At 36.2% G+C, this 288,358-nt stretch overlaps 12 protein-coding genes and 8 long non-coding RNA genes across 24 annotated transcripts; 11 read left to right on the top strand and 9 right to left on the bottom strand.

Annotated features, from left to right (window-relative positions):
• Positions 1–9,607: 9,607 nt before the first annotated feature.
• LOC126966370 (uncharacterized) lies at positions 9,608–14,109 on the bottom strand. Of its 2 annotated transcripts, none has more exons than XR_007729719.1 (3): positions 13,570–14,109; positions 11,932–12,033; positions 9,608–9,653 (listed from the first exon to the last, which is right to left on the bottom strand). It is a non-coding gene; the product is annotated as an uncharacterized LOC126966370 (long non-coding RNA). The 2 variants fall into 2 exon arrangements; XR_007729718.1 differs by lacking the exon at positions 9,608–9,653 and adding an exon at positions 9,889–9,931.
• Positions 14,110–17,027: 2,918 nt separating this feature from the next.
• LOC126966356 (uncharacterized) lies at positions 17,028–19,748 on the bottom strand. Its single transcript, XM_050810356.1, has 4 exons — positions 19,030–19,748; positions 18,901–18,955; positions 17,652–18,069; positions 17,028–17,193 (listed from the first exon to the last, which is right to left on the bottom strand). Coding segments are annotated over exons 1-4 (564 nt in total). The 5' UTR covers positions 19,032–19,748; the 3' UTR covers positions 17,028–17,104.
• A 94-nt stretch (positions 19,749–19,842) lies between these two features.
• Positions 19,843–36,475, top strand: LOC126966374 (uncharacterized). Its single transcript, XR_007729723.1, has 3 exons — positions 19,843–19,931; positions 36,013–36,119; positions 36,425–36,475. It is a non-coding gene; the product is annotated as an uncharacterized LOC126966374 (long non-coding RNA).
• Positions 22,992–23,732, top strand: LOC126966365 (uncharacterized). The gene is made up of 2 exons (XR_007729713.1): positions 22,992–23,129; positions 23,536–23,732. It is a non-coding gene; the product is annotated as an uncharacterized LOC126966365 (long non-coding RNA).
• On the top strand, positions 24,480–28,857 carry LOC126966345 (uncharacterized). Its single transcript, XM_050810344.1, has 2 exons — positions 24,480–25,137; positions 27,195–28,857. Exons 1-2 carry the CDS (start codon positions 24,960–24,962, stop codon positions 27,788–27,790), a joined length of 774 nt encoding a protein of 257 aa, XP_050666301.1. The 5' UTR covers positions 24,480–24,959; the 3' UTR covers positions 27,791–28,857.
• Positions 25,638–29,144, bottom strand: LOC126966331 (uncharacterized). The gene is made up of 2 exons (XM_050810321.1): positions 28,852–29,144; positions 25,638–27,158 (listed from the first exon to the last, which is right to left on the bottom strand). Exons 1-2 carry the CDS (start codon positions 29,142–29,144, stop codon positions 26,240–26,242), a joined length of 1,212 nt encoding a protein of 403 aa, XP_050666278.1. The 3' UTR covers positions 25,638–26,239.
• Positions 29,618–138,960, bottom strand: LOC126966343 (uncharacterized). Of its 2 annotated transcripts, XM_050810341.1 has the most exons (3): positions 138,811–138,960; positions 31,863–32,055; positions 29,618–30,395 (listed from the first exon to the last, which is right to left on the bottom strand). In XM_050810341.1, exons 2-3 carry the CDS (start codon positions 32,047–32,049, stop codon positions 29,782–29,784), a joined length of 801 nt encoding a protein of 266 aa, XP_050666298.1. In that variant the 5' UTR covers positions 32,050–32,055; positions 138,811–138,960; the 3' UTR covers positions 29,618–29,781. The 2 variants fall into 2 exon arrangements, with proteins under 2 accessions (XP_050666298.1, XP_050666297.1); XM_050810340.1 differs by lacking the exon at positions 138,811–138,960 and having other exon boundaries at positions 31,863–32,346.
• On the top strand, positions 32,379–35,071 carry LOC126966327 (uncharacterized). Its single transcript, XM_050810316.1, has 2 exons — positions 32,379–32,936; positions 34,075–35,071. Exons 1-2 carry the CDS (start codon positions 32,584–32,586, stop codon positions 34,985–34,987), a joined length of 1,266 nt encoding a protein of 421 aa, XP_050666273.1. The 5' UTR covers positions 32,379–32,583; the 3' UTR covers positions 34,988–35,071.
• Positions 32,948–35,273, bottom strand: LOC126966334 (uncharacterized). The gene is made up of 2 exons (XM_050810325.1): positions 35,134–35,273; positions 32,948–33,974 (listed from the first exon to the last, which is right to left on the bottom strand). Exons 1-2 carry the CDS (start codon positions 35,264–35,266, stop codon positions 33,007–33,009), a joined length of 1,101 nt encoding a protein of 366 aa, XP_050666282.1. The 5' UTR covers positions 35,267–35,273; the 3' UTR covers positions 32,948–33,006.
• LOC126966366 (uncharacterized) lies at positions 46,035–46,647 on the top strand. Its single transcript, XR_007729714.1, has 2 exons — positions 46,035–46,173; positions 46,428–46,647. It is a non-coding gene; the product is annotated as an uncharacterized LOC126966366 (long non-coding RNA).
• On the bottom strand, positions 49,129–53,443 carry LOC126966364 (trypsin CFT-1-like). The gene is made up of 4 exons (XM_050810363.1): positions 53,395–53,443; positions 52,714–52,876; positions 51,019–51,274; positions 49,129–49,453 (listed from the first exon to the last, which is right to left on the bottom strand). Exons 1-4 carry the CDS (start codon positions 53,438–53,440, stop codon positions 49,154–49,156), a joined length of 765 nt encoding a protein of 254 aa, XP_050666320.1. The 5' UTR covers positions 53,441–53,443; the 3' UTR covers positions 49,129–49,153.
• On the bottom strand, positions 70,693–75,038 carry LOC126966363 (trypsin CFT-1-like). The gene is made up of 4 exons (XM_050810362.1): positions 74,888–75,038; positions 72,689–72,854; positions 72,152–72,407; positions 70,693–71,001 (listed from the first exon to the last, which is right to left on the bottom strand). Exons 1-4 carry the CDS (start codon positions 74,931–74,933, stop codon positions 70,702–70,704), a joined length of 768 nt encoding a protein of 255 aa, XP_050666319.1. The 5' UTR covers positions 74,934–75,038; the 3' UTR covers positions 70,693–70,701.
• On the top strand, positions 72,520–80,177 carry LOC126966372 (uncharacterized). Its single transcript, XR_007729721.1, has 3 exons — positions 72,520–72,628; positions 79,184–79,259; positions 79,473–80,177. It is a non-coding gene; the product is annotated as an uncharacterized LOC126966372 (long non-coding RNA).
• LOC126966350 (uncharacterized) lies at positions 80,547–81,861 on the top strand. The gene is made up of 3 exons (XM_050810349.1): positions 80,547–80,995; positions 81,305–81,610; positions 81,696–81,861. Exons 1-3 carry the CDS (start codon positions 80,651–80,653, stop codon positions 81,741–81,743), a joined length of 699 nt encoding a protein of 232 aa, XP_050666306.1. The 5' UTR covers positions 80,547–80,650; the 3' UTR covers positions 81,744–81,861.
• LOC126966367 (uncharacterized) lies at positions 89,157–99,298 on the top strand. The gene is made up of 6 exons (XR_007729715.1): positions 89,157–89,323; positions 89,540–89,701; positions 91,580–91,647; positions 94,050–94,120; positions 96,446–96,589; positions 99,128–99,298. It is a non-coding gene; the product is annotated as an uncharacterized LOC126966367 (long non-coding RNA).
• Positions 109,723–111,174, top strand: LOC126966369 (uncharacterized). The gene is made up of 3 exons (XR_007729717.1): positions 109,723–109,906; positions 109,983–110,090; positions 110,925–111,174. It is a non-coding gene; the product is annotated as an uncharacterized LOC126966369 (long non-coding RNA).
• Positions 112,917–114,972, top strand: LOC126966328 (uncharacterized). The gene is made up of 2 exons (XM_050810317.1): positions 112,917–113,173; positions 113,549–114,972. The coding sequence occupies exons 1-2, from the start codon at positions 113,063–113,065 to the stop codon at positions 114,671–114,673; spliced, it is 1,236 nt and encodes a 411-aa protein (XP_050666274.1). The 5' UTR covers positions 112,917–113,062; the 3' UTR covers positions 114,674–114,972.
• Positions 118,495–137,714, bottom strand: LOC126966355 (guanylate kinase). Of its 3 annotated transcripts, XR_007729712.1 has the most exons (6): positions 137,571–137,714; positions 137,217–137,484; positions 128,944–129,167; positions 126,719–126,826; positions 126,348–126,433; positions 118,495–121,898 (listed from the first exon to the last, which is right to left on the bottom strand). XR_007729712.1 is itself a non-coding variant. In XM_050810353.1 (5 exons), exons 2-5 carry the CDS (start codon positions 137,471–137,473, stop codon positions 121,864–121,866), a joined length of 624 nt encoding a protein of 207 aa, XP_050666310.1. In that variant the 5' UTR covers positions 137,474–137,484; positions 137,571–137,714; the 3' UTR covers positions 118,495–121,863. The 3 variants fall into 3 exon arrangements, 2 of the variants coding, with proteins under 2 accessions (XP_050666310.1, XP_050666312.1); XM_050810353.1 differs by lacking the exon at positions 126,348–126,433; XM_050810355.1 differs by having other exon boundaries at positions 118,495–126,433.
• Positions 138,961–142,425: 3,465 nt separating the features above from the next.
• Positions 142,426–144,509, bottom strand: LOC126966373 (uncharacterized). Its single transcript, XR_007729722.1, has 2 exons — positions 144,287–144,509; positions 142,426–143,388 (listed from the first exon to the last, which is right to left on the bottom strand). It is a non-coding gene; the product is annotated as an uncharacterized LOC126966373 (long non-coding RNA).
• A 2,699-nt stretch (positions 144,510–147,208) lies between these two features.
• On the top strand, positions 147,209–154,840 carry LOC126966323 (G2/mitotic-specific cyclin-B2). Its single transcript, XM_050810313.1, has 7 exons — positions 147,209–147,459; positions 147,541–147,731; positions 147,828–147,957; positions 150,231–150,629; positions 151,268–151,390; positions 151,946–152,163; positions 153,645–154,840. The coding sequence occupies exons 1-7, from the start codon at positions 147,448–147,450 to the stop codon at positions 154,015–154,017; spliced, it is 1,446 nt and encodes a 481-aa protein (XP_050666270.1). The 5' UTR covers positions 147,209–147,447; the 3' UTR covers positions 154,018–154,840.
• Positions 154,841–288,358: the final 133,518 nt, after the last annotated feature.

Raw genomic sequence — 288,358 nt, forward strand, 5'->3', positions numbered from 1 at the left:
ACATGCTCGACCCCTGTGCTAGAGTGTTGCATAAACAATTTGAACAACAGATCACCCTTCACTCACTAGAGGCACCCAAAGGTTAGAGATACTTATATTCTTGATAATGTTCTATATGTTCATAAGCACATTGAGGAATTTGCTAGAAACTGTGACATACATAATGTTAACACAAGGAACAAACATAAACTTCTTATGCCTACTAATCGTTTAAGTTGTCGAGTTAGTAAGTCATTTATTGGGCGATGTATATGCTTCTACAACATGATTCCAGAAAATGTACAAAACAAAATATGTGTTTCGAAATTTAAAAGAATTGTTAAAAAACGTTTGTGTGGGAAAGGTTACTATAGCATAAACGATTTTCTTAATTACACCACAGACTGGGAATGAAGCGAACACCCTAAGGCTCTTTAATTATAAATGTTTATTGTACGATAATACATTGCAATCCATATTTTTATAAAACAAAGCCCGCTGAGTTTCTTGCGCCCGTTCTTCTCAGGCCTGAGGCAGTCTATTTTGAATGGGTGGTAGTTTTTGACGTTCAATAAGTGATTTTGAATACTATTTTGAATACAAATATTTTGAATTTGAAATTCAATTTAAACCATCGACTACAATTCTCTACCCTATAGTTGAACAAAACGAACAAGAGAGAAGAACACCGAACGAAGGCAGAGCAAAATAGAAAAGGAAAGCGAATCTTTTGTTACTGTAACCGATTTTGATTGACGTAAAGTCGTAAAAAATCAGCAACAGTTAGAATTAGCTCCATAGAGTTTTGGCACACATTGACAAATCAAAATTGGTCATTCATTAGCCGCTGTCTGGTCGACTATACGCTAAGAGAAGTAGTAGTAGTGAGGGTTATCACTTTTAAAACATAACATATTGTTTAGATGCAAATATTGGGGTTGAGCAGGTTATCAACTGTAAAGTAGATCCTGTAGATGAAGCCACAATCTGAGAGTTGAACATAGCAAACAAGATTTTGTAATGATACGTTACTCGAACGGTTGGCTTAGTTGGTTAGAGCACCGGTACGGAACGCCGGTGGCCGTGGGTTCGACTCCCGCATCGTTCATAAAATGTTGTTTTTCAAATTTTATTTGTGGACTATACGCTAGTTAATAGTATATTCTAAGAACATGAGTTAAACAATAAAATCCATACTATTTGAATTTAAATAGAGCTTTACTTCCTTACTGCTATATATTTAGGTAAGTATTTATTTTTATATTTTTTTTTATGGAATAGGAGGACAAACGAGTGTAGGGGTCACCTGGTGTTAAGTGATCATCGCCGCCCACACTCTCTTGCAACACCAGAGGAATCACAAGAGCGTTGCCGGCCTTTAAGGAAGGTGTACGCGCTTTTTTTGAAGGTACCCATGTCGCATCGTCCCGGAAACACCGTACAAGGAAGCTCATTCCACAGCTTTGTAGTATGAGGAAGAAAGCTCCTTGGAAATCGCACTGTGGAGGACCGCCACACATCCAGATGGTGGGGATGATATCCTAACTTGTGGCGTGTCGTCCGAAGGTGGAATTCGGCGGCAGGAATCATGTTAAACAGCTCTTCGGAATACTCCCCGTGATAAATGCCATTATTTAATGTTGCAGTTATATTGTTAAAGCCGTGATATTACAATTTCACTAATAATAAAATGTATATGTTATACGTTTAATAGTTTGTAAGTATATTGTATTAGACATATCGTTGTCTTGTACCCATAGTACAGGATATGCCTAGTTTGGGGCAAGATAATTTGTGTAAAAGTGTGTCAATAAAATAATAATACCTAATATTATTGTCAATCGACTTCATCCCTTACAATTTAACAGCCTGGTTTGAGTAACATTGTAATGTTATGGGTACACTCTAGTGATAGATAAATTATAATATCACGGCTTAGACAGTATACCTTCGACATATATATATATATGTCGTAGGTATATTGTTATTATCGATATAAGGATTTCCTTTAGCCGTAAAAGCCTCCTTCATTAATTTCTATTAGTGTCAATCTCTTGAAATTTTAATCACAACTATTCTGCTGTTTCTTCAAAATCATCACATCATCTTTGGGGTTCCAGCTGGTTAGGCCTGCCTTGACTAAATTTCCTAATAAAGGGATACTAGATCAGGCTTCGGTGGCGCAAAAGGTAGAACTGGTGACTCTCATCACAGAGCCTCCGGTTCAATCCTCGCCCGACACATACCATTTTTTTTAATGTTAATGAGGTTCAGCTGATGATAATTGATACGCCCTGCTCATAACAATGCAATGTCGCTCAAGATTCTTGAAAAACCCAAAAATTCTGAACGGCACCACAATTGCGCTCGTCACCTTGAGACATAAGATGTTAAGTCTCATTTGCCCAGTTATTTCACTAGCTATTGCGCTCTTCAGACAACAACGCTCTTTGATTCTTCTGGTGTTACAAGAGAATAAAGACCGCGGAGATCACTTACCATCAGATGACCTGTTTGTATGTCCGTTTGTCCTTCTCTTTCAAAAAACACTGCATCCGGGGTGGAGACTTATAGTAAAATAACTAAATCTGCTGAGGCAGTATAATTGGGAAAAAATAACATAATAGATAATGTAGGTTTGTAAGTAAGTTTAAATCTTATGCAACGTTAACAAATACTATGTTTTATTAACTATAACAGGTCGTCTTGGCACCTCAAGCAGCATCTGTTCACGAGTTGATGCATGGACTAACCATCGTTCCCTTCGCACATATTTGAGGGAATGAGACGACCCGGCACACAACGCCGCGGCAAGCAATGCCATATCAGTGAATATGACGAGAAACTTCTACCTATTAATACGACTCAAGCTGCCTCTACCCGAAGGAACGTTTCATAACCGAGCGTAACGGCTCTGTCTTATTCGTTACTCATAAAATAAATTCAAAATAAGAAGTTTTCATTTTTAAAATAAGAAAATCTTTTTCTGTATTTAGACATAATGCCCATTTTTTTTTTAATTCTTACTTAATGGACCATTATTATTGTTAAGTGTTACCGCTTTTATTGTTCGCTAGTACCTGGGTATGTCCACGCATGCCTAAAACTAGAGCAACACAGTAAACAGAGCGGAAAGTTAAAATATGTTGTGGCTTTTATGAAAGTGAACATTTTGGTTCTGTATTATAATGTCTGGGATCGACAGATTAATCACATGATTCTTAAACGTACGCTGCTTAAGAGCAAACACTTGTTAAATTTACAATTAGCAATTTGATGTCAATGCAGAGTGAAATTTATTTAATTTCAATGTCTCATGTTTCACGTATAAAGGTCGTCAACGCTCCTGTGATTCCTCTGGTTTTTTAAGAGGTAACTCGTTTCTCCTCCTCTTCCATAAAAAAATATTCGGTTGAGAGACTCATCTTTTAAGTTAGACTTAATGGTGAGGACGGGGTTTACTTGATGATGGTGATCACCTTTTTTTATTCAAACTATAATTACTGCAGAGAATTCGAGGTTAGGCCTTAGTAAAGTAGAAACAAATTTGATATCCTTTGTCGGTGAGAATAAGCGGCTAGTTTCAGTCAAGGTGGTTGTTGAAGAAGATTGCTTGGGATATCATTACTTTTTATATATTAGAGAGGGCAAACGGGCAACGGTCGCACGTAATGTCCGGTGGTGGAATTCGGCCGCTGGAATCAACCCGAACAGCTCCTCTGAGCACTACCCCTCATAAATGCGGTAGAAGATGCAGAGGGAACCCACATCTCTACGCAATGACAGGACACCAGCGATTGTGGGTTTTAAGTCAGAGCATGCACTGTTGATAACAACCTTGATGCTCCGATCGGCCAAAAAGCAAGTGACCCATTTGCACAACTTCTGGGGAAACCCATAGGATGGCAGTTTCGCTCTAAGCGCTTCGTGCATCGTGGGCAGAATTCAGAACTCCAACCTGTGCATACTTCAAGAACTGAATATAATGGTCAATTTAACACGTTTATTTTCTTGAACCCTCACATTCTTCGGGCAGGTTTCACAACATGGAATGATTTAAATTGAACGCATGCTGAAGGTTGAAGCATACGAGCATGAGACCAATCACCCAAGAGACGAACCAAAGACTTAGAAAACAGACAGGTCAATAATGCGTAACCATTTTAGGTTTGTTATTGTGTGCTTAGCTTGTGGTAAGTTAGTTCAATGGACATAACACTCCTTGCTATAGATAGACATGACCAGTGGGAGGCTCCTTTGCACAGGATGTCGGCTAGTTTACGGGTACCACAATGGCGCCTATAACTACCGTGAAGCAATAATGTGTAAACATTACTGTGTTTCATTCTGAAGGGCGCAGTAGCTAGTGAATTTACTGGGAAATGAGAATGTATCAAGGTGACGAGCACAATAGTAGTGCCGCTCAGAATTTTATGGTTTATCAAGAATCCTGAGCGGCACTGCATTGAGATGGGCAAGGCGTATCAATTACCATCAGCTGAACGTCCTGCTCGTCTCGTGCCTTATTTTCAAAAAAAAATATACTAGCGTAACACATAAAGTTTGTGAGAGAGAATCTTACCTGTCTTACGTCTTATTTTACCTGTTTCTGGAGCCCAATTACCAAAATCGAAATACGAAATTTCGGTTGACGGATCGTACATTTTCCTATTACGAAAGTGTTTCGGATCCGAAGATCGATACGAAGTTCGCGATTAGACATTTTGTCTTTCGTTTACCATATTCCCAAATTCACTAGACATTTACTTTTTCGTTGTTTGACATTATTATGATCGTAACTACAACTTCACTTTTTATGGTTATATCTATGGTTCCAAAGCGAAATTTGTCCGCAATATTCGAATCCGAAGTACTTTGGTAATACGATTTAATTCGAAGTTCGTCGTTCTTTCGTTTCGGACCGAAACTTCGTCTTGCGATTTTGGTAATAGACCTCCTGATATAATTATATTAAAGATCTGGCATTTTTTTATAAATAACTAGTATCATAATATAGATTATATAGTAATATAGTCTTATTTGCCGATGTAACATCTTTGTTATTTAGAATCAAACGTCAATAAGATGAAATAAATAATGCTTTCATTCATATTATGACCATGTACGGCCACTATATTTATAGCAATCTCCTGCACGTACATAGACATTATAATTTATACAGTAAAATAAGCGACAACCATAATTTAAACGCTAGAAATAACTACAAGCTTATAGTGCCCCTTACTAGGTAAATACTCTGTAAAATAAACTATTTCTTTTGCATGCAATGGTATTACATTTTACTATAAATTACCAAAACGTGTAAGTTTCTGAATTATTATCAATAAAATATAAATTTAAATCTTTTATTAAACGCAGACTCATGTCGAAGTCTTATTAAAGTATTGAAGATTACGTAAATGATATTACAATGTGGATTTAAATAGTATTAATATAGTTGTTATTTTTTATGGATTTTATGGTTCAGCCTTGTGTTGTTTTACTGGATTGCATACTTTTTAAAATATGTATGTAAACTTTTGTGAAATTATAATAGTATGTATTTGAATTGTATTTTTCGTTACTGACGTTGACGAGCAATCTGTTGATTTTATGTCAATAAAGTATTTTAGAGTTTGACTTTGACATCTCTCAAGGTGATACAACAACACAGAACAGGAAAGCAAATCTGTCATCAATATAACCGATTTTGATTGACAAGTCGTAGAGAGTCAGCCACGCTTGGCATTTGCTTCTTGGTATTTTGAATATTAAACCACACGATAACATCTATAGGCTAATATTCTTGTCTATGGTGGTGTCCTTGTTTGAAAGAAAGTTGAAAAAGAAAAAAACCCGCACTGTGGAGGAACGCCACACATCCAGATAGTAGAGTTGATATCCCAATTTTTGGAGTGCCATGTGAAGATGGAATTCGGCTGCAGGAATCAGATGAAACAGCTCTTCAAAACACCCCCTGTGATAAATGCGGTAGAAGACACACAATGAAGGGACGTCTAAACGTAACGCCAACTGATCCAGCCGTTCTCAGAGCACTAGGTCTCCGACAATTCAAGCTGCTCTGTGATGCACGTGGTCAAATGGATCGAGCTGATACTGGGGTGCGCCAGACCAGAGATAACAGCAATACTCCATATGTGGCTGGAAGGCTGAATCACGTCATATAGCTCTTCGTTTTTAGTCCGTTTTAGCTTTATGATTTTGATCAAATAATAGGCAGTTTTTTTATGAAAATAAGGGACGAGACGAACAGGACGTTCAGCTGATAGTAACTGATACGCCCTAGCCATTATTCTGACCCAAAATTCGAGCGGCACTCCAATTGCGCTTGTCACCTTGAAACATAAGATGTTAAGTCTCATTTGCCCAGTAATTTCACTAGCTTCGGCGCCCTTCAGACCGAATCACAGTAATTTTTACAATTACTGCTTCACGGCAGAAATAGGTGCCGTTGCGGTACCCATAATCTAGCCGGCTTCATGTGCATCGGAGACTCCCACTGGTTGAAGCCATATAAAACAAGCGGGGTGTTTTTCTAGAAAGTTAGCTCACGGTGATTGCAGACAAACATGTCGTTAGCACCCTACAATACGTATCGTAGTAATAGAGAGCTATTTGCGTTCGAATCAAATCACTATCATTTGTTATGCACGTTTGTCTATCAGGTTAGACAAGCTGTTTTCGATTTCACCAAGATTACTATACTTGTAAGTTGTATTGGAAAGTGACGCAAGCCCTATCATTGTAAATACTTTTGTTCCTTACTCTGTCATCCATAAACAGTGCTGCTTAGAAAATACACGAATTTGCAAATGTGTTTATGTAATGAAATATGTTCCTAAAAGGTATATTTCAAATTCAAATATTTTTATTCAACATAGGATTTAAAATTACACTAATTGCACTGCAAGGTTTTTTATACATAAAAATATGGTAACAATGTAATATCATTAAATCTTAAAATCGTTAGTAAATAGCCTGAGGGTGGCCTCCATTCTCAGTGTGTGGTATCATTAAGAAAATCATTTATGTTATACCTTTACCACACAAATATTTTTTGACAATTCTTTTAAACACAAATAAAATTTGAAAAACAACAAAATTTTATGAAGAATGCGGGACTCGAACCCACGACCTCCGGCGTTCCGTGCTGGTGCTCTAACCAATTGAGCTAACCGTTCGAATGTTGCATCTCTTAAAATCCTGTATGCTTTGTTCAACTCTCAGGTTGTGGCTTCATCTACAGGACCTACTTTACAGTTGATAACCTGCTCAACCCCAATATTTGCATATTAGGAACTTGACTTGAGATGTCGCCCTTGTAAATCTAAACAATTTTTTATGTTTTTAAAGTGATAACCCTCACTTCTAGGATTAATACACAAATAAAATTTCTTTTAAATTTCGTAACACCTTTGTTTTGTAAATTTTCTAGGATTATTACTCGACCAAATTACCAAAGAAAGGATTAATTACTCGACTTAATCGAGTAGTTTATGTTTGTTCCTCGTGTTAACATTATGACTGTAGCACTTCCTAACAAATTCCTTAATATGCCTATGAACATACAGAACACTATCAACAATATATCGATGTGCAACAGCCAAAATGTTTATTTGTTTAAATTTTTCTCTTAAGGAATAGTTAGGTTATACTTATAGTAGGTCCTAAAGAATCGTACATATTGAGCGCGAATAACCCTCTTCTGCAGCACAAAGATATTATTAAAATCGGCTGCACTGTCCCATAATATACCAAAGGATTTCCTTTTTTTCCTAATGAATATTTAAGAAGCTTTCAAATAAACTTATACTACTTACCTACTACCTCTAACCCGGGTACCTGGAGCGCGCGGCCCCGCGTTAGAGGAACATCTTCGGTCTTCCCTACTAAGGTTGGTATGGTATGGTATGGTATAGGGGCTCCTGTTTCCGCAATTAAACCACTAGCATGGGTCTATTTTGCGTGCAGTAATGGCCAGTTACTCCAACCAGCCCAGCTCCTTCCAGAAGTTCAGAACATTCCTGGTGTGTTCGGAGACTTCCTGGAGCGACCTCGTATTGGTTAATTTTAAATAAATTAATTAATAATGTTAGTTAAATTATTACCAATGTGCGGGACATTCCAGGATTACGTGAGCGACCGTTTCGTCCTCGGCCAGACAGCCTCTGCACTTAGGACTGTCCGTTACGCCGATTGTGAAAAGGTGTTTGTTTAGTGATGTCTGACCCGTTAGGGTGCCCACCATTATACGGATGTCATGTCTGTTGAGACTGATAAGTCTACGCGTCAGTTTGGGCGACAGTGCAGGTATCGCTTCTTCGACTGTCTACAGCTTGAGACATTCATCCATCGGGTGTTGTGTTGGTTGTTGGTGAGGGAGCGTATCCATGAGTGCATTTAGTATTTATTGTGGTAGAAGTGGCAATGGACCAGTCACTAGATTTGCCGATGCCCGCCTTGCAAGTACATCCGCTGCATCATTACCTAACGAACCGCTATGTCCCTCGATCCATTGCAGAGTTACCCGGTTATAAGAGGCAACTTGTTCCAGGGTTTGGCGACCCTCGTATATTAGCCCTGAGTTGTAGGTGGTACCCTTCAGCGCTGTTAGTACCGCCATACTATCAGAAACAATTCTGATTCTGTGGCCATGTACTTTTCCCTACTAGGGTTGTTTCACGCAAGTTCCAGACGCGTATAGATATTACTTTTATCTACTCTTTTTTCTGTGCTCAATGCTAGGGATGTCAACATTGCATCATCGATACTATCTTTTTTGTTAGTAACTTCACTAACATCAAATCTATAAGATACATGTAAACTTCTGCAACATTTTAATACCGTCCGTTTTCGTTTCCGGGACGATACGACATGGGTACCTTCAAAAAAAGCACTTACACCTTCCTTCCTTCCTGGTGTTGCAAGAAAATGTAGGCGGAGGTGATGACTTAACACCAGGTTACCCGTACGCACGTTTGTCCTCCTTTTCTATAAAAAATTAAATAAATCAAATCAAATGAAATTCCTGGACAAATGAGACTTAACATGTAATGTCTCAAGGTGACGAGCGCAATTGTAGTGCCACTCAGAATTTTTGGGTTTTTCAAGAATCCTGAGCGGCACTGCATTGTAATTGGCAGGGCGTATTTTTTATTGTCATATAAAGAAAAAAGATTAGAAGTTATTATTCTTTCAAGTCTCAGTGCGTCGCCACAGTGGCCATAGAAATTCACTTTTGGCCAATGTTTTATCAAATATTATTATAGCTGTGATGTAATTTGCTAATAGATTTTACGATGTAAAAAATAAATAAATAAATATCTAAACATACAAAATATTGTTCGTAATATTACTAAACGTTTGATTTATCAACTAGAATCTATATTAAAGCATACAGAAATAAAAAAATATCAATTTATTGTTTTATCAACTCCATTTTTATTTCTGAATAATTTTATAGAACCGGAATATTTCATTAAAACTGATTTAATAAAAGTTTCAATTCCATTCTAGGGCTTTCTTCCTGTCTTAGGGCATGGCTGTCGATAAGTCCTCAAATAATAGTGGAAGTCATAAAAGCTCATGTGATGGAAAGAGAAGTATTCTGGATTTTTATAACAGCATTGTTTGCCAGCGCACGGACCCAGCATCTGAATAAAACATATGCAACATGTTCATAAAATACACGGTTCATTGATAGGGAAATAATAAGTAAGGACTTATTTTTTTTATTAAAACTTTTAACTTTTGGTTGTTTTCTTTTTTTAGTCTCTAAACAGGATCAAAAGTAGTCTTGTAATTCTCAAACTGGAAAAAATTGTATCTGAAATCGAGATTTTGCGTGGCAATCTCGGAATTGTGACCAAAAGGGTAAATGTATTCATTCACCTTTTTAATAAAGTACCAGCCACTCAAGTTCAGGCATTATCTGTAAATAACTTTTAATGTTTAATATAAAATGGCTCTGTCGTAAATCCTACTACTACACAGCTGAATATCTAAGTGATCCGAAGCCTAGGAATAGATTATGATTATTTTATAGCAATAAAAATGACAGTACAATATTGTATATTTTACTAAAAAGAGCGCAAAAGAATGCTGGGAGAGTTTCTTCCAGCGCTTCTTGTCTCTCCGAGCTCCATTTGTTTCCGAAGCCGTGGTAATGTTAGAAATGGCAAAAGTAGTAAAAGTGTCAAAAATAATTGCCTTAGAATTATTTTTGGGAAAATAAATTTTGACTTTTAATGCCTTCTACTTTTTGTTTTTTTATGGAATAGGAGGACAAACGAGCGTATGGGTCACCTGGTGTTAAGGGATCACCGCCGCCCACATTCTCTTGCAACACCAGAGGAATCAAAAGAGCGTTGCCGGCCTTTAAGAAAGGTGTACGCGCTTTTTTTGAAGGTACCCATGTCGTGTCGTCCCGGAAACACCGCACAAGGAAGCTCATTCCACAGCTTTGTAGTACGTGGGGAAAGCTCCTTGAAAACCGCACTGTGGAGGACCGCCACACATCCAGATGGTGGGGATGATATGCTAACTTGTGGCGTGTCGAGTGAAGGTGGAATTTGGCGGCAGGAATCAGGTTAAACAGCTCTTCGGAAGACTCCCCGTGATAAATGCGGTAGAGGACACACAATAAAGCTATGTCTCTACGCAACTACTACCTATTAAATAAATAAGAAAAATTACTAGAATGTTTTACAATATTTAACGGCTCTGCTATCGATTTACACAAAGGTTGGACCAAAGATCAGCAAAAGTTAAATGTATAATGGTAATAAATCCTGTAATATTTAAGTAGATCGATTTTATTTATGTTGTTCAATTTACTGCAGCAAAACGTACACTATTAACCGGCATACTTAATTTTGCTAATGAAAGACTTAAGGCGCTACAAATAAATTCAACACCTAAAAATAATAATTGGTGTAAAACTTAAATAAAATACCTGGACTATATTTAATTTTATTTATAATTATATTATATCGAACTAAGTGAGGTGCAGTATGTAGTACTGGAGACCTATGAGCCACAATTTATTATATGTTGAGAATCTTGGGATGTACATAGAGCTAAATATAAATATATGCCTATTTTCATGGCTTTTGAGATCTTTCGTTCAGAAAATGTAATAATTTGCTGACTATTTCTACGAACATAGTTGTGAAAAATCGTTTTTTTTATGACATTAAGGGACGAGACGAGCAGGACGTTCAGCTGATGGTAATTGATACGACCTGCCCATTACGATGCAGTGCCTACACTTGCGCTCGTCACGTTGAGACATAAGATGTTAAGTCTCATTTGCCCAGTAATTTACCTAGCTATGGAAACATAATAATGTTCACACATTACTGCATCACGGCAGAAATAGGCGCCGTTGTGGTACCCATAATGTAGTCGATTTTAACGTCCAACGTAGGGTCAAAGTTACATTGCGACTTGGGCTTGAATGCCCGGGCATTATTTTATGGAATTCAAAGAGCAGGGATTACATTAGCTTAAAGTTTTGTACAGCTGAGAGCCCAGACTATAATTTTGGATTTACATTAATATTTTTTGTATTTGTTCACAAAACATCCTTACCTACATTGAAGTCAAGCTATAAAGGTTGATGCATCCAATATGGGATAATTTATGAAATATTTGATATTATTTAAACATGATATAAAAGCAGCTTTCAAACTAATTTGTTATGTATATATGTATGTAGTTTATTTGACTTTGACTCATATAGCAATTAACATTAAAGGAATCCCGTTGTAACTCGGTCAACAGTCTGCATTTGTAAAAGTTACTCTATATTAGTTGCGATGAATTTCTCTTGCTTTTAATAGGTTGCAATGTTGTACCGTCAACAACGTACTACATTAGCTGAACATTTTTGCTTCGTGACTAGCTAATTAATTGAACTGAGATACTAACCTCACTGTCTGTGGGTCTGAATACGCCAGATGGAATTGATTCCAATGTTTCGAAACATTGCTTCACATCGCAGCTAGGAAGGTTATGGCTGAATTTCCGACACTGAAATGTTTTAATAAAACACTTAATATCTAAAAGGAATAGGCAATCGCTTTCAAATACTGCATTAGGAACACAGATCTTATATGAATCCACAGTAGCTGGTATGGGTTGTTTTCGATGTGATGGGATCCTGATTACATATAGTAGGTCCATAGGCACATAAGTGTATTTGCTAGAAACTGTCATAGCCATTATGTTTACACCAGGAACAGACGTAAGCTTACAATACCTAGTACTCGGCTAAGGCAGTAAGTCTTTGGTGGGGCGATCTATATGATTTACAACAAGATCCTAGAAAATGTTCAAAACAAAAGTATTACGTTATTCAAAAGAAATGTTACAAAACGTTTGTGTGGTAAAGGTACTATAAGATTAATAACTTTCTTATTGATACGACACCTATTAAATAATAAGTTTAATAATTGGAAAATATTACTTTGTAAACATATATTTTTGATAATTAAAAAGCTCGCTGAGATTTTTGCGCCCATTCTTCTCAGGCCTGAGGCATTCGTCTTGGAATGGGTGATAGTTTTTGTTTTGACTTTTAATAAGTGATGTCACATCCTATTTCGAAGAAAAATATTTGAATTTGAATTCCTGCCGTCGAATTTTACCTTCGCACGACGCATCACAAATTAGGATATCATCCCCAACGTCTGGATGTGTGGCGTTAGTCCACAGTGTGGTTTTCAAGGAACTTTCATCCTCGTACAACCAAGCTGTGGAATGAGCTTCCTTGAGCGATACTTCGACGATAAGACATGGATACCTTCAAACATTGAACTTTCTAAAAGGCCGGAAACGCTCCTGTTATTGTTCTTGTGTTTCAAGAGAATGTGAGTAGCGGTGATCAAACCTTCCGAAATCGGCAGTGCCCCAGGGCACTGATTTTTCAGATACAGCAAAACAAAGAGTGCCGTACGGCACACTATTCCTTTACCAAGTTCTGAACGGTTTTGTTTACAAGATGGTTTATTTTGCATGGTCTTAAAGCTTTTTTCAATAGCTTTCAGGAACATTCACTTAAATCAGCCTAATTATAAGCAATCTAATAATACATGTAAAATAATACGCATTCACAGAAGGCTGCGCGCGCCAAAATTAATTCGATCTAAGGCATTCCTCTCGCGATCAGAGTTTCCCGGAACGGAAAGGTTAACATTAGTTGACCTGTGCGCTCGTTTGTCCTTCTCTTCAATAAATAAAAAAAATCATAACCTGACTGATGAGAATCAAGGATATTGTACCGAATTGAATTTTCACATTGCCCATATTATAAAGGTATTAGAATTTAGATGTCTATTCTGTTATAAGTTCGATGGCGGGATCACATCTATCAAATCTTTGATATTCCAGATGGTCATGGGTGTATTTTTCACTGGTTAGCTACTGGCTAGTTTGGATCCTCTAAAACTAATTTGTAAAGAGAATAATACGTATCAGGAAACACACACACTCAAGTTCTAAGAAGGATAGATATTGACGTGTTCCTCAATTTCATCACATATATAAATTTAATAAAAGTCTACAAACGTCATATAAAGAAGGCCCAGTAGAAGCAGTAGGTGTTGAGCTGGAAGAAGATGAAGCTGAGCAGCTTGCACTAGTAGCCACTGGTGCAAGCGGTGACCTGCTGACCCCTTTGACTTTATCATCACATTTGCAATCCAATTTGCCTGCATCTCTTCCTTTATCTTTACCAGCATCTCTTCCTACATCTTTATTTCCATCTCTGTCTACATCTTTGACTGCATCGTTTCCTCCTTCTTTGCCTATAATTTTGATTGCATCTTTGCCTGGGTCTTTACTAGAATCTTTATCTCCAGATGAAAACAATTGGTTTGAAATTACGAGGGGTTTTAATTTATAATTGGTTAAAATGAAGTAATATCTCTTGAATTTTAGACGTAATACTTTTTGAGAAATCATGATGTCATTTCTTAATATTTTGTTTGATATATTTTTGATGTTGCAAGGAAAATTTATCTTTAATTTAGGACATATTTTATTTAAATAATTTATTAAGTATACAAATTCGCAACTTTGGATAAATTTTACTCCATCTTGTTAATTTAATTTTGACATACCTAGTGAAAGTATATGTCTTCGATAAATCTTTTTGACAAGAAAGTCTGTGAAGTGAAGATAGCATTAGGAATAGAGTGACATCGTATACTTATAAATGGGTACAGTAATGAATCGCTTAACTTTCATGTAGTGTTCTGTATCAGCATCTGCTATTATCATCTGTTTGTCTGTCTCATTTTAAATCAAAGTTAATTTTTCGGGTTAATTTGAAATAAAACCCTTTCCGTCCAGTCTATTTTTTCGCTGCTTTGTTTTCAGCTCTGAGAGTTTTAGAAAAGCTTTGATTCGGTATAAGCTAATTTTATTATATCTATATTATTTGATTGAATAAAACTTTCAGATGAATTTGAACAGCCACTCTACTAAGTGCTATGAGAACATTGAGTTGGACTTTCTTGAGTAGAGCCCTGATGTTGATGTACTTCTCTACACAGTTGTGTACCACAGCCTTCTTTTGGCGTCAATCATGTGCAAGCAATACTATGTTTCAAGTTACAGGGCGCAATAGCTAGTGATCACTGACCTCTATTATATACCACTGGACTGGCGGCTGTCGAAGTGCTTTTATGCCTGTTTGATATTCGCCATTTTGGCGGTGTTGGCTATGTAGCGAGAGTCTGCGGTATTAAAACTAGTGATGATAACCTAGTGGACAACATAGATGGTAGGAAAATATTTACAAAAAATGTGTACTTTATTAAGTTGATTCTTGAAGTATAAATAACACGGAAAACGAACGAAATTAATTCAAAGTGTAAAAATACTTCAGAGTATTGTACGTTCCCCCGCAGCCATATGTATTATACGTCTAAATTAGTTCTCTGGAGGCTCGCGTGCGGCGCTTCAAACCGGCACAAAAAATATGCTGTCAAACATATTATGGAACAGCCTGTCCAGTGGTATTTATACAGGTCAGTGCTAGTGATATTACTGGGCTAATGAAACTAAGATCTTATGTTTTAAAATGACGAGCGCAATTGATGCATGCGCAGTGAAGCCGCTCAGAATTTAGGGTTAAATCAAGAGTCCTGAGAGCGTATTTGTCCTGAGGGCATAATTGTCAATATAATAATATCCATATTTGAATATTATAGTTAATTATCGATACAAATTATGGATTATTATATGGTTTACTATATCTCTGCTATAACGGCATTAGGTGATTATGTTGGTATCAATATATAGTACTCATTTCATACAAGCGACATTTTTCATCATTTTCTATGGTACTCCCATCTCTTGAATATAGTGGTTAAATTCTCTTTGTGTCCAACAGTGGCTTCCGCAACATGTCTTCCGGCTGATTTGATAAATGATAATTGTTAAGCTTACTTTTGAATCAGTGTTACCAGCCTGGCGCAACTCTCTAATATACTCGATTATGTATGGCATTGCGCTAAAAATAATGGCGGCAAACGCTGTCTCGCTTTAACATATATTCGACTCTTTTGTTTGTTTTGGTTTGAGTGTCATGTGACACATCTTTCATTCAAAATAAAAGTGACTGTTAACAATTTTTGTTACGAATTTTCGTTTTCTTTTACTTTATTCGTGTATTCTTCAGGGTAATGTGCTTAATTATTTATATAATAAATGCGTAAGACTTTCTAAGCTATACCATGTAATAAAAAATGTGTAAAATATGTGGTTTAAGATCTGGCTGGTCAGATAAGTAAGAGAATATTCATGGCTAAATCCTTTTTGGATAAAGAAAGGTAAGCACTTATGAACAAATCATAAGCTAATAAACAATGCTTAAAGTGATTAAAAGTGATAAAGTATTGATTTAATTCATCTAGAATAAAAATTATAATATTATAATCTATCTGTAGTGTTTGACACTTTTTTATCGATTGTCGATATTTTATTTGAAATTATTATTTCTATTTATTTTTATTTATTTTATTTTTATGGTATCTATATTTTTGATTAATAAGTTTAATTACCTTTGAAATCCTTTTTATTATATTATATTGTGGTTTTGATGTGCAAAAAAATATTTAAAGCCTAAAAATTAGGGTTAACTAACTTCTGCTAATATGTATTCTATTATAATTTCAAATTCAGGATCCTCGCCTATTATTGCAACATCTGAAAAACGAATACCAAAGACTGTCTAACTACTACACTACAACGCAAAACAAAAAAAAATATTAATAAAATATTAATTATGTTAATTGTTTTTTTCTTTGAGATAACTAAAACGTATCCCTTAGTTTAAACTAGTAAGACTTTGCTTAAGTCAATATTAAAATTAACAAAAGAGAACCTTAAAATTAGACATTATTTATATTATTTTATCGATAAAAATTATGTATTGATTCCAACCCTATATATTTATTTTATTGGCAGCTCTGATATTACGTCATTAGTTGATTATGTTGGTAACAAGATTTAGTGTAATACAATACAAGTGATATTTCTTATTATTTTGTATGGCACTCCCGTCTCTTGAACGTAGTGTTTAAATTATCTTTGAGTTTCGAAATCGAAAAAAGCTCAAGTAATATATTTGATCAAGATATTTGTACTTAATAAATTAATAACTCTAATATACACTGCAATTACAATTAATAACAGGATTCTTTGGCGTTGCGTAGAGATGAGAGTTCTCTGTACATCTACCGCATTTGTTGAAGTCTGGAATTGTACAACCATGCGTTTTGCGAGAAATTTTATGCCTGACACAGCAACTGTGGAATCTATTGCTGGCTGTTTTCCTGAACCTTTACGACGTAGTGACCTTCGAGCTTATTGCATACATGCATCTTAAAGGCCGGCAACGCATCTCTTGTATGTACGTGCATGGGCACTCACCTCGCCCCGTTCCATCTTATGAGCCCTTTGCCAGTTTATCACCTTATATGAAAAAACCTATGTATTTCTACAATAATAAACAAATAAACAATTGTAATAAATGTTTATTGCAATTATTGATTGTATCATATTAAGATGTACATAACTTAGTCGGGGTAAAGTCTTAACAAAGTTTCATCACTAAAACGGGTAAGCCTGCAGCAGCACTTGGGTTTTCACTGGATGTGGGGCCTCCAGCCTTCGAAGAGCAACCTGGTAAAGTCATTCACACAATTTAAGGATTCTGTATTTTTCAATTTGCTTACCACCAGAGTATGTATTGGAGCCACCACCTCCGGTTAGTGGATTACGACCAGGTTGAATGCCCGGATGAGCTTCATAGCAGTCTGCCTTACAGGGAGCATCCCAAACACATGGAGGTGGCGGCTTCCAATGCACACAGCCTGGTCGAGTACATTCTTCTTTTTGGACTGGGGTCTTTAGCTTTCGTGGTCGACCACCAGGTCCAATAACAACCTCATCCGAAGCTATTTCTTTCCTTTCAAACCGATTCATTATAGTATCCATAGTTTTCTCGTCCAGAAGAAATACTGGAGACGTATTAGATTGCTCTTCACCATTACATTTGCAGGAGCAAACCTTGTTTTTTAGATGTTCTGAAGCTATATTTTGTGATAGAGAAGGAATCTTTGAAATTTGGGGACACTTACAACATTTACTGCTCTTGTCCGTTTGACTTTCCGGAAGTATGCCTTTCAGTTCACACACGATAAAGCGTTTCCCACTTCCACCGGAGGCACCAGAAGCATCAGCTGATGCACTTGGCCCACCCGCTTGCGCTCTGTAGTGTGCTGCAAGAGGAGCAGGGTCAGCAAGACCTCTGGCACGAGCTAATTGACTTGGCGCACACAAGGGATCTGGTAAAACTAAACAGGGTGGCTCGCCGCCACATCCAGTTCGCCTACAATCATGTTGTAATCCGTTGCGCTTGATACAGTGACAACTATAATACATTATTCCACCACGAAGCTCTCTGCTTTTCGTTCTTTTGAGTTGATTTTCTTTTTCGCTCTTTTTTTCTGCGCCATCCTCTGCCGCAAGTGGAGATGAATCAGCCGATCGACCTTTCTGTGGGACAGCAATTATTGTATTAGATTAATTCATTACACACCTCCCAACATCCGCCGTGATGTAAAGAAATATTATTACCGGTGCTGTTTGCAGCCGCTTTGCAGCTGAAGTGGCGCCCATTCTTTAATTTTACCATTGTGAAATTAAGTCGAAGTCACTGAATCGTGTCACGTAAGTCTTGCCAGGAGGAGGTCGTCGAACACACGGCGGACAGGGCGGTGGGCATGGCTTTGGACAGCATGGGGCTGCTCGACATAGATATCGTATTGATCCTTGTTGAAAGTATTGGCAATCTTGCAAGCCATTACGTTTGAACGCTGATCTCGGGAGACACTGAAGCTGTGTAATATAGGAATAATTTTAGTTGATTTTGAAAGCATATAACTTTAGAGGCTTGCTTAGCGCCTAGAGACTAGCAAGTCACCAAGCGATTAGTTTAGTAAAACGAACGTTCGAGAATGTCGCCTAGCTAATCGTCTATCGAAGTTAAACGTGTTGTATTTTTGTTAAGAAAATGGATGAAATAGTTATTGTATCAGTTTTTAAAAGTACCTCTGTAATCCAAACAATTAACTCCATAAAAATGCAGTGTTTTTAAAGAAACTATGAGAAGAGTTATTTTATTTCATGAACCCAAATGATGGGCAGGGCCGTGAAATTGTTAATATTAATTAATAAAGAATTTTCTGTAAGAAACAGTTTAAAGGCTATTTTGCCAGCAGTAAAATGACTAGTGCGGCCACCGTGTATACTAGGAAGTAGCCAGGATGCAAGCCACTAGACTCTAGACGCGAAGCAAGCCGTCTTTTTGTACGGATGTAGCCTTACCGGGGGTCCACAGTCTTCGTACTTATAGCACACCATGGGACCACATGGCGAACACCTAAAAATTAGATAAACATATTTAAATATTTGTACGTTTCGATACTTACATGCAATATTATTTATAATACTTACATCTTCAACCTTCACTTAGAATAATAAAGTTGTAAAGAAAAGAGCTGACGCTTGTTATTTTTCAATTTTTCTGATTTTATTGATTTTTAGAAGTTAATTCTCACTTTTAAATTTTGATTTAATATAAAAATGTTTATAAAAATTTATAATAATTGCGAGGTCATTCCTCAAATAAAAATGATCTTCCGTCAGATGGTTGGGACATTTTTCGGTTCTACGTTTGATTTATGTTTTCTTCTAGAACTGTTTTCAGCCAGTATGATCCTTGAAAAAGGTAGATGATTCCAGGGTATAGCCACACTTAACTGTTGTTATTATCAATTAATATTTTCTCATTTTACAAATTTGAAGTAATGGCTCTGCGTGTGGGTTTGACTTGTGTTTCATACATGCTATGTCGGCCGGAACACATTTTGGAGCTGGCAATGTTTCACAACAAGGTGAGTTCTGGCATCCCGTTCTACGACAGTCATATTGAAGACCGTTGCGTCTCAAACAGTGACAATCAGTATATAAAATTCCTCCTCGTAATTCCCAACTCTTCCAAGGTCTTGGTGAATCGTACTTGTAGCATGGAAATACCATTTTGATGGTTAATCTAGCACAGAAATTTTATTATTTTTTTAAATTCTTTATGATTTTAAAAGAAATTGCACTAAAATTTTGAATTTTTCATTCAGTTACTCAAATAATGCCTAGTGATGAAATGAATCGAAATGAATGAATGTTTTAAATATCTAGACGGCTATGAAATTGACATTACTGATTAAAAAATTAAATAAAATCTAGTCTGTCACGATTTAAACTGTAAACGTTAATCTTTGAACAATATTTTCTAATAAATAAGTTCTTTGAATGAAAGAATTATCTTTTGGTGTGAACGTTGTACCTATCATAAAAACGTAAGTTTTCTTATATATAAAATTAACTTAACTTAAGGAAAATTTGTGACTTTTAAAAACTTACACATTTGTTACTCACTAATAAGCCTACTCCGGGCTTGAGTACTAAATCAAATAATGAAAAAATTCTAATATTATATATTATATTATTTATAACATTACACCTTAGATCATTTATACGTCTAGAAAGACAGAAAGCGACGTGAAAACGTCCAAAAAAAATTGAGGTTGACAGTTAACCTCTATTTTGAGCAATTCACGCACACTAACACAAAGTGTCATACAAATCGTGAGTGTAAGCCGTAGCTTGTCACGCACACTAAACGAATATTCCTGGCCTGTTTTTTTCGGTTGTCTAACAGCTAGAGACTCCATCTAGACGTATTAATTATGTAAGGCTTATATGTAACTATAGATCATCTGGCCTGCAAAAAATTACAAAAGGATGATCTGCTTTTCACCACCAAAATTGCTTGTCGAAGAATAAAAAGCAGAAACTTTGGTTTCTTCAAATGTGAATGCTGTGTTGCATTCCTAGTAGGTATATTTAATTGCAGTATGGCGCATTAACAAAAAAAAAAAAAAAAAAAAAACACAAAAAAAAAACAAACAGTCAAATGATCTCGAATATTTTTGTACAATAATATTTTTTTAAGCAAATGTACAATAAAAAAATAAATACATTAAAATCAGATTTTTATCTGTATATGTGTGTTTAAATATATATAAAAAAAATTTAGACAGAGCATTAATAATCAATATTAAGTTTAAAGTTAGTAACGTATAATGTATTACATAGTTGGAGTATTAGATTAAATAAGAATGTATAAAACCAATCATAAATATTTCATATATAATTGATTGATGATAATAGGCTTGAAATTGTGCTTTTAGCAAAAGTTTTGAAAACATCTAATGTGAGATTACCTTTATTATTTAAATATAGCCTGTTACACACGACACGATATGACGTAGGCTGAAATCTATAGCGTACTTTATTCAGACTTTAATTACGTAAAACTAAGCTGAATGTGATAAAAGGTGAACTCGACATAATATACATTGGGCTATCTTAGCTTCAGCTTAGCATAATTTCAGCTGCTAAATGACTATAAAAACAAAATCAAAGATTATGTCAAGGCTAGGAACCGAACGGCCTTGAGAAATTGAGCAGAGCTAGGCGGCTCTCTCACACGAGATCGCAATAGTTTTAATTCACAATTAGAAGAATTTTTAATTTATCACAAACATAATACAATTTTCTTTACAAAAATAACAAAACTATGTCATGTTAAATTGTATTAGTAAACAGTAAATAATTTTTATTAATTAATTATTATGATTAACATGGCTACAACTGTAAAAGTTAGGGGTACTTTGGTGAATTTTTTTCAAAATTTCTATTAAAGATTGAAAAGTAAAGAAAAAATGATGGACAACTTTTTTTTGTAAAAATAAAAGCTTTATATAAACCGTTAAGTAATGGTTTCAATTGTGCGATATTTTGGCGATTTCTTGGGATAGCGGCCTTAAGCTTACACTCAGCTAATTTATGTTTTGTAAGATAACAAAAGGGTTCTATTCAACATGTTGTTAGTAGTGGATGAACCAGGTATAGTATGATTACTATGAGCCTATCTTATGGCGGCTACATGTTGGAGGTTCTTCTGTGGCTTAGCCGCGACTCAAATGAGTGCCAATGACGTGTTAAAGTTATTTGTAAGCCCAGTTTTTTTTTAATTCCATTGTCATAAGCTGTACTGTGATGGCGTATCATTCGAACTGTCTATAAAGTGCTTTTTCATTTTTTTATGCAAATAAATGTTGAATAATAAATAAATAAGCTGTTAGTGTACAGAACATTGATATTCAAAACGAAGTTTAATCATTTTTGCATTTGCTTTCTAGTTTATGTCGATTACTAACGTGTAAACTTAAACCTAACGTTTCAGTAACTTTGCGTAATAGTATTAAAAATATAATTAAGTGCTCAAATAATACAGACGTGGTCCCCAACTATGGGACTTATGAAAAAGCTCATTGTGACTCAGAGGGCAATGGAGAGGGCTATGCTCGGAGTTTCCGGAGTAGGTTGCGAGATCGAATGACAGAAATGAGGAGATCCGTGATGATTGCGAAATTGAAGTGGTAGTGGGCAGGGCACATAGTTCGATGGACAGATGGCCGTTGAGGGAGTAAAGTCTTCAACTGGCGACCACTTACCGGAAGACGTTATGTTGGTAGGCCCCCCACAAGATGGACCGACGATCTGGTCAAAATCGCCGGAATACGTTCGATGAGGGCAGCGCAGGACCGATCGTCGTGGGAATCTTTTCGTGAGGCCTCTGTCCAGTGGACGTCTTTCGGCAAATGATGGTGATAGTATCATCATTTTCATTTGAGTATTCAAATAAGTATTATTTATGTAATAATTCGGACGGGTTAAAACGCGTTAATACTACTTTATACAATTTCCAGAAACTAAGTGTCTCGATTTCAAACAGTATAAAGAATAGACTAAGCAGAATATACTATCGTATAAACGATCTGCCAGCCCAATTTTTTATACATACACATTGAAAATATGTACGTTAGTTAGTTTGTTTATTGAAAATGACTGTTTACGACTTGTCAATCAAATCGTTTACAGTCACTATAGATTCGCGTTCCTTTTCAATCTTGATGTATTTACGCTAGCATATTGTATCTATGGTATTCGGAACTCACTTAGATCGATGAGAAAGAGTCAGAGTGCTGACTCAAGTCACATTCTACACTATCGATTTCCCCGTACCTCACAAATAGTTATAAATAATGTGATAATCCCTACTTGGAGTAAAGGACATAACTTAAACTCGCTTACGGCCTAACATAGCATTCCATATCAGTACTAAATAAAATTAACCATCTCAAAACGGATCGTGTAAGGCATCCCTTACTATTGAATTTTGCCAAAAGTTCTACCACAAATAAAATCTGCATGATATAAAGAAAAAAATAAAAATTGCTGTTTTACCAATTTTAAATAAAATTTCGCATATATAAGCCAATTATGAAACGTTTAGTGTCAGTTTATAAAATTCACATGTGAATATAAAATACATTGTAAAAATATAAAAAAATATATTTTAAGCTCTAACAATATCTGAAGTATTTCTATTCAAAGTTTAATTTCTTCAACCTTCAAACAATCAATATGTAAGTAACTATGTTTAATATCTATTTAAGCCTAGAATTTCGTAAATAATTAAAGATTTAGAAAGAAACGAATTGTTGCTAAATATTGTTATCCTCATAATCCTTATGAGGAAGCTCATTGACGCTGAAGTCAATGGAGGCTATGCAACAGTTTCAATAAGAGATCGTCACTGACAGACAGATTCCGTTGGAGCAGTATTCCTCGACTAGAGATCAAGTACCGGAAGGCGGACGGACCAGCCTATATGATAGGCTCTCCACAAGATTGACTGACGATCCGGTCAAGATCACTGAGAGTAGGTACGATGAGGGCAGGGCAGGAACAATCGTCTTAGCGTCATCGAGGCCTTTGTCCAGCAGTGTACCTCTTCCGGCTGAACTAAATAATGATTTTTCATTTTCACAGGTGTTGCGGACCGTGTGGACCTTGCGGAGGCTGCTGCGGTGGCTGCTGCTGCCCAAACATCACCATCTACACGTGCTGCACCAAGATCTGTTAACTCCAACAACCGAGTATCTCTAAAACATCATGGCTGATTACTTTACTCGGTCCAATTCCTAGTCTTTGTGATTGTTTTGTCAATAAAAGATAAAATTCAAAAATTTTTTTCATTAACAATATCCTATTTGACATTCAGCTTTTACAGATATCAGACTATACATCTCGGGAAAGAAATGATATTAGGACTGTACTGTCAGTTGGTTGAGATTAATGCATTTCTTGCAAGAGGGATGGCCTGGATATAGCGAAGGCCTTGAATCGCTTACGGACCAAGACGCTCCTCTCAACTTCCGTCTTTTGGGCTTCCCGGGAGCTTACGCAAGTGGACCTCCAGCGTCCTCACTGGCCGCAGCTAACAGGTCGTTGTCGACGGTTATTGCTTGAACCCGAAGCCCGTGAACGCTGTAGTGCCCCAAGGCTGTGTGCTATCTCCAACAGTATGGCTGTTTCTTTTGTAAATCGATTGGGATCAACAACATACATTGCTATGCAGCATGACAGTACTGGTGATTCCATATACATGGGACATGGTCTCCCTCGGGAAATCGTGACCAGTGCCGGGAGAAACTTGTCTTCTATCGAGTCTTCTCTTGAGAAGGTCGCGGAATGGGGTAAATTGAACCTTATCCAGTTTAACCTCCCAGAAGACTCAAGTCTGCGCCTTTACCACTAAAAAAAATCCCATTTGTCGTATCACCGCTCTACAACAACACTTCCCATAAAGCCTCGCCTAGTATTGGAATACTGGGTCTCGAAATCTCTAGCGATTGCCAATTCCACGGGCATCTGGAGGGCAAAGCTAAATTAGCTTCAAAGAAACTTGGCGTCATAAATAGAGCACGGCAGTAAGAGCGTGTCCACACGGCGCGTTGCGTTGCGTTGCGTCGTCGCAACGCAAATATTTTGACGCATAGCCGGCCACACGGGCGCTGCAGCGTTACTATGACGCAGTCAACGTTCCGTCGGCGCAGCGGCGACGCACAGTTGCGGCAAGTATTTTGAAAAAAATTCGCAGTCAGTCTATAGCAAATCATGGATCGGAAAAGACGTCTAGCATTGCTCCTATTACTACGGGTATAAACTGCGTTAAGCGTGCCTCTCGCGTGTCCATACAAAAACGACCCGCGCGTGCCCATGCGCGTGCACACGCTCGTGAGCCCGTCGCGTGATACTTCCGTGCAATGGGGCACGCATGCACGCGACGTGATCACGCATCACGTTGGACGGGTCCACGCGCGAAGCCCGCTAGCGGGTGCACGCGCGTGCTTGTTCAGTTGACAGCGCTATCTCGAACCGACCGCACGCGCGTGCCCGGCCCATAACAAAAAATGACAAATTTTGATACAGAAAGGGTAATTGTTGAAGTTCAGTGTCGTCCTGCCATATGGGACCAATCAAGCGAAATATTTAAAGACCGGGACGCTAAATCAAAAGCATGGCTAGACATTTGTAAAGTACTGTTTGAAAATTTTGATGACTGGAGTGAAGCAGAAAAAAACATACAAGGTAAGTACCTACACTCTTTTTTTATTTTATAATAACGTAGGTTAGGTAAACTATTCTTTGCGCCTAATTTTTATTTTTAATAATCTATGCAATTAGTTATATATAATTAGTTATTTCAATTGTATTTGTGTCAATTAAATGTTTTCAACAATTAATCCAACTATAAAATTAAAACTCGGAATATTTACAATAATTTACCTATGTAAATATAAAATCATGCTTATATTCAAAACTAGTGCAGAGATACTGCGTATTTCTGAACATTGTGAAATTCGTGTGAACAATGTCCCATAATATTGGTATGGTTTTATATAATTATTGCTCGATAAATTCCAAAGTTCTTTCTTTCGGCCACGCGGTCGCCGCCATTTTGCGCGTCACGAGACAACCAGTATGTTCACGACTGCGAGCTTCACACTACTTCACACTATCGGTGTATTTAGGGTTCAAAATCATTTTAGGGCAGAAACAGTGGATCGGTAGGTAAATAAATAAAACAATTATCAACTAAAATATTTATTATATTGGTTTTAGAATTGGGCTAGTAACTTTGTAAAATAAGCGTGCGTTTTGTAGTTTTGTAGGTTTTTCTTTGACATCTCTCAACTTTAGTTTACAACAATCTAAGTTATTTGGTTACATCCTATGATTTTATATAACTAGATTAGTTATACGCCCGCTTTCAAAGGCAAGAGCAATGGAAGGTAATTGCCTACCATGCAGTTAGTCACGCTCCAATCGGTGTCGCGTCTACATGTGTTTGAGTACCAATAATATTTTAGTAAAAAAGATGCCTACTTGTGTTTTTAGACACTGTACAAACTACACATCACTGGATGTGTAATGAAAGAAAAAAAGTTTCATTTTATGCGTAATTACATAACATTTTACCTATTTAATGTAAGAATACTGAATTTCTTATAATTTTCGACTGTCATGGCGGCGCAACTGGTTACATCCGATGAATTTAACAAATAAAATCATTAGGTATAAAATGTCTGCTATGCTGCTGTCAAAATATGCCTGCTATGTTAATAAAAAATGTGTGGTAAAAAACCGTGAAAATTCAATTATTGAATGTACATAAATTATAAAAAAGCCTTCAATAAATACTGCGATCTTGCCATGACAGCTGTCCGTCTGCAACGAAATAATCTGCGAAGCTATCGCGTAATGTATACGAATCTCTGTGGGTATTTCCAATTAACCCCCGAACTGAACGTATATGGTCTGGTATAATGACAATATCATGAAAGTCATTAATTTGACTTCTTGATCTTATAAAATTATGCAAAATACAAATTGTTTTAAGAAAACAAATTGCTTTGTCTTTTCCAACGTTCAATGGACGATGGAGTATGCGAAATTTATTAGCCATGATACCAAATGTACACTCAATATAACGTCGCGCTCTCGTTAACCTATAATTGAATATTTTTTTTTTGTAGTTTAAATCGAGAGCTCGAGCATATGGCCGCATGACATGGCTAGATAACCCAAATGCTTCATCTCCTACAATAATATAGGGCAAAGCTGCGGTTGCAGCAATGTTGGTTGGTTTATCATTGTGTATTACGGGCAATGCTTTGGCAGGAGGAATATCTATTAAGTCATTGTTGATTTGTTCGTACAATCGGCTTTGTGTGAAAATTGCGGAGTCAGATTCTTTACCCTGCACTCCCACGTTTATATAGGTAAACTCATAGTTGGCGTTACACATTGCAAGCAGTACAATAGAATAGTAATGCTTATAGTTGTAATAGAGGGAACCACTATGTGGAGGTCTTATAATGCGTATATGTTTTCCGTCTATTGCACCTATGCAGTTAGGAAACTGGGCTTGCGTTAAAAAACCTTTTTCAGTCTCTACCCATAGCGCACGGGAAAATTTTGGTATACATTCTTCCTTTAACCTTTCAATTATAATTTGACAAACTTCTGTTACTATTTTTCTGACCGTGGTTAGTCCTGTCTGATACGCCAGATGAATATCGACGAAGGTATGTCCACTAACTAAATATCTGTAATAAAATAAAATACCTGTGTTATTGTTTCAGTGAAAAAGCTGCAGCAAAGATGGAAAACTGCAAGAGACACTTATATAAGAGTGAGGTCTACTAAAAAAAAACTTAAATCAGGCTCCGGTTCCAGGGCAAATAAAACATACGTTTACTATAACATGCTGTCATTTTTAGATTCAAACTCGAATACTCAAGGAGAAGAATCGGCAGACAATTTTAATCAGTCAGTAGAGCAAAACGCGTCACCGAGAACTTCACAAAATAATACGATTATTGAAGAAGATTTGATTAATGTACCTAGCACCAGCTCCAGCGTTACCAAAGAAACACGATCTTCCAAGAAACGTAAGTGCGAATCGCCAACTGATTTCGAATTAGAGTTGTTAAATTACGTGAAGAATAACACTGCAGATAATATGGACGAAGACTTGAATTTTTTTAAGTCATTATTACCAACTGTAAAAAAATTGAGTTGCTTTAAAAAATTATTATTTCGTACGAAAGTATTACAAGCTTTAATTGATATTGAAAAAGAAATGATTATTACCATTGATGACCTTTCATTAACGCAAAATACGGTAACGAATGATTTAGAATCCTTAAATGTAAGATCAGATACGAACAATGAATAAATAGGTAACAAGAAAGACTTTGAAGATTTGATTAAGACTGTTTAATTATTAAGAACAAAAGAAAGAGAAGAACATGAAGAACTATTTAAGTTAGTAAAAAGCGCAATTTTATATTTATATTTTTCTGGTCTCATGTGCAATTATTATGATATACAAGGGCATTCGCCAAAAGTTTACAAGCCTTGAGGTGTCATGTTCATAAGGAAAGAAACGGGGTCGATTCGGACACTTTTATCTTAAACCCTATTTTGGGGTCAAATAAAAAAGTGTATCAATAGACCCCTTTTTTACTTAATGGACCTTTTTTTTGAACCTACTCATAACATTGCTCCTTCATATGTCCTCTTCTTAAATTTAATCTTTTATGTAGTAAACTGTGATTATGATTGTGATGATAAATAAGAATTTAAAATAATATTAGTACCCGATCTAGTAATAGAAGGGAATAATTAATAAGGGAAATATTCATATGTAAAAACTTGCAATCAATATGCGTCATTATAATTAATACTTTGTAAGGTAGGTATATTATTATAATTAAGACATTTAGACTTATTGTACTGTTTTAACTGTTATTGTGTTTTTTTATTTTAAACTTGAACCTGTGATTTTATTAGTGTATTTCAAATGAATAATCAATGACTAATTGTAACGTAGCGTTTATGCAAGACACTGTGATGACTGTTGTGATTAAGTATATAAAAAAATAAGTGAATAAGTAGGTATAGATAAAAAAAAACGAAAAAGATAAAACTGTGTAATTTAGAAATAACAAAATATAATTAATAAATATAAGAAACTGTGATTAATATGATGATTAATAAGTGTGCGGTTATGTGTTTCGGTCCGTGAACCACATCAAGAAAAACATTTTAAGCCATATTCAGGTGTCACTGCCGAAACAATAAGAACTTCTTCTTCTTTCTTGCTTGATGTGGCTAAACAGTAATGTGACTTACATAAATTGGCAAAAAATATGAGTGTTCTAAACTTTTGTTAAATAATGACTGTTTTTTTACATGAATAAAGATGATTATTAATATCGAAATGTCTTTACTTACCGCAATGTCATTGCAAATCGTTCCATTGGTGATACGATTGACGTAGATTTCAATCGTAGATTGTTAGTCTTCAAATAGGGCTCCAGTTTTGAATATAATTCATCATAGACTTGTAATGAAACTTTAAAATATTTGAAAAAAAACCTTTCATTTTTTCTTAATATACCAAACTTCACCACGAATTCCCCGCACAGTAACCTAGATTCAACGAACGGGCTTACTGGCTGGCGTCTTTTTTTGGCAATTCGTCGTCGCCGTCGTCTTGATAAATAATACAACATTAATTTATCCATTATTACTTATTCGACTGTACACCTCCAACGTCAAAATTGTACTGAGAAAACTGCGTACGCGGATGCACGCGCCGATGCCCGCGCATAAGCACGCGAACGTGCTCACGTGCGTGCACCAGAAGCGTGGCCCGCGACGTGCTCACGTGCGTGCACACGCTTAACGCAGTTTATGCCCTAAGTCACCGCCGAAATCGACGCAAGATCACAAGACGGTACTGGATCAGTCCTTTCATTTCATTAAGAAATCGTGATGGACAGTTTTTTTTTTTAGAATATCGGGAGTTGCTATTAGACGAAAAGAAGTTTTATAATTTTTTTAGAATGAGTGTATCCAGCTTCGAATGTTTATTGAAGTCCTTAGAACCACACATACGAAAAAACTATACTAATATGAGGAATCCAGTGGAACCAGTAGAAATGCTGGGAATCACTTTAAGGTAACTATATAAATATATTTAAGTAATAAAAATATAACAGTTTTTTTGGTTTGTTTAATTAGTAATCAACTCACAAATAATCAGCAATTGTCATAATTTTAAATTTAGACATTATTTAAGAGAGTAATCAACTCACAAATAATCAGCAATTGTCATAATTTTAAATTTAGACATTATTTAAGAGAGATATCATCCAGTAATTACAAATTAGAAAAATCGTATTCAGTTTCTTCACTTGCTTGAGATGTTTCTGGAGATGTAATTGAATTATTAAAATCAGAAATGTATGTACTTTGAAAATTTGCTGTTTGATACCCATATGGTGGTTGGTGAGACGTTGATGGGCCACTCACATATGATGATGTTTGTCCATACCGCATTTCATCTATAATTTGTATAACTTTACTTTGGAAACGGAGAGTTTCTCGGTCGGAAAATTCTTGAATAGATGGCAATATAGCTCTGAAAAAGGACATATGGCGATTTTCCGGCTCCTTGAGAAGTTTTAGTCCTTCTCTTTCAAACTCATCCATTTGCATTGCCCTTTTGCGCGCGACTGGAACATAGCGCGGAGTGTTGTCTGTGGTAATGTCATCATTTGTAGACGTAGATTCATTGTTGATTTCTCTAGGCGAGTCTAAGCTAGATTCGGTGGCATTTTGTTCCACTTTTCTCAAAAAAAGGAGTTGATTGTATAAATGATACTTCTTCAGTTTCGTAGCGCCCGAGCCCGATTTTGATGCTTCTTTTAATTTTTTTGAATATCTGAAGTAATTATCTTTTACACTTCTCCATTTTTTTATTAAATCATTACCTGCAAAACCAATAGTAAACATGATTTAATAATTTATACATAGTGAATTTCTCGATAAAATTTAATGACATATTCAGATATCGTTAACAAACACTATGTGACCGACTCTGGAATCGTGAAAATATAACAGCTGTTACATACAAAAAGCAATACCTACTGAATCAAAATGTATGCAACAGCTGCTATTTTTTTCGCGATTCTAGAATTAATTGGTTACATAGAGAAAGTTATTTGCTATCGATGTCTGAATATGTCAGTATTTTTTTTCGGGTATCTATCTATCTCATAAATGCATATTATAATAATTATTTTCTTTTCAGATACCTAGGAAGTGGAAATTCAATAACTGATTTACATTTCAAATTCAAACGGGGAAAATCTACTATTGCATATATAATACAAAGAGTTTGTCGTGCTATATGGACCAATCTTCTTCGAGACAACATCCCTGAACTGACAACTGAAAGTTTCCAAACAATAGCGAGGGGTTTTGATGTAAAGGCAAATTTTCCTCAATGTGTTGGTGCCATCGACGGCAAACATATCCGCGTGTGTAATCCTGCAAATAGTGGCTCACTTTTTTTTAATTATAAAGCCTTTTTTTCGATTGTGTTGCTAGCTATTGTGGATTCAAATTACAAATTCGTATTTGTCGACATCGGTGCATACGGAAAAGAATGCGATTCAACCATATTACAAAATTCTAAACTGTACGAGCTAATGATTAACAACAACTTACCACTACCTCAACCCCAGCCACTCTCTGGTAGCAATATACCAACCCCGTATGTATTTGTGGGTGACGAAGCTTTTGGACTGAGCAAACATATTATGCGTCCATATGGCGGTCAAAATCTCGACTTACAACAAAAGGTTTTCAATTACCGTCTAAGCAGAGCCAGAAGATATGTCGAATGCGCTTTTGGGATTATGGCTAACAAATGGCGCATTTTTCACAGACCGATAGACGTGTCCTATGACTTCGCTACTGACATTATAAAAGCATGTTGTGTATTACACAATTTTGTCGCTGATCGAGATGGTTTTAGACAAAGAGATAAATTTGCTATAAGTGTTCATGAATTTCTCCCAATACAACCCGTACATGAAGAACAGACAGCACCGAATGTCATAAGACAGCAATATGCGACCTATTTTATGACTAGAGGAACTCTGCCTTGGCAGCTAAATAAGGTATAATTGTATTATGAGGGTTTTCAAGATTTTCTTGCACCGCCAATTCCGCGATCAGTAAAAAAATAATATTTTATACCTACTCAGCGTAGTCTAGGTTAGTTTTGAGCTAAGTAATAAAATAGTACTCACGCTAATCTAAATTCCCTAAGTTTTAAAATTTTAGAGTGTCGAGATATTAATTTTGTACTGATCGCGGAATTGGCGGTGCAAGAAAATCTTGAAAGCCCTCTTAAATAAAAAAAAAAATAAATATCTGTACTGTGAACTCACCAACTTTATTTTTTCGTTCAGCTGTGAAATTCTCGTAATCAGGAAATAAAACTTTTGATATGTCTTCCCAGGCTTTTGTTTTTATATTTTTATTTTTAAAATCTACGTTTGACTTGTCCCATATAATTTCCCTTTCCTGTATCAATGTAATCAAGTAATCTATGTCAATTTCTTCAATGGTATTCATTTTACCCTGCAAATAAAACTAATTACCCTGCAAATAAAACTAAATACAAAAACGTAAACGTAAAACGAAATGAGCTTCCGTGTATCCTCTCTGTCAACGCACAAGCAACTGAGCGCTGACGCTCCGACGTCGCACGAGTACACCCCCTCCCGCTTCGTCTCGGGGGCTGCTGTCCGTCATGTGTGCGTTGCGACGACGCAGCGCGCCGTGTGAACACCTTGGTTATTTGTATGTAAAACAACGCAGTGGTAGCGCTGCGTCGACGCAACGCTGACGCAACGCGCCGTGTGGACTGGCTCTAAGGCTGCCAGTCCACCAGAGCGGAGCGAGGCAGCGGAGCCGAGAAACGGACTAATGCGGAGTGGAGTTGCGTACTGTGACTGTCCACCGGAGCGGAGCGAGGCTGCGGAGCGGAGTGAGGAAGTAATGCGGAGCGGAGTTGCTGTGTTTTTCAATATGCGGAGCTAGGCAGCAAGTACGCGACGAGTGATTTCGAGCTCCCGGCGTGGGGCGATTGGTTTAATTCTACGCGAAATGTCAGTGATAGCAGACATGCCATCGAAAAAGTTGATACATTATTACCTTACATTGCTTGAGGAAGAAGAGTTGGAGTCAGAAGAAGCCGAAATACTTACCATATACCATTTGAACAATTCTATGAGGAAACATAGATTTTGGTTAAGAAATCATATCAAACATCGTTCAGAACACAGTGAATATTTTACTTTTTTCCAAACAGCTGATGAAGAAACTTTCGAAAATTCTTATAGAGTTTCAAGATGTACTTTTTATGAACTTCACTCCCTGATTGAACCATATATTCGGAAACAAGACACAAATTACAGAAATTCAATTAGTAGCCGTGAAAGATTAGCGGTGTGTTTAAAGTAAGTACACATTTTAAATCAAAGTAACTTTTATTTTTGCATACAGTTATAGAAGCCATGTTATATTAATTTAAAAATCGTAATCTGTCTCAAAATTGACCGCATTTTCATTGGGTTCTGTTGGCTCTGCTGCAGATGTTTCAATATCCTGGGTTGTTGGAATTTGTAAAGCGCTAGGATTAATGATACTAGTGTTAATATTATCTGAAGCACTAGGAATATTGACACTAGTGTTGGTATTATCTGAAGCACTAGGAATATTAAGACTAGTGTTGATATTATCTGAAGCACTAGGAATATTGATACTAGTGTTGATATTATCTGAAGCACTAGGAATATTGATACTAGTGTTGATATTATCTGAAGCACTAGGAGTATCGATACTAGTGTTGATGTTATCTGATGTAGGTGTTGAGCCTGTAGAATAACCATAATTATTCGGAGAATACCAACTATGTTGAAGATTACTTTCTTCAGCTGACATTACCGCATTAAAGCAGGTTTTTTTAATTTTAAGTTGAAAATAATACGGCAGCTTTTTTGTCGATGCAGCCAAATTTAAAAAAAATAAGTCTATTTCATCGTATTTATCACTGGCTGACATCATGTTTTTAAGTTCTATCCGTTCTCGTTCCAACACTTCGCGGCGTTCTTGATTTTTTTTTAAATAATCTAGAATTTCATCGTTCTTTCTTTTTTTGGATGTTGATGGAAGAGATTCCGAAGCTGTTGGATTCTTAGGATCATCGGCAGAAGGAAGATTATTTGAATTTGATGGCAAAAAATTGCATGATTCCCGTGAACTCTCTTCAATGGTATTTGGCGGATTTGAAGTTTCGCTTACTGAGTGGTCCAGGGGCGTAAAATTTGTTGACCGGTCTCTGTTACTCATGTAAGGCAATAAAAATGACATGGCTTTTTGATATTTCCATTCTTTTCGTTGTTTTCTAGCCTGTCCACTCCTTGTTGCATTTTGTCTTTTTAAGGCATCCCGATGGTTATCTCTCAGTTGTTTCCATCGCGACTTGGCAGTTGTAACTGAAACAATCAACAAACACAAAAATGTATTACATGGTCTATTTATGACAAAAATATTACATCACTTACGCGAAGTACAATTAAATACGTTTTTTTTTAGGTATTTAGCAACCGGCCAGTCATTTACAACGATGGGAGAGAATTTTAGAATTGGATTGAAAAGTGTATCAAGAATTGTTGAGGAGGTTTGTGATGCTTTATGGAATATATTGCAACCTCTTGTCATGTCACAACCAACAGAAAACGACTGGAAAGAAATCGCAAAAGATTTTGATGAACTATGGCAATTTAAAAATTGTATAGGTGCTCTTGATGGCAAGCACGTATATATCAAGGCTCCCTCGAAAACCGGGTCCTCGTTTTTCAACTACAAAAAGAGATTTTCTGTAGTATTGATGTGTTTAGCTGATGCCAAAAGGAAAATCATAATGGCTGATGTGGGATCTATGGGAAGATTTTCTGATGCAGGAATTTTTGATAACAGCATTTTCGGAAAGAGTCTAAAAGAAAAGAGATTGAATTTACCTCAGCCGGTACCATTTTATCAAGGTGGAGCAAAAATGCCGTTCGTATTTATAGGAGACGAAGCTTTTCCATTAATGGAAAATTTTATGAGGCCTTACCCACGTGATGGACTTAACGCAGAAAAAAAAATTTTTAATTACCGATTATCAAGAGCACGTCGTATTGTTGAGGCAACTTTCGGTGTATTGACGAGAAAGTGGTACGTGTATCATAAAGATTTTGAATGCAAAATAGAAACAGTTGACAAGGTAATAAAAGCAACATGTGTTTTGCACAATTATTTAATTCAAAGACAACCTAATTATATAAACAATATTGAAAATAACATGGAGCAATCATTATTATCAGTTGGTGATATTATAGAAACACAACATTCTAGTAACGATGGTTATCAAGTTCGTGAAATGTATTGTTCATACTTTAATAATCAGGGGAAGGTACCATGGCAAGATACTCGAATTTTGAAAAGAATCTATAATAGTCAGTGATGTGAGACAGATATAGATAATTTGGCCAGCTGCGGACATTATTTAACTATTTAGGCTATTACATTATATAGGCTATTTTGTTAAATAAAAAAAAAGATATCAATATGTACCTACTAGAAGGTATTATAAAGATACATATTATTTACCATCCGATATGTTTGTTTCAATGATAATTTGGTCCCACGCAGCATCTTTTGTTTCGTTGCATTTGTAAAATTCTGAAGATGTGTTCCAAATGCACGGAAACTTTTTCACACTTTCAATAAGTTTTTCATCCATTATCTTCGGTCACATACGCACTGGTCGGAATACGGCGGCACACTGCCGGCGCAAAGTGCGCCCGCGCCCGCACTCGCTTCCCCGCTCCGCATCCCCGCACGTTTCCCCGCTCCGCATCCCCGCACGTTTCCCCGCTCCGTTTCCCCGCTCCGCATACCGGTTTTATATGAAATTTTAAACTAGCTCGCAAGTCCCTGTCCACTTAAGAGGAGCGGAGATTTTGTGCAATCCTATTGGTTAATATTTCTCCGTTTCTCGGCTCCGCTGCCTCGCTCCGCTCTGGTGGACTGGCAGCCTAATTCTATCCGGTCTACATTCTACCGCTCTACAAAGCGCAGGTCCGGCCACACATGGAGTATTGGTGTCATCTCTAATCTGGCGCATCCCAGTATCAGCTCGATCCATTAGACTGCGTGCAACGCAGAGCAGCTTGAATTGTCGGGGACTCAATGCTCTCAGAACGGTTGGATCACTTGGTGTTGCGTAGAGACATCGCTTCATTGTCTTCTACAGCATTTATCACGGAGTGTTACGAAGAGCTGTTTCACCTGATTCCGGCTGAATTTCACCTTCGCACGACACGCCACAAGTTTATAATCCCCATTATCTGGATGTGTCAGCATAAAGAAAATTAAAGAAGCCTAACTTGTCAATTTTCTTGGTATTACTTTAGACAGCAACTTGTCCTTCAAGTCACATGTTGAAAAAATTAGCAAAAATATTAACCAACATGTATTTGTCCTCAGACGCGTATCAAAAACAAGAGGTGAAAAAACAACGCTAATGGCATATCATGCATTCGTGGTTTCAGCTTGTGATTTGAAGATTTGGATTGGTCATATGGGGCAACTCGGTGAGCACTGGGCATTTATTTATTGGACAGAAGAATTTTTTAAGGGGGTTTGTGTAGCCGGCCCCCTAGATTGTCGACCTCTATTTAAGAAATTGAAAATTCTATCGCTGCCATGCCTATACATTTATGAGATAAGCCTATTTGTGCAAAAGCATGTGTAATTTCTATACAAAAAAGCCAGGTTTTAAACACAAGGTATCCAAATAGACTCATAATTCCCTTCTGTAGAACTGCATCTTTTAGTAGAAATTGTTACAGCACGTCTATGAAAATATAAATTGCGTAATTGAAATATTACCTTTCAGAGTTTTTTAAAAGAAGACTGCACCAGTGGTTATTAAATAAGTGCTTCTGCCTTCATTATAATTATGCATTAGTCTATTTGATAATAATATTTGTAAATTAAATACTTTAATGATATTGAATTTACTAACATTATACATAATTAAATTATTTACGTCTTATAATATCTTTAAATTTTAATGATAGATTAGTGAAATCCGACATATTTCAGTATAACAGTAATGTGTTTGGTATTTAGACAATTTTATAACATATTTTGCATGTCAATTGACGAAACATATTGGATTATCAATAATACTATGTTAAAATCTTAAGTACAATGTTTCTTGTAAATAAAATTTCATTATATTTCAACACTGCGGTTTTTAAGGAGCTTTCTTCCACGTACTACAAAATTGTGGAATGAGCTTCCTTGTGCGGTGTTTCCGGGACGACACGACATGGCTACCTTAAAAATAAGCGCGTATAGCTTCCTTAAGGGAAGGTAACGCTCCTGTGATTCCTCTGGTGTTGCAAGAGAATGTGGGCGGCGGTGGTCACTTAACACCAGGTACGCTCGTTTGTCCTCCTTTTACATAAAAAAAATCACAAATGCCTCTTGTGCGTCTTATGTAATTTTATGACAAAAGTCCGTTGGATGACTCTAACTCCTGTGCTCAAAGACAGTATTGCTGATGACATATACAAGGAGCGTGCAGGTCTCTCTCGAGAAATGGTCGGAAGAAATTAGTCGCGGAATTGGATGAACAATGAACCTTGTCCAATTCAAACCCCAGAAAACTATGACGCGTGGATGTCTGTTATCGAATTTACTTGCTCTCTTGAATTTCTACTTAAAGAACCCCAAGGAAGGCTAAGGCCGCACTGCGGTCTTTACCCGGGAGCGGCTGACCGCTCTAACCGCACTGCTAACTACACTCAGACACCACGATTATAAGCCGTGAAACCAACCGCGACTTTCAGGTTGAAAATGGATTTCAAAATAGCAATATTGTTGCTTTGATACTAAGAATACTAGCCAAAACATGTTCATTTTTCATGTAGCTCGCTCTCCTCATTTATCTCTTATTACCCTTTTGCAGTGGAAAACAGCCGACAAAATTATTGGTGTAAACTCGAAAGCTATTTCATACTACTTGTACTCGTTTGCTCGTTACGCCCCTCTCACCTCGTTCTGAAGAAATATTGCTATGTAATGTCATTGCGAGTCAAACGTCATAAGGAGTTCCTTATTGAATCCACTCCGCTAACTAGAACTGAGCGAGTTCATTTCAACTCTTTCGGCTCGCTGAATCCTTTCCCCTCAACCATTTAGTCCAAGTAGTCCTTAAAAGGTCAGCTCCGTTCCCAGTGGAAAAGCGGCTTAACGCTACAGGAAATGGACGCTTACAATAATGAACTTTTAGAGAAAAACAATCCAACATCGCAAAAACAGGTCCTAGTTGATATAACAAGAGTTATAAATAAAAATTATTATTGTTAGAACACAATTCAGAACATATACATGTGAAAGAAAATAAAAGAAGTTGTGAGTAAAATATTCTATTATTTAACTTAATTCTTTACACAATATCAATGTTATAAATTAACAACTAGAGCATAATTGAAACGCACTGTTAAACGAAGTTATTTCAGTAAAACCAAAGAATATAGCAACAAGTGAACCCAACAGACGTTGTCCTGTACACACGTCTTAAATTTGAAAATTCGGTCCAGAAGTTAGGAGGAGATCACTAACATACGTAGGAGAATTATCTTAACCAATCTCAATTTCACTGGAACACTAAAAAAATCATCAAAATCAGTCCAGCCATTTAGGAGGTAGTTTATTTTGTGAATCTAAGCTATCCTCGAATCCACTTGAACATACACAGAAAATTTTTTTCAAATCGTTCTAGCCGTTTAGGAGTTCACTGTCAACACACGTACAGAAGAATTATATATATACTAGCTGATCCAGCAAACGTTGTATTGCCGATATTAAAATCGCGATACAAAAGTGTTGATCGTAGATGGGTGAAAATTTGAAGTTGTATGTATTTTTTAATGTTGACTCATACTTGATTATGAGTATTATATATTAGTATATATATATATATATATATACTAGCTGACCCAGCAAACATTATATTGCCATATAAATTAATTTAAAAAAAATTTAGGGATGCAACCGATCCTCAGACCTACCGAATATATCGTTATTATTATTTTATTCGATTGCCATCTTGCAACCCTATTGCGGATCTGTGGATGGAATAGAATATTATCGCGAAAAATCGCGATACAAAAATAGGTGTCCATCATAGAGGGTTGAAAATTTAGGGTTGTATATATTTTGTTTGCTGTATTATAAAAAAATAAAAACAAAAAATTTTGCCCAAAAAAATAGAAAAAAAAAATTTGGGGTGGACCGTTAACATTTTTGGGGGATGAAAATTATATGTTGTCCGATTCTCCACCCTAGCCGATATGCATGCTAAGATTCACGAAAATCGGTGGAGCCGTTTCGGAGGAGTTCAATTACGTACACCGTGACACGAGAATTTTATATATAAGATAGGCAATAGTACAAGTACTTGGGAGTCCCTACTGGATAGTAACGCTGGCGTGGACGGTAAGTGTACTTTCGATTTTGATACCTACACGGAGAGTGAGATCTATCTATTCTTGTACTCAAATCTCTGACAAACTGTATATACAGACAAAGGCTTGTCTGTATATACAGTTTTTCGCGAAATTTTGTGATAAATATATCTACGTTTTATGACTGTCTGAAACCAATTCTACGAAATTTGAAATTTTCGTCTGTCCATGTCTCTGTCTGTATGTTTAAACCTCAACGTTGTCCTCTAGAAACCGTAATAGCGCAATCTTAAAAAAAATCAGCAATAACATTCCAATAACTAGGTATCCAAATTAAATCTACCAGGATCTACGTAACGGCATCTTTACAGTACTATTATGAGAGTTAGTGCGCAATAACTGTTGATATATCTGTAAAGAAGGCATCATATATTATCGAATTGTCTAGAATTCCGGAAGGTGTCCCCTGCTGAACAAAGGCCTTCCCCAAAGATTTCCACGACGATCGGTCCTGCGCTGCCCTCATCCAACTTATTCCGGCGATCTTGACCAGATCGTCGGGCCATCTTGTGGAGGGGCCTACCAACACTGCTTTTTCCGGTACGTGGTCGCAATTCGAAGACTGCCATCTGTCATACATAATATATCAGCCATTGACGTATAGCTGTTGATAATCGTCTGCTAAACGGAAGTAAAACGTTTAGTCGTCTGTAAGAATAAAACAACTTAAATCTCCACTACATATTAGATATATTATTGTAACAGATGTAACAAAGTACTGTGAGTTATCCTGAATAGACAAACACGTTGGTACCTAGCTCCTTTACCCGAATTTTTAGGAGCCACATTAAATCCAAGTTTTATTTGCAAGGGATGGTAACTTTCAGAGATGCCTCACTATTTTCAGAAACTTTGACTAAGAACAGTTTTATTAGAGGAAAAAGAACAATTGGCTCACGCAATATAAAATGGAAATCACTCACTCAATATCCTAATACTACTGATACTATTTACAGTAGGCGAATTTACCGCTATTCTCCTCATCTTTGCGTTTCATTGTGCATTATACCTTGCGTTTGCCGTTTGACCTAATTGCAACAATTCATCTTTCGCACAACATGATTTTAACTTGGATATCATACGCACCATCTGGATGGCTGCCGGTGGGCAATTTTCAAGGAATATCTTCCATGGTTAGCCTAACTATGGAGTGAGCTTCCATGCGGAGTGTTTCCGCTCCTGTGATTCTGACGTTGTAGAAGAATGTGGGCAGTGGTTATCACTTAACATCAGGTGACCCGTATCCTTGTCCTCCACTACCGTAAGAAAATTCCCTTTCTTTCCTCACTCAAGGGGTCTCCGTGTGTAATCTGTTATGTACAGTCCTGAAAACAACTACAACAATCAGGAATTTAATATTTAGACGGCTTCTGGAATACATGCCATAGACGCAAGGTGGAAAGTTCCGAAGATATTTCGTGTATCCTATATATGTAATACTAATAATGATAAGCTAGTAATGGGCAGCATTACAATGCAGTGCCGCTCAGGATTCTGGAAAAGCACAAAAATTCTGAGCGGCACTACAATTACGCTCGTCACCTTGAGACGTAAGATGTTAAGTCTCATTTGCCCAGTAATTTCACTTGCCACAAACACAGTAATGTTTACACATTACTGCTTCACGTCAGAAATAGGCGCTGTTGGTACCGATAATCTTGCCAACACCTGTGCAGACAACAGACTGATTGCGCTGGAGTTGTAATTTCTGTAGGATTCATCTTTATAATGCTATTATCCATCATTTTCATCAGTCACAATATAGAATTCTACCTGATCCGACAGACGTTGTGTTCATAATAAACCAAACTCTTTCGGGTAGAATTTCATTACATCCGTTCTTCGCTGGCCTCTACAGGGCGATAGGAATATTCCTACCAAATTTCAAGTCTCTACGCCTTATGGTTCCTGAGATATCGTGATGAGTCAATGCATAGATGGAAATATTATGTACAGTTTTCACCTGGAAAAAAGAAATGTAGTTTCGTGTTTTACACAAATAAATTCTTAATTACTCAAACGAATGATATCATTATAATAATAAAGATGCTTTTTAATGATAAAATTATCGTTTTGACCCATAATTATTATTTTATAAGAAATTAAAAATCTATTTCAAAATTATCATGTGACAGGTCGTGTCAATGTTCACATAATTTTCTTTTTCATTGCTATTCTTCTTTTGAATATTTCAGAAATGAATTATTCCAGCAATAAAGGCACATTCACACAACGTGAAGCTTATCAAAGAAGTTGATAATGAAAATGATAATTATCACATTCTTTAGTGAACAATCCCCGCATGATATGTGTTAAGGTCGTGATTAGCGATAGAAGTAATTTGATTATAAAACAGACTGCATGGCCGACCTTGTTATGTATATTACAGCCATTGTATTTTTTTTTATGGAATAGGAGGACAAACGAGCGTACGGGTCACCTGTTGTTAAGTGATCACCGCCGCCCATACTCTCTTGCAACACCAGAGGAATCATAGGAGCGTTGCCGGCCTTTAAGGAAGGTGTACGCGCTTTTTTTGAAGGTACCCATGTCGTATCGTCCCGGAAACACCGCACAAGGAAGTTCATTCCACAGCTTTGTAGTACGTGGAAGAAAGCTCCCTGTAAACCGCACTGTGGAGGACCGCCACACATCCAGATGGTGAGGATGATATCCTAACTTGTGGCGTGTCGTCGTGGAATTCGGCGGCAGGAATTAGGTAAAACAGCTCTTCGGAACACTCCCCGTGATAAATGCGGTAGAAGACACACAATGAAGCGACGTCTCTACGCAACGCCAAGTGATCCAGCCGTTCACAGAGTACTGGGTCCCCGACAATTCGCGCTGCTCTGCGTTGCACGCGGTCAAATGGATCGAGCTGATACTGGGGTGCGCCAGACCAGAGATGACAGCAATACTCCATGTGTGGCCGGACCTGCGCTTTGTACAGCGCTAGAATGTGGGCCGGCTTGAAGTATTGCCGTGCTCTATTAATGACGCCCAGTTTCTTTGAAGCCAATTTGGCTTTGCCTTCCAGATGGCCACGGAATTGGCAATCGCTCGAGATTTCGAGACCCAGTATTCCGATACTAGGCGAGGCTTTTGGAGAAGTGTTGTCGAAGAGCGGTGATGCGACAAATGGATGCGACAAAATAAACGCGCAAACTTGAGTCTTCTGGGGATTAAATTGGACAAGGTTCAATTTACCCCATTCCGCGACCTTCCCAAGAGAGGACTCGATAGAAGACACAAGTTTCTCCCGGCACTGGTCGACGATTTCCCGAGAGAGACGTGCATGGCCCGTGTATACGGCATCACCAGTGCTGTCATCTGCATAGCAATGAATGTTGGAGGTGTCCAACATATCATTGATATGCAGAAGAAACAGCGTAGGAGATAGCACACAGCCTTGGGGCACTCCAGCATTCACGGGCTTCGGGTTCGAGCAATGTCCGTCGTCAACGACCTGTATGTTGCGCCCAGTGAGGAAGCTGGAGGTCCACTTGCACAAGCTCGGCGGTGTTTTTCCGTTGTCGTCAAGAGTCGAGTTGGAGGCGAAAAGAGCGCACAGGAGATCGGCTTTCTCTTTTGCCGTATGGGCCAGGGTGTCATTCCTCATGTGCAACGGCGGCATGGACGGCTGGCTGAAGTTACCAAGAGCAGCTTTCGACAACGACCAGAACTTGCGTGTTCCGGTCGTTTTGACTTTGCACGGGCGATTTGCCGCTTAAAAAATCTGGAAGCACGGTTGTATTTCTCTTTAGAACTATGCAGTTCGGATCCTTTGTGCCCAGCGCCGCAACCCAAGTTCGATACGCCTGTTTCTTGCAGTCAGATGCTGCTTTAACTGACGCATCGAACCAGGGCTGTGATCTGCCACCGATCGGTACTACAGAGCTTGGTATAAAAATATCCATGCCCTGTAGTATCACATCGGCTACTGCAACGGCGCAGGCACTAGGATCATCCGAAGGGAAACAAACCCTGCTCCAAGGGTAGGATGCAAAAAAGGAACGCATCCTATCCCAATCTGCTGACTTGTAGTGCCAAACGCGGCGGGTCGCTGGTGGTCTGCGACGTGGGCGTCGTATAGGCACTACACTCCTGACCAGGCAATGGTCGGACGTTCCGAGAGGGGCGTCGACGATGACCTGGTAACCATCGGGATGTGTAGTCAGCAGAAGATCTAATAAGGACGGCATGTGGCTATCCACATCCGGGAGCCGCGTTGGCGACTCAACCAATTGGGACAGATCGTACGCCAATGCAAAATTATGCACAGCTCGCCCTGCGTAGTCTGTGGTACGTGATCCAAGCCATTCGGCATTGTGCCCGTTGAAATCACCCAAGACTACGATTTCAGCGGAGGGGATCTGTGCAAGCACGTCGTCAATTGCCGCTTGAACGCAGCCCATGAGATGATCGGTTTCAGCGTTACCACTATGGGACCTGTAGACACACGCATAGATGCGGACGCGGTCCTCTAAATCTACGTGGAGCCAGAGAGTGGACAGGTCCCTACCCTCAAAATTGCCGAGATGGCGACAGCAGATATCCTCCCTAACGTACACACATACCCCGGCATGAGGCAAAAAATTGTGCTCAATTTTGTACCCGGGGTACGTTAAATATGACGTATCGCTAGGTCGAGATATCTGCGTCTCCGTAAGGAAACACAAGGCCGGCTTCGCCGTCTCAAGGTGGTGGTGGACGGCGTTTAAGTTGGAGTGAATTCCCCTGATATTGCAAAAGTCCAAGTTGAGTGTGGAGCGGGGTGCCGTGGTGTTACTGCCTCGTTTGTCCTTGGTCATGCGCGGTACTGTGCCCTCCCTAGAATACGAAGGGCAGCCGGAGCTAGAGTGCTCGGGGAGGGATTCTCCGACTCTGGTAGAGCCGGTACCCTCCTGGGGTACTATCTCTTTAGGGACCGCTTTCATAATCTTTGTTGGGGATGGGGGGGGGAATGGCCTCCGGTCCTCGACACTAACCTATGCGAAACATAGCGGCACTAGGCCGCTACTTCACGCCGGTATTCTGTGCGAGTGTGGTAATTAACCCGGCCGAGTCTGGCCCGATTGTGCTGACGTCAAAAGACGGCTGCGTGACTCTCCCACTTCTAAAAAAAAACTCTTGTAAAATACTCTATTTGATTGAAAAGAGTGGCCGATGAGTTCCTTGTATGTTCTTCTTACGAGCTCAACTATTTTACGAACATATGGTAAATTCAGTTATATAAAAGTAATATTTTGTAGTGAAGATTCAAGAGCAATTAGTTTAAGCCTAATTGAATAAAGTTTATTTGTCTCTATGACTTTGACCACAGTTCAGAAGCATCGAGATTTCGAGAAGAAAATATAAAATTCATAACTAGGTAGTTATTAGAAAGACAAACCTTAAGTGAAAAATTTCTTAAAGTCAATAATAATATATTAATAATAATAAGTCATTCTTATCGCCAGTTCACTGTTGCAATTTCCATACAAACTCTATCCCTGGTAAGCTATACGTCGTCCCATCGACAGACAGCGTGTATGGATAAGATGAGTTACCGTAGATAAGTTTATGGGTACAGAAAAGTCAACGATAGCTACAACTTTTTATCTCAAGTAGGCCACAACCGGAGATAGACTGAATATTGGGAGTGGCCGTTAGATAATTTATTATTACTGATAGATAGGTATCTTGCTGTTAGACAACGGATAAAAACAGACCAGGAATATTAGTTTAGTGTGCGTGAGAAGCTACGTCTTATACTCACGATTTGTATGACACTTTGTGTTAGTATGTGTGAATTGAACAAAATAGAGGCTAGTTATAAATTCAATATTTTTCGACGTTTTCACAGCTGTCATAGTCTATCTAGACGTTTAAATGATCCAAGAATTGACAGATTATTTGTTCGACCCTGTTGACATAGTTCTGGAACATCGAGATATCGAGAAGGAAATATAAAATTCATAACTATGTGTTCATAATTGTCACAGATGTTGAATAAATAATAATAATAATAATAATATTTCACACGTTTCACAACAATAATTGCTTATTTTTATAGACGCAAATAAAAGTAAACAAAAATCTGTGCAGCGCTGTCAAGTTTGTTTAGCAAACCGGGTGTGCTGACCTTGAAAAAACCCGGCACGCATGTTGAAATAAAAATCTAATCACTCTATCTCGTTTCTTTACATAAGACTCGCGTAAGTTTTTCTTTTTCTCGTGTGAGTGAGACGGAAGCTATCAATTAGTCTAGTTACTATACTTGGTCTATGTTGGTAAGTCTGTGACGTTTCAAATTAATTCGACATTTTGAAAGGGTAGAAAATCAAAGAAAGACCCCTCCTTGTGTCGTTTTCGTCAATACTGAGTGTCGTGACCTCCACGAATTATTTTCTGGACTATCGGTTTCCATTTCTTACAGACTTCAGCAATTGGTCAGCTCTTGGTCGCTTGTATTTTCCTGTATTTTCCCTGTTACTAGAAGCTTTTCTAGGTTCGCGCTTTTCTTATATCTCTTGGTATGTATCAATATCTCTTCAATATACATACAAAGCTAAAAAAATAAAATTTTATGCCTTTAATAATTAAAACAGTCTATCCCAATTCAATTTTGATTTCTTTAGAATTCTTTTTGCTGTCTCTTCTAACACTACCACCGCTTCAGAAACATTGTCATCGGTCTTAATAAGTGTTCAAAAATTCACTACTATCCTGCTGCAAAATGAGTACGTGACTTTTGCACCTCTAGTGTATAGCCGGCTTAACAACAGTAGAACTATGAATAAATACTTATGTTAAGGTCTCACAGAAAACTTTTAATCCTCTATTATATGACATATTAGGCTGGGTACATCAAAGATGTAATAAAACCTTCATTCACAACAAGTCTTCCATAAAAGAACAAAATTAGACTTATTTCGTATTTTAAACCAAATCTCACATATATAAACCCGCGTAGCAGTTGCATTAGTCAGTTTTGAAAATTTGCTTGTGCTTAATAAATCATATTGTAAAAATCGTAAAAAAAAATATTTTCTAAGCTTGTATAACATTCAAGTATTACAATCTATTTTTTTCAGTTAACTACTTAACTACTTCGAACAATCAAAATGTGAGTAAATAATTTAATTATATAATATTTTTGGAAATAAGGGGATCCTATCCCAAATACTCCGTCGTAATCTCCAGTACTCTGTTATTGAGTACTGGTTTGCCTCCTTGAAATTACCAGTTATCTTCAAGAGTTCTTCGCATCATGGAACCCCTCGGCAATCATTATTCATTATCATCATATCAACCTGAAGACCTCCACTGCTGGATAAAACTGTCAAACGTTGCAATTTAATTAAAAAAAAATGTTTTCAGGTGTTGCGGACCTTGTGGGGCGTGTGGACCTTGCGGAGGCTGCTGCGGTGGCTGCTGCTGCCCAAACATCACCATCTACACGTGCTGTACCAAGATCTGTTAACATTCATTGGCCGAGTGTCTCATGAACCTCAAGACTTTGTGGATTAGCGTTGGGGCGCTCGGTTCTCTAGATGTAAGACTTATTTGGTGACGTTTTGTGAATAAAATATAAAAATTACACTGTGTTTACTTTGGTATCTTTAGTAAAACCATAGGGCATCGGATTGAGATGGAGGTTGACATGTTTTTTCCTAAGATCATGTTTGTAAATATCACTAAGGTAGATCACAATTAGGTATCTCACTGCCGGCGATGGAATAGAAGCGAGTGAAGATCCAGTAAGCCTGATATGCAGGTATCATGTCAGATCAAGCGTATCCCGTCGTAAAGGGAACTGTGTATAAAGCTTCGTTAATAGCCTTTGTTAATATGATGATGGATGAAGACAAAAGAAGCGGCGGCAGAAAATGTGCTATCCCCACACTGACCTGTATAAATACCACTGGACAGCCAAACAGCCAGATTAATACTATTTTATCACTGTGGACAGGCTGCTTCATAATGTTTGACTGCAAATTTTTTGTGCCTATTTGAAGCGCCACTCGCGTTCAGAGAACAAATTTTGACGTATAATACAAATTTCTGCGAGACACGTACAATACTCTGTTGAATTCATTTTGGTCGTTTTCCGTGTTACTTCAGGAATCAACGAAGTACACAATTTTGTAGATAGTTTTCCTATTGTTTGTTTAGTCGTTAGCGTCATTACTAGTTTTATTTCCGCAGACTCTCGATATATATGGCCAACAGCGCCAATAAGGCGAATAACAAATGGGCACAAAAGGCACTTTAACAGCCGCCAGTCCAGAGGTAAATAGTAAAGGTCAGTGTATGGGCCTGTACACAAAACTAAATCAAAAACATAAAAAAAAAATCTGCGAGCTCCCTCTACGCATCGCAAGAACTTGCGAATTAATTCGCATCGCGCATTCCTGCGATGTTGCGTCACACTTGTTGACGCCATTTTAGTGTTTTACCGGATAGTGAGGCCAATCATTTCCAGAGGCATAACAGGAATTCTCCCCTTGTACAATTGTTTCTGAAGATATGGTGATAATAAACTTAAAAGCTCTTCGAATGAAGATATGCTCATTCTAAAATACTACAAAAATATTTTTTCGTCGGTTTTCAAAGCATTATATTTTTGAAGAAAATAGTTTCCATCGGGATTCATAAGTAATAAATGGATGAACCCAAAATCTTTGTTTCTTTTTCCTGTATCTCCTAAGCAATAATAAAAGTGCACACTTCTTTTTACGATCCATGTCACGACCTAGTTTTCAATTCAAAATACGTTTAGTACGGTTAACGGTCGTCGAAGGAATGGTCACCCTGGGAGACTCCTTGCCGCACGAAATCGCATCGCAGCAATTCGTGTCGTAATTTTCTGCGTTGCGAATTCGCATCGCGTCGCATCGCAGTTTTGTGTACAAACCCTATGTAGAATGTCCCAACGTGTGGCAGAGCTATGTATAATAGCTACCCACAAATAATTTTAAGCGGGGTACTTTTTAATTTTTTTCATACAGATAGTTGGAACTTTCCATTAGTCTAGTTAACTCCATCTACGTAATAAAACTCTGGCCAAATTTACACCCATTAATATTAATAATTATAGCTTTTCATATAAAATATAAACAATTTTCGTAAAATAAACCGAAACGGATAGTCAAGGAACGAAAGATTTATGGCAGCAAGAAGATAATCAATTTTTTTTTTGAGTCTACTCCTTAAGAATCGATTTTCATATAAGGCGCCCGGTATGAGAAAAAATGGATGGTAAAATCTGCTCATCAAAATGTCATAGTAACGTTTTTGGTGCGCATCATTTTTCGCGCACCTTTCACTTTCTTGTATTTTGAAGCTTTATTATATTATTGAAATTGGTTTATTATTATACTTTCATAAAGTTAAGTGAAAATTCTATAAATTATGGAAGAAAGTGGTGTAAATACTAGAGCCGGAAAATCTGATAAGCACGTGGGTACTAAGTATGTTACAATTCATACATTAATATGACATGTATTGTATATATAAACATGTGTGCTTTGTATTTATTTAATATTGAATTATCAATATAGTTGATACAAATTTATACGAGCTATGCACATAATTAAATGTTTTTAATATGGAGAGTGTATATAGCGCATTTCACGCCAAATAGACAATTTTTAACCTAACCTATTTTTTTTTTAATATCTATAAAAAAAAAATAATTAATACGCTTTTATTAGCTAATGCTGTATGTATGTTTGTAACCGACTCCATTGGACTTGATTTTGTTTAGTACCTGTTCAAAGACAATCGTTCTTGAACAGTAAACTCCAGTCGTGCGTCGGAGCTGACACACACACTTTTTTTTATTTCCATAAATATATAGGATACATATAGGAAGACAAACGAGTGTACGGGTCACCTGGTGTTAAGTGATCACCGCCGCCCACATTCTCTTGCAACACCAGAGGAATCACAAGAGCGTTGCCGGCCTTGGATATAAAGGCCCGAAAAATTTGGTAATTCATTTTGGACGGAAATGTGAAAACTATATTTGGCGATCTTTTGCAAGCACAATATATGGGTAGTAACTAAAGAAAAGAAATTAATTAAAACAATTTATTAAGTCACTAAGCATTGGCCACAATCCAGTTGGAATATATATTGACACGTGTAAATATACCAGGATAGTAGGCGAGTCCACAAATAGGAGTTCTCCATGAAGCAATACCGGCCAAGACATTATTGTGTAATAGTGGAGCCCCAATGTCTCCATCGCAAAAGTCAGCACCTAAGATCGAACCGGCACCAGCGCACTGCATATTATTAGTTACTGTCATTCCAATCAAATTATAGTTTGATCTGCATGTCTGTTGATTTACTGTTATGAGGTTTCCTCTCTGCAACCGTTCGGATTTTGGTAGTCCAAACTGTAAACAAAAATAAAAGGTTAAAACACACTAAAAAGTAAAAAATTCTCTTTGGTATTCGAAAAATTTCCTAAAATTAGATAAATCGGTTAAAGATAATGGTTGAAATTTAAAATTAACACCATTTCCTGACTTATCCGCGAGAGATGAAAATTATATAAATTTAACAAAAATAACATTTTGTAAATTGAATATAACAATTGTCATCGGTCCTCGATAAATCTACGAAGTATGAACGAAATCTGGCCGTTTAAAGTGGGTCAAAATCGCGCCCAAATGAGTCGGTTACAAACAAGTATACATACAAGTGAAGCTAATGAAAATCGTGTAATAAATGGCAATTATCGAGCATTGCTTTTTATCTAAATACATATATTTTTCTTATTGTTTGGTGGAGTTGTTGTGGCAGTTAAAAATCATAGCTTCGTCTTTGGGGGTTGTCATGGGATGGGTCCTTCCCTTGACTAGTTTACGTCATGTGAACGGGCGCTGATTCTGACCATTAAATGAACTTATCTTCAAAAACTCTGCATCATTTTGTTAAAATTTAATGATATATTAAATTTTGGTAGTTATATTATTACAGATCCTAACCAAAACCGTTACGGAGCACTGCAGACGAATTAAACACTTCTTAATCCTGGGCAGGATTTTGAGATTGTGTAACAGTGCAGATGAAACCCCGTTGCATATTGTATACGAGTGTGGCCTTCTAGTAAGTAAACACAGCATAGCATATCACACACGAGTGATATGCTATGCTCGGAGTTTCCCTGCCAAATCGAATCAGAAATGAGGAGATCCATAGGAGAACCAAAGTCACCGACATAGCACAAATAATTGCAAAACTGAAGTGGCTAAGTACTTTACCAGTGGGAGGCTCCTTTGCACAAGATGCCGGCTAGATTATGGGTCCAGCGCCTATTTCTGCCGTGAAGCTGTAATGTGTAAACATTACTGTGTTTCGGCCTGAAGGGCGCTGTAGCTAGTGAAATTACTGGGCATATGACACTTAACATCTTATTGGTCTTTCTTTTGTTCAAGTTTTGTACATTCTTCAAAATCCGAGCAAGGCTCAGTCGTCCGGATATTAAATATTATATATACAGGAACAGACATAAGCTTATAATGCCTACTACTCGACTTAGTCGAGTTAGCAAGTCTTTTGTGGGGCGATATATATGCTTTTACAACAGGATCCCAGAAAACGTTCAAAGCAAAAGTATTACGTTATTCAAAAGAATTGTTAAAAAACGTTTGTGTGGTAAAGGTTACTATAACATAAATGACTTTCTTAATGATACCACAGATTGGGAATGGAGCGACCGCCCTCAGGCTATTAAATAATAAGTTTAATTGTACAATGTTACTTTGTAAATGTTACTTTAACTGTAAAACATATTTTTGATAAAAAAAAGCCCGCTGAGTTTGTTGCGCCCATTCTTCTCAGGCTTGAGGCATTCATTTTGGAATGGGTGGTAGTTTTTTTTTGACTTTCAATAAGTGATTTCACATCCTATTTTGAATAAAAATATTTGAATTTGAATTTGAAAATTTGAACTTACACCGGTGGCCCCCCAGCCAACAATTGTAACTCCTACATTGTCTCCAACGATATAATTAGTGCCTGCAATACTGACACGTTGAACATTCGTGCCGTATACAATTGCAGAAGATAGCCTCATTAAACCAACGTCGTTGTCACTTCCAATAACATCAAACTGAGGATGTCCTATGAGCTGTGCGACAGAATATATCGTTCCTCCAGAACTTGCGTATGACGATCCAAGTCGGACGCTCCATTGAGATGGAAGGTCATAGCTGAAATGTTAATAAAGATATTAATTTACTAAGTTTAATAATTAAGAGTTTTATGAAACAACTGACTGACCCTCGCAAACGTGGTATTGCCAATTAAAGTCACAAAAAAATTCATTTATGACGACCGATTCTCAGACCTACCAAATATATCGTACTACAATTATTGTATCTTGCAACCCTATAGCGGATTTGTGGATGGAACAGAATAATATACATATACAAAGAAATACAAATACAAAATTCATGTCATTTGGGGGTATGAAAAATAGATCTTGGCCGATTCTCAGGCCTACCCGATATGCACGCAACAAATCGGTTCAGCCGTTTCGGAGGAGTTTTGTTACCTAACCAGAGAGAAAATAAAATAGAACGGCGTTCGTAGAACTGCGAAAATATGGTGTATTTCATTACAATATCTAACGGCGGAGAGACTTCAAAGCCTGAACATCACATTTCATCGACGTCATTTTTAACTAAACAGCTGTTTTTTTACGATTACATTTTTTATTTAATTCGTATTCCCTTCATCTTGCACAAAAGTCCCTCAACATCCAGAACTTTGCAAGTATGTGTGTTGCAATGTAATATATGGTATACAGGATGTAACCAGACAACCTCTGAATACGAAAGGGTTTCGTAGAGTTCGCTTTAACTGAGTAATACCTATTGTCATTTTAGCAAGAAAGTTCTGAAGTTCCAGAATTGTTTTTAAAGTTTTTTGTCAGTCATTGTAGTGATAAAAATAATTAGATAGTTATGATTATAAAATGGATTGCGTTTTATCTTTATACTAAGAAATTAAAAATTATCCGAGCCACAATATTTTATATTGGTATTTTTCGGTGCCAATATATTCAGAATCATGGTCTAATTGCAATCTTAGAATGTAGTTGTTTTACACCCTGTATACTTATAGGCGGCAAGTCCTAAGTCATCTTTTAAAATACGCGACATGGTTCTAGGTGCTATCTTCGTCTCCCGAGTTGAAATCTTTTACTTTCGGACAGGATTTATTCAAATTATTTCGCTTACTGCTTTGACTAACTTATTCGTACGAACACTGAGTTGACGGCCAGATCTTTTTCTGTCACAAACAGAAGAGGTCTCATTGAACCTATTAATAGCATTTCTCTAATAAAAAGCGTATGGAGAGTTTTAAAAATTGTAATTTACTCCATACCTAATTTGTGTAATGCAATCACAGTGGTTCGGTTCTCTTTATCACCCCACTCTGTTTTAATATCGCAAAATATTGTACAATGTATTGGCGCCAAAAAGAGAAAACTCGATGAACAATCATTTAAAACTGACAGATTCCAAATTCAAATGTAGTATTCTGTTTATTTTGGATTGTAACAGTATTCATGGCAAGACAAGATATACACAACAGTCGTCCCGCAAGGAGCTAGCAATTATAACAGCCTAGTAGTCAAACTTACTAGAAACAGTTGGCGGAGGTCAAGATGCATCGGTTGTTGACTATTGATCCAACACATGACTGTACGAAATTTCCAAACAGACTTTCACGGAGAAGGACTGCTGCAAACGGAAAGCTTGAAATATCCACAGACGCGCCATTTGAAATTCTTGATGAAGGTACGGCTAAAATGCAAGTTAAATATAAAAATAAGGATAATTAGGTTTGGTCTCTGATGGACCTTTCCACATTTAAGACTAATAATATGATTGGTTATTCGTTCATTTTTATCTTTCATTCGGCACCTTTCCTTCTATATGAAACGATCATAAAATAAATAGGAGTGCTGAATTAATCGGCTATGTCTGGCTGCTGGCATTACATCTGGATGTGTGCCGGTCCACCACAGAGCAGTTTTCAAGGAGCTTTCTTCCACGTACTACAAGGCTATGGAATGAGCTTCATTGTGCGGTGTTTCCGGGACGATACGACATGGGTACCTTCAAAGAAAGCGCGTACACCTTCCTAAAAGACTGGCAATGCTCCTGTGATTCATCTGGTGTTGCAAGAGAATGTGGACGGCGATGATCAATTAACACCAGATGACCCGTACGCTCGTTTGTCCTCCTTTACCATAGTAAAAATATGTAGAATATTTCGTTTAATCTGCTTTTAAATTAATAAAACATGAAAATACACATACCTGCTACCGAACTAATCAAAAGTAATGCAATCACCAATGAATCCATGACGCCTCATATACTATAGTGATATTCCATAAGTTCTGTATATATACCTGTCGTGTTATCGTATCTTGTTAATAGGATTAACTTAAGCTGAGATAGATAAAATTAGCAAAATGTATGATTGTATAGATTAACTATAAATAAGCCGAGCCGTGGAAAATAACAATAATAATCTTGTTTCTTATTAATAATATCTTTAAACGAGCAATTCTTGTATATAAATTTATATATTGTGTATAATCTGAATCTCGGAAACGGCTCCAACGATTTTAATGAAATTTAGTATACAGGTAGTTTCGGGGGCGAGAAATCGATCTAGCTAGGTTTCAATTTTAAAAAATGTAGTTTTGTCCGTGTTTTAATAAGAAAATGCTACAGTAACATTAGAATACAAAGGTAAATTTCACCACTATATACAAGACTATAATAGCTCAGATGGGACATTGGGTGATCCATTAAGCAGAAGACCCCGGTTCGAATCCAGATGTCCTATTAGTTTTTTTTTTAAGTTTTATACCTTCTTAAAAATCCGAGCAAGGCACGGTCGTCCAGATGTTATTAATGAACTATTAACTAATAAATGGGGAGCTGGTTCTTTGTTCGGTTATACTGCTAAAACTTTTTTTTTATGGAATAGGAGGACAAACGAGCGTACGGGTCACCTGGTGTTAAGTGATCACCGCCACCCACACTCTCCTGCAACACCAGAGGAATCACAAGAGCGTTGCCGGCCTTTAAGGAAGGTGTCCGCGCTTTTCTTGAAGGTACCCATGTCGTATCGTCCCGGAAACACTGCACAAGGAAGCTCATTCCACAGCTTCATGGTACGAGGAAGAAAGCTCCTTGAAAACCGCACTGTGGAGGAAACCACCACACATCCAGATGGTGGGGATGATATCGTAACTTGTGGCGTGTCGTGCGAAGGTGAAATTCGGCGGCAGGAATCAGGTTGAACAGCTCTTCGGAACACTCCCCGTGATAAATGCGGTAGAAGACACACAATGAAGCGACGTCTCTACGCAACGCCAAGTGATCAAGCCGTTCACAGAGTACTGGGTCCCCGACAAGTCGAGCTGCTCTGCGTTACACGCGGTCAAATGGATCGAGCTGATACTGGGGTGCACCAGACCAGAGATGACAGCAATACTCCATGTGAGGCCGGACCTGCGCTTTGTAGAGCGCTGGAATGTGGGCCGGCTTGAAGTATTGCCGTGCTCTATTTATGACGCCCAGTTTCTTTGAAGCCAGTTTGGCTTTGCCCTCCAGATGGCCACGGAATTGGCAATTGCTCGAGATTTCGAGACCCAGTATTCCGATACTAGGCGAGGCTTTAAGGGAAGTGTTCTCGAAGAGCGGTGATACGGCAAATGGGGTTTTTTTAGTGGTAAACGCGCAAACTTGAGTCTTCTGGGGGTTAAATTGGGCAAGGTTCAACTTACCCCATTCCGCGACCTTCTCGAGAGAGGACTCGATAGAAGACACAAGTTTCTCCCGGCACTGGTCGACGTTTTCCCGAGAGAGACCTGCATGGCCCGTGTATACGGCATCACCAGTGCTGTCGTCTGCATAGCAATGCATGTTGGCGGTGTCCAACATATCATTGATATGCAGAAGAAACAGCGTGGGAGATAGCACACAGCCTTGGGGCACTCCAGCGTTCACGGGCTTGGGATTCGAGCAAAAACCGTCGATAACGACCTGTATGCTGCGGCTAGTGAAGAAGCTGGAGGTCCACTTGCATAAGCTCTCGGGAAGCCCAAATGATGGAAGTTTTGCGAGGAGCGCCTTGTGCCATACACGATCAAAGGCCTTCGCTATATCCAGACCAACTGCCAGGCCTTCCCCCTTGCTTTCAATAGCCGCCGCCCATCTATGTGTTAGGTATACCAGAAGATCGCCAGTCGACCGACCATGGCGAAAGCCGTACTGCCGGTCGTTGATCAACTGGTGACCCTCAAGGTATACCAAGAGCTGGCGGTTAATTATGCTCTCCATGATTTTGGAGAGTAGGGAGGTAATAGCAATAGGCCTGTAGTTTGCCGGATCCGAACTGTCTCCTTTTTTTGGGATCGGATGGACAAGGGCTGACTTCCATGAATCAGGGACTACGCCTTTTGAATAAGAGTGCCGGAATAAACGCGTTAGCACCGGCGTCAACTCAGGGGCACACATTCTAAGCACGATTGGAGAAATGCCATCCGGCCCGCTCGACTTCCTGACGTCCAACGAAAACAGAGCTCGCCTAACAGTTTTCTGTCGGAACTGTATTTCAGGCATGGAGCTCTGACACCGCGGGATGGTCGGCGGTGTTTTTCCGTTGTCATCAAGAGTCGAGAAACTACTGAACTGATAGGAATAATACTTAAACCATAAGATGCAGCGTGTTTCAGAGAAGGTGTTAATATATGATATGTTGATACTGATCCGAAACTTATATTTTTATACTTATATATACTTATATCTAATATATAAAATTCTCATGTCGCGGTGTTTGAAGTTATACTCCTTCGAAACGGCTTGACCGATTCTCATGAAATTTTGAGTGCATATGCAGTCTGAGAATCGGACAACATCTATTTTTCATCCCCCTAAATGTTAAGGGTGGTCCACGCCAATTCTTTTTTTTTTTTAATTTTTTTGACTTTTTTTTTAATTTGTTTGATTATGAGTAAGCATTAAAAATACATATAACTTCAAATTTTCACCCATCTACAATCAACAGTTACTTTTGTATCGCGATTTTAATATCGGCAATACAACGTGTGCTGGGTCAGCTAGTCATATATATAAAATTCTCGTGTCCCGGTGTTTGTTACCAAACTCCTGCGATACAGCTAAACCAATTTGTTTAAGAATTTGTGTGTAAATCGGGTAGGCCTGAGAAACGGCCAACATCTATTTATTTTCATACCCCTAAATTTACATGACATATATTTTTATTTTATTATGATTCAGCATTAAAAATACAAACAATTTAAAATTTTAATATTATTCTAATCCATCCACAGACACGCAATAGAGTTGCAATATGGCAATCGAGTATAATGATTATTGTAGTATGATAAATTTTATGTATGATATATTTGGTAAGTCTGAGAATCAATCGTCATCTATTTTTATACCCTTACAATTTTAATAATTGAATTTTTTTATTACTTTATGTGGCAATACAACGTTTGCTGGGTCAGCTAGTATTGTTAGCTAGTAATGTCACTTTTACGCAAACATCTAATGTAGAACCGTTAAAATTACACGCGTTTTAATCCTTTAAAAGTGTTTTATTTAAATGTGTAACATTCACGTTAATCAAAGAAATTATACAAAATACTTATAAATTCACAATATAATTTAATATACTTAATTTATATGGCAAACAACGTTTGACGGGTCAACAAGTATCCCTACTAATATTATAAATGTGAATGTAAGTTTGTTTGATACGCTTTCACGCCTACACCACTGAACCGATTTTGATGAAATTTAGTACATAGATAGACTAGAGCTTGGAAAAGGATATAGGCTACCTTTAATTGCGAAAAAATAAATGAAGGGGTTTAAATAAGGGATGAAAGTTTGCATGAATTTGTATTTAGACAATTGAAGAGAAGTAATTTATAAGCATTATTTCGAGAATTCTCGAAATTTTGGCCTAAATGGGTATAAAAAAATAGGATATTCAAGTTCCCAGGGAAAATCTATTGTAAAGACTGTCCACAATTACAGCCGCCAGCAACGGAAATAGCAGTTTGTATGTGTATTATTTGAAAAGTAACACAAAAATAAAATATGCTGCTCAAAGTAACTATTCCATGCGGATGAAGTCGCGGGTAAAAGCTAGTAGGTACAGGAAAAATATAGAATTCTGTGAACGCAAAAGAGACCCGTATCAGAATCATCGTTGAAAATATATTTCGTTATTAAACAACACAAATATTTTAGTTCTACAATATATTATTAATTTTATCTGCACCCATGCTTTAAATCCACTATTAAAGTTTCTTAAGCAGTTAGCTTATTGCCAACATTAGAACACCCAATGTCTTAATAACCATTACATCATCCAAACGTGTGTTGTAATGAAATTCAGTACAACATTATATCATCTGTTTTCATAATAAAACTCCTTTGGATAATTTTATGGTTACTATTACTGGCGTTTTTAATGTTAGCAGTAAGCTAACTGTTTCAGAATCTTTTACAGAGGCTTCATATTATGGGTGTAGATAAAGTCTTATATGAAACTGTTGATAATTAGGTATTAAAACACTCATGTCATACTATTATCACACTTAAACCCACATTCATGTTTTAATACTTATTTATTTTATTTTATTTGGGAAACTTACAGCCATTTTTGCAAATTTTACACAAAAAATAGATTAATAAATGCTAATTACAAGCTTCCACATATGTTTTTATATTGCTTAAGCTCAGATTAATATATAACACAAACAATACTGTAACACAAAATAGGTTCTAACTTATGAGATTAAGTGCTTCTTTTTTTATGTTAGACTTACATTGACACTGTCTTTGGTAAGCACATTCTTAGCTACACGAGGATTACAAGTAAAGAGGTCAAAACGGTCATCATGGTTAAGCTTGTTGAACTGCCGCATGCAACGAGGAAAACAGCTATTTTTCCGGTAGTTAGTGTGGCTGGAATCGATGCTAAACAAAGCCGGTTTCCTAAGACTACGAGTAGGAACATTAAGATTAATTTTGCTAAGAAGCTCCGGACTATCAATGTTATTTTGGGCTAATTTCAGTAAAAACGCGATGTCAGACTTGTTGCGCCTCTGATCTAATGGAAGTAGTTGGAACATCAGGCTTCGCTGTGGATATTCAGACATTGGTATATTAAATTTATATGACAGGTAAAGCGTGAATTTCCTTTGGATTCTCTCGATGTTGTCTGAGTATATTTTATCACAGGGATTCCAAATTTGAGATCCGTACTCTAGATGACTACGTACGTAGGCGCAATAGACAATTTTTATAGTTTTCATTCTTTGAAAATTCTGTGAAGCACGAATAATAAATCCAAGAGCCTGATAGGCTCTATTTACTACAGCATTAACATTGTCATCGAACATTAATTTATTGTCATGAATTACATCTATATCTGTCGTGTTATCGTATCTTGTTAATAGGATTAACTGAAGCCGAGATAGATAAAATTAGCAAAATGTATGATTGTATAGATTAACTATAAATAAGCCGAGCCGTGGATAATAACAATAATAATCTTGTTTCTTATTAATAATATCTTTAAACGAGCAATTCTTGTATACAAATTTATATATTGTATATAATCTGAATCTCGGAAACGGCTCCAACGATTTTAATGAAATTTAGTATACAGGTAGTTTCGGGGGCGAGAAATCGATCTAGCTAGGTTTCAATTTTAAAAAATGTAGTTTTGTCCGTGTTTTAATAAGAAACTGCTACAGTAACATTAGAATACAAAGGTAAATTTCACCACTATATACAAGACTATAATAGCTCAGATGGGACATTGGGTGATCCATTAAGCAGAAGACCCCGGTTCGAATCCAGATGTCCTATTAGTTTTTTTTTTTAAGTTTTATACCTTCTTAAAAATCCGAGCAAGCCACGGTCGTCCAGATGTTATTAATAATCTTTGTATACTAATAAATGGGTAGCTGGTTCTTTGTTCGGTTATACTGCTAAAACTTTTTTTTTTAAGGAATAGGAGGACAAACGAGCGTACGAGTCACCTGGTGTTAAGTGATCACCGCCACCCACACTCTCCTGCAACACCAGAGGAATCACAAGAGCGTTGCCGGCCTTTAAGGAAGGTGTACGCGCTTTTCTTGAAGGTACCCATGTCGTATCGTCCCGGAAACACTGCACAAGGAACCTTATTCCACAGCTTCGTGGTACGAGGAAGACAGCTCCTTGAAAACCGCACTGTGGAGGAAACCGCCACACATCCAGATGGTGGGGATGATATCGTAAACTTGTGGCGTGTCGTGCGAAGGTGAAATTCGGCGGCAGGAATCAGGTTGAACAGCTCTTCGGAACACTCCCCGTGATAAATGCGGTAGAAGACACACAATAAAGCAACGCCAAGTGATCCAGCCGTTCACAGAGTACTGGGTCCCCGACAATTCGAGCTGCTCTGCGTTGCACGCGGTCAAATGGATCGAGCTGATACTGGGGTGCGCCAGACCAGAGATGACAGCAATACTCCATGTGTGGCCGGACCTGCGCTTTGTACAGCGCTAGAATGTTGGCCGGCTTGAAGTATTGCCGTGCTCTATTTATGACGCCCAGTTTCTTTGAAGCCAGTTTGGCTTTGCCCTCCAGATGGCCACGGAATTGGCAATTGCTCGAGATTTCGAGACCCAGTATTCCGATACTAGGCGAGGCTTTAAGGGAAGTGTTCTCGAAGAGCGGTGATACGGCAAACGTGCAAACTTGAGTCTTCTGGGGGTTAAATTGGACAAGGTTCAACTTACCCCATTCCGCGACCTTCTCGAGAGAGGACTCGAGAGAAGACACAAGGTTCTCCCGGCACTGGTCGACGTCTTCCCGAGAGAGACCTGCATGGCCCGTGTATACGGCATCACCAGTGCTGTCGTCTGCATAGCAATGCATGTTGGCGGTGTCCAACATATCATTGATATGCAGAAGAAACAGCGTGGGAGATAGCACACAGCCTTGGGGCACTCCAGCGTTCACGGGCTTGGGATTCGAGCGATAACCGTCGATAACGACCTGTATGCTGCGCCCAGTGAGGAAGCTGGAGGTCCACTTGCGCCTTGTGCCATACACGATCAAAGGCCTTCGCTATATCCAGACCAACTGCCAGGCCTTCCCCCTTGCTTTCAATAGCCGCCACCCATCTATGTGTTAGGTATACCAGAAGATCGCCAGTCGACCGACCATGGCGAAAGCCGTACTGCCGGTTGTTGATCAACTGGTGACCCTCAAGGAATACCACGAGCTGGCGGTTAATTATGCTCTCCATGATTTTGGAGAGTAGGGAGGTAATAGCAATAGGTAGTTTAGTAGTTACCTGTAGTTTGCCGGATCCGAACTGTCTCCTTTTTTTGGGATCGGATGGACAAGGGCTGACTTCCATGAATCAGGGACTACGCCTTTTGAATAAGAGTGCCGGAATAAACGCGTTAGCACCGGCGTCAACTCAGGGGCACATATTCTAAGCACGATTGGACAAATGCCATCCGGCCCGCTCGACTTCCTGACGTCCAACGAAAACAGAGCTCGCCTAACAGTTTTCTGTCGGAACTGTACTTCAGGCATGGAGCTCTGACACCGCGGGATGGTCGGCGGTGTTTTTCCGTTGTCGTCAAGAGTCGAGAAACTACTGAACTGATAGGAATAATACTTAAACCATAAGATGCAGCGTGTTTCAGAGAAGGTGTTAATATATGATATGTTGATACTGATCCGAAACTTATATTTTTATACTTATATATACTTATATCTAATATATAAAATTCTCATGTCGCAGTGTTTGAAGTTATACTCCTTCGAAACGGCTTGACCGATTCTCATGAAATTTTGAGTGCATATGCAGTCTGAGAATCGGACAACATCTATTTTTCATCCCCCTAAATGTTAAGGGTGGTCCACGCCAATTCTTTTTTTTTTTTTTTGACTTTTTTTTTAATTTGTTTGATTATGAGTCAGCATTAAAAATACATACAACTTCAAATTTTCACCCATCTACGATCAATAGTTACTTTTGTATCGCGATTTTAATATCGGCAATACAACGTTTGCTGGGTCTGTATATGATAATGAGAATATTGTAGTATGATAAATTTTATGTATGATATATTTGGTAAGTTTGATCGAATAAATCGTCATCTATTTTTATACCCTTAAAATTTTAATAATTGAATTTTTTTATTACTTTATGTGGCAATACAACGTTTGCTGGGTCAGCTAGTATTTAAATAAAACACTTTTAAAGGATTAAAACGCGTGTAATTTTAACGGTTTTACATTAGATGTTTGCGTAAAAGTGACATTTTTTCTCATAGATCTCGTTTTCAGAGGGACTCTGGAAAGATCTGGGAGATCTGGAAAGGTCTTGAAACCTCGGGTTAACTAAAATAAAAATGTCACTTACGCAAACATCTAATGCAATACCGTTACAATTACACGCGTTTTAATCCTTTAAAAGTGTTTTATTTAAATGTGTAACATTCACGTTAATCAAAGAAATTATACAAAATACTTATAAATTCACAATATAATTTAATATACTTAATTTATATGGCAAACAACGTTTGACGGGTCAACAAGTATCCCTACTAATATTATAAATGTGAATGTAAGTTTGTTTGATACGCTTTCACGCCTACACCACTGAACCGATTTTGATGAAATTTAGTACATAGATAGACTAGAGCTTGGAAAAGGATATAGGCTACCTTTAATTGCGAAAAACTAAATGAAGGGGTTTAAATAAGGGATGAAAGTTTGCATGAATTTGTATTTAGACAATTGAAGAGAAGTAATTTATAAACATTATTTCGAGAATTCTCGAAATTTTGGCCTAAATGGGTATGAAAAAATAGGATATTCAAGTTCCCAGGGAAAATCTATTGTAAAGACTGTCCACAATTACAGCCGCCAGCAACGGAAATAGCAGTTTGTATGTGTATTATTTGAAAAGTAACAAAAAAATAAAATATGCTGCTCAAAGTAACTATTCCATGCGGATGAATTCGCGGGTAAAAGCAAGTTGGTACAGGAAAAATATAGAATTCTGTGAACGCAAAAGAGACCCGTATCAGAATCATCGTTGAAAATATATTTCGTTATTAAACAACACAAATATTTTAGTTCTACAATATATTATTAATTTTATCTGCACCCATGCTTTAAATCCACTATTAAAGTTTCTTAAGCAGTTAGCTTATTGCCAACATTAGAACACCCAATGTCTTAATAACCATTACATCATCCAAACGTGTGTTGTAATGAAATTCAGTACAACATTATATCATCTGTTTTCATAATAAAACTCCTTTGGATAATTTTATGGTTACTATTACTGGCGTTTTTAATGTTAGCAGTAAGCTAACTGTTTCAGAATCTTTTACAGAGGCTTCATATTATGGGTGTAGATAAAGTCTTATATGAAACTGTTGATAATTAGGTATTAAAACACTCATGTCATACTATTATCACACTTAAACCCACATTCATGTTTTAATACTTATTTATTTTATTTTATTTGGGAAACTTACAGCCATTTTTGCAAATTTTACACAAAAAATAGATTAATAAATGCTAATTACAAGCTTCTACATATGTTTTTAAATTGCTTAAGCTCAGATTAATATATAACACAAACAATACTGTAACACAAAATAGGTTCTAACTTATGAGATTAAGTGCTTCTTTTTTTATGTTAGACTTACATTGACACTGTCTTTGGTAAGCACATTCTTAGCTACACGAGGATTACAAGTAAAGAGGTCAAAACGGTCATCATGGTTAAGCTTGTTGAACTGCCGCATGCAACGAGGAAAACAGCTATTTTTCCGGTAGTTAGTGTGGCTGGAATCGATGCTAAACAAAGCCGGTTTCCTAAGACTACGAGTAGGAACATTAAGATTAATTTTGCTAAGAAGCTCCGGACTATCAATGTTATTTTGGGCTAATTTCAGTAAAAACGCGATGTCAGACTTGTTGCGCCTCTGATCTAATGGAAGTAGTTGGAACATCAGGCTTCGCTGTGGATATTCAGACATTGGTATATTAAATTTATATGACAGGTAAAGCGTGAATTTCCTTTGGATTCTCTCGATGTTATCTGAGTATATTTTATCACAGGGATTCCAAATTTGAGACCCGTACTCTAGATGACTACGTACGTAGGCGCAATAGATAATTTTTATAGTTTTCATTCTTTTAAAATTCTGTGAAGCACGAATAATAAATCCAAGAGCCTGATAGGCTCTATTTACTACAGCATTAACATTGTCATCGAACATTAATTTATTGTCATGAATTACATCTATATCTGTCGTGTTATCGTATCTTGTTAATAGGATTAACTGAAGCCGAGATAGATAAAATTAGCAAAATGTATGATTGTATAGATTAACTATAAATAAGCCGAGCCGTGGATAATAACAATAATAATCTTGTTTCTTATTAATAATATCTTTAAACGAGCAATTCTTGTATACAAATTTATATATTGTATATAATCTGAATCTCGGAAACGGCTCCAACGATTTTAATGAAATTTAGTATACAGGTAGTTTCGGGGGCGAGAAATCGATCTAGCTAGGTTTCAATTTTAAAAAATGTAGTTTTGTCCGTGTTTTAATAAGAAACTGCTACAGTAACATTAGAATACAAAGGTAAATTTCACCACTATATACAAGACTATAATAGCTCAGATGGGACATTGGGTGATCCATTAAGCAGAAGACCCCGGTTCGAATCCAGATGTCCTATTAGTTTTTTTTTTTAAGTTTTATACCTTCTTAAAAATCCGAGCAAGCCACGGTCGTCCAGATGTTATTAATAATCTTTGTATACTAATAAATGGGTAGCTGGTTCTTTGTTCGGTTATACTGCTAAAACTTTTTTTTTTAAGGAATAGGAGGACAAACGAGCGTACGAGTCACCTGGTGTTAAGTGATCACCGCCACCCACACTCTCCTGCAACACCAGAGGAATCACAAGAGCGTTGCCGGCCTTTAAGGAAGGTGTACGCGCTTTTCTTGAAGGTACCCATGTCGTATCGTCCCGGAAACACTGCACAAGGAACCTTATTCCACAGCTTCGTGGTACGAGGAAGACAGCTCCTTGAAAACCGCACTGTGGAGGAAACCGCCACACATCCAGATGGTGGGGATGATATCGTAAACTTGTGGCGTGTCGTGCGAAGGTGAAATTCGGCGGCAGGAATCAGGTTGAACAGCTCTTCGGAACACTCCCCGTGATAAATGCGGTAGAAGACACACAATAAAGCAACGCCAAGTGATCCAGCCGTTCACAGAGTACTGGGTCCCCGACAATTCGAGCTGCTCTGCGTTGCACGCGGTCAAATGGATCGAGCTGATACTGGGGTGCGCCAGACCAGAGATGACAGCAATACTCCATGTGTGGCCGGACCTGCGCTTTGTACAGCGCTAGAATGTTGGCCGGCTTGAAGTATTGCCGTGCTCTATTTATGACGCCCAGTTTCTTTGAAGCCAGTTTGGCTTTGCCCTCCAGATGGCCACGGAATTGGCAATTGCTCGAGATTTCGAGACCCAGTATTCCGATACTAGGCGAGGCTTTAAGGGAAGTGTTCTCGAAGAGCGGTGATACGGCAAATGGGGTTTTTTTAGTGGCAAACGTGCAAACTTGAGTCTTCTGGGGGTTAAATTGGACAAGGTTCAACTTACCCCATTCCGCGACCTTCTCGAGAGAGGACTCGAGAGAAGACACAAGGTTCTCCCGGCACTGGTCGACGTCTTCCCGAGAGAGACCTGCATGGCCCGTGTATACGGCATCACCAGTGCTGTCGTCTGCATAGCAATGCATGTTGGCGGTGTCCAACATATCATTGATATGCAGAAGAAACAGCGTGGGAGATAGCACACAGCCTTGGGGCACTCCAGCGTTCACGGGCTTGGGATTCGAGCGATAACCGTCGATAACGACCTGTATGCTGCGCCCAGTGAGGAAGCTGGAGGTCCACTTGCGCCTTGTGACATACACGATCAAAGGCCTTCGCTATATCCAGACCAACTGCCAGGCCTTCCCCCTTGCTTTCAATAGCCGCCACCCATCTATGTGTTAGGTATACCAGAAGATCGCCAGTCGACCGACCATGGCGAAAGCCGTACTGCCGGTTGTTGATCAACTGGTGACCCTCAAGGAATACCACGAGCTGGCGGTTAATTATGCTCTCCATGATTTTGGAGAGTAGGGAGGTAATAGCAATAGGTAGTTTAGTAGTTACCTGTAGTTTGCCGGATCCGAACTGTCTCCTTTTTTTGGGATCGGATGGACAAGGGCTGACTTCCATGAATCAGGGACTACGCCTTTTGAATAAGAGTGCCGGAATAAACGCGTTAGCACCGGCGTCAACTCAGGGGCACACATTCTAAGCACGATTGGACAAATGCCATCCGGCCCGCTCGACTTCCTGACGTCCAACGAAAACAGAGCTCGCCTAACAGTTTTCTGTCGGAACTGTACTTCAGGCATGGAGCTCTGACACCGCGGGATGGTCGGCGGTGTTTTTCCGTTGTCGTCAAGAGTCGAGAAACTACTGAACTGATAGGAATAATACTTAAACCATAAGATGCAGCGTGTTTCAGAGAAGGTGTTAATATATGATATGTTGATACTGATCCGAAACTTATATTTTTATACTTATATATACTTATATCTAATATATAAAATTCTCATGTCGCAGTGTTTGAAGTTATACTCCTTCGAAACGGCTTGACCGATTCTCATGAAATTTTGAGTGCATATGCAGTCTGAGAATCGGACAACATCTATTTTTCATCCCCCTAAATGTTAAGGGTGGTCCACGCCAATTCTTTTTTTTTTTGACTTTTTTTTTAATTTGTTTGATTATGAGTCAGCATTAAAAATACATACAACTTCAAATTTTCACCCATCTACGATCAATAGTTACTTTTGTATCGCGATTTTAATATCGGCAATACAACGTTTGCTGGGTCTGTATATGATAATGAGAATATTGTAGTATGATAAATTTTATGTATGATATATTTGGTAAGTTTGAGAATAAATCGTCATCTATTTTTATACCCTTAAAATTTTAATAATTGAATTTTTTTATTACTTTATGTGGCAATACAACGTTTGCTGGGTCAGCTAGTATTTAAATAAAACACTTTTAAAGGATTAAAACGCGTGTAATTTTAACGGTTTTACATTAGATGTTTGCGTAAAAGTGACATTTTTTCTCATAGATCTCGTTTTCAGAGGGACTCTGGAAAGATCTGGGAGATCTGGAAAGGTCTTGAAACCTCGGGTTAACTAAAATAAAAATGTCACTTTTACGCAAACATCTAATGTAGAACCGTTAAAATTACACGCGTTTTAATCCTTTAAAAGTGTTTTATTTAAATGTGTAACATTCACGTTAATCAAAGAAATTATACAAAATACTTATAAATTCACAATATAATTTAATATACTTAATTTATATGGCAAACAACGTTTGACGGGTCAACAAGTATCCCTACTAATATTATAAATGTGAATGTAAGTTTGTTTGATACGCTTTCACGCCTACACCACTGAACCGATTTTGATGAAATTTAGTACATAGATAGACTAGAGCTTGGAAAAGGATATAGGCTACCTTTAATTGCGAAAAAATAAATGAAGGGGTTTAAATAAGGGATGAAAGTTTGCATGAATTTGTATTTAGACAATTGAAGAGAAGTAATTTATAAACATTATTTCGAGAATTCTCGAAATTTTGGCCTAAATGGGTATGAAAAAATAGGATATTCAAGTTCCCAGGGAAAATCTATTGTAAAGACTGTCCACAATTACAGCCGCCAGCAACGGAAATAGCAGTTTGTATGTGTATTATTTGAAAAGTAACAAAAAAATAAAATATGCTGCTCAAAGTAACTATTCCATGCGGATGAATTCGCGGGTAAAAGCTAGTAGGTACAGGAAAAATATAGAATTCTGTGAACGCAAAAGAGACCCGTATCAGAATCATCGTTGAAAATATATTTCGTTATTAAACAACACAAATATTTTAGTTCTACAATATATTATTAATTTTATCTGCACCCATGCTTTAAATCCACTATTAAAGTTTCTTAAGCAGTTAGCTTATTGCCAACATTAGAACACCCAATGTCTTAATAACCATTACATCATCCAAACGTGTGTTGTAATGAAATTCAGTACAACATTATATCATCTGTTTTCATAATAAAACTCCTTTGGATAATTTTATGGTTACTATTACTGGCGTTTTTAATGTTAGCAGTAAGCTAACTGTTTCAGAATCTTTTACAGAGGCTTCATATTATGGGTGTAGATAAAGTCTTATATGAAACTGTTGATAATTAGGTATTAAAACACTCATGTCATACTATTATCAAACTTAAACCCACATTCATGTTTTAATACTTATTTATTTTATTTTATTTGGGAAACTTACAGCCATTTTTGCAAATTTTACACAAAAAATAGATTAATAAATGCTAATTACAAGCTTCCACATATGTTTTTAAATTGCTTAAGCTCAGATTAATATATAACACAAACAATACTGTAACACAAAATAGGTTCTAACTTATGAGATTAAGTGCTTCTTTTTTTATGTTAGACTTACATTGACACTGTCTTTGGTAAGCACATTCTTAGCTACACGAGGATTACAAGTAAAGAGGTCAAAACGGTCATCATGGTTAAGCTTGTTGAACTGCCGCATGCAACGAGGAAAACAGCTATTTTTCCGGTAGTTAGTGTGGCTGGAATCGATGCTAAACAAAGCCGGTTTCCTAAGACTACGAGTAGGAACATTAAGATTAATTTTGCTAAGAAGCTCCGGACTATCAATGTTATTTTGGGCTAATTTCAGTAAAAACGCGATGTCAGACTTGTTGCGCCTCTGATCTAATGGAAGTAGTTGGAACATCAGGCTTCGCTGTGGATATTCAGACATTGGTATATTAAATTTATATGACAGGTAAAGCGTGAATTTCCTTTGGATTCTCTCGATGTTGTCTGAGTATATTTTATCACAGGGATTCCAAATTTGAGATCCGTACTCTAGATGACTACGTACGTAGGCGCAATAGACAATTTTTATAGTTTTCATTCTTTTAAAATTCTGTGAAGCACGAATAATAAATCCAAGAGCCTGATAGGCTCTATTTGCTACAGCATTAACATTGTCATCGAACATTAATTTATTGTCATGAATTACACCTAGATTTTTAATATTTTTTATAACATCAAAATATTCAAAAACGTTTTGTTTACGTGAAAAGTTTATAAAAAAGCATTTAGAGACATTCAAATCTAACTTGTTGAGTGTGCAATAGTTATCCAGCCTGATCAAGTCATCTTGGAGAAGTAAAGCATCATGAAGATTGTTAACAGTCTTGAAGATTTTCATGTCGTCAGCAAATAATAAAAACTCTGAATTCGAAAAGTATGAGCTGATATCGTTAATAAATATAAAAAATAGCAGGGGTGCCATCAATGATCCCTGAGCATGATCCATTCAGAACAACCGCTTGAGACCTATTTAGAACGTAGGAAGAAAACCATCTATACAAATCACCATGGATGCCTAGAGAATATAGTTTTGACAGTAGTATACTATGGTCAATACGGTCAAAAGCCTTGCTGTAGTCAGTATAGACAGTGTCAACCTGAGAACTTTTATCCATATGAAATGTTGAGTAATCATTAAAAGTAATTAGATTTGTCACAGTTGACCTTCCTCTCAAGAAACCGTGCTGTTGAGGGATAAAAGTTGATTTCATGTTATTGTATAGCTGGTTGTACACAATACGCTCTAAGATTTTTGCTAACAAACATAACTTACTAATAGGTCTGTAGTTTTCTATTTGATTTTTAGAACCTTTCTTGTGAATCGGTGATATTAATGCTGATTTCCATATAGTTGGCATAATTCCCTCAGTAACGGAACGACGAAAGAGTATTGTCACTGGTTTAACCAGTTCGTTGGCGCAATTAACTAGAAGTAGTGCTGGTATGGTGTCGGGACCAGCTGACTTACCAAGATCTAGATGATTCAAGAATCGTCGAACCTCCTCTGCAGACACATCAATAGAGGAAATACTGCAAGACGTATTTTGTAAATTTGGAAAAGAAAACAAAACATTGTCAGGTTGAGTGTCAGAATACCCCTTATTACAGTTGCATAACTATTTAATGTCAATCCCTCAGGTACATTACTTTATACGGGACGTAAGACACCCTATATGCTTCTATGTATATCAGATATGAAAATTTCATTTTTATATGTTTAGTAGCTAAGGCGTGAAAGTCTTACAACCACCATCTATACAGGTCGCCTTTGGCGACGCTCCATTCTGGAAACAAGAGTTAACAGAGCCAGTTGATATTTTTTTTGTGCCAATAGTGGTCACCCATCCTAGTTGCAACTGCGACCGGGGTTGCTTAACTTGAGTTAGCGCTACAAATTTTAAGCAATCTCTTAATCTCATTGTATATTCTTTAACGATGATTCCGTAATACCTTCAGTCAGATAGTTTCAGTTAATTCAACTGATCGGTTATTTTATTTTATTTCTATGTGATTCTTTAGATTGATATAAGTTTTAGAAGTAAAATTTGTGATATTTGCTTGCATGAGTTTTTACCATGTAATTACAAATGTATGGTTTTCAGATATTACCTTATACTTGTAGTATAGCACTATATTATTACTTGCCAAATTTCACAATTTTTTGAATTTCTTAAAAAATGATGATTCTTGAGAGTGACGAAATATATGTTTTTGTGGCATAAACAGCCGTTTTTTTTAAGTATTTAGTAGTTTAATTTTATACCCAACTTGAAGAGATTGTAGACTTGAGTATATCGTTTTAATTCAAATTCGATAACTCCCCCTGTTGGAGAGATAAAGGGTCTTGACAGAATGACAGACGGCCGGACGCACTACAAAGTGATCCTATAACCCTCTTTTCCTTTTGAGATACGGGACCCAAAAGAAACATCTCCAATTCTGTCCAATCTATCTCGTCGGAATTAGAAATGTTGCTTCGGCATTTTTTTTATGAATATAAGGGAAGAGACGAGCAGGACAGTTCAGCTAATGGTAATTGATACGCCCTGCCCATAACAATGCAGTGCCGCTCAGGATTATTGAAAAACCCTTCAAAAAAAGTGCGTACACCTTCCTTAAAGGCCGGCAACGCTCCTGTGATTCCTCTGGTGTTGCAAGAGATTGTGGGCAGCGGTGACCACTTAACAACAGGTGACCCGTACGCTCGTTTGTCCTCCTATTCCATAAAAAAAAAACCCAAAAAATTTGAACTCATTTGCCCAGTAATTTCACAAGCTACGGCACTCTTCAGAACGAAACACAGTTATGCTTACATATTACTGCTTCATGGCAGAAGTAGGCGCCGTTGTGGTACCCATAATCTAGCCGGCATCCTGTGCAAAGGAGCCACCCACCGGTAAGGCATGACTAATATAATTTATGAATAGCAATAAAACATATCTTTATTTATTTCTTTTCAATTATTTATTTTTCTTAATCCATTGACTATATTTTGCGATTCGGGTATATATGCCCGGATACTCTTGCCGTCCACATGTTGGATCACGAAAAGACGCAATACCAACTAAGGTATTGTTATGCAGCAATGGTGCTCCAACATCACCGTCACAGAAATCTACACCGTCTTCCTTACTAGGTGCAGCACATATCATATTTTGTGTTACTGTCATTGCAATTATATTATAGTTTGATCTGCAGATGTCTTGATTTATAATAACAAGATCTCCTTTTCGTAACTCTTCTGAATGCGGTTCTTTATACTGTATTAAAAACATATCATTTAAAGTACCCATAATTCACGGACTAGTAAAAAAGAAGGACTCCGCGCTGTGATATTAGCAAGTAAAGCACCTTTTTGCTAGTGTATGTGCGGTTACGGGGTATACCAGATATACAATTTTTTCTCCCTTAAATAAACAAATACTTTTATTGTATTGTTTTTACACTTTATCACAACGCGCGGCGTCTTTTTAAAAATATTATTAATATGCGCAAACTGATCTGTCACAGACGATGATAAATCTCATAATGGCGGCCGATTGGCTTGTATTACTGAAAATGTATGCGTGGGGCTATAATTATATTTACACGCTTGCCGGCTTGTTTTGGTGCCTCACTGTTATGTAAGGTGACACGGAGTCCTTCTTATTTTACTCGTCCGTGTTAAAGTACATAATAAATGTAGTCATCGCCAGCTAATTATTACTTGTAATGAGATATTTTTTGCTGTGTTCATTATGAATTCTAAATTAATCGACGTTTGGTATTTCTAAATAATAATTTAAATTCATGCGTCATTGAAATCTATGAAATACATGTTTTTGAAACCACTGTTTCTGTAATAATAACACCAGAGAAAAAATACTCTTGCATTGAGAAAAAGACAGTAATTGTAGACGATTGATCTAGATAATTAAGCTAACTAGCTTCAGTAGTTTAACTAAACTACTGAAGAATCTCCTAAGGAAAGAGATATTATGGAGGACATACGATCGTGCGGGTCACCTGATGTTAAGTGATCACCGTCACCCATATTCTCTCGTAACACCAGAGGAATCACAGGAGCGGTGCCGACCTTTTAGAATGCTGTACTCGCTTTTTTGGAGGTTCCCATCTTCTTTGAAACACCGCCCATGGAAGCTTCTTCTATAGGTTGGTTGTACCTTGAAAATTTGTAGGGAAACGCCACCCATCCAGATGGTAGGGATGATATTCTAATTTCAGGTCAGACAGCTCCTCGGAACACTCCCCATGATAAATGCGCCTCACGTTGAAGCGACGTCCCTACGCAATGTCACCTTGACATCTAGCCATTCACATAGGCACTGGGATCTCCAACATTTCGAGTATCTCTGTGTTACACACAGATTTATAGCTAAATTTTATTTTATTTAATACATTTAAACTTACAGCATTACTTCCCCAACCGATTATAGACACAGGTTCACCAGCTTCTACATTATAATTGGTTCTAACTATATTAACCGGTTGAACATTTTTTCCATATACGATAGCAGTAGAAAGTCTCATGATCCCAACATCATTGTCACTCTCGGTAATATCAAAATCTGGATGTTTTAAGAAGCTTTCTATTTCATGTACTACGCCTCCCGAACTCGCCAAATTCGAACCAACTCTAACGCGCCAATTCTCCGGTTTGTCTTTGCTGAAACATTCATACAGTAAATACTGTTATTTTTTTATTGAAAAGGAGGACAAACGAGCGTTAACTGGTGTTAAGTGATCACTGCCGCCCACATCCTCTTGCAACACCAGAAGAATCGTAGTAGCGTTGCCGGCCCGTTTACGAGCATGACGCATGAGCCAGCCATCGACTCCCTCAACGACAAGTGATCCAGCCGTTCCACAGAGCACTGTCAGAGTATTGTAAGTTAGCTTTGTTTTGTATATAGTCTAGATATATATAAAAATATAAAAAATACACACTAGAAGCAGTTTACTGATGTAAGAATAGATCTCTTGCTTATAATTGACCCGACACATGCTTGCACGAAGTTTTTCGTGTCGTTTGAACGCAGTAGAGCAGCTGCAAATGGAAATGCTGAGATATCACTAATGGGTGTTCCATCTTGTATTTTTGTTTGAGGTAGAGCTGGAAATAATACACATCAATTTAATTCACAAATATACAAATTAGATTATATTAAATCATGCAAGTACAGGGGGCTAGGCTCGACTATGATTTTGTCCCTTTCGGTGTCGAGACCCTTGGTCTGTGGGGTCCTAGCGCTATCAGGCTTTTTAAGTAAATAGCAAAAAGATTAGTCGACATCACAGGAGACCGAAGAGCTGGCAATTACCTCGGACAAAGAATAAGTCTAGCTATTCAAAGGGGAAACGCTGCCAGTATCTTCGGAATCTTGCCCAAAGGGACTGCTTTTATTAATATATTTTAGTTATCATGTTATATTATTTAAGGTTTTTAGATTTAGATTCTGCTTAAATTTGTAATTATTAATATTATATATTACCTAATTAACAGTTTGTTACATTAAGATCATTATATTTTGACTATTTTAATTGTAGCTTACCTATTGATTTAAGGCACTACCCATTTTTTAAGTCGTTTCCCATGTGAATTGTATTACATTATACTTCTTTCTTATATAATTTATACGTCTAGATAGAGTCTCTTGCTGTTAGACGACAGATGAAAACAGGCCAGGTTTATTACTTTAGTGTGCGTGACAAGCTACGTCTTACACTCGCGATTTGAATATCGCATTGTGTTATTTTTTTTTAATTTTTATCTATGCTATTGATCACTTACATAAAGAATCTTAGGCTCTACCATAGCATCGCAAAACTGTTTAGGCAGTTTGTCTGCAGGATCAAGTTTCTTGTCTTAATACAAATGTGCGTGCATTGCTCAATATAGAGGTTAACTGTGAACCTCAATTTTTTTCGACGTTTTCACAGCTGTTAGTCTCTATATCTAGACGTATAAATGATCTTAAACATCTTTAAAGAGCTATCAACAAGTACGCGGCTTTAGATGGCAGGATTGGCAGGTGAACTCTTCCCAGGCAGGGCTTTTTAAGTTACATACATGTATTATACTGGTGTCATGCCCGTGGCATATTCGTTATTAAAAAAAAAATCAACCATAGATTTACATTATACTAGAATATAGACAGGTAAAAGATTCAAGAGAGAAGACTCAAATGGAGATACAGCAAGATAGAAATAGAAAGCGGTTCACTGACTGATTTTTATTAATAAGTCGTAAACTGTCAGCCACGCTTGGAAACCTCCTTAGTATTTTCAATATTGTACTAGCAAACGCACACAATGGCAAATCAAAATTGGTCACGCATGATTGGACTGTCAGGTCATCTATACGATAGTATATTCTAAGTCCATGTTTAGAACACTACTTTTAATATCCCTACTAATATTATACATGTGAATGTAAGTTTGTTTGTTATGCTTTCACGCCTACATCACTGAACCGATTTTCATGACATTTAGTAGAGAGATAGACAAGAGGTAAAGGATAAAAGACTTGGCGGGGTTGACATTGTCGCTGGAAATATGTATGAAAGTTATTAAATTCGTCAACAAAATTCAAAATTCGATGAAAAACAATACAAAATACGTAAACTTTCATAGTGTCTTTCGTCATTATCAAAGATGAAAGACACTATGAAAGTTTAGGCGCTTGATAAGATATAAATAAATATTTGTTCTAGCGTTTTTAAAATTCAGACCTGTCTGGGAATGAAAGTTATATTGTTGGTAGCTTTCAAAAATGTATTAACCACAGCAATTTGTTGTGTATTATTTGCAAAGTGAGTATATTAAAAGCCGAAAGTAACTATTGCACGCGCACGAAGTCGCGGGCAAGAGCTAGTACTCAATAAATTACTCAATTAATAATACTATTCATGTTTAACTACAAGCCTACAACAAGTATAATACAAAAGATCATAAACATGTAGACAACTAGTAGTTGACAAACAATTTCATCCAACAAGTTTCATACAAATTTTGTCTGCAACAATTTTTATATATTTGTATTTTGAAAACATTACATAAAACTTGTATTCGAAATTCGCATGAAACTTGTAACATACATGTATTATACCTTGGTGTAAACGAGGGGTTATAAATAACAAAACATACCTGATACCGTGCTATATATAAGGATAACGAACATCAAACCATCCATAGTGCTTGCCTATCTAGTACTGTATAATATATTTAAGTAAGCAATAGCTGTAACGTGCAACTTATCGGAGTTCGAAACAAAAAAAAGTATGAGTGCAAATAGATATAAGAATTTGTAAGACACACAATAACATTTTTTTTTATTATTTCAACATAACAATCGAGCAATATATTTTTGAGCCTCTTTATTTTTGAAGTGTGCATTAAGGGCAATATTTCACCGGGATACGCGCGACTGGTTACGCCACCGTGGTGTCCGTAAGCTACCAAACTGCAGACACCATACAGAGTAATAGTTACATGTGAGCTTCCTTGAACTATTAAAATAGACAACGCTATTGTTTCAGGGTATAAGGAAATATTCTGACACTTTTTATTTTAAATAGCTTATAACATATTTTACTAGACATATAGACTACAGATATGTATTGTAATGATATTTTTATTTTACATTGAAAAATTACATACAAAAATATCGAAAAAAAAAAATGGAAGAAGTAATACCACCAATGGTGCAGCATATTTACAGTACAGTCTGCATTAAATGTGACATTTAATGTTTTTATTGTTCAAATATTTGTTTATGCAGATAAACATACAATCCAAAAATACTGACAATGTAATTAAAATATTTGAAAATCCGCATAATGTTCACAGTTCACACGCCTGAGCTTATTTGTTTACGAACGAATTGAAGTTGATATAAATTACTAGTACGTTAACTCTGACGAATTTAACAAGTTCACAAGCGCAAATTAACGTTAATGTTTCCTTAACGTAAAAACTGTCAACGACCCATCACTAATACAGAAACCAGAGTTATCGCGCGCCCAAATTGCGCGTCCGAGCTGGTCGCGCCTCCGAATTGGTTGCGCAACCAAAAGGACACCGGTGAGTCACTCCCTGTTAGAGCTGTATATATTTTGTTGGCAGAGGCGACTGGTTGCGCCGCCGTGGTGTTCCCGGTGTAATAAAGCCCTTATATTTTAAATATAATGATTATTAGAATGATTATTTAGAGGTTGATTTGCCAGTACTTTAAAGGACAATGAATACGCCTTAGATTAAGAATTGGTCTCCGCTGAGCACCAACTAGATACCGCAGGCGTAGTAACAAAGTGCGGCAACTAATACTACATCCAACTGGGCGCACTCGAGCAAGTCTCGATTGCGTGACGTTGACGTGCCACATGTTCTGTTAAACTTTGCTAATATAATTGAAACTAAAATGCCGGGTTGCGTAGTAAGACTTTGTAAAAATAATACTATTAGAAATAAGAAAGACACTAGGATATCATCAACAAGTATTTTGTTTTTTATTAATTTCAATATAAAATAACACGAAGCGTATGTTACAAAATTTGAAAGATGCCATTGAGTGTAAATATGCCATGCACACGGTAGGTTTCTAGTTGGAGCGGAGCGGAAACCAATCCCTAATCTAAGAAATACGCTCATATGCCAGTGCACGACATAAGACGCTTAACTTACTGGTTCATCTTTTGAAAATGAAAGAGAAATCCTTTAAAAAACATTTCGTCGCATTAGTACCCAGTCGTACGAATATTTAATTAATCATATTTCTGTATATTGCCGATAGCCCAGTCATATTAGGTAAAAAAAGGGGTCAACCTCGGAATGAAAGATAATAAGCTGCAAATTGGTATGAACCTTTGTTTTGTCATTCTAAATGTTGTCTCAAAAGTCACAAACGTTATCGTGTCCGCGTCTCAAGATATTCAAGGTCAAAGGTCACAAAAATCGGTTTTTCGCGAATATCTGGCTTCCTATCGGTTAAATGAGATTTGCATTTATTATAAAAGTTGTAGGCTATAAAATTCCCTACAACTTTTGTTTAAACTTTTTTTTCATACGACCAACCGTTTTGAAGGTAGAGCGCGAAGTGCACATCGTACAGTCATATACGGCCTAATGCAAGGTCAAGCGTGAGTTATGGTTATCAGTACGTTATAAAGTCAATTATTTACTTGGAAATTATAATTATTAAACAATGCCTATTATTTATGTACTAACTATTAATTATTTATATTTAATTAAAGTAAGTAACTTGATTATTTATATATAATTATTCATATTTAACTATTTAAGTATAAAATATTATTAATTCTGGATTATATATTTTAGTTTTATTTTAAGTTAACACGACATTATATATCTTTTCTTTAAAACGCGTAAATTTCTCAATACTTATATACCTGGAAATACTTGTCCCTACCCTATGCCCTTTTATTCTATCAAATTTACAAAACTAAATAAACCTGTACAACTGTCAACACTTCCACCAACAAGTGTAGCAATTCATCAACACATAAAACGTGTCTACTACCAGATTCAAACGTGGTTAGGGAAGGACTTAGAACCTCAAGAATGGGGCTGGATGCTTGAAAATGAAATCCTGGAGCCCATACGAACGTTATTACCTCCAGCACCAGCCGAACTACTAAACGTAATATTTTGCAATTGCAAAAATGGTTGTGGTTCCCGCTGTGGATGCAGAAAATTAGGGCTACAATGTTCTTTAGCTTGCGGCCAGTGCAACGGACAAGCTTGCCTCAACGCTTCACTGTATCCAAGTAATCCCGATGAAGAAAATACATATGATCCCGATATTCTGGAAGGTTTGGAGATGAACATGACAGATAATGAGGATGATGACAATGAATCGAACATTTTTGAGCGACAAGAAGAAGAAGAAGACGAAGAAGAAGAAGATAATTAGCTTCCATTTCCAATTTCATTACAATTAAAATCAACAAAGATACTTTTGATATTTGAACTCACATTTTGATAAATGTATATTATGCCGTATTTAATAATAAATAAAAATATGTGTAAAATATATACTCTTACTATCATTTTAACTTAAAATAAAACTAAAATATATAATCCAGAATTAATAATATTTTATACTTAAATAGTTAAATATGAATAATTATATATAAATAATCAAGTTACTTACTTTAATTAAATATAAATAATTAATAGTTAGTACATAAATAACAGGCATTGTTTAATAATTATAATTTCCAAGTAAATAATTGACTTTATAACGTATATATAAATAATCAAGTTACTTACTTTAATTAAATATAAATAATTAATAGTTAGTACATAAATAATAGGCATTGTTTAATAATTATAATTTCCAAGTAAATAATTGACTTTATAACGTACTGATAACCATAACTCACGCTTGACCTTGCATTAGGCCGTATATGACTGTACGATGTGCACTTCGCGCTCTACCTTCAAAACGGTTGGTCGTATGAAAAAAAAGTTTAAACAAAAGTTGTAGGGAATTTTATAGCCTACAACTTTTATAATAAATGCAAATCTCATTTAACCGATAGGAAGCCAGATATTCGCGAAAAACCGATTTTTGTGACCTTTGACCTTGAATATCTTGAGACGCGGACACGATAACGATTGTGACTTTTGAGACAACATTTAGAATGACAAAACAAAGGTTCATACCAATTTGCAGCTTATGTTCTTTCATTCCGAGGTGAAAGCCCTAATATGACTGGGCTAGAAACGTAGATGTTGCGAGAGGATGAAAAGAAAAAGATGCGTTTTGAAGATGTGCTGCTGAAGAAGGATGCTTGGCGAAACGTGGACCTAATCTTGCAGAAAAGTCATCATACTCGATTAGCTAGGAGTGAAGCAGCGTCTATCTGCCACAGTTCAGTACCCGCATACTTTCTTCCGACTTGAGGCGAAACACCCAGGAATAGGGAAATTCCGGGCTAAGGGGTGTCCTAAGGGGCGACTTCGGCTATTACCAGTGGGAGGCTCCTTTGCACGGGATACCATAAGTGCATTTTTCTGCCGTGAAGCAGTAATGTGTAAGCATTATTGTGTTTTGTTGTGAAAGGCACCGTAGCTAGTGAAATTACTGGGAAATGAGCCTTAATATCTTATGACTCAAGGTGACAAGCGCAATAATTGTAGTGCGGATCAGAATTTTTGGATTTTTCAAAAATCCTGAGCGGTACCTATTGTGATGGGTAGGACGTTTCAATAACAATCAGCTGAACGTCCTGCTCGTCTCGTCCTTTATTGTCATTTAAAAAAATGGGTAAAGGGCAATGTACCACGCAAAGGTGTCGGTCCAAATCCCAATCAAATGGTCCCGTTCATAAGTAAACTGTCAGAGAATAGATGACTTACAGCAAGGTGCATTACAACCTGCGATCCTCGTCTGTAATGTTAAGTTCCTAATATTTTCAGGTTCCCAGACAGCGACGAATGGCTGACGTTAGTACTAAACCATCAGGAATGGCACTGTTAACCTCAAAGCGGAGTGGTAAGTAACCCTGTCATAGCTACAATTATATTATTATATTTAACCAGTGCTGACCCGAACGTTTTGCCATATAAATTAAGTACCCGCACCCGCTTATTGCATGAATTGTCATATGTATTGAAATGTTATTGACTGAATTTTTTGAAGAGTAAAAACGAAGGTTAAAAAATAAAATAATGAGACGTTCGCAACTGTTTATATTTCGATCACCAGACAGGCATACAAGGGCCACAGCAGCCACCGCACACCGGCACTCCAGGGTAGCTGCATCTCTTCGGCGAGCACACGGCTGGTTCTGTGCAGCAGTAGCAGGGGCATGGCTTGCATCGGTTGGGACGACAGCAAGGAATAGCACACGTGTCGCACAGGGGCATCGGCCTCGGCACAGGAGTTACAGGCTAAGATAAGAAACACCAGAATAAAAATTATATGTTTATGCCGATTCCCTCCAATATAAAGACTATTTTACTAGAATACATGTTGTGATATTTTTTTATGAGGACCAGGACAAACGAGAGTACGGGTCGCATCATGTTCAGTGATCACCGCCGCCCACATTCTCTTGTAACACCAGAGTAATCACAGGAGTGTTGCCGACCTTTTAGAAAGCTGTACGCGCTTTTTTTGAAGGCACCTATAAAGTATCTTCCCGCACAAGGGACCTCATTCCACAGCTTTGTTGTTCGTGGAAGAAAGTTCCTTGAACACCGCACTGATATTAAAAGAAAAAACTTATTTGATGAACAGATCTCCGTGATCTTTATATCTTTTCAGGTAACAGTAGCATGGTTAAACATGTTTTAGCCATTAATGAGTATGACGCATCAAAAGAACAATTACTAATAAGTAATATCTAAGATTGGTATACCTTATCACAGGGAGGACATGGCGGCAAGCACGGCAGGATTGGAGGAGCTGGGCAAGGAGGTGGACATGGACGAACAGGAGCAGGACAAGGTGAGCAGCCTCCACCAGGGCACACTGAGCATTTACCCAGGTCATTCGCAGAAGCCACACACGGCTTCGTGCTGTAGGGGTAACAAGCACCGCATGGCATACCTGTACAAACACACGGATCGAAACTATAAAACGGTGCACTCATATTTTCTAATTTATTTTATATTTTTTATAAAATTTATACAAATATATGACGTGACGTACAAACTTCAACTGGAACTAACAATTTATTTTTGACACATTTCTTCTTTTTGAATACTTTTTCTAGCATTGCAGAATACTGGCTGCCAAATTTATAGCATGCAGAAAAGAAAACACGCTGTGTCATTTTGATAAATTTCAATAAAATTTATAAAACAAAAAACCTGTGTAAATTTAAGTAGAAAATTTTAAAAACAATTTGGTTCATTTTAATGAAAAATTATTAAAGTTTAATGGCATGCCCAATGTGTTTCTGCCAAACGTGCCCGCCTACGATTCCTTGCGGTACAGGTCCATGCAGCTTCTCCTGTCCTTCGCCAAGACCGTGTTGCCAGCCGTGCTGTCCTCCACCAGTGCCATGCACACCTTGTCCGCCATGCACCTGCTCGCCAAGGTTTAGACAGTGCCCCGCTCCAGTGATACCAGATCTAGTACCGCCGATTGTTCCTATTCTTCCGCCTTGCAGACCTCGGAGGGCTCCACCATGTGAGCCACCTCCGTACCCACCACCAAAACCAGTCTGCTGTCCACCTGTTCTACCATGTTGCCCTCCACCTGAGCCATGTGATCCACCACCGGTTAGCCTTTTTTACGTTAATCATTCAATAGTTATTTCCCAGTAGTGTCATTTTCTAAATAAAGATAAGTTTTCATCATAAAATGTAAAACATTGCATCACACTCCTGAGATTTAGTGGAAATAATTCTGTTGTCTGCCCAACTCATGTCTGCAGTCAACTTTGTTTTCTTATTTAATATGGAATGAAATACTTTATGTTGAAAGAAAGATTTATTATTAGTATTTCAAACTTTATCTTTTAATATTAAATAGTGTACCTATATTATCTTTAATGGTTAACGGAAACTAAGACAAGTTAATGTTTTCAGGTATGCCCATGTCCAGAACCAACACCATGCTATCAGCCAGTTTTGCCGTGCTGCAATCCACAATGCCCTCCGCCAATTTTACCAAAGCAAAGGCCCATATGTCCCAGGGCTCCTCCACCGCCTTACCCATGCTTACCCGTATCTCGCAGCTGTTGTCCTGATTGTGAATTGGATCCCGTGACACGGCGAAGACCGCTTATCGTCCATGACAGTGTCTTTCAAAATAGACCATCCGGCTTTCCTGCAGAATGTTTCACTAGAAATAACCCTAACGTGCGTTATTCTGTGTCAAACTACGTTAAGCAGGTGAGTTCTATTATTTTACTGTTTATAAGCTCTGTCTTATTATGTATTGAAATAAAAAAATCATGAGTTTTTAAAATATTTGCAGGGTCCAACAGCAAATTGTTGCTACCATGTTCCTGTGCCCCTAAGCTAACAGAGGTTTTGATGTCATGAACAATATTCGCACAACGATATTGTTCGCACGTAATTTTAAGTGAACTGTTCTGTGTCTGTTTTGATCCTAATTTTGGTGAATAAAATTATATTAATAATTTAGATTTTTATATTTAGACACTTTAAAATTTGAGAATTGAAATAGCTTGCTGCTCATTTTAGAAACGTTTTTGGGAAATAAAAGAAAATTTAAAGCCATCGTGCAAATTTTATAAATGAATTCTGTTTAAATTATTGATCTTTAGTCAAAAACAAACAGAAAACGAAGGGCAACATGCTAGGGCAAGAGCTACTTTCATTATGACGTGGAAAACTTTAAGGGTGATAGTTAGATATAAATTTTGTATCCTTTTGGATTGTGTAGATCTCTATTGCCTTGTTTCCATTATTCGATGTAGAAATGTGATTTGTATACGGATTATTAGATTGAAGCTCAAGAGGAAAGTTTTGACACTTTGAAGTATACTATTAAGGCCGTGCATGAGTGCACTCTAATGACCTCTAACAGTGAGAGATGGCAAGAAATTGTGAGCCGCATTGTATCTGCCTCTATTGAAACATTTCAACTTTGCTTTGTAACAATCACGACCGCATTAAATATAGCTCCAAATTAATATTATTCCTAATAATTTTCTATTGAATTTTAAACAGCTTAGCTTAAGCTTTTTGTTAGCCATGTTTTGTTATATTAAGATACAGATATAGATACGTCAACACTGTCGAAGCAGGCATAGCATCGTGACTGTATGTTTAAGGATTCCTTGTTGACTACAATACCCTGAAACCTAAATTTCTTTATTTTTTATTTTATAATAACCATAATCAGAAACGAATGGTGCATGTACAGCTGTTAGAATCATTGAATGTTCAATGCTTCTCCAAATTTGGTGCAGTGACAGATGTTTTAAGCTGAGAAGTTTTTTACCAGTGGGAGGCTCCTTTGCAAAGGATGTCGGCTAGATTATGGGTACCACAACGGAACCTATTTCTGCCGTAAAGCAGTAATTTGTAAACATTACTCTGGTTCGGGTGCCGTAGCTAGTGAAATTACTGGGCAAATGAGACTTATCATCTTATGTCTCAAGGAGACGAGCGCAATTGTACTGCCGCTGAGAATTTATGTTTTTTTTTTCAAAAAACCTGAGCGGCACTGCATAATGGGCAGGGCGTATCAATTACCATCAGCTGAACATTCTGTTCATCTCGTCCCTTATTGTCATTAAAAAAAGCCGTTTTCCCAAACCAATACGACTTTTACGACCACAAGCATACTACCAACAAGGCCGGCCTCGTATCTCTTGACCGCTAGTGTTGCGGATGTCGATCAGCGGTTGTGGTTTATAAAGAAAATATAACGTTGGTGAGCCATTACTATAAGGCTTGGTGAGCTTGACTTTTCAATGTTCATTATTACCTGATGAATGTTTTATTAGTATAAGCTTAATCGTAAATGACTTATTAACAATGTTTCAATCTTAGATTAAGGATTGGTCTCCGCTCGGCTCCAACTAGATACCGCACTACCTAAGTACAATAGCTTTTATATTACGGCATCTACTAGATGCTTGTTTGCGTGGGATCTTGACACTGAATGGCATCTTTCAAATTTTGTGACACACACTTCGTGTTATTTTACATTGAAATTAATAAAATACCAATACTTATGATATGTGATCCCAGTGTCTTTCTTATTTCTTGTAGTATTATTTTTTCAAAGTTTTACTACGCAACCCGGCATTTTAGTTTCAATTAAGAGCGAAGTTTAACAGAGCATTTGGCACGTCAACGACACACGTTCGAGAACGTAGTATTAATTGCCGAACTCCGAAAATACGCCCTCGGTATCTAGTTGGAGCGTAACGGGTCCCGAAATCTCGAGCGATTGCCAATTTCGTGGCCATCTGGATGGCAAAGCCATATTGGCTTAAAAGAAGCTGGGCGTCATCTATAGAGCACGGCAATACTTCAAGCCGGCCCACATACTAGCGTTCTACAAAGCGCAGGTCCGGCCTCACATGGAGTATTGCTGTCATCTCTGGTATGGCGCACCCCAGTATCAGCTCGATCCATTTGACCGCGTGCAATTCAGAGCAGCTGGAATTGTCGGGGACCCAGTGCTCTGCGAACGGCTGGATCACTTGGCGTTGCGTAGAGACGTCGCTTCATTGTGTGTCTTCTACCGCATTTATCACGGGGAGTGTTCCGAAGAGCTATTTAACCTGATTCGTGCCGCCGAAACTAGATAGTAATATTAGGTAGGTATCAATACTTAGGATTGATAACGTGATTAATCAAAGAGGATGTAAATACTTACGGTTACGCGGTTTATACTTAGTATTAACCGTGCAGTCATTTGACATAAGTTTGAAATAGTACCTAATTACAATACCGCGATTGGCCACCAAATAATATAATCCGGCTAAGTTGAAAGCGAACAGTTGCTTAAAACTAAGTGGATTTTGTGTATCTCCATTTTCTACAAGATTATAGCCGTCATCTGTCAATCTATCATTAACTGCACGTTTCATACAATCGAGTGAATCGCTTTCTTCTTAGAGAGTTTCGATAGGCTGTGATTAATTTCAAACACGTTTATGCTTTAACACAATTTTAATATGCACTTTCTATTGTCACTATAATATATTGAATGATTTGCATTTTCTTCATCCTTACATAATTTGAGTGTGGCAGCTGTATATGTTGATACAAGGATTCACTGCATAGCACCTCTGGGCTGGTGGTATACTATTCTGGCAGTACATTCCTCCAGGTCCACAGTTGGTCGAAGGCGGGCAAGGTGCAGGATACATTGGTACAGACGATGGAATTCCAAAGCCAGACATTATTACACTTTTAAATTTAAAGATAAGTTTTAAGGTTTGAAAAGTTGTGAATGTTACTGTTTGTCGAGAAGCAAATGAGAGAAATTCGAATGTAGAACTATTTATAACTGAATCTGGGGATACTAGATTATGTTTTTTTTGTTTTCAAATTCTAGTAGGCTTCTTTTTGCGGTAGGGATAGAACAATAAGTTACGATTATTATGACAACATTAATAATAATTTCGGAGTAGGTATATATACAACAATATATATACAGGATGGATTTTTGAGAAGGGCGGTGATGGCCAAGTCGGAAACTACGAGAGTTATTCAAAAGTCTTTTGACTGTATTATTGGACCAATGGACGCTGTTCTTAATAAGGATCAATCTTTGCAAAGATAATGTATTACTAAAAATGACAGCAAATAGAAAACTTTTACAAATTGCCTTCATATCTCACTCTTACCTAACTAATAAGTTGTTCAAAATGGTTTCCGGTGACTCCTCGTAGTTTCCGACTTCGCCAAATTTTCTTTATCACCACCCTTTTCAAAAAATCATCCTGTATGAAACAATTTTGGTCAGGATTTGTTCTAACTAAAAATTAGGTATTTTAACAGTGTCCAAATTCTTAAAAATTTAGATTAAAATTACGTACCTTTAAAATTAAGATTTAAATGATGAGACTGAGACCTATTGGCTATGTCTAGTTCGAAAAAAAAACTAACCCACTTATGCATAATGGTCCGCTAACTTTAAACAGCCGCTAAGGAGTGTTTTTTCTCATTCTGACTTAGGTAAATAGAAGAAGACAGAGTGAGATTAAGCAATGCTTTAAGTTAGCAGACTATTATGAATAAGAGGGTAAGCATGTACCTACATGTGTATGTATATACTGGCTTAAACCCGCGAGTTCAACAACTCCATGAATATTCAAATGGCTTTTATTAATAAAAACCAATAAAAGATAAGAATAACCGAAAAGTACCAGTAGCACATTGGTACGATAAGCCTCGAAGTACCTACACAAGTAAAGCAGGCAGACATGAGGGAACCTATATAGGTTTTTGATTTCTTCACCCAGGCGTTCGAAGCCAAGTCAAACAAGATATGTTAGTAAATTAACATAAAATCTATGTTAGTATATACTTATATAACAATAATAAAAACGGCATTAGGCTCTTATGGTAGGGTATAAATACTACTACGCACTTGTCCACCCACCCAGTGTCGTAAAATAGGGTCCATCATATTTCTCTGCTAAGGTGTTTAAAATGCTATTGGGTCTGTCCCAAAATATGTTTGTCCCAGATATGGACAAGTACATAAAAATAAGATGCATATGAAATTGAAAATAATTGTGAGCATAATAATTTTGAATTAGATCTCAGTCTAACGCTATCCTATGTCGTAATATTAATATTACGCAACGGCCTTCATACTCAACTACCCAAGATCCATGGAAACGGAATTGGATTTAAAATGATGCCAAATCGTATTCTGCACCTCCGAAAACCTTGGAAACAAATAAAGTATAAATCATACTTTTGCCTTGCGATTACCTAGGATTTCAAATATTATCAAAAACATTATCTGCGACCTTGAAAACTTTGGAAACGATATCCATATTGTTGATATCATAATATTGCCGAACGTACGTCTTGGCCTTAAAAAATCATCTCAAATTTGATCGTAGAGAGACGGGAGAACCTTGGAGACGATATACATAAAATCCAAATTTTATGCTTTTTTTATCCAATGCTCAGACGCCATCTGGCCAGTGTGGTAGATTGCACAGTCCCAGTCATTTTATCTAGTCTAATTTAGATTAGATATTAGAATGGTATAAATTCCATGTCTCTTTTATTAATATACTTTATTACTTCAATGAAATATATTGTGTCTGATAATACACCAAATATAAGCAGCACTATTTAATATATTTTTATCTATATATATATATTATTTATTTCTTACCTTAACTATATTATTGTTGTTTTTTGATTGCTTATAATCTAGGCTTTATTTAAGTTATTGTTAGAAATTTACCCCCTTATGGTCTAATGGTCCGCTAACTTTAAACAGCCACTAAGGAATGTTTTTTCTCATTCTGACTTAGGTCAATAGAAGAAGACAGAGTGAGAATTAACAATGCTTTAAGTTAGCAGACTAATATGAATAAGGGGGTGAAAATATATCATACACGTGTATTATTACCCCCTTATTCGTAATGGTCCGCTAACTTTAAACAGCCGCTAAGGAGTGTTTTTTCTCATTCTGACTTAGGTCAATAGAAGAAAACAGAGTGAGGATTAGCAATGCTTTAAGTTAGCAGACTATTATGAATAAGGGGGATAGTGTTTAGGTTACGCGTTGCACAACAGTTTAATAATGTATAAGTACTATAACTTTTAGCTAGGGACGGTTAGTACTGTAGTATCAATGTATGTGGTGTTTGCCTATAATTAGTTATACAATTAGTAATAATTATGTACACTTTTGTTGTTTTTTTATATGTTTTATAGTAATAACAGCTCGTAGACCTTATTCCAAATAAATTAATTAATAATATTGATTCATTAAACCTAACGTAACAATTTAAAGATAAAGTACGTAGTGTAATAATTCTAATATAAGAAATAGCTGTACTGTTGTTACTTACTGTCAAAATGCGTCTCAATTTCGACACTTACGAGTTACTAGATCTATTAACTAGTATTAATAATTGTTATGCGTACTGTACAACAACCAATTAAAGGCATACATTGTTGAAGAAATATAATATATTTCTTCATATGAGAAATCTTAAACAATTGATGTCTAAACCTAAACAATATATTTATGTTTTTGAACAATATAGTAATATTTATTTAAAAGAACTATTAATCAGCCAACTATGGCATAACCTGGGGGTCAATCGATAATCGGCTTCATAAGATACATACTCGTAATAGCTTTAAGGGTAAATGTATACACTGCTATAATAAAGTCCCAGCCACTGTACAGGCATTATCTATAAATAAATTAAAATGTTTTATAAAAAAAATGGCTCTGTCGTAAATCCTATTACTCCACTGCTGAATATTTAAATGATCGGACAGCCTGGGACTAGATTGTGATAATTTTATAGCGATAGAAATGACTGTACAATATTGTATATTTTTATTGAAAAGAGCGCAAAAAAAGAATGCTGGGAGAGTTTCTTGCGCCGCTTCTTCTCTCCTAGAGCGCCATTTGTTTCCGAAGCGGTAGTAGTATCTATTAGTTATTAGAAATTACATCAAAAAGAATTCTAAAGGAATCAATATTGAGAAAATAAATGCCTTTTATAAGTTTTACGGTTTTTACTGCAGTGGTCAGCATAGACAAGGGACGAGAGAGAGACTCACAGACCGCAAGATCATTTGCCATTCTATTTAGTAACTCATGATATAATATTGCGTAAAATTCTATACTTAGATAATAATTGATACGTCTAATAATTGATAAGAGTGTGACAACAGTGAACACGCCGAGAAAAATAGCATTAAACCTTAAGCCTCTATTGTCAGACATGCATCGGGTGTATAGGATGTAGCTGTCATGCAAACTCAGGAATTAAGCCTGGCCTATTGTCATACGTTGCCTAGCAGCAAGAGCATCTATCTAGACGTGTAAATTATCTAAAATTCCATCTTTAACCTTGTAGGAGAAAGTGATCCGTGGGTACGAATACTTAGCACGCTGAAAGGTTCTTACTAATGTATCTTCTCTATATATATATAATGAAAATGGTCTTTGTTTGAGGCTAAACCACTGATCGTATCGACAGAAATCTATCAACATTTGATGCGAAATTTATCCTAGATGGTTTATGGCTACTTATTTTTCGAATTCTAACATTCTTTCCTCTTAAAATTCGCCCAGCGAAACGGGCGGGAACGGCTAGTAATAGATAAAAATATTCTGTTTGATAATTTGTGAAACTATCAACAGATAGCACTGTTCGGTTTGCATATTTTTTATCTTGTTATTTATTGTATATATATCTGTTATTTATAGTATTATCTATTATTTATAGTTTTATCTATTGTATATTTTTAGTTTTATCTATTGGCTAGTAATAGATAAAAAATTAATAATTTGTGAAACTATCAACAGATAGCACTGTTCGGATTGCATATTTTTTATCTTGTTATTTATTGTATATATATCTGTTATTTATAGTATTATCTATTATTTATAGTTTTATCTATTGTACATTTTTAGTTTTATCTATTGGCTAGTAATAGATAAAAATATTCTGTTTGATAATTTGTGAAACTATCAACAGATAGCACTGTTCGGATTGCATATTTTTTATCTTGTTATTTATTGTATATGCATCTGTTATTTATAGAATTCGTAAATCGTTTAGCAGCAAACATAGGCTTTTAAATGGTGTTTGGATATTTAAATATAGTGAAGAATTATTGTGGTGAAAAGTTATGGCACAAAAAGTATACTTTTGAAATGATATGAAGCGATTCAAATAAAAAATATGTAATATATCCTCCTTTCTCAATTACTTAACAAAAATAAATGTAAAATATTTTGTCTATTAAACGTCATTAATCCTGTCAAATACCAAATAATAATTTTGATAAAAGATTACTAGTGAAACTAAAAAAACAGAAATTTTTAAAATGTGCAGTCCAGTATTAAATTTACCAGACTATAAGGAACCCAGACCTTGTATGCCATGCTATCCAGTATATGTAAGTTATTTTACTTTTTTAGACATAAGATGTTAAGTCTCATTTGCCCAGTAATTTCACAAGCTACGGCGCCCTACAGATCGAGACACAGTAATGTTTACACATTACTGCTTCACGGCAAAAATAGGTGCCGTTGTGACACCCATAATCTAGCCGGCATCCTGTGCAAAGGAGCCTTCCATTGGTAGATGAAACTGATATTGTTATCGTGAACAGGGCCCACCATGTCTACCGTGTGGGATAGACCCGGTTACCCTGCGACGACCACTTATTGTCCACGACAGCACCTTCGACTACCGTCCCACAAGCTGGCCGGGAATGCTGCTCAACAACCAGGATAAGAAAATCAGATACCAACTCATCAACTACGAGCGACCGGTTTGTATATAAGTTAAAGATTTTATGGTTCCTTTCACTCAAATAGTCTGTTACTGACTTACGGTTGATATCTTCTATTCATCACTGGAATCAACCCGCGATTACGCTTGCAATAGTGCCTTTTTATAACAATAAGGGACGAGACGAGCAGGACGTCCAACTGATGATAATTGATATGCCCTGCCCATTACAATGCAATATCGCTCAGGATTCTTGAAAACTGTCACCTTGCGAAATAAGATGTTAAGTCTCATTTACCCATTAATTTCACTAGCTACGGCGACCTTCAGACCTAAACGCAATAATGTTTACATATTACTGATTCACGGCAGAAAAAGGTGCCGTTGTGGTACCCATAATCTAGCCGGCATCCTGTGCAAAGAAGCCTCCCACTAGTAAATACCGACACCCTTGAGCTGGGACTTCCCTATTCCTTTTTTACCTGGGGAAGCAAAGGCCTCAACATACAACAGAGCTCATCTATAGCTCACATGAAGATGTTGAGTTACCCGTACATTTTCATTCATACATACTCTGTTATTGAATAATAGGATAATCAAGCAATCAACTTATGATTACTGAACATACTCGCCCAAGAGTGGATCTATTCTAAGGTGGGGCCAACATATAATGTAATCTGCAAAAATAGGAATGGAGCAAGAAAGAAAGAGTATGTGTGCCCCGGTGAGAGAAAGAGAAGGAAGACCTTTAAAAGAAAATAAAACTAGTAATAAAAGCTTTTGTTTTTATGATAATAAGGGACGAGACGAGCAGGACGTTTAGCTGATGGTAATTGATACGCCATGCCCATTACAACGCAGTGCCGCTCAGGATTCTCAAAAAACCCAAAAATTCTGAGTGGCACTACAATTGCGCTCGTCACCTTGAGACATAAGATGTTAAGCCTCATTTGCCCAGTAATTTCACTAGCTACGGCGTCCTTCAGACCGAAACACAGTAATGCTTACACTTTACTGCTTCACGGCAGAAATAGGCGCCGTTGTGGTACCCATAATCTAGCCGGCTTCATGTGCAAAGTAGCCTCCCACTGGAGCTGATGGTCTTAAAAGACTATAAAACACACGCACAGGCTAAGGCTTGCTTTTGAAAAGATTTGGCAACATCAGACGAGCGGGTTTAATATTTAAGCATTCATAAGAATTCCTACAGAGATTTTTTATGCGTATATTTATAAAATTAATGTAATGGACTTAGTTCACTGAGTGCACAAATGTCGAGAATATGGTCAATATTATTTGCTGCGAGTCCTGTATCGTAACATTATTAATCGTAGTTCAGCTTTTCCTTTTTAGAAATCGGAGAATGTTTGATATCATAACTTTCAAATTCAAAAACACTTTATTCATGTAGGTCACGGAAAATGACACTTAGAATGTCAAAAAAAAATAAAAATATTGTTTCTTAATGAATTTACCGCTACTTCGTAAAGGGTTGAGCTAATGAGAAGAAGTAGCAAGAAACTCATTGCCACTCTTTTAAGTCAAGATTGACACTTTAATTGTTTTACAAATCATTTCAATTACAATATATGCAAAGTGACGCAACAAAAGTAATCAAATGTCAAAAACTGAAAGGCTTACACGAGTAAGTCAAAAAAATAAAAAAAAGTAAATTAATACTTATAAACACAAGAGTTATTGAGTATAGTAGATGCATCAATCCACACATACCGTAAATAAATAGAGGCATTATGTGAGCATTTCATAAAATAAAATATACCATAACTTTAAAGGAAATAATAATAATAAAAAACACATCAAGCAGACCTCCCGGTAACAAGATCATCCAGCCACCATCATAGTATCATAGCAGCTATGTAGTTTATTATTGATTATTTATCAATGTTTCGCTTTGCAGTGTACTTCCCACTATCCATCGTGTGCCCCGTCGTATAACTAACAGCTTGTTATCACAATATACTAATGGTAAGAGTACACTTCAAATTAAATTTCCTTACGTGCAGGCAACTAGCAAATGCATATATTTGATCAGTCTTTGAAGATGAATGAAGAAGGCTGAATTAGCGAAATCTAAATAGAATTCTCGAGTCATGGTGTTAAACTTTGAACTCCTCCGAAACGGCTTGACCGATTCTCATGAAATTTTGAGTGCATATTGGGTAGGTCTGAGAATCGGACAACATCTATTTTTCATCCCCCTAAATGTTAAGGGTGGTCCACATGATTTTATTTTTTTTGACATTTCTTTTTAAATTTATTTGATTCAGCATTAAATGATTTAATGAGTCAGCATTAAAAAATACATACATCTTCAAATTTTCACCCATCTACGATTAACAGTTACTTTTGTATCGCGATTTTAATATCGGCAATACAACGTTTGCTGGGTGAGCTAGTATTTTATATTAAATCTGGCCCTAATATCGATAGTAAAGATAAGTTGTTTACATAGTCAAGCGAATGGATTAAACGTTACTAACCAGCTGTAAGTAATGTGAGAGAGGTAAGCGAACGAGCTTGAACGTTCATTGTCTGGAACGAGAGAACTAATGAGGTGTATTTTTTTCCGAATTCTGCTCGTTTGGCCTCTTCATCTCTCTCTCTATAGCATTATTTTAACTTAATGTCTGTGAGTATATACCGACGTCGCAAGAATATGATAAAAACAGAAATTTGGTCAGATCACGGAGGATGTTAAAATAACACCGCTATTATACAAATGATTTAAGTTTTCTTTAGTGTTAATTCCGCTATTGAGTCTCGTGCCTGATATTGGCGAGACAACACGTCCTGAGGATGCCTCGTGTAGAGGCGAAACACGTGTCGAATTGTTTTAAAAACAAATATTGGCGGAATTAACACAAAAGAAAACTTATCATTTGTATAATTATGGATTTCCGCAAAGTAAAGCCTACTTGAATATAAGTGTGTTGGCATTTAAAGCCTCAACAGATGGTCGGATTTAGTTCGGCTGGAAGATCGGACGGTCTGGTGGGCGCCTCGTACCAATTGGTCCGCAAAGTATTGCGGATTGGATTTCCGCAAAGTAACGCCTACTTGAATATAAGTGTGTTGGCATTTAAAGCCTCAACAGATGGTCGGATTTGGTTCGGCTGGAAGATCGGACGGTCTGGTGGGCGCCTCGTACCAATTGGTCCGTCCGCGTCGTCGTACTCGGTATGGTCCGGACGGTAGTAATAATTTTGTGCGATGGACAATGCGAAATACCATCGAATATGAATACGTCCGACCATGCGATTACAAATACATGATATGTTTATGTCGCAGGGATAGGTATGATTTTTTTATGGTGTAGGAGGACAAACGAGTCTCGTGTCACCACAATGGTACGGCTAAAGTGAACCTATGTGGACTATTAAACTCTTTGAACTCAACCTTTTTATTGCTCAAGCTGTCAATCAGCCTAGCGAAACTCGAAAGCAAAACAAGCTATTCACTCGATTGTATGAAACGTGCAGTCATTGACAGATGACGGCAATAATCATGTAAAAAACGAGATAGCCGGAATCCACTACGTTATATGCAACTTTTTGCTTTCAAACATAGCCGAATTATACTTCGTAGGCAATCGCGATACTGCTATAGTAGTATAAAATATTTCAAACTTATGTCAAATCACTGCACGTTTCATACTAAACTATATTTAAATTTTTACTTAGGCCGTCCCGCCTCTAATTACGTAGTATTTACATCCTCTTTGCTTGCAGTCATTGATAGGTTGAGATGACGGCTATAATCTTGTAAAAAACGGAGATAGCCAAAATCCACTACCTTTTAAGCAACTGTCCGCTTTCAAACTTAGCCGGATTATAATTCTTACATTCTTATTAGAAACTTATGACAAATGACTGCACGTTTCATACTAAACTAAATTTAAATTTTGACTTGGCAGTTCCGCCTCTTTTTACGTAGTATTTACATCCTCTTTGCTTGCAGTCATTGATAGGTTGAGATGACGGCTATAATCTTGTAAAAAACGAAGATAGCCAAAATCCACTACCTTTTAAGCAACTGTCCGCTTTCAAACTTAGCCGGATTATAATTCTTACACTCTTATTATAAACTTATGACAAATGACTGCACGTTTCATACTAAACTAAATTTAAATTTTGACTTAGGCAGTTCCGCCTCTTTTTACGTAGTATTTACATCCTCTTGGTATGTAGGTGTGGGCTAATAAACTCTTTGAAGTCAACCTTTTTGTTCCTCATGCTGTCAATTTTAAAAATAAAAAGTATTGGAACAATGTCAGTTTTCAGTCATTCGATTCGATTCAAGAAAAAATTTCATTAATTTCAACTGGTTTAGATTACTATCAAAATTAATACAAGTATTTTATATTTCAGTAAATACTTTTCACGATGTGCAACAGAATGGATCTTATAAATAAACTGCAGTCGATAGCTTCAGCAATTCAGTAAGTAATATGAAAGTTTACATACTTATATAAAAAACAGGTATACTAATTTACTTTAAAATCGTATAGATATATTTTTGACTTTTCTTAGCGGATGACCGCTAACCACAAAATAATTTTATCCGCCCGATTATCGTATGAATAACATTTAATTAATATAAGAAAAGTGATGTGATGTGATGTAGCAAGCGGAACTTAGATATCACCTTTGCTGTGTGAGACGCAATATCCTCGCATAAAAGAAACAGACGATCCCTTGACGATACGTGATCACCACCGTCCGTAAGGGTTAATAAGAATAGTAATATTTGAGTTGATTGAACGAATGGTAAATGCGGTTGACGATTTATGACGTATTAAAAAAAATCTACTTTCTAGATCTCGTTCAAACTAATTTTCGGTGGAAGTTTGCATGGCAATAATGAACATCATTAATTTTTTTTAGTTTTATTATTCTCTTATTAAGTTACAGGAGGGGGGACACATTTTACCACTTTGGAAGTGTCTCTCGTGCAAACTATTCAGTTTAGAAAAAAAATATTAGAAACCTCAATACCACACGTATGGGTTTGATGAAAAAAATTTTTGTGTTTCAGTTCTAAGTATTCACCCCCAAAATTTATTGTTTTTTTTTCTATTTTTGTGTAAAAATCTTAATGCGGTTCACAAAATACATCTACTTACCAAGTTTCAATAGTATAGTTCTAATAGTTTTGGAAAAAAGTGTCTATGACATACGGACGGAGAGATAGACAGACATGACGAATCCATAAGCATTACGTTTTTTTGCCATTTGGCTACGGAACCCTTAAAACATTAATCTGCGCATGTCAAAGCAATACCCGTCTATTTTAGCCTGCCTTACTTAAGAGTAAGAGTAGCTTAAGAGCTATATTGAATTAATATCATTTTGTCGAACTTACAAAACCAATAGGGGTCTCTATATATATAATATTTTTGGGAGTCCAACGCTCAAATTCTAGACGAGTAGTCGAGATAACTTATCATTTATGGAGAAGGATTATCAAGCATACGGGTCATCTGGTGTCATTCTCTTTTGTAACACCAGAGGAATCGGAGCTGTTGCCAACCTTCAAATTCGTCAAATAGACGTACATATTCAAATTCGAATAAAAATGTGGCAGTGCCAGTAAAAAGTGGTGTAGTGTTATAATCTCAATACAGACTGTGTCTTTTCATCTTCAACTTTCGCCTTCATCTTTCTATTCAACTTGTTTCGCGTTTTCAATAATTGAATGTGTTAACGAACGCAACGACAATATTATAATCATTAAGGTTCAATTTAGACGTTTCGTGTCGGACCGCTGCCGTATGTTTACCGTGCCGTTGGTTATATGCAGTAGGTACGGCGGTAGTCCGACATCAAACACAACCTACCTAGGACCTAGGGGACCTAGCGCTCTGTGAACGGCTGGATCACTTGGCGTTGCGTAGAGACGTCGCTTCATTGTGTGTCTTCTTCCGCATTTATCACGGGGAGTGTTCCGAAGAGCTGTTCAACCTGATTCCTGCCGCCGAATTTCAACTTCGCACGACACGCCACAAGTTACGATATCATCCCACCATCTGGATGTGTGGCGGTCCTCCACAGTGCGGTTTTCAAGGAGCTTTCTTCCTCGTACTACTTAGCTGTGGAATGAGCTTCATTGTGCGGTGTTTCCGGGACGATACGACATGGGTACCTTCAAGAAAAGTGCGTACACCTTCCGTAAAGGCCGGCAACGTTCTTGTGATTCCTCTGGTGTTGCAAGAGAGTGTGGGCGGCGGTGATCACTTAACACCAGGTGACCCGTGCGCTCGTTTGTCCTCCTATTCCATAAAAAAAAAATACAAGCGATGTTACATCAGCTCTGAAGTGTATTTATCGTACTATTTACCACCACAATTAAAAACAAGTGGTGAAAGCGACGTTGCCGCCCTGTTGTCGAGCGCGCGCTGTACCGGCGCCGCGCTATTGCCGCACCGCGCGGCAACTAAACTTCGTTTAAAAAAACCGACTTCAAAAACTGAAATGTATCAAATAACTATAAATTTTATTTAATACACCTTTACCTTTAATATTAATAAAATACTATTATTTATATGTGCTACCTACCGATAGGTTTTAAGTCGGTGCCAAGCCCTAAACAAAATAAAAATTTATATTATAAAATATTTAATTACTGTAATAATAAGGTTGTCTGGCCACGTGTGTCCGTCCGTTTGGGTTGTTTTGTTCTAGACGAAGCTATCAATATGAAGCACATATAAATAATAGTATTTTACTTAAAGTCTCGAAAAGTGATATCAATCCTGTATCAATAGGTGCGACCAGTGCTGCGGCCCTCCCTGCTGTCCACCTCGGCCGTCGTGCTGCGGAGCTGGTGGATCCCTCGTCACTGTTTACAGTCAAGTAGCCCATATCCAGTGACGCGCTGAGTCGTGCTTCACCCTTTTTACTATCGCTCAGTAGGTAGACATGCTTTCAGCAAACAAATTTAAAAAGAACTACAAGAACTATATTTTCAAGTATTCCATAAACATGGTAAACTTATAGTATTATAAAATTGTACGGTTATTACGGTTATACAGCCATACAAACGATAACAACAACATACGAACTTACTCTTACGTCAGTAGGTTATAATAAGAATTATTATTTTTATTTTTATTTAGAGAAATTGGTCTACACATTCTTGGGTTCCGTGTACTGTGGTTACTTCGTCCAAGTGCATTGATGGGTGAACGCCGGGGGCAGTAACATTTGTAGAGTTTATCCAATGTTCTGTACTTCTCTTTTTTTCGAAGAGGAAGACAAGCGAGCGTACGGGTCACCTGATAAGTTATCACCGCTGCCCACATTGTCTTGCAACACCAGAGGAATCACAGGAGCGTTGCTGGCCATTTAGAAAAGTGTGAAGGTTCCCATGTATCCTGTAGTCCTGGGAACATCGCTCAAGGAAGCTCATTCCACAGCTTGGTTGTACGTGGAAGGATGTTCCTTGAAAACCGCACTGTGGAGGAACTCCAGACATCCAGACGGTGGGATGATATCCTAATTTGTGGTTTGTCGTATGTAGATGGAATTTGGCAGCAGGAATTAGGTTAAACAGCTCTTCGGAACACTCTCCGTGATAAATACAGTAGAACACTCACAATTAAGCGACGTCCCTACGCGATCTAGCCGCTTTAAAGCCAGTTTAAAACAATAAAAATCTCTCTGCGGTCGGTCTCTCATGACTGTCGATCGTGGTCATCGTCGAATGAGGATGCTGGTACTACAGTCCCAGCATCCTCATCCATGACAATACTGGATGAGGGTGGGTCTTTTACTTCACGGCTCCATCTGATAGAGGAGCGTCCGCGGGCTCGTTTACCTTCAGTATTATAAACTACGATTACCTTTTCAAAGCAGCCATCACCCCCTCTCACTATTCTTCTTCTTCGTGACACTCTTGGCAGAGCGGTCGTGGTCATCACGGAGTGATATCTTCTGGGGCAGATGTGATTCGCCACGTCTCCCTGCTGACCGACAGTCTGGAACACTCGTTCAATGGACCGCCCACAGCAGACTTAATTTGGTCGGTCCATCGCATGGGCGACCCTCCTTGCTTTCTGGTGCCCTCCACTTTGCCCTGCACGTCAAGGCGCTCGATGGACTCTCTCGGGCCGGGATACGTGTCCAAAGAACTTAAGTATGCGACTCTGTACTAACACCGAATCATCTCAATATAATATAATCGAAATAGGTGGTAATTCTCTGCTGAAAGATTGTAGAGAGGCGGGTTCTGACACGAAGCTACGAAAGAATTTATGCATTGTTGCTGCTTACCTATCCAGGGTATCCGTAAAATGCGCCAGCGCCACATCTTTTAATCCAATCGACATTGTTTATTATTATTTTTATACTCGTTATTATAATTTCATATTATTTCCCACATTTTATACATACGATATTTATAAAAAAAAATCTTTACGCGCAATTGAAGTAAAACTTAATTATAATTAACTTTAGGAATAACTAACAGATACATATATATACTTTTTTTGCTTATCTGAAAGCTCCTAGACAAAATATGTTATTTTCGTTTGCCCTTGTTGGTCCCACCTAAAAGTTGAAAGACAAGAAGATTTAATTTATACCATTAAATATATACTTACATTAACTAAAGCCGTGTTTTTAATAAATAATTGAATAAAACTAATAAAATTATTAATATCACACATATCAATATAACGTTGCTATTGAATATTAACGAATATGGCTCTTTGGGCTTGGACGATGGACGATGAAAAATTAACGAACGTCGCAAACGTCAGACTGAGAACTTTTATTTATTATTTATTACAAAGTAGTCATAAATGAACAAATACACTTGGAGATTTTCAGAAAATATTACTAAGCAATTTGAAACAATTTTTTAAACCATTAAATTATAAGGGTTAAAAATTGTTTCAATTGACTTTTCTGACGGAAGTAGCGTAAGTTCCGCCTAAAGAAGTTTTACCTCAGACATTATGAATATAGATATAAAAAATAGTCCCGCCGGCATTTTTGTTCACGACAATTCCGCCGGTGGTTAGGTTGACAGACTGAAGAATGCACAATGCGTGCTGTTCCCAAAACAGCGGCTTTCTGTAACTGCCCCTTAATCCGTAAGCGATAGCCTCTTGAGAAGATGGTCGAGGCTCTTTGCTATAAGAATAGCACTCCACTCATTCTCTCCCTCCACGGTCTTCCGTTTACGGAAACGACTATTGGGGCAATTGTTCGTATTAGTATTAGTCAACATCCCACAGATCAGTAACCTCGTGTGCTAGGGCTAGGTACTTCGACAACTTGTTATTATTATTATTTTTGTGGAAATGAGCACTTAAGACTGTAGATATTTTGTTCCCCCTACATGTGCTCGGACGCACGCCCTAGCTAGGACTATGATCATAATGATGAGGTAGTTTTTTTATCATTTAATAACCAAAAGTTTATAAAATATTGCATAATTACAGATGCTATACTCGCTGTCGGACAGCCTCCGCGGCCAGTTGCAGCGTTCGATAAAGCTGTGATAAAGATTGGACATTAATCGCAAACAAGACCTACTTGATTTGTTATTTATGTAATTGTGAAGTGAGTTCTGTAACGTGAAATTTTAGTGATAAAAGTGTTGTTTTGGTCCTCTTTAGTCTTTTATTTAAGTAACCGCACTTGCATATTACAATCCTAGTTACTTCTGTAAATTATACAACAAAACTCTAAAATTATTTTAGTATCAAATCCATTTCCTTAACATCAAATTAAAAAAACTGCATCATACAACAATGCGTAGGTTCTTAGCGCATTGTTACTCAAAATGCGAACTAATTGTTGTCTGCCACAAGCGCGGCGGGTTTTACTTTCCATGAGGTAAGCCTGTTTGTTCCAACTACAGATGTTCCTCTATGGAGTGCGACTCTTTTGTTCATGCAGCCGGTTTTGATTGACAAGTGGTAAGCAGTCACCCACGCTTTGAATACTGAGGAGCAAAGAGAATTTAAACACTACGTTCAAGAGACGGGAGTGCCATACAAAATAATGAGAAATGTCGCTAGTATTGTATTGTACTAAATCTTGATACCAACAATCATCTAATGACGTAATATTAGAGCTGAAACTATAATATAGAGGGTTGGAATCAATCCATATTTTTTATCGATAATTAACTAATACGAGGGCTGCACTAAAAGTATCGGGAATGGAATATTTTCACTATTCCTGTCATATTAAAATCTTTTTAATTGAAAACTCCTTGGTCTTAAAAATCGAATACCATTTATTTTTTTAAAAAAAGATTCTCGGTCTTGTCACAAACTTGTTTAGTCGTTAGAAAATGGAATTGACTCGAGAAAATTCTAGAGCGATGATTTATTATGACTTTCTAAGTGGTTTAACACAAGAACAGTGTGTTGACCGAATGATTTCTGCATTTGGTGATGAAGCCCCATCCAAAACCACAATTTATCGCTGGTTTGCTGAATTTCAACGTTGACGTGTCAAGCTCAGTGATGATCAGTCAAGGTCGTCCAAAAACTGCAGTCACCAAAGAAAACGTTGATGCTGTGCGTAAGCTGATTGAGGAAGATCGACATGTGACATACCGCGAATTTCAGGCAACTTTAGACATTGGCATGAGTCAAATACAAATAATCTTGCATGAACAATTAAGTGTAAAAAGTTGTTTTCCCGATGGATACCGCATTTGCTCTGTGAAGAGCAAAAAGCGGCTCGCGTTACTTGGTGCGTCAGAACTCTCGAAAGATTCCACGCAGGATCCTCAAATGCTGTATACAACATCGTATTAGGTGACGAATCCTGGATATACGTGTACGAACCCGAAACAAAAAACCAGTCACGAGTTTGGGTGTTCGAAAATGAGTTGAAGCCAACAAAAATTGTTCGTTCACGGAGTGTTGCAAAAAAAATGGTGGCCACGTTTGTCTCCAAAACCGGCCATGTTGCGACTATTTCTCTTGAGGGACAAAGAACGGTAAATGCAGAATGGTATGCTAGCATTTGTTTGCCACAGGTCGTTTCTGAACTCCGTAAAGAGAACTGCAACCGCCGCATCATCCTCCATTACGACAAGGCGAGTTCAAACACCGCGCACAGAACAAAAGAGTTTTTAGAGCAAGAAAACATAGAATTATTAGACCATCCGCCGTACAGCCCCGACCTAAGCCCTAATAATTTCTTTACTTTAAAATAAAGAATAAATTGCGTGGTCAGAGATTTACATCACCTGAAGAAGCTGTGAACGCATACAAAACGGCCATTTTGGAGACCCCAACTTCCGAATGGAATGGTTGCTTCAATGATTGGTTCCATCGTATGGAAAAATGTGCCAAATTTCGCGGAGAATACTTCGAAAAGCAATAAATACATTTTTAAATAGCAATGTTGTGTCACTTCCTTGATTCCCGATACTTTTAGTGCAGCCCTCGTAATATATATACATACATAAATTAATATAAATAATGTCTAATTTTAAGGTTCTCTTTTGATTATTTTAATATGAACCTAAGCAAAGTATTACTAGTTTAAACTGAGGGATACGTTTTAGTTTTCTTAAAGAAAAAAACAATTAACATAATTAATATTTTATTAATAGTTTTGTTTTGCGTTGTAGTTTCGGTTCAGACAGTCTTTGGTATTCGTTTTTCAGATGTTGCAATAAAGTCGTAGACGTGGGTCCTGAATCTGAAATGATAACAGAATACATATTAACAGAAGTTGGTTGACCCTAATTTCTAGGCTTTAAATATTTTCTTTCAAATCATAACCACAGTATACTTTAAAAAAAGGGATTTTAAAGGTTAATAAACTTATAAACTGTTTTAAGATAAATAAACTTATTAATCAAAAATATAGATACCATAAAAATGAAATAAATAAAAATAAATTTAATAATCATTTAAAATAAAATATCGACAATCGATAAAAAAAGTGACAAACACTACAAATAGATTATAATATTATTATTTTTACTCTAGATGAATTAAATCAATACTCTATCACCTTTAATCACTTTTGAGCATTCTTTATTAGCTTATTATTTGTTCATAAGTGCTTACCTTTCTTTATCCAAAAATAATTTAGCCAGGAAAATTCTCTAACTTATCTGACCAGCCAGATTTTAAGCCACATATTTTACACATTTTTTTAATACATGGTATGGCTTAGAAAGTATCATAGAGGTCTTACTCATAGAAGAAGAAATTAGTGACTTTTGGTTACTATGACTACAAAGCAGTTATTACGTTGTCATGCTTATAAAAAGTTGTAATTAATTTATAAAGTTGTTTTCTTATATTAAATAATAGTGAATGCACTGATTTGCTCATAGTCTACTGCTGATACTCTGCTCTATCTCATATAACAGAAAGTCTTACGCATTTGCTATAAATAATTAAGCACATTAACCTGAATAATACCAATGATATTTAAAAGTATAGATAGGTTACCTAGACAACATTCGGTGTTTATAAATGAAACACTAACGCACACATGAATAATTGAACATTGCAATAGCACACTACATTACGATTACACGTCAAAGAAGGATAGTAAATGTAATTATCGCAAGCGAAAAGAGATAAATCTAATTTGCTAATTGCTTCGTATTTGAATAGATAAATACAGAATCATCCATCAGATATGATTTTTTACCGTACACCGTGATTTATGCCTAAAATACGATTCATCCATGAGTTCATGTAGAAAAAGTTTTAAAGTAGTAAAACTGCATTGAAATTAGGTACATAAAGTGTCATTGATTTTATAAAAAAATAATTTAATATTAATTATAGTATATAGCCACATTGATGATATCAATTATTTGTACTTACATAAAATAATGAATAACATACAGACATAACAAAACAAAACCGAAATTTATTTACAGTAAGCGTCCCATTTTGACAATTTTACTAACGACTGCTCCCAAAAAGTTTTAAGTTTACAATTATAATTTTTTGTATCTTATATTATTGATGAATGTCTTTTTGTTGAGGGTTTATTACAATAAGATAATAGGAGAAGAATAAAATGATCCATTGATTCTTCTGCACTCACTGTCTATGTCCGCTACCTACCCTAAAACTTGTTTTTGTAGTTTGATAGTTCAGCTACCTATATACGCACTTGTTTATTATTACATTTCGTATTACATTCACTGGAACAACGCTTTTTTTACATCATTTCCTAAAATATACTACCACGATCATCGCGAAACAGACAGCATCAATATTTCGCTATTTCTGTACGTTAATCTATGTCGCACTCGAGACTCGAGTCACGTAGCTGCATTCGGCTTGACTCGGCTTGGCGGCGATCGGCGATGTCATTGCGTCATATTTATTTTGTTAGAGAATTAATGAAATCAAATAAAATGTTAAAATTCATGATTTCTTAACTGTGGTATGTAAATCTATGACTTCTTTTTACTTTCGTACTTACTGCATCTTCCTATAACACAAGAAGGCATTTTAATGATGGTGTACCTACATCAAATTGTAAGCAATTCTGTCAACAACAAACGCGTGCGTACCGTTTTCCTATCGAGAGAGCGACTACGACCAAAGGAACCAATTGACTCCATTAAGGCGATTGATTTTCGGCGCGCTAGTGATATATCTACCTCTTTTAAAACTATAATATCATTGAATAATACACGAATAAAGTAAAAGAAAACGAAAATTCGTAACAAAAATTGTTAACAGACACTTTTATACAAACTAAAACAAACAAAAGAGTCGAATATATGTTAGAGCGAGACAGCGTTTGCCGCCATTATTTTAAGTGCAATGCCATACATATTCGAGTTTATTAGAGAGTTGCGCCAGGCTGCTGAGGAGCTTCCTCAGTATCTTGAACATAGAAACTGGCTAACCATTAGCTAACACACACATTGACAAATCAAAATTGGTCACGCATTATCGGGCTGTCAAGTAGTCTAAACACTAGTATATTCTAGGTCTATAAACAGGATTATATGTCAGAGCTGTCGATATTTTGATTTACACTTCAAGCATGGTTTTCAAAGATAATTTAAACACTACTTTCATAATGGTTTTAACCATGTCATTTTAATATGGAAACTGATGTCGCCAAATTCACACATTTATCTATAAAATATGTAATACACACACTTAATTCCGGCTTTATGATAGGCCTAAATTCACAATCACGAAAAGACATAACAACAAATTTATTTACACCAATAAATTCTTAAAGTGATTATGACAACCTCAGAACTTTTTCTTAAATTGCGAAACATAACATATAAAAACTTGAAGTAAAGGGAACTCTGTAACCATACATTTGACTTCTGTCCTACCTAGCCTATATATATAGCCTATACCTAGTGTTGTACGAAAATGAATAAACATATCGATAAGTTAGTGAAAACTAGAAATGATGTAATCAGAGTTGATAGAGTAGAGTAGTCTTACGACTACTAAAGCTAAAGGCAATGTTTTTTCATAGGCTGGCATGATGGCAAACATTCCCAGAATTCATGGGATTCGATATATTTTTTACAATTCTATGGCGTATTTCCTCTACTCCATGATGTGATGAGGTTTTTCTTCTACTCCACCTCGACTCAACCTTATCGGTGGAACCTCGATATATGCCAAATATTAAAATTTAATTTAAAAAACGTTTGTCTTTATTTAAAAATTAACGCTTTTTTAGTTAAACTGGAACCTGACACATATTTGTTAAATAATAATTAGCTGTACCTAAGAGACAATTAAACCTATTATTTTAATTTAATTCACCGTAGTCTTGTACACAATTACCACAACCATATTATAACATTTCGCTTACTTACACCCTTATCGCATGATGCATGGAAAAGAGCAAACCTTGAATATAATTTATAAAGATAAAATTCATTTCGATAAAATTATATCGATATGCACTTGTTGAGTAGCAAGATATTTTTATTGATTACATTAATTATTCTAACATAAGTTACATCGATTAAACGTAAAGGTAAATTAATCATACGTCGTAATATAATGGTTCATTTTTAATTGTATATTTTGCACAACACATAAAAAATATTAATAGTATTTAAATCGGAAAATTATGATTACCGATTATAAGGAATCCCTTCGTTGGAGATATTTTAATTCCGGCTATGATTTCTACAGTCAAAAATGGCACAATAAGGCATATTTATATCTTTTTAAAAGATAATTATGCTTCACTTGATATCAAATGACTGGTCTCACTTGAGCCTCGATAGTATTTCTGTTCCGTGGTTTTAACGTATGCCAATGTCAATCCATAGACACTTGGTGGAATTTATTAAATAATCATTTAAGCGATCGAATTTGAGTTGACGTCAAATCAAGTAGGCAATTGAATAGCAAACTGCCGGTCTAACATGAACTCTTATTGCGATTCAATTGACAACCTAAAATGAACTGCTTTGCTATTTCATACCACGACGTGATTAGAGTTATCTAATTTAGGTTGACGTCAAAACAAGTCGGTAAGTGAATCTAAAACTGTTTTAGTTCATTCATTCGTACCATGAACTAATATTTCAACCTAAACTGGATAGCTTATATGTGTCAAAATGAGCAATTCAAAAAAAGTTACTATTTATTAGCGGAAAGTGTATCGTATTGTTAATAACTTGTGAAAAATAGCGAAACATACAGAAAAGGAAAATGAAATTAATAAAAGATGAGATGAGACTACTTTATCGGACCTGTTTGTAAAACAAAATACTGAAAATAAATACCGAATATGAAAATTCTAAAGACGAGGCAGTAATGCCGCTTGTTCGCAAGAACGAATTAATAAAAATGTACTCTGTGCTAATCAATCAAACATGAATGGAGGTGCGATCATAACTCGTTTTAATCAGTTTATTTTTACGAAAACTCCTAAGCAAGCCTTTAATTTGTAATTCAAAGAACTATACATATATATATATTACTATTATTTAATAAATACTAAAAAAGCCTTAATTGGTTATAGTTAAAGCAAACAATTTGTAAAACTGCACTCGTAAAAAACCGCTTAAGTCATATCAATTTTAGTTTTGAAACGCAACGCATATGGTTCGAGTAAAAGAGATGATCATCTCTTTCTCACACCGCGGACCACAGACAAATTTCTTTCGTTCATTCTTTCATAAACGATTCAAATGCCATTCAGCTAAAAGCACATCATGGTACGAAATTTAGCCATTCAGTTTAGGTACCTAAACTGGACTGCAATCGACAACCTGAAATGAACTGCTTTGCTATTTCTTACCACGACGTGATTAGAGCTATCTATTTTAGGTTGACGTCAAATCAACTGATTAAATCGCAATGATGTTAATTGAATGTTAAAAATTATGTCAATTGAATCCCAAACTGATTTACTTCGTTCATTCATTCGTACCATGAGGTAATATTTCAACCTAAACTGGATAGCTTATGTGTCAAAGTGAGCGATTCGAAAAAAGTTGCTACTTCCTTAGTGAATCATATTGTTAATAACTTTAAAAAATAGTGAAAACATACAGAATAGGAAAATTTTATTGATGAAAGATGAGATGAGAATACTTTATTGGACTTTTTTGTAAACAAAACCTTGCCCCAAGGGTAGGATGCAAAAAAGGAACGCATCCTACCCCAATCTGCTGACTTGTAGTGCCAAACACGGCGGGTCGCTGGTGGTCTGCGACGTTGGCGTCGGATAGCCGCTACACTCCTGACCAGGCAATGGTTGGACGTTCCGAGAGGGGCGTCGACAGAGACCTGGTAAGTATCGGGATGTGTAGGCAGCAGAAGATCCAATAAGTATGGCATATGGCTATCCACATCCGGGAGCCGCGTTGGCGACTCAACCAATTGGGACAGACCATACGCCAATGCGAAACTATGCACAGATCGCTCTGCGTAGCTTGTGGTACGTCATCTAAGCCATTCGGCATTGTGCCCGTTGAAATCACCCAAGACTACGATTTCAGCGGAGGGGATCTGTGCAAGCACGTCGTCAATTGCCGCTTGAACGCAGCCCATGAGATGATCGGTTTCGGACGCGGTCCTCTAAATCTACGCGGAGCCAGAGAGTAGACAGGTCCCTACCCTCAAATATGTAATTGAAAAAGTGGTATCTGCTATCATCAAATTAAAACTGAGCCCAATGTGTTAGTTAGCTTTGTTAAATATATGGAGTATGAAGTATGGTGAAAGTAGCAATTGTAAACGAATTAAAGTATGCCGAGTTAAATAATTTAATATTATTATCGACTAAACTAGTTAATTATTGAAAATTTTAACAACTTATGTTGTACAAAATAATGTAGTTAATATAACCTTACAGAATTATTATAGAGAAACGTGCATCTAGATTGATTAGTATTATTGTATTTTTGGCGCTTCTTTTAAGATTTTCTCTGTAGCTACTGTGGCGCCACCCTAATTAAATGCATTTTGATCGACACTTCTTCATATTATTGTATACAGATGATTCACCTTGCCTCTACCCTCCAAAGTTTAATAGTGCAAAATGACAACCATATGTACTTAAATAACCAGTTAATTTCATTGATACAACTCTTTGCTATCAAGACGTGTTTAAAAACTCAAGAATAAAGAGTGATCTTTATTTAGGGAATCTTGAGTTTTTAAACTAAATTAAAATAAATTAAATATTTATTCTGATAGCGGTGTAAAATTTAACGTGTATAGGTAGGTTAAGTACGTATTGCTTTATATCTAACCTTATTTTTCCTTTAAGAATTTTAATTGACAATGTCAATCCTTGATATTAAAATAATAAAAAAAAACAAAATACTCTATAATCAAAAATATTTTTTGTCATAAAACTGAAAATATAATAAAAAGAACAAATAAATATATTTTATAGAAAAAAATTAAGGTAAATAGGCTAACTGATGAAAAAACTAGATATTATATTAATTATAATTGAAACTAAATAATAAGTAATAAAAACAAATATTTTTTTCAAAATAGATAAATCTTTTAACCGAGGACTCCATTACTATTCATAAGTATGTCAGTATTTCCTCGAGGCTACGAAAGTTGTCGCCCTGCGCCGAGATATGGTTGTGTCAAGGGTGAATACAGCATATACTACAAGAGGCCACGCTATGGACAACCGAGACCTCAACCATTTCAGAAGGAGAGTAGCCCATACTGCAGTGGACCTACTAATGCTCCCGCTGAAAAGTAATATCAATGGCTTTAAATTTATCATTTGAAATTTACGGAAAAATTCTTTGAAGAATGTTGGATGAAAATTCTTTATCATAATCTTCTTTTTAATAAATAATGGTTATAATTTCTACCAGTGGGAGGCTACTTTTGCACAGGATGCCGGCTAGACTATGAGTAGTTTAAGAAAGAAATATTTAAAGTGACGATTCAGAAGTGCACTTACTTTACTTATTACATTTTTAAGCTTCCCCCTTTCGCAAAAGATAAATTTAATAACTCGTTGATATTCCAGGCCATGCTGCTATGATTATCCCTGCAAAGCTGATTGTTTTAATCATGGCGCGTGTACGAGACCCAGTGGCAGATACGCTCGAACGGTTTGGTACCCAGGAGAATGCTGTCCTAGCGTTCCACCATGCCAAGCATTCACCTGTCCCAACCCACCCTACCATCCATGCTGCTATACAACATGTAATAAACTTGTTTAGAAATATCAGGATTATTTTGTATAGGTCAGTGTAAAGGTGAAACGTACTTGTGAATAGTAATGGTGTCTTAATAAATGTTCTGAAAAAACTAGGTGATTTTTGTTTAAATTGAAATATATTCTCGTTTGCGCCAAAAAACGCTCATGATACACCATGAAAGGCGTTGGTCGCTCATGACAGCATGGACAATGGCCATGGAAGGCGAAAAAATTGAGTTTAAAACCAACCTCTATTTTGAGCAATTTACGCACACTAACACAAAGTATTATACAAATGGCGAGTGTAAGACGTTGTCACGCGAGATAAATTAATATTCCTGGCCTGTTTTTATAGGTTGTCTAACCCCTCGTTAACGCCAAGACACATGTCAAAAACTTGAAAAAACAAAAAATTATATTACAAAATTAATTTAATAGCAGGCTGTATATGTCTGGAGCCAAGCCTAATATCAATGTCGTAAGATTAAAAAAAAGGCGGGAAACAGGTCTTATTTTTTCGTGCGCTTATTAAGTTCTTCAAATTTGCTAAAATTGTTAAAAATTTCCAATGAAGAAGAGGATTTAGCACTCTCCTAATACGCTTATGGAAATTAATGCACAGGGAGTTGTGTAACAGATATTACCGCCAGTCTCGGGAAAAATATTTCATAGTTTACGATAATTTTGTAAATTGGAGAAAAGAAAAACTAGTAACTACGTTCTCAGAAAGTGTTCTTTTGAGTTATTTTGATGAATTATCCAAAAAATTTCAGTCGCCTACACTGTGGAGTATATATTCCATGCTTAAAGCAATATTACAAATGAAGGACAATGTTAAAATACTAAAATATCGAAGCTTACATCTTTTGTTGTAGAGGCTTTCTAGTAGGCTCAAAAGCAAGAAAAGCAAGGTCCTTTCAGCTAATCAAGTGGAAACCTTCTTTAATACTGCTGCAGATGAAAAATATTTGGCCACAAAAGTATGCAATACACATTCCTTTCATATTTTATTGCTCGTATACCTATTGTTCTTTTGTTCCAAAGTGTATAAAAGTTATTAATGTTGTTTTAGGTGGCACTTATTTTGGCATAAGCGGTGCGTGCCGAGGCATTGAACTTGCGAATACTACCGTAGACGACGTTAAGACGGACACGCTCTTGCAACTAAAACTTACCCGCTACAAAAACCAAACAAGAGCGAACAATTGTTGTCAAAGGAGATTACCTAAATATAGTTAAATACCAAGCTCTACGTCTTCAAAACGTGTCGACCACGGCAGGTAATCTTCATACAAATTATTTCGACCTTAAGTCTATGGTTCACATATCTCATATGACAGTTGTTGTGACGACATTTTGATTTATCTATCAAACGTCAAAAACTAATTTGACAACCTTCAATCGTCGTTTCAAGTTTTCGACGTTATTAATTATTATTAGTTTCAAACTTGATCGAGTGAAGTTTTTATTAATTACTTCCGTAACTTATCCTCTCAATTTTCTAAGCTTTAATAGCCCTGCATAATGTTCAATAAGTGCTGTGTTGTGACCTGCTAGTAGACGAAAAGACTGTTTTCATATGTTTCCAAAAAGTGAGATAGGGCTCAAGAAATGGATGTGTGATTTTTATTATTACAAATTTTTAAGTAAATAATTCTTTGTTCTCAGTTCCTGCCATCAGTGATCATGGTTATTGTAGAAAGAGGTGTCATTTTGATCACACATATTGAAAACTAGAGGTCTTGCAGAACCACACAAAATATCATGGTGACATTGGTATGTTTTCACTTTGAATATTATAATAGTAATTGTCAAAAGAATTATAATAAAAATTATATAAGAAAAATATTATAATAGTAAAAAGGTAGAAATGTGGAGTTGACCCGACATGGTAAGAAGTTGAAAGTTAGGCAATCACTTTAGAATTTCAAAATATTTTTAATTCATGCATTTAATATTTCTTTTAATAAATAACATGATAGTTTCACATTACATTTTCTATAAAATACAACATATGAAGCCATTGTCTGTCATTTTAATTTGCCTGACAGCAATCTGTCAGATATGTCTGTATTGTGACATGAAGGTCTACCTTCAATTTTTAATTAGTGATTCATTTCTTATGTATTTTAATTTAGGTACCAAAACTGAATTGCTAAGATTTGTTCCATGAAGTGTCTATAACTGAATGGTGTTTGAATAGCTTATGAAAGAATGAACAAAAGAAATTAGACTGTGGTCCATGGTGTGAGAAAGAGTTAGAGAGACACTGTTACAGTCTGTAAAGTTAATTTAAATTTAATGTTTCCTTGTTAGTACTGAAATATGCTTTCATTACATATGTAATATCAACATTGCAACCAGAAAACATACCATCTACATCAGATTATAGAAATGATGCTGGAGAAATGCCTATAGGTTGGTAAATGTGTATTGAATATCTATTGTTCATATTAACATTTATTTAAAGAACATATCTTTAAGTATGAAACTTAAAATTTTGTCTTTTGAAATTAAGACCTGAATTGTTCTCATCTCTTAGAGGCACCTCATAAGTAAGTGTTGATGATCTACATGAATTTGAAATTAAAAACATATTTTATTCTTCAGATGACGCTGTGCATCACACTCCATCAAGGAAGAGAAGACCATGTGTCATTTTAAAGAAAATGAAACTTTCACCTCATTGTGCAAGTCTTTATTGTGAATTTACCCAATCACGAAAGCATTTTCACAGAAAATCATTTATAAATCTTACAGAGAAAATGAACCCTATTGCAAAGAAATTTTTGTGGATGCAGATTCAATAGGCTTACAATAAGTTTAAAACGAAAATGAAAAATAAAATAAGATAACATGATATATTTTTTTCTAAACCTTTCCCTTCTATTTAGTATTATTAATTGGAATTAATTTCCTCAAAATTGATTTCTTTAGAATTACTTTTGATGTCATTTCAAAGTTGCAAAAGAATTAAATTATTCTAAAATGGCTAGGAGTACCTATGTACCCAAGCAGGAAAAAATATTGCAGGCTGTATAACTACCACGCCTATGCCAATAACCCTGTGTTTAAATTTAAAAAAAACTAAGCTGTCATTTATGATACGTGAGGTTTTATGAAGGATATGAATTGCTCTATGAGAGTGCCCTGTCTGATGTGTAAGCATCATATTGGTGTCGACTAATAAATTTTTCCTCAACACTGCACTTAGCAAGTTATAGGACGCAATAAATTTGCAACCTTTCCCAAACAGATCGGAACTTTTCTAAAACTAGAAAATCCCGAAAATTACACGGGTTATTGCTTCCCCCGGACCTCAGCCACCCTTCTAGCAGATTCGGGAGCAAACTTAAAAATGCTTAAAAGACATGGCGGGTGGAATTCGGATCAGGTTGCGGAGGGATACATCGAAGAATCCGTAGAGAACAAAAGCAAGATTACCGACTGTATAACAGAAGCCATTAATTTAATCCCAAGCGAGCTAGTCCCTTCTACATCTAGAGATTCCTTGTTGTCGTCAGAGCTATCTTCTCATAATATGCCATCTTCACAAATTCTGAAAAATACCGTTAATATGCCAGGAAAAACAATTTCCTTCAGTATTCAAAACTGTACTAATTTTACTTTGAATATTAATTAAAGAAATGTTATATTATGCTACTGTTTTATTTCCTCGCAATCGAAATGAAAAGCAGAGCTTATAACTCGTGCAGAAAACCATTTAAGCCTCGACATTACTATCAGCCTAAAAGTCTCGGATAAAAATGGTTCGTTTTGTGCATTCGCTGTAAAATCTATGATTATTATGTTTTATTCAATACCTGTCCTTTGCCATTAAAAATAATGAATTGAACTGTTTCTTAACACCTTTAATAAACAATTTTATAACAAATAAGTGAATACAAATTTTGCGGAGATTTATTGAATGAGTCCTTAAAGAATTATTTCTTGTTGTTTGTATATATTATTTGCTTATAAAGTTATTATGTATTTGAATATCGATAAAAATGAAAAACGCCAACAAAAAAAAGGAAACATCACAAACACATCACAAGAACAGAACAATATAGTACGCTATGGTATAATACATCTAACGGAAGTTCTCATTAATGTATCTCTAGTTCACGGACTAGTAAAAAAGAAGGACTCCGCGCCGTGATATTAGCAAGTGAAGCACCTTTATGCTAGTGTGTGTGCGGTTACGGGGTATGCCAGATACACAATTTTTTCTCCTTTAAATAATCACAATTTACCGGCTTGTTTTGGTGCCTCACTGTGATGTAAGGTGAGTCCTTCTTATTTTACTCGTCCGTGCTCTAGTTACGGATGAACGTTGTGTTTAAATAATCTTTGATTATGGATACATTGCTGTCACTGTTTAATGACAAGATTTCATCTATCCATAGTTATGTCCAATATAGTTATAGTCTAATAATTTATGTCGACAGGTTATTGAAATGTAAGTAACACACCAGTCAGATATCAATAATCTATAATCTGTGTGTGTGAACTTCTCTTCTATAGTTTCTCAGTGGCAATGTCAATTTGTCAAACATAGCTGTCAAGTTTGAAAATAGAATTTCTTTGAAAGCTTTGTAACCGTTACATTTTAGACCAGTCGCAAAATATAGGGCTTTATTTTAATAACTGAATACTTATATAAAATGATATTTTGTTATTGTTGACAATTTTAATAATTGAGTTTTTCGATTGACTATTGCTTTTTCTTATATTGGAAAGTAATTATGGGTAGCAATAATAGCAAAAACGATACTGTTCCTGTGCAAAAAAACGATGTTGATATCACATCTGACCCTCGATCTCCAACTCCTGAAATCATTCGTACACCATTACAGGTAAATACACAAGTATTAATTGCATTAATAAAAAAAACGAACGCCGCATAATTTGCATAAATTATAAAGCACCTAACGGCAATTTGCAATCTCAATACTAATCAGTACATAAGTTTGTGTTGTTTATTGTGAAATAGAGTTAGAATATTGAACTTAATTACATTTTGAAATACTCCTTTAAAATAATGAAATAATAATTACTTGATAACTGCCCAGAGCATTATAATTTGAACTTAAAAAACTTAGTTAATTAATGATATGTATATCATTATATTCCTTGTTAACTTTTAGGAGAATTCCACTTCTTTTAACTTAAGGCTCATGAAATCATATTTAATTATAGTTTTTTGGTACTAATTTTGGGAATTGTTTCAGAGTAAGACTGGCAGTAAGCACAACATTACAAAAAATGCAGACTTACGAAAAACATTGGAGACTCAAAATAATGATGACAAATTAATTCATAATAATCCAATACTTTCTGCAGTTATTAAAAACCATTTACAATCTTATGACCCTAGATCCCCATCACAAGAGTTTGACAGAACACCAGTTATTATTGCATCAAAATTAACTCGAGAAGTAAGACTGGGTAAAATTGTGGATAGCTCTGGAAGTCCAAATCTACAAAATGATAGTATTGATAATAACAATGAAGATTTATCATTTAAAGTTAGCCCTGATATAATAATTCCAAAAAATCTTTGTACTGACTTTTATGACTTAAGTCTTGATGATAGCCTCAAAGACACTGAAAAGCCATTAGGTTCATCCACAGCTTCTAATGAGGCGATAGAAAATGACATATCAAATGATTCATGTTCACCAAAAAAGTTATTGCAAACAAATTTTGACTATGTTGACAATAAAGATGAAACTTTTGGAATCTGTACACCAAATGTGTGTGAGCAAGGAGGAAACGTTGACAAGCTTAAAAATATTCCTATATTTAAAATACTTGATACTGATCCACGCTCACCATCAATAGGCATAGATAGAACACCAATCATTGTATCTAAAGAAGAAAATAATACTGAAAATAAGGTGGAGGAAATGTCAGATGATTCTTTAATTAAAGTTTTACAGGATACCTTTGTAAAATCAATTCATGTAGATAAAATAGCTGAAGGTGAAATTAATATATTTAAAGATGATAATGCTGCACCTTCCAACACTACACCACTCAAAAGTAAATCTGATAGTGGATCTCGTACACCTTTGTCTTGTATGAAAAATAAAACAGATTCAAGTCATGGTAGATCAAAGTCCATTAGCACTTTGTATGATCCAAATTCTCGTAAAACTAGCAGTAGGATTCCAAGAAGAGCATCACATATTCCAAGGCTTAAATCATTATCTAAACCCAAGTATACATTAAATGCTAGTAGTTTGTCATTAAAAATATCAAAGACTGCAGCTATGAATGGTGGTGACTGTGAAAATACCCCACCTCACTCACACCGTGACCACTGGGACAAAGACAATAGCATTGTTCTATGAATATTTTCTGACTATTATGATTAAACTGGACCTAGTTATCAGATATATAAGGTTTTATTTTGTTTAAAATATTAATTTTAACATGAGGTAAATTACCATCCAATGAATGGTCAAGATATTGCTAATGCTTTAATGTGTAGCTTAATAGCTCATGTTTATTTTGTTAGACAGTATGTATGTTACAACTTTATGTTATGACAAAAATAAATATTTTTGACAATATGATAAATATATTCAATAATGATTTGGTGGTTTCTATTGTTTTAGTTAACTAATTGGTAAATAAAGTTGAAAGTATATTTATAGATGTTTTTATTATGTACCTTCATAGTTTACATCTATTTACCAACTTTAAAAAGTATTCATTAAAAACAAATTGAATAAGGGTGTTTTTGTCACATGAATGCATGTAAATTTGCTTCTATAGAGTGGGAATCTCCAGAAATGTGATGGAGATACAGTGTGGTGTTGCTGCTACTAGCTATCATGCAATCAGTTGAGAACATTGCCACTGTCACTTCGTTGCAATGGCATAGATAATGTGTATATATCATGAGTAGGACTGGACCCAAAACGGAGCACTGGGGTACTCCTGCCAGTATCTGGTCAATTCTTTAATTTGAAATATCCTATTAGTTAATTATGATTTTAACAGAATAAAGTATTGGTATGGGAGGAGTGTTTTAATGTTATATAGCAAGCCCTTATGCCAAACTTGGTCAAATCCAGAAATACAGATGAGCAGTATTCCTTATTTTCAATTGTATCTCGGATGACTTTGCATACTGTGTATCTGCTCAACTGTGCTGTGTTCTTGTCTAAACCCAAACTGGCAGTTATGTATAATGGATCTGTTCTGGAGCTCTGGTTAGAGTGACTTCAAATAATTTAGATGTTATTGGAAGTGAGTTAAAAGGTCTGTAGGAGTTTAAGTCATAGCTTGGCTTCCCTGGTTTCTGGATCAGGTTTATTGGGAAAAAACACATTGGCTAGATGCTCCGAAAAAGCATCTGCTTTTTCCTGCTTTAATCTAGCCCAACCATTCATTTCAACTCTAATAGGAAGTTTGTTCGCAAATAGTGATTCCAGATGTACCTACTTCCAATGCAGCTTCATTCCCTTTGGCTTTTGCGTTCTTCAGCGTTTTAATGAATTTATTGAATGCAGACGTATCATCTGGGTGTCTACTGCAATGCCAAACCCTACGTAATCTTCTCTTTTCCAATATAAGGTTTTTTATATCTGTAGAAACCATATTTTGTCTAGGGTTTTTGTGTTCCCTCTCAGGAGTGCATCTGTAGATGCTGTAGCATGCAGCCTGGATTGTAGTCATAAAGATCTTCGAAGCCTTGTCTATATCAGCCTCAGTCTTAAGGGCAATTTGGAGTTGTAATTCTTGAGTAACTATGTCTCGGAATGTCTCTCTGTGAATATTGTAGAGAGTGCTCTGCTTTTCTAATTAGTAGTATTGTGCTAACTGTTAAGATTACTGGTATTTGGTAAGAAGAACCATCCAAGCATGAGTCAATCCCAAAAACATCCGTAACAATCCCTTACTTATAAAAAAGTAAAATACATCTGGTAGTCTATTTAGATCTGTAGGTTCAATGTGTCGGTTCTGTTGTGAAGAAAGTTCTTATCAATACTTTTTTTTTAATTCTCTTCCTCGAGTAGTAACTAATCTCGAGCCCCATTGAAGATGCTTAGAGTTCCAGTCTCCTCCAGATATAAAACGACCCCCTAAACTTTTAAAGTATTTGGTGAACTGCTCTTCAATTATCTTGTGCTTTAGAGTGCTCTCCAAACTAATATACTGCTGACACATTAAAGTTTCTATCTGAGACTGAAACAGAAGTGGTCTGGATGTGGTCAATGCAAAATTTTGGCTGCTCATGATATAAGTAAGTAAGTATATCTTTATTTGGAACAAACACTACAAATACAGATAAACATTTACAAAATTTAATAACAAATAATATGAAAAACTTATCTAAGTAATTGCGAATATAATATACATGCCTAATCTACTTAAAACTAACATACATTAAGAACCAAGGAACAAAATTAAAGTAAGGCTTAAGTGTACAAAACACTGCAATGTTTTGTCCCAAAAAGGTTTTCTACTCAGCATATTAGTTGAGTATCGCCCAACACATGTCTAATGGTTGATTTAATAATAACTGCAGTTCCTCCATGAGCTTTTATTTTGAAATATTTTTTTAAATAGGATTTAAAAATAACTTATTTAAAGTAAAAACACATCCACATTCATGGTGTTAACATTATGCTTATCGCAGTTTCTAGGAAATTCGCTAATGTATCTATGAACATGCATATTGAAGATATTGATACCATTTGATAGCTCAAAAATCAAAGAAAACATATTTGGTTGAGGTTTGAATTGTTATGTGTGTGTGGAGGGGAGTACCTACATACCTATTTGGAGATATTATGGATGTATCAGTTTTTATTTAGAATATCTTGGACTTGGAGAACTCGCCCTTATGTTTCTGCCAGTTCTCCCTAAGATCTATGGATTGCTTACCTATACAAGATATCAGTATGATTTACAGAAAATATTGTATTTTATTATGTTATCCTTAGAATAATAAAGCTCAGAATGATAGTTTCATACATAGTTCCTGTCAATATAGAAGCAACATTAGAATTAATGTGTGCGTGAGCGTCACGTACTTACATTCGCCAACACGCAAACTGACACCAAAATAATGTTGCAAGTGAATAGATATTTCCCTAAAACAGTAAATTGTGAGATTTTGTAGATTATAATATTATGTAATAAGACAGAAGAAATAAAATATAAATTAATAATTTAATTAACAACACGTAAGGTAGGTACTTAGGTATAATTTTTGTTGCAACAATTTTTGCAAGTGAAAACCTCTTTAGCGGCGTTGAGCACTTTTCTTGGGATGTGCATAAAATGTTAAACTCGCGTCAGGACACGTGACCTGATCGAAATTTCGTAAGAAATTCATTGAAATTATGGATGAAAGTTGATTTTTCTGAGAGATAAACTTTTTATTGTAAAATAATTGTAAGTGTTAATTTTTTATGTACTTAATGTATATGGTCATTTTTGTGTACGATAGCGCAATAAATGAATACTGTATTCAACCACACAAATGCTAGTAACTTAGTTTCACTGCTCACTACGTCAATTTCGCGCGCTGTTTGTGATGGAACTTGATACCGTGACACTGACTTGGCGGGAAACGTATTTGGCCTTAAATTTTATCATAATTTTGTGGTTTAATCAATTTGAAATAATAATTCAAATATAAATAAAAAACAATAAGTTCAAATAGCGAGTGTCATACAAGCTAGCTTGGTTAAAAACACGTTTTTTTTAATTTAAAAAAGGAGTGTTACCACTTGCCATAATTACAGCTCGTTTTTCTAGGTGTGATTGCGAGGATAATTGTTTCCTTATGGTGTCTTGCTGAATACGTTCCCACCGAGCGGTAATGATATTCTTTAGCTCTCTGATTACTTAGCAGAGCTGTTTGCACTGATATCAGAACATCCCAGACATGCTCCATGGGATTGAGGTCGAGAATTTGTTCTTTTTTTTTTCATAATTTTAATATGCCAATGCGTACCATCTATAGGTAAGCGAAGGGAACAACTTCAGACCATGTTCAGATATGTACCTATGTACCTACTATCTACAAACCTAACCACCTAGACACTTTAATTTTCTATTTCTAATAGGAACTTATCACCAAATAAATCTAATGAACCTGTATGACAGCTGCTATTTAAACATTTAATAGATAGGTTCAAATAAAATGCACAGCTTTGAGAAATCATTTATTCACAACATCAAGTTTAACAATAATAATAATATAATTAACTACAGCAAAGTAATAATAATAATATCTACTTATATTACTAACAATTATTCAAAGTTAAGTATTCCGAGTAAACAATCATCATTTCGGTTTCAAAATGTATAAGTGGAATGACATGTTTAGAATTAACAAATAATAATGCACTTTTTGATTAACATTGTAAATATTCCGGTATTATGTATCTTTATCACAAGAGGTGACAAAACGAAAAAAGCCCTGGTCTAAAAGCAGCGCCGCGTAGGATTCTTAGAACCCAAACATCTAAATGTCACCGCGATTGCGCTCGATACCTTGAGACAGGGTGTCTCAGTAGAGTCCATCTCATGAGAGAAGTCCCGCTGCATTAAGTGAAAGTAATTAAATATTCTATTATTTGTATTTTTTTATTAAAACAGTCAAAATAAATGTTATAATTATCACATTTTGACATTTTAGGGGAGTCAAAATCTGTGGAGACCAAAGAATCACGCTAGCAACATTTCTTCGTATGACTACAGCGCCGCGTTTGCTAAACGTCTATCGCGAAATGGACTCTAGCTCCATAATTTCACTAGCTACGGCACCCTACAAACCATAACACAAAAGAGGATGTAAATACTACGTAATAAGAGGCTGGACTACCTAAGTAAAAATTGAAATTTAGATTAGTATGAAAGTTGCAGTTATTTGACATAAGTTTGGAATATTAGTAAATTACAGTATCGCGATTGGCCACGAAGTATAATCCGACTAAGTTTGAAAGCGGACAGTTGCTTAAAACGTAGTGGATTTCGGCTCCTTCTCTATCTCCTTTTTCACAAGATTATACAGCTGTCATCTGTCAATTACTACACGTTTCATACAATCGCTTTTTTCTTAAGAGTTTCGCTAGGCTGACTTTCATCTTTATCTATGATCTAACAAAACATTACTTTATTAAGTCTGTTAAGCTGATTTTATAAAACCAAAAGTTGTCAATTTGATTTTGTTTTTGCAGAGTTTTATTAGATGTAAGACATTATATTATAACTTTATTCAGTTACGAACAAATACCTACAGTAACAAGAAAATCAAGAAATTTATTAAAAAAAAGAAAAATTATTATACTTAATCACTACAGACCGGTTACTAATAACTGTATCGAACTAATTTTTCATCTACAAAGTTTGGAAACAGTGTTCACATCTATTATGACAAAATACATTTACGAAATCTGTACTTACATATTAAAATATATACAAATACAATCCATGTATGTATTAAGATATGTGCTTAGAAACAAAAATAAGTGAGTGCTAACTAGAAAATAAATTGTGACCAGTTACATAAACTACAACATAGTTATAGGCCAACCGTTTATCTGAGTCCTCGCCTGCGGGGTACAGGGGCGCGTGACGACGACAAGGTGCGAGAAATAAGCGATTACAAAAATTCGCCCGCCGCCCGCACCTGTCTCAGTCCCCTTTGTCGTCATACCCCCGCGCCCCTGTACCGCGCAGGCGAGGACTCAGATAAACGGTCGGCATATAGACGAAATTTACTAAAATTATTTCATAAGTTGTATTATCAGTCATATTTTTAATTCATTGATAGTGTTTAACTGTCCATTAGAATAAACTGCCACAGTTGACTATATGGGATGACTAAATTATAAGATAAAGATTGATCTACGTAAAATAAAAACATAAAATAACGTGTAAACTAATGAACATTAATCCACAATTATATTTATAAAATTCCTAGATTCAGGATTGGTCCCGCTGCGCTCCAACTAGATACCGCAATACCTATGAAGAATAGCTTTTTTATTACGGCAACTATTAGATGCTTGTGCGTGGCATCTTTACACTCAATGGCATCCTTAAAATTTTGTAACACACGCTTCGTGTTGTTTTATATTGAAATTAATAAAATACAAAATACTTACTGATGATATGTGATACCAGTGTCTTTCTTATTTCTTGTAGTATTATTTTTACAAAGTTTTACTACGTAATCCGACATTTTAGTTTCAATTATTAGCAAAGTGTAACAGAGCAGTATGTAGACCATATTTTATTAAGCACAAAATTTTAACTCTTAATTCAATTTACATCCTAGAAGCATGTAAATTTGTTAAAAAACATTCGGACTTATACTCAACACTACCAAATAACAAGCGATATAATAGAAATTTAAACAAATTAAAAAATCTCCAAACAAGTATGTCATTAGTGTCATCGAGCCCTCACCACATGGCAATAAAAATTTATAATCACATCCCAAACGATATTAAAAATAAAGAGAAGCCTTCTCTATTTAAGACATCTTAAATTTTTTTTAGTTACAAAATGCTTCTACGATTTACCCGAATTTTGTAATTACACTAAGTGTGAAAATTAGTTACAATATAGTATAAGAATGTATAAAATGTATAAGACTTATTTATTTTATGTAGAACATTGCTGTGCCCTTGCAGGGTGTCACATATTGTCTACCCATTAATGTACCAACCATCCTACTGTAAAATGTGACTTGCAATAAAATATTTTGATTTGATTTGAGCATGTGGCACGTCAACGTCACACACTGTTCGAGTCTGGTTTAGTACGGCCACTTGGGCGTACTATTAGTTGCCGCACTTTGCGACTATGCCTGCGGTATCTAGTTGGAGAGCAGTGGAGACCAATCCTTAATCTAACATTACTATGTTTATTATAGCACACATAAGTGCACCATTAGTTTTGTAGTACTTAAGTAGACAATAATATTGTTTTAACTATTTTCGCTTTTGCCGAAATGAAAAAATATAAGTACAAAAACTTTATAGATTTATGTCGCTCGTATATTAAATTCTACTTATATATTATTAATACGAAAAAGCACTAAAAGTGCCATTAACTATGTTATAAATAAAATAAATTATGACGTATAATTCTCAGAGCTAATAAAATAGCTGTAAGTAGGTACAGTAGTATATTTTGGCACAATATAGTAACAATCCCCTTAATATTATAATTTTACATTAACGATACTTTAATTAAGAATATTATATAAAACTTTTCCTCAAGTCGGATATGGATATATACGAAAACAAAATTAATAGTTAAAGGCCCGGTTATTGTAATTATAAGCGATTTAAACAGATTAATTCCTTACTATCGTTTGATATTGTAATCCATATTGCAAGTACATAAATGATTTTTAAGGTCCATATAGTAACATAATATTTAATAAAAAGATATTAATTTCTCAATGATATTATAAATGAATACGTATTGATATTAATAAATTCTTAATTTTTCCGGAAGTGTGTTTGTCACGTCTTATCCAGTTAAAGGGCTCAGGATGGTGCAGCTATTCGACTCGGTAGGTGGCGCTGCGATCTAATTCTAGAATTTTTTGTTATTTTAGTTTGTAATTAATGTTAGTCGTACTAATTAGTTACAAACAGAAATACATATCTTTAATAGCTTATTCCAATTCAATCAATACTTGAAAATATCCTTCAATGGTATATACCTGTACAATGGTATATTATAAGAAAACAACAAGTAACACATACAAATAAAAGTTAGAAAAGCCTACATAAATTGCAATAATATAGAAATAGGTAAACATTGTAGCCACTGCCGATTCGCATAACTTTCGCTTTTTATAGAAAACCGAACTAAGAAATAGAAAAGAAATTTAAAATTAACATCAAATCCTGCATTATCGACGATCTATGAAATTTATATAAATTAACAACTCTATCTCCGTCAGCTGGACTCCTTCGGGTTTCGCCGGTAAATTATTAAAAATATCCTTAATTAAATGGAATGGTCGTTCAAGAAGCCCCTTTGAACTTAACTTACGCCTCTAAACGAGTTTACATAAACAAATCGCGTTTAAATGCTGACCGCCGAGTTTTGTACGATTTTTGATCGCGTTCAAGAGCTGTCACTGTCACATATCGTAATAGAAACATTGATATATAACAATTTTGATTTTATTCATACTTATCGATGACAGTTAGGACATGCATGTTTGTGACATGTAAACTCAGTTTACGTCAACACGCTTAAAAGGTATGAGTGAAATCGTATTTAATCGAGATCTAGACTAGCATTTGGACTTGTTTACGTAAAACTGAGATTTATTGAACTCAGTTTGAAGTGTCATTGGTGAAACCGGTTCTAAGTGATGATTTCATTAGCGAGGTAGTTGCTTTAATATGTTTTATTTAGCTGTATCAATCGCATATCTGATCTAATGATGAACCCTTTACCTCACCTCTACACACACACTTTCTCTTTCGTTATTTTTCTTTCACCGTGTTCTTAATATCTGGATATGATAATACTGATAAAATTTTATTATTTAAATTGGCTTTACTTACGATTCATCGGTGTTCGTATCGCTAGTTTCGAACAATTCGCAGATACAGGGCTATATAATGGGTTCGCGGAAACGCCCCATCGCACACTACGGATTTGCGCTCGTAGTGCGCAGCTTGACAGGGCGGGGTAAGCCGGCGATAATAACGCGGATAGTAGCCTAAGACTTTTGCGTCACTACTTGCCTTCAGGGGTGCACAAAATGTACTCAAATTGTCCACTATGTAATCATCTCCGACGTCTTATCCTACAACGCACTAGCAGCTAGGCCCAGGCCGGAAGGCATACTAACCGCCGGTTAGCTCTAGAGTCATATTTTGCTATATATTATAAAATACAACATCTATTTTATTTAAGAGCACACAAGGCAGCCCTAATTATACATTTCAATAATAAATTACCAATAAATAGCCGATTGTAAATACTGACACCCAATGGTGTTCAATAAATTAAAAAAATATTTAGAATTAGAGGCAGTGAAATTTTGATTTCCATTTTATACTAGTTTTGTTTTTCATTTTAGAATTGGAAAAAGGGTTTAGGGATTTTCGTTTTCGTTTAAAAACAATAATTACACAATGATAAATCTTGCCATTCTCTATGATAGACCGAAATCTAAATTAAAGCAGTAGGCTAATAAAGCTGTGTACGGATAGCGCGTTCGTTACGCGTAGTCGGGATACGTTACCCACGCGTACAACCCTGTACATACTGTCGCGTATCTGAACGCTAGGTGAATCGATCGAAATATAGGCCAGCCATCCGCATATAGATTTTAAATTGCCTGTCGTACTTCTTAGGTATTAATGAACATTAATCACCAAGCAAATAATCAATATATATTCGTTCAAAGTATGTAAAAAATATAAAAAAAGCTAAATCTTTACGTAAATATTATTATTTCGATAGTTAAGCAGTGATTATCGCACAGGACAAGGTGAAGTTCATAAAGTTGAATTAATTTCATATTTTCATTATTTAATAATGACATTCTATACACATATAAGGACATATAATTCGCTGTCAAATAGCGGAACGGTAAAAGTGTGCTTAAAGACAATGTTAGCACACTTTTCTCCTTAATCGTGTGTCAACTGTCACTGTCCGAATCAATCCTGAATTGAATAAATATTTTATATTGCTGCCTATTGACCAAGAATATTTTAAACAACTGGAGTAAATGCGGCAATGTATAGAAATAACAGTTTGACTGTATAACTTGATAAGTTTTGACTTATTATGGTGAAATCTCTGGCATGTTCCATATTTCTGTTTTGTTTTTATACGACATGATTGGTATATATGTATATTGTATAGAACGTCATTGTTATTGAAACTCAGGACGTGCGTCCTGTTTGTCCGCGCTACCAAGAACCAACTGACGGCGGCACGCGTTCTCCAAGAGTGTACGCGTAGCAAGTATGGACGCAGCGTTCCAAGACACGCGCAACCGACTATCCGTACGCGAGTTATAATTTATTGAATAAAAAATACGTATATTTATTTATCTACATAATATGACGTAACCTAGTCAAACTAGAATACCCATAAACACTACTACATACTAAATTAATATGAAAGCGATACTTTTTTTCACACTGTTTGATTTTATAAGACTAACATAATGGCTCTAAATATTTTAACATGTTAAAATATTTCTAGGCTATTTTATACTGGGCAAAGAACCATCGCCGGAGTGAAAGCGACTATCACTCAAGAAACGAAAATCAGATATAAATCACATGTGAATAAAGCTATTGTCAAATAGACAGCGAACCGAAAGCGAAGCGAAATTTGTTTGAATCTAGTCATACAAAGAACTGAATACGTGGCGAACCCAAAGGCGTGTCACGCCAGGACAAACCTAAGGCGAGGCGTGAGCGAGATAGCTGTATTAGCTGGCTTTGTATGCACGACTTCAAACTGAGAGCCAATGTGAGACGCGAAGCAAGAGCGAAGAGTGATGGTTGTGTTTATTTACACTATTTTGACACGAGTGGCGTCCTGCAATGCTTGAATTTCAGTTTGCTGTGCCTACTTTGTTTCGTATTCTCTATTCTTACAGATCGGTTTGGTGTGCTTGTTGATGTTTGACAATACCTTAAATGAGATACACGTTATCTGAATAGTTAATCGCTGACATGTCCACACTTCCCGACGAGGACATTGTCCACTAGATATAATAATATAAGACAATACTCGCTTGGCGATCAGAAACACCGCTGTACAACTCCCGACGGTCATTTATTACTACAGTCGCGCTTGTAAACTCCTTACAGCCCAGCATACAACTGTGCGTACTTAAGATGTACAAGCGAAAACCGAAAACTTAACCAAATGGAGGGTAGAATATATACATACAATATTAACAATTATAATTGTGTCTGTTGTTTTATTCCTTGTGTAATGCTCTCGAAAACCATCAGAATTTGTTTAGTAAGTATATTATTGAATATATTAATAGGTATATATAAATAACACAAAACAAAGAATTAAAAAAAAAATTAAATGCGCGATAATCACTAATATCCGATAGAAAATAATGTATAATTGATTTTAACTTTTATCTCTAGGGAGAGATAGAGAGAAATGTAAAAAATAACGTCTTCATTCTCTCATCGCCTAAACTCTATCCCCCTTATTCATAATGGTCCGCTAACTTTAAACAGCCGCTTAGGAGTGTTTTTTCTCATTCTGACTTAGGTCAATAGAAGAAGACAGAGTGAGAATTAGCAATGCTTTAAGTTAGCAGACTATTATGAATAAGGGGGTTCACAAAAACATTAATAGTTGTCGGTTTTTCGCTATATGTCTTACATTCCATAAAATCTAATTTTTACCATACCCACATATTGACTACTATCTAACTTTTTATTAGCTTTATTCGCTAGTTCATCACCGGCGATGGGACAAATGGCTTAAGCGGTTCAGGTACCGATGTTAAGTAGCCCTGAAATAGTGCTATTGCATATTAGTTTCTCAATTAACCTAAATCACTTATATTGTATAATGAAAAACATTGTATAATCATAAAGATTTGGGGAGCCGCTTTGTAAAAAAAAAATAAAAAAAAACAGCCGACTTCAAAAAACCTATTCCAAAACAATAGATATAGTATGCATTAAAAAGTATAAAAATAATTGCGTATTTTTATACAATATAATTGTTCTAATTAAATAATTATTATTTTTGGAGTTGGTGTCAGCCAAGGTAGGTATGTAACTACACACATAGGTGAGATGCGCTTGTGTCGTACGTGTGACGCAAGAGCGGGGCCACGGCGGGAGGACACCTCCTCTTTTTTGAAGTTGGTTTAAGTCACTTAATTAACCTAAGATCCTTATTTAAAATGGCTAATGAAATATTTACCTAAGACACAGCATAATAATATAAATTTATAACTTATATTATGTTAAACTATCGTCTACAGTTAAAAAAATTCTAAACAACATCAACACTAACAGAAATCCAAACAAAGCAAGTAGCCGTTGTAGCGGGCTATTGGGTATTAGTTCCTTAAGTTTACTTGTCCTTTGTAGAAACTTCGTCTGCAATTACAAGAGTATTAGTATATTAATAAGGATAATGTGATAAATCAATCAAAATATTTGATTTTATCATTACTTGGAGATGGAAAAAGGTTGCAAAACATATTTTATTATATGTTAAGAAAATATGGTAGAATTCAATAAAACCACACAACAAAATATATATTTTAGTGATCATTTACAAATCTAACTCATGTTTAATATGGTTGTGTGCTTATTTAAATACTTAACTGATAAATAACAGGCACTAAGGGAGATTAAAAAAAAATAAAATTACAAATTTACCTCCTTCTGCAACATCTGTATTCTGTAAAATAAACTCCCGTAGCTCTTCATATGCTTTGTTCAATCTGTCATTTAAAATTATTATGTGAAAATTTCCTGGAACATTACCTGAAACACATCAGTCGGTAATTTATTGTATTTTTTACTTTGCACAAAATTGTATTGTATTTAAGTCTACCTACATAAATGCAGTTTTTTATTCGTTAACTGTTATGTGGATAAGTAATTTATTATTTCAAAATTAATTCTTTTGGGAATTCCTTTTAGCGATTCGGAAACAAATGGCTCAGAGCCATTGAGAGTCCAGAAAGGAAAATAGGTGGAAGAAACTTTCCCATTATTTATTTTGTGCTCCTTAATAATATCATAATCTTAGTCTTAACTTGCCTCATTTATTGAGACAATTTACAGTAGATTAATAAGATTTACTGCAGACTTTTGTTTATTAATTATTTATTATTATAATTTATACTAGCTGACCCAGCAAACGTCGTATTGCCATATAACATTAAAAAAAATCAATTATTAAAATTTTGATGCAACCGATTCTCAGACCTACCAAATATATCGTACTTCAATTATTGTATTCGATTGCCATCTTGCAACCCTATATCGGTTTGGTGGATGGAACAGAATAATATAAAAATCGTGATACAAAAATAGTTGTAGATCGTAGAAGTGCGAAAATTTTAATTTGTATGTATTTTTCAATGTTGAATCACAATAAAATAAAAAAAATGTCAAAAAATTAAAAAAAAAGATTTTGGGGTGGACTTAACATTTAGGGGGATGAAAAATATACAGTAGCCGATTCTCAGACCTACTGAATATGCATATAAAATTTGGTAAAAGTCAGTAAAGCCGTTTCGGAGGAGTAAGGTAACTAACATTGTGATCTAGCTGCTAACTGGTGCATCGAACCAGAGCTTTGATCTGCCACCGATAGGTACCTACTACAGAGATTTTATCAATACATAATACAGGGTGGACCAAAAGTCTGTTTACATTTGAATCGGTTGCCGCGTCTAGCAGCGGCGGCGGAAGGGTTACGCATTGCAAGAGCGGCAAATGGGAATTTAGTATCATGGCGTCGTTTAGCGGTAGTCAACGTGCATTTTGTGTACGCGAGTACTATCGAAACAACGATTCTGCGACCTTAGCTCAACGAAAGTTTTGCAATCATTACAAGATACGACACAAAAATCAAGCTCCATCAGGTGTGCTAATTAAAAAATGGGTGCTCAAGTTTGAGAAGACGTGTTCAACAATGGATTTACGTGGATCTGGCCGGCCTAGAACGTCGAGGGACCCCGAAAACATGGAGCGAGTAAAATCGTCTGTTCGTGACCAACCTGGACTATTAACTCGTAAGCGGTCTGCTGTCCTTAACGTGCCAAGATAATGATGTATTAAACCGCATTCTCAAGAAAGATTTAAGTCTACATTCCTATAGAATCCAAATGGTGCAGGAATTAAGGCCTCAGGACCATACCACTAGGTTGCAGTTTGCGAACGAAATGGTAGAGCGATTCACCAGTTTTACAAACATTTTTTTCTCAACAAGGCACACCTAAATGGGCATGTTAATAGACTAAATTGTCGTTATTGGAGTGACAGTATGTCATGGTGATCAAAAACCCCTGCATTCCAGCCAACCAACCCAGTAACTCTTGACGAATTAAAGGATCGTATTCGCATAGAAATCCAAAACATCTGAACAGAAACATGTAAAGCTGTCATTGAAAATTTCAGCTCTAGATTGCAGCAATGCCAGAATAATGAAGGATTGCATATGGATGATGTGATTTTTAAGAAATAAATTCTCCTTTTGTTAACTATCGAAAACAATAAACAATGTTGATCTACTGTAATTAGTTTTTTTTTAATCATCATTCCAATTATAAACGGACTTTTGGTCCACCCTGTATATATAGCTATTAATTGTTGCTATATATTATGTACTGTTTTATAGATACTATGAGTTACCAATGCAACCAAATTAATTCAATCTGCAAACATATTTTTTGCTAGGTAGCTAGTTTTGGCTAGAATAATTTCTAGGGTCTGAATCGTGACTTTTATACATTTTAAAATTTATTTCATGCAAACTAAATTCTAAAATCTTATCTAAAACTTCAATTTTGATTAAGTTTTTTTTATTACATTCACCTGACAGCCTCTTGGCTGGCATCACACTTAACCTAAATATTTAAAATTCAAATTACCATATTCAATCTCACAACGAGCCGTCTCCAATCTTTTCTGCAGAGCTTCTTCATCTTCAGTATCGCGCTTTCTCAGACGTCTTTCTAGTTCTTCAATAGATGGTGGCATGATAAAAACAAGCAAGGGATCTAGATCTGTCTGTTTGATCTGTTTTACTCCCTCAATTTCAATGTCTAGGACACAAATCCTTCCTGTACGACGAACTTCTTCTACTGCCTTTTTACTGAAATGATATCATATAACAAAATTTAAAATATTTAATTACATTTTTTTTATAGAATAGGAGGACAAACGTGCGTACGGGTCACCTGTTGTTAAGTGATCACCGCCGCCCACAATCTCTTGCAACACCAGAGGAATCACAGGAGCGTTGCCGGCCTTTAAGGAAGGTGTACGCGCTTTTTTTGAAGGTACCCATGTCGTATCGTCCCTGAAACACCGCACAAGGAAGCTCATTCCACAGCTTTGTAGTAGTACATTTCACTAATTTCCAAACAGAAACATAATTATTAAAGTGTGGCACCTGGCACCATGTGTCTATTAATTTGAAATGGAATCATAAAACATAATTTTTGACACCTTCAGATTACTTTGACACTTTGCACACTTATGAAGGACTGATGATGATAAAAGGCTCAAAAGGAAATTATTTTCTCAAAATTGATTTTTTTTAGAATTATAATTGATGTCATTTCTTATATACTAGATACTACTACCGTTCGGAAAAAAATGGCGCTCTAAGAGAGAGAAAGAGGTGCAAAAAACTCTCCCAGCATTCTTTTTTTGTGCTCTTTTTAATGAAATATACAATATTGTACTGTCATTACTACTGATATATAAATAATCATGATCTATTACCAGGCTATCGGATATCACTTAGATATTCAGCTGTGAAGTAGTCAGATTTACGGCAGAGCCATTTTTTAAAAAGACAATTAAATTTATTTATAGATAATAATAATAATAATATATCTTTATTAAAAGGTATGCACCCAGTTAAAATTACAATAATATATGTATAAAGTAAAATTATATAATACAATTGAATTTAAATAAATTAAAATACAATTCTGTATTCAGGTCTATTTATTTCCTATTAGCCTCCTGGTGCACTGAACGCCAATGCTTGTTTATTGAGCAATCTAGACACCCGGCCAGCGTGCTCAGGATCTCATTCTTGGATTCTCGCAATCGGCTCCAGAATGTTGCGATACCCGATCTCATGATCGCAAAGAAATCCGGTACTCTGGCCTCGGCGAACGTGGCCGACGCGCTACAGTACCGAGGCAACTCCATCAGGATACGATACGCATCATTGTATTGCACCCTGATGTTGTTGATGGCACGCCTGGTGTACTTCGTCCAAAGTTGGCATAATGCCTGAACAGTGGCTGGGACTTTATTATAAAAGTAAATATACATTTACCCTAAAAGCTATTATGTATCTTATGAAGCCTACTAGAATTAGTTACAAGCGATTGCTTAATAAGAGATTCCTTATTCCCTTTCTATTTCATTATTATAAATGAAAATCACTATTAAGAGCAAAAAGGTGACCATTTTTGTGAATGTATATAAAATTTTCTTAAATGTAAATAAAAGCAGGCACTATTAGGATGAATAATGTCTAAGTCATATACTTTATAATTATTAATTTATATCTCCACAACAAATAAACTCAAAATTTTAAATTCTATTTCTTTCATCTAATATATAAAATTCTCATGTCGCGGTGTTTGTAGTTAAACTCCTTCGAAACGGCTTGACCGATTCTCATGAAATTTTGTGAGCATATTGAGTAGGTCTGAGAATCGGCCAACATCTATTTTCCAACCCCCTAAATGTTAAGGGTGGTCCACACGATTTCTTTTTTTATAAATTTTTTGACATTTTTTTTCAAATTTGTTTGATTATGAGTCAGCATCTTCACCCATCTACGATCAACAGTTACTTTTGTATCGCGATTTTAATATCGGCAATACAACGTTTGCTGGGTCAGCTAGTAATTTATAAAAATATAAACATTCCATTAGTCTTTAACAAACAAAACCAACTGGAAAATATAGTTGTGGTGCAGCATTAATAATCTATGTCAGGGATAACATAACATATTTCTGATTATTTTGTAATAATAGGCCATTTGGTAAGATGTTAGTGATAAGTCTCAGATCAATAACCCAACTTCTTGTGTAGACCAGACCGTTTGTGACAATTTAAGTTTAAAATAATTCATATTGCATAATATAAACAACCAAAATATTGAGTAACTAGTAAAAATATGTAATAGACAAACGCCCGAAATTAATAATCAATCCTAATCCAGTGTTTGGTATCCGCAATTGATATTCTAATAAATATCTTGAGTTGAGCATGCCAATAATCAATCCATAGATAGAGATTTTAATCTCAATAATCACACAATCTCTGAGAGGACGGATCATACATTAAAAATTGTCCTCTGTTCGAAAATGGCAGTTTTACGTTGTCAATAAACAATCGAACTATTCTGACATGTGTTTTGATCGGTGAAAACAGGCGCAGATTGTTATCCTAGAAGTCCGTTGGATTACAGATTATAAGCTTATAGTATTTATTTTACATAACAATATAATTCTTAATTATCGTGGATAGTAATAATTGGTTAAAAATAAAATGACTTCATCAATATTTTCAACTGATAGTGAAAAGAGTGATTTGGAAGAATTAGCTCAGTTATCCGATTGGGATACTGATAGTGATGACAGACAACATGCTGTTGCAAGGCAAATGAGAAGAGTTAATTATATGCAGAGTTTAGATGATGTCGAATTCAGCTTTAGATTACTAGATTCACAAAATTAATGCCATATGTTCGTGTGACGTGAATGTTTACAATCACCATGCAACTACAACCTCCCAAAAAATATAAAAATACTAAAAAATAAAAAACAAATTATAAATACCACTTTTATCTTATTATTATCATAGACATATTATATTATAGTACAATATTTATTTAAATTGTATAGTTGTAGCACTATCATAAATTGCGTGAAATACTCACGGTAACCAACATCATTAATTGATAAGGCTTAATACTGAATCCAACTAAATAGCTTTCCAATTAGAACATTAGATAACCACTTTATTATAATGAGAATAGGTTAAGTACTTTAACCATCGTAAACATACACCATCATTGACTTTTCTATAGACCTAGGAGAGAAACAATCCCACTATACATTGCAAATGGAGTTTGTTCTGCAGCACAAATAACACTAGAGTGGGTGCACTTTGAGTATTTGAGCAGCAAACACTAAAAAATGTTATTAATTCTCTTAACAATTGCCTGTTAACCTTGCGCTTTCATTCACAAACGTTCCAAAAGCCTGTATGCTGGAGCAGATTATTACCATCAGTTGTTATCAGCCAGCAAACTGCTCACCGCACAGCCACTCATGTAAGTAAAAATGTCCCATATTCTTTGCAAATTTGAAATGCAGTTATTGCACTGTGCTTCCACGGGGCGTAAAAAGAATAGCGTAGTCCCAGGCCCAAGGGTGTCGTAAGAGGCGACTACGGGCTTTTTGAAAGTGGGAGAGTGCCCCTGAGTTGACGCCGGTGCTAACGCGTTTATTCCGGTACTCTTATTCAAAAGGTGTAGTCCCTGACTCATGGAAGTCAGCCCTTGTCCATCCGATCCAAAAAAAGAAGACAGTTCGGATCCGGCAAACTACAGGCATAAAATGCTATTACCTCCCTGCTCTCCAAAATCATGGAGAGCATAATTAACCGCCAGCTCTTGGTATACCTTGAGGGTCACCAGTTGATCAACGACCGGCAGTACGGCTTCCGCCATGGTCGGTCGGCAGGCAAGATGGGCGGTGGCTATTGTAAGCAAGGGGAAAGGCCTGGCAGTTAGCCTGGACATAGCGAAGGCATCTGATCGTGTCTGGCACAAGGCGCTCCTCTCAAAAATTTCAACATTTGGGCTTCCCGAGAGCTTATGCAAGTGGACCTCCTGCTTCCTCACTGGGCGCAGCATACAGGTCGTTGTTCTAGCGCTCTACAAAGCGCAGGTCCGGCCATACATGGAGTATCGCACCCCAGTATCAGCTCGATTCATTTGACCGTGTGCAACGCAGAGCAGCTCGAATTGTCGAGGACCCAGTGCTCTGTGTACGGCTGGATCACTTGGCGTTGCGTAGAGACGGCGCTTCATTGTGTGTCTTCTACCACATTTATCACAGGGAGTAATCCGAAGAGCTGTTTAACCTGATTCCTGCCGCCGAATTCCACCTTCACACGACACGCCGCAAGTTAGGATATCATCCCCACCATCTGGATGTGTGGCGGTCCTCCACAGTGCGGTTTTCAAGGAGCTTTCTTCCTCGTACTACGAACCTGTGGAATGAGCTTCCTTGTACAGTACGATGCGACAATACGTCCTGGGTACCTTAAAAAAAGCGTGTACACCTTCCTTAAAGGCTGGTGTTGCAAGATAATGTGGGCGGCGGTGATCACTTAACACCAGATGACCCATATGCTCGGTTGTACTCCTATTCCATAAAAAAAATATGTCATGGTGTATTTACTGTGAAAGCAACAAACAAATTTAATTTCAGTATTTAAAAGTATCAAGTGATACTAAGAAAAAATTAATAACTAACACAAATTGTATTGTGGCTTGAGGAAATGTCTGATTTTGATAATGCTAGTTCACAGTTTGTAGACCAGATGTGCCAGAAAGTGATTTATCTAGTCATCATAGTCCGATTGATAAGCACTGCTAAAGTATGGTAGTACGGTAGCCGAGAGATTGTAAGTAAGTATGTAGAAAGTTTAATCTTTCTGTTCTGGGAAACTCAGATCAGTATGATTTTGATGCTCACACAGTACACACAGTTAGCACAGTTTTATGTGTAATAGATTGCTTATAATTAGGATGATTTCAGTAATTATATTTGAAAGCTATTAAAACAAGCTATAAGACCAGGCAAAATAAAGCATCTTATAAAAAAAAACACAAATATTTACAAATATATTTGTGTACACATATATTAACAAATATATTTGTGTACACATATATTAACAAATATATTTGTGTACACATATATTTACAAATATATTTGTCTACACATATATTTACAAATATATTTGTGTAAACATATACATATTTACAAATTTCAATACACTCTTACTGAGAACTAAGTTAGTAAACAATAATTTAGGAAATATATGAAGTGACCAACTATAACACCTACTAACTTCGTGAAAGAAGAGATACCAGCAGAAATACTGAAGTTAACACAACAAAATCTACAAAAACTAATTAATAAGAAATTTGTACAGGACAAATATGAGACTTTATAAGATGAGCTTATCAGTCTGGGCAATAAACTTAGAGCAAATCCACAGAAAAGAGACAAAATTGGAGAAAAAGCAAGGAAACTTATGACAAACAGAAAAAACCTACTGGAAGATAGGAAATAAATTATGTCCATCAGCAAGGAAATAAATAAAAACATAAGAAAACACAGAAACATGATAAGAACAGACAGAATCAGATTTCATATAGAAAAAACAGGTGGAGTGAAAGAGCCCTTCCAGAAATAGGAGACTCATTAACCTGGATTCCAAACCTAAAAAATACCAAAAATAAAGTTATAACAAAAAGAAAAAATATTATTAATATTGCAACAGAGTTTTATCAACAGCTCTAGAAAAATGACAATCCGATAAAATTCACCAAAGATGATGGAAACAAAACAGTACAATATGTTCGGCCCATAATGAAACAAGAGGTAGTTAAAGCTGTGTTATCCCAAAAAAATGAGAAGGCTCCCAGGCCAGGATAGAAACACGAACGAATTATTAAAATCATCTCTAGTGTGGCCTACATTGGACTCTGTAGTGAATATTTTCAATAATATATTAATATCTGAGGAGATACCAAAGCAATGGAAAACAACTACAATTACCCTACTACATAAAAAAGGAGACAAGGAGCAGATGAACAACTACAGACCTATAAGCCTTATGCCTAACTTATATAAAATATTTTCAAAAATAATCTTAGCATGCATGACCAGAATACTTGAAGAAAACCAGCCTATTGAGCAAGCGGGATTCCAAAGCAACTATTCAACCGTGAACCATATACAAACAATAACACAGATCATTGAGAAGTATAATGAATTTAGAAAGATATATTATGTAGCATTTATTGACTTTAATAAAGTGTTTGATTCCTTAAAACACCACGGCATCTGGGAAGCACTGAAAAAACCAAAGAATAGAACAAAAATATATTAATATAATACAGCAAATATACAAAAACAGTGTGACAAGAATAAAATTGGAATCCATTGGTGAAGAATTTGAGATACAGAAAGGAGTTAGGGGGGACCTATTCTTTACCTGCTTTTAAAAAAAATATTACGAGATTGTTAGGTGCCAAAATATGATCAATATTCTTCTTCTTTTTTTTTCTTCTTTTCAAATTCGTATCTTGATTTTATAATTTTTGCTTTATTTTATATAATTGTTTTCTTGGTGTCACGGAAGCAAAGACTGTGCATGTTGTGACACCTTAATTTGTGTACATTCAACTCATTATTTGTTAATATTTGATATATTTTAAGCGTATTAGAATGTAACAACTACTGGTTGTCCTATAAATAAATAAATGACCTTTTGTCACCCAAGCTATTTACAACAGTATTAGAGCAGATCTTCAGAATTCTTAACTGGGAAAGAAAAGGTCTTATCATAAATGGAGAATATCTACATCTACATTAGTCTTGTGCCAGATTTTGGCGAGACAACACGTCCTGAGGATGCCTTGTGTAGAGGCGAAACACGCATCGACTTTTTTTAAAAACAAATATTAGTGGAATTAACACTAAAGAAAACTTAAATAATTTGTATAATATCTACATCATTTAAGATTTGCAGATGACATAGTACTATTGAGTGAGAAGCCCACAGAGATACACGAAATGATCACTCAATTATATGAGGAAAGCACAAAAGTTGGGTTGACAATGAATACATCTAAAACAAAAGTCATGACTAATGGACCAAAGACAAAAATTGAATTAAGAGGTACAAGCATAGTAACTCTTGGAAACAGACCAAATGGATAAAGAGATCAATAAAAGGATTGGTAACTCTTGAAAATGCTACTGGTCTTGGAAGGAGATCATGAAAAGTAAGGAGATTCCAGCACTAGAAAAAGGCAAGATTTTAAACACCTGCATAACACCATGTATGTCCTATGGACGCCTAACCTGGGCCCTTACAAGCAAAAATATGAGAAAACTGGAAATATGCCAAAACACCATGTAGAGGAGCTTATTGGACATAAAATTTAAGTACAGAGAAAGACTATCAGACATAAGAGAAAAAACAAAGGTTATCCCCATAACAAAAACTGGAAAAACACAGAAACTAACCAATTGGTACCCAAGGTGCTAAAAGAAAGAGAGGCAGACAGATAGTAAGGTGGGAAGATGACATAAAGGTTGCTGGACCAGTTTGGAGTAGAGAAGCGCGGGGGAGAGAGCACTGGAAGTTCCTAGAGGATGCTTATGTCGGTGGACAAGCTAGATATATTGTTAAAAAATAGAGGAATAAAAAAATCAACATGTTACTACATCACTAGTATCTAGAAATCAAGTCTAGAATCTTTATCTTTATATTTACAAATTTCAATACACTCTTACTGAGAACTAAGTTATTAAACAATAATTTAGGAAATATATGAAGTCAACCGAAACTGAACTTTAAAGATGAATAAAATTGATATTAATTATAGTAGAAGAATTTATGACACTACATTAACATAAAATTAGTTCTTAAAATTATTGAGGATTAGATTTTAATCATATTAAAAGTAATAATAACACATTAAAAAAACAAGCCCTCGTATACCACTGTAACTAATGTATGTATTGGTCTCAGTTGGTTTAAATCACTTGTGTAGCATACTCTGTCCCACACAGCTATATGGAGCGAGTAGTTATCCATTATTGTAGTTACTCTAATATCATGTGTCTGTATTGTGGTGTGGTAAGCAAATATCAGATATTGTAATCCATAATTTTAGAAGAAGTCAGTAGCCAGATTTTAGATATTGTAGCAATATATATATTTTGTAACGATACAGTTTGTATCACCCACCTCTAAATGAAAATACTTTACTACAGTAAGTTACGGATTACAGTTAATTCAAAACTATTATATTGGAATATTGCCAATGAGAGCACATGGAAATTTATGTGATGTTTACCTGGTGCCATACATGTTACCACTGAAGGTCGCAGTTTCAATGAATTCACCATTTTCAATAGCAGTCAACATATCCTCTTTTGTGGTAAAATGATAATGTACTCCGTCTTTTTCACCTGCCCGGGGACTTCTTGTTGTATGTGAAACACTAAAGCCGAATTTATCTGGAAAGTCCTTCAACAAACGTTTTTGTAAGGTACTTTTTCCAGATCCTGATGGACCACATAAAACCAACGGACGCGGCCCCTTTTGCACCATTTTAATTAATGCTACAAATTAAAAATTAAAATCAATAACAATGGCAGTATGCCGGAAACACATAACCTTTTTCGAGCAAATATATTGTTTAACATACATCGTATATAATTCGTTTTTATCGATTTAATAAAACAGCTGCAGATTACTCTTTGCTTTAATTGCTTAATTCTTACAATAAAATAACAACTGAATAATACTAACAGATCACAAGTCACAACACAAGTTTAAATTGTGTACACAGATTTTTTTTTGGTTCTCTTCGTCCATCTGGACAGGCAAAGGGGTCAAAAGCCCATACAGCCAAGTCTTCATTTTTATTTTTCTATTCTTCACGTTACACAGCTTGTTCAAAGTCAAGCTAAGTATTTATATAATCTTCATCTTCAAACATAAATAGTACAATTTCCCATAAAAGTAGTATTTCGTGTTCTTCATGTTTCATTTTCTTCATATACATATAGGTTCGCATGAAAGGCCGAAGCCAAGTCTTTTATTGATAATATTCTTGTTCCAATTAAGATCAAGCTTAACCCCTTATTTTTAATAATAAACTTTTATGATATAATACTAAAATATAAATCTCATATACGTTATAAGAAATATATTATACATGAATTATAAGCAATAATGATGAATATTAGTTGAATATAATTATAAGATAATATGAAACTAATTTAAGGTATAACTACAAATATAATATTTACATTTATACATTAAAATTTACATTATAAACACAAGTCCAATAATAATTTATGGATGAATATGTTTTAAGTCTGTGTAAGGGATTGTGTCAAAAGCCAAGCCGTATTTTCAAATTTCGCCTACCGTTGAAACTATAAATTTGTAAAGCGGCACGAAGCAGTCATAAGTTTTCAATAACTGCTGAAGTGAGCGCGGGATGTCTTCAGCATTCTTATAAATATCCAATAGGCAGTCTATCAATGTAAATCTTTGAATCAGCTGGGATGGACGCCTTAATATTTTGTTCCCTTAAAAATGTCGTGTTGTCTAGGAATGTATTAGCCAAATTGGGTCATTCAAACACTACTCCTATCTTATATTTGTTGAGTTTCTTAAGATATTTAATGCCTTTAATGAAGCGCGATAAGTAGCTTATAATAGTTAGCATGTCACGACTACCAAATGGCTGTTCAGTGGCACTCTCTATGAAGACTATAAATTCATGACCGGCACCTGCGTCTTCCGGATATCGGCAACTTAGAACGGAAAATAGTCGGCCACCCTATATGGCAAATAAAAGTCCTCGTGGTCTTCCAAAACTGTACGCGAATCTGAGTATTCGCTACTTTCAGAGGTGGAATCTAAAATAGACTCACCTTTATCTCGTTCCGGCTTGGTTTTTTTCCGCCTTTTCGACATCTCTTAGCACAAACCTAAATCACTAAATATATAGACTTTTACTTATACTAAACAAATTAAATGATAAACATATACAAATACTTATATACTTTTCAAAAATATGAGGATTATATACAATATAATAGAAATATTGAATTTTATAGTTAAAAAGACCGCCCTAAGCAATCAAGAGTTCTCTTGATTATTTTTTTTTATTTTCCCGCGCCTCTCCCATCCATAGACATTTTTTTTTTGGTTCTGTTCGTCCATCTGGACAGGCAAAGGGGTCAAAAGCCCATACAGCCAAGTACCACAAACCCTACACAAGACGTAACTTTTTTTATTATTTTATCACTTGGTAACTAAAAATTTTAAGTCAGAAATTTATTTTTAAAGAAATTCAAAATAAATAAAAATTAAAACGTTTATGTGACAAAGGTTACCATAACATAAATGACTTTCTTATTGATACCACAGATTGGGAATGCAGCGACTGCCGTCAGGCTATAAAATAAAAAAAAAAATTACTATACATCATGTGATCAACAATCTCTTGCAACACCAGAGGAATCAGGAGCGTTGACGGCCTTTAAGTTATTTTGTACACCAAACATATTCAATTTTTACAGCACAATCTTATGCAGTGTATCAGGCATTACTAATAATACGTGAGATATGCAACTTTAAGACCTTTACAGTAACTGATTCTTTAAACTTAATCAAAGGTGTAACTAACCTTAAAGTTAATAATTATAAATCTAACTATAATATCCTCTGGTTTATATAAAAAAAAGTCATAATATGTAAGTACGACCCTTCCTTGTATCAGATAGAGGTATAATACGATTCGTAATGGCTATTAGGACTGCATAAGAAGGTATTAATATAGTTTAATTTAACAATGTAATAGAGATTCCTATGACTGATTGTTTCCAATAATATATTATTGGCCAGGAATTTAAAATGTTTTGGTTAGAACTGTAGAAGAAGGATTCAGATAATAAAGGAGAGTGGTGTAGCCGCATACAAAAAAGCATACCTGTCTTGGTACAAGCAATGGAAGGATAACAATAAAGATTTAGTAACACGATTAATAGATTGCGATTTGGTCATAATACTGCACCGTCACGCTTTGCATGACTGTGTATTAATGAGTTTCCATTTAAATAATATTTGGCCACATAGCGTCTAAAACGAAGGAACTGTAGAACACCTTATTTTTGACTGCCTAACAATTTCTGATTAACTTGTGCTGGCTAGTAAAATCAGTGATAATTTTTTTTAATGTGATTATTCAATCACCCAATCCACTTGATCAAAGATAAAAGAAGTAATGAACCATTATTATATATATTCCAATTCAATTTTTAATACAAAATAGGATATGATATAGCTTATTGAAAGACAAACACTACCACTCATTTGATAAATGGGTGGTAGTTTTACTACTAGCCATCCGCCTCAGACCTGAGAACAACGGGCGCAAGAAGCTCAGCGGGATTCTTTTTTTTTGTCATAAAAGTCTTAACAACAGGTGACCCGTACGCCCGTTTGTCCTCCTATTCCATAATAAAAAAAAACTATTTTTACAAAAATTGGTTTGTGGATCATACGGAGAAGAATGTAAGTACATAGTCATTCCCTTTACTAACATCATTAAAGAATATAAGAAACTTTGTTTTGTTATTAACTACTTAAAATTGTAGCAACCCCTGTTGTTATTGACCCAGTAGGTCTACTTACATCAGATAAAATTTTACTTAGTATTCATTTGTTATTTAAATATATTAGTTCGAGACGATAATATCTGTCGGCAATCAAAGGTTGCCTCAAAATTGAAGGTATTATTTCTGTTTCAACTTCCATTGCTATTATTAATTGTTATTAATTATGATTACAAACCACTGTTACAAACATTGTTTTTTATGCCTAATTTTACTTGAACAAAGGAAAACAAAGAGGTACCAATTATATAATAATATCTCTGGATGGCTCACTAGAAAACCCACCGTATGCAGAGCTTGGTTATAATTCAATATTTATTTTATTAAGGCGGCAGTCGATACTATCTACGTTCGAACTCAAAATAAATTAAGCTGTTTTGTTTTTTTTTTTGTAAAATCCATAATCGGTATTCCTTATGCGGTTGACAAAAAATAAGTTAGGTAGGCCGTAGGTTTTCATACTGTCGAATAGCGTATTGTCACACGGATTGCGTTCGAAGACCTTAATTTCAACACTAAGTATTTGAAAGTTGTGTACTACAGATTGTTATGTTCAATATAAAAACGATAGAATAGGCTTATATTATAGTCTTTATATGAAAAACATTACTGTCTGAAATTAAAGTAGCTTTTGATGAGGCTGTATGGTATCATACCCTTGCCTACCTACGGGACACAATGAATAAATAACCTATCTGATGGAGAATCAAAAAAAAATGTCTACGGATGGTGGCTCTATGGGTTTTTGACCCCTTTGCCTGTCCAGATGGACGAACAGAACCAAAAAAAAAATGTCTATGGATGGGAGAGGCGCGGGAACTCTTGATTGCTTAGGGCGGTCTTTTTAACTATAAAATTAAATATTTCTATTATATTGTATATAATCCTCATATTTTTGAAAAGTATATAAGTATTTGTATATGTATATCATTTAATTTGTTCAGTATAAGTAAAAGTCTATATATTTAGTGATTTAGGTTTGTGCTAAGAGATGTCGAAAAGGCGGAAAAAAACCAAGCCGGAACGAGATAAAGGTGAGTCTATTTTAGATTCCACCTCTGAAAGTAGCGAATACTCAGATTCGCGTACAGTTTTGGAAGACCATGAGGACTTTTATTTGCCATATAGGGTGGCCGACTATTGTCGCCGATATCCGGAAGACGCAAGTGCCGGTCATGAATTTATAGTCTTCATAGAGAGTGTCACTGAACAGCCACTGGGTAGTTGTGACATGCTAACTCTTAGTAGCTACTTATCGCGCTTCATTAAAGGCATTAAATATCTTAAGAAACTCAACAAATATAAGATAGGAGTAGTGTTTGAACGACCCAATTTGGCTAATACATTCCTAGACAACACGACATTTTTAAGGGAACAAAATATTAAGGCATCCATCCCAGCTGGTGCCACTGAATTGTCTGGAGTGATTTCCTCCGTACCCATTGATATGTCCAACAAAAAAATTTTCAAATCTTTGTCAAGTACAAAAAAAATATTTCTGTTCGGCGTATAATGAAAAAAAAACAAATCCGATAGTGGTTTTATATTACAACCTACACAGGCAGTCATTATTACTTTTGCGTCATCTACTTCACTCCCAGATTACGTTCACTTAAAGATGTGGCGTCTACCAGTGCGACCATATGTGCCGCCAGTTAAGCAGTGTTTCCGATGCCTTAGGTTTGACCACTTGGCTAAATTCTGTAAGAATGCTCAGCATTGCTCAATCTGCACTGAAATTCATTCATATAAAAAATGTACTATACCTATTGACAAAGCAGTATGTGTGCACTGTAAAGGTAACCATCTTGCAGTATCAGGTCAATGCCCTATAAAACAAAAAAATATATTGGATAGTAAAAATAAAAGTAAAACATCATTATCAGATTTATTTAAACATCCAACAAACTTTCCATCACTCAATAAGACAGAGAACACACAAGACATGATTAATTTAATTTTATCCAATCCAGCAGCAATGAACCTAATCACAGAATCAATAATAAAAGTCATTACACTAAATAAAACACAGAATCAAAGCATTAGCTCACACGCAATTAGTTCAGCTATTAAAGATACCATACAAATTAAAAATAAAACGTCACATTCAACTGTCACAAACTTAACATAGTACAGTGGAATGCTCAAAGTCTGTTGAGTAACAGACTTGAACTTCAAAACCTACTTTATGAGCAGGACATACACATAGCACTTATATCAGAAACTTGGCTTAAACCAAATATACAGTTTTCTATCAGAGGTTATACAATACTAAGAAATGATTGTGGTAATGATCACAATGGTGTAGCAATTTTTGTTAGAAATAGCATTTATTTTCAAAAGTTAGAAACATTTTCTGATAACTCCTTGCAAAATGTAGCAATCAAAATTAAATACAAACAAAAAGACATCTCAATTGTTAGCTTTTATAGTCCTGGCAACAGTGTACCTAACTTTGACAAATCTAAGTTTAATAGACTGTTGCATAGTATTCCAAAACCACTAATAATTGCTGGTGATTTTAATGCTCACCATACCATTTGGGGTTGTAATAGAACCAATTCTAGAGGTAGAGACATCATGGATGTAATGGACGATAATGACTTAATGCTCTTAAATAATGATCAACCAACTACAGTGGGTACTAATTCTTGGAGACCAAATGGACTAGATCTAAAAATAGTATCATCTTCATTATTCCTGTGCTGTGAATGGCAAGTTCATCAGGCCTCTTTGGGCAGCTATCACTTGCCTACAATCACAAAATTTTCCATGGTAGTGTCGGAAACTGAATCTTCCTCAATTCCATCCAACATTCCTCCACACTGTAATCTGAAAATATTAAATTGGGAACAATATGAGAACTTAGTAAATGACTTGTTAAAACAATTTGATATAAATAATTGTAATCTACAGAAGTCTTACAATAACTTCTGTTTCATAATTCTTAGAGCGGTAGAAAATTCAGTACCTAAAACCAACTACCACTGTAACAATATTACTAATCTACCTAAAAGAAAGCGACAACTTCCCTGGTGGAATGGGCAATGTACTAAAGTGGTAGAAGATTGCAAACAGGCTTATCTGTTATTCAAATCAAATTGCAATATCCAAAACTACATTCATTTTAAGCAAGCTCAAGCAAAGAAATAATGTATATTAAGAATTGAACGTCGTAAATCCTGGACAGATTTTTGCTCCACCATAAATAGGTTAACACCAATGAAACAGATTTGGACTAAAATGAGGAAATTTAAGAACTTATATTCTAATAATAATTGTTTCTCTAGCAATAATTGGATATCCAACTTTTTACACAAATATACTCCAGATACAGTACCAAATTTGACAATTATTCACAATAATCATCCTTTAAATAGCACCAACTCTTTTATGATTGCCCCTTTTACTATTGAAGAATTAAAAGCTGGTCTATCATCAAGAAAGGACTCTGCATGCGGTTTGGATTGGCTCTCCTATAAAATGTTTAAACTCCTAAACTCTTCTAACTTAAATAAGTTTCTAAAAATATTAAATCTCCTTTGGAAGAACTCCACTATTCCAGAAGAATGGAAAACAGACTGTCTAATTCCAATTTTAAAGCATGGGAAAGATTCTAGTTCAGCTGATTCATATCTTCCTATCACACAAAGCTCGTGTGTTGGTAAAATTTTTGAACAATTAATAAAACAGAGATTAATATTTTATATTGAAAGTAACAACCTCTTACCTAATAATCAATTTGCATTTCGATGTGGTCGTTCTGCTTGTGAGAGTATACGGCATTTATGTCTTGACATCCATAGTGCCCAGATTGACAATAAGATATTGGCTGGTGTTTTTTTGCATGTTGTAGGAGCATTTAATAATGTTGATTTAGAAAAATTATCATCCATTCTTCTATGCTTAAATGTCCCTGAAAAAATAGTTAGTAGAAAAAATAGTAGTGGATATTCAATTTTTTGCATGGTCGTAAACTTTATGTTAGAGTCAATAACCAATTAATAGGTCCTCGATATTCATATAGAGGCGTATCGCAGGGCGGAATTTTGAGTCCATTGCTCTTTATAATCTACACAAATCAAATAAATATTGTTTTGGTTAATAGAGTTTCTAACCTCCAATTTGCTGATGATCTAGTAGTGTATTATAGTTCAGGACTTAATTTATCAAATGTTGTGTTAGATCTTAATGTAGCACTCAAAAAATTGGAGCTTTATTTTCAATATCTTAGTCTTGAGGTCAGTATTGACTAAAGCAAAGTAGTAATATATTCAAAGCATTCTATAAGAATAAGAGATGCAACAATATATTATGGTACTCAGGAAATTTCAATAGATAATTCAATAAAGTTTTTAAGAGTTACGTTTTTAAGTAATTTTAGATGGCACAAATATGTTGAAATATTAGAAAATCGAGCATTAAAGGCCTGCAATATTCTGAAATCATTAGCTGGTACATATTGGGGTGCAGACCCACGAATCTTGCTAACACTATATAAGTCATTAGTCCGTAGCCATTTTGAGTATGCCTTCTTTTGTTATGGTGGAGTAATAACATTAGTGAATAAATTTAAAAAAATACAAAATAAATTCTTAAGGATCATAACAGGCGCTTTTAGGTCTACTCCTATTATATCATTACAAGTAGAATGTAATATTGCCCCACTAGCTCTTAGATTCAAATATCTACAAATAAAATTCTTTCTCAAATTAAGTTCTATTAATAATCGTCCACTCCTATTAAAGATACAGGACTATATTAACCGAACTGACAATAATTCCTACTATCAAGTAGAAGGCATCTCTGATTTGTTACATTTTTCTTGTGATCATAATCTATTTTCTAGTATTCTTTGGCCATGTTTTTTAAATTCTTATAATTCAAAATATACACCTATTAAAATAATTATTAATGAATCATTAAAATATAAGGAAGATGTATATCGTATGCTGTCAGAGTGGCAAAATTATAACCAACTTTATACTGATGGATCTAAAAGTAATACTGCTGTCTCTATGGCAGTTTATGACATACAACTGCGGAGTGGGTTTGGTCATAGGTTAAATACCCTGGCTAGTATATACACAGCGGAATGTGCTGCCATATATGCTGCTCTAGAATATATTGGAGAACAGTCATATAATAATTGGATCGTTATAACATATAGCATGAGTGTTTTAAAAGCTTTACAATATCCTAAATGTAATGTTACAACTAATTTCATCATTTATCAATATTAGAGACAAATATCAATGCTTATCCCTAACAATAGATATTGTTTTATTCCGGACACCTTCACACATAGGCGTGGAAGGAAATGAACAAGCTGATTATCTTGCTAAATCTATTGTGAATAGTAATCAGATACATACTGCTTTGAACATTCCCATACCACACACAGATGCACTGTCTCATTTTAAAGGTACATTCTTGCAAGACTTTCAGAATTATTGGCAACAAGTTGATCAAACAAAGGGCAAATGGTTACCCGACATTAAAAACGAATTCTCTCCTCCCTGGTTTGTTAAAAAGAAAAAATACTTGCACAGAATATTTTACACCACAATTTGTCGGTTACGTCTGGGACATTCTCGTAGTGGTGCTCATTTATTTAGGATCGGTGTTTAAGATTCTCCAACTTGTCAATTCTGTAATTTATCCATCCAAACTCTTGATCACATTTTCTTTGACTGTCCCCAATATAATCTTCAAAGATTTACATTGATAGACTGCCTCTTGGATATTTATAAGAATGCTGAAGACATCCCGCGCTCACTTCAGCAGTTATTGAAAACTTATGACTGCTTCGTGCCGCTTTACAAATTTATAGTTTCAACGGTAGGCGAAATTTGAAAATACGTCTTGGCTTTTGACACAATCCCTTACACAGACTTAAAACATATTCGTCCATAAATTATTTTAATGTATAAATGTAAATATTATATTTGTAGTTCTACCTTAAATTAGTTTCATATTATCTTATAATTATATTCAACTAATATTCATAATTATTACTTATAATTCATGTATAATATATTTCTTATAACGTATATAAGATTTATATTTTAGTATTATATCATAAAAGTTTATTATTATTGAGCCCGCCCGGGGTTTAAGCTTGATCTTCATTGGAACAAGAATATTATCAATAAAAGACTTGGCTTCGGCCTTTCATGCGAACCTATATTATGTATATGAAGAAAATGAAACATGAAGAACACGAAATACTACTTTTATGGGAAATTGTACTATTTATGTTTGAAGATGAAGATTATATAAATACTTAGCTTGACTTTGAACAAGCTGTGTAACGTGAAGAATAGAAAAATAAAAATGAAGACTTGGCTGTATGGGCTTTTGACCCCTTTGCCTGTCCAGATGGACGAACAGAACCAAAAAAAAAATGTCTATGGATGGCTTTACGAATAAAGATCTTATAAAGACAAAATTATCCTCGCTCAACATACCACCCCTTTTTTAATGAAAAAAATAATTTAAAAATAATGAGTTTCTTTAACTTTTAAGACATAAATGTTTTGGAAAGATAAATTTAATTAAAAAGCATGTCACTGATTCCGTTTCCTACTCGATGCCTTAACATCCACCAATCCGCGATCTGCATTTAGTAATGTCAATCGCACCCTGCTCTGTGATCTTTGCACTGCACTGGACCTCATCTTTCCGTTATTTTGCAGTTTGATCATTCAAAAATTCAGGAATCAGGATTCGAGACGCCTTCAAGTAACAACCAATACTGATCATCGTGGAAGTTTGAGTATTTATCTTCTTCTCTTCCTCTTTTCTACTTGCTGTACTGTATTATTTCGCGTTGTTGTTATATGTTTGGGTGTATAGGGCTCTGTATTCCGATTATTTGCTGCAGTTACAATGGAAGTGCAAGTTAGTAATTTTTGATATGATTATTTTATATGTATCAATGTAGTTTAAAGCCTTCTTACTTATATTATTTGTTTTTTTTAGAATCATTTACAAGATCAAGAAAATATTAACGGCGTTAGGGGTAAATTGAACATTACAAGACGACAAGGGACAGCTCTTCGCGGAGCTCTTGGTGAAATCAGTACGAATGTCGCCCCGATTCGGGACTTCTCTATGGTTAAAGCTACAGCGGCAAACTTCGAAAGAAAAGCTAAATGCGCTAATATTAAGAGGTATGTTGATTTATACTATTGATATCTCGAAAGTTTCCACCCCATAATCAATACAAAATTGTTTAAAATTATTAAAATATACTACTTCATCAACAGCTACAATCATATTCAGTCTAAAATAGACACTGGAATATCTAACAAAAATAAAGTCCAGTCAACACGGCCACCCTTGCGTCGTGAAGAAAGCACTGCAGGTCTGGCTACAAGAGCTGCTCTTCATACTCAGGTTTGATTTTTTAAATAATTTTGAAGAAATAGTATAATGACGATAGTAAAAAACTTGGTAAATTTTTGGGTCTGTTTTTCAACCTTAATTCATGTTCTAGTTTTGGTACACAGTTTATTCTAAGTGACACAAATTTATATTGCATACTATGCAAATTATTAGCATTTTTGTTAATCACACTGCCAAAGGACTGGCGGAGGTTCCATTATAATGATAAAAGCAAAATTATTTTTATTAGGGTTCCATTGACAAATGGCAAAAAACGAAACCCTTATAGATTTGTCGGGACTGTCCGCATGTCACAGCCACTTTTTTTCCGAAACTAGGAACTGTACTGTTGAAACTTGGTAAGTACATGTATTCTGTAAACCGAGATTTATTAAGATTTTCACACAAAAATATAAAAAATAAATTTTAGGGGATTCCTATACTTAGAAAGGAAACTTAAATATTTTTTTCATCAATCCCATATGTGTAGAGGATATCTATGGATAGGTCTTCAAAAATGATATTGAGATTTCTAATATCAGTTTTTCTATCTGAATTGTTTGCTCGAGAGACAATTCCAAAGTGGTAAAATGTGTGTGTGTTAAATTATTCTAAGCTTTAACAATCATAATTTGCAAATTTAATACAAAAAGCTGAAAAATTTATTACAAAAAAAACAGCTGTGTATTTTACATGAATGTTAAACATAAGTAATAAGTGTTTAAAATTAAAGTTATTACAGTTTTACATAAGTAGTGCTACTAATAATTGTTTAAAATAATGTATATTATTTTAATTGTCACTAGCATTAAACTAGGCCGGGCCTGTATTATAATACTAGTTACTTCCAGGGACATTGTTTTTTACAGTCACTCATAGTACACAAAAGGTCATATCTAAGATAGCAATTCAACTTTATAAGAACAATTTTTCACAGTTCAACAAGAAAATAAATAACATTTCTTTATCATACATTATACTGGTTAGTATTTGAGCCTTCATTAATGTTGAGGGTATTCTTAAAAACATTTGGGTTGACTACAGACTGTTGACTTGGTTTATTTTTATAGAATAATGTAGTATCTTTATAATTGGGTTTATTTTGAATTTTTATAAATATATATATATTTAAATACAGTTTTAAATGTATATATAAATGTACATGTATACATATATTATTTTTATTGTAGATGTGAAATATACTTTATTGTTAATCCTTTTTCAGTTATTTAACTCTTGTAACATAGATTGTAAAGTTCCTGGGTAGTTTTCTTTGGTCACTGTATCATCCGAAAATCTCAAGTGACTCAGCTTTTTACCATCTATTTTAATACCTAGGTCATATCCATCCAGTTTCCTGAAGTCTTCTTCCTGTAACCACCTAAGGCCACCTAAAATTGTATAATATTAAATTGGCTAAGTTGTATATGATGAATAAAGATTCTTCTGTCTCCATGTCTAAGCCTTTTTAGAAACCAATGTAGCTTCATGACATTTACCAAGTGCAGTATATTATTGTCACTATTGTAAATAAATATTTCTACTAGCTGACCCGACGGATGTTGTTCTGTATATGATAAATAAAATAATGTTTTTACATGAATTTGTCAATAATATATCGTAACATCAAAAATTACTTCGTAAAATATGCACCCTGCTGTCGTAATGAAATTGTTTCACAGCAGAACTGTCAAACCGTGCGTCAATAAATTCTCTCATAGAAATTATGTATGGACACATCAAAGGAAAAACAAATTTGTTGTTTTTATTTAATTTAGCAGCATTTTCCTATTTATTCACCTTTTAAACCTTCTCTGGACCTCCACAAATAATTCAAGACCAAAATTAGCCAAATCGGTCCAGCCGTTCTCGAGTTTTAGCGAGACTAACAAACAGCAATTCATTTTTATATATATAGATTTCTAGTACATGTGTGAAAAACTTTCAGTCCTGCTTTGTACTGGCAATTCTCATCCTAATGATACAAATTTAACTCAAGCTGAACTACATATACATTCTCAATTAATTGATGCCATGGTTTTTAGGGCTTGCCAATTACTGTAGTTGTGTTCTAAGGTGTCAAATGTTTTTGTGTGTATCCATATTCTTGAAATTTTTCAATATATAGTAGGCACTATTTTCACAAATATTTTCTACAATCACACAATGAAGTTTATTCTATAACTTGGTTGTTCTTGGAAGGAAAGTAATGCTGACAAAATTCAATTCTTGTTGGCTGATTGTGATAATTACTTATTAATTCTGTTTATATTCCCCCAATTCAGGCTGCAGTTAAAGACTGTAAAAATAATACCAAAGAATCCTCTATCATTGTGCAGCAAGCAAAGAAGGCAGCACATGACATTAGAAAACCCACCAAACTTAAGGAGAATGTAGCTTCAATTAGACCGGTATTGAAAGAATCAACTGTATCTCTAAGTAAATTGAAAATAAATGAAAATTTATCAGTAAAAAATATAAAAAAAAGTGATGTTAGAGAAAATTCACTCGGGAGATGTACAAATGAACCAGCTACACCGGTGTTGCCACCAAATATTGAAGATATTGATGCCAAGGATCATAACAAACCAATACTTATGTCTACATACATAAAAGATATCTATAGGTATTTGACAGAACTTGAGAAGAAGTACCCTGTTGAAACTGATCATTTGAAGAAGCAGGTATGTATAGAATAAAATATATTCCTTTGTCAAGTGCTTCACCACTTGACAAAGGAACAATATTTTGCTACAGTGCTAGTGAATCCTTAAAATCTTTGACATCAGTTAATTTTTGCTTTTCTAGGAGCAGTGCTCAAGCAGAACTTTATTTGTTTACTTAGTGTTTTTAGTTACTCAATTTTTTTTTATGGAATAGGAGGACAAACGAGCGTACGGGTCACCTGATGTTAAATGATCACCGCCACACATTCTCTTGTAACACCAGAGAAATCAAATGTTGCCGGCCTTTAAGGAAGTTGTAAGGTGGATGATATGACATGGGTATGTCATATTGTCCCAGAAACACCGCACAAGGAAGCTCATTCCACAGCTTTGTAGTAAGTGGAAGAAAGCTCCTTGAAAACCACACTGTGGAGGACCGCCACACATCCAGATGGTGGGGATGATATCCTAACTTTTAACTCAATTCAGACTTGCCACATTAATTAAAACTGTGAGCAAATGTGTGAAATTGTAAATTATGTTGTACTTATTATTAAGCATTTCTAAAAGCTATAATAAAAAAAATTATGAGGTAAATGAAAATGGAATATGATTTGTGGGGAGTCAACTATAATTATTATTTTCTTTTTTTGCAGCCAGTGATTACTGGAACCATGAGGGCAACATTAATTGATTGGTTGGTGGAGCTTCAAACTCAGTTCTCTCTATTACATGAGACTTGGCAAATATGTGTAGGAATAATTGACCTATACTTACAGGTACCACATGTTTAAGTATTTTGAATGTAAAATAATTATATTTCTTTAGATCAAAGGAACTTAAAGATTTATTGCTTCAACCATTGTTTTTTTCTGGAAGAAATTGTATATAATATGACCATGTCAATTCAATGACATTGAATTAAAAAAAAATTAAATCCTGGAAACATTGCAATGTTATGCATAGTTTGGGTGTGTGTGTAAGAAAGTTTCTCGAACACCACGCTGAAGAGGTGGTTCTCCACACATCCAGTTGGTGGAGATATTAAATTTTGTGGTATGATGGTCGAATTCAGCCGAAGAAATCATAGGTCTATCAAACATCTCTGTGGAACAGTACCCATGATAAATGTGTTAGATGTCACACAAAACAGTCTTCATATAACTTTAAGCGATTGAGTTGTTCAAAGAGTGCATGGTCTCCGAACATTTGAACAGCTCTGCATTGCATGAGGCCAAATGGTTGAACTTCGTAATGAGGTCACTCCTTAATTACCTACCTTTATTGTTATTATATTATAACTTACAACTTGTTATTCAACCTTTTGATTGTAGGTCGTAAATGTCCAAAAAGATAGGCTGCAGCTGATTGGAGTTACTGCTATGCTCATAGCTTGCAAGTATGAAGAAATATATGCACCAAATGTTGATGATTTTGTGTATGTATCGGACAACGCCTACACTAAGGAGGACATAATCAAGTGTGAAAGGGAAATGCTGAGCAAGTTGGGCTTTCATCTTACTAGGCCTATTCCAATTAGTTTCTTGAGGAGGTAAAGATAAATAATTTTTTATGTTTATATGAGCAACATCAGGTCAAAGTATATTTTTTTTAATTTAACCTAAATGATTTGAATTTAAATGATACCACCAAGCAATCCGAGTTTTGAGTCTTATTATATTTTAGCTTTGAGTCTTTTTCGTTTTATGGAATTTGAATCAACTCCCATTATGTGGTGGTCTTGTTTCTAGCTTCTAAGTATGTGTTTAAGAGAAAATTATGAGCATTTCAGATTGAAACCTCTGAAAATCTTTAATACTGATTTGGAAGCAGTTCTGCATAGCTAAATGCCAATAAACATAATAGGTACAAACTGGCTAATGTATGCTTTTGTATAAATAAATTCACTTTGTTTACAGTTAAAACTTGTTGTAAATGTTGTTTTTGGGCACACATGTTGTGATTTAGGCATGAACGCTTCATCCAGGAGTGATTAATATTATTTTCGATTCACTTATATGCTGCATTACACTCTTATAATATACATATTATTTTATAAAACGTCAACATCTCATCACCCGCAGCGTCCTCGCAGTGTGCTTGCTGCGGAACGAATATGTGCTATACACTGTAATCAGTAATTTTACTACTATCAGCGTGAATTTTGTGAGATTTAGTTGAACTAAGTGCATCCTCTAGCGAGGACAGCTACTCTTTATGTGATATAAATCAAATGATGTCTTCTATTGACACTGTTTTGGTAGCTTCGCATGGCTTTTGGTCTTTCTATTAAATGATATTTGAGTTGTTTACAGTGATTTTGTGTGCCAATTCAAATCTATGCAGTTCTCAATACGAGTATCAAATTGAGTGTAAAGTGAAACGAAGCCAAGATTTATATAATTAAGTAAATAATGCTCTATCTGACATCGTGTACTGGTTGAGCGCCAATAACTTATTGTTAAATAGTCATAAAACCAAATATATTACATTCACCACTCCAAATGTCAAAAATGCAGATGCGAATATTTTATTAAATGGCGCGATTTATAACTTAGGTCCTAAAGAATCATTAAGAGAACAATTTAAAGAAATAAACATTTTGACTGTTGCTTCTCAATACATTTTTGATAATGTTCTGTATGTTCATAAGCACATTGAGGAATGTTAACACGAGGAACAAACATAAACTTGTTATACTCGGTTGGGTCAAGTTAGTAAGTCTGAAGAATAAAGTGAACACCCTCAGGCTCTTTAATTATAAATGTTTATTGTACGATATCACATTGTAATCAATATTTATATTAAAAAAAAGCCTTCTGAGTTTCTTGCGCCCATTCTTCTCAGTTCTCTTTTGAATGGGTGGTAGTTTTTGACATTCAATAAGTGATTTTAAATCCTATTTTGAATAAAAATATTTGAATTTGAGTGGTATCACATCAAACGCATGCTCTTATAATATGTATTTATGTTATAAAAATTTTAATATTTTCTATTCTCTAAAAAATTTAATTAAAATCTTACATTTTTCAGATTCGTAAAAGTTGCTCAGGGAACATCCAAGACTCATCATCTCGCTAAGTACTTTGTAGACCTCTGTTTAGTAGACTACTCTATGGCCCATTATCACCCATCAGAGTTGGCCGCGGCAGCAGTGTGTTTATCCATGCACATATTAACAAACAAATCTCTCGAAGAGGTGTGGACTCCATCACTTGCTTATTACTCTAGCTATGAATTAAACCACATTGACCCAATAATTAGGAATATTGCAAAAATCGTCAAGAATGTAGGAAAATCAAAACACAAGGCCGTTTATAACAAATATTTAGACCCAACTCTAGCAAAAGTATCCGGCTTGCCGCAACTAAAGAGCTTTGCACTTGACAAACTTGTTCTGAGTTAATATTTAGGTAGGTTTAGATTTGTTGATTGTTAGTGTGATATTTAAGTTATTTTAGATGTAAAGTTTATAATGATTGACTGACTGTTATATTAAGATTTGTGCTTTTTATTAAGATGTAAATTCTTTAGCTCTGACATTAAACCTGATAATTATTCAAAGTAAATAATAATATTATAATATAATATGTTATGACAAATTATGACGAGTTATTTACTAGTGCTGCAAACATATTACGACAAATAATAGTTTTATCGACACAGAATAAAGTCAGAGTTGGAATGATTTGCAAGATTTGTACCTGTATATTTTGTTTAGGATTTTGTTTTAACTTTTCGATCTAATTGTATTATCTAATGACGTTTTGTGACAACACCGTGTTTGTGTTTTTTATTATGAGAAAATTGTATTTTCTAATGGAGATAAATAAAAATTAAAATATTTGATTGTGAATTAAATAAGTTATATATATTTTAAATTCTTTTTGAATTCTGCGACTGACATTAATCAACATTACTTGCTGTTGTCTAGTGATATTATTATCATTATGATTTTCAATAAGGTAATGTCAGTACCTTGAACTATTATTGACTAAAAGTCTAAAATAACACAAAGAAGTTGCGTTTTTAAATAATTTTGTGATGTATTTCAAACAAATGAAATGATCTTGTTTCTTAAATAAGTGACTAAAAATTTTTCAGTTTGATTATAAGACATTGTATTAAAATATTTTCCTAATGTTAGATAATATTATTATTTTATTGTAATCCTGTGATGTGAATTTGTAAAGTATGTAATAATAAAGATAGAAAATGTTTGAAATAAATGTTATTGTTTTATATTTGAAATAGTTTTGTATGTGAGTTTGTGTATATGAACTCCACCCTGTGAAGCTATTGTCAAGCGGCGCCATGCAGTATGGGCTCCTTCATCTCTTGTGAGCACAGCAGTGATCATCCACTACGGTAAAACCCGTGGTTTAAACAAAAACCCTTTACCATCTTGAACTACAATAACATATTCAAGAAGTCCATGTCTTTGTGTAACCTAGAAAATAATGCAATAGTCCTTATTTATTATGTGGTGTTCAGCGTTCGGTAAGCTCCGTAAAATCTTCTTGTCCCAAATACCAGTGTCTGGATCCGAAGGTTTTCAACCAGTGTTTGTTGCCAGAGATGACTTACACAAACGTGGTCGCAAAACTTACATGATGGTACACAAACGTGGTCGCTAACTAATGAGAAAGCTCATGGTCGCTCAAAGGGTGTTTCCCTGCGATCGAATTAGGAATGAGATCCATAGGAAAACCACTCATCCGCATAGCACAAATTATTGCAAAACTGAAGTGGCAGTGGGCAAAGCATATACACTGGCCTGCAAAAGTAACAAATTTTATAGGCTTTAATTCTTGAGAAACTAAAATTATACATTAGTAACATTTTTAACTTAAAAAAGATAAAACAATGAAAATAGACATTTTTAGTTTAGTGTAAAAAAATTCAACTAAAATGTATTACATGTTATTTAATTTTTAATAACTGGTATTGTTTCGGAGCCGATGTTGGGGAATATTCTTCCATTCTTCTACCAGGGCCTGCTTTAGTGCCCTGAGGGTAGTAGGTGGTGGTCTGCGATTTCTGACTAGCTTCCCAAGCTCATCCCAGGCGTGTTCAATCGGGTTGTGATCAGGACTTCTTGATGGCCAAGCCATCACGCTGATACCCACCTCCTGAATATACTCTTGTACGATATGAGCCGTGTGTGGCCGGGCATTATCATGCATCAGCATCGATCCATCACCCATATTTGCTAAATACGGCCCTGCATACTCATTGAGAATCTCTTGAGCATATCTTTACCCAGTGAGGGTGCCATTTTCTATGGCTACTAGCTCTGTGCGACCTTCTGAAGATATGCCAGCCCATACATGTACACTGCCTCCACCGTATTGGACTCTTTCTGAGATGCAGGCTTGAAGGTATCGCTCACCAGGTCGCCTGTAAACTCTTCGCCTTCCATCAGAAGTGTAAAGGGAGAATCGAGACTCATCTGCAAACAAAATTCTTGACCATTCTTCTTTATCCCACTGCATGTGTTCACGGGCGTATCGCAGTCTCGCTACTCGATGCTGTCTCTCGAGTTTTGGGCCACTCGCTGGTCTTCGGGGTTTCAAATTTGCTTCAGCAAGTCTTCTTCTCACTGTACTGTCACTAATGTAGTCCCTCCGGGTCTGAAGTAGCTGTTGCTGGACTTCAACTGCATTTTGGTGGCGATTTCTTAACACAGTGGAAATAATATAACGATCTTCTCGGGCACTGGTACACCTGGGTCTGCCATTACAAGGTCTCCTAAGATGGTGTCCAGTCTCTTCGTACCTTCGCTTTACCTTCTGGACCGTTCGTACCGTCACACCCACCATTCTTGCAGTGCGACGCATACTGATGCCTAGTTCCAGAAAAGCCATGATCCTAGCACATTCTTCAACTGAAAAAGGCATGATAAATAAATGTATTTTAGCATAAATTTTTAAAACAAGACCCATCGATCTTGAAAAAAATTTAAAACAGAAAGAAAAATGTGAATGGTAAAATTGTAATTCGGAAACGTCCACTTTGAAAAAGGAATGGTTTTGTTTTTGAAGTTTTTTTTCAGCCAATTCTTAAAAGAATGTTTCTGTCTATATAGTTTTTATGTACAAAATTAAATTCTCTTTGGAGTCCTTTTTATTTCGAAAGTATATCTTGTGAACTTAAAGCGTTATCCCAATTTTAAAAGTGTGATACTTACTTTTGAAGGCCAGTGTAGTTCGACGGATAGATGGCCGTTGGGGCAGTCCTCTAATGGCGACCACATACCGGAAGCCGCAGTATTGGTAGGCCTCCACATCCGACAAGATCGACCGATTATCTGGTCAAGATCGCCGGAATACGTTGGATGAGGGCAGCGCTGGACCGATCGTCGTGGAAATCTTTGGGGGAGGTGTTTGTCCAGCAGTGGACGTCTTCCGGCTGATATGCATGAGTGAGATTCTTCTTTTTTGCCTTCACATGACACAAGATGTGAATATTAAATGTCTTATTTATATGTAAGTAACAAAAAACCATTAAATTATGTGGTTTATTCACTTAGTTCAAACAATATAAATACCTTACTAATTATTGGCCTCTAATTACTGCGCATGGAACCTTTGAGCATAGATTACCTACCTTTTCAGATTACGTACCTTAATCATACATTATGATTACCTATGCATTCAAGATGGCTGCTGCGTAAATCCAACCAAGAAGCTGTTTCAAAATGTTCACATAGCAGCCGTATTTTTTTAATTTTTAATAATTACATAGTTTTAGAGAGACGTCGCTTCATTTTGTGTCTTCTACCGCATTTATCACGGGGAGTGTTCCGAAGAGGTGTTCAACCTGATTCCTGCCGCCGAAATTCACCTTCGCACGACACGCAACAAGTTACGATATCATCCCCACCATCTGGATGTGTGGCGGTCCTCCACAGTGTGGTTTTCAAGGAGCTTTCTTCCTCGTACTACGAAGCTGTGGAATGAGCCTTCTTGTGCGGTATTTCCGGGACGATACGACATGGGTACCTTCAAGAAAAGCGCGTACACCTTCCTTAAAGGCCGGCAACGCTCTTGTGATTCCTCTGGTGTTGCAAGAGAGTGTGGGCGGCGGTGATCACTTAACACCAGGAGACCCGTACGCTCGTTTGTCCTCCTATTCCAAAAAAAAAAAAAGTTTTGGTTCTAGGTTAAAGCCAAATTAAACTAAAACTTCTAGCAAGAATTTTACGTCGTGACTAGTTTGAAGGCAGCAATTGCGACAAACGTAGGTAATTAGCATTAGGTGTCTACTGTTTCTCAAGTATGTAGGAGGGTGTAAATTACTGGTGTAATTACATGCGCAAAGCTGCGAGCCTCTCAATATTTTATACAGAGCTATGAAGTATAAGTTTAGTTTTGACATTGGTAGGTACCTAATGTATCTTTTGGCTTCTTTATCTATTGCGCTCGTCACTGAGACATTAGAATTTTATGTTTAGTCTCAATAGCCCCTTAATTTAATTACTAACTAGTAGTACGGCGCCTTTCAAACCGTAACAATATAGCTTGCATATTATTTCATGGCCGCGCCGCTAATTAATAATTGAGCAAGTTACATAGCTATGGTCATCTATGGTTGGACTCAGGTCTGGTTCAAAGTCAAATAAAATTTATTCAACTAAGCGGTTTTGAATCGTCACTACGTCATATTTTTTTTAAATTACTGAATCTACCATATATTCGGAAAAGTAGAGCTCGTGAGAAGAACATACAAGAAACTCAACGGCCACTCTTTTCAATCAAATACAGTATTTTACAATGACTGTAATATACATAACAAATTAGTTTGTAAGGCGCTGCATCCAATATATGAGTCATGTTTAAATAATATCAAATATTTCTTAGAAAGCAAAAAATAATAAACTATAAATATAAATTCTCGGAGGAATATTGAATACATCAACCTTTAGAGCTTGAATTCATTGTTTGTGTAAGGATTGTAATTGTGTGTAAGGATTTCTCGTGACAGGCATCATCATGCTCGCTTAAAAGCCTCTGCTTGTGGCGGTGTCGTGGGGCGGGTTGTTCCCTTCCCTAAAATATGGTCGAGGGAGGTGATAGCTGGTCCATGCGTCATGCTCGTGAACGGGTTGCTACTCGTGGTGGCTGGATGATCTTGTTACCGGGAGGTCTGGTTGATGTGTTTTTTTTATTATTATTTCCTTTAAAGTTAAAGTTATTATATATTTTATTTTATGAAATGCTCACATAATGTCTCTATTTATTTACGGTATGTGTGGATTGATGTATCTACTATACTCAATAACTCTTGTGTTTATAAGTATCTATTAATTTACTTTTTTTTCTTTTTTTGACTTACTCGTGTAAGCCTTTCAGTTTTTGACATTTGAGTATTTTTGTTGCGTCACTTTGCATATATTGTACTCAATTGAAATGATTTGTAAAACAATTAAAATGTAAAACTAATTTCAATAAGAAAATATATTTTTATTTTTTGACATTCATAAGTGTCATTTCCGTGACCTACATGAATAAAGTGTTTTTGAATTTGAATTTGATGCTTCGTGAACATTGTTATTACTGTCATTATAATTAGTAATCGGATTCGACAAATACAATGCTTTATTAACTATAACAGGTTCACCCTAGTATCAGCTCATGCTCATGCTAGAATGATTGGGGATCTTACGCATTGTCTGAATTCTACCGCATTTATCACGGCGAGTGTTCCGAAGAGACGTGACAAACTTGGATATCGTCCTCACCATGTTAATGTGTAGCATTCCACTGTCTCATACAACCAAATTGTGGATTGAGCTTCCTTGCGCGGTGTTTTTAGGACGATACGACGTGGTTTCCTTCTTAAAAAGCGGAAAAACCAGAAACCTCTCACAGGTCATCAAAGTGTGGCCTTTGTTGGACATGGCAGCTTTTTCTCCCTAAACGCATGATTCCGCGTCGATGGGTGTGCGCCGTACTTGTGGAACGGTTGCCTCTTCGTCGTTGCTTTCCCATCTGTATATTATGTCTACACTGGTCTGATTCCTCGTTCAGTAACATCGATATCAGCGAAAGGTCTGCCACCAAATCGGCTGATGCTATTATCCGGCAGCGGGGAAAATGGCGCGCGAATGCGGGCCGCCCGACCACCTGCCTATACGCATCTCCACTCTGCCGTGCCGCTTGATCGTTCGACGCGGAACATATGAGATGATGATATGTAGACATATGAGGCATGTCCTCTCCTTTCATTCCTGATCCATTTCCACCGAAGCTAAGCGGAGAGGACATGTGGAAGTAACGAAATCTGATTGGTTACCACAATACATTTCCTCTCCTCTAATTTGGTGGATACCGGACCTTAACCAAAACAACTCTTCTGAGCACTCTCCGTAACATATACATGTTGAAATCTATACACCAGCCCCCTTATTGCAGAAAGACCCCATATCTCTACGCAAAGTGAAAGCCGATCAAAGATGACTTGATTGTCGATGATGTCAGTCGCTCTTTGTGTAAAATGGAAGAAGCTGGTACTGGGGAGTCCCTAAACAGAGGTGAGAACAATACACCATGGGATGCCGAATTTGTTTATTATTAGCAACAAAAACTAATTACTTTTAAATATAATTCCTTCTTAGTAATTAGGTATCAGTTGAAAATGCATGTGAAAATTTCACACGGCTTATTAAAGTACTTACAACATAAAAAAACATCGCGTGACATTCTTCTTAAATAACGAATATAATATCATATGATTTCATTTCTTTATTGTTAATTGCATTCACTTTTTGCTTATTTTGTGCGCCATTTAAAGCGATTAAGAATCAAAACTGAACTATGCAGCACTTAAAACTGCCTTTAAATGGGGAAAAGCTTCAAAAGCATCGTATAAATAACACTGACTACGGCGTTTACTGTTACTCCTATATTTTATGATATTTTTCAGGCCGATCTCGTTGGTTCAATGCCGGCGACAAGTATTTTAATCGTATTTGTCAATTTCTATTTTATCGCAATAAAATTTGTGTTTCTTTTCTCTTTTTTCAAAATCGAAAAAAGAGTTAAATCAATGTTAATGTAAGAAGTAAAATACTGAAAACCTACCTACCTAAAAATATAAGCACCAAAAACGAAATCAGGACCAAAAAAAGGATATTTAAAATCACATTGGTCATAATCAGTCATACCTAATATCAAAGAGAATTTCAACACTACGTTCAATAATATTAGGTATCTAAAATTTTAAAACACTGCACCAAAGAATAATATGTAGGTAATAGTACAAGTATGTAACTGTACCTACTTCAAATTTCAATCAATGTCCACACGTAGAATAAAAAGCACCTATACCTACCTATAAGTCCGGAAAGGATCTTGTGACAATCTAAACTGATACCTATTTAAAAAATAAAAAATACACTTGCCTTTTGGCATAAAACCTTTGGTAAAGGTTTTTTTCCGTTGTGTAAAACATTTATTAGGTATGTACCTACACGTACCAAAAATTCGTTAACTTATACATTTATATAATATGATTACAAAATATAATGCTCACTCAAATTTATCTTTTTGGCCTTAATACAATCATTTCAACGTTGGGGTCTGTTATCAATTGTTATAACACGCACTTTCTTGAATTATAGCCATGGCCTTTAGATAATGCCATACCTACTATCTAAAACTGACCAAAATTCATAATCCAGCGAATGCAGCAGATCGGTAGATGATTGCCAGTCTTCAGCTTTGTCAAAATTAAAGTTTACATTTCTCGTAGTGGGTGCCTACGTCATAAAAATCACCCATCTTCATTTCATGTTTCGAGAATAAAAATGAGGAGATTTTTATTTGCATTGATCAGTTTGATCAGTTAGTAGACAAGGTTCTTTCGTTTATAAATATTATAGTTAAAGAGATATCCGAATATATAAACAGATTTATAAGATTTATGGCGTTACTTTTCATAAATTGTTGGGTTTCGTTGAGAATTTCGCGTCAGCGTGACCCTGATCCCCTATAGGGTGCGTCTGATTGCTCCATCAATCCAGTAGGTCGCTCAAGGGCTTACAAATAATATAATACAGACACTTGATAATAATTCCTGATTCATTTCCCGAAAAAACAGACGATAAAAAGAAGGATGAGATAATACGGGTAGATGTGAAATTTAGATACAATAAGGTTGTCATACTTTGTAAAAATTCTTTGTATTTTTTGCTGACATAATCTCTTCGAGATTAGGTCTTTGTTAACATTTCCATAATATATATACATAAGCTTTTACCCGTGACTTTGTCCGCGTGAAATAGTTACTTTGGGCAGATTTTTTTATTTTTTGGGATATTTTGTAAATATAAACACACACATACAAACTGCTCTTCCAGCGCGCGGCGCTCTTCTGCGATACAGCGGATATCGCTTGTCAATGTAGACAGTCTCTGTAATAGTATTTCTCTGCGAACTTTAATCTCCTATTTCATCCCTATGTAGGCCAAATTTTCGAAAATTCTCGAACAAATACTTATAAACTAATTCTTATCAATTGCCTAAATACAAAGTTTCATCTTGTCAGGTGTCATCTTCGATAATGACGAAGTTCCATACAAACTTCCATCCTCTATCTCAACCCCTGCATTCATTTTTTCGCAATAAAAAGTAGCCTATGTCCTTTTCCATGCTCTAGTCTATCTCTGTATTTTAAATTTCATCAAAATCGGTTGAGTGGTGTAGGCGTGAAAATACGTTGGACAGCAAATAAACCGGGCCACCAACTACTTCGGATGTCTCACTCGATTTTCTCAAAAAGTATAAGACTTACAACTGTGTCAATTATACTTATAGAAAGTGCGTTTCATGTTGATTAGAATGACTATAAATTTACTATAAAGTACCGACAACTCATATTGCAATCGAGCAACCAACACGATGGTAACGATTTTCTATTTTGATTAGTGATCGCGATTAGCGTTCGTTTTACTACAATGAGGGTAGTCGGACATTTTTTGCTACTTTTTTCGGTCAATAATGGATACGACACCTCAGGCAGCAGCTCAAGCTGTAGCACTACTTCAAGCAGGCCATACACAACATGAGGTCGCTCGAAGACTTTGAATCAGCAGATCTCTAGTTACAGACGATAACTAGAGACTGGAGCATTCGATCGAAGTCCAGGTATGGCCAGACCTATGGCTACATCAACAGCAGATGCTCGTTATATCCTACATACTGTTCTGCGAAATCGCCGTCTCAATGTAGTTCCAGTCCAATAAAGTGTGCGTGACGAATGCCAAGTGGTTATAAGTTCAGATACCGTCAGAAGAAGACTTGCTGAACGGAATCTGACTCCAAAGAGAGCTGCAATAGATCCAGCATTAACGGTAGCCCACTGTCAAGCTCGGCTTGAACTTGCTCGAGAGCATAGGTACTGGACGTTAGAGCAGTGGGGTAATGTTCTCTTCACTGATGAGACCAGGGTAACTCTACATGGAAGTGAAGGACGGCAAAGAGCATATGACGATATGCTCTTTGTCGAGCAACTGCCCTGGACAACGTTATTCTCAGTGTTGCATCGAGGAAACTGTTGCTTATGGAGGAGGATCTGTATTGGTCTGGGGCGCCATCTCGTTAACCGAGTCTACAGCGTTAGTTTTCATCGAACCCACGTCGCGTGGCCATGCACGTGGTTTAACTTCTCACCCCTACATTTCTGAAATCCTCGCAGACCATGTGGTACCTTACGCAGGATATATCGGACAGAATAAGCAGTAGATGCATGATAATGCACGGCTTCATGTTTATTTATTTATTCATTACCCAGATGCTATATATATATATTACATCTACGCGAGATCGGCGTTCATACAATGGATTGGCCAGCTCGAAGCCCGAACTTGAATCCGATAAAACACTTATGGGATAAGCTGAAACGTCGGGTTTGAGCCCGAGTGTCTGCTCCAACAAGTCTTCCAGAGCTGCGAATAGCGAGGAGTGGAGTAGAATACATTTCCTCAAGAATACATCGTCAGACTCGTGAGGTTGATGAATACAAGGATGTTGGCAGTTATCCGCGCAAGGGTAGAGAATACTGAAAGTAACCCTTTTAAATTTTTGTTTTGTTTCAGGCTTTACTTTTACTCCTTATTTTATGATTACTAGCGATTTATACGATTGAAAAACTACTCTTCTTCGTAAAACCCTTAATGAATTGATTAATCCCAATGAATTTCCTATCACTTTAATCATCATGAAACGCACTTTCATTAGGTGTAACTTTGATAGTTGTAAGTTTTATACTTAACGAGAAAATCAAATCAGAGTTCCAAAGTAGCGGATGGCCCGGTTTATTTGCTGTCCAGGCACAGTAAAACACACAATTAACATTGATAATATTAGTAGGGATGTTTCACTTTATAACATCATAAACGTCTATTGAAGTGAAGCTTCAGAGGCATGTACGCCTCGTACATACTTTTTGGTACACTCATATTAAAACACAAATTATACACTAATTTCCGTTTAAAAACGATTTTACAGCTGCTTCATGATAATAATATATCAATCAGCATTAAAATTGTGATTCACCTTTCACACCTTCAGATTTTTATGCCAGTGATCTCGAATATAAAATATATGAGTCTGAAATGGAATCTAAGAATAGAAAACTACAAGTTTTACAACAAAACCTACTTATGAGTCGTGCTGTTCAAAATGCTTTCAGTCAGATGTAAGCTTTATGTGTGAATGGTTCGACAATAGGCAATTGTGTATAGCTCTCATTTGTATAGCGTTGTTGAACTGTTGTGTTATTGTGAGTTAATGGTGCCCCTGGATCAAGCTCTTTTCGATTGTAGTAATGCGTAGCTTGAGATATTTTGCCATTCATTCCTAAGTCTGGCTTATCAGACGCTTGATATTTTTTGACATACTTAATATGAAACAGTTTGAAGATAAAACTCACTTTCTGTTATATAAGCTTTGAATACATTAGTTTTAATGCAGCCTTCGAACTTAACAACACTTAATAAATAAACTTGTAATAATATTTTGAACAATCTGTATTCACAACGAAACAAAAACTATATTTGCAACCCTTCATATGATAGATAGTTTGCGCGTTTACCACTAAAAAAACCCCATTTGTCGTATCACCGCTCTTCGATAACACTTCACTTAAAGCCTCGCCTAGTATCGGAATACTGGGTCTCGAAATCTCGAGCGATTCAAAATCCGTGGCCATCTGGAGGGCAAAGCCAAATTGGCTTCAAAGAAGCTGGGCGTCATCAATAGAGCACGGCAATACTTCAATTAGATATATAGATAATTTTAGATTTTAGAACGAACACTCACATGTGCAATAGGAAAAACATGCAGATTTTAATGTACAAATCAATTAGTTCTCCAGCTCTTAAACTATGTAAGCTTAGGAGAAATTAGTAGGAATTAATCACTCAAAAGAATGCAACATGAATGAGAAATGGTGAGATAACTTGTCAATGAGGATTCATTGTTATTTGGTTTGTTTGTATCCCGCAAGAGAGAGTGATAAATGTCCTTTCAGAGTGCGCCGTCAGTCAAACCGTGGTTGCCTGCCCGGAAGATATATTGTAGACCCTATTAGAATCATCCTACCAAAACGAGACCCAAACCTACTTTGAAATTAACCATTTAATGAATATTTCAATGTTTTCACGGTAATCCTCTATACTATTAAATTGTTTTTAGTAAAGTATGTCTGTATCATGATGTGATAATGATCTTCTCTTTGTTACAATTTCTCTCATACTACATACTAGATACTGTATTATTTTAATATAACTACATATTGACGAATTGCGTGTTGTATTTTTAGTGATATAATTTTATTATAAGATTGTTGCTCACTACCGCTGTTGTTACTCCCGGATTTTTTTATGACTTAGAGTTAGTTGTTGGTGTTTTCCAGACGTTAATACTAACTATAGTGTTGGCGTTTGGTGTCGACCATACCCAAATACTAGCTATAGGGTTGGTGTTTGGTGTCTACGATACGTTAATACCAACTATAGTATTGGCATTTGGTGTCGACCATACCTAAATACTATCTATAGGGTTGGTGTTTGGTGTCTACGATACGTTAATATTAACTATAGTGTTGGCGTTTGGTGTCGACCATACCTAAATACTAGCTATAGGGTTGGTGTTTGGTGTCTACGATACGTTAATACTAACTATAGTCTTGGCGTTTGGTGTCGACCATACCTAAATACTAGCGAAAGGGTTGGTGTTTGGTGTCTACGATACGTTAATACTTACTATAGTCTTGGCGTTTGGTGTCGACCATACCTAAATACTAACTATAGGGTTGGTGTTTGGGTCGACCATACCTAAATACTAGCTATAGGGTTGGTGTTTGGTGTCTATGATACGTTAATACTAATTATAGTGTTGGCGTTTGGTGTCTACGATACGTTAATACTAACTATAGTCTTGGCGTTCGTGTCTACGATACGTTAATACTAACTATAGGGTTGGTGTTTGGTGTCGACCATACCTAAATACTAGCGAAAGGGTTAGTGTTTGGTGTCTACGATACGTTAATACTAACTATAGTGTTGGCGTTTTGTGTCTTGTAACTAATTCTAGTAGGCTTCATAAGATACATAATAGCTTTAAGGGTAAATGTATACACTTCTACAATAAAGTCCCAGCCACTGTTCAGGCATTATCTATAAATAAATTTAAATGTTTTATAAAAAAAATGGCTCTGTCGTAAATCCTATTACTCCACTGCTGAATATCTAAATGATCGGACAGCCTGGGACTAGATTGTGATTATTTTATAGCGACTGTACAATATTGTATATTTTTATTGAAAAGAGCGCAAAAAAAAGAATGCTAGGAGAGTTTCTTGCGCCGCTTCTTCTCTCTCAGAGCGCCATTTGTTTCCGAAGCGGTAGTAGTATCTAGTAGTATAAGAAATGACATCAAAAAGAATTCTAAAGGAATCAATTTTGAGAAAATAAATGCCTTTTATGCCTTTTTACGATACGTTAGTACTAACTATAGGGTTGGTGTTTGGTGTCTACGATACGTTAATACTAACTATAGTCTTGGCGTTTGGTGTCTACGATACGTTAATACTAACTATAGGCTTGGCGTTTGGTGTCTACGATACGTTAATACTAACTATAGTGTTGGCGTTTGGTGTCTACGATACGTTAATACTAACTATAGTATTGGCGTTTGGTGTCGACCATACCTAAATACTAGCTATAGGGTTGGTGTTTGGTGTCAACGATACGTTAATACTAACTATAGTGTTGGCGTTTGGTGTCGACCATACCTAAATACTAGCTATAGGGTTGGTGTTTGGTGTCTACGATACGTTAATACTAACTATAGTCATGGCGTTTGGTGTCGACCATACCTAAATACTAGCTATAGGGTTGGTGTTTGGTGTTGACCATACCTAAATACTAGCTATAGGGTTGGGGTTTGGTGTCGACTATACCTAAATACTAGCTATAGGGTTGGTGTTTGGTGTCTACGATACCTTAATACTTACTATAGTGTTGGCGTTTGGTGTCGACCATACCTAAATACTAGCTATTGGGTTGGTGTTTGGTGTCTACGATACGTTAATACTAACTATAATGTTGGCGTTTGGTGTCTACGATACGTTAATACTAACTATAGTCTTTCTTTTTTTATATGAGAGGGGGCAAACGGGCAAGAGGCTCACGGTATGGGGAGAGGTGAGGCAACCGCCCATGGACATCCGCAATAACAGGTGTGTCAAGAAATGCGTTGCCGGCCTTTAAGGTGGGAGTATGCTTTTTTCTTGAAGGTCCCTAAGTCGTATCTGTTCGGGAAGACCGCTGCCGGTTATTCCACAAAGTGGCTGTGCGAGGCAAGAAATTTCGAAGAAAACGCGCGGTTGTGGAATGCCAGACGTCTACGTGATGCGGATGGTACTTTGCACGTAATGTCCGATGGTGGAATTCGGCCGCTGGAATCAACCCGAACAGCTCCTCTGAGCACTCCCCGTGATAAATGCGTTAGAATATGCAGAGAGAACCCACATCTCTACGCAATGCTAGAGAATCAAGCCGATCGTAGATGACTTGATAGTCGATGATTCGAGCCGCTCTTCGTTGTATGCGGTCAAATGGAAGAAGCTGGTACTGGGGAGCACCCGCCCAAAGGTGAGAACAGTACTCCATGTGAGGCCGAATTTGCGCCTTATAAATTTGTAGGTGGTAGCTTTTAGTAAAGTACTGTCTCGCCTTACTGAGTACACCAAGCTTTTTAGAGGCCAGTTTGGCCTTCTCTTCCAAGTGACCACGGAACTGAACGTCGCTCGATATATCGATGCCAAGTATGCCAATACAGGCTGTGGCAGTAAGAGAAGTGATCTCGAATCGAGGGGATACGACAAAGGGAGACTTTTTAGTGGTGAACGCACAAACTTGTGTCTTCTTGGGGTTGAATTGGACTAAATTTTGTCGGCCCCATTCCGAGACTTTGCAAAGCATAGTCTCGATTTCAGACACAAGTTTGTTCCGGTTCTCGTCGACGCTATCCCGGGACATGTTGGTACGGCCGGTGTAGGAAGCATACCCCGTGCTGTCGTCTGCATAGCAATGAATATTGCTGATTTGAAGCATATCATTGATATGCAGAAGAAACAGCGTAAGGGATAGCACACAGCCTTGCGGGACATCAGAGTTTATGGGTTTTAAGTCGGAGCATGCACCGTTGATAACAACCTTGATGCTCCGATCAACCAAAAAGCTATTGACCCATTTGCACAACTTCTCGGGAAGCCCATAGGATGGCAGTTTCGCTATAAGCGCTTTATGCCACACCCGATCAAAGGCCTTCGCTTTGTCCAAACTCACCGCCAACGCCTCTCCCTTCGACTCAACCGCTTGCGCCCACTTATGGGTGAGGTACGCAAAAAGATCACCAGCTGTGCGACCCTGACGGAAACCGTACTGGCAGTCGCTGAACAGCTGGCTTTTTTTGGATCAGATCTTGGCGTTTGGTGTCGACCATACCTAAATACTAGCTATAGGGTTGGTGTTTGGTGTCGACCATACCTAAATACTAGCTATAGGGTTGGTGTTTGGTGTCTACGATACGTTAATACTATTTATAGGGTAGGTGGTTGGTGTCTACCCTTCGTTAATACTAACTATAGTGTTGGCGTTTGGTGTCTACGATACGGTAGTACTAACTATAGGGTTGGTGTTTGGTGTCTACGATACGTTAATACTAACTATAGTGTTAGCGTTTGGTGTCGACCATACCTAAATACTAGCTATAGGGTTGGTGTTTGGTGTCTACGATACGTTAATACTAACTATAGTGCTGGCGTTTGGTGTCGACCATACCTAAATACTAGCTATAGGGTTAGTGTTTGGTGTCTACGATACGTTAATACTAACTATAGGGTTGCTTGTTGGTATTTACTATACGTTAATATTAAATATGGGGTGGATGGTTGGTGTTTACTTTACGTTAATACTATCTACAGGATTGGTAGTCACAATCTGAGAGTTGAACAAGATATACCAAAATTTACGACCCATGCGTACTCGGACAATTGGTTCAGTCGGAAAGAGCGCTCGGACGGAACCCGATAGGCCGTGGGTTCGAGTACCGATACAAATCTAATAAGCGAACACTGTCTTGCTATTGCAACTATTATGTTTGTAGTTTCTAGGCAGCCTTTAAATGAGGTTTATGGAACAAATTACTAAACAAGTTGTTATCTTAAAATTAATATCCCTCGCTCTTGAGATTAATTATACCAATCAAATTTATGAACTATGCGGGACTCGAACCCCCGACCAGTCCCGTTCCGTGCGAGCGATCTTTCACTGAGCGAACCGTTCGAATGACGTAAAGTTCATAAATCTCAAGTTGTGACTATGGAGCCACAATACTGTGGATGGCTACAGGATCTATTTTACAGTTGATACCTGCTCAACCACAATAATTGCATATTAAGAAATTGACTTGAGATGTCGGTCTTTCAAATGTAATCAATTAGTTATTTTAAAGTGATATCCCTCACTTCTACTTTTTTAACACTTCTAATTAATTATTATACAAATTAAATTTGTAACCAAAATATATGAATGATGCGGGACTCGAACAGACAACCGCTCCAGTTCCGTCTGAGCGCTCTTTCCTACTGAGCCAACCGTTCGAGAACGCATGGACCGTAAATGTTGGTACATCTAGTTCAACTGTCAACGTAAGATTAGTAAAGTTCGACATATTCTGTTGATGTCCACAGCTTAAATATCAAGATGTCTGCTTTGTCTGCTAACAAAATGTTCCATAATATTGTCATGTTATATTTTTCTACTTAATGCCACAAGTTGTGTCTCGTGTTGCTTCCGTTGTATGTGAAACTTTTAACGAGTTTGTCGGACAGCAAAGACAACGAGAGAGAGAGAGACCCGTAATGTCTCCAGCAACTAACACGTGTTACATACACATTTAAACAATCTGACAAAATGTAATATTACACCGAGATACCTTTATTTGTCCCTATTATTTCTTAATTTATACTTGGCGTCCGTGTTGTAGATCATAGTTAAGGAGGATACTTCGTTAGTGAAGTTTTTATTACAAATGTGCGGTTGTGTTTTGTAACTTTTGTGAATTATATTCACAATTTTTATACAACGATACCGTTCGTTTAACGGGTTCGTTGATAGAGATATATAAAAAACAAAGAAAACCCTGCGAGAGATTTTTATCAAATAACATCAAAAACATCATCTCTTGCTGTTTCACCTGTTTCCTGCCGCCAAATTCTACCTTCACAGGTCACGCGACAAATTAGAATATGATCCCCACCATCTAGATGTATAGCATTGCTCCACAGTGCGGTTTTCAAGGAGCTTTCTTCCACGGACTACAAAGCTTTGGAATGAGCTTCCCTGTACGGTGTTTCCGGGACGATACAACATGGGTACCATTAAAAAAAGTACACCTTCCTTAAAGGCCGGCAACGCTCCTGTGATTCAAGTGTTGCAAAATAATGTGGGTATGATCACTTAATACAAGGTGATCCGTACGCTCAGTTGTCCTTATTTTCCATAAAAAAAATAAAACAACCGTTTACTTGTGCATACAATTTAAATTATATAAACTTACAAATTTTAAATTTCATTAATAAAGTTAGATATATTTTTTTTCAAATACTTATATAGCCACACTACAACTTTACAAGTTGCACTTGGCTTTTGTCAATCCATATATTGTTTTATTTAATTCATTTCTATATATAATAGGTAATGTAGTAATATGTTACACTCGCGCTGAGGATATCCCAAGAGTATACGATGGATAGCAGCTATTCACTATCTGCAAAGAAACAAAACCAATTTTAGTTTATGTTAAACTAAATTAAACAATACATGCGCACAAAGGTATTTATTTATTTTATTTTATTTGTAAATATTTGAGAGACTTACAGATATCTTAGAATTATAACTTATGAAATAATTAAAAATAAAGAATGTTACTTAAAAGTTTCCACATTGATGTAGTAGTTACTATTGATATGATTTAATTTTACGCTTTGAAACTATCTTAACTACAATTATTTACATTGAAAGAACTAATCTATAATCTAATAAGATAAGGTTATTTTTAATTTGGTGCTAGATGTAGAAAATAAGTCTAGATCTACGTCATTTAACAAGTCGTTATAACTTCTGCAGGATCTAGTGATGAAGCTATTTACACGATAGTTACACCTCGCCATGGGGTTTACGATTCTTATCGTTATGTTTTAAGAATATTCACCAACACTATGGGAAACAAAGATTAGGATTTGTTGATTCAATGACCTATTAATGTCAATGGATATTGATATTAATAATTCTTCAGTCAGTTGCATACCCATTCTCACAAATAAACAAACATAATATATACATAATAACCGATAGAACAAAATAAGGGACTTATTCTGATCTACTAATAATTGACTGAATGACTAATGAAAAGAAACTTGAAATTATGTTCATAGGTTCCTTAAATTATTTATTTTTTTATTTATTCGGATACAAGAACCAGTGGGAGGTTCCTTTGCACAGGATGCCGGCTAGATTATAGGTACCACAACGGCCGCGGCGCCTATTTCTACCGTGAAGCAGTAATGTGTAAGCATTGTTGAGTTTCGATCAGAAGGGCGCCGTTTTTTGTGATTTTACTAGGCAAACGAGACTAAGCATCTAATGCCTCAAGGAGATGAGCGCGATTGTAGTGTTATTCAGAATTTTTGGATTATACTAGAGTCCTGACCGACACTGTATTGTAATGGACAGGGCATATCAATTACCATCAGCTGAACGTCATAAAAAATATCTACGTAATACCCGCAAAATTTATTACCAGCCTAGCGAAATACTCTCGAAAAAAAAAATCGCTCGATTGTATGAAACGGGCAGTCATTGACAGGTTGACAGATGACGGCTGATAATGTTGTGAAAAAAGTTTCAAACTTAGCCGGATTAAACTTCGTGGCCAATCACGATACTGTCTACTATTTCAAATTATTTCAATGTTATCACAGCACGTTTCATACTAAACTAAATTTAAATTTTTACTTAGGCAGTCCCGCCTATTTACGTACGTCTTATTACGTAGTATTTATATCCTCTTTGTTTATTAAGCCTGAAACTTTGTACTTTGAAAAGATTTAGTAAAAACATTTCATTCATAGTAAGTTTCTTTAACAGTTTCAAAAATTTTGTCCCACGTATTTCCACGTACTCCGTGAAATACTAACTAAATAATGGTGAAAACCGGATCGATATCAGTTGCCTATTTAAGCAGATTGTGGAAAGTGATATTGTTTTGTACTTCGTAAATGTCAGAAGGTATTGCGGGCTTCACTGACGCGAGTTGTCTGAAAATCTAAGTAGTGAATAATAGTGAAAGATTTAAACATTATTTACATATATGTTGTTTATGAATATGTTTATATATATCATACATAGCACCAATAGAACAAAGTCATCGGATCACAAACACAGATTTATTAGATTTACGATGCGCTATTTATAAATTGTCTTGTAGGGATTCGCGTCAGCACGACCCTGATAGGCTACGGGGTTCGCCTGATTGCTCCATCCATCTAGTAGCCCGTTCAAGGGTTTACAAATAAAATAACAGGCACTCGATTATTTTGAGCCATTTCCCGAAATACGGACGATGAAGAGAGAATGGGATAATTTTAACAAGGATTTTTTAAGTAATTACTGTTTCAATATTGTGATAATTTAAACAATTTAAAAGCCAGTCTTAACCATGTTTATATATCTAACGTATTAAATAATATTTGATATATAATTTGTTGCGATGATGTAAGGATCGAATAATCAAGTGATATCAAAGAATATGTAATAGTACTCGCTCATGTGTCCTTACTGGATAGCCTTCTCTGTAGAGGGCGCGCGTACTTACACTACACGGGGAGTGAAACAGGTCTGGCAAATACGTGGATGAATGAATCTAGGAAGACGTATTTACCTGGATGTGACATTCAATTAATAATACCGTGCATGAAGGGGATCACAACTTAAAAACTGAAAAAAAATTGGCCCGTACAAAGAACACATGTCAAAAAGTGAAACTTCTTTGGAATACAATTTTTTAAATCTCATTTATATCAATTATCCTAATCTGTTATCTAAACCAAATATTTGTCAATATTAGAAATTATTAGATGTTCTACTTACTCGCGGCCACGCGCTAAACCTGCACGATATAACTCTAGTAGGGAAGATGTTCTACTTTCCATCTTGGCTTTCACCTTGAGTAACACGATTCGAGTCGATGTATCATGCCGACCCTTTTAAACTTATACACATGTATAAACCATTTAGTATTACAAATAGCTGACTTTTGAATTTTGTTTCAGATTATAATATGTTCTTTCAATAATATAGTAATTTTAAAATGTCGCAACTCGTAGTCTAAAGGGGAGTGCACTGCGGGATGCCAGTATCGTTTTCTGGATCCTTTCCGTTTCCGCTCTCTCCGCTTGCAGCTCGGATAGTATATCATTGTCTTTTAATACGAAAAGCAGTTTTACTGTAGAAATAAGCATTGTACTTGTCGTAAATTTAGTTATAAGTGATTCTATATTTATAGAATCAAAGTTAATGCGTTATAAATGTAGTATTGGAATTTATTGGATAGGATACTAAATGTTTATTAAGATGTTATAATTAGGGAATCACGGGGCGGTTAATTTAAAGTGAGTATATTTATTAGAAAAAATTGACAGAGTTAAAGGACAGAGGTCTGTCGTACATCGAAGTTAAGTAGGAACTGCCCGCTTGAGTCCCATACAATTATATCTTACTTACTACCTGGGTTCTCACCCCCGCATCAGTCATACTTCGTTCTTACACTCTCAGTACTTATAATGTACATTTTTGCCACGAGACAAAATATACTTACGTTCCCACGCTTTCTAAAATATCTTAACTAATTATCTGTTATTTGGGAATTATTCTCAATCCCTTTATTTACAACCTTTTGAAAACAATACTTACTGCTAAGTACAAAGGTGCAATAAAACAATAAAATAGAAAACTTAAATCTAAAAATGACCATTCCACATAAATGAAACATAAACGTATTTCCGAATGATTTTATTATGTTTTAAAAGTTATAAAATGGATATAGGATGTTATCTTTAAGAGAGAGACATATTATGCCATCGCTGACTTTTCTGTAGACCTATATAAGATATACAATTTCATACATTTTTTTATTATATCTCAAAGGACTTAGACAGCGTTTTCGTTGAAAGCTCCTAGGCGGCTTATTTTTTCCGACATCTAATGACACAAATATCGTTAATGTATACAAAAATCTATACAAAAACTTAACAAATTATATACTACAACCTTCCTCAAGAACCACGCTATCCATTGGTGATAACAGCATTATAATAAGTGCAGTAGTTTTCGAGTTTATCCCGAACAGACAGACAGACGCGGCGGAGGACTTTATTTTATATTAAGTAGTGATTAAAATTGTAACAAATTAAAAAACAATATACCATCGACAAAATTGATTCATCACCCACTTTGCTCATAATTCTTTTAAAATCAGAACAACAATTAGGTTAATATTTGCTCGAAAAAGATGACCATTGGTGAACAGTCAGTATCTAATAAAATGATAACAGTTACGCGAATTTCAACCTATCTGCTTATTATGACTGCAGGAAAATTACAGATTAATATTTGTCGATAGTACAGTTTTTAATATTTTATGAAAAGATTACTTACTCAGTGTTCTACTAACAATATCGAAGCCAAAAAGGATTATGGAAATTGCAGGCTAAAAGAAAGGCTTGTGCTTCTATGAGACACCCCTTAAAATGTTTATCAATCCTGACAATTAGAATTAAGTGCTACTATGCCTCAAACACGGGGTAATTTTGTCCACCCGAAATGAATTTGTCCTTCTGAAAATGCCCTCAAGCAGATCGTAAAATATACGACCCTTCAACATACGGGTTGAGGCAGGCCGTTCAAATATCCACTTTAAAAAATGTTGGCTTAATTCAGCACGTCGTTACACTCTCCCCTCATAAATATAAGTGAGCGATTCATGCTCTTTTATAGCAAAACGCTTGATCCCCGAGGGATAATTAGCTACCTATTCGTAAAGAATTTGTGTAGGCAATAAAACCGTTTAGATTTTCAATATTCTAAATGTGGTGTTCGATACTGGGGGTGGATGTATAATATTTTTTATATGCGTATTCATTCTACAGTTTTCCAATTCATATAATATGCTTACTGTATACAGGATATAACTATACAACCTTCAGAAGGGTTTCGTATAGTTCCCTGTAACTGAATCATATATTATATATAGATTAAAATTATATTATCATATATTACTCTGTGTCAAGGATTACTCTCATTTCGACACCTATGACGACAGCTGCGTACACTTTAGAATGGAACCTCTGTTTATACAGCGGAAAAAAAGTAATTTACTGTTACTCCATATGCTATGGAATAACCTTATAGACTGTTCGTAAATTTTTGCAATCTATATATCTTAGTTTTACGGACTATAGAACCCGTCACACTGCCTTGTTTCACGTCCCCCCAAGTGACTACAAATTATGCCAAGAACAGTATATTAAAACGTATAACATACTTATAAACTAAGAATACGCAAATACAGTACATTTTTGCGATGTATTAGCAACGCTTTTTACACGAAATCTCAATGCTTCATTCACACGAAAATAAAATTGTGTAACATAAACACGAAAACACTCAATCACCCACACCCTCACTCACCTACACTTATTCACACACAAACACTTCTTAAATACTATTATTATTAACGTATGTAATAACACTAGCATGAAATAACAGATGTATTCCTTTTAAAGTTTTGTAACTATTATTCTTAATCCTAAATTGGCATATTTGTAAAGTTATTTGGAAGTCTATTGTAATGTTATATAAAGCTGTTGGATTATTAGTAAATAAATAAAAAATAGCTATTTAGGAAGAAAGTTCTGTAGTTGCAGAAAAAAAATCAGTTTATTCATATAAAAATATCAGTTCACAAATGCAGTGTATTTTACTTCACAATAATTGAAATAAATCTGCACCACAATATTTTTACTTTGGTAATTTTCAGTGTCAATATAATATTCAGAAACATGGCCCAATTGCAACACCCCACTCTTAAGATGTGCAAGGCGAGGTTGTGACTTCATGATAATTTTCCAAAGTGGTGGTTATAAAAAAAAGAAAACTTTTGACATTCATAAGTGTTATTTCCTTGACGTACTTGAATAAAGTGATTTGATACGGTGTGGGATGTCATTCATTCGTCGTTTAATCTTAGATCATTTTTACGTCTAGATAGACTGTGACAGCTGTGAAAACGTCGAAAGAAATTGAGGTTGACAGTTAAAATGTAAGACGTAGCTTATCACGCACACTAAAGTAATAAACCTGGCCTACTTTCATCGGTTCTCTAGCAGCAGGAGACTCTATCTAGTCATATAAAATATCTAAGGGTTTAATTTTAACTGTGAAGATAAATATTAACAGCCCAACTGTTTTAAAATCAAAAGAACCACCGAACACCGTTTTTATTTGAACAATTACTAGCAAGCAATTATTCTATCCATCGAATGAACTTTATCCTGATCAGCGAGAACAACTTCATAAGATAAATAATAGCTTTAAGGGTAAATGTATACACTTTTATAATAAAGTCCCAGCCACTGTTCAGTGTTCAGGCATTTTCTACAAATAAATTTAAATGTTTTATAAAATAAATGGCTCTGTCGTAAATCCTATTACTCCACAGCTGAATATCTAAGTGATCGGACAGCCTGGGACTAGATTATGATTATTTTAAAGCGATAGAAATGACTGTACAATATTGTATATTTTTATTGAAAAGAGCGCGAAAAAAGAATGCTGGGAGAGTTTCTTGCGCCGCTTCTTCTCTCTCAGAGCGCCATTTGTTTCCGAAGCGGTAGTAGTATCAAGTAGTTATTAGAAATGACATCAAAAAGAATTCTAAAGGAATCATTTTTGAGAAAATAAATGCCTTTTATGCCTTTTAGAACAACGATTGTCGAAATTCACATTATACCCAGTAATACCAACTTGCTGCAGAAATTAATCCCGTTAAACATATTGTTATAAATGTATCTAGTGAAAGGTTTTGTATAGTGTCGGTTGTTTAATAGTAGATCTTCAGCCGACATGCAAACGATTAATTAGAAGGATATTAATGTGAGACATTAGTTAATGCCTGTGTCAGCGGTCGCACGAATTGCTACTGTAAGGATATTTAAATATTCCGCATTTGTAATACAAGTGCTGAGCCGCCAAACGTTATTTGACACATAAATTAAGTACCCCGTGCCCGCTGATTGTATGAATTATCATATAGGTAATCACTGACCTCTACTATATACCACTGGACTGGCGGCTGTCAAAGTGCTTTTGTACCTGTTTGATATATTTTTTTTTATGGAATAGGAGGACAAACGACCGTCCGGGTCACCTGGTGTTAAGTGATCACCGCCGCCCACACTCTCTTGCAACACCAGAGGAATCACAAGAGCGTTGCCGGCCTTTAAGGAAGGTGTACGCGCTTTTCATGAAGGTACCCATGTCGTATCGGCCTGGAAACACCGCACAAGGAAGCTCATTCCACAGCTTCGTAGTACGAGGAAGAAAGCTCCTTGAAAACCGCACTGTGGAGGACCGCCACACATCCAGATGGTGGGGATGATATCGTAACTTGTGGCGTATCATGCGAAGGTGAAATTCGGCGGCAGGAATCAGGTTGAACAGCTCTTCGGAACACTCCCCGTGATAAATGCGGTAGAAGACTTATTATTATTAAGAAGTATTCGCCATTTTGGCGCTGTTGGCCATGTAGCGAGAGTCTACGGTACTAAAACTAGTGATGACAACCTCAGCAAACATCAACAGACGATGGGAAACTATTTTTGGAAAAAAGTATATTCTTGAAGTATAAATAACACGGAAAACGAACGAAGTTAATTCAAAATGCATTAATACTTCAGAGTATTCTATATTCCTTCGCAGCCAATTGTATTATACGTCAAAATTAGTTATCTGGACGCTCGCGAGTGGCGCTTTAAATTAGCACAAACATTTGCTGTCAAACATATGGAACAGCCATACAGGTAAATGAAACGTCATTGACTGAATTATTTGTATTGTGAATATATATTATACTAACTGACCCAGCAAACGTTGTATTGCCAATTAAAGTAATAAAAAAATTAAATAATTAAAAATGTTTGGGGTATAAAAATAGATGACGACCGATTCTCAGTTATCAAATATATCGTACTACAATAATTTTTGTATTCGATTGCCATCTTGTAACCACGGACGAGTAAAAAAGAAGGACTCCGCGCCGTAATATTAGCAAGTGAAGCACCGTTATGCTAGTGGATATGCATTTACGGGGGATACTAGTTACACAATTTTTTCTCCCTTAAATAATTATACATAACCGTTTTTACACTTTTTCACAACGCACGTCGGCATTTTTAAAATATTTTATTGAGACGCAAACTGATCTGTTGTTTGTTGTACAGACGATGACAATTCTCATAATGGCCGCCTATCGGCCTGTAGTAGTGTAAGTGTGTGCGTGGGGCTATGTATTTAAACCTTAATCGGCTTGTTTTGGTGCTACACTGTTATGTAAGGTGACACGGAGTCCTTATTTTTTTACTAGTCCGTGCTTTCAACCCTATAGCGGATTTGTGAATGGAGCAGAATAAAATAAAAATCGCGATACAAAAACAGTTGTAGATCGCAGAAGTGCGAAAATTTCAAGTTGTATGTATTTTTCAATGCAATTCTATTATGATTGACACGATAAAATAAAAATAAAAAAGAATGTCAAAAAAATAAAAATAAAGTATTTTGGAGTATTAGGGTATTCCTTCTCCTTTAGGGGTATGAAAAATAGTTGTTAGCCGATTCTCAGACTTATCCGATATGCACACAAAATTTCATATAAATTCCACATAGGATAGTTATGTTATATATATTGATACAAGCTTTTTAGCCTTGAAAATGGAGTGTTCTTTAAATTCTGGACTATTTTAGTGAAAATTCAGGAATACTCCTTCATTTATAACACAATAGGCAAAGACTCACCTTATTGGTCCATCCAGCTTTTTGTAAACGTACAACAATTTTTCTCATTTTTTCTGACATAAAACCGATATCGGTTGGATTCGGATATGACGCGTTATTACATAAATAGGTGGAGAAGTTAATTGAGCATCGATGTTCCGTGGGCGGCGTCGAGTGTGTTCGGGAGCTACTGTTGATAGCGATACGTAAGCCGATAACATATAGCTGTTCGAGTAATTACTATGTAACTACGACCGCTCGTGTTCTATAATAACTTGCATAAAATTCTGTGGACTAAATTGCTAAATACATTTGGAGCTAGAGAAACTCTTAATTTTTTTTATTATAATTATAGGGTTTTTTTTATGATATAAAGAGATTTGACAGGCTTCGTCGTTTTACGAAAATAGTAGTTAACTCGAAATACGACGTTTCGGTTGACGGATCCTTCATTTTCCTATTACGTAAGTGTATCGGATTCGAAGATCGATACGAAGTTCGCGATTAGACATTTCGTCTTTCGTTTACCTTATTCCCAAATTCACTTGACATTTACATAGAAAATAAGGGACGAGACAAGGAGGACGTTCAGCTCAGGATTCTTGAAAACCCTAAAAATTCTGAGCAGCACTACAATTGCGCTGGTCACTTTGAGACATAAGATGTTAAGTCCCATTTGCCTAGTAATTTCACTAGCTACGGCACCCTTCAGACCGAAACACAAATATAATATAATATAAATATATATATTTATAATGTAATATAAATGTGAAATAAACAATATATTATTTAAATCGTTTATTCAGTTAGGTCGACACTGTTGCCATCGCACTCGTGGCAGGCAACCGCGGCTTGTAGGGCCACGTCCGCTGAAAGGATAATATTAATTATCACAACACTAGCGGGTTACAGAGAACCAAACAATGGACCATTGACAAATTGTCTGTACATTTCTCATTCTTTTGAGTGATTAATATAGACGACCCCTATAGCCCAGTGGTTAGTGACCCTGCCTACTGAGCTAGAGGTCCCGGATTCGAATCCAGGTAGATGCAATCATTGATATGATGAATATGAATGTTTGTTTCCGAGTCATGGATGTTTATTTGTATTTATGTATGTTTAAGTAAGTATACTGTATTCAATATACCGTTGTCTTGCACGCATAGTTCAGGCTTTGCCTAGTTTGGGGCAAATTAATTTGTATGAGAGTGTGTCAGTTGTATTATTATTATTATTAATGCCAGCAATATTTCTACACTTTACCTAGTTTATACAATCCATATCTTTTAAGCATTCTGCACAATATTTAATCTGAGTTAAGGTGGTATTTGTTTACGAATTACTATATTGTTTAATATATTTTCTTCCAGATATCTAATTGTGAATAAAACAGGACTAGATTATCACTTTAATATCGGCTATAATATTAATTAAACTTTTTTAACACGCTTATATTAGCTTCATACATATATCTATGTAACGGAATATTCAAACGTCATTTTCGACCACATTAAAATGTTGGATTGAATTGGAAGGATTTTTATTAGCTTGGTACGTATGTCTGTTTGTATGTAATGGAATCGACTTAATTCGAAACTTTGCACAATATGAATGAATTCAAGCTCTAAAGGTTGATGCAACCAATATATTCTGATAATTTATTATTTATTACTTTTTATGAAATATTTAATATTATTTAAACACAATTCATAATATATATATAGTCTTCTACCGCATTTATCACGGGGAGTGTTCCGAAGAGCTGTTTAACCTGATTCATGCCGCCGACTTCCACCTTCGCACGACACGCCACAAGTTAGGATATCATCCCCACCATCTGGATGTGTGGCGGTCCTCCACAGTGCGGTTTTCAAGGAGCTTTCTTCCACGTACTACAAAGCTGTGGAATGAACTTCCTTGTGCGGTGTTTCCGGGACGATACGACATGGGTACCTTCAGGAAAAGCGCGTACACCTTCCTTAAAGGCCGGCAACGCTCTTGTGATTCCTCTGGTGCTGCAAGAGAATGTGGGCGGCGGTGATCACTTAACACCAGGTGACCCTTACGCTCGTTTGTCCTCCTATTCCATAGAATAAAAATATATTGGGTGCACCTTACAAACTAATTTGTTATGTATATTACAGCCATTGTAAAATACTCTATTTGATTGGAAAGAGTGGCCGTTCAGTTTCTTGTGTGTTCTTCTCAAGAGCTGTACTTTTTCTGAACATATCTTGGTAGATTCAGTACTTTAAAAAGAAATATTTATAGTCACGATACAAAACTGCTTAGTTTAAGCCGAATTGAATAAAGTTTATTTGACTTTGACTTTGACTGGTCTGTTTGAATTACAAATATTGGTAAAAGTAAAGTCATTTTGAAGATATCTCCAACAAATTAACAAATTATATACTAAAACCTTCCTCGAGAACCACGTTATCCATTGGTGAAAACAACATGAAAATCGGTGCTGTAGTTTTTGAGTTTTTCGCGAACAAACAGACAGGCAGACGCTGCGGAGGACTTACTTTTATAACATGTAGTGATAATCGACGATAGCATTGCAATATAAATAAAAATGTCTCATAATTTCCTAGTGGCACTGACAAATTTAATTCTGAACATGAACATTAGTACAATACATTAGTATTTGCAGCCTAAAATATATTTTACCTTATAATAATTCTAAGTATGGTAATAAGGCGCGTTGTAGCGCAAAAAGTATAAAGATGATTTGAGATACTTATAAGTTATAACGAGCTGACTCTAATAGATCTGAAAATTATTCTGAAGGGATCCTTATAATTCGGAAAGTATAAAAGAAGCCGTAAAACACTCACAATTTTTTCATTGTTTTTTTCGTATTTCATATCATTTGCGTGCCGATGTATCATTGTTGTATGGAGCTACTAAAACGAAATGTATTCTTTGTGTATTAGAAAGAGCTAATGGATTTTATAATTTTGTTCTCTTGGTTGAGCGGGAAAGTTTTATTCCATAGATAATTTATACGTCTAGATAGAGTCTCTTGGTGCAGACAACTGATAAAAAAAATGTGAGCCGTCACGGGACGCCTGGCAGATGTGAAACATCGACATTATTTTGTAAAAGTACTATGCAGAAAAGAACATATTGTGATAGGACCTAAATATGTCATAATGATAAAATAAAATATTACGATTTTTTTCCAGATAACGATGACTATTTATTGAATAAACATTTATTTTCATTAAATACAATAATTTACGAATTTATTTCAAATCGCGACTACTTAATTCGTTTAATCAGTGACTTCGGTAATAGTTATATTCGATGTTACCTCTGAGGACGGTATTACTGTGACAAGCGACGCGTCGCCACGGCATGCGTCGCCACGCCAGAAATCGGTTTTACGTGCGGCTATAGATGTTTCACATCAAAACAGGCCAGGAATATTAGTTTAGTTTGTGTGTGATAAGCTACGTCTTCGCGATTTGTATGAAACTTTGTGTGAGGTTAGTTCTAAACTCAATTTATTTCGTCGTTTTCAGCCTAGCAACACTCTCTAAGAGAAAAACGATTCACTCGATTGAATGAAACGTGCTTTCATTGATAGGTGACGGCTTTAATATTGTAAAAAACGGAGAAGCCGAAATTAATAACGTTTAAAGAAACTTTTCGGTTTCAAACTTAGCCGGATTATACTGCGTCGCCAATCGCCATATATATGTAATTACTACTGTTTCGAACTTATGTCAAATGACTACATGTTTCATACTAAACTAAATTTCCATTTTTACTCAGACAGTATTAAATCCTCTTTGGTCGTTTTCACAGCTGTCATAGTCTATAAAGACGAATGATTTAAGTTTTATTCATAAAAATAATACGTGTTTTTCAGCGGGACAAGAAATATCTATGGTACTATGGGTGTCTCTCGGGGGAAATAAAAACTTTGTCATACGAACGTAGCTTCGTCAACCTTATTTCAATATAACTGATTAGATTTATTTAAAGAAAACCTTTTATTATTATCAGTAGGAAGGCATTGTATAATTGCTTATCTTTATATATATAATTCTTCTGTATGTGTGTTGATAGTGAACTCCCCCTAAACGACTGGACCGATTGCAATATTTTTTGCGTGTTCCAGTGAATTTGTGAAGTGATCCCAACTCAACGCCCGAAGTTACCCCGGTTTGGAGGGACCTGGCACTGGAGCCCATGATTCTTGGTTCCGAGATATCTAATGCTCTACAGTCTCTCAAGAATAGGAAGGCACCAGGAAGCGACCAAATAACAGCAGAAGTGCTTAAAGCTATGGGTGACCTGGGTGAAGAGACACTATACAATATTTGTTCACACGTCTGGCAAAACGGTGATTGGCCGCGGGACTGGTCGGAATCGGTAATTCTTCCGCTGCATAAGAAAGGGTCAACCAAGAGCTGCGGCAATTATCGAACCTTATCCCTCATCTCGCATGCCAGCAAAATTTTGCTTCATATTCTCAATAATCGCATCCACTACTATCTGGATTGGCAAATTCCGCAGGAGCAAGCTGGTTTTGTGAAGGGCAAGGGCACTCGGGAGCAGATTCTCAATGTCAGGCACCTTATTGAGAAGGCACACGAGTTTGATACGCCAGTGCTAATGTGCTTCGTCGACTACAGTAAGGCTTTCGACTGTGTCAATTGCAGAACCCTCCATAAGCAGTTGCTTATGGAGGGTTCTGCAAGAGCTTGGTGTACCAAATCATCTCATCGCTTTGCTTTACACCCTGTATGGCTCAAGCCAGGGAGTTGTAAGAGTTGATAAAACAATCTCGAAACCCTTTAAGTTTCATCAAGGAGTTCGCCAGGGATGCATTTTGTCGCCCATTCTCTTCAACGCCTATGGAGAGCACATTATGAGACGTACCTGCGAGAACTGGGAGGGAAGCATCACAATTGGTGGCGTGAAAATCACGAATTTGCGCTACGCCGATGACACTACTCTTCTTGCAGCAAATGAGTCAGAAATGGCTGCACTTCTTGAACGTATGGAGCGGATTAGTGGAGAGATGGGACTTCCCATAAACAGGTCCAAGACCAAAGTCATGGTGGTGGATAGATCTGGGAAGTTGGAACTAACTGGTGCGCTGGGCCTAGAAATGGTGGACAACTTTATCTACCTGGGTTCCAACATAAGTAACGATGGTTCGTGCGAGAGGGAAGTAAGCAGGAGAATTGGCATGGCTAAGTGCGCTATGTCTCAGCTTGGAAGAATCTGGAGAGATCGCAACATTTCCGTAAAAACTAAGACCAAACTGGTACGGACCCTAGTCTTCTCAATATTTTCGTACGGCGCTGAGACTTGGACACTGAAAGCTGCAGACCGCAAACGCATTGACGCCTTTGAGATGTGGTGCTGGAGAAAGATGCTCCGTATCCCCTGGACAGCATTTCGATCTAATCTCTCCATACTGCGTGAACTCAGAATCTCCTCGCGATTGTCTTCCGAATGTCTGCGCAGAGTTTTAGAATACTTCGGTCACATCGCAAGGAAGGACGATGGAAACCTTGAGAGGCTCATTGTGGTCGGCAAAATACATGGGAAGAGGCCTCGTGGACGCAGTCCAACACGATGGTCCGATCAGATCCGCTCCGCCCTCGACTCTACGGTTCACAATGCCTTTCACACCTCCAGAGACAGGAATAGATGGAGAGCGATCATACGTGAGAAAGTGATACAAAGGGGTGGTCACGACCCTCAGTACTGAGGATTACGACGCAGGGAGGAGGAGGACCCCACCCAAAAGACATATTTTATATATCATTGGAAAGGAAGTATGATAGAGATAAATAATTACCAGGTTCCTTGTCTGTCCACGCGGATATATTTGGGTATCAATAATATTTTGTCAGTAGTAGTTACTTTACCAGATACTTAAAAATGTTTAAAGAACTCATCTTGAGCACAATTAATGTATGATATTGAAAATAATGAAAAGCATCGTTTTTATTTCTTTCTCCTAGTAAATAAAGTTTTAATATATGACTAACCATCGCAATTTCTGTGTTAAAATAGGCTTTTAAATAAAACACTTTTAAAGGATTAAAACGCGTGTAATTATAACTGTTTTTACATTAGATTTTTGCGTAAAAGTTACATTTTTATTTTAGTTAACCCGACGTTTCAAGACCTTTCCAGATCTCGTTTTCAGGGGGACTGCAAATGAAATTTTACACAAAAATCTAATGCAGAAACAGTTACAATTACACTCGTTTTAATCCTTTAAAAGTGTTTTATTTAAATGTGTAACACTCGCGTTAATCAAAGAAAATACTATGTTAAAATAGGCCTTTAGAAAAAAAAATAAAGAAAGTAGTTATTTGTTCAACAAGTGAGAAAAGTTATTTTTTGCTGCGAGTGCTGACTTTAAATCACGAATTTGTGAAGTGTGAAGTGAGTGATTTAAAGGCACGAACATAAAAAAAAATTACTCTCGTGTGAAACATACAATTTTTCACCTCGACTAGCGAGAAAAGTGTTATAGGTAAGAGAAACAATTAAGATAATAAATTTTTGTGGCAATGAGATAATACGCTGGGATAAAATGAGTTTCAGAACGCGCCGAATTGCATTATTTATTTTTTTAACGCGGAGTAATTCCCGGATGTATGGTCACGTGGGGTTCGAAATTTAAATCACTCGCAGCAAACATGCTTTTTGCTCACGTAGCAATAGCGCCCTTTTCGTGCTGAAGTGGTGAAAATTATAACATATCACCTTTTGGATTTTGAAGCATATAAAAGGCATTTATTTTCTCAAAATTGATTCCATTAGTATTCTTTCTGATGTCATTTCTATTATACTAGATACAACTACCGCTTCGGAAACAAATGGCGCTCCGAGAGAAAAGAAGCGGTGCAAGAACTCGCCCAGCATACTCAACAACAGAACAAGAAGTAACAAAAGAAAGAAAAATAAACAAGACGAAAACTTTACTGATGTTAAAATAGGTAGAAAAGAAAAAACGAAGTTTAAAAAGACTTTAAATTCTAAGAAAACTAAAATCCTATCTGCAAAAAAGTCTACTACCGTCGAAGCTAAATCACAAAAACAAGTGAGTTGGTACTGTCATGCCTGCAAAGAAGATAGAATGGACGCAATGAAGCAATGCTCGCGATGCTCCAAGTGGTACCACGAAGAGTGTGTCGGTTTGACTGCAGAAGATACTGATGACTTTCAATGTCCTGATGGATGCAAATAAAGACAATTTATTTAATTTTATAAGACCACTATGCTTCTTATTGCTTTATTTATTTATTTATTTGTTTTCAACACTTACATCTAGCTTTACAGGATTATTCCTAATGCGCTAGTGTAACATTCATCTTATAAAAATAAATTAACATTTAAAATGAGCATAAACTAAAAAATAACATACGGTACCTTATCTAATTATATACACTTAATCTTGTATTATAAAATTAATACTAAAGAACCTTATCTAATAATTATTATGCATAACTATCATAACATATAGCCCACATTGCAATCCTTGTGAATTCACTGAGAGTACAACAAAACAGGTCGATCCGCTCGGACACAATGTTGAGAGTAACAAGTGCGCGCGCCAGCGGCGCCTTCTCGACCAGGTTGGTGCGCCCGCCGCCCGCGTGGCAACGCCAGCAGTGACGGCCTGCGCCTGCGCCACACGTACCGGTCCGGCACTCGAAGATAAACCTGCCCTAATACGTCCGCATTAAATAACTTGCCTCTTATAATTTTAAAAATATATAGAACAAGCGCTAATTCCCTTCTAGATCTTATCTCATTGTATCCGACCATAGCCAAAACAAATAGTGTAGGGTACATTAATGGGTAAAATGGGTAAACCCCATAAAGCCTCATGTACAGGAATCTAACAAATTTGTTTTGCACCCGCTCCAACATAAGACTGTATTTAGCCCCATGTGGAGCCCAAATGACTGCGTTACTTTCTAGTTGACTTCTTACCAACGCGTTGTATAATGCTGTAATAGAACTTATGTTAGTGAAACCACTAACGGTACGAAGCAAGAAACCCAAATTTCTGTAAGCTTTCTTACAACAATGTATAATATGATCACGAAACGAAAGCTCAGTGTTAAACCTGACTCCTAAGTCTCTGACTTCTAAAACTCTCGACATTGGTATCCCCTCCATATTATAATTATAATAAATAGGGGCCCGTAATTTAGAGAAAGTGATGACTGAACATTTTGAGCTATTAAACTGTAATAGGTTGTCCTGGCTCCATGTCACCACTCTATCTATATCCTCTTGCAGCTTCACACAATCATTTTCGGCATTCACAGTCAAAGAGAGCTTAAGGTCGTCCGCAAATAACAAACATTTAGCATCCTGGACCACCTGCGGTAGATCGTTTATCATTAAAATAAACTGCAAGGGCCCTAGGTTGCTGCCCTGACTGACACCTGACCTTGTGAAATATGGTTCGGACTTTCGGCTTTTATATTCCACATATTGCTGCCTGTCCCCCACCGTCCACTGCTGGAACTATATGAGAGATATAGCCGAGAAGATTGCTGGTAGTGCTTCTCGAAGGCCTAAAGCCATGCTGAGACTCTGATAGTTGCGCACTAATTTGAGTATAAATACTACCATGAATGGCGGATTCTAATACTTTCGCTGCAGTTGACAACACTGCAACTGGCCTGTACCCCTCAACCTGTGTTCCACCCCCACCTTTCGGCACTGGGACGATTCGGGTCACTTTCCACTTCTTCGGCTTAAGTTTTTTAAGTGCCTGTCTTACCTCGTCTAAGGTCAAGTGGTCTATGTGCACCCGCGCCACTCCGTTCACTCCACCCGCTGCCGCTACTGCTGCGCTAACATTCAGTTCAGCTCGTTGTGAACTGTATACTGAATGGAAATACTTGCCAAACTCTACAGCGCATTGCCCGTCAGTCAATACCACCCCACTCTTCAAAATTTTTTGCGGACCCCTACTACTTTTTTTTGATTTAACGTAGTTCCAGAACGACATCCGATCCTTAAGTAACTGGTTCTGAACTCGATGCTCATAGTGCCAGTGGGTGAAATCTATCATGGTTTTAACATTCGCCCTACACTGAGCGAACGCTTCGTCATATCATACCTATCTATCATACCTGGACTTACTCGCCTTATACCGTCGGTGAAGCTTTGCTTTTAGTTCTATGTTTCGAATTATTTCAACCGTGTACCATTCGGGGTAAATGTACCTCGAGGTTACCGGACTTCGTTCGCTTTTTTTTTGGAACGCAGTCATCAGTGATTCATGTAAGAATATCATAAAAACAGGTCAAGCTTTCTTCCAAATCTAAATCATACAATATAGACCAGTCTACAGCCGCAATAGACGAATACAATGATGGGAAATCAGCCTTATAGAAATTCCAACCAGTTGGCTGGGCTGGTGATGTAAGTACGTACCACGTCGCGTGGACACGCGTCGGTCGGCCGATGCGAGGTCAAGGTCACCGCAATCTTGAGAGGCGGGTGGTGTGCGTCCACCGGCACCAGCGGCGCCGCCGTCGCGCACACGGTCACCGTCCCCGTCGAAAGCGAACTTAAAACTAAGTCCAGATATCTGCCATTACAATACCCTACTTTGTTGCTCTGAATGAACTCACAATAAGTTTGAAAATATTCAAAATAATTATTATTAATAGACGTACAACACGAATATAAATTAAAATCTCCTACAACTACTACTTCACTAAATTTTGTATTATGTTATTGATTATTGATCTCAAGAATACCAATTTACGTAGTATAAGTTGATTTTTGGATAGTTTAAAGTATAGGCCTACAGACTGCGTTTTAAAAAAAGTTTTATATTGTTTTGGTTTAAAGCTATAAAAGCTATTTTTTGTTTAATCTCGGTAGTAATTTAAGTACATGACTGATTAATAATAAAACTTGTTGATTATGCTGCATATTTTTCATTTTATTACAAATTTCCCTTAGCTAGGCCTTAATACCCTCAGGTACCTTATTTAAAGTAACTTCCTCGGGCAATTTGTTTATGATAATTTAACTCTCTGTGACTTTGTTAAGGCTTGCAAGTGGTTTCCGTTGATCTGTGATTTGTTGTTCTGATCAGATTTTACAAGCTACCTTACATTGTATTTAAGTGTAATTGAGTACAGTTAAATTACTTTTTATATTCATGTTTAAGTAAGTAAGTATATCTTTATTTGGAACAAACACTCTAAACATTAACTGTAACACTGTAAAAATTAATAAAGAGTTTATTGCAAAGTATTTACATCAATTTCAGGCTCCCGACGACGACTCTTTGAGTGGATATATGCAGCCAAAACAGTGGTTTATTGTTTCAAATAACAGATTGCCACGACGCCGAAAACCAAAAAAAAAAATTACTTTATTATTTAACTAGGTACCGGAACAAAACTTGAGTCGGTGTTGTTATTTAATAAATCTGTTACATTCAGTAAAATTATAACTAATAACGAAATTTTATACCTACATTTCATTTATTTCAAGTCTGGTATTATATTATTATTTACCAGTGGGTGGCTCCTTTGCACAGGTAGCCGGCTAGATTATGTGTACCACAACGGCGCCTATTTCTACCGTGAAGCAGTAATATGTAAACATTACTGTGTTTCGGTCTGAAGGGCGCTGTAGCTAGTGAAATTATTGGGCAAATGAGACTTAACATCTTATGTCTCAAGGTGACGAACGCATTTGTAGTGCCACTCAGAATTTTTGGGTTTTTCAAGAATCTGAACGAAAGAAAATCTGAAAGAACTGCATTGTAATGGGTAGGGCGTATCAATTACCATCAGCTGAACGTCCTGCTCGTCTCGTACCTTATTTTCATAAAAAAAATATATAATTTGTATTCCATAAAATAGGTTTTAGTAAATCATTTTATTAGTGACTATTTATGTTTTATTTAAATAATTTTTAGTTTATTGTCAGTAGTCAATCGGAAGATACAACTTTACCTATATTCAGAGGTATTTGGATACAATCATGATCGTAGTGGAAGGGCACAAAAAGCCAATCCCAATAGGTATTGCTATGATGCCTGTTGAAAGCCTTCATACAAAAGAAAAGTACACATCCGGTCCCTGGACTATTGTGTTCGATGTCGGCAGGTTTTGGTGAGTGGCGTTCGATAGCTTTATGCTTCCAAAAACTGCGTGTTCTTGTATTGATATTCATTTCCTCCGTGATGTGTTTCGATCAATGAAAACACCCATTTTTGCTTTTATGATACTAAATAGAATTTCATTTTTCTTAGCTTCTTCGATGTCAATTTGGCTTTACATTCCAGGTGACCGCGGTATTGGCGATCGCTTGAGATTTCGAGACACAGCCGATACTAGTCGAGGCATAAAGGGAAGTGTTGTCGAAGAGCGGTGATACTATAAATTGAGTTTAATAGTGGTAAACGCCCAAACTTAGTCTTCTGGTGGTTAGATTGGAAATGAAAACTGACAATGGTCAACGATTTTCCGAGAGAGACCTGTATGGCAAGTGGCATTTCCAGTACTGTCATTCGCATAACAATGATATATGGAGATGTACCATATACATATAAAAGGTAGGGTAGGTTAGATAATATAGGGTCGTATAATAAGAACGTGAAATATATTGGGCTCATTCAAAGCTAGTACTACTATGTAGTACTGTACTGTAAGTTGTAAAGTAATTTGCTAGTAATGTTGAAATTCCAAAATTAATAATTATAATATATAGTATTTTCTTTGATTAACGCGCGTGTTACACATTTAAATAAAACAAATAAATATTTAAAAATATAAAATACACTAAATTCAATACCCCACGTATACTATTACCAGAATAATATTTTTTTTGACAAATAGAAACAATTTTTGGAATGGAAGTTAAATATGCAAGTGAAATTTTAAATATGTCGGATATCTGAAGAAATAAACATACTTTGAGAGGTTTCACCTTACTAGTAGATTGAAAGTAAAGAAAATATTACGCATAATTTAAAAATGAAACGCAATTCAAATAAAGGTATTCAACACCTAAGGTATATGACGAAGAATGAACCTCTGTATTCTTTTAAAAGGTGTGACGTCATTAGTGTTGACATCACAATTGCTATCTTGCTGAAGATCACTCATTGGTTCTTCCAAAGAAAACTACACGAGTAAGTATTTTATTACTTTCGTTTATTCAACGGGCAGCGTTACGACGTCCCAGAGAGGTCCGTACCGTACGACGGCCCGAGCACGACTGATTCCAGTGTCGATCGTGCGATACATAATATACGATAAACACACGAGTGTCACCAAACCCATCGTGTCATGTTCCGTTATCTTGTTCTGTCGAACCTGACCAAACGATTTATCACTGTGAAGTTAATATAAAGATCTTACTAATTTGTCACATCGACACACAGTCTCAGGGACATTGGTCTTCCAGCCCTTAAGCGTCGCTGTATCATGCGAATACTGCGCAAGGTATTATGTAACATCACACGTCGCTCTGCACTACGCATTGCAGCGCACTCGTTGCAGTCTAATTAAGTAGACTTATTTTATTTTAATTTTATTTCTTAAGGACAACAAACAATACATTTTACAATTTCAAATTAAAGTAGATATTAAATTAATTTTAGTGAGAACCCACACCGTTATCCACAGGTTAATTTTATAGTTACTAGTATCTTGCATGATGAATAACAAAGTTTAACATTAATTAAAGTAATATGTACAAACATAAAGAGGAAAGAAATATAAAATTAGATGTCTTAAAACTAAGTTATTTACAAAATTTACTTTATATTTAAACAAAAGGGTTACCTAATGAGATTTTATATATATAAAAAAAAAACTATATATATATTAATCCTGTTCACTTAAAATATCATTTACTTGCTTTTTAAATTTTGGTTTTGTTGAAAAGAAAATGTCAAGGTCATTAAAAAGTCTGTCATGTGTCGACCAATCTGTGTAGTGGGGCGCGACCGCCAGCGTGCGTGCGATAGCGCGGCGTGTGAAATAGCCGCTGCGTGCGCACCGCCCGCCTATATGCTATGCGTGGAACTGCGTGATTAAGTTTATTGTTTAGTTCTATGCAATCATATATATTGTGACAAATATTGTACAATGTCATTGCACCCAAAAGAGTACGCCGATTGCGTAAGCTAAGAAGTTTATTTCAAGCAATTGACTGTACGTTCGTTTCGTACGCACATATTGGAAATCAATTCTACTAAGGAATTTACTTTGTAACCTCTCCAAAGTGTCAGCATATTTATTAAATAAGGGGTTCCATACTGGTGTGGCATACTCTACTTGGGAGCGTATAAGTGTTGTGTACAATATTAAGAATGTTGAGGGACGCTTAAAGTCACTGCATGACCTCATGACGAAGCCGAATAATCTGAGCGCTTTATCTCTGATGGTACTTATGTGTTGATCTAGATGCAGTTTCGAGTCTAATAGAACTCCCAAGTCCTTAATTAATGAAACGCGTTTTACTATAGAGTCAGATAGTTTGTAATTATTTGTTATAACGTTTTTATTTTTTGAAAAAGAGATGGAATAGCATTTATCAATCAATTTTCAATTTATTACGATGGCAGAAAAGGATAAATCTATTTAAGTCCTGCTGAAGTAGGTCGACATCAGACTCATTGCTAATACTTCTATAAATTTTTAGGTCATCGGCGTACATTAAGAACTGTGAGTTCTGGAAACAATTTTTTATGTCATTAATATATATAACGAACAATAAAGGACCTAAAATGGATCCCTGTGGGACCCCAGAAGTTGTGTTTACTATGATATCTGATTTATAACCATTAATTACAACTACCTGGCTACTACGAGTTACGTAAGAGGAGAACCATCTGAGTAGATTTCCTCTGATATAATTAAAAGCTATTTTATTGAGAAGCAGTTCGATTTCCACTTTGTCAAAGCATTTTTGAAAATCAGTATTAACAGCATCGATTTGCACGCAATGGTCCAAATGCTCAAACAAATGCTCAAAAAAACCTTGCTGTTCAGGGATTATCATACTGTGTAGACTAGGATAAATAATGCTGTGAACCAGGGTTTCAAAAACTTTTGAAATTAAAGAGAGTATCGAAATAGGTCGGTAATTTTCGATATTTTGCTTATCGCCACTTTTATGAACTGGTGTTATCTATACTTGCTTCCAGATATCCGGAAACACGCCATTTTTTAAACAATTGTTGAATAATATATGAAGCGGTTTTGTCAGAGATCTAGCTGTAGACTTTAAAAATATAACAGGCAAACCATCCGGTCCTGGCCCCTTAGACTCGTCTAGGTTGCTTAGTGTTTTAGTGATTGATGTCATCGAGATTTGTATCTCCGTTATGAGAGTGGAATTATCAGCAAGGTTAGTGTTCGGCAGCCAGTTGTTAGTGTCTGAGGTTGAAGGTTCGTAGACTGAGTGAAAGAATGAGGCAAACAAATTACATGTATCAATTGGGACGTCCGAGGTAGTATTCTTATAATACATATTGGCAGGTATAGCAGTCGTATTTTTACGCTTAGATATGTATGTCCAAAAATGTTTTATATTTTTAGTGATATTTTCCTCAATTAACTTAATATGATTAAGATAACATTTGTTGCACTACTCTTTGAACATGGTTCGATATAGAGAAAAAATTTCGTAATCGCAAATGTTATTGTATGTTTTCCATTTTTTCCAGGCTTTTTCTTTGTTCTTCTAAATATGTACTAATCCTGGGGAAAACCAGTAAGGAAACTGTGTAGACTTATAACGGACTGTAGGGATATGCGATCTAATTATATCATAAATCAAATTGTAAAACCTACGCACAGCCATATCCGTATCAATGTTGCATAGCTCGATAGACCAATCAATTTTATTCAGTGCTGTATTTATAGTGTCATAATTAAGCAGCCTTATAGTTAAATTTAAGCATAGTAAGACGTTTCATAATTTCATAACGAACATTCAATTTTATATTTACGTTGAATGAGGGGTGGTAGTTATCTGGTGGTAGCCACACGGTTGGACACACCACTCTTGATTGGATATGCATAAGTCAAGTATGCGTCCAATATTATTTTTAATATCATTAAATTGTCGTGAGTCAGATAAAGCCATAAATTCAGTTAAAATGTCACCGGTTTTGCTCGTGCATATTCCTAGCATGCCACAACTATTGGAATCACTGTATATCCATTGCACATTAGGTAAAAGTCACCTAGTATGTAGAATGATTCAATGTTGTTTTGTACTACTATATTATGCAGTGTTTCAAAGTGCATAGCATAAAAGTCTTCAGTAGCATTTGGTGGTACGTAGGCTGCGCTAATTATATGTTGCTTTGCACGAGATCTGGACGGCAAGGCGACAATTACATGTTCGATAGCTCTAGCCGTAATTTCCTGGTTAGGTATGGCCACGGTAACCTGTTTGAGCTCGCGCCTTACGGCGATAACCACTCCACCTCCGTCTAGCTTGTTAGTCGCTAAGCGATCGCGGTCACATCTGAATGTTATGTATCTGTTATCAATGAACTCTGCGTCATTAATATCGGAAGTAAGCCAGGTTTCTGTTAAAACAATGATATCGAATGAATCTGACAGTATGTTCATGTGACTTGAATCCTTTATCTTCGCTTCGGTAGATAAAGCACATAAGTGCACCGAAATTTTCTGCATCGTCTCCATCATTTTCATCAAGAAATGACTTGGTATCCCTCCCATCTGATTTCCATAATATGGGTATGCTTGCAGTCCTTGTGACCCTGCTTCCAATGGCGTATTGTTATCTACCAACGGTCACTTCTGCTGGTTGTTGGTTGGTCGCAGTTGATCAGGTCGTATCCCATTTCTGATGACGAGGTAAGAACCTATGTATTGTTTCTTAAAGGTGTGACTTCATTACTGTTGACATCACAATTGCTATCTCATTGGTTCTTCCAAAGAAAACTACACGAGTAAGTATTTTATTACTTTCGTTTATTCAACGGGCAGCGTTACGACGTCCCAGAGAGGTCCGTATCGTACGACGGCCCGAGCACGACTGACTCCAGTGTCAATTTTTTTTTTTTTTTTTTGCGCCCAAGAAAGGGAATGGGCTACCCTCCGGGATAACGACGGGAGGGAGGTGGTGAATGCTCATGCATACCAACGCAGCCTAAGTCTGCGTTGGTTATGTGGGACTCACGTGAAAACCTAGGTGCCTACCCACTAAACACCACCTGCAGTTGGCTTTGGGCAGGTGCCCTCTAAGCCTACATCGAAGGCGACCTTCTCTTGGGGAGAGAGAGGCGCAAGCGGCACTCCCTATGGAGTTTCCGCTGGGATATTGCACAGAAGGTGCTATGTAATTGGGACTAGTGACATCAGAAGGATGATCACAAACTAGAGGTGAATCTAAATGCGTCTGATTATCCCCGGATGCCAAGAGGCGTTCCAGGTCAGACGAGAGTTTGTTAGGGGGATCGGAGAGGGCGTGTCTGGGCCTCCTGACTTGATAACGTGAAGGAGGGGGGGCGGTATAATCCGCTGCCTCCTTAATCAGGGGATTTGGGTGATTGTCTGAGGACTTAAAGAAAGTTTCGGACAAGCACTATAGGTGTTGTTGGATGGTGGGGAGCTCTAAGTCCCGGTGAAGGTCTGCGTTTCTAACGCACCAGTGGGCATTGACAGCCTTACGGCAGAAAATGGATTAGTTTTGTGAGCGGAGGGCTCATCGGGGGACGCGGGGGAGTCAGCAAGGGGCCGACTTGGAGTGTTGAACACGGAGGAGAGGCTATCGACTAGTGACTGGTCGAAATGGAGATTTGCGGCTTTAAGCAAAGCCACAATCTGGACTACAACGGCGTTGACATGGTCCGCTGATGGAGCCATGCTGATGAAGCCTCCCCGCCGAGGTCAGGGAGCAACGGGGTTGGAAGTGGCGCGGCTATCCCTAATGGTTATAGCCGCGAACCGTCACCCTTGGGAAAGCCCAAGTGCAATGGGATCGGGTCGTCCGGTTTCTCTCAGGTCAGGAGGCCTGAGAAACGCACCGGGTCAACGTTAGCCGAGTAAGTTGTCACCGTTAGGTATCTTTCAGCTCAACCGCGATGACACGCAACTCACTTACTACAATAAAAATTGCTGTAAACAAGCTGCGGGCCGGAACGAATTCGACGTAACCAGCGAACTTGGCGTAGTATACCTCGTACCAAACGTAGCGGAGCTGCGTAGCGTAGCACTGGGCGTAGCTTGGCAGCGTAGCGGGGCGTGAACACAGGCGCGTGTAGTAGTCTGCTCGGCGCGGGGGCCGAGACAAGAATGTCCAGTGTCAAAAAAAAAAATCAAATTCTAAATTTCTATATTTGGTATTAAAATATATATACAAAATTACTTAATTACTAATGCCAATTTACAATTAAGCCTTATATATATAAGGCTTAATTGTAAATTGCTTTAAATACCTATCTGATACCTACATATGTAGGTATCAGAAAACTTATTTCTACAACCCTATCTACGTATTAAAAGATAAAACTGTATTATGCTTAAAAACTAATACATGAGGTTTGTGGGGGGGAAATCCAGGAAACTGGGAAAACCTGGCTATTTGCTATTGAATGTCCAGTGTCGATCGTGCGGGCTGTATTTATAGGACCCAGCGCACGTGCTCGTGTTTTCAATTCATGTTGTTTTTACAATAATTTCACATCACAATGTAATTAAAGGATAAATTATGAACAAATTTTAACTAAAATTAGTTAAACTGAATTATTCTCGTTTTTATAATAGGTGTGTTGTAGTATTTGCGCCGATATATATATTATTGCGTAGTTCCTGAGAGAAAACATTACAAAAAAATGATCAGTTATAAAATAATATTAAAATACACACCCGACCGCGGGTGAATGTTCACAAAACTCAGGCTCATGATTACAAATTCATTTCAGTAAAATTGCTAGCTAAAGGTACCGTGATTGCCCATTGGCATTACAATATTGTTTACGAAATTCATTATCCACTGAGGTCTTCAGTTAAAGTAAATCAAATTTCAAATTTCAACTTGTTGGGAAGTCTGAAGTAGGGTAAAGTAATCATTGTATTTGTTGGATGCAATTACTAATTGTTACAGTAATGAAGACCATCATGTTCACGAAGCATCCTTTCATAAACAATGAGTTCAAGCTCTAAAGGTTGATTTATCCAATATACGATAAATTATGTTTACATTAAATACATTTAATTCTTTATTATTTTTCATGAAATAATTTATAATATTATTTAAATACGACTTATATATTTAATGCAGCCCCTTATAAACTTATTTGTTATGTATACTACAGCCATTGTAAAATACTCTATTTGATTGAAAATAGTGGCCGTTGAGTTTCTTATATTATGTTTTTCTCACGAGCTCAACTTTTAACGAACATATTATAGTAAATTCAGTGATTTAAAAGAAATATTTATAGTGACGATTCAAAAGTGCTTAGTTTAAGCCTTTTTGAATAAAGTTTATTTGACTTTGAAGGGTTCAAAAAACTGAACCCTTTGATTTTACATTCATTCGCTCCACTACTTAATTTTACTCGTATTTCTAAACTTAAAACTCGTAACCAAAGTTAATTCTACAACTATGTTGGTGAACGTAGTGCTATGTAAAATGTCTTGTGAATTAGTTTGCCCTGTTTTTGATACACTTAGATACAATTATATAATATTTAATTAAACATCATTTAATTTATTAATTTTATATAATATGATGTTATTCATTCTTTAAGACAGGTATATACCACGATGAGGTATCAAGTATGAGGATTTTATTGGGCATATCACAGATGTTCATGATAGGTACCTATTAATGGCGAAATATTAATTTTCTGATTGTTTCCGAGCAAAGAATTAAAATAAAATATAAAATATGACGCTGAGAATTTGAAGTCTTAGGCTGGGGTCTATAGAGCGTACTTAGATTCTGCCCAGACTTTACTTACATAAAACTTAGCTGAGTGTGATAAAACGTGACCTTGACTAAATAGTCTAAAGTCAGAGATAGAGGAATTGGCTTAAGCTCAGAAGAAATTTCAGCTGTCAAATGACTATAAAAATGTAATGAAAGATTATAGTAAGCTTACACTCAGCTAAGTTTTACGTAAGTAAAGCCTGAGCAAAGTGTAAGTCTCTATAAGTAAATTTTAAGCATCGTTTACTTGGCTAATAAAAAGCCAAACAAAAAAGAAAAGTAAGGAACTCTGTAAAAATGGATTATCATACAACAATCGTGTCTGCAAAATTGTACGAAATAGATGACGAAATATCGGCAACAAACAATTTAAAAGAAACGTATTCGTAAATTATGACATTTAGTACTAACATGTTGTTCTGTATTATTCTTATCTCTAATCTGGTGCAGCAAAGTACAAGCTCCAACCCAGGGTTACTTGAATTATCGAGGATACATTTACCTTGTGAAAGGCTTGAAACTTTTATTGCTGTTACGTAAAATAGTCGCATATCTGTGAGTATTCTGTGCCACACAGCAAGTCTTTCAAAGAGGTTTTTGGCCTGATTTAGATCTGCCACTGAAATTCCAATTACCCTCTACACTTCATTATAATTACAGTGTAATCCGTATATGTGGCGACCATTCAGAGTTCTTTCAAGGAACCTTTTTTTACCAGTGGGAGGCTCCTTTTCACAGGATGCCGGCTAGATTATGGGTACCACAACGGCCCCTATTTATGCCGTGAAGCAGTAATATGTAAGCATTACTGTGTTTCAGTCTGAAGGGCGCCGTAGCTAGTGAAATTACTGGGCAAATGTGTCGCAAAGTGAGGCGCGCAGTTGTACTGCGGCTAACAATTTATGGGGTTTTCCAAGAATCCTGAGCGGCACTGCATTATAATGGGCAGGGCGTATCAATTACCATCAGCTGAACGTCTTTCTCGTCTCATCCTTTATTTACATAAAAAAAAACAAAATCTCGCCCACGTTCACATTATTGCTCTGGTGTTCCAACGCATGGACGGTGATCACTTCACATCAGGTGACCCGAATGCTCATTTGTCCTTCTTTTCCATAAAAAGCGGATTTGTCTTCTCTGTAATTGTAATACAGAAATAACGCCGGGGAATCGACGTGCGGCCAAGTTTTTATTTCCCTCGGGGCACACCGATCGTCCCCCAGATATTTCCCGCCCAGATGGATTTACTACTTGTTTGATTCATACCTCTCTCAACCCAGATTACATTATTTTCTTTAGTAACTATAACGTACATATATCATTAAAAAAAAATAGGTTCTTTAAAATACCACAAAAGCATCGAATTATAATATACACGAAAGAAACTTATTGACTGAATATTGTCAAGTGCCAGGAATCTAACACGATCCGTATATTCTTTTAAGATATATTTTTAACTTTTTTTTCAGCTGGTGGTAATTGATAGTAATCAAAATAACAATAAAAATGAATAGATAATCATTACAATGCAGTGCCGCTCAGGATTCTGGAAAACTTGAGACCTTTCGTCACCTAGAGACGTAAGATGTCAAGTTTCATATACCAAGAAATTTCACTAGCTTCGCGCCTTCACACCGAAACACAATAATGCTTACACATTACTACTTCACGGCAGAAAAACTGTACGTGCCTTTTAATAAGTTAGGTAGAGTTAAGGGCTACTTCATTGGTCTTGTATTCAATTTAACAATCAAATACCATATTATAGAGGATATGTTGCATAGTTCTTGTCTCGTTCTACCCAGGCCACTTAAAATTGTATGACGTAAAATATAAATAGGCTAAGTAATTGTTATATGATTTAAAAAATGGGCTGGGAGTTTCTTGTCAGTTCTTTTCCCTATGTTACGAACTGATGGCACATAGGCACATAAGTGAATTTGCCAGAAACTGTCATAACCATAATGTTAACACCAGGAACAGACGTAAGCTTATAATGCCTCGACTAAGTCGAGTTAGCAAGTCTTTTGTGGGGCGATGTATATGCTTTTACAACAGGATCCCAAAAAATGTTCAAAGCAAAAGTATTACATTATTCAAAAGAATTGTTAAAAAACGTTTATGTGGTAAAGGTTACTATAACATAAATGACTTTCTTAATGATATCACAGATTGGCAATGGAGCGAAAAAAAAAGCCTGCTGCTGCTCAAATGCTGGGAGAGTTTCTTGCGCCGCTTCTTCTCTCTCAGAGCGCCATTTGTTTCCGAAGCGGTAGTAGTATCTAGTAGTATAAGAAATGACATCAAAAAGAATTCTAAAGGAATCAATTTTGAGAAAATAAATGCCTTTTATGCCTTTTATGCCTTGACATTCAAAAGCATCATTTCCTAGACCTGTATAGGATGTGCCATCACTTATTAAAAGTCAAAAAAATTACCACCCATTCCAAAATGAATGCCTCAGGCCTGAGAAGAACGAACTGAGCGAGCTTATTACATCAAAAAATATGTTTACAAGTAGGTAACATTGTATAATTAAACTTATTGTTTAATAGCCTGAGGGCGGTCGCTCCATTCCCAATTTGTAATAATAAAGTGATGTTCTTTTTTTAAACATTCTTGTTTTCAAAATGAAATTTATACTAATGTATCCAATGAAATACTGTTTTTAGGAAGTTAGCACATCGTGGGTTTAATATTAAAATATGACACATGAAAAAAGCACCTATAATCTAAATAATATAAATCCCATTCACTTGGAAAATACTCATATTTTGTACCTAGATGTGATAAAATTTTGAATTGTCTGGCGGATCTTCCTTGTGCGTGTTTCCGGGACGATACGACATGGGTACCTTCAAAAGAGCGCGTACACCATTCTAAAAGGCCGACAACGCCCCTATAATTCCTCTGGTGGTACAAGAGAATGTGATCAATTAAATTCCCGCACGCTCGTTTGTCTTAACTCTTCAATAATAGTACATTACGATACGAGTGCGCAAAGTAAGTCGTTGCACGTGCGAAGCAAGTGTGGGATGACCTACGTGCGCATGAGTATCGTATACTATTTTTCACATTAAGCTCGGGGAAATACTGTCGCTCGCACGTGTTAATGCGAAGGGAGTGCCCGCACGATAATAGGAAAATATATATATATACGAGACACGAAAAACATAGTTTTGATGGAGATACTCGTATAAGCAATGCAATACATACAATGGAAATATACTAAAGTGATCAACCCATGATCAAGATTATTTTATCTTCAAGTGCCGAAGATATACAGAAACTTTGCGGCAAAAATATTTAGAAACGGTGGTTCATTGTCTTTTAGGAATTTATTAGTATAACATTATTAAAATCTAGCTGACCCGACAGACGTTGTTCTATTCATAATAAAAAAAACTGAAATAAATTTTGTAAACTCCGTTCATAGCTGACCTCTAAAATGCAAGCACACGCAGTATAGATGGGACCCAATTAAAGGTCCAAACTCAAACTTACATCAAACACACACTCACTCACATACACACACACACACACACACAGCTTTCAGACTTGTTTTAATTGTGCGATAATTATAAAATTTTGTTTTTAATCCTATTTGTTTATTTCTATGTTGTTCATTAAATTCCCAATACAAGTGTCCCTAAGACAATTTACTCGGAAATCTCAACCACAAAAAATGTATTTGTATTCTTTGAAATAAACGAAATTTATATAATCTAACGATTTAAACATGGAAATATTATGTATGTAATAATATAAAGAACAAAAACTTTCCTTCCGACAGTACCTTAAAAATATTTATGAACACGTTCCTGAAAATTTGAATAACGTGCTTCCTATTCTTAAAACAAGGGGCATTTGTCCACTCGATGACGTGGATGTTCGCTGTGAAAGTGCCCTCGAGCAGGATAGATCGTTAAATATACGACACTTCTATATATATGGATGAAGGCAGGCCGTTAACACTTTGAAAAATGTCCGTCTAATTCAGCACGTCGTTACACTCTTGTCCCTCATAAATATAAGTAACTAGGGTAGGGTATTTGCCCTAGACTTCGTCCGCGTACACACATGCCTGGGCACGTAGTACTTATAAAAACCTTCATTTTTAAAACTTTATTAACTTTATATTAAATTAAGGTATCGCCATATTTTATCAATTTACATAAAAATAATCTGATAGATAGTTAAAAATTGTAAGTAACCTACCGACTATGGTTAGCTAAAATTAAGTTTCTTTTTTACCTCCTGAGATAGTTAGAAAGATATAAAAATTCTAATTTTTTTTTTTAGACTATTATATTAATTTGATTTCTAAACGACGGGGGACACATAAAAGAAAAAAATTGAAATCGTTGTTTTAATTTAATTCCGAGCATTTTCATATTTATTAACCTTTTAAACCTTTTCTGGACTTCCACAAATAATTCAAGACCAAAATTTGCCAAATCGGTTCAGCCGTTCTCGAGTTTTAGCGAGACTAACGAACAGCAATTCATTTTTATATATATAGATATATCGCTACTAATATTATAAATGAGGAGCTACTGAACGGATTTTGATGAAATTTGGTACAGCGATAGCTTAGAGCTAGGAAAAGGACATAGCTACATTTTATCCCGAAAAAAAACCATACTTCCCGAGGGATTTGTGAAAAACTGAAATTTACTTCGATGAGCTATAAATATACCAACAGTAGGCTTACTTTTCCGTAGCAATCTTCCTCGAAATAAGATTCATATAATATGTTGGGAACGGGAGCGAAAACGGGAACAGGAACTAGAATAGGACACGAGATAATCTTCAATTCCAAACTTGCTTATTATTTTTAAAAACCCTTTATCTACGCGCACGAAGTCGCGGGCATCAGCTAGTCAAATCATCAAATCGCTTCATTCTGTCAAAATTGTTACTAATAAAGTAGGTTACTGTTACACGATTTTTGGAGAGAACCAAAAACAAACTAGAGACTGGTTTGTCCACAACTTTGATTGTCAATATCAAAGTAATATGTAAGTACATAAACATACTCTAACTACTACTAACAATACTCGTATTATCAGTATTATATTACAGTTACATATTTATTACAGATTATTATCTTTATAATAATAGTTCATAATCCTACAAAATATAGATATTATATTATACCATACACATAAATTAAAATATAATAAATATAAAAAAAATATAATATATATGCATCACTCGGTGATGGATACATATTTGTTCCCTTTGGGGTGGAGACGATGTGTCCTTGGGGTTCATCGGCACAAAAACTCGTAAAAGTGCTATCCAGGCGTCTAACCGATTTAACAGGTGACCCAGATCTGGTGCGTGCCTTTGTCAAAGGATAAGTTTGGCTATACAAAGAGGTAACGTTGCCAACTTCATGGGCACCTTACCTGCCGATAGCGATCTTAATGATATTTTCTATTTGTAATTAATTAATTTTGTTAGATTATTTAAGTTTTATTTTATTATTATTTATATAAATAGCGTTATTAATTATTAAGTCATATGTATCTAAATAATTTGAAAAAAAATATGTATATATCACGATATCTCCGGAATCATAAAGCCCAGAGACTTTAAATTTGGATGAAATATTCCTTTCATGTAGTAGAGGTCAGCTTAGAACGGAATTTACGAAATTTATTCGTATTTTTTTTATTATTAACAGAACAACGTCTGTCGGGTCAGTTAGTGTCTGTATATTTGTATTTGAGTGTTTCTGGATTTGATGCATGTTATACTAATAAATTCCTACAAGACGACGAACCACCGATTGTAAATGTTTTTCCCGCGATGTTTCTCTATATCTCCACTTGAAGATAAAATGAACTTGATCGTAGGAGATTAGATGTTATAATAAAGTCCCACCCACTGTTCAGGCATTATCTATAAATAAATTTATATGGTTTATTAAAAAATGGCGCTGTCGTAAATCCTACTACTCCACAGCTGAATATCTACTAGGAGGACTACTACTACTACTACCTGGGACTAGATTATGATTATTGTATAGCAATAGCAATGACAGTACAATAATGTATATTTTTATTTTAAAGAGCGCAAAAAAAAAGAATGCTGGGAGAGTTTCTTGCGCCGCTTCTTCTCTCTCAGAGTGCCATTTGTTTCCGAAGCGGTATTACTATCTAGCACAGAACAGGTAAACTGTTCTGTGGTATCTAGTATATTAGAAATGACATCAAAGAGAATTCTAAAGGAATCAATTTTGAGAAAATAAATGCCTTTTGATGCCTTAAAGATAAAATAATCTTGATCGTAGGGATAAGATGTTATAATGGCAGGGGTTGATCACTATAGTATATTTCCATTTATTTCTGGAGAGAAGAGAAGACAAATTTGAGCAAGCTTGAGGCAAGCGGAAACGGAAAGGATTCAGCAAAGGATACTGTCAATTGGCAACCCGCGGTGCACTCCCCTTGCGCCTGCGAGTTGCAACATTTTATAATAACAATATTGTTGAATGGTATACTTTCAATGCTAATGTTAATATTTTTTTTACTATTTATGTGTATTATGTCATAATATTAAAAATAACTACCTTTTCAAAGTTAAACACTCATAAGAATTATCAAAAAAAGATCTTCTGGTCATGATAGCAATTTTGAGCATTATTTTGAAAAGCTTCTTGGAAATATTTTTAAATTAGAGTACTGGCCAAATAATTGCGAGCAGCGTACTACAAAGTTGTGTGAAAATCCATATCTGTCGTGGCTTAGTGACCAAACAAATTACATACTAGATTTTTTTTTTGGCGTGGCAACCAAGGAGGTAACTTATCAAGGACTTAAAACTGGTTTAAATTTCGAACTAGCCTTCAAAAATAAACCCATTTATTGAAAAAAAAAACAAATTAACTATTTAATGCGGGAAAATCATTGTTGTTCGTTGTTCGTCATTTCTTTTTAAAAGTAATAATTGTATTTGTCAAAATGAGTTCAAGTGAAGACACTGAGTGTGATGAATTAACTAAAAGGCCACATGAAATTCAAGAGACGGCAAGAGCCGTTTAATTTTAATTTCCGCGCATTATTTGAGAAAAGTACTATAACAAGCCTTGGTCCCAACTAGGCATTCATAGACTTACGTGTGTGTACCACAGTCTCACTTTGGCTCACATTTAGGTCCGGTGTCCACCAAAGCGAAGAGGAGATGTGAGCTGTGTTTATAGCAACGCTTTCGGGTGTGCGAGGCGCGGGGAGAAGGCAGCGGGGAAAGGGCCGCCCGGGCGCTTGCCTGCACGGATCTCCGCTCTGCCGTGCTGCTTTATTTATTCCTATGAAAATAAGGGATGAGATGAGCAGGACGTTCAGCTGATGGAAATTGATACGACCTGCCCATTACAATGCAATGCCGCTCAGGATTCTTGAAAAACCCAAAAATTCTGAGCGGCACTACAACTGCGCTCGTCACCTTGAGACATAAGATGTTAAGTCTCATTTGCCCAGTAATTTCACTAGCTAAGGTGCCCTCTAGACCAAAACAATAACGCTTACATCCCACTGATCGCTCGACGCGGCACAAAAGTCTACAGCAAAATGAGATATCTCCTCTCCTCTTCGCTTGATCTATTTCCATCAAAGCTAAGCGTAGAGGAGATGTAGAAATAGCGAAATCTGATTGGTTATCATAATACATCTCCTCTCCTCTTCCTTTGATGGATACCGGACCTTACACATTCTTCCATCAATGCCGCTTTAGCTGGCTGCAGTAATGTACTATTGCATCAAATGAACGCTAACTAATACTAACTAAACTAATAAATATGGCTTCTGCCTAGAAAATATAATGCCAGACATTTTTTGCTTTTCTCGAATATCCAAGGACTGTACTGAGTAATTCTTTGCATCACCACAAACAGGTTAACATAGTCTATATTACATTATGGGTTCCATAACGTAAAAAAAAAACTACACATGTGCAATACAAAATAGCAAAATATGTTTAGCGTAGAGTTTAGAAAAGAGTTTGCCATTTCCTCGTCTCCTTCTGTGTACCATTCTGTTGCATTCTTTAATTCTTTTGAATTCTGTAATTCTTTTGCTCCATTTCCCCACTTTATCTCGCATCATGTGTCCCGCCCTTAGTTCGTAATACACGATGAAATATATATAATGAAATAATACATATATAATGAAAATGGTCTTTGTTTGAGGCTCTTTCTCGCCTAAACCACTAATTGTATCGATATGAAACTACCACCATTCGATGCGAAATTTATCCTAAATGGTTTATAGCTACTTATTTTTTGACTTCCAATTCATTAATTTATTTCCTTTTGAAATTCGCCCAGCGAAGCGGGCGGGAACAGCTAGTTACCTAGATAATTTTATTATGCCAGAATTTAAAGTAAAATAGAAACTCAATGCATATCCTGGCATTAATCATTGAATCGTACAGAGCTAAAGTGAGTGTTGTAGCTGTTGTATGACTTAGCCATTAGGTCACAATCATACAACAGCTCAACGACAATGTCGCAGCACTAGACGTGAGCTCTATTGCTTATTGTTGATGCACGCACAAAAAGCTTATACAATTCTGAAAGCGTCTTAAACGTCTCGGTTATAAGTATTTTTACGGTTGCGGAAAACCTATACAAATTTTTATACTTTTTATAAATCGATGAGGATCAAAATAAAAATGAATTAAATAAATGTTGATTCACATGTTTCGCTTTTTAAATTCGGTTTATTTTATATGAATATGTCAAAATTCAGTTTGTTTTCTTTTTTATTTCTTTCTTTATGAAAATAAGGGACGAGACGAGCAGGACGTTCAGCTGATGGTAATTGATACGCCCTACCCATTACAATGCAGTGCCGCTCAGGATTCATGAATAACCGAAAAATTCTGAGCAACACCACAATTGTGCTCGTCACCTTGAGACATAAGATATAAAGTCTCATTTGCCCAATAATTTCACTAGCTACGGCGCCCTCTAGACCGAAACACAGTAATATTTACACATTACTGCTTCAAGGCAGTAATAGGCGCCGTTGTGGTACCCATAATCTAGCCGACTTCCTGTACAAAGGAGCCTCCCACTGGTAATGTTTAAATTTTTAAAAAGTTTAAATTTAACAAAGACTATTTGGCATGTTGTCGGGTAATGCTCATCTAATAAAAGAAATTATATTATTATTATTATAGAGAGTAACATGAAGGAACAAACAATAGCATAGCAGTGGAAGCCACAACCTGAGAGTTGAACTAGGCAAACAAGATTTATCAACGATACGTACCTTGAACAGTTGGCTCAGTTGGAAGAGCACGGAACGCGAGAGGTCGTGGTTTCGAGTCCCGCCTCGTTCATAATATTTTAATTTCAACTTCTTTTCGTGTATTTGTTATAATAATATAAAATCCTACTAATATTATAAATGTGAAAGTTTTTATGTCTGTATGTATGTTTGAACGTCTTTAACGCAAAATCTACTGAATAGATTTTGATGAAACTTAACAATAATATAGCTTACACACCAGAATAACAAATAGGCTATAATTTATAAAACTATAGTGTGAATTATACAAAATATAAAAGAAGTGTGATTGTTACTAATGAATACAACTAGCGCCATCTCTTATCAACTAGCAAGCAAAAGATCAATACAATTTATATGGCAAAACAACGTTTGCCGGGTCAGCTAGTTGTTTATAATAATATAATGTTGATACACTCTTACACTAATTATCATGCCCAAAATATTTATTTTTTATTTTCTCAGTTTATACTTTTTAATTGAGAAACAAAAAGTTTATAAGTTATTATTATCACCAAATATTTTATGTTTATTATTTTTAAATATTCAGATGAAAATGTATTTCAAGTGGTATTTAAAACCACAATAAAACAAAATCACATTAAAACATTACAACCTATGCATTTGGTATCTCGAAAGAAAATGGAACTTTCGAAGTTTTCACAAAGTAAAATAGTTTTCTATCAAAGGATCTTTTTACTGTAAATACAATCTTATAACCTTCAAATAAACATTTACCTCCTTCAATCGTAAAAGGGATCTCAAAAGTTAGCCAAAAACTTACTTAAACTTTAACCCAAGAAAATCATTTCGTAAAGCATTCCCGACGTACAGTAATAAATGTGTTCAGGAATATATTGTGAGTATATTAATTAAATTTCACTTAATACAATACTTTATTAAAAAAATGGAGTCATCCTGTATATTGGTCTATTGCAGATATATCTTTTTCATCCTGTATATTGGTCTATTGCAGATATATCTTTTTCAAAGTCAAAGTCAAATAAACTTTATTAAAGTATGCTTTAACTGAGTGCTTTTGAACTGTCACTATAAATATTTATTTTTGAATTACTAAATCTTTCATATGTTCGGAAAAACTAGAGCTCTTGCATATGGGAGAAAGTACGACGGAAATATTTATTTTTAAATTACTAAATTTACCATATGTTCGGAAAATGTAGAGCTCGTGCATATGGGAGCGAGTAGGACAGAAATATTTATTGAATGACTGAATCTATTATATTATGTTCAGAAAAAGTAGAGCTAGTGCATATGGGAGCGAGTATGATAGATATGGGGTCAGTCTTCGTCGGTGATCTTGCTACAAGTTTCGTTCATGGTACAGAAGCATACTTAGCGCTGTTAAAATGCGAAGGATTTTTTTTTTATGGAATAGGAGGACAAACGAGCGTACGGGTCACCTGGTGTTAAGTGATCACAGCCGCCCACAATCTCTTGCAACACCAGAGGAATCACAAGAGCGTTGCCGGCCTTTAAGGAGTACGCGCTTTTTTTGAAGGTACCCATGTCGTATCATCCCGGTAACACCGCACAAGGAAGCTCATTCCACAGCCTCGTAGTACGAGGAAGAAAGCTCCTTGAAAACCGCACTGTGGAGGACCACCACACATCCAGATGGTGGGGATGATAGCCTAACTTGTGGCGTGTCGTGCGAAGGTCGAATGTTTCAGTACTTTAAATGTTCAAATAGTGCCTGTTTTTCTGGGGTCATCTTTGACCAATATTTTTGTCTAAATAAGTTGTATTAAACGCTTAAATTCAGAGATTGCTTAGCATAGGTATTTAGTCTTGTGTTGTTTTAGGATTTAGGAAAACCTTAAACCACTAGTGGGAGGTTCCTTTACCACAGTATGCTGTCTAGACTATGGGTCCCAAAACGGTGCCTATATTTTCTGCCGTGAAGCATTATTGTATTTCTGGATAGTTGAATTACTTTACATCTTATATCTCAAACGATGAGCGCAATTGTACTGCCGCTCTGAATTTTTGCGTTTTTTCAAGAGTCCTGAGCGGCACTGCATTGTCATGTGCAGGCGTACCAATTACCATCAGCTAATCGTCTTGCTCGTCTCGTCCCTTATTGTCCTCATAAATAAAAATATATACCATCTTGTAAGTTTGTGACACAATAGTAGTTTGGTTAAAGAATAATTGAACCAAATTAAAACTAAACTAACTTTATCACTAGAGGTATATTTATTTAGGATATTATTGAGGTAGGCATTGCCTTATTGCTTATATGACATTCACATTCGTAATATAGGGCTATTCCATTTCAATATAAGTGAATTTGCTAGAAACTGTCATAACCATAATGTTAACACCAGGAATAGACATAAACTTATAATGCCTGCTACTCGACTAAGTCGAGTTAGTAAGTCTTTTGTGGGGCAATGTATATGCTTTTACAACAAGATCCCAGAGAATGTTCAAAACAAAAGTATTTATTATTCAAAAGAATTGTTAAAAAGTGTTTGTGTGGTAAAGGTTACTATAACATAAATGACTTTCTTAATGAAACCACAGATTGAGAATGGAGCGACCGCCCTCAGGCTATTAAATAATAAGTTTAATTTTACAATATTACTTTGTAAAAATATTTATTGATGAAAAGAAAGCCCGCTGAGTTTGTTGCGGTCTGAGGCATTCGTTTTGGAATGGGTGGTAGTTTTTGATTTTTAAGTGATGTCACATCCTATTTTGAATAAAAATATTTGAATTTGAATGTTAAAAAATTATATTTTTAGGTAGCCTTAGATAAAGCGAATTTAAAACATTTTGAAAGTATTTCAAAGTTATACTTAATTATACAACTCATTTTGAGTTTGATAAGCTTTGAGAGCTGACAGTTGACTTGCTCTGTTCATCTCTTTAGTTTTTGTTGATGTTACAAAGGCCTGTTTCGTCGACACAACTTTGAGAAAATCTTTGTGAACAGCTTAGAAAATTATATTTAATATTTAATCTTACAGCGGGTTGATGGGCACGTGTCGTTAATCCTTTGATAATATTAGTTTATTAAAATAAATATTTCTAAATATTTGGGTATAGATGTGATGTTTTTATAAATTGTGACAAATTCAATTTATCTTCTTTACAGCATTCTCAGTAGAATTCAGGTAGACAAAGCGACTTTGATTCAAAAGATCTTATTTGATAAGTTCATCATCATCATCGAACATAGGTAATATATATATTTATTTTAACTTTTACATATATTTTATTTACACACGACTTAATAAATAACACTCTTTAGATAATATCCATTCTAATATTATAAATTTGTATGTAAGTTTGTTTTTTACGCTTTCAAGCCTAAACTGATAAAATTTAGTACAGAGAGTAGACTATTGTCGTGAATAAAAGGCTTGGCGGCGTAGAAATAGGGGGTGGAAGTTTGTATGAAAGTCTGTCATTATCGAAGATAACATCATGAAACTCTATATTTATGTTGATAAGAAATAAATATTAATACAATTTAGACCTGGGGATGAAAAAGAGGATGAAAGTACTATAGTTGGTAGCTTATATATATAATATATACTAGCTGACTGGACAGACCTTGTTCTGTAGATTATACAAAAAAATACTGTTTTATAGGAATTTGCCAATAATATTTCAAAACATCAAGAATTATTTCGTAAAAAATGCTCCCTGTTGTTATAATGAAATTGTTTCACAGCGGAACTGTCAAACCGTGCGTCACTAAATTCTATCATAGAAAAAAAATCCATACAAAACAAATATTGAAAAAAATAATAATTATGGGGCCCAAATCGAAATAAAAACTATCCTATCTCTCAAGTTGGATCAAACTGCACTCCTTGAAGTAATCCCCATTAAAATCCGTTCATTAGTTTAAGAGTCCATCGCGGACAAACAACGTGTCACGTAATTGATATATATAAAGAAGAAGATATTAATAGTTTTACTTAATTAAATATAAGTACATCAAATTCAATCTAGCAAAACGTAATCATAGTCAACATAAAATTCAAGATTCTACATACTTGAAGAGTTACTTAATACTTAAGAACGTGTATATTAGTATATACACCAACAGTGTTGTGTTCACAGCATAAATATCACGAAGTAAGTTTCGTCTGCCACTAAAGTGTCCCGTAGTATTGTCATGTTATTAGTTATACTTTTCCACTCGGCGTCTGCTGTTGCAAGTATCGTGTTGCTTTTGTTGTTTCACAAACTTTTAACGAGTTTGCTGGACATCAGAGGCAATGAGAGTTAAAACCGGAATGTCAATGTCTTCGGCACATGTTACATACGTAATAAAAGGAATAAAACATGGAGTACAATAAAAAACTAAACTAAAACTAAAAAAACTAAACTAGAAAAAGACTTAATACCAGAAGAACCAAACCAGCACAATAAGCAAGAAGACAAAAGAAAAATTTTACGACGGTCAATTCACAAAATACATAAATAACCCGAATAAATGAGAAAATAAATAGCTTTTCTAATAAAAAAAAATACCATCACAAATCGGCAGTGCCGCAGGGACTAGATTTTTCAGATACACCAAAACAGAGTGTGCCGTATGGCACACTATTTCCTCAACAAGTTCTGTCCTTTAATTTGGTTATAAGATGGTTTATTTTGCATGTTCTTATAGCTTGTTTCAAAAGCTTTCTGATACATTCACTCAAATCATTAAAATTATAAGCAATCTATTGCTACACGTAAAATAATTTGCTAAGATAGAATGCTGCGCGAGCGACAAAATCGTAAACGAAATTATTCGAAACGGAAAGGTTAATAGTTGTGTACTTTCAGATGTAAGGTTTGGTTCTCCAAACACAATCCAGACCCAAAATGTTTAATAATTTCTTTGCAATACAGTTGCAATATAAGTTCTAGCAATTATTCATCATCATGAGATATAATATCAAATATATATGGATATACATTTAAATATACACATAAATATATATTACATATTTATATTACCTTACCATCTTTTTTGTCCACATGTATCGCTAAGTTTGTCCTGTTTACATTTAATTTGGAAACACCAATGTATTTGAAGAATTTTCAACCAAGTCGCCACCGCAACAGGCATCGGTTGAACAACAAACAAACTAATTAAACACATCAAACGTTGGGAAATTGAAGCTTGGACCACTCGCAAATTGTGTGATATAAACCTATCTATAATATCTTATAACCACCTTTGATAGATTTTGTTTAGTAATTGCATTTTACTAAGCATAAAATATGCCGCTTGACAAATTTCGTACAAAGCTGAAACGATGCATTACATCAAATAATTATTAAAATGATTCCTTATTTCTGTTATATCGAGTAAGACTAAAATTTTGCTAATCACAGTTAAAAATACATATTATTAAACAATATGTTATGTTTTTTAAAGTGATAACCCTCACTTCTAGGATTAATACACAAATAAACTTTGAAAAACAAAATTTTATGAACGATGCGTGACTCGACCCCACGATCTCCGGCGTTACATGCCGGTGCTCTAACCAACTGAGCCAACCGTTCAAGTAACGTATCGCTATAAAATCTTCTTTGCTTTGTTCAACTCTCAGGTTGTGGCTTCATCTACAGGATCTACTTTACAGTTGATAACCTGCTCAACCCCAATATTCGCATAGATGGATTGAATTAAAAGTTAGATTATGTATGCATCTGTACTAATAAATGTAGAAGCGGTTTTTTGCTTTGGTTATACTGGGGAAACTAATAAACCCTTTGGCGTAATAAAACAAAAATACTAAAAAATAATTATACCTCATGCTGTATTACGTTTGTAAAAAAACAATATTGTGATAAAGAAAGTATTAAATAAAACCAATAAAATATTACAAAATTCATTCAAACTTCACTCCGATAATTTTCCCCTTAAAGCCCCTTAGCGCCAAAAGAAGTATAATTTCAAAAAATCAAAGTCTTTACAACAAATCAACAATTGTTGATAATAACTAAATATTTTACGCATTTATTTGTTCATAAGAGTATATGTGTCTCAAAGTAAAAGTAATTAATCATTACTATGTACACTTTGCTATTAAAATGACGAGGACGAGACGAGCAGGACGTTCAGCTGATTGAAACGATTGATTAATTGAAACGCCTTGCCCATTACAATGCAGTGCTGCTCAGGATTCCTGAAAAACCCAAAAATTCTGAGTGGCACTACAACTGCGCTCGTCACCTTGAGACGTTAAGACTCATTTGCCCAGTAATTCCACGAGCTACCGCGGCGCCCTTCAGATCGAAACACAATAATACTCATACATTACTTCACGGCAGAAAAGGCGCCATTGTGGTACTCATAATCTAGCCGGCATCCTGTCCAAAGGTACCTCCCACTGGTAAAAGTTCTTAACCTTTAACCAGTAGGAGCTTACGTTAAGGGTATTTGTTTCATACTGCAAATAACTGCTAATACAATATGTATGTGTATATGTATAAAATTAAACTATTAGTTATGATTATTCAGTAACTTTTCCTTAACTTGCGACAGAACGCAACAGAATACCTTGGTCCTCGCCAATTTGAGGTTAATATAAAGTATTTATATGTTTTGATTATTTTACAGAACTGAATTTTATAAAACTGAATGAACCACATCAATGTAGATGTGGCGTTCAGGTAGATGTTCTTGGACGTCACAGGTTATCCTGCCTAAAATTGGCAGGCCGTATCAGTCGTCACGCCAGCATTAATGAAGTCATGCGCAGGGCATTTGCCGCTCTTAATATACCAGCTGTTTTAGAGCCAAATGGTATTACCCGCCACGATGGCAAGCGTCCTGATGGAATGACGCTGGTGGCTTGGGCACGGAGATGGGCGCTGGTGTGGCACGCTACTAGTGTCGATACTCTGGCTCCTTCTCATGTCCAAGTTACGTCAGTTGGTGCTGGGGCTGCTGCTTCGACTGCCGAAGACAGCAAGCGTCGCAAATATGTTGGCCTCAGTGAGTCATATATCTTTGTGCCGTTTGGTGTGGAGACACTTGGCCCGTGGGGCCCAGAGGCGCGGAGAATGTTCAAAATACTATCTTCGCGCCTCAATAATGCTAAGGAAACCCAAGCGCTGGCAGCTATTTCGGTCAACGGATCTGCCTTGCTATCCAACGCGCTAATGCTGCCAGTATTCTTGGTACGATTCCACGTAATATACGTGATACCTTTAATTTTATGTAGTCGTAGTATTGTAAATATAGTTATAAGATTTGTTTTCTTTGAATAATAAATAAGATCATTCTTTTACAGAATAATTTTATTTAAACAAAAACTAGTGTACATTCTAGTCAGATAAAGTATACGAGTGGAATTTATTTTCGCAAAATTGATTCCTTTAGAATTTTTGATATTGATATTCACTATTTAGTAAAAAGAAAGATTATTCTCACGCTGTACAAGTGCTTTAAGTAAATATAATATCTTTTCCACACTATTTACAATTGCAGTTTTATTGGCGGTCTCAAGCAATATCTAAAGGCAGCATTGGCTTACTAATGTCGGTCGTGTGTGAGCAGCCGATAGCCCAATACTTATATAATGTCTCTGGAGCGAGTTCACGTACGCAATATAGAACAGACTACAGCGCCAACGGTTCCAACAATCCAGAAAATGTATTTTTTTTAATGAAAATAATGGACGAGACGAATAGGACGTTCAGCTGATGGTACTTGATACACACTGCCTATTATGATACAGTGCCGTTCCGGATTCTTGAAAAGCCCAAAAATTCTGAGTGGCACTACAATTGCGCTCCTCATCTTGAGACAGAAGATCAAAGATGTTAAGTCTCATGTGCCCAGTTATTTCACTAACTGCGGCGCCCTACAGACCGAAACTCAGCAACGTTTACACATTACTGCTTCACTGCAGAAAAAGGTGCCGTTGTGGTACCCATTATTTTGCCGGCTTCCAGTGCAAAGGAGCCTCCCACTGGTATATAATTAGGGAGCATCAGTAGGAGGTCACCAATTCAAGTGTATTTTATTTGTTTGCTTTTTGGAATGAGTTTACTCCCGATAAATGTTATTGGTGGAATTTAGGAAACTCCTCAAATCTTATAGGCAAACGTAGAGACTTTTGGTTTTTTCAATAACCAAATAAGCATTTGCATACAGAATCACTCGGTGAAGTGAAACTGACGCTGAAGACTACAAATGGCCACATGAAAGTTTCAAACCTGTATGTGTGTACGTATTCAATAACAAAATTACCTAAATAGGCCAGGGCTGAAGCCTTTGAAAATGGTTAAAATAGTAGCAAGATGAAACCCATTAGAAAAGGAAGAGAATATAATCAATAATAATGAAAGGAAAAATAATTTACGGGTGATCTAAATTCGGGAAGTGGAAGGAGTTGAGTTTTAAGGGTAAAAAACGGTTTATCTTGATTTCCGGCTAAACTACAAGTCCTACGGAAAAAGTTGAGAATTTTCGATCGATACTTAGGGTGCTACTTTTATTTTAAGTCAAAATAAAGTGAAAAAATAAATATTTCAAATAAAAAAAATTACAGTGTGTTTGGGACATAACAAGGTAAGTCTTCACCAAATCTCGAGGAAAAAAAATGTAAAAGATAATAATTAAAAAAAAACAAAAGTTGGCTATTTGAATTTTTCACATTAATTATAAGGTTATGTGTAAATACAAAAGTTGTAGATCTTTTTATTACATACAACTTTGTCATTTAACTATTGTCCATAGGACTTCCAGTTTTGCCGAAAATCAAGATATACCGTTTTTTACCATTAAAAACTCACCCCCTTCCACTTCCACTTCATTTCGCCCGTATTTTTTTTGTTAAATTCTTTTCCAATTGATTTCATCTAACTATTTTTTATTTGGTTTCAAAAATTATCGACCCTGGAATATTACTTAATACTTGATGTTATGTCAACACAAAAATATATTGGTCTCAGGAAATCATTAGTAATTAGCACCAACTTAAAAATGTTGTGAAGAAAAATTATTTGTTACTTTTTACTTAATTTATTTTGGAGAGAAGGGATAGCTGGTCCATGGTTCATTCTCTTAAATGGGCTCTACTTGTGGTAGCCAGATGATGTAGTCATCAAGAACCGTGCCGTTAAATTTAAATCTTATTTTTTTTTAATAATTCACTTGTTCTTAAAATTATCGCATAATATCCTAATTCATTTAAAGTATGTGGATGCACCGCAATTATCTATTCTCTTTTCTTGTAATTTTGCCATGGCAAATTACAGTGCAGACGTTTCCAGTAGAAAAAACATATAGAGATGGCATAGACAACAGACGCATTGCCATCTGAGTGGCTAATCTATATATCCAAAACTGTCACCGGGCACTGGCACAGTTTGAACGCAATACGCATAACGCATTATGCGGAATAATTTAATACTTCATCAGTGGTCAACGAACTACGCATCGCATCAAGTTCTCTGGGTGACGCAAATCATTAATCTATTCTACAAACGCCGAGTGGATAGCTGTAGGAACACGCACTTTAGCACCAGGAGCTGCAGAACATCTTTTCCTCGGAATCTCAGGTATCCACAGCTTGGTACCTGGAAGAAAATTAAAAAAAGAAAAATCAATTTTATCTATTATTTTTGAGGCAGATTTTTCATTTTCTGATGTATAAGTACTTCATTGTTACACAAAATCTGCTTTCAAGATTATCCCGAACAGAGTGAGAGAAAATTTATTTTTGGGGAAAATTATATTTAAAAATGTAATTCCATCAACGCGTTTTATTTAAATTGGCCAATGAAATACGTTTGAAGTTCTTTTCAAAAGGATTTCAAAGGGCAAAAGTTAAAATAAGTTTTGGCAAACTGCGATCCTTTTAGGGTTGAAGGGAGTAAATGTTTAAATAAAGGTTTATGGATTCTATAAGGAAAAGAGAAAAATAAACCATTCCTAGGTAATTTATTATTTTTGGGCAGATCTTTGGAGTTTATTTCTTACTAGCAATGCCCCTCGATTTCACACGCGTAGATACCGATCTCGTGGTAGTGGAAAGTCTACTAACGGCCGATTTTAATAACCTATCTATCCTTAGTTTAACTTACTAGAGGTACCCATGTATGAGACAAATCTATTCACAGATGAAAGACAGATGGCATTGGACTATAACTAATAATATAACTATATTGGACATAACTATGGATAGATAAGATCTTGTCATTAAACGGTGATAGCAATATATCCGGAACTAGAGATTTGTTATTGAAAACGGCCGTATGGCGGACTATAGATTTATTTTTGTAAACATTCAACTTTTATTTCACTTAGGTATCATTTTATCATTCCACTAATTTTTTTAGATTTTCATTTGTAATTTCGTTATATGTTTTGAAGGGGATGTCCGATTTTAATAATTTAAAAAGCATTTTACAGATATTGAAACGGTCTTTATTAAAAAAATACAGAAGATTAAAACAGAGTTATGAATAATATGGTTAGATTATTATCAACACTCTTATAAACTTTTAAAATCTAAAAAAATTGTTATAGTAGCATAACTACAGTAGTATACATAATACATGGCTTCGCGGACTTTTTTTTAAATATTGATACGTTCTATAATGCTGTAGAACATTTTTTTGTTCTATCATTAAAAGCTTCCGCAAAGCATGCGTTGACAGGCTTTTATTGACTTTTATTTTCACACCTTGGGTTATATTATTTTATTTTTTTTAAGGGATGCATCTTTCTAATGGTAAATGAAATCGGTACAGTACTATTGTGAGAAAACATTACAAACATACATACAAAAACACAAATGTTTCCTCTTTAGAATATTAGTTTAGATATAACGTTGTTCTTCATTTCTCGTATGTTTGTTTACTAAAAACATTATACCTAAAATAAATAAATGAACCTTATATATGATTGTATTTCATAAAACTTATGAAATTTTAAAGTTTTTATTGTATCTATTTTTTTTATATTCTATTTAATAATTGCTAGAAGTCTGTTAGCACTATTTTTGAATTTGAAGGAGCAACTGATCAAAGGTTGAGGAGACCTGAAACCAACAAACAGGTAATGAAATAAAAAGTTTCATACCCTTTAGAGTAGTACATCAGCAACAGAGTAAACAGCACCATCTGGACCCGAAAAAAACTCAATCCGGAAAAATCTGCCACCACGAGTAGGGTGCAGGGAAGAACTGCATATCAGTCAGTTATCGTGCCAAATGCGGGGATAACCTGTAAAGCCGGGCCGCACTAAGCAAGTTCTCGGCACAATGCTCCAATTCAGACAGTGGTCCGAAAACGCCATAGTAAAGTCCACCGACAGGAAGCAGGCATCTGTATTTAAGGCTTAATAACGCGTTTATTTTTGAAACATAATAACGTAGAACATTTATACGTCTAGCTAGACTATGTCAGCTGTCAAAACGTCAAAAAAAGTTTTTAGAACCACGGACGAGTAAAAAAATAAGGACTCCGTGTCACCTTACATAACAGTGTAGCCATTATGAGAATTGTCATCGTCCTTGACAGATCAGTTAGCGTCTCAATAAAATATTTTAAAAATGCCGTCGTGCGTTGTGAAAAAGTGTTAAAACAATACTATAAAAGTACCTACTTGTGGCCATATATGATTATTAAAGGAAGAAAAAATTGTGTAACTTGTATACACCGTAACCGCGCACACACAAGCATAACGGTGCATCACTTGCTAATATCCCGACGCGGAGTCCTTGTTTTACTCGTCCGTGTTTAGAACTAACCTCTATTTTGAGCAATTCACGCACACTAACACAAAGTGTCATACAAATCGCGATTGTAAGACGTAGTTTGTCAAGCACGTGTTAGGTTATTAAGCTTTCGTGTTAGTATGTAACAATCTTAAAGAAGTAAATAACACTGAATAAAATTATTTTATTATAATATTAATGATTCCTCAATTTGTTGGATAAATATTGTACATAGATTATACTATATATACTGTTACATGATTTAAAAGATGGGCTGGGAGTTTCTTATCGGTTCTTCTCCCCATGTCAAAGCTACTTTACGAACCGATGTAGCGTCATGACGTAATAAAGATATTTCTAAAATAATAGTGGTTTACCGTAGTGTTTAAATTCACTTTGATTATACTAGACGACAGTAAACAGTTATAAATTAATGGAGGTATAATAGGTTATACCTTATTCTTGGTGTAGGCACCAAGAATATTTTTACCCGTAAACCTAACGGGGGTGTTTCTTTTAATCGAGTATATTGAAAAATTGTTTAAATATTATTTTTTATTGAATTTAACGGTCCAAAAAAGCCACCAATGATGTTTCTCACATAGTTTATAATAACTAACAAATAAAAAATACAACCTGAATATAAAGGTTAATAGATTTTCATATTCGCTTATACTTGTAATTTCTATTCCCTATAATCTATTTCTAGTAGCTATTCTAATACACGCTACAGTAATATACCTGGCCTGTTTTTATCGGTTGTCTAACAGCAAGAGATTATCTAGACGTATAAATTATCTAAACATAAAATATTTTTAGCTCCGTAGCTAATAATTCATAGTTGTACTAATTTTAAACAAAAACTATGTATACCTGAGTAAAAATTATTTCATTGAGTCTCTTAAAAGAACATGAATTATAAATTGGAAGATAATTTGTCAATGAGGATCCATTGTTATTTGGTTTGGTGTGACCCACTGGTAGGAGTGATAAATGTCCTTTCAGAGTGCATCGTCAGTCAAGCCGCGGTTGTCCATCCATAAGATATATTGTTAACTCTAGAATCATTCTACCGAATATCACAATAAAATTTGCAATTAAAAGAATTATTCTCATACATCTGAATTCTGAACACTAAGATATTGCCCAATACCCTAAATGTAATTATTAATAAGTTAGATTGTTTATATTTATCATTCTTTACTGTGATATAAGTACATAACTATAAATGAACTATTTTGTGATCTCTCCTATAAATAAAAATTAACTCTTAAGGTGCTTCCACACTGCTGTTATAAAGTGTTTACTAATATTTGATTACAATATTACAAACGTTTTCATGTTAGGTAATGTTACTATTGTATGTACAATGTGCGTGTCGCACCACAATAGCACCATCCCATCTTCTCCTGTGGGTGTCGTAAGAGGCGACTAAGGGATACAAAGAACGGAGTTTGGGCAGCAGCATCTTTCCAAAAGAGCCCCAACATCTACTACCAAGTAGAAACCGCATGCCAAGCGTGGGGATTATGACTAAACCCCACAAATAATAAAAAAAAACCTGACGGAAAATATAGGGCCCAAGCCCCAGTCCCTTTTTTTATGGAATAGGAGGACAAACGAGCGTACGGGTCACCTGGTGTTAAGTGATCACCGCCGCCCATATTCTCTTGCAACACCAGAGGAATCACAAGAGCGTTGCCGGCCTTTAAAGAAGGTGTACGCGCTTTTTTTTTGAAGGTACCCATGTCGTATCATCCCGTTAACACCGCACAAGGAAGCTCATTCCACAGCTTCGTAGTACGAGGAAGAAAGCTCCTTGAAAACCGCACTGTGGAGGACCGCCACACATCCAGATGGTGGGGATGATATCCTTACTTGCGGCGTGTCGTGCGAAGGTGGGCCCTGGCGACCCCGTTCGTTGCGACCACGGTAGCTGCCACATAGGCATTGGGGCAGAGGGTGCTAAGAATCCCCGGGTTCCGAAATGCTACTACAAAAGAAGACCATGATGATGAATGTCAGTAAACATTTCTAAAGAAAATTGTAAGTAATTTGTTATCCTTTGCTTGTAAACTTTTGTATCCAGGAGATAGCAGGGTATGAAGAGACTGTGGGGCCCGTTCCAGCGTGCTCCGCGCCGTGTGGCAAAGTTCAAAGAGGATATAAATACTACGAAGTAAGAGGCGGCACTGCCTAAGTAAAAATTTAAATTTATTTTAGTATGGAACTTGTAGTCACTTGACATAAGTTAAGTAGTTATTACAGTATTGCAATTGGCGATGAAGTATAATCCAGCTAAGTTTGAAAACGAACAGTTGCTTAAATCGTAGTGGATTTCGGCTATCTCCGTTTTTTAGAAGATTATACCATCATTCATACAATCGACTTAATCGCTTTTTTCTTAGTTTGACTAGGTTGCCGTGCGATTTCATGATTCAAATATTTTTATTTCAAATTGGATATAAAATCACTTATTGAAAGTCAAAAACTACCGATGTAATTGATGTCATGATTTCAAATTTTATAAACTTTTGAAAACATTTTCAAAATCTCAAAAACATTTCACGATATTTGTTACTAAGAATTAGTTGTTTTAGAATAACTTGTTAAAATTTAATAACAGCAGTGTGGGAGCATCCTTTAGATAATAATACTATCTGTATAAGAAGAATGTTATTATGATACATAACTATTTGTAATGCCTGAAAAAGGTGGCATAGTTTTAAGTACTTTATAAGTTTTTAAGATCCATGTAAACACTATCCGCTAGTTGTAGAAAGCGTTTTTAAAATTAATGTTTCATTAAATATATAAAATACCGTCACTTTCTTTTTCATTTTAACAATCAAAGATAGCATGTGATATTATGAAACATTAACCTTAAGGATGCTTTCTGCAAATAGCGGTTAGTCCTGCAAATGAATATCTTGTATCTAACATCTATAGTAGGTATTGAAAGGAGAACTTGTTCGTATATGAAGTCTCATTGTAACACTGGTGTAGAAGGGGTTGGTTATTTAAACACATTTAATAAAATTAAAATATCTGTATATTACAGTTTCCACTAATAATAATAATAATAACTGACTGAATACAATTTAGGCAGCATTACCCCTTATAATTCACAATAATAATGCCCATTCGAACTTCCCGTTCTGGCTTATATAACAACTATAACTTACACGAATCAAGTTAACTAAAGATCTAAACATTATTTGCTATTTTAGTTACTTCTAATAATAATGATAATTAATTGGGTTATCATGTTATAGTCACGTCACAGTACACGTCAAGTTGACACTAGTGGTGACAAATGTCTAAAATAATATAACTTGAAACACATAAATTTCAGAATAAGAAACAATCGAAGAATAGACCGCGAGATTAATTGTGAACGAGCAGGACGAGAACGAAAAAGTAATACATGTAAAGTGAAACATTACTGTGTTTCAGTCTGAAGGGCGCCGTAGCTAGTGAAATTACTGGGCAAATGAGACTAAACATCTTATGTCTCAAGGTGACGAGCGCAATTAAAGTGCCGCCCAGAATTTTTGGGCTTTTACAGAATCCAGAGCGGCACTGCATTGTAATGTGTAGGGCGCATCAGTTACCATCAGCTGAACGTCCTGCTCGTCTCGTCCCTTATTAACATTTAAAAAAAAGATCTCCATAAAAAGGGCTCACAAGTTACAGTGTGTACCTAAACATACGGTTGCCCTTCGCCATCAAACTATTGGGTTAGTTTGAAGTGGGTTACATTTAATTGAGAAACACTAACGTATTCGTAGCGTGTTCGACTTAGGGCAACCACAAGCATCGGTTTAACAACAAACAAAGTAATTAGACACATCAAACGGAGGGAAATTGAAGCCGCGACAAAGCGTTGACCACTCACGAACAGAGTGAGAATTACCTTCCAGTTGTAAGTGTTATTTTAGATCTGTGTTTATATCATACTAGCCGTTCCCGCCCGCTTTGCTGGGCGAATTTTAAAATGAAATAAATTTAATTTTATTCATCTTATTACAAATACAATAAAAAAATAAGTAACCATAAACCATCTAGCATAAATTTCCCATCGAATGGTGGTAGTTTCATATCGATACGATCAGTGGTTTATACGTGAAAGAGCCTCAAACAAAGACCATTTTCAGTATATAATATATAAAGAAGATAAGATAAAAGATGTTACAAGAGAAAAGATAGATTCACATTGTAAACTTTATACTTGGGTTTGTAAGAATTGTTTTTATGAAGTAGTTATTTTTCTTAATTTCTTAATTTTACGTCTAGATCAAGACTCTTGCTGTTTAAAAACAGGCCAGGTTTATTACTTTGGTGTGCATGACAGCTACGTCTTATATTCGCGATACGCCAAGCACATTGTTTTAGTGTGTTGTTAGTGTCCTGAGAATAGAGGCTAACAGTTCGCCGCTCTTTTTTCGACGTGTTCACAGCAGCTGTCACAGTCTATCTAGACATATAAATTATCTAAGATATTATTTTAGACTTTATTTTACCAACGTGTTTAGAAATAAAAATATATTTTTGTCATGTAGTAGGTACATGAAAAAAAAATGTATATTATCGAAAAGTATAAAAACAAACTTTATATATGCATTACTTTCATCAATAATTATAACAGTTATCATAATATGACGACCCATAGACCCGGAGACTCGGTTTCAGATTCTTAAAAGTTATAGTGTGTCTATATATATATAATCTATACTAATATTATAAAGCTGCAGTGTTTGTTTGTTTGAACGCGCTAATTTCTGGTACTACTGGTCCGATTCGAATGATTCTTTCAGTGTTGGGTAGTCCATTTATCGAGGAAGGCCATGTTTTTTTTTCAAAATTAGGGATCCGTAATAAAATTGCTATTTTGTAACAAAAGGTGTAAAATCGAAAACCTATTTTTGCGTGCGCTGCAAAAACTATTGACAATAGAACAAAATGATGTACAGGCTATAATATAGGCAATATTTTATTACTTATAAAACTATCGCGTGAATTATACTTTATATGGCAAAACAACGTTTGCCGGGTCAGCTAGTCGCTTATAAAATGCTCACAGGATACCTTTATTTATTTATGGTGTATGTGGATGATGCAGCTATGTCTGTACTCAATAACTTTTGTATTAATTTATATTTACTTTTTTGACTTACTCGTGTAAGACATTGACTATTTGACGTTTGAGTGTGTCTGTTGCATCATTTTAAATTTTACATATTATATTGTAATTTGAAATGATTTGTGAATCGATGTACTTAAATTTAAATCTTGATATAAAAGAGTGGCAATGAGTTTCTTGCTACTTCTTCTGATTAGCTCAACCCTTTACGAAGTAGCGGTAGATTGAATAAGAAAGATATTTTTTTTTTGACATTCATAAGTATCATTTCCGTGACCTACGTGAATAAACTGATTTTAATTTGATTTGATTTGATATATAGCCCAGGGGTTAGTGACCCTGCTGAGCTAGAGGTCTCGGGTTCGAATTCCGGTAGATGCAAACATTTATATGACGATGGATGTAAGTATACTGAATTAGGGGTTAAAGTATGGAATTGCCGATTTGTACTGAAAAATTAAAACGCGTTTTTTTTAAATTTACATATTTATTTAATCAAAATAATTACCGTTATTAAGTATACATTGCTGCCATCTAATAGGAAGAATCTCATTTATAACTTTGCGATAAAACTGTGGTGAGATATCAAGATTTGACAAAGTGTGAAAGCATTTTGTACTGCCTCCTTAGAAGAAAACTTATTATCACATAGAAAATTGTCCAAATCACGAAAAAAATAGTAGTCCGTTGGAGCAAGATCTGGTGAATACGGAGGATAACGAATGATTTTTACTTGCAGCTCCTGTAGAGTTAAAAATGATCTCTCGTGCTGTGTGAGGTCTCGCAATCTAACAAATTATCATGGAGCAATAATGGTGAAGATCGATTCATGATTCGAGGCTTTTGCACTGCTAGTTTAGCTATCATTGTTCGGAGTTTGGTACAATAGACATCGGCCGTTATCGCTTGACTGGATCGGAGAGAGCTATAGTGAATACCACCATGCTGATACCACCAAACAGTTACGATTTTTGTATTGGTAAGGTTTGCTTTAGGACACTGTTGCGGCGTTTGACCTGGGGTCAGCCATTGCATTTTTCGCTTACGGTTATCGTAAAGAATCCACTTTTCATCGAATGTAACAATTCGATCCAATATTCCTTTATTTCTGTATTAACAAGGGAAACGCAACATTGATATTGCGAGCTAAACTGCCGCGTTAGTTCCGCGTCGGAACTCTTGAATACAAGAATCACTCGAATTTTCAAAGTATCAATCATTCTTGTCTAAGCTGAATAAAAAAAACAACTGAAAGTCGATAATCGAAAGTTGCACATCTTTTAAAAGAAGAACTATATAGGTACCATGTGAAAAAAGTTTCACAAAAAAATCTCCAGCCATGACGGTTCTATGTCAATTTAAAGTACCTGTTACAATAAAAAGGCACTTTCATACTTTAACTCCTATTATTAAATATATCGATATATGGTATAGGATGTACCCATGTCTAGTTTGGAGCAAGATAATTTGTGTAAAAGTGTATCAATATTAAATTAGTAATATATCATAATATTATGATGTTAATAAATCATCATCTTATCATCATATGAAAAACTGACAAGAGATTACTAAAGGACGAAAATAATCATTTTAATTTCTGTCAAATGTCAAAAACGGGACGGCAAAGAGCTATAAGTATTTTAAGGGCTGTCATTGGCAATTTATTGCCAATGACAGCCCACACACACACAGTTTTAAAAGACACACTTGACAGCCTTGTATAAATACAAAAAATATATTTCGTATTCCGCGCCCTAAGTCATACCATTTCCGCATGTTAAAACGGCTCAAAGTGCCTAAACAATTTTTCACTTCTAAAACTAAAAGAGGAAGTAAATACTACGTAATAAGAGGCGGGGCTGCCTAAGTAAACGTGCAGTCATTTGACATTATAAGTTTGAAATAGTAGTACTTACAAAGAGCCACGAAGTATAATCCGGCTAAGTTTGAACAGTTGCTTAAAACGTAGTGGATCTCCTTTTTTTTTACAAGATTACAGCCGTCATCTATCAATCGGTCAATGACTGCCCGTTTCATACAATCGAGTGAATCGCTTTTTTCTTAGAGAGATTCGCTAGGCAGACTGGAATATGCATTCATAGAAAATTTGAGGAGTTGCTACAATTACTACGATTAAAAAAGCTAACGAATCTTTATAACTCTTAATAGTTTATATTCTCGTCCTTTTATTGATAGTATTTCAAAATAAAAATGAATCACATTCACAATATAAAAGCTATTTCAAATTCCAAAAAAATATTGCTATTCTGACGGTTTTAGTGATCGGTGCGCTGTTGAAAGCCTTCATACAAAAGAGAAGTACACATCCGGTCCCTGGACTATTGTGTCGATGTTGGCAGGTTTTCGTGAGTGGCGTTCGATAGTTTTACACTTCTATAAACCGCTTATATCAGTCTATCGTTTATTCTAAAACGCTATAATATACAAACATAATATATTCATACCTAGTTCTATAACAGTGAGCCAAATTAGTAATTTATGGGAAATTGTGTAAGGTTTTATAATAAACTCCCCACGATCATGACGTAATAAAAATATTTGGATTTGAATTTGAATTAGGAGGGAGAGAGGTTCACGCTAAATCTCACGAAATTTCACTTAGGGGAAACGGAGAGATGCAAATTTTCAAAATTTATCTCACGTAGAATATAAATGCCTTTTTATGATATTTATTTTATGACAATAAGAAAGAACGTTCAGCTGATGGTAATTGACACGCCTTGTCTATAACAATGCAGTGCTTCTTGAAAAATCTAAAAATTCTGAGCGTTACCACAATAGTGCTTGTCAACGTGACACATAAGATGTTAAGTTTCATTTGCCCAGTAATTTCACTAGCTACGGCGCCCTTCAGACCGAAACACAATAATGCTTACACATCACTGCTTCACGGCAGAAACAGGCGCAGTAGGTACCCATAATCTAGCCGGCATCCTGTGCATAGAAGCCTCCTACTGGTAAATGCCCTAAGTCGCCTTTTACGACACCTTTTGGTCTGGAATGGAACAGAGCATGTTATTACTAAATAATATTCAAAGTATACAAAGCCAATGTACCTAAATAATTAAAAATCATTAAAAGAATTATTCATTACAAAAAATACATACAGGTAATTATTTCCCATTTACAATGCGAACATATTCACAAAACTCAAACTCATGTAAGTAATTTATTCATTTGAACAAAATTTCTAAACAAACCGTACCTAAATTCCCATCGGTATTTTAACAAAGCCTGAAACTTGTGGGTATTCGAAATTGTTTACGAAATTCAATTCAAAAGTCTCGAGTCAGATTAAATCTAATTTCAACTTGTAGTCAAGTCTGGATAAGTCTTAATAAAACCGGAACCATTTGATTTAAACCACCCGAAAGTTGTGCAGCATCCAACTTTCCCTTCCACTTTTGTATATAAATTTTTTTCTTCATTTTTATCAGAGACAAAAGAAAACTTATGTTAGCTTCAGTTGCTCTCCTCCAAAGTTCACAACAAACTGTAGGTTGATTTGTATCGACTTTCGTTCATCTAAAGTCTAAACCAATAATTCGAATTATTGTAAAATAATCTAGTATTTATTTTTTTAAACTTATTAAAAATGCTTAAGAACTATTATTTTCATAACTATTATGCTTTCATTTTATATGCTGGTATGAAATAATATTACCTAATAAATTATTTATTAAAATATGATACGGTTCAGTAATAGAAGAGATAATCATAATTAGGTACTACAAAGCTGTGGAATGAGCTCCCTTGTGCGGTGTTTCCGGGACGATACGACATGGGTACCTTCAAAAAAAGTGCGTACACCTTCCTCAAAAGCAGGCAACGCTCCTGTGATTCCGCTGGTGTTGCAAGAGAATGTGGGTGGCGGTAGTGACTTAACACCAGGTGACCCGTACGTTAGTTTGTCCTCCAATTCCATAAAAAAAGGTATAATATTCGCAGGTTTAAAAATATGAGCATTCAACAGCGTTTTGTCAATCTGTTAAAAAAATTAAAAAGGTTTTATTACTATCCCTCCGTATCAATAGGTAGGGGAACCTGATGTACCTAGGACAGTTTTTTACATATCTATTTTTTATTTTTATTTCACGAACTGTACCTACTCAAACAATTGTTGCTTATTTGACTGACACACTGAATAAAAAATAAAATTTGACCCACTTGAACTTCATTAAACGATAAATCAGAAGGAACCAAGAATAAACAATGACCAAAATTGATTTTGATTTACCGACTAACCTTCATATATACTTCTCATTGACAATGTGAATAATGCTAATGGTGGTTTTTTTTTTTATAAAACGCTTCAGGAGGAACTGTCAAGACATTTTAATAGATCTTTTATTGGCCAAAATACGTTCTAAAAATATTTATTGAGCCATAGCAGTTGCATTATCACGAACAGCATGTTCCATGTTCAAAATACCAATAGAAGCAGAGCCTTTGAAAAATCCAGTCTGCAATGTATCAAAAAATAGTCGAAAAGATTGTGTTTTGGTAGTGTGAGACAAAAACACTATGGCAAACAACATTTTAATTGAAGCCATGAACAGAACAATGCAAGACCCCTGGAGACTTTAGGCAAATATTACCAATTGTGACTAAAGTTACGCGTGCGAGTGATATCAACGCTTTTTTAAAACGCTAAGTAATTTAGTAGCATAATAAAAAACTTCATTTAAAAGAAAATATGACAGCACATTTAGTGGATTCAGAATTTAGCCAAATTCTCCTTGATGTTGAAGAGGGTAATTGTACAAAAGTAAATGATCATCATGTTATAGAACTACCAACCGGTCTTTTTCATTTTGTGGCAGACATTGAAACTTTTATCCGTAGTGTTAATGATTATGTCTGCAATGTCAGAACAAAAGAAGATTCATGGTTGTGTGAAACTTCAGTTTTAGCACCAACAAATGAACAGCTTTCCGGTGAATCACAAACAAAGCTTTCAATCCAAGTTGTTAACTATCCAACAGAATTTTGAACAGTATAATGGTAGGAACCATATCTGCTATAGAATCATGTGGAAAAGGTGAGATAGTATTTCTACCACGAATTCCTAATATAATATGTATCGAAAAATTCCAACTAACCTAAGTTACGTTGCTTTATCCATGGGCAGCTTTACATGGCATGTCTACGTGCGAGGGATGCAACTAGCGTTGTTGTTTGAGCCCAAGAAAATTGTTAAAAGGCATTTAATTGGTCACTGAACTGAGCACACTTTTTAACGCGGGTGAAGTCGCAAGAAAAAGCTAGTTAGCTATAAATAAATATCAAATAAACTTACAGTAATAATCAAGTAATAATGTATGTAAATAATCATATTAGTTCGCGATTGTCGAGCATCCATAACAAAACGACGTCGACAGAGACTAGTGACGCCTAAGCTAGTTAAGAGAAATAATTAGAGATGGCGCTTAAATTGAGTCCTCAAAATCAATCTTACTTATTGTATTCTCAATAGAGATATGCAAAAAATAAATGAACCATAGATTATAGAAATAAAAATAAAAACGCTTGTTTTTATACTTAAAAGACCGATTGGGAATGTAAAACAAATGAAGCCTTTCGAAAGCAGACACGGAGGTCAAGTATAACAATGATATATATTTAAAAATACTATCAAAGTGATATTACATAATATATTTGTTTGTTATGCAAAAATAAATATAATATCAGTTTAACAACAACTCAACTACAAAACTACCTATTTTCATTTAATTGTTTTAATAATTTCCTTGGCTAGCAACTTAGCCATCGAATTTATATGTGAATACGTCATAGTAGTGTTTCTGTTACTTATGTAATTTTATTTTAGAGTACTTCTGAGGTCAACAATGTTCGTTTTACCCTTAGATAATTTATACGTCTAGATAGAGTCTCTTGATTTTAGAGATCCGATAAAAACAGGCCAGGAATAATAGTTTAGTTTGCGTGACAAGCTATGTCTTACACACACGGTTCGTCGATTATCTATGTATTATATTCATATTTTATGTTAGTGTGCGTGAATTGCTCAAAATAGAGGTTAACTCTAAACTAAATTTTTTTCGACGTTTTCATAGCTATCATAGTCTATCTAGATGTATAACGGCAATTCAATAAATTATCTTTAGTTACGGATAGATTGTTATCCCCGTTTAATGGCAAAATCTTATCTATCCATGGCTTGCGTTTCACAATCAAGGACAAGTGCTATCTAAATCGAAACTAATAACTTGAAAATTGAAATGCAAGTAAGAACAATCAGTATGTGAGGTCTATCCATCCTCCTAACGACAGGTAGACAACTTCTTACTTAGGTTAGGTTATTGAACACTAAGTTAGCGTTAAATCGTTGATAATAATTTTTCAGCGATTCATGCATAGGCGGAACATATTGCATATTCATACACATATATGACTTGGTATAAAATGCATTTTGGAAGCATTGAACAACCATTTAAATTCAGAAGAATCTGTATCAGTATAGCAATGAATACCAATAAGTTAGTAAGTAAACAAAACACATTTCAGTACAAAAGTACATCATATTGTTCGGTAGCGTGGCTCACATAAATATAATTTAGTAATTTGAAGTGAAAGCGGGAAACTTTTATTCAAACAAATAACGTGGGTTTCCATCTGGGCGAGACACACCTGAGGGACGATCGGTGTGTCCCGAGAGAAATAAAAACTTTGTCGCGCGTCGCTTCGCTAAAGCCTTCTTGCACTCTCCTACTTTCCTGAAAAGTTCACTTGTATACAAAATTACACTATACACTGTCATAATGTTGATGCTAATAATATAATAGCATAGAATTAGAATATATTACCGTATTCTTATTTTATTTTCTTTACCTTATTTGACACACCTACAATATTTATGCACAAATCTAAAAATATCAACAAGGAGACTTAAAACTAACAGAAACATAACAAAAATATCAATTACTGGCATGTACAAAAACTTAAATAAAATCATGGAAAGTTAAACATTAGTACCTAACTACCCACTTATTTTGACTCTGCCATGAATTGAAAATATAGTTGGAAATAAAAAATTGTGATACGAAATTAGATTGTCTATGTATTTTCAAATTATATAAGAACAATAAATACCTAAAATACATGTACAAAAGATTTAGAGACAAACAGATTATTTACAACAATGTAACAAAAATTATAGTAATTTCTACAAATTAGCTCCCTTATGCAGTCAATGACATTACAACGAATGCAGGTTGACGTGGAATTTAATAAGTTCATTTGCTAATTATTTTGAGTAAGATTATTAAATTTGCGACAAATACGATTGATGCAAGAGTGATAAGCTAGGTTAGTCTGGCAACGATTATGTCTAAACATGTTGTAGGTACCATCTGTGCGTTTCAGGATTTTACAATTGAAATTTATTCTTGGTAATAGGTAATGGTTGGAAGTATGCGTTTGATAATTAATTATTTTATGAAGAAGCATCGTGTCAATACACTTTCAGCTTCACCGTAAAAACAACCCAACATTCCGATAATGCATTATCAAATTTAATTTGTCAATATGTTCGTTAGCTAGTTTAATATTGAAATCATCATCAACATCAGCCGGAAGACGTCCACTGGTGAACCGGCCCTCCCAAAGATTTCCACGACGATGCCTTCATCTAACCTATCCCAGCGATCTTCACCAGATCGTCGGTCTATCTTGTGGGGCGCCTACCAATATTGCGTCTTCCAGTACGTGGTCGCCATTCGAGGACTTTCTGTGCAAACGTTAATGTTAAAACTCTTCAAATTAATTAACCTAAAAAATACAAAAGACCTATGGGGCCTTTCAAATTCAAATTCAAATATTTTTATTCAAAATAGGATGTGAAATCACTTATTGAAAGTCAAAAAAAAAAAAAAACTAACACCCATTCCAAAGTGAATGCCTCAGGCCTGAGAAGAATGGGCGCAACAAACTCAGCGGGTTTTTTTTTTCATCAAAAATATGTTTTACAATTAAAGTAACATTTACAAAGTAATATTGTACAATTACACTTATTATTTAATAGCCTGAGTACGGTCGCTCCATTCCCAATCTGTGGTATCATTAAGAAAGTCATTTATGTTATAGTAACCTTTACCACAAAAACGTTTTTTAACAATTCTTTTGAATAACGTAACACCTTTGTTTTGGACACTTTCTGGGATCTTGTTGTAAAAGTATATACATCGCCCCACAAAAGACTTACTAACTCGACTAAGCCGAGTAGTAGGCATCATCAGTTTATGTCTGTTCCTGGTGTTAACATTATGGTTATGACAGTTTAATTCACTTATGTGCCTATGAATATACATTACGTTATCAAGAATATATTGAGAAGCAACAGTCAAGATGTTAATTTCTTTGAATTTTGCTCTCAATGATTCTCTAGGACCTAGGCTATAAATAGCGCGAATAGCCCTCTTCTGCAGCACAAATATTGTATTAATATCAGCAGCGTTGCCCCATAGCAATATACCATAGGACATAATACTATGGAAATAACTAAAGTATACTAGTCGCGCCGTATCTATGTCAGTTAATTGTCTAATTTTTTTAACCGCGTATGCTGCAGAACTAAGTCTGTTCGCCAATCCTTCAATATGGGGGCCCCATTGAAATTTGGAATCTAGAGTTATACCAAGAAATATAGCAGATTCCACCGGTTCTATCACCTCTCCGTTTAACAAAACATTTGCATTTACATTTTTGACATTTGGTACGGTAAATTTAATGAATTTAGTTTTCTTGCTATTTAACTATAGGTTATTAGCGCTAAACCAGTACACGATGTCAGATAAAATATCGTTCACTTCGTCATACATAGCTTGGTTTCTTTTCACTTTGAAAATCAGTGAAGTGTCGTCCGCAAACAATACTACCTTATGTTTTTTCTCTATAAGATTAGGAAGATCATTTATATAGATAAGGAAGAGGAACGGTCCAAGAATAGACCCTTGTGGTACCCCCATACTGAGAGGAGTCCCAAGAGATCTCCTGCCATTCACATCGACCCTCTGAATTCTATTGTTTAGATACGAAGTCAGAAGATCGAGCAAAGTTCCTTTTATGCCATAGTGGTATAGCTTCCTGACCAGCGTTGAATGTTGAACACAATCAAAAGCCTTAGATAAATCACAGAAGATGACAAGTGCATTCTGCGATTCCTCCCAGGCATCAAAAATATTCTTGATCAGCTCAACACCTGCATCCGTTGTTGAACGTCCCCTAGTAAAGCCAAATTGTTTCAAATGAAGTAACTTATGAGAGTTAAAGTAAGTAAGCATTTGGCTTGAAATTATTTTTTCAAAAATTTTACTAAGGGTCGGCAAAAGCGACACAGGACGATAGTTGTTCGGGTCAGAAGAGCATCCCGACTTAAATATTGGTGTAATTTTACTATGTTTCAGAAGGTCAGGAAACACGCCACGATTAATACAATTATTAAATACTATTGCAAGATATGGTGCTATGACATCATGCCCCATATATCAGTAGTTTTTTTCATGTCTAGAGATTTAAAAGTTTTAATTATTTCTCCAGGGCTAACAAAACTAAAATTGAAACTTTGTTGACATCCTATAACATTTTCCAGAAGAAGTGACTCAGCAACACTGGTGGAGGAGACAAGAGTGTTTGTGATAGAAACAGGAATCTCAGAAAAAAAATTCTCAAAAGCAGTAGCAACTTCCTGCTGAGATTGAATTATTGTATTGTTTATTGATAGATTATATTCAATTTTGCGGTCTTTCAATCTTCCAGATTCCCAGTTAATAACATTCCATGTCATCTTTATTTTATTTGGTGCATTTTTAATTATTTGTCTGATATGCATAGACTTTGCAATAGAACAATTCGACTAATATTGTAAAATACATACTTGACATTATAGCACCTGAACTAGCAATAATATTTAATGAATGCATAGATGAGGGTGTGTTATTTAAATCGGGCAATTCTTTTGACCCTGCTGATTTCAGGCCCATTTCTAGTGCTGCGTGTATTTAGTAAAATTTTTGAAAATTAATGAACAAAAATCAATTCGGTTTCATTAGACTCTTATCAACAATTAATGCGGGTACTAGACTCATTGAATACATCTTTGACGCCTGGGAAGAGTCACAGGATGCATTGGGCATTTTTTGTGATTTGTCCAAAGTATTTGACTGCGTCCATAAAATTACTCCTTAAACTAAAGCATTATGGAGTGAAAAATAGAGCCCTAAATCTGTTAAAATCATATTTAAACGAAAGAGTTCAGATTGTCATAACCTGTGGGAATAGGTTTCCACAGTGGTCTATTCTCGGTCCTTTCTTGTTTCTTATATATATTAACGATCTACCATTTGTGGTAGATGATAGCCATGAGATTGTATTGTTTGCTGATGATACTTCACTTATTTTTAAAGTGAAATGACGTGTAAATATACTAGGTAAACAATGCACTCTCAAAGATAGTGCGTTGGTTTGAAACGAATAATCTGCACTTGAACAGTAAAACAGTACGGTTCATTACACCAAACACAGTGGAGGTACAAACCAACGTAATTATAAATGACCAGAGATTGGAACTTGTGGGCACTACGGTCTTCTTGGGTATCACGTTAGATAGAAAGCTTCAGTGGGGTCCACATATTGCCCAACTAGCAGATAGACTCAGCTCTGCGGCATATGCTGTTAGAAAGATTAGAGAGTACACGAATGTTGCGACCGCTAGATTAGTGTACTTCAGTTATTTTCACAGCATTATGACGTAGGGTATTTTACTGTGGGGTCATGCTGCTGACATTGATATAGTGTTTGATCTGCAAAAGAGAGCTGTTCATGCTATCAGCTTGGTTATAGACAGTCTCTTAAAGAAAAATTTAAAGAAATAAATATTATGACTGTTCATTGTCTGTACATTTATGAAAATTTAATATACATTCATAAAAATCGTCACCTTTTTGCTCTTAATTGTGATTTTCATTATTATAACACTAGAAATAAGGGATTGCTTGTAACTAATTCAAGTAGGCTTCATAAGATACACAATAGCTTTAAGGGTATACACTTTTATAATAAAGTCCCAGCCACTGTTATAATAAATTTAAATGTTTTATAAAAAAATGGCTCTGTCGTAAATCCTATTACTCCACAGCTGAATATCTAAGTGATCGGACAGCCTGGGACTAGATTATGATTATTTTATAGCGATAGAAATGACTGTACAATATTGCATATTTTCATTGAAAAAAAATATGCTGGGAGAGTTTCTTGCGCTGCTTCTTCTCTCAGAGCGCCATTTGTTTCCGTAGCGATAGTAGTATCTAGTATATTAGAAATTACATCAGAAGAATTCTAAAGGAATCAATTATAGAAAAATAAATGCCTTTTATGCCTTTTAACGGCCATATGCCCGTCGAGCAAAGTGGCTTGCTCACTGCCATTTCAGTTTCGCAATCGGCCGGGTTGTCAGTGACTTTGGTTCTCCTACGGATTTCCGTATTTCTAATTCGATTTTGCAGGGAAACTTCGAGGATAGCCCTCTGAGCGACCATGAGTTTTCTTTGATTGATTTGTTGATTTGAGATCACAAATAAACTTCATCACCACTACACCTACAACTCAACTTCAAAAAGATTCTCATTTCATTTGTTATAATAAATTCCTGGGATTGCAGCTTAGTCATCGAATTTAGTTAAGCGTTGGAAAACTTTCAGTGCTGAAGTAATATGGGAGGAGGCATTCCAAGGGATTCTGACGTGAAGAATGTAATATTAATTTAATTTCAACTTTACGATGACGATATTTAAAGCTGTATTCAAATGAGAAAATGTCTGCAAATTTATTTAAGCGATCAAAGCATATTTTGGGGAAACTTTGAACAGTATCAGAGTTTGACTTTTCTTAATAGCGTTAAGGTCTCTGAAGAAAATCTGTAGGCTTGGGTATCAGTTATAAATTTAAATTGTATACTTTTAAACTGACGTCAAAAAAGGAGGAGTTTCTCAATTCTTTGATTTTATAACTAGATTTAGAATGAATAATTAGATTGTATAAAAGTGCGCAATTATTTTTTTAATTTTAAGTGCATGTTATATGTATTGTTTTGGAATAGTTTTTTGAAGTCGGTTATTTTTTTGTTAATTTATTGCACACGTTTTTTTACACAATGATCAATTTAATAAGCGTCTATTTTTTTTCGATTTCTTCACTCTTTATTAACAAGTTTAAAACTGTCATTATTGAATTACCTATAAAGGGAAGAATAAACATACAATAATTTTCCTAATTCAACTCAATCTGCACTCTCTGGACAAACAATGAAAACAGAAAACTTATAGGATGGTAAATTTATTTTCTAGGTGCGAATTGAAACTACTAAGATTAACATAAAACATATTTTTCTAAAAAGTGTGTTGACTTTCTTGGGTAAAGCCATTCCAAGTTGACGAGAATTTGTCTGAAAGCTGAAATACATAAAGCACTATTCTTATCTTTTTGCTTACCAGAGTTCGTGAACAGCAAGCTGACGAGACAGGATCTTGTTATAACAACAAAAATGAAAATGAAAATAATGTTATTTCTTCTTTACGTTAAATTGCTTTGGATCGTCATGCTCACTGAATGGCATTGCTTGCGACGGTGTCGTGTATTTACACATGTGCGAAGGGGACGATTACTGGTCCATTCGTCAACTTGTGAATGGGTGCTGCTTGTGGGGCCAGGCGACCTGTTATAATCAATAAATCTTTGTATTTCTTGGATGCAATTACTAATTGTGACAGTAATCAAGACCACCATGTTCACGAAGCATCCTTTCATAAACAATGAGTTCAAGCTCTAAAGGATGATGCATCCAATATACGATAATTTATATTTATAAATATAATTCCTAGTTACTTTTCATGAAATAATTTATTTTATTTAAACACGACTCATATATTGGATGCAGCACCTTACAAAGCATATGGTAAATTCAGTAATTTAAAAGAAATATTTGTAGTGACGATTCAAAAGCGCTTTAAACTTTATTTAAATAGGCCTATTTGAATAAAGTTTATTTGACTTTGACTTTGCTTTAGGTTCTTGTAGGTTCAATAAAAAAATTATTTAAGCAGTCTTTGCTTATATGTTTTGTTTCTTTTTTATAAAGTTTATTGTTATAACTACTAATAATAAATTATTCGCACTATCACTACTGCAGATACGAGTACAACAGAACAGGAAGTGGAATCTCACTTTATGTTCATAATGACTTGGAACACAACTTGATAGTGTTCTTATACAAATATGTTAATAATTATTAACGGGTCTCATTACAGAACGTTATGCGTTAGACGTAGTTGTAATATAATATTATCTTGGAGCCACAATTGATGGATTGATTGAAAATGATTCACAATTACTGCAATCCAGAAATTCCATGGTTTAGGAGAATAAACCTATTGGAATTTACTCGCTCCATTTCAAGACCATGTTTGCACTAATTTGAAACATGATTTTTACCAGTTTTATAAACTCATCGATGTCAGATTACCCGCAAATATATGTAGATATATAAATAGTAGAAGCTCCAAATTAGCAGAAGATAGATTATGAAGTTATCAATTATAAGAAGCTACATAAGGCAGTAGGGGATGTAAATTTGAACCAACACCAATGCCTTTAATTGATGAAATTAACCTATGAGTGGAGGCTAGCAAGGAACATAAAAGAAGATTTCTTAACTTACTAAAAGATGAATGGTTTATAAGAATATTATAAACATTATGTAGGTGAGAAATTTTTTAAGAATGAATTGACCGTGGGTGGAGGTGTGTGTACCGACTAGTTTCGAACCTAATGTAATGTGATGTGTCGGAGATTAGGGCGTGCTCTGCCACTGCCGAGATGTTACAGTAACAGTGATACCGTAGTATTGTGACATAGTGTGAGTGATACCGTGCTCGTCATCACTGCCCTGCCGGGGCACCCCCTGCCCTGTACAGTCGCGTACTACGAACCCAAGTCCGCAGTAAGAGATGGGACGTTATCACGAACCCACTACACTCACCCTGATGAAGGACCGAATGGTCCGAAACTAGTCGGTACCCACACCGATACCCATTGAATTGAGCCCAGAAATAAGGAATACAAAAGATAGTTATAACTACAAAGAGTTTCAGAAATGCGTGAAAAAACCAAACATTTGGAATTCTCAGTGTAGTAAAAACAAACATAATAGTGTGTGTGCTCCCAAAAAGTCTGTCAGTAACTCTTAAATGTCTTAATTATAGTACTGGTGTAGATTGACTTACTACAATAATGCTTAAATGCATCATATCGGTCATAGTACAACCACTAGTCATATTTGATAATCACCTCATGTTTGCAAAATCGGACGCTGGTAATTATTGACCTATGAGTGTTCTATAAGTAATATCTACAGTTTCTCCTACTTTATATTTAGTAACTCAAATAAGACCAAAATTCACCGAATAATTCTAAGGATTTTTATCATTCTAGTAGAACATTTGAAACTGTCAGCCACACACTTGTACTACAGAAACAGGCAAATCTGTATTGTATCAAGGGCATTCAAAATTCAAAGGTAAACACAATGAATTGTCAAGATTAAATACCATCAAAGTGAGTTTTATCATCCTTACACGTTTCATCATCTTTGAACACTTTTTATTTTATTCTTAATTTCATCATCAATATGCATGTTTAATAAGGTTTTTTGTGATGATTGCATATTTTATTTTGGATCTAAATCTATCAACAAACTAGCTATTTTACTACTTTCGAGAGTGACAAGCCTGGGTGGTTTATCTACATAGTGCAGGTCTTCTCAATTTGTGAATTAAATAGACTAGGAAGAACTTACAGTCCCGTATTGTCAAAAATGATAACATCAAAGCCTCCGAGAAAAACCAGGATTTAGACTGGAGTGGGTTTTGAAATAAAAGTAAAGCTAAAGAAGCTCAATAAGTAGTAACGGAATATAAAACGAGGGCAGTGGTCAGATAAAAAGAAATGAGATGACATCAAAAAGATAACCTGTAAAAAAATCAAGTCTAGCAACTCAATTATTCTTCTACCATAAAAAGTTGTGAGATAACAGGCGTATCGAACTTGGGTTGCGGCGCTGGGCACAAAGGATCCGAACTGCAAAGTTCTTAAGAGGAAATATAACCGTGCCTCCAGATTTTTTAAGCGGCAAATCGCCCGTGCGAAGTCTAAGCACGTCGTCAAAATCGGCGAGCAGCTTTCCAGTTACCCGACCGAAACACGCAAGTTCTGGTCGTTGTCGAAAGCTGCTCTTGGTAACTTAACCCAGCCGTCCATGCCGCCGTTGCAAATGAGGAATGACACCCTGGCCCATACGGCAAAAGAGAAAGCCGAGCTCCTGTGCGCTCTTTTCGCCTCCAACTCGACACTTGACGATAACGGAAAAACACCGCCGACCATCCCGCGGTGTCAGAGCTCTATGTCTGAAGTACAGTTCAGACAGAAAACTGTTAGGCGAGCTCTGTTTTCGTTGGATGTCAGGAAGTCGAGCGGGCCGGATGGCATTTCTCCAATCGTGCTTAGAACGTGTGCCCCTGAGTTGACGCCGGTGCTAACGCGTTTATCGGCACTCTTATTCCAAAGGCGTAGTCCCTGACTCATGGAAGTCAGCCCTTGTCCATCCGATCCAAAAAAATGGAGACAGTTCGGATCCGGCGAACTACAGGCCTATTGCTATCACCTCCCTGCTCTCTAAAATCATGGAGAGCATAATTAGCCGCCAGCTTTTAGTATACCTAGAGGGTCACCAGTTGATCAACGACCGACAGTACGGCTTTCGCCATGGACGGTCGGCAGGTGATCTTCTGGTATACCTAACACATAGATGGGCGGCGGCTATTGAAAGCAAGGGGGAAGGCCTGGCAGTTAGCCTGGATATAGCGAAGGCCTTTGATCGTGTATGGCACAAGGCGCTCCCCTCAAAACTTCCATCATTTGGGCTTCCCGAGAGCTTGTGCAAGTGGACCTCCAGCTTCCTCACTGGGCGTAGCATACAGGTCGTTGTCGACGGATATTGCTCGAACCCGAAGACCGTGAATGCTGGAGTGCCCCAAAGCTGTGTACTATCTCCTACGCTGTTTCTTCTGCATATCAATGATATGTTGAACACCTCCAACATACATTGCTATGCAGACGACAGCACTGGTGATGCCGTATACACGGGCCATGCAGGTCTCTCTCGAGAAATCGTCGACCAGTGCCGGGAGAAACTTGTGTCTTCTATCGAGTTCTCTCTCGAGAAGGTCGTGGAATGGGGTAAATTGAACCTTGTCCAATTTAACCCCCAGAAGACTCAAGTTTGCGCGTTTACCACTAAAAATACCCCATTTGTCGTATCACCGCTCTTCGAGAACACTTCTCTTAAAGCCGCGCCTAGTATCGGAATACTGGGTCTCGAAATCTCGAGCGGATGCCAATTCCGTGGCCATCTGGAGGGCAAAGCCAAATTGGCTTCGAAGAAGCTGGGCGTCATCAATAGAGCACGGCAATACTTCAAGCCGGCCCACATTCTAGCGCTCTACAAAGCGCAGGTCCGGCCACACATGGAGTATTGCTGTCATCTCTGGTCTGGCACACCCCAGTATCTGCTCGATCCATTTGACCGCATGCAACGTAGAGCAGCTCGAATTGTCGGGGACTCAGTGCTCTGTGAACGGCTGGATCTCTTGGCGTTGCGTAGAGACGTCGCATCATTGTGTGTCTTCTACCGCATTTATCACGGGGAGTGTTCCGAAGAGCTGTTCAACCTGATTTCTGCCACCGAGTTCCACCTTCGCACGACACGCCACAAGTTAGGATTTCATCCCCACCATCTGGATGTGTGGCGGTCCTCCACAGTGCGGTTTTCAAGGAGCTTTCTCCCTCGTACTACAAAGCTATGGAATGAGCTTCCTTGTGCGGTGTTTCCGGGACAATACGACATGGGTACCTTCAAAAAAAGCGCGTACACTTTCCTTAAAGGCCGCCAACGCTCTTGTGATTCCTCTGGTGTTGCAAGAGAATGTGGGCGGCGGTGATCACTTAACACCAGGTGACCCGTACGCTCGTTTGTCCTCCTATTCCATAAAAAAAAATGCATGTAATAAATAGTCAGTCAATTTATACAGTCCCTACTGAAGAGTCCTTCTGTCTTAAGATATTACGTAATTAGCTAACCTAACAATATCTTATAGTCCCCATATCAATATTCAAAATCTTTTATGTTTTAAATAAATAAAATGACTGGGCAATCAAACTAAACGATCTAATTTAATAAAATATGTATAACTTGTAAGATACATTGTGTATTGATGCGATGGCCAAGTTGACCTATTTTTTAAAACATAAAAGATTTTTGATATTGATATGGTCACTTTTTTATGACAATAACGGACGAGACGTGCAGCTGATGGTAATTGGTACGCCCTGCCCATCATACAATACAATGCCGCTCAAGACTCTTGAAAGACCCAAAAATTGCACAGTAATTTCACTAGCTACGGCGGTCTTCAGACCGAAACACAGTAATGTTTACACATTGCTGTTTCACGGCAGAAATAGGCACCGTTGTGGTACCGACAATCTAGCCGGCATACTGTGCAAAAGAGCCTCCCGCAAATATCAGTATGCATTTAAACCGCACATGTATAAATATAGAGTCACTTTTAAAATCAATGCAAGCGAGAGTCTTATATTTCGTGCGTCTTATGACCCGTAACCGTTCGATGGGCAAGCCAGCTTATTGCCTACGTGTCCGGCTCGGTCACGATACGATATATTTTTCGTGCGGCTATCGGGTGCTCGCACATGAACAGTATTCGTAAGCCAACGCTGCGTCGTTCGATATTACAATATATTTAAAATAAAACTGACAATGTTAGCCGTTCGGAAAAGCTCTTTATTTTTATCTCGAGTTCGGCAAATAAATTACTAAGAGATTTGTTCGTTCTTGGTTAAATATATTTGAAGCAGTACTTTTTATGGTGATTATAAAATTAAATTATTTTTGAAGTGAATATTTCTTTCGGCCCGCTGATTTCTTTGTTTTGTGTGTATTGAATGAAACTAAGCTGTTACGCTCGGATATGTAATGGTCGCCCGCGTAAAGTTAGTTCGAGTTGATGAAATATTATAACCGTTATTAACATAAATTTTGATTGACACGTCGTAAGCAATCAGCTAGGAATTAGCTAACTATATCTTAAATTAATAAGTGTGTAAAGTATTATTAAATTATTGTGGATCTATTTTATTCAATTTTAATAAACGGCATATAAATTACAGCAGGAGATTGAGAGGAATATTCGAAGTAAATCTACATAATATTATCATGTAAGTGCTTAACGCGACATATCATAACCTGTAGCACAGCCTGTTGTACAATGAGACGAAGTATCACCGCGGCCGGTGTTTGACAATCCGAGATGACAGATAAAGCACGCTGCCACCACACTCATATAAACTGGAGAAAACATTGCACTCGTCTACATATTATCACAGACTAAGGCTGAGATATATAGAGCGTACTTAGTAAAACGTCCTCACGTAAAGCTTAAGCGACTCCAAAAATTACAATAATCGTAACTAGAATAAGATTAATAATTTAGATTGTATAAAAATACGCAATTATTTTTATACTTTTTAGTGCACATTATATCTATTGTTTTGGAATAGTGTTTTTGAAGGCAGTTGTTTTTTTGTTAATTTTTTTTGATTTTATGATTTTTTGTGAATTTGAAGTACACTAACTAACAATTTGTCTTAATATGTGAAATATAATAAATTTTTCAATGCAGCAATGAACGTAAGTACTTTGCAATTTGGTTGCAGACAGTGTTCCGTTACTTTGTCATGGATTCCGTTATCAGAACCTATCCAAACTCTCACTATCTTTGAAGCTTTTTGCTTTCCAATAAAAAAAGAATCATCGAAATCGGATGGCGCGATATTGAGTTATTTGTAAATTTATTATCCACTTTGCTATTCGTATGTATAGCAAAATTTAAGACTTTTATGGTTTTCTCATGGATTCCACTGTCAGATCTGAGCCAAATTACAATGGGACCACTTGGGAAGCACCAGCTTTCAAATAAAAAAAGAATTTTCAAAATCGGTCCACCCAGTCGAAATTTTGAGGTAACAAAGATAAAAAAAAATACCGACCATTTGAGAACCTCCTCCTTTTTCGAAGTCGGTTAAAAATAACCAACTTCAAAAACACTATTCCAAAACAAAAGATATAATATGCACTAAAAAGTATTAAAATATTTGCGTATTTTTATACAATCTAATTAATAAATCTAATTCTAGTTACGATTATTGTAATTTATGGAGTCGGTGTCATCCAAGATAGGTTTGTAACTACATACATAGTTATAGGTGAGACGTGCTTGAGTCGAGAGGAGGCGAGAGGCGAGAGCGGGTCGCGGCGGAGGGACACCGATTCCAAAAATAACAATAATCGTAACTAGAATTAGATTTATTATTTAGATTGTATAAAAATATGCAATTATTTTAATACTTTTTAATGCATATTATATCTATTGTTTTGGAATAGTGTTTTTGCAGTCGGTTGTTTTTTTGTTAAAATTATTTTTTGACTTTCAATAAGTAAATTTATATCCTAATTTAAATAAAAATATTTGAATTCTATCTGACAGTGTTCATTATTAAATTATCTTTATTCCTATATCAAGTATCAATGTATGTTATGCTGACTATAAATTGTTAACTAGTTATAACTTTTGATTTGACAGCAATAAAAAGAGACATGTTATTCGATATCATCTGTATCTTATATCAGCTTAAAATATATGAAATTGGTATATTATTGAAGTAAAAAACTTCTACTGAGGTGAACAGTAAAAGCAAAATTTATTAGAATAATAATTATAAATATTGTATATGTCATTGCTTTATGAGTACAAAATAGAAATAGATTTCGTATTGTTAACCTCCCCTTGAATAAGTTTTCACTTCTGATTATGTTTTAAGTACACACAATCTTTTTTGTGATATAGACTTTTAATAATCTTGATATAAAAGAATGGCAATGAGTTTCTTGCTACTTCTTCTCATTACCTTAACCGTTTACGAAGTAGCGGTAGATTCAATAAGAAAAATATTTTTTTTGACATTCATAAGTGTCATTTCCGTGACCTACGCGAATAAAGAGATTTTGCTTTGATTTGATTTAAACAACTTTAAATATACCAAAATTTTAAATAAACATAAAAGAAATATTAAGAAACCAAAGAATTCCTACAATATATTTTATATATCTTAATACGGATACAAGTGATGAAAGGCATAAAAGGCATTTATTTTCTCAAAATTGATTCCTTTAGAATTCTTTTTGATGTCTTTTCTAATAACTACTAGATACTACTACCACTTCGGAAACAAATGGCGCTCTGAGAGAGAAGAAACGGCGCAAGAAACTCTCCCAGCATTATTTTTTTGCGCTCTTTTCAATAAAAATATGCAATACTGTTCAGTCATTTCTATCGCTATAAAATAATCACAATCTAGTCCCAGACTGTCTGATCATTTAGATATTCAGCAGTGGTGTAATAGGATTTTCGACAGAGCCATTTTTTTTTAAAAACATTTAAATTTATTTATATATAATGCCTGAACAGTGGCTGGGACTTTATTATACATTTACCCTTAAAGCTATTATGTATCTTATGAAGCCTACTAGAATTAGTTACAAGCAATCCCTTATTTCTAGTGTTATAATAATGAAAATCACTATTAAGAGCAAAAAGGTGGCGATTTTTGTGAACGTATATTAAATTTTCATAAATAACAATAACTGTTATTGAAAACTTCCTAAGTTAAATTAAGTAAACATTTGTTCTATTGTAATTCACATGGGATAGAAATCGTAATGAGCTAAGTTCACCTTAAAGCCCGTAACTTACATACCAATCCAACTCTCTCGGACATTGGTAATCATGTCACAAACAATGAAAAGAGAAAACTTGTAATCATGTTTGTGCCCGAACTACGTGGATCCCTTCGGATTATTCCAGAACTTTTATAAAACTGAATTAATAAGTCTGTAAAGGACAAGCTCTCCTTGAAATTCTTTTAGGGTTCAAAATCAAAGTAATTGAGTGGCGACTTTCGCAGTCCAAACTGTTAAAATAAATTAATGAAGAATCTTACATAATTTATACTTCTTATATATAGCCTCTTGGTGCTAGACAACCGATGAAAACAGGCCAGGTTTATTACTTTATTGTGCGTGACAAGCTACGTCTTACACTCGTGACTTGTATGTCGCTTTGTGTTAGTGTGCGTGCATTGCTCAAAATAGAGGCTAGCTGTCAACCTCAATTTTTTTCGACGTTTTCACAGCTTTGTAATTATTATGACCGGTACTCGCGATATATATTTTATATATTTGGTACCGATATTTCAGTCCAATTGTATGAATCGTGGTCACGGCGGAACTGCGCTGGCGGCGAGAAACAATTGACAATAATAGTCAATGGATCAAATATATCTTAATATATATATAAATTACGTGACACGTTGTATGTCCGCGATGGACTCCTAAACTAATGAACGGATTTTAATGGGGATTACTTCATGGAGTGCAGTTTAGTCCAATTTGAGAGAAAGGATATTTTTTATTTCGATTTGGGACCCATAATTATTTTTATTTTCAATGTTTGTTTTGTATGGTCATATTTTTATGAAAGAATTTAGTGACGCACGGTTTGACAGTTCTGCTGTGAAACAATTTCATTATAACAACAGTATCATTTTTTACTAAATAATTCTTGGTGTTTTGAAATATTATTGGCAAATTTCTATAAAACACAATTTTTTTATTATCTACAGAACAACGTCTGTCGGATCAGCTAGTAAAATATATATCGTGAGTACCCGTCATAATAATTACAATGTTGAAGTTCCGCGATGATAAAAGTTTAAAAACATATATGTTTTCACAACTGTAATAGGCCATCTAGACGAATAAATTGTCTATGCGTAGAATGATGTTTCTTTTGCAACTTTTATCCGACTCCGCCTATTTTTTTTTGGACGATGAGAAAAACGAACTAAATTATTATTCGGGTCACTCTCATACATACAACATACATATAAATTCGAAAACCAAAAACTGATTGATAGGTGGCGGGTGAGTATCGAACTGGGGGAAAGCATGCTGAAAGGAACAGTTCTAGCTATTTGAAACTTAGTGGGTAGGCTATACAGATGTGGTTAATAACTATAGGCCTGATGCTAAACTATGGTCGCTCAGAAGGCAATGGAGAGAGCTATATTCGGAAATTCCCCGCGAGAAATCTGAAAAAAGTCAATTTATTGCGCAATTAAAGTTGGAATGGGTAAGGCACATATTAGCTTGACGGACTGATGACCATTAGGGCCGTAAAGCCTTAGAATGGCGACCACGTACCGGAAGATTTGAAACTTAGTAGGTAGGTTATACAGACGTGATCACTAATAATTATGGGCCTGATGAGAAAGCTCACGGTCGCTGAGAGGCGAATAGAGAGGGCTATGCTCGGAGATTCCCTGCGAGATCGAATCAGAAATGAGGAATTCCGTAGGAGAACCAAAGTCACCAACATATCCGAAATGATTGTGAAACTAAAGTAGCAGCCGGCAGGGTACATAGCTCGACGGACAGATGGCCGTTGGTGCAGTAAAGTCTTCGAATAGCAACCAGGTACCGGAAGACGTAGTGTTGGTAGGCCCCCCACAAGGTGGACTGATGATCTGGTCAACATCAGTCAAGAAGAAGTTGGACGAGGGCAGCGTCACATCAACCGTATATACATCAAAATTAAATCCACGAGGGATAAGTTTGTTTGACAATTAATATCTAGATATTTACCAGGGGGCTCTTGAAAAGGATGCCGGCTAGATTATGGGTACCACAACGGCTCCATTTCTGCCGTGAAGCAGTAATGTGTATGCATTACTGTGTTTCGGTCTGAAGGGCGCCGAAGCTAGTGAAATTACTGGGCAAATGAGACTTAACATCATACGGCTCAAAGTCACGAGCGCAATCCAGTGCAACTCAGAACTTTTTGGGCTTTTCAAGAATCCTGAGCAGCACTGCATTGTAATGGATAGGGCGTATCAATTACTATTATTATTTCATCATTCATAAAAAAATATGATATTCCGAATATAGAGGAGGAGACCAAACGAGCGTCATCACCTGATGTTAAGGAATCACCGCCGCCCACATCACTCCGATTTCATTTGCAGCATTTACCTGATAGTGAGTAAATTAATATTTAAATAAATACTTTTATATTGATTTATACACACAAGTAATTAATAAAATGATATATACAGCATATGTATAAATGTTATAATATGTACTTGATACTGGACACATCATATTAGTACAATTTACAGATTTTTTTAAGAAGATCAAGGAATACTATTGTTTATAAAATTACTTTATATTGAATTTAGACAGTGACCACCGCTTCGGATATAAATGGAGAAGGATAGGTACTATTTATGTAAACTTTTTGCGCTTTTTTTAATACAATTTATATATGACATTACTTACATTATAAATTGGTCCCAGACTGTCTGATCGCATAGACTTCATTATCAGATTTGAGTTTTTAGATTAATCTGGAAGTATACATTATCATAATCTGATAGTATAAAATACCATCAGATTCATCTCCTGCTTATCTTAAAGTTGGTTAAACATGCTCAATAATTATTCATAAGTCAGACTAATTTTCAGTCAAGTCAGAATGGAGAAACTTATTAATATTGTATCGTATCTTCAAGCCAACACGTTCGACCCAAAAATTTGATTCATTAGAGTTTCAGAGACATCTTATGCGAACATTCTACTCGATATAAATTTAATTTAAATACATAATGAGTGCGTCAACAATATGGTAGCCACTTCTGCTACATACACACACAGCATTTCACTTTATTGAATGATGCTGGAAATGGTTAAGCTTGAAATATAAATGATAACCTACATAATATGAACAATGAAATGTTATATTTACAGGATGTACAGACATGGTCGCTCAGAGGGCAATGGAGAGGGCTATGCTCGGAGTTTCACTGCGAGATCGAATCAGAAATAAGAAAATCTGTTGGAGAACCAAGTCACCAACATAGCTCAAATGATTCCGAAACTGAAGTGGCGGAGAGCGGGGCACATAGCTTGGCGGACAGGTGACCGTTGGAGCAGTAAAGTCCTCGTATGGTGACCACGAACCGGAAGACGTAGTGCTGGTAGGCCTCCCACAAATTAGATTGGATTGTATGATCTGGTCAAGATCAACGGAATAGTTTGGACGAGGGCAGCGCATAACCGATCGCCGTGGAGGCCTTTTTTTAAATGAAAACAAGGGACAAGACGAGCAGGACGTACAGCTGATGGTAATGGATACGCCCTGCCCATTACAATGCAGTGCTGCTCAGGATTCTTGAAAATCCCCAAAAATTCTGAGTGGCACTACAACTGCGCTCGTCACCTTGAGACATAAGATGTTAGGTCTCATTTGCCCAGTAATTTCACTAGCTACGGCGCCCTTCAGACCGAAACACAGTAATGCTAACACATTACCGCTTCGCGGTAGAAATATTCGCCGTTATGGGTACCACACCCATAATCTAGCCGGCATCCTGTGCAAAGGAGCCTCCCACTGGTAAAATTAGGCCTATTTGTCCAGTTGGACATCTTCAGGCTGATATGATGATGATGAGGTAAGTCATACCGTCGTGCGTTGTTGTCACCTTGCCTATTGTACAGAATAATTAGGGTCCTTACAGACAGAAAGTGGTGACGGTTGTGTTATAACTCTTGCATAGAGCAATTTGTAACAATTTTTTTTAAAAACCATTAAATTAGAACGGTTAAAGAATTGTTCTATTTTCTTTTCTGACAGAGATAATGTCGGAAATGTCAGAAAATTTCTGAAAACTTTTATAAATATTATTACAAAAGTAGTGATAAATAAACAACTTGATGATTTTCAAAAAATAATACTGAGATTGCTACGTTATACTCTTTTGAAAATTGAAATTGGTCAAACAATTTTACGTACAAAGTTACGGTTAAGAATTGTTTTTGTTTGATTTTTCTCCCATAAGAAGTTACCACTTCAAAATTTCTTGTAAATACACCTAGAATATTAACTTAAATCGTCTAGCGGGCATTTAAAGTTATTAAATGTTTATTATTTATTTTTACAATTGATTAGTTATATTTTGTCTATATCAATATATTTAATCTACCAAATTCAACTTCGTCGATAACAATTTAATAATTTTTTATGTAATCCAAACCAAACAAGCCTTGTAACATCAATAAAAACTGACAACGTCATCAGAACCGCAAACCAACCAAAAGTTTTGTTGGACTTATAAAGTTATAATGAGTCTAATGATCTTATGAATCTTACCATTCGCAGTCTGCTAGCGGAATGGCATAAGTATGCTTAAAGACAATGTAAGCTCGCTTTTCTCCTCAGTCGTATGTCAACCGTTACTGTCCAAATCGGGTTCTAATTTCAACATACGTACTGAATAAGTGTTTTACATTGCTGTTTATTGATCAAGAATATTATAAGCAACTGGAGTAATTGCGGCAATGTATAGATATATCAGTCAAAACATATTATTGTGTAATTTGTGGCATTTTCCATATCTCTGCTTTGTTTTTAGACGACGAGATTTGTCTTTAAGTAATAATAATAATATGGACACACTTTTTACACAAATTATCTTACGTTTAAAGATATTTATTTCTCATTAAAAACATAATATTGTCACTTACATGAGAACATAAAAATATGATGTAATAATTTATCCGCCGTTCTTTAGATGTTCAGTACATACATATTACACATTATAGTACTTATTCTTCTTCACAAAATTTAAGATTACACACTTACAGGGCACTGTCACATAACAAACAATTTCAGACATGTGTTTTATAAAAACTTTGAAACAATATAGTCTGATAGCTCACGTTTAAATGTTTTAGTGACCTAATCTTTTTGAGAGATGAAGGTAGACTATTAAAAAGTTGTGCGCCCTCGTAAATAAACATACGCTTGCCGTAATTTGTTCTTGTCTTAGGTAGTATCAAGTAGCTGGATCGTCTCGTGCTGCGTTTAGACGCATGTTTAGTTTGGGTGAGTAAGATTGATGTATGGATGGAATTATGTAGAATTTTTTGTATCAGTATACATGTATGGTATGTGTAAAGTTGTTTTATGTTCATGAGGTTAGTTTGTTTGTATATTTTAGAAGTAGGTGTTAAATAAGCGAAATGGAATAACATTTTTATGAGTCTATTTTGTATTGTTTGCAATTCAGCTAACTTGGTTTTTTGAGCACTGCCCCATATTTCAATTAGATATGTAAGATGTGATTTAACTAATGAATTATAGATAAGTATTCTAACTTTGCGGGGTATCGAACGAACTATGCCACGAAGTGAACCCAGCAGAGAAGAGAGTTTCTTTTTAACATATTCAATATGGGCGCCCCATGTCAGTTTACTGTCCAATAGTAATCCCAAATATTTCTCAACGTGCTTTTCTGTTAAGGGAACATCATTTACTTTTAAGGGTTTATAGGGAGGTATTGGTTTGTTCTTCGCACTAAAGATAATATAAGAAGTCTTTGTACCATTAATTGTTAAATGGCAAATTATCTTGCCCCAAGTTAAGCATATAATATAGCCTGTGTTGTGGGTTACAAGACATTGATATATTTAATACAATATACTTACTTAAACATACATAAAAACATTTAAACATCCATGACTCGGAAACAAACATTCATATTCATCATATAAATGCTTGCACCTACTGGGATTAGAACCCGGGACCTCTAGCTTAGTAGATAGGATCGTGTAGAACGGTATTGAATGAATTTATTATAAACACAATAATAATTATGATCGATAATAAGAGAATTTATATAAGCTTAGGTTTTTGAAGTGAAAACTATATTAGAATTACAAGGTTTGAAAGTCGATGAATTAAAAAAGTGGACTGACATATAAATTCATAAGATTTAATGTGGGAGAAAATGAGATAAGAAGCATTATACAGTGTTTTGGTACCAGGCGATCATAGTTAAAGAAGAGATTTACTTATGTATAATGCGAGTATACCTTAATAACATATTCTGATATCATTCGCACGACGTATTACTACATAGACACCAGGAGAACATAAGTATGGAAGCGGTAATAGTTATCTTTATGTGTCATCCTAGCAACATGTACCAGGACTTTATATTATGCAGCTTAAAGGATCATGCACAATGCAGGTTTCACTTCTGACATGTGTACTTTGTACGCACGCAATTTTTTTTGAAGTGTTGATGCCTATCGTCTTTTGTTAAACTTTACAAAATGATATTTTCTGTAAAAAAATGCTGCGATACATAATATATTAGGTACTAAAGTCTGATCAGTTCTTTCTTTTTAAAATCGTTTCATAAACCATTACCGACAACATAGTTCTGAAGTACCCATGCTTTTTTTTTTGGAAGTCAATTGAACATAATATGACTTAAATAATTTTATACGCATTATATCCGATGATAATTTTAATTTAAGTTGAAATTATTAAAAAAAGTTTAGTAGTTTTACATCCTTTTATTATTAATTCCTTTCCTAAGAATTTTTGGTCCACAATTAGACTTGCGATCACTCCTCAAGACTATAATCAGGTGAGTTACAAGACGTTAAGGTTTGGCGAGGTAGAACCACTACTCTATCACCCCTAAGTTAGTTAGCACATTGCCTCCCTTGAATAAAATGTTATATTTACAGGATGTTGAAGTTGATTTGAAACTTAGTAGGTAAGTTATACAGATGTGATCACTAATAATTATGGGCCTGATGAGAAAGCTCACGGTTGCTCAGAGGGTGGCTATGCTCGGAGTTACCCTGCGAGATCGAATCAAAAATGAGGAATTCCGTAGGAGAACAAAAGTCACCAACATGGCCCAAATGATTGTGAAACTTAAGTGGCAGTTGGCAGGGCACATAGCTCGACGGACAGATGGCCGTTGGTGCAGTAAAGTCCTCGAATAGCGACCAGGTACCGGAAGACGTAGTGTTCGTAGGCCCCCCCACAAGTTGGACTTATGATCTGGTCAAGATTACCAGAATAGGTTGGACGAGGGCAGCGTAGGACCGATCGTTGGGTCTTGTAATCTGATTTGGCTGCAAGAGCATACTGGATAGCTGGTTTGGATGAGTTGTTTGACAAGTTACTACCAAGCCTTAGAGTTGATTAAGTACCGTTTTATTCAAATATGGTTGGATTTCCAGATATTCATGGTTTTCCAAGTTTCAAGCGTACCAAGGCGCCGATGAAAGTACTGTTTTGAGCACTTTTGGTATACCGAAAGACCAGCGCTGATTTGATACATATACTCAATTATAACCTCAATAACAATTGTTATTAGGATAAGCTGGAAAATATTTTATATTTCTATCTTTCTTGCAACTTCTCATTTTTGCAAATTCATATGACGTACATAGGCTGCACTAAAAGTATCGGGAATGGAATATTTCCACTGTTCCTGTCATATTAAAATCTTTTTAATTGAAAACTCTATGGTTTTAAAAATCGAATACCATTTATTTATTTAAAAAAAGATTCTCGGTCTTTTCAAACTTGTTTAGTCGTTGAGAAAATGGAATTGACTCGAGAAAATTCAAGAGCGATGATTTATTATGACTTTCGAAGTGATTTAACACAAAAACAGTGAGTTGACCGGATGATGTCTGCTTATGGTGATGAAGCCCCATCCAAAACCACATTTTATCGCTGGTTTGCTGAATTTCAACGTGGACGTGTCAAACTCAGTGATGATCCCCGTCAAGGTCGTCCAAAAACTGTACTCACCAAAGAAAACGTTGATGCTAGGCGTAAGCTGATTGAAGAATATCAACATGTGACAACCGCGAAATTCAGGCAACTTTAGACATTGGCATGAGTCAAATACAAATAATTAGGTGTAAAAAAGATGTTTTTCCGATGGATACCGCATTTGCTCTGTGAAGAGCAAAAAGCGGCTCGCGTTACTTGGTGCGTCAGAACTCTCGAAAGATTCCACGCAGTATCCTCAAATGCTGTATACAACATTGTATCAGGTGACGAATCCGGGATATAGGCGTACGAACACGAAACAAAAAACCAGTCACGAGTTTGGGTGTTCGAAAATTAGTTAAAGCCAACAAAAATTGTTCGTTCACGGAGTGTTGCAAAAAAAAGGTGGCCACGTTTGTCACCAAAACCGGCCATGTTGAGACTATTCCTCTTGAGGGACAAAAAACGGTTAATGCATAATGGTATGCTAGCATTTGTTTGCCACAGGTCGTTTCTGAACTCCGTAAAGAGAACTGCAACCGCCGCATCATCCTCCATCACGACAATGCGAGTTCTCACACCGTCCACAGAACACAAGAGTTTTTAGAGCAAGAAAATATAGAATTATTAGACCATCCGCCGTACAGCCCCGACCTAAGCCCTAATGGTTTCTATACTTTCCCTAAAATAAAGAATAAATTGCGTGGTCAGAGATTTTCATCACCTGAAGAAGCTGTGGACGCCTACAAAACGGCCATTTTGGAGACCCCAACTTCCGAATGGAATGGTTGCTTCAATGATTGGTTCCATCGTATGGAAAAATGTGTCAAATTTCGCGGAGAATACTTCGAAAAGCAATAAATACATTTTTAAAATGTAATGTTGTGTCACTTCCTTGATTCCCGAAATTTTCAGTGCCGCCCTCGTATCATTCCTTGACCTTATTTATGAACAAATTACCTAAATTTAAAAACGAAATTTATTAATGATGCGGGACTCGAACCGCGATCTCTCGCGTTCCATGCGAACTCTCATTCACTTAGCCAAAGACATATCAAGATTTATGCAGTTCACGTCATTCGAACGGTTGGCTCAGTTGAAGAGCGTTCGCACGGAACGCAAGAGAACGAGAGAGGTTCGAGTCCCGCATCGTCCATAAGTTTTGTTATCAAAATTAATTTGTGTAATTAATCCCAGAACTGAGGGTTATCACTTAAAAAAATAACAAATAGCTTATTAAGGAATATTATTTATTTAAACAAAACATTTTTAACGATGTGATACTTACCCATGTGATTAGTTACTTTTCTTACTGAGGTACGGTCCCGAAATATATTGGACTTCACTAATATCGGCCGTGTGTGAGCTACCGATAGTCCGATCCAATAAAATGGTGACTCGCGAACGAGCTCGGAACGTGCCGTTTTGAGGGACGCCCGGAAAATAAGATTGTACCTATTCGGAAACTATAAGTAATATATCTATCCCTTTACTAGTAGGTATGTACTGCTATTATAAATGGATTTAAAATTTTGCCGAGTTTATATTGAATATTAGCATACTAATGATATAAATTGTGTTAAAATAAAAAGGAAACACGAAAGAAATATAAAATAAATACTATTCTTATTGTTAGGTTATATCAATATTCAATATCTTTTAAGTGTACTAAATACATTGATGACTCTTTGTATTAAAGAGTACCTTAGAATATTTATCAATAAAGAAGTAAATTATACACACTCATATACTCACGCCTTGTTACCGTCCGCGTCGGTCTCTCAAGTTGGACTAAACTGCACTCCATGAAGTAATCCCCGATAAATTCCGTTTATTAATTTAGTAGTTCACAGAAAACAAACATCAAGACACTGAATTTATATTATATATTAAGATATAGAAATCAAAAGCCCTACTCTAGGCTCAATTTCAAATACTAACACGTCGTCAATTGAATGCTGTTTTAAAATCAAAAGTTTCGTATTTTTTTTTGTTCTGGTGTTTCATTATGTGTTCTTTAGAGCCAGAATTATTATAGACTAGGCCAAACCGGTTTATCCTGGTTTGGCAAAACCAGCTTATACTTATTCATAGACGACCTGTATAGCCGAGTGGTTAGCGATCCTACCTACTAAGCTAGAGATCCCGGTAGGTGCAAGCATTTATATGATGAATATTGATGTTTGTTTCCGAGTCATGGATGTTTAAATGTATTTATGTATGTTTATATGAATTTATGTATGTTTAAGTACATATATTGTATTAAATATTATATCATTGTCTTGTAACCCATAAAACAGGCTATATATGCTTAACTTGTGGCAAGATAATTTGTGTAAAAAGTGTGTCAATATTATTATTATTCATATTAGGCTCAACTAGATCAGTCTAGGCTAAACGGGCCGATGGGAGAAACTAGTTTGACCTGGTCCGTACAGGTTTATCCTATCGCCTACAGGTGAACTCATTTGGCCCAGGAAAAACTAGTTTGTCCTAAACCGGCCAACATAAACATTTTGAACAATGCATTATCGCTGGCCTCATTTGTATTTTAGAGCTCAACAGCCAGTAACATTTATTAGGGAGTAATGTTAAGTTGCTCCCGCATTATTCACGCATTCGTTATGTATTGAAATTGAATTTGTACCAAGGAGAATGTTCCAGCGAAATGTGTCTGAAATTCTGATGAATCTAATTTTTGCTTCGAGCGCGTTGTCTTATAAAAGTTGAAATGTACTGTTCATTGGGATCTTGTAATAGGTAATGTTATATACCACCGAAAATATAATTTGAATGCCATTAGTGTGCAATTCTATCAGCTTAAAAAATGGGCAAGTGCGAGTCGGACTCGCCCATGAAGGTTTCCGTATCAACAAGAACCATTATATAAAAGTTCTTGCAGTTCGTAGTAAGGATATATGACGTATTAAAAAAAACTGTTTATTAGATCCCGTTAAAACCAATTTTCGATGGAAGTATGCATGGTAATCATACAATATGTAAATTTTTAGGTTTTATCATTCACTTATTTTAGAAGTTACAGCGGAGGGAAGCACATTTTAAAACTTTGGCAGTGTCCCTCGCGCAAACTTCAGTTCAACATTCAGTTTAGAAAAAAATTATATTAAAAACCTCAATATCATTTTTGAAGACCTATCCATACGTATCCCACACGTTTTCATGTTAAAAAATTTTCGAGTTTCAGTTTGGGGAACCCCAATTTTTTTTTTCTATTTTTGTGTTAAAATCTTAATGTAATTCACATACTACATCTACTTACCAAGTTTCAACAGTATAGTTCTTATAGTTTCGGTCAAAAGTGGCTGTGACATACGGACGGACAGACAGACTCCGTTCCTATAAGGGTTCCGTTTATTGAAATTTGGCTACAGAACCCTAAAAATGAATAATTCGTTGTATTACATTAGAATTTCAATGTGTTAGATTCCCGCAGAGTTGTCTGTGAATAATAGTAACATAAGTAGACAATTCAGTGTCGCGAAAATAGGAAGCAAGTTCATTCGGACAAGCGACGCTCAGTGAAGTTTTATTTCTCTCGAGACTCACGGTCTATCGTCTCCTAGGCGTATGCACTTCGTCAGAATGGAAACCTATCTTAATTGTTTGTCTAAAACTTGCCCGCCCTCCAGCCAGTCTATTTAATATATCTGTGTCAATATATGTTAATGTATATGTGCACGTTGTCAATCAATTTAAAAACGTATAAATAATAAACATACATTATCTTAAACTGCTTGGTAATTTGAAAATAATTTTGAAACCATAAGATACATCAAAGTTGCTGTGCTGGCAAAATAAATCCCTATCTATCGTGGCTTGGCGGCCAAATAAATAAAAATTACGGCCGTTTTCAATAACCTATCTATCCTTAGTTTAACTTACTAGAGGTAGAAACATCTATCCTTTTACGCTTACTTACATTTCAATAACCTATTGACAGATAGCATTAGACTATAACTATATTGGACATAACTATGGATAGATAAGATCTTGTCATTAAACAGTAACAGCAATGTTTCCGTAAATTAAACTAAGGGTAGATAGGTTATTAAAAACGCCCGTTAGTAAATCTGTCGTGTAATTTAAAATGGAACGAACGGCGTGCACTTTCAAACTGGCTTGCATATACCAGTAGCTGTTAATTGAAAAAAAAAATTAGGAAAATGGTTGACCCTAAAGGCCATCTTTGGAACTTCCCGCTAATTCCATACCTAAACGTTTAAAAAACAACACAAAGTATATTTTTGAGCTCTTTTGATTAGTTTTTGTCATTGATCGGTAAAGCAGTTTAAAAGTTATTCCAAAAAAAACACATGAAAAAATTTTTTTCGTAGTTGTTTTGAGATTTCTTAAAATCTACCGGTCCGAATTGTACTCAATCTAAGTTTGGTCCTTTCGAATGGCGCCAACCGCGCTGAAGTCGGTCGAGCCCTTCAAAAGTCATAAGACGTTTACATACATCTATACGCACACAGATACATTTAGACGTACGAACACCATCGCGGGAAGTCCGGGGAGCTTTTTTGGACCGTTAAACGTCGAGATCTGAAGAAAATCGTTTTTTGCGAAACGGGGTAAAACCAATAACTTCCCGAAAATTTTAAATTCTCTTAGCGGAAATTAAAATAAAACAAATGAACACTTTAATACGGAAAAAATAATTGTTGTTCGAATATAGTATAATACAATGAGTGTAATAAACTTTAATGCCACCTGAAATTGAAGAGGCGGCAAGGGCCGTTAATTTTAATTTCCGCGCATTATTTGAGAAAAGTACTATAACAAGCCTTGGACATTACTAGGTATTGATGGACCTATGTATGTGTACACACATACACATACGATGGTTTCGCCTTACCCTCATTTACACATTCATCTATTCAATGCCCTTGAAAAGCCCCCTTCTGTAGCACAATTAATATGGTATTAATATCGGTTGCATTGCCCTATAATTTATTTATTTACTAACTGACCTGACAGACATGTTGTTTTTTTTATGAATTTGTCAATATTATTTCATAACACCAAGAATTATTTCGTAAAAAATGCTCCATGTTATTATAATAAAATTATTTCACATTGGAACTGTCAAACCGTGCGGCACTTAATTCTCTCATAGAAAATATGTCCATACAAAACAAATATTGGAATAAAAATAATTATGGGTATTATCGAAATAAAAACTGTTCTATCCCTCAAGTTGGACTAAACTGCACTCCACGAAGTAATCCCCATTAAAATCCGTTCATTAGTTTAGGAGTTCACTGGAAACAAACATCAGGACTCTGGATTTATATAATAAACTAGCTGACCCGGCAAATGTTTTTTTGCCACATAAATTATTTATAGAGTTAGACCGTGTTTTGGACATTGCAATATTACTTTATTTTTATAAAATAAAATAATTTTTCTTAGATAAACGCACCCTAAGTTACTCCTTATAACATCAGCTACCTGCAAATAAAAGTCGCGTCAAAATCGGTCCAGCCATTTCAGAGATTAGCCGGAACAAACAGACAGACAAAAATTGTAAAAAATGTTATTTTGGTGTATACCGTATATAATATATTCATATACATCTAGTAAAAAAACGGTTATTTAAATATTACAAACAGACTCTCCAATTGTATTTATATGTATAGATTAAGATTATAGACACACCAACAACCTATTCTAAACTATACAATCATAAGTAACAATATAAAAGGAACCCTATTTATATCCTTCTTACAGGTACATTGTACAGCTCAGTAATAACATAATACCAAGCAAATTCATTGAATGTCCATCAACAGACTCACAACAATTTCCTATATTAATGAACGCAAGAGCCCTTTGATGCCTTTGAAACATGAATAAAAACTTACAAAATCATCAGAATCCCAGCCCAACTAGAAGTTCTCGTTTACGTTATCAAAGTTATAATGAGTTAAATTATTATAAACAGACTGTCTGAACCTTAAAATACTATACAGAATATAGTATATTAAATAATACGCTGATATTATTTAGTAGAACAAAATATTCGTTAACAAAGAAACGGTGTGTGACTATGGCCATATGATGGAAATTCTGAGCACTTTATTTTGTGCGTTTTGAATGAGACTGGGATGTCACACTCGAAAATGTATCGTTGGATCGGGTAAAGACGGCTCACTAACGGCCGTTTTCAATAACCTATCTATTATTTATTTTCTTTGATTAACGCGAGTGTTACACATTTAAATATAACACATTTTTAAAGGATTAAAACGCGTGTAATTGCCCGGCGACAAATACTATCTTTGACTCACTTCATCTGCAGTCCCCCTGAAAACGAGATCTGGAAAGGTCTTGAAACGTCGGGTTAACTAAAATAAAAATGTAACTTTTACGCAAAAATCTAATGTAAAACCGTTACAATTACACGCGTTTTAATCCTTTAAAAGTGTTTTATTTAAACCTATCTATTCTTAGTTTTACTTACTAGAGGTAGACAAATATATTATACTTTTACGCTTTCTTATATTTGGATAACCTATCGATAGATAGCATTGGACTATAACTATATTGGACATAGCTATGGATAGATACGATCTTGTCACTAAACGGTGATAGCAATATATCCGTAACAATAGATACGTTATTGAAAACGGCCGTAGGACATGAAACATACCAATGGGGAGCATTGACTGAGTCGGGGACTCATCATGCATGCAGATGTTCCAGAGACAAATAATAGTATTTACATAATAATATAATGCCATATTATACATAAAAGAAAAGACAAATCTATTTTGATGAAAAAAAAAATTACATATTTAAATTAGTTATTTAAAATAAGAGCACTATTACATAAGGGAAGGTTTTTTTGGTTTATTGGTCACGTACATCTTACAACGGGTGTAAGAATTTTCTAGAATTTACTAGCCAGGTGGTAATGATATTACCTTCATTTGCCTACTATATGCCATCTATATAATATAAGTTCTGCTTCCTTTGGGTAAAAACATAATTATAAGTTTTCTCTTTTCATTGTTTGTGACATGATTACCAATGAGAAGTAAAGTTAGAGTCAGATTGGTATGTAAGTTACGGGCTTTACGGTGAACTTAGCTCATTACGATTTCTACGTTATTGGAATGACAATGCAACCAATTTTTACTTAACTTTAGTAGGTCGGTGTTGAACGTGTTTTGGTTTTTGTATTAAAATTAGAGCCATTGTAAGAATCGTGTTATTGAAAAGTCTTCATCTTATGTCTTGTTGACATATTCACAAAAGGTGGTAAATATTTAGTATTTAAATATTAAAGATTTAGAGTGAATCAATATCTTAATCTTAATCAGCTCATTTTTATTACATTAACTTTTGAGTTGATTTTATGAAGTACCATTTTTGACTGTATTAGTTGAATCATCTCGGAAGATAAGATATATGCTGAAAACTCGCATACACCTCAAAAGTCTCATAAAATCACATATAATATAATAGTGAAATAAATATATATACATACATAAATATGTCCTGACAGCGCCATAAAGAGAGAACCATTCAACAATTTGTTAAATTGTGCATTAGCTAATGGTTAGCTAGTTTAATATTCAAAAGACTAAGGAGCTAGTGCCAATCATTTTTTTATGAAAATAAGGAATGAGACGAGCAGGACATTCAGTTGATGGTAATTGTTACGCCCTGCCCATTACAATGTAGTGCCGCTCAAGATTCTTGAAAAACACAAATAATCTGAGCGGCACTACAATTGCTCTGGTCACCTTGCAACATAAGATGTTAAGAATCATTTGCCCAGTAATTGCACTAGCTACGGCGCCCTTCAGACTGGAACACAATAATGCTTACACATTACTGCTTCACGGCAGAAATAGGCGCCGTTGTGGTACCCATAAAGAATTTACATATATTATATAGAGAACATCACTATCTAATGCATTAGCTAATGGTTAGCTATTTTAGTATTCAAAAGACTAAAGGAGCTAATGCCAAACATGGCTGAATGTTAACGACTTGTCAATCAAAATCGGTGAAAATAACAATAGGCTTTTCTTTTCTATCTTGCTCTAACTTCTTGAATATGTTCTTCTCTTGCACTCTTTGTTCGTCTTTTCGCTAGCATATTGTAAGGTTATGGTCAATGCAGAGGATAGGAGGCATCGTTGCAAGATTTTTACAATATCGTTCTTTCCAAACGTAGAATAGAACGAGGAATAAATAATTTTAAGAATTTTTGCATTGTTAGGCCCAAGAAGTATAACTTCTTGCGTTCATACATAATCAAATCAAATCAAATCAATACAAAATAAGTTTATTCAAGTAGGTCACAGAAATGACACTTATGCATGTCGAAAAAAAAAATTTTTCTTATTGAATCTACCGCTACTTTGTAAAGGGTTGAGCTAATGAGAAGAAGTAGCAAGAAACTCATTGCCACTCTTTTATATCAAGATTTACAGATCATTTCAATATAAGCTTAATCTTTTAGATGATCACCAATTATCGGATGAACTTGCATGGATCTAGTGGTGGTGGTAGCGGTGTAGCAATCATACAATCATACAGTTACTATTCATACAATCAAATCAAATCATAAGTACACACACACTTTCTTTCTTCTTCAATAATAATAATCAGCATCACAACACAACACCTTTACATCAATCTATAATACTAAAAATAAAATCGTAAAATTAATATCCTAGCTGTACTTGTTTTGCACACCATAACAAAGCTACTATGTGACGTCATCGACTTCAGGTCCAGAAATGTAACCGGGTAGTAAATAATATTGCACGTCAAAATTATGGAGGGTAGATCCAAGGAGAATCCGTGTATATGAAAAGTGTCCGTCAAAATGCATTTGATTAGGGTGGCGCTACAGTAGCATCAGGGTTAATATTAAAAGTAGCGCCAAATTTAAAATAATACTAATCACTCTAGGTGCACGTGTCCCTATAATAATTCTTTAAGCTTATATTTACTACATTATATTGTACAATGTATGTTATTGAAATTTTGAGTATTTAAATACTTTAGTCGACAATAATATTAAATTATTTAATTCGACATAATTCAATTCGTTAACAATTGCTACATTCACCAAACTTCATACCATACCCTGTGCCTACACCAGCGCCATTGTAGAAGGTTTTTAAACTTACTATATAAGCTGGACACTTTTTCAACTTTTCTCTCTTATGAGATGATACTCCTTGTCTCTACCCTCCATAGTCAGAAAGCTAGAATACCTCTTTTTTAAACGTCAGTTTATAATTAATATTTCAACAAGAACTACTTATCTCTAAATACCAACAGTGATGTAGCTTATCCCCACTGAAGATGATTGCTATCACTGACTATGTAGAAACGAGGCCGCGACTCAGGGGAGACATTAATGATACAATTTTTACTTTTTTCAACCGTCCTCGTAGGTACCGTTAGCGTCTACGTAAAACAACTTTGACAAAACTCTTTTCCTTACACAGCAACTGAAATATAAATAAATTAAATCATCGTGGTATTAAATTACATACCTTATAGAAAGATATATTTATTTCTTACTATTTCAACTAAATCGAATGATACTTTTATGACATAATTTTTGTTTTAATCCTGGTGAGAAAAATTCACTATCGCAACTCAAAGTTGTTTTATAGGGTCAATAGAATAGAAACGTCACTGTATATAAATAAAGTAATTTTTACAAAACAATTTACATTAAACAAAATATAGCTATTCTACTTTGATAATAACACGTGCACATAACAAAATATCTACGTATTTTGGATCAGTTTATAAACATTTCCAAAAATACCTATAAGCATCTATTATAATTATCTATATCTATATAAGAGTACTAATAAAATAGAGGCAAGTAATTCGACCTGAGTAAAGTAAAGAAGTCGAGCTTATCTACATAGCTGGGAGGCTTCTTTGCACAGGATGCCGTCTAGATTCTGGGAACCACAACGGCGCCTTTTTCTGCCGTGAAGCAGTAACGTGTAAGCATTATTGTGTTTCAGTCTGAAAGGCGCCGTAGCTGGTGAAATTACTGGGCAAATGAGCCTTAACATCTTATGTCTACAGGTGACGAGCGCAATTGTAGTGCCGCTCAGAATGTATGGGTTTTCAAGGAACCTGAGCGGCACTGCATTATAATGGGCAGGGCATATCAATAACCATCAGCTGAACGTGCTGCTCGTCTCGTCCCGTATTGTCATAAAAAAGCTTACAGTGCCAAAAATACTGAAAAAAGTTGTTTTGACTACTTAATATCGTTCGTGTGCCAGTAACAGATAGTCGGATGTAATACTATTGCTTCATGAGCGAGCCAAGCACGTAGGCAATAAGGTACTCTGGCGACAAAACGAAATGCTAGCGGCATAAGACATGGGATGACCTCAAAATAAGATTGCTCTCGGGTGCTAGTTCATCTATCTATGCGTCTACATATAAGTACCTACAAACCTTGAAGTTAGTAATAATGAAGCCTTTTATTCCGACCGACTTTTTATCTATTAACCAAGTATTAAGATCTAAAAACTATGAATATGGATATCTAATATATAAAATTCTCGTGTCACGGTGTGCGGGACCGAACTCCTCCGAAACGGCTTGACCGATTCTCATGAAATTTTGAGTGCATATTGGGTAGGTCTGAGAATCGGACAACATCTATTTTTCATCCCCCTAAATGTTAAGGGTGATCCACACGAATTTTTTTTTTTAATTTTTTAACATTTTTTTTTAAATTTGTTTGATTATGAGCCAGCAATAAAAAATATACACAACTTTAAATTTTCACCCATCTACGATCAACAGTTACTTTTGTATCGCGATTTTAATATCGGCAATACAACGTTTGCTGGGTCAGCTAGTACAAATATATTTTTGTTGTAAAACTAGTCTTAATATATTCTATTTTAATACTTATATTTTGTAGGTCTGTTTGCCATCAGGCAAAGGCCTCCTCCAACCTTTTTGCTTGTTGCCTATCTCGGGCAACTCTAGTACACGTTACTCCTGCTACTTGTCTAATGTCATCATCCCACTTTTTCTGTGGTCTACCCCTTTTCTTTATCCCTTCTCTAGGATACTGTGGTGTCACAATTTTTGCTCCATTCCTCTTGTCCGCTTATCATGTGTCCTGCCCATTTAATTTAATGTATACTTTAATTATAAGTATAATAACTTCCCGTACCATTTAGTGACTTCATTCCAACCGGTTCAGTTATTTTTATTATTATAAATTAAGAAAGAATGAAAGTAATATCATTTATTCACTTAAGTTAAAAGGTCAAAATAACACTTTTGATTGTCAAGCAATTAACCACCACTTTGGAAATGTTGAGCTTAAATAGGAAGAAGTGGCAACTCATTGTCAGTTTCAACAATTTTACAATATATTTTATAGAATGTAAATTAAGTTATGCACCAAAATTATATTAGACTCCATATAAGTGATTATATGCAATCTATTTCACTGCCAAGCAACCTTATCATAAATGAAGTCTTTAAAACTGTGACAAGCCCTATTTAGATAATTTATACGTCTAGATAGACTATGACAGCTGTGAAAACGTGGAACAAAAATATGTCTTGCACCTCTATTTAGAGCAATTCTCTTCCACGTACTACAAAGCTCTGGAATCAGCTTCTTTGTGCGGTGTTTCCGGGACGATACGACATGGGTACCTTCAAAAAAAGGTACCTCTGATGTTGCAAGAGAATGTGGACGGCGGTGATCACTTAACACCAGCTGACCCGTACGCTCGTTCGTCCTATTCCATAAAAAAAGAGACTCTATCTAGACGTATTATCTAAGCCATATTACACCATTTAATTTTACTAGGCTTCATAAATTAAATAATCCATTTAACTGTGTTTTCAGTTCAATTTATTATGATACAATCAATCAGGCTGGTTTACAAAGTAAAAGGTATTCCTCCTTATACCTCAATCTTAATGAACTATTTAGAACACGTATAAATTGCCTCTCTATAATTATAAATGTTTTTCAAAATTATTCTCTGCAGCCAATCTTCTTTCTATCTGGAACTTGGCTTCAAAACCAAGTATAGATATTCTACAGCAAAACTCTAATCCTGTGGATTTGAAGAGAGGTGATTGTTTACCATCAGATGACCCGCATACTAGATTTATAAGCGTTAGTCTCGCAATAGTTAGTACCGTTGACTCCCATAGAACCCCCGGTTCGATTCTTGCCCAACACGTACAAATGTGCATTCGGTTTCCTAACTCATATGTATATTTATTCGACACCTTATAGGGTCGGCAACACTCTTGTTGATGATCAATTAAGATCAGGTAATTGATCGAGAATGCTCATCTGTCCTCCTCTTTTATATAAAAATACTAAGCATTGCTATATAATTAATATACACGCATCAAATAAAATATAAAAATATGATAAGACCTAATAGAATTTTGTAATATGAGCCACGGGACTGTTCTGTCAGTAAATGCTACGCAGCGGACCCACGTTACAAAATACAAACATTTTGCTACGATTGTAGCCTTCCGCTACAGAACATGTTACAGACCGCTACGACACGATTATCCGTCTACACTTTATTATTCTGGCGTACACTGTGGAGATACGTTATATGTATCGTTGTGAAAATAGCCACCTCATCATACAGATTCGAGGTATGATGTTTATTATACCAATAAAATTTAAACTCTAAATTAAAAAAGGTAAATACGTAAAAAACTCCTAAAAAAGCCGTACACAATCTATAATTATATCATCGACGTAAGCAAAAGTATTATAAAAAATGTTAATAAAATGAAAACTACTGATCCAAACTATGTCAAATTTTTATGGGGCCAAATGGCAAACATTTCGCATCAAACTAAAGAATCATGTAAATCGGATCATAAATCTCAGCGTAATTGAACATACAAAAAAAAATACCAATCGAATAGAGAACCTTCTCCTTTCGAAGAGTAATACTTATACTTTAAAGAGCACAAAAATGACAAACTCGACTGGTTAAAATATTTATCGTATTTGCAAAAATCTTTTTTCCACTAAAACCTTTACTTTGATAGAATACTCCACCTTTGACACCTACTACTACTTTACTACCTGCCGATATTAAGCTAATTTTTTATTCTCTTTGAAATAAAATACTAATATATAAAAACATACAAAATTCTCTAAGATATTACCCAAGAGTTTTCTAGAAGGATTATCGGTAAAAGAAAAGAACTAACTACACGATAACGTAGAAAATAATTGGATACGTTGTTGCATAATACTTATGTACAAGTACGAAAGCTCCCGAAGATATTAAAAGTTAAAGATTTATTGCTAACTAAGTATAAACAATCTTGAACGAAAATATTAAAGCGAGTAACTGAAACAATAGAAAGCAGATTAAACAAAATTTTTCAAAGATTTGCTATAAATAAAATTTTGTTTAAATATTTTTTACATAAATGGAGGTCAGACAAGTGTCGGGTGATTACGGTCATCTGGTGTTAAGCGATCACCACCAGAGGAATCACAGGAGCGCTGCCAGCCATTAAGGAAGGTATACGCACTTTTTTTGCAGGTACCCATGTCGTATCACCCCGGAAACACCGCACAAGGAAGCTCATTCCACAGCCTTGTCGTACTTGGAAGAAAGCTCCTTGAAAACCGCACTGTGGAGGACCGCCAAATAAATTTTCAAATCAAAATCAAGTTAATTAGTAGTTCACCATTTCGGATTCAATCAACAGATGAAAAAAAATAATATGATTAACAACTTAATACCTTTTCCTTACGACTAAAGCTCAAGAGTTTAAAAAAAAAACTCCATACCACAAAGTAAAGACAAAATTATTCGCAGACAAGATCTTTGATTGAGTTAAACGTACTCTATGTATCGTTTAAGAACAAAAAAACACATATTAACAAACTTATTGCTATATTTTCAGTGTTAAAATCAAATCAACTTTATGCAATTAGGCTAACTAAGTAAACAATTTAGTTTAACTAAGCGCTTTTGAATATTCCCTATAAATATTTCATTTAAATTACGTGAGAATTTGGTGAGAAGAACATACGTGGGTAACACTGAAAATGTTAAGAACTGGCCAGTTAGAAACATTGCTAATGAAAATTTTTTTTGAATTTAAATTTTAGAACTTTTTGGTAACCTAATGTAGTATATTGTATTCATTTGTCATTTGTTTTTGTGTATTGGCGGCAAATCTAAAACTCTTGTTACACGTGAAAATGAACCTAAGGCGAGAAAATTTTCGGTCAATGATTTATTATGACTTTCGTTGTGGGCTTACTCAACAACAAAGCTATGATAGGCTGCGATTAGCATTTCTTAATGAAGCCCCTTCCCCACTATTTACAATTGGTTTAACGAGTTTAAGCGTGGACGTAGCAATCTCAATGATTCTCTGACGCGGATCGCGTGAGAGACGTCCTTTAACAGCGACTAATAAAGATAACATCAGTGCTGTGCGACGTATGATAGAGGAAGATAAGAGAGTGACCTATCAGCAGATGCGGGAAAACCTAGGCATTAGTATGAGTCAAGTTCAAAAAATATCACATGAACATTTAGGCGTCAGGAAGCTTTGTCTAGTACAATGGATTCCCCTTACTTTAATCGACGATCAGAAACACCTTCACATGGACTGGTGTCGCCAAATGTTAGATAAGTTCAACGGCAGTGAGTCTAATGCTGTATTTGATATCGTCACAGGTGATGAAAGTTGGATATATTACTACGAACCCGAAACCAAATGACAATCAGCTGAGTGGGTGTTTCCTTTCGAGGATCGGCCAACTAAGGTAAAGAAAGGAAGAAGTCAAGGAAAAAAGATGATTGCCTCATTCTTTGGTCGGAAAGATCATTTCGCGACAGTTGTGCTAGAAAATGGAAGGACAGTTTCTGCAGACTGGTATGTCAATCACTGTTTGCCTGAAGTCTTGGAAAAATTCGACAGCGTCCTCGAAGCAGGATCCTCCTTCACCATGACAATGATTCAGCGCACTCCGCAAAACGGACTGTTGAAAATTTGACTATGGTAGGTGTCGAGATTATGAGTCATCTGCCATACAGTCCTGACTTGGAGCGCTGCGACTTTAATTTATTCCCAAGAACTAAAGATAAAATTCGAGGTATTCGCTTTACGAGCCCTGAAGATGCGGTAAAAGCGTATGAAAATGCCATATAAGAGACCCCTAAGGAAGAATGGGAACACTGCTTTTCTCAGTGGTTCCATCGAATCCGACGATATGTAGAGAGGAACAGAGATTACTTCGAAAAACAATAAAGGTACTGGCAACTTTCTACACTAAGCCATTATTTTCTAAACCGTTTCAGTGCTACCTAGGTACGAGAAACTCAACGGCCATTCTTTTCAATCAAATAGAGTAGCTTACAATGGCTGTAAATACGTAAAAATTAGTTTGTAAGGTGCTGCATCAAAAATATGATTCGTGTTTATATAATATCAAATATTTCATAAACAGTAATAAAAAATAAAGTATATAAATATAAATTATCGTATATTAGATGCATCAACCTTTAGAGCTTGAGTTCATTGTTTGTGTAAGGTTGCTTCATGAACATGATGTTCGTGAATACTGTCATAATTAGTGATCGCATCCAACTATATCCATAAATGTATAATTAACGGGTGTATTACCGGCTTGATCGCGCACCGCTAATTTTACTGTGATACTATTCGATTTTAGATCACCCGTGCCTCTTTCGTAATACCAGACCGCGAGAAGAGCAGAGCCTTTGAAGCAAGACAGACGAAAGTAACACATATAAATTGTAAAGTTTTAAACGAAAGTTATAAAAGCACATTCAGTTTGTATAAATCTTTATATTTATGGTTTATACATATGTGTTACAATTTTATATCTATAATCGATAGTTAATATGAATTTGAAAAACCTTGAACGCTTAATAAAGCGTCATTTTTCATCATTTCAACCGGAACACGTCCACTGCTGGACAAGGGCCTTCCCAAAAATCACCAGGACGATCGGTCCTGTGCTGCCTTCATCGAATCATCCGTCATAAAGCGTAGTTCACTAAAAAGTACAAGCTCATAATTCACGAGTTGGAGAAAATAGCCAGAAAACTGAAAGGCAAAAACTCATTTACTTTCTCAAAATTGATTCCTTTAGAATTCTTTTTGATGTCATTTCTAATATACTAGATACTACTACCGCTTCGGAACAAATGGCGCTCTGAGAGAGACGAAGCGGTGCAACAAACTCTCCCAGCATTCTTTTTTTGCGCTCTTATTAATAAAAATAAACAATATTGTACTTTCATAGCTATTGCTATAAAATAATCATAATCTAGTCCCAGGCTGTCTGGTCACTTAGATATTCAGCTGTGGAGTAATAGGATTTACGATAGAGCCATTTTTAATAAAATATTTAAATTTATTTATTATTAATTTTGAGACTTTATTATAAAAGTGTATCCACAACCCTTAAAGCTATTATGTATCTTATGAAGCCTACTAGATTAAATTATAAGCAATCCCTTATTTCTAGTGTTATAATAAACACTATTAAGAGCAAAAACGGGAAGATTTTTGTGAATGTATATTAAACTCTCATAAATAATATAATATAATAATAATATTGACACACTTTTTACACAAATTATTTTGCCCCAAGTTAACCATATAATATAGCCTGTGTTATGGGTTACAAGACAATGATATATTTAATACAATATACTTACTTAAAAATACATAAATTCATATAAACATACATAAATATAGTTAAACATCCATGACTCGGAAACAAACATCCATATTCATCATATAAATGCTTGCACCTACCGGGATTCGAACCGGAGACCTATAGCTTAGTAGGTAAGAATGCTAACCACTCGGCTATACAGGTCGTATAAATGTACTGACAATGAACAGTCGTAATATTTAACTTACAGAAAGATAATAAAATAAACTTTATATTTTATGTTTAGGGAACAGCTAGATAGGTAAAGGTTAAATTGGGAAGAAGGAAGTTGGAAGTCAGCGTCTGACGTGTGTCATTGTTTAGAGATCGCGGTAACGTCGCGCCGCCTCGCCGAGTCAATATGCGGAACATTTCCTATTACACGCCCACTTCTCCCGGGATATATATAGAGTTGCTCAATCTCCTTATATTGGTTTCGTTATTTATTCAATTCACTTTCTAAAGGATTGTTCATTATTTGTATTTTATTACAGTGTTTTAAGATAGCGTAATAATTTTTTAATAGTTGTATATCGATTTGGTATTAATTGGCGAAGTTTGAGCTCTATGAAAGAAGAACACGATGGACTGATGTATTTTTTTGTAAATGTGTATTATATCTATTCTTACAAAATCAATTCCGTATCTGTAGTTAGGTAATAGTAGATTTTTAACCTACGGTCGAAAGAATCAATTCCCGAGGTACCTATTTAGACGCCCGAGCGCAGCACGGGCGGCTACAGTTCGAGTAGGAATTGATTATTTCACTCGTGTTAAGCACTTTTCTTTTCATTTCGAATATGAGGAAGATAAGAGAGTTCGATTCAGGCAGGCAACGCGAGCACACGTGCCGCGTTATCTGTCCTCCTTCGAATATTTTTATTACCTGCGTTATCGCACTATCTGCTCAGGCCACCTGGGCTAGCTATTGTTATCGCGCGCTATTGTTCGGGACTCTTTGAGTCTCGCACCTGTTACGTTCCTTCGCGGAACGTAGCTTAGTTATTATCTGTGTTAATTACCCGGTTTTACGATCGTGTTAGTTAGCACCTGTGCTGTGTTTCGCGATTCTGCACGCTAATCGTGTGTATTGTGAGTGTTGCAGATCGTGCCGTGTGTGTCTTCTCCGTGGGGGCCTGCACAGCGTGCATCGGGGTTCCGGCCCAGCCAGTCTACATCCAGCAAAGCTAAGTCTTAGGCTTGATTATTATTATTATTAATTTATTTTAATTTTGCATACTTTATTATTATTAATAGTATTTTATTAATGTGCAAGTGTACAACTAAACTATAGTTGTCCACTTTATTATTATATTCCCCCTCTGCCTGACTCGGGCAGCGGGGGTTGCCACCCGCTTAACCTAATTAATAACAACCATGGCTTCACCAATTGTTGCCGACAAGGGCCTTCTACGCGCCCTGCTAGATGAGTTATTTACGGAGAAGATCGCTCCGCTAATTAAGGAATCTATAGATGAGACAGTGGATGCCGCTATTAAAGCGAAATCCAAAAAATATAAATCGTCATCTGACGTTTCGAGTTCCGACGGGGAATCCAAAATGGAGATAGGTATTGCGTCCGACGCAAGTTCCGTAGCCTCGGTCAAACCGAGAAAAGTGATCACCCGATCAGCCCATCCGCCTGTCCTTCAGACGTACTTTGACGCGCAGGCGACCCCTAAGGTCCCCGCGGTCAGTCCTGACCGTACGGAAGCCCCTCAGGCTTCCAGTGCTTCACCGGCCCAGCCGGAAACCTTACCCTACGGTCGAGAGCGGAGAGTGTCGCGTCGGATGCTGACGGCTTCATCACCGTCAGTCGCAAGAAGAAGCGCGGTCGTGAATCGCCTTCTCTTGATGGCACACCCGCGAAGAAAGCCGCGGCCACGACTGGCTCCGCTCCCGCGTCCGCGCCCGCGCCCGCTAAAGCCCGCGTACCGCCTCCGACCAAGCGCCCGCCTCCTATTTTTATAGGGGACCGAGGCCGATGGTTAGTCATCAAAAATAGGATCCCGAAGACGCTCTCCTTCCAGGCGAGGGCGTACCAATCTCACATCAAATTAGAGACCAGAGAGGTAGCGGACCACCGCGCCCTGACATCTCTTCTTAGAGAGCTGAGTGTGGGTTTCCACACGTACGCCCTGCCTGAGGAGAAGCGTCTGAGGGTCGTAATTAGGAACGTCCCCAAAGAGTTAGACGAGGCCGACATTCTGTCGGACCTCAAAGAGCAGGGTTACCCTGCACACGAGGTGCACCGTATGCGCGGAACCACCAACAAACAACCATTTAACATGGCTCTCGTAGTCCTCGACCTCACGCAAGAGGGAAAGGAAATTTTCAATATTAAATCGGTTTGTTCCCTTCAGGGCATCCGTACCGAAGCTCCTCGCAACCGCGGGGGGCCCGGTCAGTGTCACAGATGCCAATTATACGGGCACTCGGCACGCAATTGCGAACACACCCCGAGGTGTGTGAAGTGCCTCGGGAAACACGGCACGCCAGAGTGCCCTCGACCAGCGCAATGCGCGGAGCCCCCGGCCTGCGTCTTGTGCGGGGAGAAGGGGCACCCCGCGAGCTATCGCGGGTGTCCCAAGGCACCCAAACACAAGCGTCACCCAGGGCGCCGCCAGCCGCAAGGCAGAGCAGAGAAGGTGGAGTTCACTCCAACCTTCAAACCTGCGCCGCCTCCGAAGGTAAACGCCTGGGTGAGGTCTCCTCCGGCTACCAACGCTGCCACAGAGGCCACTCTCGCGGCCCCCGCGCCCCTCCGGCCTCCGCTAGCGTCCCGCCCGGCGGCGTCGGTCCCGCGACCGAGGCCACCGGCGCCCGCGTCCGCGGCAACAGATAACAAAGGCAGCAGCACCTTTGCCTTCATGTTCGAACTGTCAGAGATGTTCGACATTGATGAAATCACAGCCCTGGCCAGCAGGCTCGATGCTGTCCCGGAAGACCCGCCGTCGCTCCTGCAAGTTATGGCAGACAACGGCAAAATATTCCGTGCCCTCACCGATATAGGGCTAAAGTATAAAAATAACATTCGCGATGCCTAATTACGTAAGCGGACGGGTTAAACCACATACGCTCCGTATAGCGTATTTTAACGCCCAAGGACTTAAGCCTCAACTAGACTTGGTGAAGGAGTTCGCTCACGAACATCAATTAGACCTATTCGTAGTGCAAGAGATATTTCTAAAATCACGTATACGCGATCCGCGTATCGCTAATTATAACTTAGTCAGGAATTATCGCACCACCCATATGGGCGGCACCCTCATTTATTTTAAAAGGTCTCTACACTGTATACATATAGATCCTCCGGTCCTCACTAACATCGAGGCCTCTGCCATCCGGGTCAGTATGGCGAATCACCAGCCGATCACTGTTATTTCAGCTTATCTTCCGCCTAAAAAAAAAGTATTATACACAGATATAGAAGCATTACTCGGCCACGGGGCTGCAGTCATAGTGGGTGGCGATCTTAATGCCAAACACTCCAGCTGGAACAGTAGAGCCACAAATAGAAACGGAATCTTATTAGATTCGCTGACAGACACGCTGAACTTTTCAGTAATAGCACCCGACGAACCAACACATTATCCGGATAACGTCGCGCACCGACCCGACATTCTAGATGTTGCGTTACTTAAGAACGTAACGCTCAATGTAAATTCAATCGAGGTTTTTCACGAATTAGAGTCAGACCACCGGCCCGTCGTCCTAAATCTAGGCCCACCGGTTAACTTTCAACCACCGACGAAAACAGTGATCGACTGGCAACGGCTGGAAAAGGATCTCGAGTCTATCAAGTCCGACAACCTTGACCTTATACCGGACGTCATCGACTCGGTCGACACGGCTCACAGTGCTATCTCTCATGTGACGTCACATATACAGAATAGGATCAAGGCCTGCTCCAGGCAGGTTCCGACGATGCAACCGCATCGCCTAAACCTGCCTCCAGAGGTCAGGAACTTACTCACACAGAAGCACAGAGCCACTAGACTTTACGACAGGTATCCGTCGGTCGAGAATAGGCGCCACCTCCGCTACCTACAGCGGGTGGTACGGGAACGTATCGCGGAACTCCGCGGCGAACGTTGGGACCGCTTGCTCGGCAACCTTAAGCCATCACATGTGGCTTTCTGGAAGCTGCCTCGCGCGTTCAAACAGGAGCCGCCCACTGTCATGCCTCCTTTGGACAGACCGGGACTGCAGCCGGCGCTCGATGACGATGAGAAGGCTGAATGCCTCGCCGATAGTCTCGAGAGTCAGTGCTCTCCAAATGCAGCAGCCGACCCGACACACGTTGACGAAGTTGATCGTGAAGTTGAACGTCGCTCCGCTCTGAGCCCTTCAGGCGATGTAATAAAACCCACCTCTTACGAAGAGGTGAAGCTAATCATTAAGGAGCTTCACTCCAAGAAGGCCCCGGGGCCCGACACTATAAACAATAGGGTTCTTAAAATCCTACCCTCGACTCTTATTACTTTATTGGTTACCATTTCTAATATTCTATTGTCTAATAGCGCGTTCCCCGAACAATGGAAAGATTCCATTGTTATCGGTATCCCAAAACCCAATACACCTAAAGCTAATCCGAGTAGCTATAGGCCTATTAGCTTAATTAACTCGATCGGGAAACTTTACGAAAGATTAATTCTCGCGCGTCTTAATCATTACATCGCGGAGCTCAACCTGATACCCGACATACAGTTCGGATTCAGAACCGCTCACTCGTGTCCCCAGCAGGCTCACCGACTCACCGAGTACATTCTCGTACGGCGTCAACTTCACGCTACCACGGCAGCCGTGTTTTTCGATGTCGCGAAGGCATTCGACAAGGTATGGCACAATGGCTTAGTATTCAAGCTGTATCAACTGGGAGTGCCAGACAGGCTCGTGCGCATCATACGAGCCTACCTTACTGATCGCTCCTTCCGATATCGAGTAGAGGGCACCCTATCCTCACCCAGACCCATCAGGTCTGGCGTGCCACAGGGTTCAGTCCTCTCTCCCACTCTTTTCTCGCTCTTCACGAGCGACATTCCCAAGTTTCCGAATGTCCAGCTCGCTCAGTACGCTGACGATACGGCACTCTACTTTGGCTCCGCTCTATTGAACCGCTCAACCTTGAGCAGGAACATTAAAGTGCTTCAAGCCGCCGTCGATGAACTAGGCAACTGGTTCAAAAAATGGCGGATTGAAGTGAACCCCACCAAGAGTGCAGCGGTACTCTTCGGTAACGCGAATAGCATCCGCGCTAAAAAACGACCGACCGACGTCATTAAATTGTATGGAACACCCATACCGTGGGTGAAGGATTACAAATACTTAGGGGTCACGTTCAACAGCAATATGAACTTCAAGAAACATATTGATACGGTATGCAATAGAGCCCGATTTGTCCTCAGTCGCCTTTATCCACTTGTGTGTGGGCGAAGCAAACTTCCGCTCAAACACAAAGTGACGTTGTACAAAACCATCGTACGGCCCATACTGTCATACGCAAGCGTCGTTTTCGCGCACACCCGACCGAGCTACTTACGTCGTTTGCAAGTAGTTCAAAATAAATTCACGCGCATCGCAACCGGAGCCCCGTGGTTCATCCGAAACGTTGACCTTCACCGCGACCTAGCGCTTCCGACGATAGCTCAACACTTTAAAGAGATCTCGCGACGCTTCTTTGACAAGGCGCCTAACCATCCCAACATCTTGGTTAGGAAGGCATGCGGGTACACCCCCCTTCACCATAGTCTCAACCCAATAAGACGTCCCAGACACGTAACGGTAGACCCGGATGACGACATCACCATCGCGAACGCGACACCCACACAAACACCGACACAGACACGCACACACCGCCTTCGCAGGCGTAGGCGCGGTCAACCACCGCAAACCACTGGCACTCGTCACTCTGACGATGGCCAGCGGCCCGCACCCTAGATACACCACACATTGTTTTGATACCCGACGAGACGTTAGTTCTCGTCCTGTAATCGTTTCACTACACTCACTAACACACGGACTGACTGACGGACTGACATACACCACTTACACAACCACAAACACACACAAACACAAATATACATGCACACTAACATTTACACTACTTACACACATACAAACATACATACATACAATCATAAACACATACATACACACTTACATACATTACACTAAACATCACCACACTCGCCGGCGAGTGTGTTCTCCTCATCTTTTCATCTTCATTTTCATTTTCATTCTCTCTCCTTCCCACAAGCACACAGCCGGTCTGAGGTTCGAGTCTCCTTAGGAAACGCCCCGCGACTGTTGTTGCGTAGTCTTTGCGGCCTCCACGGCCCACGTCCTACTTCGCTGTGAAAGCCAGGGCTGCTAACAGCACAGAGGAGGTTTTAGTCGGTATGGGGCGTCCGCTTACGCAGACACTCGAGACCGACATATTACGCCCCGTTCCGGGGCGTAAATATGTAACAGTATTTCCTCCTCTCAAAAAAAAAAAAAAGAGGAAGATAAAAGTAGTTGTTAATCTAAACTATTTATTGATAATATATAATAATATTAGTAGTACCTATTTTAAATTAGTTGTCAAATTAGGACAATTTATGTCGACTTTTAAATTTTAAATATGGAATTTTCCTCGTAATTGTTGCGGCTTATTCCGCTCAAAGAAGTTTACGCTATGTTCACACTGGCTGTTTAGAAAGTGACATGGCCGCAGCATATTTTTTAATTTGTTTGTTTTTACATAAAACTCTTCACAGCTGACAACAGTTCTATTTTCAAAGTTCATTCCGGCCCTTAGTTGGGAAGTAATTTGTATGAGTTTTTCCCTCTCTATGCAGGGAAGCAGCATTTTCCACCCAATAATCAGATCAAAACAACATTACTTTCCGAGTTCATACTGAATTCATAATAATAATTCATAATGAAAAATGAATTACTTGACGGACATTTTTTTATAAAACTTTTCAATTTAATTAGAGACAATGACGTTAACGGCAGGGACCTTATTATGAAAGTTCATTATAATGATAATGACTTACACATAAAATAGATATATATATTATATACTGTCCCGGGCGATTTTAGATAAACATTTCCAATAAATATTAAATGTACCTGTATCTCCAACAGTTTTTGGGGCCCATGCAAGAATAGCTCGCAGATGGCAGTTTTTTTCTACTTACTTGATATGTTATATCTTGTAACTAATTCACTATATCTTTATTCTTCGTAAAGTTTCATCAAAATTCATTTAGTAGTTTTTGCGTTAACGAGTAACAAACAAACGTCCTAGTAGGATTATATAAGTAACTCCTACGGTTTGCATTGCTCAGAGATTGCAGATTTTTTTTCAGCAATTTACCCATATCTTTATACATAATAAATAGCCTATGTGTTATTCTGATATGTTAGCTATATTATTGTAAAGTTAAATTAAAATACATTCAGTAGTTTTTGCGTGAAGAAGTAACAAACATACACACACACTCCTACACTTTCGCATTTTTAATATCGGTAGGATTTACTCTTAGATACAGCTTTATTAATATTCGTAAGTTGAATTAAATGTTCATTTCTAGCCACTCGTTTTAGTAAGAAAGCATAATTATCATTACCAGAATTACAGATCATAAACAAGAACAGAAGCATAATTATGATAATGTAAGTTTAATAAATAAAAGTTCCAAGCTGTTTATCATACAATTCATTTATAATTTGATCCGACTAAATAAGATTAAGTTCGGTTGTTTTAATGTCGTAACAACTCAATATAATTCTAAATATATTTTATTCTAACACAATTTAAAATGGAAGCGACTCGAGACAAGAGAAGGGCATGAACGGTCGGAGTTCGGATTGTATAGTTATTAGGTATTTTTATTTACTTATCTGGTAGCAATGAATAGTTTGTAATAATGTTTTAAGAATATTTGGAATAACAATGATTACGAACGTATTTATATAATATAATATTGACAACTATTACACAAATTATCTTGCCCCAAACTAGGCATAGCCTGTACTATGGGTACAAGACAACGATATATTTAATGCAATATACTTACTTAAACATACATAAATACATATAAACATCCATGACTCGGAAACAAACATCCATATCCCTTGTAACTAATTCTAGTAGGCTTCATAAGATACATAATAGCTTTAAGGGTAAATGTATACAGCTCTACAATAAAGTCCCAGCCACTGTTCAGGCATTATCTATAAATAAATTTAAGTGTTTTATAAAAAAATGGCTCTGTCGTAAATCCTATTACTCCACTGCTGAATATCTAAATGATCGGACAGCCTGGGACTAGATTGTGATTATTTTATAGCGACTGTACAATATTGTATATTTTTACTGAAAAAAGCGCAAAAAAAAGAATGCTGGGAGAGTTTCTTGCGCCGCTTCTTCTCTCTCAGAGCGCCATTTATTTCCGAAGCGGTAGTAGTATCTAGTAGTATAAGAAATGACATCAAAAAGAATTCTAAAGGAATCAATTTTGAGAAAATAAATGCCTTTATGCCTTTCATATTCATCATATAAATGATTGCACCTACCGGGATTCGAACCCGGGACCTCTAGCTTAGTAGTCAGGGTCGCTAACCATTCTGCTATGATGGTCGTCGTATTTGTTTGATGCGATTAATAATTATGACAGTAATCACTACCATCACGTTCACAAAGGACCTTTTCACAATCAATGATAGTATAAGTCGTATCCAATATACGATAATTTATATTTGACTTTGAATCGCTTTTTAGGGAGTTAATAATAATAATCTTTATTTGCATTTGAATAAGGTCAGTTTTACAATTGGTCTTATTTTATTTAGATTATGTTTCTCTTATTCTACCTACAAGGCATGCAAATATATGTAGCAAATATAATCTTTTATTTTATACAAAAGTTGGTCATTAAAATTTTATGTAATGTAATGTTTTCTTAGCAATAAAATTATAGAGTTAGTCTACCAAACTTACAAAAACTTACACTTTTAAAACTTACGATTAAATAACACGAAAAACATATATTTAGTAATAAATAAATTACAATCATATAGATAGAAATAAAGATTATGGTTAGTATCCGCTGAAAATCAGTGTTGGAATTGGGGTTGTCCTAAACTCAATTTCAAAAATTCTGAGTGAGTTTTATTTTCGTGACAACATATTTTTATTTTGTTATTTTTATATGTTTATTATGTATATAATAAATAAATAATAAAAAATAAAAAATCCTTTTATTCCCATACTAAATTACATAATCTTAATTATGTAATTTAGTAAAACTTGGTTTAACTTATTAAACCAAATTTAAAAATTAAAACAAACTTATAATTATTGCCCTGTAATGTAATTTTGCCCTGTGCTGCCCCGGGGCGTAAAAAGAATAGGGTAGTCCCAGGTCCAAGGGTGTCGTAAGAGGCGACTACGGGCTTTTTGAAAGTGGGAGAGTCACGCTGCTGTCTCATGACGTCAGCACAATCGGGCCAGACTCGTCCGGGTTACTTACCACACTCGCACAGAGTACCGGCGTGAAGTAGCGGCCTAGTGCCGCTATGTTTCGCATAGGTTAGTGTCGAGGACCGGAGGCCATTCCCCCCCGTCCTTCCCCCCCCCCCCAACAAAATATGAGAGCATTGGTATTTAAAGAGAAATTACCCCAGGAGGGTACCGGCTCTTGTAGAGCCAGAGAATCCCTCCCCGAGCATTCGCGCTCGGGCTGCCCTTCGTATTCTGGGGAGGGCACAGTACCGTGTATGTCACAGGACAAACAGGGCAGCAACACCACGGCACCCCGCTCCACGCTTAATGTGGACTTTTGTAACATCCGGGGAATTCACTCCAACTTAAACGCCGTCCACCACCACCTTGAGACGTCGCAGCCGGCCTTGTGTTTCCTTACGGAGACGCAGATATCTCGACCTAGCGATACGTCATATTTAACGTACCCCGGGTACAAAATTGAGCATAATTTCATGCCTCATGCCGGGGTATGTGTGTACGTTAGGGAGGATATCTGCTGTCGCCGTCTCGGCAATTTTGAGCCTGTCTACTCTCTGGCTCCGCGTAGATTTAGAGGACCGCGTCCGCATCTATGCGTGTGTCTACAGGTCCCATAGTGGTAACGCAGAAACGGATCACCTCATGGGCTGCGTTCAAGCGGCATTTGATGACGTGCTTGCTCAGATCCCCTCCGCTGAAATCATAGTCTTGGGTGATTTCAACGGGCACAATGCCGAATGGCTTGGATCACGTACCACAGACTACGCAGGGCGATCTGTGCATAATTTTGCATTGGCGTATGGTCTGTCCCAATTGGTTGAGTCGCCGACGCGGCTCCCGGATGTGGATAGCCACATGCCGTCCTTATTAGATCTTCTGCTGACTACACATTCCGATGGTTACCAGGTCTCTGTCGACGCCCCTCTCGGAACGTCCGACCATTGCCTGGTCAGGAGTGTAGTGCCTATCCGACGCCAACGTCGCAGACCACCAGCGACCCGCCGCGTTTGGCACTACAAGTCAGCAGATTGGGATAGGATGCGTTCCTTTTTTGCATCCTACCCTTGGGGCAGGGTTTGTTTCCCTTCGGATGATCCTAGTGCCTGCGCCGTTGCAGTAGCCGATGTGATACTGCAGGGCATGGATATTTTTATACCAAGCTCTGTAGTACCGATCGGTGGCAGATCACAGCCCTGGTTCGATGCGTCAGTTAAAGCAGCATCTGACTGCAAAAAACAGGCGTATCGAACTTGGGTTGCGGCGCTGGGCTCAAAGGATCCGAACTGCAAAGTTCTGAAGAGGAAATATAACCGTGCCTCCAGATTTTTTAAGCGGCAAATCGCCCGTGCGAAATCGAAGCACGTCGTCAAAATTGGCGAGCAGCTTTCCAGTTACCCGACCGGAACACGCAAGTTCTGGTCGTTGTCGAAAGCTGCTCTTGGTAACTTCAACCAGCCGTCCATGCCGCCGTTGCACATGAGGAATGACACCCTGGCCCATACGGCAAAAGAGAAAGCCGATCTCCTGTGCACTCTTTTTGCCTCCAACTCGACTCTTGACGACAACGGAAAAACACCGCCGACCATCTCGCGGTGTCAGAGCTCCATGCCTGAAGTACAGTTCCGACAGAAAACTGTTAGGCGAGCTCTGTTTTCGTTGGACGTCAGGAAGTCGAGCGGGCCGGATGGCATTTCTCCAATCGTGCTTAGAACGTGTGCCCCTGAGTTGACGCCGGTGCTAACGCGTTTATTCCGGCACTCTTATTCAAAAGGCGTAGTCCCTGATTCATGGAAGTCAGCCCTTGTCCATCCGATCCAAATAAAAGGAGACAGTTTGGATCCGGCAAACTACAGGCCTATTGCGATTACCTCCCTACTCTCCAAAATCATGGAGAGCATAATTAACCGCCAGCTCTTGGTATACCTTGAGGGTCACCAGTTGATCAACGACCGGCAGTACGGCTTTCGGAATGGTCGGTCGACTGGCGATCTTCTGGTATACCTAACACATAGATGGGCGGCGGCTATTGAAAGCAAGGGGGAAGGCCTGGCAGTTGGTCTGGATATAGCGAAGGCTTTTGATCGTGTATGGCACAAGGCGCTCCTCGCAAAACTTCCATCATTTGGGCTTCCCGAGAGCTTATGCAAGTGGACCACCAGCTTCCTCACTGGGCGCAGCATACAGGTCGTTATCGACGGTTATTGCTCGAATCCCAAGCCCGTGAACGCTGGAGTTCCCCAAGGCTGTGTGCTATCTCCCACGCTGTTTCTTCTGCATATCAATGATATGTTGGACACCACCAACATGCATTGCTATGCAGACGACAGCACTGGTGATGCCGTATACACGGGCCATGCAGGTCTCTCTCGGGAAAACGTCGACCAGTGCCGGGAGAAACTTATGTCTTCTATCGAGTCCTCTCTCGAGCCACACATAGAGTATTGCTGTCATCTCTGGTCTGGCGCACCCCAGTATCAGCTCGATCCATTTGACCGCGTGCAACGCAGAGCAGGTCGAATTGTCGGGGTCCCAGTGCTCTGTGAACGGCTGGATCACTTGGCGTTGCGTAGAGACGTCGCTTCATTGTGTGTCTTCTACCGCATTTATCACGGGGAGTGTTCCGAAGAGCTGTTTAACCTGATTCTTGCCGCCGAATTCCACCTTCGCACGACACGCCACAAGTTAGGATATCATCCTCACCATATGGATGTGTGGCGGTTCTCCACTGTGCGGTTTTCAATGAGCTTTCTTCCACGTACTACAAAGCTGTGGAATGAGCTTCCTTGTGCGGTGTTTCCGGGACGATACGACATGGGTACCTTCAAAAAAAGCGCGGACACCTTCCTTAAAGGCCGGCAACGCTCCTGTGATTCCTCTGGTGTTGCAAGAGAGTATGGGCGGCGGTGATCACTTAACAACAGGTGACCCGTACGCTCGTTTGTCCTCCAATTCCATAAAAAAAAAGAACAAGGCGTGAGTATGTATGTATGTATGACATAGCCCCACAAAACTGTTTGTAAAGTTTGTCTGTCAAGATCAAGTCTCTTCTAATACATTGCTGTGAACATTGATTGTTAACTGAATTAATTATAATATTAATTATTATTAGATTCTCGTACAGGTAAGCTAGGTTTTAGATTTAGTTTGAGAAGATAGGTGAAGAGCGTAAGTAATTAGTGAGATCGGATTATCTAGATAAGTTCGTGAGTAGAACTAAGGTTCTTGGCGGATCTTTGTATTAAGTGTTTGTAATTATGTTAGACGATTACTACACGTAGAATGTAGTTTACGCTATACACTTGGATTTTTTTTTTTTTGGAATAGGAGGACAAACGAGCGTACGCTTTACGTGTCGTGCGAAGGTGGAATTCGGCGGCAGGAATCAGGTTAAACAGCTCTTCGGAACACTCCCCGTGATAAATGCGTTAGAAGACACACAATGAAGCGACGTCTCTAAGCAACGCCAACTGATCCAGCCGTTCACAGAGCACTGTGTCCCCGACAATTCGGGCTGCTCTGCGTTGCACGCGGTCAAATGGATCGAGCTGATACTGGGGTGCGCCAGACCAGAGATGACAGCAATACTCCATGTGTGGCCGGACCTGCGCTTTGTAGAGCGCTAGTATGTGGGCCGGCTTGAAGTATTGCCGTGCTCTATTAATGACGCCCAGTTTCTTTGAAGCCAATTTGGCTTTGCCTTCCAGATGACCACGAAATTGGCAATCGCTCGAGATTTCGAGACCCACTATTCCGATACTAGGCGAGGCTTTGAGGGAAGTGTTGTCGAAGAGCGGTGATACGACAAATGGGGTATTTTTAGTGGTAAACGCGCAAACTTGACTCGTCTTGAACACGACCCCTACGGCCAAGGCTGCACGTTCAGGAAGGTCGATATATGCTCTGTCAGGACGCGAACAACAAAAGAGTTGAAGTCTACTGCGTGACGCATCACCAACTTTTCGACCCCCAACCGGAACCTTGTCTTCTCCACCAAGTACTGAACAATATCGGAGGCCTTGGTGGTGTGGTGAAAGCGAGAGACGTAGATATACATCGCTGGAATTACGGGACACAGGAGCTGGTTCTGTCCTATCGGTGCTGTGCCACATTGTTTATGACTAGGTGGTCTCCTCTTCTTCCGCTCCACCTTAATGAAGCCATCCTTGTCGGTCAGACCCTTCGAAACAGTTCAATATATCAGCGTATAGATTATCTGACAGCTGGATAATGTGTAAACAATTTCAATTTATCAATGTTACATCCAAAATACTAAGGAGCTTATGCCAAGCGTGGCTGACTGTTGACGCCTTGTCAATCAAAATCGGTTACAATTACAATAGATTCGCTTAACCTTTCGATCTTGCTGTAACTTCGTTAGAAATGTTCTTCTTGCCCGGTGATGGTCACATGTTTTCCAAAAAAGTGTTAATTGGTAAAAAACTGGTAAACATAGTAATAATTATGACGGGTACTCACGATATATATGTTAAAGTTCCGCGATGATATGAGTTTAAAAAATGGTAAGTTTTACATTAATTTGTGTAATATTCGAAAAACTTCTTAGTTTTTGTTTGAGTTTATTTTTTTTTCAAATTCAAGACAAATATATAACAAAGTCCTCCGCCGCGTCTGTTTGTCTGTTCGCGATAAACTCAAAAGCTACTGCACCGATTTACATTCTGTTTTTACCAATGCATAGCGTAGTTCTCAATGAAGGTTTTAATATATTATAACTTGTTATGTTTTTCTATACATTATCGATATTTATTAGAGGTGCAGGAAAAAAGTAAGCCGTCTGAGAGCTTTCAACGAAATCGCTGTCTAAACCCTTTGAGATATAACAAAATAATGTTTGCTGGAATTATGTATGTTATATAATTCTACACAAAAGTCCCCGATGGCATCTGTTTATCTCTTAAGGATAACATACTATATCCATGATAATACTTTAAAAAGTTGGCAATTATAATACGGTAATGTAATAGCTACTTACACAAAATACGATTTTTTTCCTTAACATTTTATTCCTACATAATAATATAAAATCATTTAGAAAAAGTTGTTTTTTCAGTTTTAACTCAATAACTTTGATTACACATTTTTGACTTCTTTGGACTACATAATTCCCAAATAGGTACATACTTACATATTCAGTTAGTATTTAAAAAAATACTGCAAAGTGTAAGTTGGACTCGCCCGCGAAGGGTTCCGTAGATGCAAGTAACAGAATATAAAAGTTCTTGTAGTCCGTTGTAACTTTGATCGATGTTATAATAGTGTATTTCAAAAAAACTACTAATTAGATCTCATTCAAACCAATTTTTGGCGGAAGTTTGCGTGGTAATGTTCATATTTTTTTTGTTTCATCATTCTCTTATTTTAGAAGTTACAGGGGGGTGGACACACATTTTACCACTTTGGAAATGTCTCTCGCACAAACTATTCAGTTAGGAAAAATATGATATTAGAAACCTCAATACAATTTTTGAAGACTTATCCATAAATGTGAACCACATGGTTTTGATGAAAAAAATTTTTGAGTTAAGTATTGGGAACCCCCAAAATTTATTGTTTTTTTATGTATGAAAATCTTAATGCGGTTCACAGAATAGGTACATCTACTTACCAAGTTTAACATTATAGTTCTTATAGTTTCGGAAAAGAAAGTGGCTGACATCGTGACATCGGACGGAGAGACAGGAGACATGACGAATCTATAAGGGTTCCGTTTTTTGCCATCTGGCTACGCAACCCTAATAAAAGGTTGATTGACAGCTTTTTTTTTATAATTCTCTCGAAAGATATTCAACTGAAGTAGCCGTAATCGTATTACAATATAAATATTTTTGGTTACATAGTTAAAGTTTAATTTAAACTAATTAAAATAGTTATTGCACAAGAAAAGTTACAAACATTTGAAATAAAAATGCAAAATAATTGCACGTACAATATTAAAACCAGAACAAACCGGTTCCACTGCTTTATAAGAAGGTATGCAGGGCTTACGAGGCGGCGTGCCCTATCTGTCATCTCGGATCGTCAAGCAAACACCGGCGATACTTCGCCTTATTTTATTAGGGGTCTGATCTGCGGCTTTTACCACTAACGCAATATGCTAATGTATTTGAATATACGCCAGATATTCCGTACTATGGTAAATGCATCATGTTTTCCGTTTTAACATTTTTACGGGGCAACTAATCGCAAAGTAATGACTGTGAACCGATTGTGTATTTATGAAAATAAGGGACGAGACGATCAGGACGTTCAGCTGATGGTAATTAATACGCCCTGCCCATTACAATGTAGTACCGCTCAGGATTCTTGAAAAACCCAAAAATTCTGAGCGGCACTACGATTGCGCTCGTCACCTTGAGACGTAAGATATTAAGTCTCATTTGCCCAGTAATTTCACTATCTACGGCGCAGATCAGACCGAAACACGATAATATTTACACATTACTGCTTCATGGCAGAAATAGGCGCCGTTGAGGTACCCATAATATAGCCGGCATCCTGTGCAAAGGAGCCATCCATTGTGATTATTTTATAGCGCTAGAAATTACTGTACAATATTGTATATTTTTATTGAAAAGAACGCAAAAAAAGAATGCTGGGAGAGTTTCTTGCGCCGCTTCTTCTCTCTCAGAGCGCCATTTGTTTCCGAAGCGGTAGTAGTATCTAGTAGTTATTAGAAATGACATCAAAAATAATTCTAAAGGAATCAATTTTGAGAAAATAAATGCCATTTATGCCTTTTAATATACAGACATACCTGAGGAGGTTCCGAGGAGAGATGATCTGCTGGGGGCCCCCGCTAATCCTTTAGGAACTGCCTGGCGTAGGTGCTAAAGGATTGGTGTGTCCACTAGGCGTTTGGTGAATGGATATCCGAATACGCTGGTGCCCGCTGATTGATTGGTTGAAGATTAACCGGTGCGAGACTCACTATTAGCATTACATCAGCCAATCAGATACTAATGCGTCGGTTGTCTATAGGTATCTCTCTATTAGATACAGGAATCTATCTGCACTATAGTTTGCCATAACAAAAAAATTACCACATAGAGAATAGACAATTGCGGCGCAAACAATTATATCTCATTCTTATTTAAATTTATCGAGTAATTTTGGTGCTCACGTCGAATGGATTCGACATTTTAACGAGTCATTCATGAAGTCGTAAAGTTGGCGTCGTCTCACTGCTTAATAAACTCGCGTTGCAAGAAACAATTAGACGGGGATACGTTCATAGGTAGGTTCATAGATGTTGGAAATATAACGTTATTTGGATGTGGCATTTGAATATTATCAACATTTTGTGCTTCAAATTATCATGTTTTAATTTAATGTAAGATGTAAACACTTATTTTAACAAGCATATTGTTGGCGCCATATTTCATTTGCTCATTTCAGTCAACTTCACTTGTCAAGTTCTCGTTTCTACTCCCCACTTCCTCATACCTCCTTCCGCACCTTGTTCCCTTACCCCCTACCTCGCCCGGCACTCTCTAATACTACTATAATATATAATAATATATAATAATACGAGTAAAACAGATATGTTAGGCTGGGTTTCACCAACCAACTTAAGCAATAACAAACATGTTAAGGTACCGATTAAGCAAAAAATGTGTTGCACCATTTGACGATTTTTAAATGACATTCACCTTCGCCGGTAAAAGCTATTGTTAATGGTCAATAGCTAAATAGCGTCGTGTTAAACGTTTCAAATAAATATTTGTTATTGACTTGATATTTCACTTTTAAACTTTAACTATGCTAAGGAGTATGATGGTGAAACACATACCGCAGTGTATGTTAAAGTAAAAGTAATAATAATATGCGTGAAACAAGGCGCACTTTTAAATCAAAATTAAAGTGGTGTCAGAATAATCAGCAACAAATAAAAATGGATATTATAGCTGACTTACACTCACACAAGAAGTTCGGTCAGTTCTGGAAAAACACAAATAAAATGAATCATAAGCTGGGCCTCCCCATTAGCGTGGCGGGAGTACACGAGCCTAGGGACATTGCCACTATGTTCTCCCACCAGTTCAGGGTGCACTCTCCTCTGGGACCAGCGCGGCAGGAGCCTGATGCAGAGGACGGTAGTGAGCGTAGTGTTAATTTTACGGCGGAGGAAGTGTGTGTGGTGATCAGAGGTATGGTGAGAGGTAAATCCCCGGGTCACGACAGCCTTAGCATCGAGGACCTGCAGCACGCGGGTGTACACTTACCCAGAGTGCTTTCTATGTTGTTTACCCTGTGTTTAGGTCACTCCCATCTGCCTGATAATCTAATGCGCACTATAGTTGTACCAATAATCAAAAATAAAACTGGTGATGCATCAGATGTGAACAACTATAGACTGACTTCTCTGGCCACAGTGGTCGCTAAAGTGCTGGACAGTCTGCTCGGTAAACATCTGGATAAATACGTCTCGTTAAACGACGCGCAGTTCGGTTTCAGGCCCGGGCTTGCGAGAGTAGCACTCTCGGTGGAAAGCCCTCAAGCAGACTGTACGGTATTACACTAGTAGAAAGACCCCAGTATACGCATGCTACCTTGATTTATCGAAAGCTTTCGATCTTGTATCGTACGACATTCTGTGGGATAAATTAAGGGATGAAACTTCTATACCTATGGAAATCGTGCTATTATTTATGCATTGGTATAATATGCAAAAGAACTATGTAAGATGGGCAGGCTCTGCCTCGGAGGAGTACGGACTGGAATG

Source organism: Leptidea sinapis, chromosome 10 (assembly GCF_905404315.1).
Source record: "Leptidea sinapis chromosome 10, ilLepSina1.1, whole genome shotgun sequence".
Classification (NCBI taxonomy): domain Eukaryota; kingdom Metazoa; phylum Arthropoda; class Insecta; order Lepidoptera; family Pieridae; genus Leptidea; species Leptidea sinapis.

Excerpts from the sequence above, each read along its gene's own strand:
- LOC126966356 (XM_050810356.1), bottom strand. Across the intron at positions 18,070-18,900 it reads ACGAAGACTGTGGACCCCCG|AAAGGTCGATCGGCTGATTC; the intron begins GTAAGGCTACAT and ends GCTGTCCCACAG. Across the intron at positions 17,194-17,651 it reads GGACAAGAGCAGTAAATGTT|GTTGCTCTTCGAAGGCTGGA; the intron begins GTAAGTGTCCCC and ends TGACTTTACCAG.
- LOC126966345 (XM_050810344.1), top strand. The coding sequence starts at position 24,960 with ATGACAAATTTTGATACAGAAAGGGTAATTGTTGAAGTTCAGTGTCGT. Across the intron at positions 25,138-27,194 it reads AGCAGAAAAAAACATACAAG|TGAAAAAGCTGCAGCAAAGA; the intron begins GTAAGTACCTAC and ends TTATTGTTTCAG.
- LOC126966331 (XM_050810321.1), bottom strand. The coding sequence starts at position 29,144 with ATGGATAAATTAATGTTGTATTATTTATCAAGACGACGGCGACGACGA. Across the intron at positions 27,159-28,851 it reads CGATTTGCAATGACATTGCG|ATATTTAGTTAGTGGACATA; the intron begins GTAAGTAAAGAC and ends ATTTTATTACAG.
- LOC126966343 (XM_050810341.1), bottom strand. The coding sequence starts at position 32,049 with ATGAATACCATTGAAGAAATTGACATAGATTACTTGATTACATTGATA. Across the intron at positions 30,396-31,862 it reads TGAACGAAAAAATAAAGTTG|GTAATGATTTAATAAAAAAA; the intron begins GTGAGTTCACAG and ends TTGGTTTTGCAG.
- LOC126966327 (XM_050810316.1), top strand. The coding sequence starts at position 32,584 with ATGTCAGTGATAGCAGACATGCCATCGAAAAAGTTGATACATTATTAC. Across the intron at positions 32,937-34,074 it reads AGATTAGCGGTGTGTTTAAA|GTATTTAGCAACCGGCCAGT; the intron begins GTAAGTACACAT and ends GTTTTTTTTTAG.
- LOC126966334 (XM_050810325.1), bottom strand. The coding sequence starts at position 35,266 with ATGGATGAAAAACTTATTGAAAGTGTGAAAAAGTTTCCGTGCATTTGG. Across the intron at positions 33,975-35,133 it reads TGAAACAAACATATCGGATG|TTACAACTGCCAAGTCGCGA; the intron begins GTAAATAATATG and ends TGATTGTTTCAG.
- LOC126966364 (XM_050810363.1), bottom strand. The coding sequence starts at position 53,440 with ATGGATTCATTGGTGATTGCATTACTTTTGATTAGTTCGGTAGCAG. Across the intron at positions 51,275-52,713 it reads ACCTCCGCCAACTGTTTCTA|CTATGACCTTCCATCTCAAT; the intron begins GTAAGTTTGACT and ends TTAACATTTCAG. Across the intron at positions 49,454-51,018 it reads TTGGCTGGGGGGCCACCGGT|TTTGGACTACCAAAATCCGA; the intron begins GTAAGTTCAAAT and ends TTTTGTTTACAG.
- LOC126966363 (XM_050810362.1), bottom strand. The coding sequence starts at position 74,933 with ATGGATGGTTTGATGTTCGTTATCCTTATATATAGCACGGTATCAG. Across the intron at positions 72,855-74,887 it reads TATATATAGCACGGTATCAG|CTCTACCTCAAACAAAAATA; the intron begins GTATGTTTTGTT and ends TATTATTTCCAG. Across the intron at positions 72,408-72,688 it reads ACATCAGTAAACTGCTTCTA|CAAAGACAAACCGGAGAATT; the intron begins GTGTGTATTTTT and ends TGAATGTTTCAG.
- LOC126966350 (XM_050810349.1), top strand. The coding sequence starts at position 80,651 with ATGGCATGCCCAATGTGTTTCTGCCAAACGTGCCCGCCTACGATTCCT. Across the intron at positions 80,996-81,304 it reads AGCCATGTGATCCACCACCG|GTATGCCCATGTCCAGAACC; the intron begins GTTAGCCTTTTT and ends TAATGTTTTCAG. Across the intron at positions 81,611-81,695 it reads TGTCAAACTACGTTAAGCAG|GGTCCAACAGCAAATTGTTG; the intron begins GTGAGTTCTATT and ends AAATATTTGCAG.
- LOC126966328 (XM_050810317.1), top strand. The coding sequence starts at position 113,063 with ATGGGTAGCAATAATAGCAAAAACGATACTGTTCCTGTGCAAAAAAAC. Across the intron at positions 113,174-113,548 it reads TCATTCGTACACCATTACAG|AGTAAGACTGGCAGTAAGCA; the intron begins GTAAATACACAA and ends GAATTGTTTCAG.
- LOC126966355 (XM_050810353.1), bottom strand. The coding sequence starts at position 137,473 with ATGGTGCAAAAGGGGCCGCGTCCGTTGGTTTTATGTGGTCCATCAGGA. Across the intron at positions 126,827-128,943 it reads TCGTTGTGAGATTGAATATG|GTAATGTTCCAGGAAATTTT; the intron begins GTAATTTGAATT and ends GATGTGTTTCAG. Across the intron at positions 121,899-126,718 it reads TACAGATGTTGCAGAAGGAG|AATTAGATCGCAGCGCCACC; the intron begins GTAAATTTGTAA and ends AAAAAATTCTAG.
- LOC126966323 (XM_050810313.1), top strand. Across the intron at positions 147,732-147,827 it reads AAATGCGCTAATATTAAGAG|CTACAATCATATTCAGTCTA; the intron begins GTATGTTGATTT and ends CTTCATCAACAG. Across the intron at positions 151,391-151,945 it reads TAATTGACCTATACTTACAG|GTCGTAAATGTCCAAAAAGA; the intron begins GTACCACATGTT and ends TTTTGATTGTAG.